The sequence below is a fragment of the Mycena indigotica genome (assembly GCF_014461135.1).
Source record: "Mycena indigotica strain 171206Taipei chromosome Unknown Mind.scaff0004, whole genome shotgun sequence".
Lineage (NCBI taxonomy): Eukaryota > Fungi > Basidiomycota > Agaricomycetes > Agaricales > Mycenaceae > Mycena > Mycena indigotica.
In genome coordinates this window covers 4253735-4523105 of record NW_023503003.1, presented here as the reverse complement: position 1 = coordinate 4523105, position 269371 = coordinate 4253735, and the positions used below count along the sequence as shown (strand labels likewise).

At 51.9% G+C, this 269371-nt stretch overlaps 51 protein-coding genes across 51 annotated transcripts; 27 read left to right on the top strand and 24 right to left on the bottom strand.

Annotated features, from left to right (window-relative positions):
- Window positions 1–1465: 1465 nt before the first annotated feature.
- On the top strand, window positions 1466–4080 carry MIND_00524400 (uncharacterized protein; the record flags this gene model as incomplete). Its single annotated transcript, XM_037362031.1, has 3 exons — window positions 1466–3283; window positions 3333–3641; window positions 3694–4080. The coding sequence occupies 3 exons, from the start codon at window positions 1466–1468 to the stop codon at window positions 4078–4080; spliced, it is 2514 nt and encodes an 837-aa protein (XP_037222323.1).
- A 653-nt stretch (window positions 4081–4733) lies between these two features.
- Window positions 4734–5309, bottom strand: MIND_00524300 (uncharacterized protein; the record flags this gene model as incomplete). Its single annotated transcript, XM_037362030.1, has 3 exons — window positions 4734–4944; window positions 5002–5250; window positions 5305–5309. The coding sequence occupies 3 exons, from the start codon at window positions 5307–5309 to the stop codon at window positions 4734–4736; spliced, it is 465 nt and encodes a 154-aa protein (XP_037222322.1).
- Window positions 5310–5603: 294 nt separating this feature from the next.
- Window positions 5604–7015, top strand: MIND_00524200 (uncharacterized protein; the record flags this gene model as incomplete). Its single annotated transcript, XM_037362029.1, has 3 exons — window positions 5604–5615; window positions 5666–6938; window positions 6987–7015. 3 exons carry the CDS (start codon window positions 5604–5606, stop codon window positions 7013–7015), a joined length of 1314 nt encoding a protein of 437 aa, XP_037222321.1.
- A 31557-nt stretch (window positions 7016–38572) lies between these two features.
- On the top strand, window positions 38573–39264 carry MIND_00524100 (uncharacterized protein; the record flags this gene model as incomplete). The annotated part of the gene is made up of 5 exons (XM_037362028.1): window positions 38573–38666; window positions 38720–38825; window positions 38879–38984; window positions 39038–39143; window positions 39197–39264. The coding sequence occupies 5 exons, from the start codon at window positions 38573–38575 to the stop codon at window positions 39262–39264; spliced, it is 480 nt and encodes a 159-aa protein (XP_037222320.1).
- Window positions 39265–79020: 39756 nt separating this feature from the next.
- Window positions 79021–80432, bottom strand: MIND_00524000 (uncharacterized protein; the record flags this gene model as incomplete). The annotated part of the gene is made up of 3 exons (XM_037362027.1): window positions 79021–79049; window positions 79098–80370; window positions 80421–80432. The coding sequence occupies 3 exons, from the start codon at window positions 80430–80432 to the stop codon at window positions 79021–79023; spliced, it is 1314 nt and encodes a 437-aa protein (XP_037222319.1).
- A 294-nt stretch (window positions 80433–80726) lies between these two features.
- MIND_00523900 (uncharacterized protein) lies at window positions 80727–81293 on the top strand (the record flags this gene model as incomplete). The annotated part of the gene is made up of 3 exons (XM_037362026.1): window positions 80727–80731; window positions 80786–81034; window positions 81083–81293. 3 exons carry the CDS (start codon window positions 80727–80729, stop codon window positions 81291–81293), a joined length of 465 nt encoding a protein of 154 aa, XP_037222318.1.
- Window positions 81294–81913: 620 nt separating this feature from the next.
- Window positions 81914–82998, bottom strand: MIND_00523800 (uncharacterized protein; the record flags this gene model as incomplete). The annotated part of the gene is made up of 3 exons (XM_037362025.1): window positions 81914–81921; window positions 81970–82927; window positions 82987–82998. 3 exons carry the CDS (start codon window positions 82996–82998, stop codon window positions 81914–81916), a joined length of 978 nt encoding a protein of 325 aa, XP_037222317.1.
- A 1823-nt stretch (window positions 82999–84821) lies between these two features.
- On the bottom strand, window positions 84822–86795 carry MIND_00523700 (cAMP-dependent protein kinase catalytic subunit alpha; the record flags this gene model as incomplete). The annotated part of the gene is made up of 4 exons (XM_037362024.1): window positions 84822–84980; window positions 85028–85495; window positions 85544–85630; window positions 85683–86795. 4 exons carry the CDS (start codon window positions 86793–86795, stop codon window positions 84822–84824), a joined length of 1827 nt encoding a protein of 608 aa, XP_037222316.1.
- Window positions 86796–87103: 308 nt separating this feature from the next.
- MIND_00523600 (uncharacterized protein) lies at window positions 87104–89908 on the bottom strand (the record flags this gene model as incomplete). Its single annotated transcript, XM_037362023.1, has 7 exons — window positions 89849–89908; window positions 89663–89796; window positions 89330–89607; window positions 89093–89281; window positions 88888–89048; window positions 88642–88833; window positions 87104–88594 (listed from the first exon to the last, which is right to left on the bottom strand). Exons 1-7 carry the CDS (start codon window positions 89897–89899, stop codon window positions 87104–87106), a joined length of 2496 nt encoding a protein of 831 aa, XP_037222315.1. The 5' UTR covers window positions 89900–89908.
- A 351-nt stretch (window positions 89909–90259) lies between these two features.
- On the bottom strand, window positions 90260–91521 carry MIND_00523500 (Guanine nucleotide binding protein beta subunit 2; the record flags this gene model as incomplete). Its single annotated transcript, XM_037362022.1, has 5 exons — window positions 90260–90271; window positions 90320–90632; window positions 90683–90814; window positions 90871–91351; window positions 91410–91521. 5 exons carry the CDS (start codon window positions 91519–91521, stop codon window positions 90260–90262), a joined length of 1050 nt encoding a protein of 349 aa, XP_037222314.1.
- Window positions 91522–97537: 6016 nt separating this feature from the next.
- Window positions 97538–99455, bottom strand: MIND_00523400 (putative mRNA-splicing protein ubp10; the record flags this gene model as incomplete). Its single annotated transcript, XM_037362021.1, has 8 exons — window positions 97538–97615; window positions 97675–97901; window positions 97967–98117; window positions 98163–98308; window positions 98358–98465; window positions 98516–99014; window positions 99067–99249; window positions 99306–99455. 8 exons carry the CDS (start codon window positions 99453–99455, stop codon window positions 97538–97540), a joined length of 1542 nt encoding a protein of 513 aa, XP_037222313.1.
- Window positions 99456–99473: 18 nt separating this feature from the next.
- Window positions 99474–101716, top strand: MIND_00523300 (3-methyl-2-oxobutanoate hydroxymethyltransferase; the record flags this gene model as incomplete). Its single annotated transcript, XM_037362020.1, has 7 exons — window positions 99474–99870; window positions 99926–100211; window positions 100268–100416; window positions 100478–100659; window positions 100706–100846; window positions 100908–101364; window positions 101415–101716. The coding sequence occupies 7 exons, from the start codon at window positions 99474–99476 to the stop codon at window positions 101714–101716; spliced, it is 1914 nt and encodes a 637-aa protein (XP_037222312.1).
- An 87-nt stretch (window positions 101717–101803) lies between these two features.
- MIND_00523200 (Mitochondrial 54S ribosomal protein) lies at window positions 101804–102896 on the bottom strand (the record flags this gene model as incomplete). Its single annotated transcript, XM_037362019.1, has 5 exons — window positions 101804–101871; window positions 101925–102039; window positions 102096–102317; window positions 102373–102597; window positions 102654–102896. 5 exons carry the CDS (start codon window positions 102894–102896, stop codon window positions 101804–101806), a joined length of 873 nt encoding a protein of 290 aa, XP_037222311.1.
- A 124-nt stretch (window positions 102897–103020) lies between these two features.
- On the top strand, window positions 103021–108158 carry MIND_00523100 (uncharacterized protein; the record flags this gene model as incomplete). The annotated part of the gene is made up of 29 exons (XM_037362018.1): window positions 103021–103071; window positions 103121–103203; window positions 103259–103398; window positions 103449–103499; window positions 103557–103624; window positions 103677–103700; window positions 103747–103773; window positions 103825–103860; window positions 103915–103941; window positions 103992–104018; window positions 104065–104106; window positions 104154–104207; window positions 104319–104363; window positions 104413–104442; window positions 104489–104590; window positions 104636–104713; window positions 104763–104921; window positions 104966–105068; window positions 105114–105640; window positions 105965–106207; window positions 106260–106323; window positions 106383–106487; window positions 106555–106690; window positions 106741–106891; window positions 106936–107056; window positions 107112–107448; window positions 107491–107647; window positions 107696–107764; window positions 107808–108158. 29 exons carry the CDS (start codon window positions 103021–103023, stop codon window positions 108156–108158), a joined length of 3408 nt encoding a protein of 1135 aa, XP_037222310.1.
- A 90-nt stretch (window positions 108159–108248) lies between these two features.
- MIND_00523000 (Sm domain-containing protein) lies at window positions 108249–108911 on the bottom strand (the record flags this gene model as incomplete). Its single annotated transcript, XM_037362017.1, has 4 exons — window positions 108249–108267; window positions 108319–108503; window positions 108552–108854; window positions 108909–108911. The coding sequence occupies 4 exons, from the start codon at window positions 108909–108911 to the stop codon at window positions 108249–108251; spliced, it is 510 nt and encodes a 169-aa protein (XP_037222309.1).
- Window positions 108912–109053: 142 nt separating this feature from the next.
- Window positions 109054–110936, top strand: MIND_00522900 (PCI domain-containing protein; the record flags this gene model as incomplete). Its single annotated transcript, XM_037362016.1, has 10 exons — window positions 109054–109098; window positions 109145–109229; window positions 109280–109358; window positions 109413–109665; window positions 109717–109791; window positions 109840–109980; window positions 110027–110126; window positions 110174–110556; window positions 110606–110718; window positions 110768–110936. 10 exons carry the CDS (start codon window positions 109054–109056, stop codon window positions 110934–110936), a joined length of 1443 nt encoding a protein of 480 aa, XP_037222308.1.
- A 77-nt stretch (window positions 110937–111013) lies between these two features.
- MIND_00522800 (uncharacterized protein) lies at window positions 111014–111565 on the bottom strand (the record flags this gene model as incomplete). The annotated part of the gene is made up of 1 exon (XM_037362015.1): window positions 111014–111565. The coding sequence occupies one exon, from the start codon at window positions 111563–111565 to the stop codon at window positions 111014–111016; it is 552 nt and encodes a 183-aa protein (XP_037222307.1).
- A 39-nt stretch (window positions 111566–111604) lies between these two features.
- On the top strand, window positions 111605–112760 carry MIND_00522700 (uncharacterized protein; the record flags this gene model as incomplete). Its single annotated transcript, XM_037362014.1, has 7 exons — window positions 111605–111651; window positions 111695–111733; window positions 111789–111884; window positions 111931–111952; window positions 112006–112030; window positions 112083–112560; window positions 112610–112760. The coding sequence occupies 7 exons, from the start codon at window positions 111605–111607 to the stop codon at window positions 112758–112760; spliced, it is 858 nt and encodes a 285-aa protein (XP_037222306.1).
- Window positions 112761–113586: 826 nt separating this feature from the next.
- Window positions 113587–115304, bottom strand: MIND_00522600 (RuvB-like helicase; the record flags this gene model as incomplete). Its single annotated transcript, XM_037362013.1, has 6 exons — window positions 115284–115304; window positions 115170–115230; window positions 114675–115117; window positions 114423–114623; window positions 114158–114376; window positions 113587–114105 (listed from the first exon to the last, which is right to left on the bottom strand). Exons 1-6 carry the CDS (start codon window positions 115284–115286, stop codon window positions 113587–113589), a joined length of 1446 nt encoding a protein of 481 aa, XP_037222305.1. The 5' UTR covers window positions 115287–115304.
- A 267-nt stretch (window positions 115305–115571) lies between these two features.
- Window positions 115572–116891, top strand: MIND_00522500 (uncharacterized protein; the record flags this gene model as incomplete). The annotated part of the gene is made up of 1 exon (XM_037362012.1): window positions 115572–116891. The coding sequence occupies one exon, from the start codon at window positions 115572–115574 to the stop codon at window positions 116889–116891; it is 1320 nt and encodes a 439-aa protein (XP_037222304.1).
- A 273-nt stretch (window positions 116892–117164) lies between these two features.
- MIND_00522400 (TPR-REGION domain-containing protein) lies at window positions 117165–118950 on the top strand (the record flags this gene model as incomplete). The annotated part of the gene is made up of 5 exons (XM_037362011.1): window positions 117165–117483; window positions 117530–117664; window positions 117719–117791; window positions 117844–118281; window positions 118341–118950. The coding sequence occupies 5 exons, from the start codon at window positions 117165–117167 to the stop codon at window positions 118948–118950; spliced, it is 1575 nt and encodes a 524-aa protein (XP_037222303.1).
- A 1060-nt stretch (window positions 118951–120010) lies between these two features.
- Window positions 120011–121459, bottom strand: MIND_00522300 (uncharacterized protein; the record flags this gene model as incomplete). Its single annotated transcript, XM_037362010.1, has 7 exons — window positions 120011–120169; window positions 120226–120591; window positions 120646–120730; window positions 120789–120809; window positions 120866–120937; window positions 120996–121122; window positions 121177–121459. The coding sequence occupies 7 exons, from the start codon at window positions 121457–121459 to the stop codon at window positions 120011–120013; spliced, it is 1113 nt and encodes a 370-aa protein (XP_037222302.1).
- A 1871-nt stretch (window positions 121460–123330) lies between these two features.
- On the top strand, window positions 123331–125681 carry MIND_00522100 (uncharacterized protein; the record flags this gene model as incomplete). The annotated part of the gene is made up of 5 exons (XM_037362009.1): window positions 123331–123840; window positions 123888–124341; window positions 124391–124725; window positions 124773–125099; window positions 125157–125681. Exons 1-5 carry the CDS (start codon window positions 123343–123345, stop codon window positions 125679–125681), a joined length of 2139 nt encoding a protein of 712 aa, XP_037222301.1. The 5' UTR covers window positions 123331–123342.
- Window positions 125682–125887: 206 nt separating this feature from the next.
- Window positions 125888–126919, bottom strand: MIND_00522000 (GTP-binding protein; the record flags this gene model as incomplete). Its single annotated transcript, XM_037362008.1, has 9 exons — window positions 125888–126018; window positions 126070–126317; window positions 126368–126396; window positions 126446–126451; window positions 126502–126529; window positions 126580–126640; window positions 126695–126753; window positions 126808–126832; window positions 126883–126919. 9 exons carry the CDS (start codon window positions 126917–126919, stop codon window positions 125888–125890), a joined length of 624 nt encoding a protein of 207 aa, XP_037222300.1.
- Window positions 126920–127088: 169 nt separating this feature from the next.
- MIND_00521900 (Protein MEI2-like 2) lies at window positions 127089–129533 on the top strand (the record flags this gene model as incomplete). Its single annotated transcript, XM_037362007.1, has 8 exons — window positions 127089–127449; window positions 127684–127826; window positions 127883–127987; window positions 128034–128162; window positions 128215–128348; window positions 128396–129056; window positions 129108–129458; window positions 129504–129533. The coding sequence occupies 8 exons, from the start codon at window positions 127089–127091 to the stop codon at window positions 129531–129533; spliced, it is 1914 nt and encodes a 637-aa protein (XP_037222299.1).
- A 121-nt stretch (window positions 129534–129654) lies between these two features.
- MIND_00521800 (uncharacterized protein) lies at window positions 129655–130261 on the top strand (the record flags this gene model as incomplete). Its single annotated transcript, XM_037362006.1, has 3 exons — window positions 129655–129909; window positions 129959–130093; window positions 130142–130261. 3 exons carry the CDS (start codon window positions 129655–129657, stop codon window positions 130259–130261), a joined length of 510 nt encoding a protein of 169 aa, XP_037222298.1.
- A 99-nt stretch (window positions 130262–130360) lies between these two features.
- MIND_00521700 (uncharacterized protein) lies at window positions 130361–131779 on the top strand (the record flags this gene model as incomplete). Its single annotated transcript, XM_037362005.1, has 3 exons — window positions 130361–131341; window positions 131395–131568; window positions 131618–131779. 3 exons carry the CDS (start codon window positions 130361–130363, stop codon window positions 131777–131779), a joined length of 1317 nt encoding a protein of 438 aa, XP_037222297.1.
- A 369-nt stretch (window positions 131780–132148) lies between these two features.
- On the top strand, window positions 132149–134417 carry MIND_00521600 (uncharacterized protein; the record flags this gene model as incomplete). Its single annotated transcript, XM_037362004.1, has 2 exons — window positions 132149–132747; window positions 132794–134417. 2 exons carry the CDS (start codon window positions 132149–132151, stop codon window positions 134415–134417), a joined length of 2223 nt encoding a protein of 740 aa, XP_037222296.1.
- A 3623-nt stretch (window positions 134418–138040) lies between these two features.
- On the top strand, window positions 138041–139391 carry MIND_00521400 (Protein kinase; the record flags this gene model as incomplete). Its single annotated transcript, XM_037362003.1, has 3 exons — window positions 138041–138335; window positions 138384–139284; window positions 139349–139391. 3 exons carry the CDS (start codon window positions 138041–138043, stop codon window positions 139389–139391), a joined length of 1239 nt encoding a protein of 412 aa, XP_037222295.1.
- Window positions 139392–140282: 891 nt separating this feature from the next.
- Window positions 140283–141590, bottom strand: MIND_00521300 (Protein kinase; the record flags this gene model as incomplete). Its single annotated transcript, XM_037362002.1, has 2 exons — window positions 141284–141590; window positions 140283–141235 (listed from the first exon to the last, which is right to left on the bottom strand). Exons 1-2 carry the CDS (start codon window positions 141576–141578, stop codon window positions 140283–140285), a joined length of 1248 nt encoding a protein of 415 aa, XP_037222294.1. The 5' UTR covers window positions 141579–141590.
- Window positions 141591–141614: 24 nt separating this feature from the next.
- Window positions 141615–144866, top strand: MIND_00521200 (SMP-LTD domain-containing protein; the record flags this gene model as incomplete). Its single annotated transcript, XM_037362001.1, has 2 exons — window positions 141615–143078; window positions 143130–144866. The coding sequence occupies 2 exons, from the start codon at window positions 141615–141617 to the stop codon at window positions 144864–144866; spliced, it is 3201 nt and encodes a 1066-aa protein (XP_037222293.1).
- Window positions 144867–145249: 383 nt separating this feature from the next.
- MIND_00521100 (uncharacterized protein) lies at window positions 145250–146206 on the top strand (the record flags this gene model as incomplete). Its single annotated transcript, XM_037362000.1, has 4 exons — window positions 145250–145312; window positions 145378–145569; window positions 145619–146122; window positions 146174–146206. The coding sequence occupies 4 exons, from the start codon at window positions 145250–145252 to the stop codon at window positions 146204–146206; spliced, it is 792 nt and encodes a 263-aa protein (XP_037222292.1).
- Window positions 146207–146578: 372 nt separating this feature from the next.
- On the top strand, window positions 146579–147615 carry MIND_00521000 (uncharacterized protein; the record flags this gene model as incomplete). The annotated part of the gene is made up of 4 exons (XM_037361999.1): window positions 146579–146753; window positions 146800–146972; window positions 147027–147533; window positions 147583–147615. The coding sequence occupies 4 exons, from the start codon at window positions 146579–146581 to the stop codon at window positions 147613–147615; spliced, it is 888 nt and encodes a 295-aa protein (XP_037222291.1).
- A 2306-nt stretch (window positions 147616–149921) lies between these two features.
- Window positions 149922–151550, top strand: MIND_00520800 (uncharacterized protein; the record flags this gene model as incomplete). The annotated part of the gene is made up of 10 exons (XM_037361998.1): window positions 149922–149990; window positions 150047–150195; window positions 150242–150335; window positions 150383–150500; window positions 150550–150680; window positions 150734–150806; window positions 150852–151073; window positions 151120–151192; window positions 151242–151332; window positions 151377–151550. The coding sequence occupies 10 exons, from the start codon at window positions 149922–149924 to the stop codon at window positions 151548–151550; spliced, it is 1194 nt and encodes a 397-aa protein (XP_037222290.1).
- Window positions 151551–152087: 537 nt separating this feature from the next.
- On the top strand, window positions 152088–157745 carry MIND_00520700 (1-phosphatidylinositol-3-phosphate 5-kinase; the record flags this gene model as incomplete). Its single annotated transcript, XM_037361997.1, has 5 exons — window positions 152088–152811; window positions 152866–153583; window positions 153634–155247; window positions 155303–156656; window positions 156708–157745. The coding sequence occupies 5 exons, from the start codon at window positions 152088–152090 to the stop codon at window positions 157743–157745; spliced, it is 5448 nt and encodes a 1815-aa protein (XP_037222289.1).
- Window positions 157746–157782: 37 nt separating this feature from the next.
- Window positions 157783–159561, top strand: MIND_00520600 (1-phosphatidylinositol-3-phosphate 5-kinase; the record flags this gene model as incomplete). The annotated part of the gene is made up of 10 exons (XM_037361996.1): window positions 157783–157973; window positions 158019–158236; window positions 158284–158454; window positions 158510–158613; window positions 158662–158811; window positions 158861–158951; window positions 159005–159126; window positions 159174–159213; window positions 159265–159419; window positions 159478–159561. 10 exons carry the CDS (start codon window positions 157783–157785, stop codon window positions 159559–159561), a joined length of 1326 nt encoding a protein of 441 aa, XP_037222288.1.
- A 361-nt stretch (window positions 159562–159922) lies between these two features.
- On the top strand, window positions 159923–161506 carry MIND_00520500 (Carbamoyl-phosphate synthase; the record flags this gene model as incomplete). Its single annotated transcript, XM_037361995.1, has 5 exons — window positions 159923–159976; window positions 160029–160173; window positions 160224–160301; window positions 160347–160468; window positions 160520–161506. 5 exons carry the CDS (start codon window positions 159923–159925, stop codon window positions 161504–161506), a joined length of 1386 nt encoding a protein of 461 aa, XP_037222287.1.
- A 3000-nt stretch (window positions 161507–164506) lies between these two features.
- On the top strand, window positions 164507–165270 carry MIND_00520400 (uncharacterized protein; the record flags this gene model as incomplete). The annotated part of the gene is made up of 3 exons (XM_037361994.1): window positions 164507–164925; window positions 164975–165128; window positions 165178–165270. 3 exons carry the CDS (start codon window positions 164507–164509, stop codon window positions 165268–165270), a joined length of 666 nt encoding a protein of 221 aa, XP_037222286.1.
- A 4801-nt stretch (window positions 165271–170071) lies between these two features.
- On the bottom strand, window positions 170072–171018 carry MIND_00520300 (ATP-dependent DNA helicase; the record flags this gene model as incomplete). The annotated part of the gene is made up of 2 exons (XM_037361993.1): window positions 170072–170661; window positions 170715–171018. 2 exons carry the CDS (start codon window positions 171016–171018, stop codon window positions 170072–170074), a joined length of 894 nt encoding a protein of 297 aa, XP_037222285.1.
- Window positions 171019–191227: 20209 nt separating this feature from the next.
- On the top strand, window positions 191228–191822 carry MIND_00520200 (uncharacterized protein; the record flags this gene model as incomplete). The annotated part of the gene is made up of 3 exons (XM_037361992.1): window positions 191228–191478; window positions 191528–191681; window positions 191730–191822. The coding sequence occupies 3 exons, from the start codon at window positions 191228–191230 to the stop codon at window positions 191820–191822; spliced, it is 498 nt and encodes a 165-aa protein (XP_037222284.1).
- A 137-nt stretch (window positions 191823–191959) lies between these two features.
- MIND_00520100 (uncharacterized protein) lies at window positions 191960–193433 on the bottom strand (the record flags this gene model as incomplete). Its single annotated transcript, XM_037361991.1, has 3 exons — window positions 193279–193433; window positions 192188–193230; window positions 191960–192138 (listed from the first exon to the last, which is right to left on the bottom strand). Exons 1-3 carry the CDS (start codon window positions 193425–193427, stop codon window positions 191960–191962), a joined length of 1371 nt encoding a protein of 456 aa, XP_037222283.1. The 5' UTR covers window positions 193428–193433.
- A 32-nt stretch (window positions 193434–193465) lies between these two features.
- Window positions 193466–197140, top strand: MIND_00520000 (Fip1 domain-containing protein; the record flags this gene model as incomplete). Its single annotated transcript, XM_037361990.1, has 12 exons — window positions 193466–194184; window positions 194361–194552; window positions 194594–194789; window positions 195183–195282; window positions 195381–195390; window positions 195451–195592; window positions 195641–195687; window positions 195737–195786; window positions 195835–196283; window positions 196337–196648; window positions 196703–196859; window positions 196911–197140. The coding sequence occupies 12 exons, from the start codon at window positions 193466–193468 to the stop codon at window positions 197138–197140; spliced, it is 2604 nt and encodes an 867-aa protein (XP_037222282.1).
- Window positions 197141–200061: 2921 nt separating this feature from the next.
- Window positions 200062–200707, bottom strand: MIND_00519900 (uncharacterized protein; the record flags this gene model as incomplete). The annotated part of the gene is made up of 4 exons (XM_037361989.1): window positions 200062–200251; window positions 200306–200557; window positions 200610–200635; window positions 200681–200707. The coding sequence occupies 4 exons, from the start codon at window positions 200705–200707 to the stop codon at window positions 200062–200064; spliced, it is 495 nt and encodes a 164-aa protein (XP_037222281.1).
- An 832-nt stretch (window positions 200708–201539) lies between these two features.
- Window positions 201540–204569, bottom strand: MIND_00519800 (USP domain-containing protein; the record flags this gene model as incomplete). Its single annotated transcript, XM_037361988.1, has 7 exons — window positions 204429–204569; window positions 204361–204374; window positions 203850–204310; window positions 203670–203794; window positions 203455–203615; window positions 203197–203400; window positions 201540–203139 (listed from the first exon to the last, which is right to left on the bottom strand). Exons 1-7 carry the CDS (start codon window positions 204540–204542, stop codon window positions 201540–201542), a joined length of 2679 nt encoding a protein of 892 aa, XP_037222280.1. The 5' UTR covers window positions 204543–204569.
- An 89-nt stretch (window positions 204570–204658) lies between these two features.
- On the bottom strand, window positions 204659–206706 carry MIND_00519700 (Rotamase-domain-containing protein; the record flags this gene model as incomplete). Its single annotated transcript, XM_037361987.1, has 11 exons — window positions 204659–204733; window positions 204786–204887; window positions 204944–205061; window positions 205112–205435; window positions 205489–205634; window positions 205682–205747; window positions 205794–205847; window positions 205896–206102; window positions 206142–206381; window positions 206431–206655; window positions 206704–206706. 11 exons carry the CDS (start codon window positions 206704–206706, stop codon window positions 204659–204661), a joined length of 1560 nt encoding a protein of 519 aa, XP_037222279.1.
- A 186-nt stretch (window positions 206707–206892) lies between these two features.
- On the bottom strand, window positions 206893–209024 carry MIND_00519600 (UDP-glucose 4-epimerase; the record flags this gene model as incomplete). The annotated part of the gene is made up of 10 exons (XM_037361986.1): window positions 206893–207040; window positions 207088–207315; window positions 207360–207543; window positions 207597–207846; window positions 207901–208160; window positions 208217–208250; window positions 208300–208353; window positions 208409–208615; window positions 208666–208873; window positions 208918–209024. 10 exons carry the CDS (start codon window positions 209022–209024, stop codon window positions 206893–206895), a joined length of 1680 nt encoding a protein of 559 aa, XP_037222278.1.
- A 7051-nt stretch (window positions 209025–216075) lies between these two features.
- Window positions 216076–217300, bottom strand: MIND_00519500 (THO complex subunit 1; the record flags this gene model as incomplete). The annotated part of the gene is made up of 7 exons (XM_037361985.1): window positions 216076–216114; window positions 216163–216349; window positions 216397–216541; window positions 216584–216833; window positions 216887–217146; window positions 217203–217236; window positions 217286–217300. 7 exons carry the CDS (start codon window positions 217298–217300, stop codon window positions 216076–216078), a joined length of 930 nt encoding a protein of 309 aa, XP_037222277.1.
- Window positions 217301–217355: 55 nt separating this feature from the next.
- On the bottom strand, window positions 217356–218010 carry MIND_00519400 (uncharacterized protein; the record flags this gene model as incomplete). Its single annotated transcript, XM_037361984.1, has 3 exons — window positions 217356–217601; window positions 217652–217859; window positions 217904–218010. 3 exons carry the CDS (start codon window positions 218008–218010, stop codon window positions 217356–217358), a joined length of 561 nt encoding a protein of 186 aa, XP_037222276.1.
- Window positions 218011–225062: 7052 nt separating this feature from the next.
- Window positions 225063–226287, bottom strand: MIND_00519300 (UDP-glucose 4-epimerase; the record flags this gene model as incomplete). The annotated part of the gene is made up of 6 exons (XM_037361983.1): window positions 225063–225101; window positions 225150–225336; window positions 225384–225820; window positions 225874–226133; window positions 226190–226223; window positions 226273–226287. The coding sequence occupies 6 exons, from the start codon at window positions 226285–226287 to the stop codon at window positions 225063–225065; spliced, it is 972 nt and encodes a 323-aa protein (XP_037222275.1).
- Window positions 226288–226342: 55 nt separating this feature from the next.
- Window positions 226343–228539, bottom strand: MIND_00519200 (THO complex subunit 1; the record flags this gene model as incomplete). The annotated part of the gene is made up of 6 exons (XM_037361982.1): window positions 226343–226588; window positions 226639–226846; window positions 226891–227375; window positions 227425–228158; window positions 228215–228308; window positions 228357–228539. 6 exons carry the CDS (start codon window positions 228537–228539, stop codon window positions 226343–226345), a joined length of 1950 nt encoding a protein of 649 aa, XP_037222274.1.
- A 20009-nt stretch (window positions 228540–248548) lies between these two features.
- MIND_00519100 (CxC2 domain-containing protein) lies at window positions 248549–251955 on the top strand (the record flags this gene model as incomplete). Its single annotated transcript, XM_037361981.1, has 8 exons — window positions 248549–248711; window positions 248756–249007; window positions 249053–249285; window positions 249335–249526; window positions 250487–250700; window positions 250750–251121; window positions 251537–251578; window positions 251624–251955. The coding sequence occupies 8 exons, from the start codon at window positions 248549–248551 to the stop codon at window positions 251953–251955; spliced, it is 1800 nt and encodes a 599-aa protein (XP_037222273.1).
- Window positions 251956–269371: the final 17416 nt, after the last annotated feature.

Below are 269371 nucleotides of genomic sequence, written 5' to 3'. Positions count from 1 at the left end.
CAACAACTACAAGGGGAGGTTTTGTCTCATCACCAAGTAATGGCTCTGGAGCCAGGTTAGTCATTATATATTTATATCAATTTTTTTTTTTTTTAACAAATCATAATTAGTCATCCAGCTCAGTCATCTACTAAACACATCCCTCCAAATACTCATCTGATTATTGGTCTGACTCTGGGCATACTAGCAGCTCTGGTTCTGGCTATTCTTTGCTGGCTCTTATGGAAACGCAGGCAGATACAAAGGAAGCTATTGCTTCTGCCTCATCCTCTTGCTCTAGAGACTGGTGTGTCAGCTCCAGCTAGCTCTAATGGACATAGCAAGAGGGGAATGCAAGTACCAGCACCTGCTATAGCTATGCCTGAAGCAGCCAGCAATGAATTATCTCCACACAGTATTAATCTTCTTGTTGAGTTGATTGCACAAAGGATTGATCCTGGCCACACACCTAGTAGTATGCTAGATAGGCCTGCACCTCCAGATTATCACTGGCAATCTTCAAGTTAAAGATATAATTTGAAACACATATATGAAAAATACTGTACTATACTTCAAATTATTCAATAACAGCCCCAACTCCTCTGGATCTCCAGATTGCTGAAATCGACAGTCATGTGACCGCGTCCTAACACGTTTATCACGCCAAGGTCTCGCTTGTTGCACCGAACGGCGAACTCGCGCAGCCGTGATTGACAAGGTAAAATGACGTTATGTGCCTCGAGGAGAGTCGAGAGCTGGCGGTATGTATGTACTTGGCATAGGACGCTGCCGCGACGTCGACGCGTGTTGTGGCTGGATAAATTGGGGAAGCGTGAAGAGACGAGGGTCGTGAGATCGGGAGTCGCTCTTGAGTTTCGAGTGATGTTGATGGGGGCTTTGCTTGCAGTCAGATTGAGTCCACAGTCTTAGTTGTAGTGGACGATGGACGTTTGGTCGGACACTTGTCGGACACGGCCACCGTCCCCGAGCCTAACCATTTTGTGCTTGACGACCGGGGCGACAGAAGATATCGATAAGATTAACGGTCTTTCGTCATTAATATTGTACCGCTACGCTCGGTTCCAGAAAAAGGTTTGGAAGTAAGGACAGTAAATTGCGGCTCGCGGGAAGTTGGAACCCTTGGTTGGTGGTGTCCGACAAGTTCGGATGCGTATTTACACTGGGCGTTGGCGTTGACAGGTCGGACCGGGTCCAGTGAGAAACGCGTCCAATCGGTGTCTAGCAGAGACTGCAAGGGTAATGAGAGCCGGGAGGAGAGAATGAATGTGCCTGCCTAGTCGCGATCGGGGCTGGCGGTAGGCGGTTGCTATAGAGCCCGACGAAAGAAGAACGGCAAATGAAATGAAGCTGAAACGGAACGCAACAACATACGTAGCCTTGCGGCGCGCGTCTTGTGTCTTCTCTCTTGTCATCCGATATTGCTGTGTGGTTTTTTTTCTTCTCTCTCTCTCTCCTTCTGACCACAATGAGTGTGGACACACGAGCCCCCAAGTCGCTGGTCATTTCACCCAACCTCGACGCGTTACTGGAGCATGAGGACCGCGTCAGACGGATTAGGCACGCACATTCGGCCTCCAGCTCTATTGGCTCATCGACTGCCCCGTTTGGCGCTGGGCTTCCACCACCACCACGAAGGGGTTTTTCGTCGCCATTGTCGCCGACGTATAGTTTGAGAAGAGACGAAGCGGAGGATGAGGAGAGTTTGGACGGAAATGTAGAGAGTGTGGTGAACCCTTATATCAATCCCGCCCCTCGCTTCGATGACGACCTACCACGGACGCCAATTTCCCCTCCACCACGAACATCGTCGATGTATGTCAAATTGGAGCCAGTTCGTGGTCGACCCAGGACCCCCACAAGTCCCATCACCACTAGAGCTGAAGATAGATCGTCAGTTTCGTCTTCCCGTCGTGTGGCTAGCAGCACACCCACTAGTCCCATCGCAACCTCAAGCCAACACGATAGATCGCCGGCGTCATCGTCAAGCGGCCGTGGCACATCAACGCATGATAGCCGGCATTCCCTTCCTTCTCTCTCCCTCCGTAGCAAACAAGACTCTTCGAATTCTTCGACCAGCCACCATCGCAGGACAAGGAGCAGGAGTAGAGGAAAGCTTGTGAAGCCACCGCCAGAGCCGTCCTCGCCGTTGTCATCGCCCATGCCGACCCACTCCCCAACACGGTCCATTTCGTCTGCCCATGAATCGTTCATCGACTTTGATGTCGCATCACCCATTGCGGAGAGCCCCTCTACCGCCCCTCCACCACTTGTTTCTCTCCCACCATCACTACCACCACCGCCCACCATCGGCAAACCACCTATCCCTACAACCCCTAAACCCGACTTCAGCCGTCGCAGACGCCACGCCAGCCCTAGTACCGTTGTTCGTGCCCACAGTAGACAAAACTCACCTAACTCGCCTCCCCCTTCCCTACCTCTCCGCGCAATCCCACCTGACACCATGCCCCCAACGACCAACTTCCTCAACCCGACCGAACGGGCCCAGCTGATCCGCAAGAGCAAGAAGCTCACCCAAGTGTTTGGGCAGACACCCGGCGCTGGCGAGGCAAACACCACCGAAAACAGCTCTTTCCTGGATGTCTCCCCTGTCGGAACGGGGAAAAGCCGGCATCGACCGGCAGCCTCGATGAATATGGTGGGCCAGATGCCTGCGAGTGCCCGACCTAGACAACCATTACCTTGGCCAGCACCTGACAAGACCATCTACATGGACGCTAACGGTAGGAGACACTCCGCGCCAGAAAGGGACGACTTGTCGGTCTCCGATGCCCCCTCATCGCCACTCTCGTTTATGGACTTGTCTGTGTCAAGCCCCAGCTCCCACTCTGACGAGGACACCGAGCGCGAGACGGAACTCGGCCCGGACGACTCCGTGTCGGTTATTTCTGTTGCTGGGGCGTCAAAAGCGGTGCGGCGCAAGTCGTCCATGACGCCTTCGTTTGCGGACAGCCTCAGTCCTGAGGCGCAAGCAGAGGAAGACCGACGACGAAAGCGCGACAAGCTTGCCAAGCTACACCGCTTCCTCGGCTCGCGGGTCCCTGCCAACCTGGTACTCGGGCCAGGATATAACATTGAGCCTGCGGTGGTGGGCATAGATGGCACGCTTTCGCCGCTGAGTGCAACCGAATTCGGCAGCGACACCCTCAAGAAAGGGTGGGTGAAAAGGAGGAGGAGTTCTTCTGCCGCAGTGCTCGCAGCAACATGGGCCAGCGACTGGGACCGGATGAAGGAGAATCTGAACGACAAGGAGAAGGCGATTATTGTGCGGAGGGCGCAGAAGATGGAGAAGGTGCGAATTTGTCTTTTTTGAGATGGACGAAACACTTATGGTTGACATGGAGGTGTTTGGCGTTGCCCCGCCACAAGACTTGTATCGGGCATCGACACCGACCCCGCCGGGCGCGCGGACAGCGCCCGCTTCTCCGACTGCGACGCAGCAGCGTAATGTCAATCAGTCGTCGTATAGGAGGAGTGCGTCTGGCAAAAGTTCGTCAAGACGACCACGCACGGGCGACTCGGGCGAGCATTTGCTGGCGGATGTCGAGCCCGTGGCTGGCACCTCTTTCGTGTACAACCACTATCAGCATTCGCTCAACTCGCTGCATGATATCTTGGATCGGGTTAGTTTTTTCTGTTTTTTTTTCTTCATGAATCAAAACTAATATAGCGTAGAATGACCAAGAATCGTTGGCAGAGCTGCACCAATACCTCCACGACGATGAAGAACAACCCGCTACGCCAACTACTGCGAAATCAGAGCGCCGGCGCTCACTGCCTGTGTTACTCCCACGCTCCTCTGTCTCATCGCTGGCCAGCATTGCTTCCGATGCGACCACGACTACCGCTTCCCCTGATGCGCTGGCAACCGAGTTCCAGCTGCGCCGACGCCGAGCTGCGAAGCTGACCCAGTTCTTTGGCGTGGACTACCGCGAGCTGATTGACGACGTGTTGGAGAGCATCGAGGCTGGGCTGGATGCGGAGCGCAGTCGGGGGAGCTTGAATGCAGGCGAGGCGGAGGCGCTGCTGCAGAAGCTCCGGACGCTGAAGACCAGGCGATGATGACCAAGGTGTGCGCTTTTGGCTCGTTTTGGGGAACATATGTTGACGTGATCAGCTTACAAAAATGCAAGAAGGACCCACTAACGCCCATGCATCTATCTATTCTGCATCATGCCTCTCCTTTTCTCGAACACTATCTTTTACGCCCATCTACCGCCTACGCTGTTTATCTTATCTATGTAATGCATACTTACTCACATCCCCCTCTTTTTCCTTTCCTTTGGTTTTGGCTTGGTCTGGACGATCATGTAATACTACCGTAGTTTGGCTGTGCTGTTTCAGTCAACTTGCTGCTCATTTGTGACAAGGGAATCTCGTTGACTTTGAGCTTACTGCTTGCAGGGTGGTGACGCGGTCATGTACTTGATTGTAGCCTGGTTTGATTTGCGCCTACTGAATAAATGTGATGCAAATTTTCAGTTTTGTGCGCGTGAGTCTGAATCGGCAAAAGCACGTCTCGTCGTCGCACCATGCGATCACGCGTCCACAATCGCGGTCTCATGATCATGATCGCCAGTGATGTCACCACGTCCACAAAAAAGTTCAGGTTATCTGAGATCTCTCTCATGAGGGCTATACAAATCGTAAACCAGTGAAACTTCTATCACGATACACACGACTCGGACAAAAAGGTACAAGCACACAAAATTCGATCACAGAGCTGAGTCCTGCAGTAGCCACACCGCGTCCTGTTTAGGCACCTGCAGTAGGGCGGCCAAATCGTCCAGTAGCGCCTCGTTTGCGGCAACGGCAAGGCTTTCGTTGGTCAAGTTGTTGGCGAAGTGGATGAACACGAGGCCGAGCAAGTCACGGCACTTCAGGTCATACCCTATATCACCGAGGGGGAGGACTCCAATGTCCGTCCTGTATTCACCAACTGAATCAAACTCACACACGCACACAACAGGAGAGATGACTCACGCCTGCACGCCATGCTTTGCACAACACTCCCGAATAACCTTCTTCAGGAACAACTTTGTCGGCCCAGTCGCCCACCACTTGTCCTCAGGCGTCGCCGCACGAATCTCCACGTAGTTGAGCAGCCACCCAATTCGGTGGCGTGGGATATAGGTGGCCCTCGTTTTGCCTTCGAGATTGAAGAGACCTGGGCACGCTGCGAGCACATGGGGAAAGCCATACTCTGACTTGGAAGAGACTCCTGTCTGTCGCCTATGGGGGATACTTTAGGCCTCGTTCTCCATACAAATAAAGAAAGGAACGAACGGCATGGTATAAGAAGGGATGGTGGTTGGATTTGAGTGTGTCACGGGTGACATAGTAAGCCATTGTGGTTTAAATATCACCGTCATGACTCAGATATTGTGTGTGCGTGAGTAGCGAACCGTCATGACTCCCATTGTGTATGCGTGAGAGCGAACCATCATGACTCCCATTGTGGATGCGTGAGTGCGAGACCTTTTCAAGTTGTCCTGCATGACCGTCACATTGTGGACGCGTGTGTATAATTTTCCAGGATATAAAGGCGACGTAGGACCATGAGGGCTCTATAGCGCTTTTCAGCCATGTCTCTCGAGGTATGGGCTTTCCGCCAGCGATTATCTCGAACTAATCAGCAACCTGGTAGGACGTATTCATGGTCTTGAGTGTTGTTTTGGGCCTTGTAGTCTCTTACAGCACCGTTTATAATCGTCGTCGACTGGAAAACCCAACCTACGGCATTTGGACAACCATTCTGCTCGATATCGTCTACGCTACCAAAGACAACTCTATCCTACCACTCATCGTCATCCCTCAATATGGTATCTACAGAACCCTCGACGAAATGGAACATTCCAGGAATCTGCCCTCCGATGGCGATACTAGTATGGCCACAATCCCCGAATCAAAAGCTGTTGGCGTTGAGGTGGACTTCGCTTTGGTCTATGGCCACGTCTCTTCTAGGGACACGGCGCAGCCTATCAAAAAACTCCTCAAGAAATTCACGTGGAAATCCATGCCCTTTCGCCAGATTCGTCTGCTATCGGCTGCTGTGCCGCTGATTGTAGAAAGCAAGCGCCTGCCCACCAGACACGCCAAGGACGTTCGGCAACTTGTAAAAGACTTGTCCAAAATCTTGTTGGAAGGTGTGACACAGGCCGACTACCAGGTTCACTGTCTATTTTCCAACCCCCGGTTCGCCTTGCAGCAGTCGGTGATCGTGATCGTCACTGCAGGGCCGTGGTGGTGTTGGAAGGAGGTCAACCGCACAGATGTTGATGATGCACCATTCACCTTTGAGGACTACAAATCCGCTCTGAAGAAGGGGAAGCAGAGAGCGAAGCGAGCAGAAGCCGCGACGAACTGGCAGTCAGACGATGACTCGGGTGACAATGAACCTAGCCAATCAGCGGCGCCCAATACCGATACCGTCGACCCGGCCGAGGAGGCCGAGGAGGCCGACCTGCTTCCTCTGGTGGAGCCGTCGTCGGCAATCCAATCGTTTCGACGCCACGTACGCACGCGGACCGAGCGAGAGGCGGAAGCACTGAGGCTCGAGAAAGTTGCAACGGAGAAACGGAAAGAGGAGCTGAAGCATGGGCGGGCTACACGTCATCAGAAGCTGGAAGCAGCGAGGGAGCTTTCTGCTGAGCTGACCTCAGGCCTTGAAGAAGTTCTCCCATACTCGCGGGCCGCTCTCAATCAGGCAGGTGCGATGGTTTCTCGGGATCTAAGCGGGGAAACGCAGGTCATGAACTATTTTGCTACTTCAAAGCATCTTTTTTTGGCTACTTTGGATGAACACCCGCCAATTAATCACTGGTCTGGAATCCTTCATGTGGGTACTAGGGAGTCGAATGCACACCTTGATTCCATCAAATCACGGCTTAAGAAAGTCGTTGTCGACACTGAAACAGAGAGTAGGTGTTCCTGTTTAAATGTGCCACACAATCTAATATCTGTTTTAGTGAAGAAGTTTTGGGATTCAATCTCATGAATTCATCATTTTTTCCCACCAACATATATACTATGCCTTTCTTCTGGCCTTTGGTTACAAGTCACTTCACTACAATTGATCTCTTGAACACATTCTAAGTGGGGCAATATGTAATACTACCATTTCTCTGGATTGTTCAATGAAATTTTAACATTTTTGAATCATTCTGAAATAAGTACTACTTTGATGTTTCATAGTGCTGTGAGATCTATGGTTGAGGTTAATAATAATAATAATAATAATAATAATAATAATAATAAGCCTATACGGTCCCATATGTGGGTACCAGGCGACTCTGACGACAGATGAGGGTCAGCTCTACCCTCAAAGGAGCACGTCGCCCCTCAGCCCCCTGTCAGAGCCATGAAGCCCATCCAAGATATATACAAGTTCACCAGTCCCCTAGTCCCAGTCACAGCCCAACCATCCTCTAGTCCAACTCCCCCACCAAATTCTCACCCTCGCTCGCCTCCAGCTTGTCAGCCGAATCTGGCGCTAATTCCAAAGCCATCAATGACAGCTTAGAGCCACTCCGGCACGCCAAATAGAATGTAATGTAATACAATTGATGGAGTGATGAAAGCGTTACAACGTGTTACTATCACGATCACACTGCCGATTATCTGTGTTTCTTGACAACCACTATGCCTCTACCCACGAGAACCCATACAGAGAAGGTCCGATGGGTTGCCTTTATGGTTATGGCCTTAATCCAGTATATTACCTTGGGGGTTGCTCTCTATATCCAGCCTCAATACTCCAAGATAGAGCTGCATACTTCGGCACTTACTGGGCGTGCATGGCTCAATGAACTCCTGCAAAGTGAACATCCTGATCGAATTTACATTGCCCTTGGGATGCGCCGCCATGTTTTCTTGGCCCTTGTCCTACAAATCCGTGCAATGGGATACCTGGAACCTGAGAGCTCACGTATCATGCTTGACGAGTCTGTGGCAATCTTCCTTTATACTTGTGTCACTGGTCTTGCTATTGATCACATTGCCGAACGTTTTCAACACTCGCATACTACCATCTCTGAGTATATAGTCACTGACTTTGTTTTTTGGGAGCTAAAAAAATGATGAATAGGCACTTTTGAAAAATCCTTGATATCTTGTCAGGACAACAGTTCTATAGTACATATGTCCGGCTACCAAATGTCAATGATCCTCCTCCGAAAGCTATCCGGGAGAATCCCAAGTGGTGGCCATACTTCAAAGATGTTCTTGGGGCAATTGATGGTACTCATATCTCATGCACTCTGTTGGCAAATGACATACACAACGCACGGAATCGGAAGGGTGGTGTATCTCAGAACTGCCTTGCTGCAGTATCATTTGATATGCAATTTGTCTTTTTCACTGGTGGATGGGATGGATGTGCGGCAGATGCCACAATGTACAGCACAGCACGCCTGAAGGACTTCCCTATTCCTGCTGGGAAACATTATCTGGCAGATGCTGGATTTGGAATCTGTGATGCATTGCTTGTACCCTACCGTCAAGTGCGTTATCATCTTGCTGAATGGGCGCGGGGGCACAGGGGGTGAGTTATTTGGTTTAAAGTCAATTGGGTATTCATATCTTTACAGCCCTTTGAATGCAAAGGAGTTGTATAACCTCAGGCATTCGTCTGCTCGCAACGTAGTTGAGCGAATATTTGGTGTTATCAAAAACCGCTGGAGAATTTTACAGTATCCACCCCACTACAATATGGACGTGCAAGCTAGAATTCCTCCAGCCTTGTGTGCTGTCCACAACTTTATCATGCAGCATGATTCTGCAGACCTTGACCGATGGATCATTGATGGACAGGCAGAAGACTATTTACCAGGAAGAGTCAGAATTATGCCTATCGACTTTGGCCTTCTTTCGACTTCTCAACGGGTTACAGCAGCCGAGAAACACCATGCTGAAGGAATTCGAGATTCAATGGCCGAAAAATGTGGGCTGACTATGAACAAATTATTCAAGAGCAACAGGAAGCATTTATGGACATAGATGTGCCAATGGAGCCACTTGATTAAGTATTAAAAGGATACATAGACTATGTGCAAGGAAAGACAACCCAAAATGAAAATCAAAGATGTTTACGAATTAGAATACGAGCAGTAATAGCACGATCTTCTCCTGTCTTCTCTGCCGCATATGCCTCAGCAGCCGTTAGATGCTCAGCAAAAATCAGGTTGAGTTCCGCCCGTGTCTCTGCATCAATAATGTCCTTCTCTCGATCCTCCATCGCTAGAGTCCGTGCCTTTTGTCTAATCTTGGTCGGGGAAAGAGCAGATGTCTTCGGAGGACCAAAGCAGTAGATCATCGTCTCGTTCATCCCTTGTACCGATTTGGCAAGACCCTCGATGGCTTCGGGACCGGTTGTACGATGACGCTTGGTGGAACTCCATGGAACACTGACTTCATCTGGTGCGGACCGCTTAGTGCGACTGGAAGCAGGAGTAGCCACTGGTGTTATAGGCATAGGTGGTGTGGTCGAGGCTGGAGCTGCCTGAGATTGGGAGGGAAGGGGTGGAGACAAGTCTTCTTCGTTGAACCCATCAGAAGAATAAGGCTGGGACTGCCCGTAATCGGTTTGGGACTGCCCGTAATCGGTTTGTGTGTCAGGGGAACCTCCATTTCGGCCCCTCGGAGACGATTCCGACTCCGGTCCGACTCCGGTTCCGACTCCGGTGATCGCATCACCGCCTCCGTCAGGCGCATCGCCGCCCCCGCCTGGCGATCCCCCTGGGACCTGGCCTGCGACATGGCGCAGGCATACTGCATGGAGCAACGATCAACCTTGGCGCGTCAAGAGCGCAGTATATAGTTCCGCTACCTAGCAGGCGGACCCTTAGAGTTTCTTCTCTTTGGATCCTCCCCTGCTAGGTCAGCCTCACTTGTATTTGCTTACTTCTATTCACTCTTTGGATCCTCCCCTGCTAGGACCTTGATCTCAGGCCTCCGGGGTTGCCCTTACAGCAGAAGAAACTCTCTACGGGATCAACCGGACAAGATTGCCAGGTTCGGCGCTGACTCAGGCTCGGAGTCCGAGTCCACTCCGCCCTCGCCACCGCCCCTGCCACTTGTCCCCTCCTCCTCTGCCACTCCTGTCGTCCCCGCACCTGTCATGCCTTCCGGAGCTACTCCTGACGCTGACACTCGGCTGGATGCACTCGAGGCGAAAATCGACCGCCTAACTGAGGCCCTTACTCTCCTCACCACCCAGGCTTCCGCTGCCGCTGCCGCCGCTAATACTGCTGGCGGACCCCAAACACCACCACCGGAGACGTCGATTCCGACTCCGACTCCGGTTCAGGGCGATTCCGAGGCCCTCTTTGGCGACATCAACCTCGCCTCAAAATTGGTTTTACGACCAAACCCCCCGTTCACCTTTAACGGCGACCGGAAATGCGGCCGCGCGTTCCTCTACGCGGTCCGCACCTACGCCCGCCTTGCCCCTGAGGCCTTCGTGGTCAATGGAGAGGCGAGCGAGGAAAAAGGCCGTCCGCTATGCCATGTCGTTTATGGCAGAAGGACCTGCTCAGCAATGAGCGGAGCGCCACGGAAGCAAAGCCCCGTTTCCGTTTCCGTCCTGGGGCTCGTTCGTTTCCGAGTTTCGACTCCGGTTCGTCGAGGAGAATGAGCAAGATCACGCTCTCTCCAAACTGGAGACTTCCGCCTATCACATGGGCACCAAGGATGTCTACCAGTACACCGACGACTTCGAGGACCTGATGGACCTCGCCGGATTCGAAGACACGTTGGTCAAGGTGACCAAGTTCCGCCACGGACTTGATCCCCTGATCAACAACGGAACCACGTCCTCGAATGACCCCCCGGACCTCCGGGACTATCTTAGCTGGCGCACCCGGGCCTTCCGTCAATACGAGGCCCTGGTCCGGGCCAAGCTGATCAAGTCAGCCGCCCCCAAGACGCCTGGCGGTTTGATTCGGACTCCGTTTCCGGTCAACCGCGTCCCGGCTCCGGCCCCCTTCCGCCCGGTGGCTCCGGTCGTGCCACCTGCGGCCCGCGCCCCCGCTCCGGCGCCTCCAGCTCCCGTTCCTATGGAGTTGGATTGCACTAGGGCTCGGGGTGCCCCTCGTCGCGCCTGCTTCAGGTGCGGCGACCCAAACCATCTCGCCCGAGATTGCCCCCTCCCCGCGGATGTCCGCTCAATGGACATCCTCGACGAGGTGATCCAACAACTCGGTGACGAGATGTTAGCGGAGTTGATCGCCCGCTACTCGGACACAGCTGCGCTGCCGGAAACAGCCGCGGAGTCGATGGCCGGAGAGGATTTTGTCCCCCGCGACGAGTGACTGGTGTGCCCTCGTTCGCGTCCGTAAATCGCTTTCGCTTGTTTGTATGACGAATCAATTCCTTTGCCCTACAACGAGCCTGAAACAAAAGACATACCCTCCCCCGCCCCCGTTTCGACTCCGTCTCCGACTCCGCCCGCGACTCCGGTCATCGTCCTTCGCCGCCTCACTGCCTGGGAAAAGAAATTGCCCAAGCAGTACACTGTCGCTGCTTCCCCTGGAGTGAACTCCCTCCACCTCCCGTTGGAGCTAGAGTCCACTACCAGCGCGCTTAAGCTCTCGCTCTCTGGCCTGGTTGACTGTGGTGCCACCTCCGACTTTATCGACACGAACTATGTCGCTCGGAATGGCATTCCGGTCCGCACCCTGGCGCAACCGATTCCGGTCTTTAACGTTGATGGCACTCCGAACGACGCCGGCTCCATCAACTAGATCGCGGACTTGGTCTTACGCTACAAAGGCCATTCCGAGCGTGTTCAACTCGCCGTCACTCATCTTGGAAAACAAGACCTTATTCTGGGGTACTCCTGGCTGCGGAAGCATAACCCGGAAATCAATTGGGAAACCAAGGAGGTCAAGATGACACGGTGCCCCCGGGTTGCTCCACTTGCCGCGAGGAAGAACGCGTTGAACGGACTGAGCTACGGCGACTCCGGCTGCTCCAGAAGCGACTCCGCTCCGGCCCGTTCCCCCGGGTCTGCGCCATGGACCTCTCTGGCCCTGACGACGGAGACGATTCCGTCTCCGGTGACGACTCCGCCCTGCCTGATCTGATGCCGGACTCCGACGACGATGAAGACGATGGTCAGCTTGAAGATGGTGACCGCATCTTCTACACCTCGTTCCGCCCCTCGGAGGAGATACGCGCTGGCAGTACTGTCTCACGAAGCCTTCGCCAGGAACTCCGCCCCTCCGCCCTCCGAGATCCCGGACTGGGCTAAGGAGTTTCAGGACGTCTTCAACAAGGAGTCCTTCGACACGCTACCGGAGCGGAGAGCCTGGGACCATGCCATTGAACTCGTCCCCGACGCTAAGCCCACCAACTGCAAGGTGTACCCCATCTCGCCCCTCGAGCAACGCAAGCTCGACGTGTCATCGAGGAAGGGCTTTCGACGGGCCGGATTCGCCTCTCCAAGTCTCCGATGGCGTCTCCGGTCTTCTTCGTCAAGAAGAAGGACGGCGGACTCCGCTTCGTCCAGGACTACCGTGCTCTCAACGGATGACTGTCAAAAACCGGTACCCCCTTCCGCTGATCAACGACCTCATCAACCGGCTCAAAGGCACTCGTTACTTCACCAAACTCGACGTCCGTTGGGGCTTCAACAACGTCCGGATCAAGGAAGGTGACGAGTGGAAAGCGGCTTTCCGGACTAACCGAGGCCTGTTCGAGCCCTTGGTGATGTATTTCGGCCTGACAAACTCTCCCGCGACGTTCCAAACGATGATGAATGACATTTTCCAGGACCTCATCCTCTCCGGAGACGTCATGATCTACCTTGACGACATCCTGATCGCCCATTCCGACCTCCGGAAACACCGGCAGATCGTTCAGGAGGTCTTGCGGCGACTCCGAGAGCACAAGTTGTACCTCCGAGCGGAGAAGTGCGACTTTGAAAAATCGTCAATCGAGTACCTCGGAGTCATCATCTCCCACAACCATGTCGAAATGGACCCCGTCAAGGTCGCAGGCGTCTCCGCTTGGCCGACTCCGGAAAACAAGAAGGACATTCAGCAGTTCCTTGGGTTCGCTAATTTCTACCGCAGGTTCATTCGAGACTTCTCGACCCTTGCGCGCCCTCTTTTCGTGCTCACCAAGAAGGACCAGCAATGGACTTGGGGCGACGCGGAGGCCTCTGCGTTCCAAGCGATCAAGGACGCAGTCACCTCGGAACCGGTCCTGGCGATTCCGGACGACGCACGGCCTTTCCGACTTGAGGCGGACAGCTCTGATTATGCGACGGGGCGGTTCTTTCACAATCCGCCCCGGACGGGAAGTGGCACCCTGTAGCATTCTATTCCAAAAGCTTAAATGATGTCCAGCGCAACTCACGAAATCCACGACAAGGAGATGCTGGCGATCATCCGCGCACTCGAGGAGTATAGACACTTCCTCGAGGGCGCCGCATCCCGTCGAGATTTGGACTGACCATAAGAATCTGGAGTACTTCAGGAAGACGCAGCACCTCAACCGGAGACAGGCCCGCTGGTCCCTCTACCTCTCCCGGTTCGACTTCACGCTGCACCACAAGCCCGGCTGCGACATGGGCCGACCTGACGCCCTCTCTTGGAGACCCGACCACGGAATCGATTCCGACAACTCCGACGTCGTCCTTCTGCGGCCCGAACTCTTCCATGTCCGCGCTCTCGAAGGCGTTTCCGTTTCCGGCCCTGGTTCTGAACTCCTTCGCGACATCCGCGATGCCCTCTCCGGTGAGCCTGACTTAGAGAAGCCCGTCGCACTAGCGGCCCGGCAACTCCTAAAGGTCCAAGGTCAAGCTCGAGGCCCCCGCTCCTCGCACTCCGACGAGTGGGCTGTCTCCGGTGGTCTTCTTCACTTTCGTGGGAAGATTGTCGTACCTAAGGATAAGGACCTCCGGAGACGCATCATCGAGCTCTGCCACGACACTCGAGTTGCCGGACACGCCGGTCGCTTCAAGACCTTGGAGTTGGTCTCCCGGAACTACTGGTGGCCTCAGATGTCTCGCCATATTGGCCGGTGCACGTCGCGACCTGTGACTTGTGCTGTCGCACCAAAGCACTCCGGAGACTGCCCCACGGAGAGCTGCACCTGACGGAAACACCCCCAGAGCGTTGGCATACCGTCTCCGTCGACTTCATCGTCGAAGCTTCCGGAGGCCCATGGGTACGACGCGATCATGGTCGTCGTCGACACCCTTGGGAAGCGTGCCCACTTCTCGGAGTGTCACACCACGGTCGACGCCGTAGGGGCGGCTCGCCTCTACTACCGGAATGTCTGGCGCCATCACGGGACTCCGGAGAAGTACGTCTCCGACCGCGGCTCGCAGTTCATCGCGGACTTCACCCGAGAACTCTGGCGTCTAATCAGCATCAAGCCTGCCACGTCCACCGCGTACCACCCGCAGACAGACGGTCAAACAGAGCGCGTCAACCAGGAGCTGGAGCAGTACCTGCGGATCTTTACCAACTACCAGCAGGACGACTGGGATGAGCTGATTCCGGCCGCGGAGTTCGCCTACAACAACCATGTTCACTCCTCCACGCAGCAGGTCCCCTTCATGACGGACACGGGACGGCTCCCGCGCATGGGCTTCGAACCCGGAGTCCGTTCCGCCATGGAGTCAGTGAATGAGTTCCGCGACCGGATTGCCATGCTCACCTGTTTCAGCACATGCAATGCACAAGTTGTGGGTTATAACCCAAAGGTACAATGCACAAGTGGTGGGTTATTTACCAAAATATACTATGAAAGCATAATGTGACTTATGTAACATCATATATGTTATTGTAAATCACCTTTTCTTCAGGCCGATGACTCGCGATGTAATATTGGGCTCTTATGAGAGTAGGGAATAGAGATCAATAATAAGTAGAGAAAGAGTGATGTGGCATCATGTGATCATCAAAACAATTGATCTCTTTCAAAACTGATTAACAAGGGTTATATTTACCTAAGGGCATCAATCCCATCACTGATATCATACCAAACAGCTCAAACAATGAATAAAATGAAATAAAGTAATATTTCTTAAAATTCCCCTGGGTTATAACCCATGACTTGTGCATTGTACCCTTGGGATATATCCCTTCACTTGCGCATTGTATGTGGGGTTCCAGCTGTGTTGCTGAAGCCAAGGCCGCGCTCACTAAGGCCAAAGAGGAGTATAAGCGCTACTACGACCAGAGACGCACTCCGTCTCCGGAGTTTAAGGTTGGCGACCGTGTTTGGCTGGATGCCTCTGACATCAGGACGACTCGCCCCTCGGAAAAGTTCTCCCATCGCCGCCTCGGACCGTTCAAGATAGTCGCGGAGATCAGTAAAGGTGCCTACAAGCTCGACCTCCCTCCGCGCTACTCGAAGCTCCACCCGGTCTTCCCCATCGTCAAGCTCGAGCTCGCCCAGGACGACCCCTTCGACGGACGCCCCGGCTACGACCAGCCCCCTCCGGACCTCGAGGACGGAGTCCCGGAGTGGGAAGTAGAGGAAATCCTGGACGCAAGGGTGAGGTATAAACGGCTGAACTACTTTGTCAGATGGAAAGGCTACGACACATCGCACGACCAATGGGTCCGCTTCGACCGCGTCTTCGCCCCGGAGAAAATTGCGGAGTTCTATCGTAAGTACCCTGGCAAGCCACGACACATCGCCTCCGCGACCTTCGACTCGATTCCGTTCCGGTCTATGCGTCGGGACGCCGCATTCAAAAGGGGGGGTGATGTCAGGGGAACCTCCCTTTCGGCCCGGAGACGCGCCCGATTCCGGTCCGACTCCGGTTCCGACTCCGGTCCGGCCCTCCATCTCGCCCGCACAATCACCGATCCGTCAACGCCCTCCCGACGGTCGCCCTGGGACCTCGCCTGCGACGCCGCCCGAGCCTTCTGTGCCTGACAGCGGCAGCTACGGACAAGCAGTATATAGTCAGCTACCTAGCAGGCGGACCCTCAGAGTTTCTTCTCTTTGGATCCTCCCCTGCTAGGTCAGCTTCATTTGTATTCGCTTACCAATGTTCACGCTTTGGATCCTCCCCTGCTAGGACCTTGATCTCAGGCCTCCAGGGTTGCCCTTACAGCGTGCCATTAGGACCACTGTCTCCCAATTGAATATCAACTCACACATGAGATCCTGCACTGCTCCCCACAACACTGGCTTATTGCCAAGACAAACCCCGTTGTCGAGTGGAAATTTTATTTTCCTACGTTGTCAGGCCTAAGAAATATTGACCTGAAAGAGAGAAAATATTAGTACAAGAACTTTACTTGAAAAACAGAAAGTACTGCAAAAGAGGGATGGTCACGTCACTGTCACATGTCACAATGTCACATGGGTCACATATGTGTGACAATGACATGAATTGTCTTACATAAGCAGCTCTGAACAGTATATAAGGAGGCTGTTTTTCAGCCTTTGGACAAGGAATCCCCCCCTTCTTTTTAACTACCTCTCTCTTTCAAGTAGACACTTGTTGTGTTTGATCTTGAATATCATTAACTTAAACTCTAAACCGACTGATTGTGACGACTTGTGACTAGAATCATTGATATCATCATATTGTTGGTGATCTTGATTATTGTCTATCTGATACTTGAAGAACTTTTTGCAACAACTCTGTTAGGTCTTTGGTAGACCCTCTGCTGTCTGAACCCGAGCTGTCTGAACCCGAGCTGTCTGATTTGTTGATTGCTGCTGCTGATATACCTGATTGCTGCCTGATATTGCTACTAAGTTGTGCTGTCTGAGATATTGAATTGCTATTGTGCATAAGTCAATAACTCTTAGGAAGATTGTTTTATCTTGGGTACCTAGTCCAGACCATCTGATTACTCATTAAGCTGACCCATCACCTGGCCTGCTGTATCTGATAAGCTAAGTTCCCCTTAACCTGCTTAGTAATAAATCTAAGCAAACATACCTATCACATCCCACGAACTTACACGTAAAGTTCGGTGGGATTTGTTGAGGTGTGTTTGTTGGGAAAAGTAGCAGAAATGTGGAAGGGAGATCAAGTGAGATCAGAGACAGCAGACTAATGAAGGGTCAACTTAATCAGTGTTCAAATAGCCTGACTAGGTGCCTGAATCAAACAATTCTTCTAATTCACAAAAGTGTACTGGGGGGTCTTGAAACTGGGAGAAGTTGGGAGTAGATAATCCTGCAAGCACAAGGTCACAGGCAATAACTGGTTGTTGGGGATAGATAATTCTGCAAGCACTGGGAAGCAGACAATATCTTGTAGTCATAGTGAATAATCCTGCTGTAAGGGCAACCCTGGAGACTCCGACGAAAGCCTAGCAGGGGAGGATCCAAAGGGTGAATAAAAGCTACGGAAATACACGGAGGGACCGACCTAGCAGGGGAGGATCCAAAGAGAAGAAACTCTAAGGGTCCGCCTGCTAGGGCGCCAACTATATACTGGTTGTCTGTAACTGCCGACGTAGAGCGCAGAAGGCCTGAGCGGCGTCGCAGGCTCTGTCCCAAGGTGATCGTTGGGAGGGTCTTGACGGATTGGTGATTGTGCGGGCGAAGGAGGCCGTGGACGATGGTCGGGGTGGGTCGGAGCGTCTGAGGGGGCGCCGGTCGGATGCACCTCGGATGCGTTCGGAGGGTCCGAAGAAGGCCGAAGCGGGGGTTCCGCTGACACGCTGGGAGATGTCTTCATGCAGTGTCGGGCATGTGAGATGGTGGAGCTGCGTGTGGAGCTGAGGGCGATGTTGGCAGGGAGATACGAGGTTTGTCTTGGCAATAAGCCAGTGTTGTGGGGAGCGGTGATAAGCCGCAGTCTGGGACAGACCAGGAAACGACTATTTTTGTCGATTTTGTTGCTCAGCGCACGTCTCAGAGTTGACATGAGTCCCGAATGGTCAACTTGTCAGGGGAACCCCCGCCTCGGCCTCCTTCGGACCCTCCGAACGCATCCGAGGCGCATCCGACCGGCGCCCCCTCGGACGCTCCGACCCACCCCGACCATCGTCTACGGCCTCCTTCGCCCGCACAATCACCGATCCGTCAAGACCCTCCCAACGATCACCTTGGGACAGAGCCTGCGATGCCGCTCAGGCCTTCTGCGCCTCTCGTCGGCAGTTACGGACGACCAGTATATAGTTGGCGCCCTAGCAGGTGGACCCTTAGAGTTTCTTCTCTTTGGATCCTCCCCTGCTAGGTCGGTCCCTCCGTGTATTTCCTGTAGTCTTATTCACGCTTTGGATCCTCCCCTGCTAGGCTTTCGTCGGAGTCTCCAGGGTTGCCCTTACAGCAGAAGAAACTCTCTACGGGATTAACCGGTCAAGATTGCCAGGTTTGGTGCTGACTCAGGCTCGGAGTACGAGTCCGTACCCCCCTCGTCACCGCCCCTGCCACTTGACCCCTCCTCCTCTGCCCTTGTCGTCTTTACGCCCGCTATGTCTACCGGAGCTGCTCCGGACGCTGACGCGCGATGGACGCACTTGAGGCGAAACTAGACAACCTCACCAATATCCTCACCCACCTTGCTTCCCAGGCTTCCGCTGCCGCACCACCTCCGGCAGCTCCCGAACCGCCCTGGCATCTCCGAATGCCCCGACGCGGATGCGTTATTTGGTGACATTACCGTCGCCTCAAAACTGGTCTTACGACCAAACCCCCCGTTTGCGTTTAACGGAGATCGCAAACGCGGCCGTGCCTTCCTATACGCGGTCAAAACCTACGCTCGGCTTGCCCCGGAGGCCTTCGTGGTCAACGGAGAGCCGAGCGAAGAAAAGGCCGTCCGCTACGCCATGTCCTATATGGCGGAGGGACCTGCTCAGCAATGGGCAGAGCGTCATGGGAGCAAAAACCCCTTCCCCTTCCCTCGGTGGAGCCAGTTCCTCTCCAAGTTTCGCCTTGGTTCGTTGAGGAGAACGAACAGGACCTCGCGCTCGCTAAGTTGGAAAGCGGGGGTTATCACATGGGAACACGGGATGTCTACGGATATACCGACGACTTCGAGGACTTGATGGACCTCGCTGGCTTCAAGACGCGTTGGTTAAGGTAACCAAGTACCGCCACGGACTTGACCCCTTGATCAACAACGGCATCACCTCTTCGAACGACCCCCCAGACCTCCGTGACTATCTGGGTTGGCGCACTCGGGCTTTCCGACAATATGAAGCCCTGGTGCGAGCAAAGCTCATTAAGGGAACGGCTACCCCTGGACCGCTTCGGGAGCTCCGCGCGGCGCCTTCCCCATCACTCGTTCGGCAACTCCGTTCCCCATCCGCCCGGTGGCCCCGCCTGCGCCACCCGCGGCCCGCGTCCCCGTCCCGGTACCTCCGGCTCCCGTCCCTATGGAGCTGGATCGTACTAGGGCTCGGGGTGCCCCTCGTCGAGCCTGCTTCAGATGCGGCGACCCCAACCATTTGGCTCGGGACTGTCCGCTCCCCGCCGACGTCCGCCATGTGGACATCCTCGACGAGGTAATCCAGCAACTTGGCGATGAGATGCTGGGAGAGCTGCTTGCGCGGTTGTTCGATACTGCGGCCTTAGCGGAGGCGCATTCGGAGGCTCCGGCAGAGGATTTTCTCCCCCGTGACGAGTGACCGGTGTGCCCTCGTTCGCGTCCATAAATCGTTTCACTTGTTTGTATGATGAATCAACTCCCTTGCCCTACAACGAGCCCGAAACGAAAGACGCACCCTCTGCCCCCTCCGAAGCCCCCTTGGATTCGCCGACTTGCCTGGGAGAAAAAGCTACCTGGCAGTTATACCATCTCTGCCGCTCCTGGCGTTAACTCGCTGCACCTCCCCCTTGAACTTGAGTCCACTGCGAACGCGCTCAAGCTCTCCCTCTCGGGTCTGGTCGACTGCGGAGCTACTTCGGACTTTATCGACACAGAATATGTCAACCGGAATAATGTGCCAGTCCGAAATCTCTCAGTACCCATCCCGGTCTACAACGTCGACGGCACCCCCAATGATGCTGGGTCTATTCGCCAAATCACGGACCTCGTTCTACGGTACAACGGACACTCCGAATGTGTTCAGCTGGCTGTAACCCACCTTGGGAAACAGGACCTGATACTCGGATACTCCTGGCTCAAAAAGCATAACCCCGAGATCAACTGGGAAACAAAGGAGGTGAAAATGAGTCGTTGCCCCCGCAGCTGCTCTACCTGCCGTGACGAAGAGCGGACCGAACGCGCCGAGGTTCGGCGGCTCCGACTCCTTAAATCACGACTACTTGCGGGCGCCTTCCCCACTGTTTGCGCTATCGATATCGCTGGCCCAGATGATGCTGACGACGAGCTCGGAGCTGCTTCGGACCCTCCGGAGCCCTCACCAGATCTCGACGGCGACGAGCATCTTGAAGACGGCGACCGCATCTTCTACACCTCCTTTCGCCCAGTTGAGGAGATCCGCGCTGGCAGTACAGTGTCCCAACGCCTTGCAGAGGCCTTCGCCCGTAACTCGGCCCCTCCGCCTTCGGAGATCCCAGACTGGGCCAAGGAGTTCCAAGACGTCTTCGACAAGGAGTCCTTTGACACGTTACCAGAACGAAGGGCTTGGGACCACGCTATCGAACTCGTCCCCGACGCAAGCCCGCTAACTGCAAGGTGTATCCGATCTCTCCCCTCGAACAGCGCGAACTTGACGAGTTCATCGAGGAAGGACTTGCCACAGGCCGTATTCGCCCTTCGAAATCTCCGATGGCCTCCCCCGTCTTCTTCGTTAAGAAAAAGGACGGAGGGCTTCGGTTTGTCCAGGACTACCGCGCCCTCAACGCAATGACGATTAAGAACCGGTACCCCCTTCCGTTGATTAACGACCTTATCAACAGGCTCAAGGGCGCTCGCTACTTCACCAAACTCGACGTTCGCTGGGGTTTTAATAACGTCCGGATTAAAGAAGGAGACGAGTGGAAGGCGGCCTTTCGGACTAACCGAGGGTTGTTCGAACCTTTGGTGATGTATTTCGGCCTGACAAACTCCCCGCGACGTTCCAAACGATGATGAATGACATTTTCCAGGATCTCATTCTTTCAGGCGACGTTATGATCTACCTCGACGACATCCTTATCGCACATTCGGACCTCCGCAAACACCGCGAGATCGTCCGGGAGGTCCTTCGGCGGCTCCGAATGCACAAGTTGTACCTTCGCAAGGAAAAGTGCGACTTCGAGAAATCGTCAATCGAGTACTTGGGGGTCATTATCTCGCACAACCACGTCGAAATGGACCCTGTTAAGGTCGCCGGAGTCTCCGCATGGCCTCCGCCCGAAAACAAGAAGGACGTCCAGCAGTTTCTGGGGTTTGCTAATTTCTACCGCAGGTTCATTCGGGATTTCTTGGCCCTAGCGCAACCTCTCTTTGCGCTCACCAAGAAAGACCAGAAATGGACCTGGGGAGACGCCTGGCCGCCGCCTTCCAAGCCATCAAGGACGCGGTCGTATCAGAACCTGTCTTAGCGATCCCGGACGACTCTCGGCCTTTCCGACTTGAAGCAGACAGCTCAGATTATGCGACGGGGCGGTTCTTTCACAACAATCCGCCCCGGACGGGAAGTGGCACCCTGTAGCGTTCTATTCCAAAAGCTTAAATGATGTCCAGCGCAACTACGAGATTCACGACAAGGAGATGCTCGCGATCATCCGCGCACTCGAGGAATATCGGCATTTCCTCGAGGGCGCCGCGCATCCGGTTGAGATCTGGACTGACCATAAGAACTTGGAATACTTCCGAAAGGCGCAACACCTTAATCGTCGGCAAGCCCGATGGTCGTTGTACCTTTCCAGGTTTGACTTTACGCTGCACCACGTCCCAGGTCGCCAGATGGGCCGTCCCGATGCTCTCTCCCGCCGGCCCGACCACGGTATCTCTGAAGACAACTCGGATGTCACCCTCTTACGCCCCGAACTGTTCCACGTTCGCGCGCTTGAGGCCGTCACTGTCTCTGGGCCTGGCTCCGAACTTGTCCGCGACATCAAGGAAGCGCTATCCGGTGAGCCTGACCTAGAGGAACCCGTCGCACTCGCGGCTCGGCAACTCTTGAAGGTCCGAGGTCAAGTTCGGGGCCCCCGCTCATCGCGTTCGGACGAGTGGGCCGTCTCAGGCGACCTCCTGTACTTCCGCGGCAAGGTTGTAGTCCCCAAAGACAAAGACCTGAGGAGGCGCATTATAGAGCTCTGCCACGACACGCGTGTCGCCGGACACGCCGGGCGGTTCAAGACCCTGGAGTTGGTTTCGAGCAACTACTGGTGGCCACAGATGTCCCGCCATATCGGACGCTACGTCGCGACCTGCGACTTATGCTGTCGTCACGAAGGCCCTCCAAGGCTTCCGCACGGGGAGCTACATCCAACCGAAGTCCCCCCGAGCGCTGGCACACCGTCACTGTGGACTTCATCATCGAGCTCCCGAGGCCCATGGGTATGACGCGGTTATGGTAGTGGTTGACGCCCCCGGGAAACGCTCACTTCACTGAATGCCATACGACAATAGACGCAGTCGGAGCTGCCCGCTTGTACTATCGGAACGTCTGGAGGCACCACGGAACCCCCGAGAAGTACATTTCGGACCGCGGTTCGCAGTTCATCGCTGACTTTACGCGCGAACTCTGGCGCTTAATTGGCGTCAAGCCGGCTACCTCTACGGCTTACCACCCGCAGACCGACGGACAAACCGAACGCATTAACCAGGAGCTCGAGCAGTACATCCGAATCTTCACCAACTACCAACAAGACGACTGGGACGAGCTTATCCCTGCCGCTGAGTTCGCCTATAACAACCACGTTCACTCCTCCACTCAACAGGTACCCTTTATGACGGACACCGGTCGGCTCCCCCGAATGGGTTTCGAACCGGGCACCCGCTCAGAGTTGGAGTCAGTGAACGAAGTTTCGATCGGATAGCGAACAGCGTCTCCGAGGCGAAGGCCGCGCTCGTCAAAGCCAAAGACGAGTATAAACGGTACTACGATCGGAGACGATCGGACGCTCCGAATATTCAAGTTGGTGATAAGGTTTGGTTAGATGCCTCTGACATCAGAACAACTCGGCCCTCCGAGAAGTTCTCCCACAAGCGCCTCGGACCGTTCAAGGTGCTCGCAGAGGTTAGCAAAGGTGCCTACAAGCTCGACCTCCCCCCGTGTTACTCCAAGCTCCACCCCGTCTTCCCCTTGTTAAGCTCCAGGCTCGCTCAGGACGACCCCTTCAATGGACGACCTGGCTACGACGAACCGCCCCCCGAACTAGAGGACGGAGTCCCCGAATGGGAAGTCGAGGAAATCTTGGATGCCAGGATAAGGTATAAGCGTCTTAACTACTTCGTCAGGTGGAAAGGCTACGATGCTTCGCACGACTCGTGGGTTCGGTTCGACCGTGTCTTCGCGCCAGACAAAATTGCGGACTTCTATCGGAGGTACCCAGGTAAACCACGGCACATCGCCTCAGCGACCTTCGACTCCTTGCCCTTCCGAACTATGCGTCGGGACGCCGCATTCAAAGGGGGGGGTGATGTCAGGGGAACCCCCGTCTCGGCCTCCTTCGGACCCTCCGAACGCATCCGAGGCGCATCCGACCGGCGCCCCCTCGGATGCTCCGACCCACCCCGACCATCGTCCACGGCCTCCTTCGCCCGCACAATCACCAATCCGTCAAGACCCTCCCAACGATCACCTTGGGACAGAGCCTGCGACGCCGCTCAGGCCTTCTGCGCTCTACGTCGGCAGTTACGGACGACTAGTATATGGTTGGCGCCCTAGCAGGTGGACCCTTAGAGTTTCTTCTCTTTGGATCCTCCCCTGCTAGGTCGGTCCCTCCGTGTATTTCCTGTAGTCTTATTCACGCTTTGGATCCTCCCCTGCTAGGCTTTCGTCGGAGTCTCCAGGGTTGCCCTTACACAACTAGGGAGTTACCTGCACAAGAACCAGTCAAAATCCAGTCAGAATCTATCAAATCGCTCTCAGTGATTCTAAAATCTTGACTAGGAGAAGTTCGCAGAGCCCGTTTCTCGCTAGAATCTATCCAATTCTATGCAAAATACCCACAGGGAGTGTACTCTAAAAGGCATATTCGGTTTGGCGCTCAGTGGAGACTCGAGATCGACTTCTCCTAGATAAGGGACACCCCTATCTCTGTTGGTATCGATGACTGACATCATTGGAACGTGGTTTCGGATCATGCTGGAGGGTCGAGAATGCCAAGGGATGGTTAAACAGCGAAAACCTACTCAATTGATTGGGGCCTGGACCTGTGATCAACGGCGACTCTAAAACACTGTTGAGAAACTGATCATCTGAACATTGGAAATGCGCCAGGAGAGTTGGGACAACCACCGCTGAGGCCATATGCACAAGATACGAGTTATGGGTGTCAATTGAAAGCTGGAAAGCAGAGCTATCCACTTATCCTACTCAAGATCGAGGGATACTTCACAAACAAAACTAGATGGTTGCGAACACGGAAGATTTACACAGGTCATTGACACCAATACACGTGATACCAGTCATCTGGAAATCCTGCAAGCACAAGGTCACAGGCAATATCTCCTAATACTTGTTTGATTGCAACGGTCTAATCTTCATGATTTCCGTTCCATAACCAAAGATACTTGAGTTCTTGGAGCCTGATAAAAAGCAACTTATTCAGATCACCAATCATTGATAATATCAGTGGCTTATCAGAAAATGATGGTGGGGATAATAAAATGTGATTTCAGTCCAAACACTATACAGGTGCTTATACTTGAAATTACAAGTGAGGGAGATCAGATGAGGAGTGGTTGTGAAAAAAAGGGGATTAAAGTGAGGTATCTGGTTGGCTCAGAGAGCTGCTCCTTATATAGCTTTTGGAGTCCTGATGACATAAGCCCTTGAAATGACTCCAAATGACTTGGTACCAGTCTGAGTCAGATTGAGGCATATCAGTTTTTGATGATGTTGATATTATTGATAGCATCAATAAATGCGCATTTGGTGTCCAAACTTGATGAAACTTGTTTTGTTGATACAACCTGTTTAATCAGTGATGGCACTGATGGGATCAATGATCATATCACCCAAACGTGTTTGTTCCAAATATTCCAAGGAGCATTTTGATTCTATCACTGATGGCATCAATGATCCGGGTGGATACCAGTCATCTGGACCTGGATTTTCAACTCTGGACCATATGGTGAAACAATACTAATACAATTATGCGCATGGACTACTTTTCTTACTCATGATTTTACCTGATTCTATCAATTTCGCTTTTTAGTATTTATATTACTATCTTGTATTTGGGAGATTCACAGATTACCCCGCTGTTAAGTGCCATGTTGACTAGAGAGACCAGAGTCAGAGTCAAAGTCGGAAACGGAATTGAAGTTGGAGAGTACTTGGGGGCAGAACACCATAGAAGGATGTGTTTGGGTGACCGAGGCTTAGGGTGGAGCACGGGTCCGGGTCCGGGTCCATTACGGTGGACCCGGACCCGGACCCTGACGTACCCCTGACCCTTCCGGGTCCGGGTCAACACACGGGTATACCGGGAAGGCGGGCCGGGGACTGAGGCTGCCCGCTCGATCGGCCTGCACACACGTCAGCGTGTGACATCACGCCGACCCAGCTCAGCGCCCGCTTCCCGACCGGGGCGCGTAACAGGTTGGCCGAGCTGACTTGCGGGAGGGCGGACGACGATGGGCGGGAAGGCGGCTGTGTGAGGGCGCAGGAGTTGGCTAGAACGCAGAGGTGGTCTGGCCGACCTCTCCCGTCGAATATCGGGCCGAACGGGCACAACTGGGGCGGTGATGAGTGCGGAGTGGGGACAACAAATGAGCTCTCTAACTAACCAAACCAACAAAAACAACCAAAACTCCACTTGTCGTAGAGAGAAAGATGTATAATGTCGAGTAGGAAAAGTCACAAAACCCAAAATTCGTCAACTCCTTGTGCAGTACAGGCCCCTGTGAACAGAGCCTTGGCACAGATGTGTAAGGTTGTAGGGTAGATACGAGTTTCTTGCGAAAAACGTTGATTTGTCGTGCCCCCAAAGCGTACTATCGACGAAACTCAGCAATAGAGAAGCGCCAATACGATGCCCGGGGAGTTGATACTCGTTGGATCAGGACTAACTGCCTTAAACCCTCTGAGTTGTCTCGAGTCAGGAACTAACTGCCTTAAACTCTCGACCAGCAACCGAAACCCAATAAACAGCAACCGGAACTCTTGTATTCAGCAACCGAAACCCTCAACCAATAATCCTTCCGACGCTGATGATACTATTTCAAAAGAGCTAGCAAGATAGATTGACGAGCTAGATCCCCAGATGCACCTAGTAGAGCGGGGCAATCCGTGAACCTGCCAAATACAAAACAGAGATATAAATACTAAACAGAAATTGATAGAATCAGGGAAAATCTCGAGTAAGAAAAGTCGTCCATGTGCATAATTGTATAGGTATCGTTTCGCCATACGGCCCAGAGTCGAAAATCCAGGTCCAGATGACTGGTATCACGTGTATTGGTGTCAATGACCTGTGTAAATCTTCCGTGTTCGCAACCATCTAGTTTTGTTTGTGAAGAATCCCTCGATCTTGAGTAGGATAAGTGGATAGCTCTGCTTCCTAGCTTTCGATTGACACCCATAACTCGTATCTTGTGTGTATGGCCTCAGCGGTGGTTGTCCCAACTCTCCTGGCGCATTTCCAATGTTCAGATGATCTGTTCCTCGACAGTGTTTTAGAGTCGCCGTTGATCACAGGTCCAGGCCCCAGTCAATTGAGTAGGTTTTCGCCGTTTAACCGTCCCTTGGCACTCTCGACCCTCCAGCATGATCCGAAACCACGTTCCAATGATGTCAGTCATCGATACCAACAGAGATAGGGGTGTCCCTTATCTAGGAGAAGTCGATCTCGAGTCTCCACTGAGCGCCAAACCGAATATGCCTTTTAGAATACACTCCCTTTGGGTATTTTGCATAGAATTGGATAGATTCTAGCGTAGAACGGGCTCTGCGAACTTTTCCTAGTCAAGATTTTGGAATCACTGAGAGCGATTTGATAGATTTTGACTGGAGTTTGACTGGTTCTTGTGCAGGTAATTCCCTAGTTGACCATTCGGGACTCATGTCAACTCTGAGACGTGCGCTGAGCAACAAAATCGACAAAAATAGTCGTTTCCTGGTCTGTCCCAGACTGCGGCTTATCATCTCCCCCATTTTTAAATCTCGACTGTCCCCAGTCGTCTTTGGCAATACTCGAATTCAACAACATCAATGAATTCTCTCCATCTTTCACTTTTCCCCGTCAGCGAAGATCATGGATCGACACCTGGACTCAAATTTTTGACATTCTCTGTCGGATCTTCGGTTCTGCCAAGCAAAGGCGTTGCCGTGATCACCGATTTGCCCTCGGACAAAGAAATGCTTCCGTTCAGGCGCCCGGTCGGCCCTTTCCGTCTCGCAAGCTTCCTTAGTTCCACCGCGGGTTTCCACATCACCCAGACCCTTGTGCTGCTAACCATTTCGAGCGGTTCCGCGACTGCGCACAAAGACGTTTAATTTCCCTGAGCCGGTGTATACAGTTAAGCTTCAGAAGCGTCTTCACTGTCACGTTTTGTTCTTCACGCTTCTTCACGGCTTCTTCCTCTCGATATTTAAGCCTGGCGCCCCTCCTTTTTCGCTCATTCTTTCTTTCCTTTCGCCCACCATGTCCAGCAAAAAGGCCTCCTCGTCGAAACGCGCTTCTGCCCGCGACTCCTCTCCTGCCCCTATCAATCCTCTCGTCCCCAACAATTGTTTTTCGGTCTTCAACACCCCGAATGGCATCAAATTCATCCAGGCCCTTTCGAAAACCGTGAAGAAGAACCCTGCCGTCGTCGAAGCTCCGAGTAATGTCCCCAAGGCGGTCTCCTCCCTTAATCTGATCATCCCCTACTTGGTTTGTCGACCTCCTTTTGCCTATTTTCTCTAACTCCTCCCCCTCCAGCGCTACATTTTCCACAAAACCAAGTGCCTGTCGGAAGACAATGGTGGAGCCGAAGGTGTCCCTCGATCTGGTCTTGTTCCTCGAGCTCGTTATCCAATTCCGCGACCATCTCCCCTCCAACCAAGTCAACCGCGAGCTTTCTCTCCTGACTCTCGCCCACGTCAAGGCTGAATTCGTACGTATCCTTCTCAATTCTCCTTTTTCTTTCATCGGCTAAATTTGTTTGCAGAACTTTGACCGCTCGGGCTACGTGCTGGACCTTTCCAACCCTGATTTCGTCCTGGGTTTCCGCCCCCTCGAAGTTCCTTCCAACACGCCCACTTTGGAGGAGTCCCTGCCTGCCGCAGCTCCTAGGCCAAAGCCTAAGAAGACCACCGCTACTCCCAAATCGAAACAGCAACCTCCACCCAAGTCTCCCAGTCCCGTCCACATTGCTTCCAGCGACGACTCCGGCTCTGGTGACGATGACGACGACAATCAAGAGGAAGAGGAGGAAGAAGAAGATGACCAGAACGAGTCTGGTTCGTCTTTTCTTTCTCCCAATCTCCTGCATCGCTAACCCAAATCCAGTTTCTGTCAAGAAAGAAGGGAAGCGCAAGGCTTCGACTCGTAAACGGGGACGAGCAGAGTCTTCTGAGGACGAGACCGTCACTCAGGAGCCCGTCTCCAAATCGCCGAGTACGTATCTTCACTTTACACTTCTTTTCTTTCTACTAACCGCTGTTTCCCAGAAAAACCCGCCGCCAAAAAGACCAAACTCGCTGCGGAGAAGAACACGGTGCTCGAGTTCGTCAGCAAAATCGAGGGAGAGAAGAAGGAGGCGTTGACTCCAGACGCGGAGGGGTACTTTCGCTACCGCCCGGCCGATGAAAATGCTCCCTTCGACGCTTCCGACCCTGCTCACACCCACAAGCTCAACCAAACGCTTGTTCGGATCTTCCACCCTCGTCTTGCCTTCATGCGCGACATCATTTCCTTCACGCCCAACAACCGCGTCCCGCGTTGTTGTCTCTCGCGTGACTCAAAAACTCGTGCATTCCTGGTCTGCCATGGTGGCTCATTACTCTTCCCCCGTCACGACCAACCCTGGCAAGTCGACCATCCAGTCGAAAGCTTTCGAGCCGTACTACGTGGAGTCTCCTCCGGTCCCTATCGCCTTCCTCAAGCAGGTCCTTCCCCAGGACTCGCCTCTCCCAGCGTGGCCATGCTTCATCTGCATGATGTTCCGCCGCGACTGCACTCCTTTGGGTTACGGCGTTCCTTTGCGATCACTGCACGCAGGACAACAAGAAAGGCCACCTCTGCGACCACGTCCGCTCCTCGGGCGAAATGCTCAAGATCATCGAGCATTTGACTCCGCTCATCGAAGCTTCGACTCGCGAAACTCACACGACGATGGTCCAGTTGAAGCAGGCTTTCGATCTCGCTGCGCAGACTCGCGAGGCCCATCGTTTGGCGATGAACTCCGTCAAGTACTCGATGAAAGTCTTCCAACGGCACCTTGAGGCAGTCGTTCAGCACTTTGCAACCGAGGGGCTCGAGCAGCGCTTCCTCCTCGAGATGGGTGACGAGTCCGCAACCGCGGTCCTCAACCAACTCCTCTTGGCCAACGCCACAAAGCGTACGTCCACTTTTCTTCCTCCGAATTCCACTCTTCTGACCGTTCTTTTCTCTAGGTCCCAACTATTCTGCTAATCCGAACGACGGCCAAGGCAGCTCGGGTCAAAATGGTGACGACAAGGAGGACCAAATCGACGAGAACGAGGGCGACGAGACGATGGTCGACGCCTCACCCGATGCCAACGCTGCGGGTCCATCCAATTCTGGGTGAGACCCCTTCGGTCTGGCCTCCGGTGTCGTTTCCTTCGATAGTTGGGAGCTCGTTGGCGGGTCGAAAGTCTACGGACTATAAAAATTTTGTATTTTCACAGTGCACGGCCGGGCGTAGAGTATTTGCTTGTACTCTGCGACCGGCAAAATAATCAATCTTTCACATTGCCTTCCCTTCTTGTCCAAACCTCGAGTAAGATCCATCTAAGAAAAGTCCCCAATATGAGATTTTGAGTATTTCGACTCGATCCTGAACTTGAGCATTCTTCCAAGTCATCAATTCAACAATCTTTGTCCAAGATCTGCAGATTTTCCATCGCGTCCAACTCCCCACATGTCTTCTTTTCAGCAATCCAGCAGTTACAGTGTCGATCGGTCGCCTAGATAACGTTCTTGATGATGTACTGTCGAATTTGTAATGGTTTTGTCGAATAAAAGCTTTTCCTTCTCTAAGAAAAGCTCGCCTTGACCCTCTACCATGTCCGACAACGGTATTCCGAAGTACGTCAACGAGCCCATGATCCCTATCCTCTATAGCGGCATCTTCGTGGACGAAGTCTATCGTTCCATCTTCAAAATGTGTGCGAGTCTTGAAGTATGTCACTTCTCCTACTCGAAATCTTGCAGTTTTCTGACTAGGAAAAGCTCATCGGCCCATGCAGCAGTTGTAAAGTCCTCAATCGCGATTGCGTCCATCTCATGGCTGGTCTCCCCTGCATCCCCTGTGGTCTAAATCGCGACGACACCTGCGATTCCTCCACTCTCGAAGGTTTCCATGTCATTTATAGCCTCAATCGTGACTCTCATTTGGCATTTCTTGGTGCGTTTGACTTTTCCTTGACAGAGACAAGTCATTTCTGACTTTCCCTTGTCAACAAAGATCATAAGAAGACGACCAACGAGCAGGAAGAGATGGCCAAGACCCTCGTCCCACTCACCTGTTAATCCCAATTATCTCTTCTAATTAGAATGGACCACCCATGCGGGTGACCATTCTAATTAGAAGAGATAATATAAAAAAGCCCTATGCTGCAATAAAGGGGGCTATAAAACTGCAATATCTCTGGGACCCCAGGCTCTAAGTCAATTCATATGTTATCGCACAAGGTCAGTGTGACATTTTGTGACTCGTAGATACTAAGGTATGGTAACTTAACAATAATCTTATATTGAGCACTATAACCCCTGTCCTGCATGTTATACAGGTTTACCCTAACAATAAGAAGATGTGATACTGGTATGTGACAGTGGTATGTGACGTGACATCCCAGGTTTCTCATATATGTCTATATTATACTATACATATTGATGATCAATAGCTGGTTTCAACTCCGTATACTTCTGCTGTATCATATGAGGTCACGGGCATGACATGTCTCCGAAAAAGGAATTTTTTGCAGTTCAACAGTGGAATCATCAGAGAATGTCACATATCGTCACAAAATCAAAGTTGTGTATTGTGACTATATAAACAACTTTCATTAAGTAACATATAGTGGCAGCTCAATAAATGTGTTAGCACTGACCCATCACTAATTCATATATAACTGATGGACCTCTATCTTCATAGCTGCTTAAGCTAAAAGGATAAATTGAGAACTAGCAGGAAGGGTCTCAAAAGGACCATCGATTGATCAGGTATTTTGATTACCATCATATGATAGGATTCCCATATTAACTATTCAGTTATTGAAAAGAGCATGTTTGGTACTTTAAAAATGTAAGGTGGCCAATGTGTGAGTTTGGCTACTCCAACATAAGGCTCTGGTATGTATCCTCCTAAGTACCACTGAATGTGGCACCAAGAATGCAATGCATTCACTCATCAGTGGCCTTTGATCTCCATCACCTCTGAAAGATAAGCCCATATCTCCAGCTAGCCTTAGTGGATAAAGTTGGGAGAGGGTTTATTTGAAAGGTATATCATCCTACTATCCTTGAGCCCTATCAGCCATTTTGTTGTTATCATTGCCTTCATTTATTCACTGCCAAGAATGCCTAAATACTCAGTAGAGCAGTGTTTTGCTGATATCCTGGGACTACATGCATGGAATCTCATGATCCAAGTTGATCTGGAGCTATAGGATGGTCTACCACATTTTTACTTATTTGTGACCACACAGCAACTGTGAGGGTCAGTCAATTCCCTGAGACCTTAGGTGCCATATATTCTAGGATAGAGATAAGCTAACAGGGTGAGGGCACCATTTTCTGGGAGGTGCATAATACCCCTACCTGTAGATGTACTCAAATCAATGAGATTCACAAAGGCTATACTATGGTGAACTCATCATTTTTGGGATAGATAACACTGATAATGGTACTGTGAGAGATCCACAATAGCTATGAGGTTAATTCAAGTGCTGAACAGCGTCATTTAGGGGTCCATACAATCCTACATTCATGTCCTAGATCATACTTGAAATTAATTTCTGACCAGTTGTAATAGCGAAGACACTCTCTTTTGCTCTATGGGTACCTACCCTCTCTTCAGCTACCCTCTGTAACACTTGCCAGAACCATAATAGATTATAGTATGGGGTCCTACTAGACATCCAAATATCCTCATACATGCATCTCACTGTCCAGTACTTAGTCTATAGACCCCACCATTCATGTAAACTAGTTCTGCACTCAACTCATCTTGGAATGTTTATCCCAATGCATCCTCTGAGACTATATAGAGATCAATCGGAGTATGTAGATAGATTTATACACATCATTTGCCAACTTTCACATATTTGATCTATAATCAACTAGCAGATTACAGTTGTATTGCTAATATGATGTGCAGTACTATTCATTATTAGAATGGGGAATAACAAGATTTTTCATGCATATAATGTGGTGTCAAAACTGCAATCTTATAGGGGGACCCCTTCTCATGCTTGCTCCCCTTATTCCATAGGGGATCCCTCACTTCTAATTCAGTTATTGGGAGATTGGTGTGTTAGGATATATGTCATATATGGAGGTAAATATGATATCTAAAATTATAGGGAGCTCCCAGATCTATGATGGCCATCTATTACAACAGAGCACAGCTTGCATTAGGCTTATCCATGGATTTTCCAGTGAGATATCAAGTGATCATTGAGTCTGATCAAATTTGAAACATGAAAACTAGAGAAAAACAGTGTAATATCATAGTCTCAAGATATAGGACCATGATTACATCAGAACATATGAGCACTAGGTTATGAGCTACCTACCAGTACAAGGATCATCTGACTTGATGCAGGATTGGTGGAGATATTGCAGCATCAATGTAGGTGATGAATCATCATGAGATGATATAGCTATACTAATAACATTTGATTGTCCAGGATATCGATCTTATCATTTATGCACCCTTGGTAGTGCTCAAATCACCTTGATAGATTATCCACTTAGTGATATATCACTGTATTTATTATAGATCAGCCAATCACTGGCCAATCCCACCACAATTATTCTGCTGCAACTATAGGTCATTTTATGAAAGTTGTTTGTATAGTCAAAATATGCAACTTTGATTTTGTGACGATCTGTGACATCCTCAGATGATCATACAGTCAAACAGCGAAAATTTCCCTTTTGGGAAATTCGTCACACGAGGTCACTTATTATTATTCATCAGAATACACTTATATGATAGCTTCTTTGTAATGTGACATACCAGTGTCACATCTTATTGTCTCAGTAAACCTGGCAGTTCATAGTGGGTACCAGGCTACACAGGTGTTATTATTACTAATATAAGATCACCATCAATAGTATCATGCCAGTCACAAATGTCACAAAATGTCACACTGACCTTGTGCGATAACATATGAATTGACTTAGAGCCTGGGGTCCCAGAGATATTGCAGTTTTATAGCCCCCTTTATTGCAGCATAGGGCTTTTTATATTATCTCTTCTAATTAGAATGGTCACCCGCATGGGTGGTCCATTCTAATTAGAAGAGATAATTGGGATTAACAGGTGGTCCCACTTCGCAAGTGGGAGGAACTCCGCACCAACGGTCATCTCAAAACGTTCCTCGACGCTATGCGCGTGAAAACCCAAAAACTCCTCGAATGTGGCATCCAAAGCTTGTTTTCCACACTCAACCATGACGAACTCCATCAGGCTGAAGCCATTTTCGACGAGAACCCCAGTACCATGCGTCTCTCGAAGCTTGCTCATTACTCCCGCATCCAACTCGAAGACAAGGCCGAGATTCGTCGTGAGCAGGTTCGTAAAAAAAGGTCGAATCCCTCAAGAACGAGTACAATTCCGCGTCTGAGCTGCTCGCTCGACTCGAATCTGCTCACTCCCAGGTCATTTTCCTCTGCGAATCGTCCATTCTCATCCATCTGACCGATTCCCTCACACTGGGTGCAAAGTCAAAGGCAGTTGGGAAATGGGAGACTGATGGCAGACCAAATGGCAGACCAAATGGCAGACCCAATGGCAGTTTGGATGGCAGTGGATGACTATAACAAAGGGCCTTTCTATAATTCATGAAAGAAACAAAGAATGGGAAACAAAGAGGATACTGTAAATGCAGTTAATAGACACAAAGAAGAACAATATGAAAGAAAAACCTGAATAAAAGACATGAAATGAAAGAAACAAAAGTGAGAAAGTGGCTGCTCAACAAAACATAATTCAACTAATAAATAATATTGATATGTATACACAATCTGAACTACAAATACTGAGAGATGAGTAATTGCATATCTACTGATCAATGTCCTGGCCCTCCCCTATACTTCCGACCACGATTTAGAGCCCAACAGACAACACGGAATTTTTCTGGAATCCCATATGTACCTGGAGGCCTGGTCCAAGAGGTCAGATGTGTCACAATATGTTCAGGCTCAATAATCTCCAGGTTTTTCTCTGGTTCAAAGGCAACAAGAGTAGAGAGTAGATGAGGGGAGTGTGCATAGGGAGTGTGTGTAACATCAAGAGGACGATCTCTTTGAATCACAATAAATCTTCTAAGAAAGCCATGTAAAGGTAGTTCAAGAATCATCTGGATAACCCCAGTATGTTCCTCAAGGTCTACAGGGTCCCAAAACTGGATGAGGCTGTTGCTGTAATGGGAGTCATGTGAGCTGAAGGTAACTTCTCCGATGCGGTATTTGCGCAAGTGCCTAGCTACTGGAGGAACAATCATCTGAAAATGTTCCAGATCTGTATTTTGAAGATCATTGTCTAGATAACCAGCACCGTTGCGGTTTAAAAAGGATAGAAGAAGCCTATACATCTCAGGGGCAAGATGATGACAGGACTGAAGATAGTTGGTTAGTTCAATGTCTGTCAGTTCAACTGGTATCTTGGATCTTGCACTGTCAGGCTCTAAAACATTCACCAGAGCTTCAAGTTTTGGCTTATCTGAGAAGTCAGAGTGGTTAAGCTTGGCCATAAAACGGATCCGTCGAGATATTTGACGAAGCATTGTGAAATCCATGTCAGCTGCAGTTATAAAATAGTAAGACTTATATTGTTCAATTAAATATTGACTTACCTGTTTGCTTATTAGTTGGTATTTTCTGAAGTTCTCCATTCAGCTTTTCTCCCCAGCCTTCACCAGCAATACCAGCACCAGGGCCCCACCATTTTAGTTGATCTTCGATGTGCATAGCATAATGGGCATTTGGTGGCTCCTTGACATCTGGATGTATGCTCTGAATATATCTCCTATAGGCCACAAATTTTTCTGTAAACACACTAGCATCATCATCAGAACACTGGAAGGAGGCATTGATGTTGGTTGCTGATACTAGATCATAAAAGCCCTGTTGCATATGTTGGTTGGTATTGTCATCTTCAGATAGCTGGGTTTCTGGAACAACCAAAGGCAAGATCACAGTAAACAAATTTAGATACTGGGCAGCTTTTAGCTTGCCATGCTTCTTCTCACCCAGATTGTGAGGAAGACGAGTTGCATATGAGGGCATATCTATTTCCTGAATGCAAGTCTGAAACTTGTTAACTGCAGCTTTGGAAAGCTTCCAGTTCCCAAACACAGCAGCTTCACTAAAGTTGTTATCATCTACATCACTATCTTCTTCTTCAGTATCTGAGCTTGATGATGATGAATCACTATCACTTGTATCTCCTGCTGTTAAAACTGCAGAGACTGATTCTGCATCTTCCATTTCAATATCCTGGTCAAAATGAATAGTTTGACCAATTGGTCGGATAGTAGCATTTGAGACCACAGAGTCTGTAGAATTTTCCCGCCTAATATTTTTATACTTTGCTGGATCTTCCAATATATCATCATCTGGATCTTCAGGGTTAGGCTCTTCTTCAGTAGAGTCTAAATCTTGAACTTTATTCAGAAGTTCCAGATCTTTCTCGTTTGTACGGCCAATGCCCCAGACAGTACGGAGGTGGAACTTTAAAATCCCCTCAAGCCAGTTATGCATAAAGCCCAATATTGTGTCTTTGATTGGATCTCTATAGGGAAGCAGGTGGAGGGAACAGTGACGAACACCAGTTTCTGTTGCCTGCAGATTCTTAGCCTTGAGAGTAGTTTTTCCTTGCCAGATATTAGCCTGCTCCAAGACCTTCTCTGCACTACGCAATTCCCAGTTCTGATAGTCAAGTCTAGCATTTTCTGATTTTTGTAGAAGACAAAACCAGCAATAACAGTTGGCTGCATGTGACAAGAAGCCACTAGCCTCTCTAGAAGCAAGTAAATCTGCAATCAGTGCCTTAATTCTAGCCTGAACATGTACCCCTTCTGGATGAAAGTATGTGGCAATTTCTTTACCAGGTGGTTCATATTCTAGAATTTTCTTGACAATTGGATCTGTTATGTGGGGCAAGGTGGTGGAATCTGGCTTGGAAGGAGATGGCACTAGCCCAATTGGGAAGAGATTGTGCAGTTTGTAGCGAATTTCAGGAGGCAAGTTCAAACAGCATAAACAGAGTGTTCCACAGGATATCACTTTTCCTGTAAACAAATATTTTGAGTAATAATAATAATAATAATAATAATAAAGTAACTCACCAGCTATCTTGTTCATCAAGGGGTTAAACCAGTCAATGTAGAGCCCAAAGACCAGATTATATTTTGAAGTCAGATAGTCCTGCATATCTCTCCAAGCACGGCTATCTTGGAGATCTCTGATTGAACTCCCATCTTCAGGTGCTGGGCGGTTCACCGCAGATGCTAGATGTTCTTCAATAACCCTTTGTGAGAGGAAAAATTTGAGCCATTCATCAAAATCTAAGGTATTAAAGGTTGTATGAGCAACAAGCTTAGGACCTGTAGGAGTACGGCGCTTTTTGACAAGTTCCGCACCACATTCCTTAGCCCGGCTAGACCGCTTGAATGGGCAGAAATCAGGTAATTCTTCTGCTGAGCCAGAGTATTCAGTATAGCAGCTGCGACAGATAATTGTACGCTTGATAGTTGGTTCCAGTTCAAAGCGAGCATAGAGTGTACGGATATCAACTGGGAAATCAAAGCTAGGCAGATTTAAAGTTAGGCCAGGAGCTTGTGTAGCCACAGTTGACTTGAAAATTTCTAGAGCAGTCTCCAGGATTAATTTGATGCCTTTTAAGGTTGTATTCACAACTGAGGCTGGGACATTCTTGTTGGTATGAAGCCAAATAGCAAGCATTGAGCACAGCTCAACAATTATCTGGTTGGGTTCCTTAGTTTCTAGTAAAAATGATAGTATTCAGTATAAGTTTTAGCAAAAATTCATCTTTTTGAATTTCTCACCAGCTTCTGTCCCTAGAGAAGGCTGTGGATCAGGGGCACCATCATCTTCCTCTAAAATGTTTGTTTAAGCAAAGAGATATAAACCCAGTTACAACCTGCCTTCATCATCTGAAGAATCAACAAGATTGATTCTGGACATTGCTTGACGTCTCTTGGGGATTCGTTTTGTTGCAGGACCTTTAGGCTGAACTGATCTTTGATGGCTGTTGCGCATTTTCCAGGATAACCATTTTCCTGGCTGGGGAGTGCCATTAATCACAATAATAGACTTGTTACAGCCATAAGCAGTGCAAACACAAGGATAGAGGCGGGGGGTCTTGGATTTTGCCATCAGTGTAGAAGAAGATGCATCCATGTACTTATATACTGTTCTTGTACAGCTCTGACTCCGATATGGCCAGTCCAGAAGCAATCTGAGCGGAATCGGGCGGCAAAGGAAACAATCAATCAAGGATTTGATTGATGACGTACACTACGGCCGAGAAAAATGCCTCGACCACAATGTGCGTCATTGCACAGCCTCAAGCTTTGCACTGCCGCCCTTGTCATCAGACATCCACCACCTGGTTGTCCTGTCCCCTCCCGCTAGCGGCTGCCTGGAGCAGGCTTATAGGACCTACTGGGCCCATGTGTGGTCAACTTACACCTGTCCGTGGCAGCTGACGATCAAGTGAAGGTTGGAAGAGCCTCTTTTTTAAATTTTTGTCAAGTATGTGGCCACTGTTCCCTCAATCCGGGTCCGAATCCTTAGATTTTTTACAGGCCTCTACCGACATGTGTTACCTTCAAAACGATACTACTCGCTTGCTACCACCTGCGGCCATCGTCAAGAACGACCCCAACGAAGATTGCCTATTTTGGCAGTTAGGTGAGTGGCCGCTGTTCCCTCAGACCTTGTCCGAATCCTTAGATATTTCACAGGCCTCTGCCGACACGTGTCACCTTCAAAACGATACTCTCCGCTTGTCTCCACCTGCGACCATCGCCGAGAACGACTTCGGCGAAAATTGCCTATTTTGTCGGGATGTGAGTGGCCGCTGTTTCCTCAAACCCGGTTTGAATCCTTAGACATTTTGCAGGCCTCTACCTAAATGTATTACCTTCAAAACGATACCACTCGCCTGCCGCCATCCGCAGCCATCGTTGAGAACGACCTCGACGATGATTGCCTATTTTGGCAGTTAGGTGAGTGGCCGCTGTTCCCTCAAACCTTGTCCGAATCCTTAGATATTTCACAGGCCTTTGCCGACACGTGTTACATTCGAAACGATACTACCCGCTCGTCTCCACCTGCGACCGTCGCCGAGAACGACTTCGACGACGATTGCCTATTTTGGCAGTTAGGTGAGTGGCCGCTGTTCCCTCAGACCTTGTCCGAATCCTTAGATATTTCACAGGCTTCTGCCGACACGTGTCCCCTTCAAAGCGATACTCTCCGCTCGTCTCCACCTGCGACCATCGCCGAGAACGACTTCGGCGAAGATTGCCTATTTTGTCGGAGATGTGAGTGGCCGCTGTTTCCTCAAACCTGGTTTGAATCCTTAGACATTTTGCAGGCCTCTACCGACATGTATTACCTTCAAAACGATACCACTCGCCTGCCGCCATCCGCAGCCATCGTTGAGAACGACCTCGACGATGATTGCCTATTTTGGCAGTTAGGTGAGTGGCCGCTGTTCCCTCAAACCTTGTCCGAATCCTTAGATATTTCACAGGCCTTTGCCGACATGTGTTACCTTCGAAACGATACTACCCGCTCGTCCCCACCTGCGACCATCGTTGAGAATGACCTCGACGATGATTGCCTATTTTGGCAGATATGTGAGTGGCTCCCATTCAACTACAGCCGCCCTGTTTTCATTCAACCTCGATAGAGTATCTCTGATTAAAGTGGAAATGCATTACTATGGCTGTATAATGAACACAATGATATATACTGAATGTCTTGAACAGAATTGACTAAGCTGCTGGTGGTGGTGGTGGCGGTGGCGGAGGTGGAGGTGGAGGCGCTGGAGTGGTCCCATCTCCCTCTTCTTCCTCAGAGTCCTGGAAATCCACGATTTCCTCTTCACCCTCTGCCTCCCTGTCCCGACGCTCCCGCTCCGCTGCTATCTCTTCATCGGTTGGAATGTTGTAGCGCTTCAAGATGTCGTTACCGTGTTGGTGCATGAACACTGATGTCTTGAGCTTATTCCACAGTTTATAGCCATCTTCACCACGGCAGTATGCAATATCGGGGAATGCAATAGTTGCTTCGTCCGAGTAGTTGGCACGATTTTGCAAATCCATAGCATTGAAGAACGTGGGATCAAAGTAGTCGATGGGGAGAATTAGTTGCTGTTCTTCGTTGTTCTCGCCTTTGGCATAGGAAATGGCGGGAGGGAGAATACGGGAGAGACGGCTGGGTGGCAATAAATTATCAGTGTTTCGAGTTGGTGGCCTATCAGATTGGTTAGCAAGAAGGTAGAAGAGAAGACTGAATATTACTTACGCTCGGCCAGAAGGGTTCTGATCCCAGTCTGCTTTGATTCCCTGATCGATATTCCGGAAAAGCAGCCCAACACTTGGGTGGCGACCAGGTTTCTGATGTACCCTGACACGCGGAGCATGAGTATTGCGCTCCCGTTGTCCTGCTGGGATAACCTCATCATCTGAGTGACAGGCAGGCTGAGCTACAATGCGAAGCACTGGTGCGCGGAATTTTTTCCGCACAGCAAATGCCAGACGACGTCCACATAACTATATAACAAAGATTAGAGGAGTGAAAAGATAAACAGATGCAATACGCACCCCATCACGACGCTTCTTTGCTGCTTCGAGCTCTGCAGCCAGTCTCAGGCTGTTCGGGTCATTCTCCAGCCTTCGGCTATCGGGGCCCAAGGTGCAATGCAAGAACTTGTAGAAAATGTCGCTGAGGAAGACACTATCTTGCGCAAGGAATGATGAGACAGATTGTTCGACAAATACCAGGCCACGAACGGCGGATTGAAATGTGGAAATGGCAATGAAACAATGAAGTTCATTGTAAGCAGAGCGAGCCGGTCCAAACACATCTGGAAGGTATGTGCGCAAACCAGCAGATGTAACAGCGGTGAATGCATGGGCAAGATATGCGTGCGGAATCTGCCCAAGTGCCCCTGCGTTGGTCCCCTTTGCTTGCCGCTCTGAAGACTCTTGGTTGGCGTCCTTGATCAGCTCTAGAATTCGTGTTGCGCGACGCGCTGCATCAGCAGCAGGCACCTTGCTCTGCTCCACGATACGGTCGACGTGAGCTTGCATATCTTCAACTTGCATGTGGCGGCGTTCGAACCAACTGATTTCGTCAGTGGCTCGACCAAGGGCTGTATCCTGCCCGATAGCACTGGAAAGGACACGAACCCAGCGTCGGAAGGCAGACTGAGGTGAGCTGAGTAAGTTATGATAGACTTTATGACTGTGTTATCACTCACTGCGGTCTTCTCCTCAATATCCTTTGCACTCCTTTCCTTTGGCCGACGACGGGCGGCCGGGGCCCGAACAATGGTTGGTGGGTCAGGTTGAGGGGCAGAGGTGGCACTCGAAGATGATGCTGATGCAGTACTCGGACCAGCTGCCGGCTGCCGAGCGCGCTTTTCACGGCCCTGGGAGGTATTTGCCGAGGTGTCGGGCTGCTTCCGCTTTCGGTACGCTGTCGCAGGAGACATGGAATTGTGGTGCAATGGCCCGGGGGAATAAGAGCACTGGCACTGGCAGCCTTTTAATGAATGACCTCAAAGAATATATTGCTCTTTCAAGGGCCTTGAGGCCGAACATGAGGTTAGGGTACAAAGAAAATGGCTCATTGCCAAATAACTGGTGACTTGGTCTTTGTTGCAAACTGCCATTTGGTTTGCGACATGCTCTGTGATTTCCCGACTCCCTACAACCTTTGCACGCGGTGTCAGGCATCGCTCTTTGGTTTTACCCAAGATAACGATTTCATGAACGAATATGGCCATACTACGATCATGAACGTCCCAATCGACTCTCCCGTGTCCTCTGCATCCTCTCTCACTGAGAGGCCCGCACTGGAAAACGATCCCTGAGCATGGAGATCATTCCCCGGTGATCCATTCCATCCCAATGGGTATTCCTGACGCTCCTGCTTGCTCCACCTGCCCATCCGCACAGGCTCACTCCTTCCACCCTTGCCCTACTGATCATGTCGCCTGACAATCTCAGCATTGCAAACCCCTAATCCAACTTCTCGTCTGTCGTTACCGTCGTTTACAATCATTCCTGTCGTTACAGTAGCGTTTTGAATCACAAAGGGCGTGTTGTTCCTTGATTTCCTCTGTTTCGGCACTTTTCCTGCTCGAAGATTTGGTGGATACCGAAGATCTCGTTTCCAGAAACTGCGATCAGGCTACCTTGGCAGTCCTGCATGAGGCCGTGGTCCGGGTATATCCTTCTCCATGCTTGTATTTCATAAGAAAGTGGCATTATCGTCGGTAACAGCATATCTTTGAGGGTGGAAACATGATCCAGAACGCCAAAGTGTTTCGCTCTCTCGAGAGAACCATGCTTTGCGGTCCACAACCATGCTGCGCTCCATGTTCTCTATGTTGTGCCTTAACGTGCACCACGTTGAGCCCATCTCCCCCATTTTTAAGATCTTGCTGTCCCAGCAATAAGCCATCGCCTATAAAAGATGTCGTGGTTCGACAACCCATTCCAGTTTCTCTCGCATCTCTATCCAAAGACATTCGCTCCTTTCCAGTCTCGACCAGTACGATCTGTTCCTTCACAGAATGGTCATATTCCTGACGCGCTGAATCTCCAGACTTCCCCCGTTGATTACAAAATGGCAGACTCGATGTATGCCCCTCGCGAACCTGAGGAAGGAGTTCCAGAAGAGCTCGAAGCCGATGTTCACGAGTTCATAACCACCGTCTCTGACTTGCGCATTCGTACCAACGACGAGAATGTTCGCAAAATTCACTTGTTGTATCGGTATTTGGTGCGTCATCACTTTTCCTAGTCGGAATAATGGTACTCATCCTCGAATGTAGCTTCCCCAGCTCAAGGAGGAAGAGGTCCGCGATCGTTTGGCTGCAAGCCAGCTTATCTATCAAGACCTTCCCCATGCGCTTCAAAAACTCCATGCAATTCAGAACAATATTCGCAACGATGGCAAGTGGACGGCCAAAGTCGATCAACATCTTCGCGACACCAACACTTGTATCGCCCATATGCAGCATATCGACGCTTCCGCACGCACATTCGCGGCTCATCGCAACAAGGCGGAGGATACCAAGAAAAAGGCCCCTGATACCAAAAAGGTAATATCATTTCCAGATGCGGAAGCGACACTATCTTATCAGTGACAGACATCTTCGTCCAAGAACACTCCGGTTTCACTTTTCTCCGTCGAAGAGTTCCTCCGCAACTCATCATCACTCCAGAACACTCGTTCTTCGACCGGTAACCAGTCTCACAAGGTATTATCCTTGCCGAATATTCCTTCGAACGTTGATTTACTCCAGCGACAGCGTTCCCCCTGAACCCGAAGATGAAGAAGAAGAGGTTCGTTCTCTCTTCTTCGACTCTGAGTCGAACGTTATCATCGTCAATCTCCCTGACTTGGTGCGTTCTTATCTAGGAAGGCTCTGGCGATACCGACAAGAGTCCCTCTAAGAAGAAGCGCAACAAGGCCAGTTCTCCCGAGCTCATAGACGAGTCCACCCAGACCCCTGCGCCGATCTCTTCTCTATCTTTCAAGAAGAAAGACCCCAAGGACCTCCCAACTGTCTGTAAACTCTATCCGATGTCCCTTCTATCGCTGATTCGCATCTTCGCAGATCCCCGCGGCTGCCGTAGCCGGAATTGTAACTTTTCCTTGACAAGATTTCGAAGTTTCTGACTTGAATTTCCCAGATTTTGACCAATCCTTATCCGGTTGACGATTCCGCTCCTGCTGACCTCGAGTACAAGACCATTCAAGAACTTCTTGATCAATTTGCACAAGGAACCGAAGTCCGAATCACCAATAAGCAGCTGACCGCCTGCCTCGAACTCGCTCAGCAGCAAGTGCTCATCGCTGTCCAGCGTATGGCATATGCCCGTGACTCGTACGAAGTAGTCGCTCGTCGCTACCAAACACTCTTCGACCTCGCGAAGGACCGCAACATGAAAGTTGATAGCAAACTTCCGTCCGTCCCTCTCAGTCTCGTCATAGTGCTCGATTTCTGACTTCTCCTTGTCAGCGATCCGTCCCAGTACTTGGCCATCATCCGCGGAAATGCTCGTCTCGCCACCCCCAACGGTCCTTCCCATGGCCGCAAGTAAATCCCTTACTGCTCCATCGAAATTCCTTCTCCCATAGTACTATATACCCCCACACTCGTTTCCAAGGCTTTCCAGATCAGCCGTTCCGGTCATTACTTGAACTGTACTATGTATTCACACCTCGAACGAATGTATTCCTGCGTTGTGACACTTTTCCTTCTTCGATTCGAAGTAATCCTCATCATTAAGCGTCGTCATCTGACTTTTCGCTCTCAGAATCTGACTCTTCGTCGTCAAGATCCATGTCTCCAAACTGCAAATCTGTTCCTTCCACATCCTCTCGGCCTTCTGCGAGCTCATCCAGTTCCTCTTTTGACATGTCGATCATCTTTTTGATGTCTTTTGAGAAAGAAATCTTCTCCCTGGCTTCATAGGGTATTACTCGGAATGCGCCAATCTTTCCTGGTACCATAGCTCCATTTAGCTCGCATACTAGATAAGATCCACCCATTGTCCGTCTAACAACCACCATTGGTCCAAGATAACGAAGTTTTGCCTTCTTGTCCAGACTTTTCTCGATGCGAGTGTTGCGAATCAAGACGATATCCCCAGGTTTGAAGTCATAATCTTTGATAGTAGCAGCGTGGATGCGCTCATATCGTCGAACAGCTTCTAACTTCTCCTTTGAGACTCGATCTCTCATCTCCTGAACATGACTTCAATGTTTCACCAACGCTCTCGCTCGATATCCAACCAACTCAGCGGTACTGATGATTTTCCCTGGGTATTCAACCAGCCATGTCGATTCCACAATGTCGAATGGCAAAATCGGATGACAACCAGTCGCAGTGTAATAGGGTGAGCAGCCTAATCCTCTTCGAATGGTGATTCTGTCCGCCCAAGTAACTTGAGGCAAGAAATAAAACCATTTGTTAGGGTTACCAGCGCACGCTTTCACAATCGACTGTCGAACATCTCGATGTCCACTCTCCACAGGTCCATTTGCCTTCGAATTATAAGGTGAAATCTTGATTCCGGTAATGCCATACTTGTTTCCAAGCCATTCGAGAGCCGCGACAAACTGGGGCGCATTATCCGTCACCAATTCAGCAGGACAACCCCAACGACAGATGATATTCTTGAGTAAGAACATCCCAATCGCCGACGCCGTGTCTGATCTCAAGCCCTTAGCTTCCAGCCATCTACTCAATGAATCCCTTGCTGCAATGACCAACTTGTATCCGTTTGAAGTCGCTCCCATGACCATCACATCGGTATGGATTTTCTGGAACAAGCTCGGAGTCTTCGTAGGTATAGGCGGTATCCGAATCATCGTACTCTGACGAACTTGACACATATGGCACGTTTTCACATACCAAGATATGTCTCGATCCATCTGAGGCCACCATAATCTGACTTCAATCAAGGATTTCGTTGCATATGCTCCTCGATGACCCAAACTATCGTGTGCAGAACGCATCGCGTACATCCCTATGCTCCTTCTTAACAACGATTTTGTGCATCCCATCCTTATCTCGACGGAAAAGCCTTCCCTTCTCACTCAGAAAGAACTTCCGAGCGTATTTTATCAACGCTTCGAAGGCCCTGTCCGTGAATCCAGTCGGTCTTTTCTTGGTATTTCGAAGCCACTTCTCAACCAACTCGAGTTTTTCATCCGCGCGTACTCCTTCCGTCGTCCGATGCTCTTCAGGATATGGTTCCCTCTTCTTAGCATCCCATTTGAACGCTGAATTCGGTAGGAGTTTCTCAGGCTCTCGCACGAACGATGAAATGTACTGTGGCATCTCAATTCCTTCTCTGCGATAAGTATCCCTGATAATTTCCGCCTCATCCATTGATTCCACATAGGTAACCAAGCAAAGTTGACCATGTTCCTTCCAGGCTTCGTCCTCCATTGTATCGTGCTCATCGAGATCCAACGCTCCGAAGTAGAATCCACCTCTCGTGTCAATTTCCGACTTGAAATCATCATACTCCTTCGGTTGAGGAATCGAATAATCCCAATCCTTATGCACTCCTGGCTTCACCAACTCGGGTCCATCATCGGTATTCTCATACTCTTCATCTCCCGGTACTTTGTCTCGTCTAGAGAGTCCATCTGGCGTAAAGGTCTTGCCGATTACATGTTTCAACTCGAAATGGAACATGAGAATCTGCTCTATCCACCGATTTATCGTTGCATTCGGGCCCATGCCAGGATTATCCAGCATTCCCTTAATATACAACGCATCCGTTTCAAGTACCAGATTTCTACAGCCCAAAATCCAATATTGCATGTGCTCCAAGCCTCGCTTTATGCCAAACAACTCTCGTTTCGCCTGAGAAAAGTTCGCCTGTCTCTCGTCGAGCGGTATTGATGAAAATCTTGAGTAGTATCGTTTCTTGGGACTGTTCTCATGATACTGGTAGATCACAATTCCGATTCCCTTGTACGAACTATCGATCTGAATCACTGTTGTCCATCCTTCTGAGTAATTTAATGGTCGAATCGCTGGACACTCCGCCACTGCCTTCTTGATCAACGCCATAGAAGCCTCTTGAAGCTCTCCCCACTCGAATTCCACTCCTTTCTTCAGCATATCCGTCATCGGCTTGCTCATAATATGGAAATCTTGAATGAAGTGCTTGATATACGTCAAGACTCCTAAGAATTGTCTTATTTCGGAGACATTCTTCAAAGGAGGCCATCGTGTAATGACTCCTACTCGATCCGTCGATGGTCTTCTCCCCTCGTACGAGCACGTATGGCCTACAACCACGAATTCATCTGCACACAACACCGCTTTCATGCCAGAAACCGTCAGACCTGAGTATTTCAGTCTCTGAACTACTCGATTCACGTTCTGCATATGCTCCCAGAAGAATCTACGAATCCCCTTATTCTCAGGTATCGTTTCCTCTTCTCCGTTCTCATCCTCGTACCGCGTTGCTGGTCCTCGAATAGGTACATCATCGATATATGGCATCGAAACGTGGGGAACCTCTTCTCTCAAGACGAAATTGACATCGTCATGGAAAATCGGTACGGAATTCGTCCATCCTTGAGGAAGTTTCACTAATCTCAACGCTCCGAAGGGCGACTGAAACGTTGTGTAGTCCCGCGAGGTCTCCGCAAGGTCTCTATGATCATATCCCGAGTACAGATCCAAAACTCCTCCACACGCTCGACCCGAAAAGTGGTCTGCCAACTCTTCCGTCGCAGGTGGAATTCCTGAATGCGCAATTGTAACCGCGTTTAACGGCTCCAAAGCATGAACGAGTCGAATACTCTTGCCATCCTTCTTGAGAACACCAAAGAACTTCGAGCGATATGAAGCATTCGACGGTTCGTACACGCCCGCGTCGATTTTCTTCTTAATCACTTTACAAAACTCCTCTAGTTGACCTCTCGGGATCGGAATACTCTTCTCTATCCATACTTTGTGCTCGACTGTCGGTATTTCAACAGGTGGAAAGAAATCATGTCGCAAAAAGTTCCTCGCTCCTCGTCATTCCAAGCGAACGCAGGCCAATGAAGCATCATGAAATTATGAATAACCTTCATTTCCTCGCTCCTCAAGAACCCAGTGTTGTGAACCTTATCGATAATTTCCATCCTCTCTTGCGTATACCTCTCGGTAGGTACGAATTCACTCGGATTTGGTGATAACTTAGGCATTTCAGCCAAAGGATCCCCGATGATTTCCCTCCTTATGCGATATTTCTCTGGAAGCTCACCATAAACTGGCCTCGTTTTCAACGCAACCGGTTTATACTTCTTTCCAGCGAACGTATCCATAATCTCAACTCCAACTTCCACAGACGAACCATTTCTCTCTCGATCGAATCCAAGGTCGGCGCATTTCAGACACGGAATCGACGATTCATGCTGATGTACGTTCCCCAGATAAGATGCTTCTACCGCCGCTCTAACTTCTTCGCCTGGCATTTGACGGACACCCAATTCAGACTCGAATTTTACCACTCGCCCACTTTTCCTACTCTGTGAAGAGTTGTCGACTCGCTGTTGGACAAACTCCTCGAGCAACTCCCTTGCCTTTCGGTCCTTAGACATGGATTTCGACTCTTTACTGGCTGTTAGGTACGCCAATTGCAGTTCTTCATCCTCAAATCGACACCCATCCTCAGGTTCGATGTATCCCTCCACTCGCAACTCGCCCTTTTCATCAATTCCCATTAATGAGCGGTCAACATGACCACTTGTGAAATACCTGGAAGGGGCCCTATAAATTCATTTTAAAAGCACAACAACTATGCCATATATATATAATTACCAGCAGAATTGCTACAACCTTTACATCTATTGAGAAAGTGAACCAAAACACAAGTCTACACAGTTCTGGACTATTCTAGACATAGAACTGGTCTAGGTCCTGCACCGAACCAGTGGTAACATGTCCATATTTGGCAACTCTGAACCAAGGCCTATATTAGAACATTCCAGAAGCCAGGACTAGAATATTCTAGAAGTTGATCAGCGGATCATGTCACATCATCACATATTACATAATCAGGTAGAAAGTAGTATATAAGGAGGCCTGTAATTTCCATATGAGGCAATCAAAACTAGGGATCAGATCCCCAGCAGACCGATTGATTGTGACAGTCACCATTGTCACATCAGTTGATTTGTTGAAGTTTAGATATCAACATCAGATTTAAGGACAAGGTTAAGGTTAAGGTTCAAGGTTAAGGTTCAAGTCAAGGTTAAGGTTAAGGTTAAGAGAGAGTTGAGCCATACTGCTCCTCTCAAATCTCATATCTCTACAACACTGCTCTTCTGTTCATCAAAGTGAAAACAGTCAAACACAGTTAACACAACATCCCAAATTCAACTGAGATCAATAAGGAGTATCTGGATTTGTTAGTCGTTTCCTGCGGCTCGAACCCCGAACACACCACACAAAATTAGGATTTGATTGGTTAAGTTGAAGGTCCTAGAGATCTCCTTGACTGCTCATTTTCTACGTGTATTACCATCCACACACACAGCTCTTCGCCTCCCCAGTCTCCCACTAGTTCCTCGACGAGTTCTGAAAATCCGATTCCACAATCTTTCCGCCACCGACAATGCCATCGACACAATTTGCGATCCACTGTCAATAACACACTCTACACGCTCTCGCGCAGCGACTAACGGCCACACAACCCTCAACGACGCCGAATCTTTCCCTGAGAAGACTTGCTTGGGCGGTTCTCCCGGTGGGAGGGATGCCACATACTGGAGATATGGGTCGGTACTCACGTATGAGCCTTCCTGTATTCCGTATTGCTTATCCTCTTCAGTAGAAATGTAGAACGAGTCCACCATTGGCAGTTCGTCGATGTCTACCGCGTCATTTTGGAGTCGAACTTCAACGTTCTCATCTTCCATGAACGGGTATTCCGATCCTTCATCCAATTTCCCATGTAACAAGACTGGCTTTATAGGTTGTCGAGTCCGATTCGTCGATTTCCGCATCGCTTTCGCATACTCTGGAGAAAGAGAGATCAAATCGCCCACAGTAACATCATGCACGACTGTATTTTCTGTCTTTTCCACAATTCGCTTAATGATATGCGGGTCGTCGAACTTCGTCGCCAGCTTATACGCCCTCTCTTCCACATCTCGCTTCTTGTTCGTCTCGCGCTTGGGCGATTCCGAGTTGGGTACCATCCTGGCAGCATATTCCAACTTTTCGTCCTCAGAATCTTCTCCTCTGAATCGAGCCTTGCGTTTCTTCTTCGGCACATCCTCTTTCTCCAGCACCTCCGGCTCAGATTCTTCCTCCTCACTTGAAGACTCGACAGGATCATCCCTTTTCCGACGATGGGCGGGAAGGCGGCTGTGTGAGGGCGCAGGAGTTGGCTAGAACGCAGAGGTGGTCTGGCCGACCTCTCCCGTCGAATATCGGGCCGAACGGGCACAACTGGGGCGGTGATGAGTGCGGAGTGGGGACAGCAAATGAGCTCTCTAACTAACCAAACCAACAAAAACAACCAAAACTCCACTTGTCGTAGAGAGAAAGATGTATAATGTCGAGTAGGAAAAGTCACAAAACCCAAAATTCGTCAACTCCTTGTGCGAGTACAGGCCCCTGTGAACAGAGCCTTGGCACAGATGTGTAAGGTTGTAGGGTAGATACGAGTTTCTTGCGAAAAACGTTGATTTGTCGTGCCCCAAAGCGTACTATCGACGAAACTCAGCAATAGAGAAGCGCCAATACGATGCCCGGGGAGTTGATACTCGTTGGATCAGGACTAACTGCCTTAAACCCTCTGAGTTGTCTCGAGTCAGGAACTAACTGCCTTAAACTCTCGACCAGCAACCGAAACCCAATAAACAGCAACCGGAACTCTTGTATTCAGCAACCGAAACCCTCAACCAATAATCCTTCCGACGCGATGATACTATTTCAAAAGAGCTAGCAAGATAGATTGACGAGCTAGATCCCCAGATGCACCTAGTAGAGCGGGGCAATCCGTGAACCTGCCAAATACAAAACAGAGATATAAATACTAAACAGAAATAGATAGAATCAGGGAAAATCTCGAGTAAGAAAAGTCGTCCATGTGCATAATTGTATAGGTATCGTTTTCGCCATACGGCCCAGAGTCGAAAATCCAGGTCCAGATGACTGGTATCGCGTGTATTGGAGTCAATGACCTGTGTAAATCTTCCGTATTCGCGACCATCTAGTTTTGCTTGTGAAGAATCCCTCGATCTTGAGTAGGATAAGTGGATAGCTCTGCTTCCCAGCTTTCGATTGACACCCATAACTCGTATCTTGTGTGTATGGCCTCAGCGGTGGTTGTCCCAACTCTCCTGGCGCATTTCCAATGTTCAGATGATCTGTTCCTCGACAGTGTTTTAGAGTCGCCGTTGATCACAGGTCCAGGCCCCAGTCAATTGAGTAGGTTTTCGCCGTTTAACCGTCCCTTGGCACTCTCGACCCTCCAGCATGATCCGAAACCACGTTCCAATGATGTCAGTCGTCGATACCAACAGAGATAGGGGTGTCCCTTATCTAGGAGAAGTCGATCTCGAGTCTCCACTGAGCGCCAAACCGAATATGCCTTTTAGAATACACTCCCTTTGGGTATTTTGTGTCAGACTGCGGGTCGGGCCGTGCAAGGACCTCTCCTAAGAACGCGCGCCCGGAACAGAACAGACGAATAGTCGGGCCCGCAAGTATGGCGGGCGGGGTAGATCGAAACCGAAAGGGCCCGTGAACTCGGTCCCTTGCCGTGGTCGGTGGTCGAAGGTTCGAATCGGGTCGTGTCGGGCCCGATGAGTCGATAGCGTCTCCTCGCACAGAGTAAGGTAGTTCTTCAGACGATCTAAGCGATAGAGTACAGGGTACACTATCGCGCATTATATACGCGGCCCGCAAAGGGGGTGATCGGACACCCTGGCCCCTCCTCCTCCTCCTCACTCCCTGTTCCTGGCCGCAGAGGGGACGATCGCACATCCCTTGCGGGCCAGGCGCTACTCCTGACCTCCTAGCACTCCTCCCCATTCCCCTGGTGTCGAAGTTGGGCTCGGCGACGGCTCGACGCGCGTCGTTCTCGGTCACGTGCTTCCCACGTGTGCGTTCCTCCTACTGGGGCGCATGTTCCCCGTCGTCACGTGCTGCGTGTTACGGGCCCGCAGTGGCCCGACACCAGCGCCGGAGCGGACGGGCCGGGTCTTATCCGTGACATCACCCCCTCCCTAGGAACGACTCGTCTCGAGTCGGCGTGGCTCGGTCGCCCGGTTTCTCGGGTTTAATTTTGACTCTAGCTCGTCCTTCCAATCGCAAATTCCATCCAGCCCATAAGCTTAAGCTAAGCTTCGGCTGCGCATTTTAATCTCCCTGGCTTCTGACGCCTCGTGGCGTCCGCAGATCGATTCTTCCTGTCCATCAAGTGTTTCACCGCGGTCACGTGCGGCGTAGCGTTCGTGTTGCCAATTCAGTTGCGCGTCCTTTGTTCATATTGCTTGCGAGTGGGCTGTGCTGCGCGCGCCTCGGTCGAGTTCAATATAGAACACGTTCGTTCCCCATATAAGCCAGGGCTTTTCCCTTCTGATCCTCTTCATGTCGTCCCCCAACTTGTACCGCTCCGGGTTGTTGCCCCCCTTTGGCTCTCAGATGGTTCCCCGTCGTCGGAGCCTGGTCGCCTGTTTGTTCGTTTTGCCTCCATGTCGCTCGTCGAGTTCCCTGCTTCCTGGCCCCTCTTGCAAGGGCGAGACCCGTCGTACCGGGAGTCATTCGAGCCCCTCCGCCTGTTGGAGGACTTGCCTCCGTCTCAAGCCGCCGACTATTCTTCCAAGCTGTTCCCTCGGTTAGCCCCCGTAGTCCGTTCCCATCGAGCTTCTACTCTCCCAGTCCCCCTGCCGCGCCCTTACTGCCGTCGTCCTCCCTTCGAATCTTGTGGCAGGGCGAGTTCGACCGCCTGATGAAAGCCGGTCTGTGGCAGCCGGTTGTCTTCGGCCCCACCACCTTTACTTTGGCGTTTTGTTTGATGCGTTCCCCCTCCTCCTTCGTCTGGCGTCGCGAGGACGGCTCCCTTCAGGATATCCGCCCCTTGTTCGGACAACTGGGCCGTGGCCTCCTTGCCCATCTCCTTTCTGCCGACACTTCCTCCCCCGATGCTTTGTTCTTTCCCGTTTGTGGCGTTGGGTGGTACGTTCCCCTTCCTTGCCCGCTTCCGATCGTGTGCTGACGGTCTCCGCCCAGCGCCTCATCCTTCACGCCTTGTCTTGCGCTGCCTCCGTTGGCCTCCCTCCTTCCGTCTCAGACCGATTCCTCGTCTTGGCCCTCGTGGCCGGCCGCCGCGTGTTTCCCGGAGAGAATATAACTCGGCCCGATACGCTGGCCCGTCTGCTGGGCCCTCTCCCTCCGTCTCTCGTGCCGCCGTTCCTTCACGCCGACCGGTGGTCGTCATTCGTTCGGGTAGTCTTCTTGCCGGATCCTCGGGACGAGGTCGCGTTCTCGGGTGGCCCTTCGTTGGATGAGGCGGAGGCGGGCGTCTCTTTTAGCTTCCTCCCTTTGGCAACTTGGTTAGACGATCAATTCCCGAGCCCTGGAAGTGATCCGGAAGGTACCGGGGTGACGGCCCTGATGGGAAAGCGCGTGCCCCCTACGCCCGTGGCTCGGGCGCGATCCTCCCCCTATGGAGATCGACGTGGAGCATGACGGTGCCCCGCCTGTTTCGACCCTCCTGTTCCTCCCCTCTGATCCGGACTCGAGTTCGGATGTGGAAGTCATTGCCGGCCCCCCGTCGCTTGTCCTCGCTGGGGATCGACCCTTGAACACGATTCGGTAGAGGATGAGCTTGACCCTCCTTTTTCCCCGGCCTCGTCGCCTACCCCGTTGCACCGGGATTTCGGCACCCCCTTGGCCCCTCGTCTCGAGTCCACTGGACAGCTGGCGCTTTTCGGGAGAGCCCCCCGTCGCCCGGGGACCGTGATCCGATCCTCTCTCCCCTCGCTGCAGTATTGCATCGCTCATGATCGTTTGTGCACCGTGTGGGGCGCCCCAGACAGTTCTCCCCAGAAACTCCCTGGTCCCGTGGCTCGGGCTTGTGACGCGTGTAGCCCGCTCCATCGTGCTTGTCTGCGCTGGCGGTCTTTTGCAGATGCGTACAAGGCTCGCTCCGCGGCTCTGCACGATTTTTCCTTCGAGTTTTTGGGAGCGTCAAGTCGAGGATGGCGAGTTTGCGCTGCTACGTCCCGATCCCCGCTTCGCTGATCTAGTCGGGCTGTCCGCATCGGTCCCGTACCGGTCCTTCTTGTTCTCCTATTTGCCCCGATCAAACGAGGATCGGTTCGGGCGGAGCCCAACCCCGACGGTCGGGCCTTCTTCGGGCCGTCGTCGCCGCCCCGGTCGTCCTTTCGTCAGCGTCTTCTCGGACTCTCCTCCCCCCCCCTGCGAAACGAGTTCGCACCCGCTCGCCGTCTCCCCCACCATCGTCAAGTCGGCCCCCGCCGAGGCCCCGCCCCACTTTCCGCCGGCCCGGCCTCCCCTGTCGCGAATCGCTCGTTAGGAGAGGCCTCGTCCCGGCCATCCGTCCCTGCGGGTGAGACCCACCCTCTTTCTTATCCCACCATGGGTTTCCAGGTGCCTTCGTTCCCTCGAGTCTCCCTGTGGTTCGGGAGGGGATGGGACTTGGATCGGGCCATTGCCGAGTCTCGCCGGTTGCATGGGGACCCGTCGGTACCCGCCGATCAGCGCTTGTCTCCGTTGGGCGTGCTGTTGCTGCAACAGTCGGCGGTTCATTCGGCCGACGGGGGCTTCCCGGATGCTCGGACCCGCGCACTCGCGGAGTTGTCGTCGATCGTTCCCTGGATGCAGACCTCCGGTTGGTGAACTCGCTGGAGTCCCTGACCGCCTCGCGGGGACGTCGCCGACGTGTGCCGCTATCTGGGCGCCATTCTTCTGGCTATCCACCGGTCCGAAGGAGAGAGGTCGGGATTCTGGGAAACGCCGGAGGGTTTAGAGCGTCGGGCCGCTGAATGAGAGGTATATGCGAATGTGTGCCGTCAGGACGGCCTGAGCTTCGGCATGATGGACCTGGATTAGGCTTCGGCGGGTCGTTCGTCGTCTTTCGGCGACCTCGGCCGGAGTTCCCCGTCTACTCGGGTCGCGGCGTTCGGGTATCCTCCTCCTTTTGTTTTGCTGTCATTGTTCGCGCTCTGTCCAGTCGGCCCCCCCCCGTAGGGCGCCCCGTGATGATTCGGACCGTATCGTGTTTGTTTTTGGTCTGCGTGTTTTTTCCCCTTTTTTGTTGTATTTTGGCTGTTTTGTAATCGATCGATTCGTCTTGCGCTCGTCCGTTGTGTGATGGGTGAAGAAAGAGTTTTATTATTAGGGGCAGAGGCCCCGCCACAGATTAAGTAGAGCAGATTACGAGAGAGATAAGAACGGGCCCCCAGGGCCTTCGTGCGGAGGGAGGTGTGTCCCATTTCGTCAGGCAGAGTGTGCCGGTGGCCCGGGGCGGTCCGAGACGATTCGGATCGGGGGTTCGGCCGTACGCGGGGAGGGGCGGGGAGTTGTTGAGGCGTCGGCGCTTTGCGGCGGGCCCGGCGCCCTGGGCCGGGCAAGTGTGTTCCATGTGCCGATGGTGTTCGTCCAAGGGAGACCCGCCTAGGGGTGCCCCACTTCAGGGCGGGCTCCTTTCTCCCGTAGAGGACGCGGTTGAAGACCACGGGCTGGGCTTCGAGGGTGCGTCCGTATAGGTAGGCAAGGGAGGCGATGACGATAGCCACTATCGTGGCCCACGCCGGGAGTGCGATGACGGTGGTAGTGTCCATTCTGTTGCGGGTGTAGGGGGATCGCTTAGATTCTGTCAGACTGCGGGTCGGGCCGTGCAAGGACCTCTCCTAAGAACGCGCGCCCGGAACAGAACAGACGAATAGTCGGGCCCGCAAGTATGGCGGGCGGGGTAGATCGAAACCGAAAGGGCCCGTGAACTCGGTCCCTTGCCGTAGTCGGTGGTCGAAGGTTCGAATCGGGTCGTGTCGGGCCCGATGAGTCGATAGCGTCTCCTCGCACGGAGTAAGGTAGTTCTTCAGACGATCTAAGCGATAGAGTACAGGGTACACTATCGCGCATTATATACGCTGGCCCGCAAAGGGGGTGATCGGACACCCTGGCCCCTCCTCCTCCTCCTCACTCCCGTTCCTGGCCGCAGAGGGGACGATCGCACATCCCTTGCGGGCCAGGCGCTACTCCTGACCTCCTAGCACTCCTCCCCATTCCCCTGGTGTCGAAGTTGGGCTCGGCGACGGCTCGACGCGTCGTCGTTCTCGGTCACGTGCTTCCCACGTGTGCGTTCCTCCTACTGGGGCGCATGTTCCCCGTCGTCACGTGCTGCGTGTTACGGGCCCGCAATGGCCCGACACCAGCGCCGGAGCGGACGGGCCGGGTCTTATCCGTGACATTTTGCATAGAATTGGATAGATTCTAGCGAGGAACGGGCTCTGCGAACTTTTCCCAGTCAAGATTTTGGAATCACTGAGAGCGATTTGATAGGTTTTGACTGGAGTTTGACTGGTTCTTGTGCAGGTAATTCCCTAGTTGACCATTCGGGACTCATGTCAACTCTGAGACGTGCGCTGAGCAACAAAATCGACAAAAATAGTCGTTTCCTGGTCTGTCCCAGACTGCGGCTTATCATCTCCCCCATTTCTAAATCTCGACTGTCCCCAGTCGTCTTTGGCAATACTCGAATTCAACAACATCAATGAATTCTCTCCATCTTTTACTTTTCGCCGTCAGCGAAGATCATGGATCGACACTTCGGACTCAAATTTTTGACATTCTCTGTCGGATCTTCGGTTCTGCCAAGCAAAGGCATTGCCGTGATCACCGATTTGCCCTCGGACAAAGAAATGCTTCCGTTCAGGCGCCCAGTCGGCCCTTTCCGTCTCGCAAGCTTCCTTAATTCCACCGCAGGTTTCCAAAATCACCCAGACCCTTGAGCTGCTAACCATTTCGAGCGGTTCCGTGACTGCGCACAAAGACGTTTAATTTCCCTGAGCCGGTGTATACATAGGGCCGCACGGGCCCGAACGGGCCCGCATGGGCCCGCATACCGCCGCCCTCTTTGACAATTCCCCATTCTTCCAACCCCTTCCCTTCCCCCTGCGGCCCTACGCAGCGCCCATCCGATCCGCCCTGGGACCTGGCGCCCATCCGATCCATCCCTAATATCGTAGCATATAAAAACCGTACTTACAAGATGTAGTCGCTAGGCTAATATCGTCTATTCACCGGGCGAATACCCATCCCTCGTGCTCCTAGACCCCTTTGAAGTCGGACCCCCCCGACGCCCCGATACGGCCCGAGCCCGACGTTGACACTTACCCTGCAGAAGACGGGTCAAAGGACATGGACCAAAGTCGACGATTTGCATTTGTCGTCCGAAAGCTGGCCAATGCCTGGCTGCTCGACGAGGCCCTTGCCATCTTGCCAACATATCATAGCAACAACGCTGGTCTTCATTTGTCCATATATGCTCTACTACTTTGAAAGCTCAAAGCCTCGTTCGATCCAAAATACCTTTCTTCCATCGAACAGCTCTTGCGACTGCACGAACAAACAGCGATCGCAGCTCGTAGTGGTCGAGATTGGCTGGAAATAAATATGGAGGAAATGCCCACACCTCAACTTGCCCCAATTCCGACCTCGACACAACCGCCACACTCCACGTTTGGCATGGCGCAGAGCCTTCGAGGACTGCGAAAAGGATTCCATAGCCCAACACTTTCCCGCATGCCAAGCCAGTCAGCATCGTGCAGTTTTTTCACGACTACCTTTCGTCTGGGAGGACACAGGCCATTCGCTTGCTCCGTAATGCGGCGTTCCGCACTCATACTGGCTCCGGAATATACATATTGGCTGAACTTCTCTTCCATGAAGGTCGACAGAAACCTGCTGAAGTCATCAAAACTTTCGCGACTTACTTCATTATTGTTGGGCTTCCCTGCGATGAACTCCTCCCCCATCTTAGAGTTGAAGCAGAATCAGACACAAACATATCAGGAGGCCTCCAACAAGCCAAACGACATCCCGACCCAAAACATACTGCTGTCGTATGGCGAGCTTTACTTGAACTGGCTGAAAACAATGCCTATCTAGAAACGCTCTATTCCAAACTGTTGGCATTTGCGAGGATGGGTATGGCGCCGGCTCCTGCTGTAAACCGCGGGGTCCCATTGCTTCTGCCTCCCACCTGCCTGGAAGACTGGTGTCAGTCAAGCATCGTTTACTCCTTTTATACGACGCCTAACTTTGGCGTTTGGACCGGAGCGAGGCCTTCACGTCCTAGGAGATATGGGTCAAACTCGGGATTTCACCTTCCATTCATCAACTCACCGAACTCGCCATGGCATATTCTCGTGGGGGTCAAGTCAAACACACTTTCGCGTTGCTCGGTCAAGCGGAGCGCGCCCGCTGATGCCAAAGCCCGATCGTCGCAAGGGCCCACGAAGGGTCCCACAGTCCCTGGTGTTGACCTTGTTCTTTACGGAGCCGTTATCCGTGGCTTCCTTAGTAGTGGTCAAATTGCCGCAGCAAGAGAGGTTGTTGGTCGCATGATGCAACGATTTGGTGGAGACATGGTCGAAAAGAATGAGTATATCCAGTCTCTGCTAGAAAATGTCGAACAGGCAGAAGCAAAGGTTTGTGATCTTCTTGTTTGCCGCCAACCCTTCTCATCTCTCCTCCAGGATCCATAGATCGTATGATTTTGGTGTGTGTCTGTCCCTTCAGGCTTGCTGCTACACAGAACCTGCTGAGTTGTGCTTCGTTTGCGGAACATTGGTAGCAGGCCGGTCGGAGCTCGCTCCATCCCGCGCTCGCCAGCTTCAGCTATGTCGAGCGATATAGATAGCGCAAGTCTTACGTGTCCGTAATTACGAGACCATCAATATGCAATCGCAATCTGATCAACGAGTTTGTTTCGGACATCCATGCCCTCTGAACCTTTCATCGTTTTCGGTTACAGCTCTCTTATCTTCAAAGTGGCTTCACTGTCTCCACAAGAGTCAAGCTCATATCCTTCGTAGCCGCCACCGCATGTTATTGCACAAGGTCCTCGCTGCCTAATTTCTGCTTCTTTCCGGCGTTAAGGTCACGATGACAGCCCGGGGGAAGGAGCTCCCAACGAATGCGGAGTCAATACAGACAAGTGTTGTATTGTCAGCGCTGAAGCAGACCAACACCGTCGTCGACCAGCATTTCTTCAAGGCCTTGTGGTTGCACACTGGGGCCAAGCAGAAGGAGAAACAATTGCCACCAGCGACCGTCCCAGATATTACATTCCCACGGCCACTAAACCGGTCTCAGGAAGTTGCTATTTGTCGGGAACCGGGAAAACAACAGTTATAGCGGCAGCAGTCATGAGCATACATGCGCTGCCCATCTCCCAAAAGCAGAATGTCTATCTTGTGGCACAGAGCAACGTCGCGGTCAAGAATATCGCGGAGAAGTTGGCGTTATTAGATTTCCTCGACTTCAAACTGATCATTTCGAAAGGTGTGTCTTTTCTTTGAATTCAGTTTTGAGCCATGCAACTAACAATTTATTGACAGATTTCCATTATGACTGGTTGGTTGCTGGTTGGTCTTTTCAATAAACCCGTTGTTTTCGCTCTGATGAGATGCAGGCATGAGCACCTGTACCATAAAGTGAGCCCGAACCTAATCAGGATGGATCAGCTGGAGAAGAAAGAATATTGTCAGTTGAGAGACAGCTTCTCGGCGCCAAGGTCATTCTATGCACACTCAGTATGCTATCGAATCCCAACTTCGGTGTTATTACACAGCTGGTTCTGGTGCAGACAGTCATTGTGGATGAAGCGAGCCAGGTAATTCGAATGACCTGCCCGGTGACGTGTGGTTTACTGAGTTTTGTTGTCAGATTGAAATGGGCCAATATGCTCCCTTGATATCGCTGTTCTCGACAACTCTCAAGAAGATGGTGTTTATTGGCGACGACCAGCAGCGTAATGTTACCTGTTTATGGCGTATGTAAGGGCAACCCTGGAGACTCCGACGAAAGCCTAGCAGGGGAGGATCCAAAGCGTGAATAAGACTACAGGAAATACACGGAGACGGAAGTTTGCTATCAACTTTCATGTTGCGGTCCTTCGCGAGGTCGAAGAGTGTTTGGTAGCGACGAGCGACTACTTCGTACGAGTCACGGGCATATGTCATACGCTGGACAGCGATGAGCACTTGCTGCTGAGCGAGTTCGAGGCAGGCGGTCAGCTGCTTATTGGTGATTCGGACTTCGGTTCCTTGTGCGAATTGATCGAGAAGTTCTTGGATGGTCTTGTACTCGAGATCAGCAGGAGCGGAATCGTCAATCGGATACGGATTGGTCAAAATCTGGGAAATTCAAGTCAGAAATTTCGAAATCTTGTCAAGGAAAAGTTACAATTCCGGCTACGGTGTCAGACTGCGGGTCGGGCCGTGCAAGGACCTCTCCTAAGAACGCGCGCCCGGAACAGAACAGACGAATAGTCGGGCCCGCAAGTATGGCGGGCGGGGTAGATCGAAACCGAAAGGGCCCGTGAACTCGGTCCCTTGCCGTAGTCGGTGGTCGAAGGTTCGAATCGGGTCGTGTCGGGCCCGATGAGTCGATAGCGTCTCCTCGCACGGAGTAAGGTAGTTCTTCAGACGATCTAAGCGATAGAGTACAGGGTACACTATCGCGCATTATATACGCTGGCCCGCAAAGGGGGTGATCGGACACCCTGGCCCCTCCTCCTCCTCCTCACTCCCGTTCCTGGCCGCAGAGGGGACGATCGCACATCCCTTGCGGGCCAGGCGCTACTCCTGACCTCCTAGCACTCCTCCCCATTCCCCTGGTGTCGAAGTTGGGCTCGGCGACGGCTCGACGCGTCGTTCTCGGTCACGTGCTTCCCACGTGTGCGTTCCTCCTACTGGGGCGCATGTTCCCCGTCGTCACGTGCTGCGTGTTACGGGCCCGCAATGGCCCGACACCAGCGCCGGAGCGGACGGGCCGGGTCTTATCCGTGACATCACCCCTCCCCTAGGAACGACTCGTCTCGAGTCGGCGTGGCTCGGTCGCCCCGGTTTCTCGGGTTTAATTTTGACTCTAGCTCGTCCTTCCAATCGCAAATTCCATCCAGCCCATAAGCTTAAGCTAAGCTTCGGCTGCGCATTTTAATCTCCCGCGGCTTCTGACGCCTCGTGGCGTCCGCAGATCGATTCTTCCTGTCCATCAAGTGTTTCACCGCGGTCACGTGCGGTATAGCGTTTCGCGTTGGCAATATATTTCGCGTCCTTTGTCCTCTTCTTGCTATTTCGGGCGTCCTCGGGCGTCTCACTTCGCTCTCCTTTTTGAGGGTTTTCCATATGGAACATTCCCTGTTTCGGGCCATATATAGGCTGCGTCGATTCTCCTTTCCCCTTCGTTTTTCGTCGTTTCCCGTCATGGCCCCCCACTATGTCCTTGTCGACGAAACGTTGCCGCCGTACACCAGCGCTGTCCCGCCGTTACGGGTAACGCCTGGTTTCCTCCTGGAGCACTTCTCTTTCCTGGACGCCCTGGCCTTCCCGTCGTTCGCCCCGACCAGCGACCCGAATCATTCTTCGTTCCCCGTCCAACAGTCGGGCCTGGCCGATTTGGCAGACCTCCCCCGCTCGTCAGGTCATCCGCCTCCCCGTGCATGGGGTCGACCTGTCGCGTGTTTTTGTCCGAACTCACTTCACGCGTCGTCCTCGTCTCCACTATTCTCGTGCCCCCGCTTCTCTCGTGGGTACTTTCGGGATCCTGCATACCGATTTTCCCGTCTGCATCGCCCTCCCCTCGTCCGTCCTCCCAGCACCAGCCTCTGGGATTGGCTGCAGGCGTCGTTTGACGCAGCCATGGCGGCTGCCCTCTGGCGCCCGTCCGTGTTCGGTCCTCGGGACCGTTTCTTCGGCGTCCTGTTCGATGCTTACGACTCGTCTTGCCATTGGAACTACCCGGGTAGCGGGTCTGGCGGTCCTTCCGACCTGCGCGAGTACTTGGGCGGCCTCGCTCGTCAGCTTGTCGTTGCCTTGGCGCCGTGTGAGGAGGACGGGGCGGACCGAGAGGCGTTCGAGGATCTGTGGCCCATCCTCGTGCGTAATCGGCCGCCGCTCTCCTTTTGTGTTCACTAAACCTTTTGGCAGCGCGAGGTCATTCGTTTTATTCTCTCGTTGTCTTTGGCGGGCCTCCCCGTTTTCTTGTCCCGCGGCCTCTGGAATCTGGCCCTCGACTGCGTGGGTCGCGTGTTTCCTCCATCGCCCCGCGCTGGTCCCGATCCACTCCTTCATTATTTGCAACAGCCCCGCCCTTTGCTCGTTCCTCACTACTTCGCTTGGGACCCGGTACTGGAGTTCGGGGTGCGATTCTGGGAAGGTCCCGATCCTCGCGATGCGGCGACGTTTGCGGGCGCCCGTAATCTTCAAGAGGCGGAACTGGGGACTACTTTCTCTTTCCTGGGTGTGGCGGAGCGTTGGGCGGAGTGGTTGGATCCTGGCACGGAGCCTTCCCCGCCTCTGGTCATTCGTCGGGACGTTCCCGAAATGGTTTTCCCGGATCCGTCCGTCGTTGAGGAGTTGGAGTCTGTGGTTGGTGCCGGACTACTGCCACCCGGGCCGGGGGTGATCCGACATCGGGCCCCGGTCGGTTTGCCTGAGGACGGTGTCTGGGCTCCGACCCTCTCCTTCCGTCCCCGTCCCTTGCCCCTGGCGCCCGACGTCATTATGCTCGACGTCGATGACTCCGACGATGTGTCGATGGGACCTTCGCGCGCCTCCTCGCCGGGTTTGGAAGTGCTGCCCGGCCCCCTCCTCCGATCCGCGCCGCATCAGTGATCGAGATCTCGGACGACGACCCACCGCCTATCCCCGTGATTCCCCGTCGCCCCCACCGCCGCCGCACCTCCCTGTCGAACCGGGTATCGCGGCTGACCGTGGAAGACACCGACGGTTACGTGCCCTCGGCCCCGGCCTTGAGTCGTGCGGGCGCGACAGAGCGTTTCCCGGGTGAACCGTTGCGCCGCCTCGGCGAAGTGGTTCGGACCATTACGCCGGTTGCTCCTTTTGCGCGCAGATGGGGCGGCTTTGCACCGTCTGGGGCCAGCCCGGTGACCTCGCGTCCAAACTCCCGGCCAACGTTCGGCGTGCTTGCGACTGGTGCAGTCTCTCGCACCGTCGTTGCAATTCGTGGGGCCCGTTCGCGGCCGCTTACGAGGCCAAGGACTTACGCGAGTCTCCGTGGCGGTTCGAATTCTGGGAGTGCACAGACGAGGAGGGCGTGTACGCTCTATTGGAGATGGATTCGCGACTCGGGCCACCGCCGAGGCGCACCGGTTGTTGGATGATCCGGATGTGGCCCAATCGTGCCGATTTTCCGCCGTGGGGGTGACGCTCCTGCACCAGTTGCTGACCCGGCCCCAGGACAACCCTCTGTCCACCGGTGTCTTGCGTTCACTCCGGTCCGAAACTCGCATGTTGATGCAGCCGGCCGACTTCGAGCTGATGGATTACCTGGGGCATCGGTTCTCTGCGGCTCAAATGGTGGAGTTGTACACTCGGGTGCGGGGCGTCTTCGGTGCCGTTGATGATTCGGGGTCGACCCGGCTCGACTTGTGGGAGCGGAGGGCCGCCGCGGACCGCCGGCCAGGCCGGTCGCTCGAGCCCCGTTCCTGGGGGTACTCGGCCTGGGTCGGGGTCACGACGTTCACCTCCGTCGGGTCCTTCGTCGGGTCGAAAGGGAAAAGGCCGGGCGTAGTCGGAGGGGTTTTTTTGTATTTTATTATTTTGTATTCTCTTTTTCTCTTGGACTTTTTGCAATGAATCTTGTCGCCTTCTCGTGTTCTGTTGTGCGGGCGTAAGGGGATCGCTTAGATTCTGTCAGACTGCGGGTCGGGCCGTGCAAGGACCTCTCCTAAGAACGCGCCCCGGAACAGAACAGACGAATAGTCGGGCCCGCAAGTATGGCGGGCGGGGGGTAGATCGAAACCGAAAGGGCCCGTGAACTCGGTCCCTTGCCGTAGTCGGTGGTCGAAGGTTCGAATCGGGTCGTGTCGGGCCCGATGAGTCGATAGCGTCTCCTCGCACGGAGTAAGGTAGTTCTTCAGACGATCTAAGCGATAGAGTACAGGGTACACTATCGCGCATTATATACGCGGCCCGCAAAGGGGGTGATCGGACACCCTGGCCCCTCCTCCTCCTCCTCACTCCCGTTCCTGGCCGCAGAGGGGACGATCGCACATCCCTTGCGGGCCAGGCGCTACTCCTGACCTCCTAGCACTCCTCCCCATTCCCCTGGTGTCGAAGTTGGGCTCGGCGACGGCTCGACGCGTCGTTCTCGGTCACGTGCTTCCCACGTGTGCGTTCCTCCTACTGGGGCGCATGTTCCCCGTCGTCACGTGCTGCGTGTTACGGGCCCGCAATGGCCCGACACCAGCGCCGGAGCGGACGGGCCGGGTCTTATCCGTGACATACGGCAGCCGCGGGGATCTGCGAAGATGCGAATCAGCGATAGAAGAGACATCGGATAGAGTTTACGGACAGTTGGGAGGTCCTTGGGGTCTTTCTTCTTGAAAGAGAAAGAAGAGATCGGCGCAGGGGTCTTGGTGGACTCGTCTATGAGCTCGGGAGAACTGGCCTTGTTGCGCTTCTTCTTAGAGGGACTCTTGTCGGTATCGCCAGAGCCTTCCTAGATAAGAACGCACCGAGTTAGGGAGATTGACGATGAAAAACGTTCGACTCAGAGTCGAAGAAGAGAGGACGAACCTCTTCTTCTTCATCTTCGAGTTCAGGGGAACGCTGTCGCTGGAGTAAATCAACGTTCGAAGGAATATTCGACAAGGATAATACCTTGTGAGACTGGTTAACGGTCGAAGAACGAGTGTTCTGGAGTGATGATGAGTTGCGGAGGAAATCTTCGACGGAGAAAAGTGAAACCGGAGTATTCTTGGACGAAGATGTCTGTCACTGATAAGATAGTGTCGCTTCCGCATTCGGAAATGATATTACCTTTTTGGTATCAGGGGCCTTTTTCTTGGGATCCTCCGCCTTGTTGCGATGAGCCGCGAATGTGCGTGCGGAAGCATCGATATGCTGCATATGGGCGATACAAGTGTTGGTGTCGCGAAGATGTTGATCGACTTTGGCCGTCCACTTGCCATCATTGCGAATATTGTTCTGAATCGCGTGGAGTTTTTGAAGCGCATGGGGAAGGTCTTGATAGATAAGCTGGCTTGCAGCCAAACGATCCCGGACTTCTTCCTCCTTGAGCTGGGGAAGCTACATTCGAGGATGAGTACCATTATTCCGACTAGGAAAAGTGATGACGCACCAAATACCGATACAACAGATGAATTTTGCGAACATTCTCGTCGTTGGTATGAATGCGCAAGTCAGAGACGGTGGTTATGAACTCGTGAACGTTGGCTTCGAAGTTCTTCTGGAACTCCTTCCTCAGGTTCGCGAGGGGCATACATCGAGTCTGCCATTTTGTAATCAACTGGAGAAGTCTGGAGATTCAGCGCGTCAGGAATATGACCATTCTGTGGAGGAACAGACCGTACTGGTCGAGATTGGAAAGGAGCGAATGTCTTTGGATAGAGATGCGAGAGAAACTGGAATGGGTTGTCGAACCACGACATCTTTTATAGGCGATGGCTTATTGCTGGGACAGCAAGATCTTAAAAATGGGGGAGATGGGCTCAACGTGGTGCACGTTAAGGCACAACATAGAGAACATGGAGCGCAGCATGGTTGTGGACCGCAAAGCATGGTTTTCTCGAGAGAGCGAAACACTTTGGCGATCTGGATCATGTTTCCACCCTCAAAGATATGCTGTTACCAACGATAATGCCACTTTCTTATGAAATACAAGCATGGAGAAGGATATACCCGGACCACGGCCTCATGCAGGACTGCCAAGGTAGCCTGATCACAGTTTCTGGAAACGAGATCTTCGGTATCCACCAAATCTTCGAGTAGGAAAAGTGCCGAAACAGAGGAAATCAAGGAACAACACGCCCTTTGTGATCCAAAACGCTACTGTAACGACAGGAATGATTGTAAACGACGGTAACGACAGACGAGAAGTTGGATTAGGGGTTTGCAATGCTGAGATTGTCAGGCGACATGATCAGTAGGGCAAGGGCGGAAAGTGTGAGCCTGCGTGGAAGGGCAGGTGGAGCAAGCTGGAGCGTCAGGAATACCCATTGGGATGGAATGGATCACCAGGGAATGATCTCCATGCTCAGGGATTGTTTCCAGTGCAGGCATATCAGTGAGAGAGGATGCAGAGGACACGGGAGAGTCGATTGGGACGTTCATAATCGTAGTGTGGCCATATTCGTTCATGAAATCGTTATCTTGGGTAAAACCAAAGAGCGATGCCTGAGGGAATCGGTCAGATGGATGAGAATGGACGATTCGCAGAGGAAAATGACCTGGGAGTGAGCAGATTCGAGTCGAGCGAGTAGCTCTGACGCGGATTTGTACTCGTTCTTGAGGGATTCGACCTTTTTACGAACCTGCTCACAACGAATCTCGGCCTTGTCTTCGAGTTGGATGCGGGAGTAATGGGCAAGCTTCGAGAGACGCATGGTACTGGGGTTCTCGTCGAAAATGGCTTCAGCCTGATGGAGTTCATCATGGTTGAGTGTGGAAAACAAGCTTTGGATGCCACATTCGAGGAGTTTTTGGATTTTCACACGCATAGCGTTGAGGAACGTTTTGAGATGACCGTTGGTGCGGAGTTCCTCCCACTTGCGAAGTAGGACGAGGGTCTTGGCCATCTCCTCCTGCTCGTTGGACGTCTTCTTATGATCTTTGTTGACAAGGGAAAGTCAGAAATGACTTTTCTCTGTCAAGGAAAAGTCAAACGCACCAAGAAATGCCAAATGAGAGTCACGATTGAGGCTATAAATGACATGGAAACCTTCAAGGGTGGAGAAATCGCAGGTGTCGTCGCGATTTAGACCACAGGGGATGCAAGGGAGACCAGCCATGAGATGGACACAATCGCGATTGAGGACTTTACAACTGTTGCATGGGCCGATGAGCTTTTCCTAGTCAGAAAAATGCAAGATTTCGAGTAGAAAAAGGGACATACTTCAAGACTCGCACACATTTTGAAGATGGATCGATAGACTTCGTCCACAAAGATACCGCTATAGAGGATAGGGATCATGGGCTCGTTGACGTACTTCGGGATACCGTTGTCGGTCATGGTGGAGGGTCAAGCCGGACTTTTCTTAGAGGAGGAAAAGCTTTTATTCGACAAACTATTACAAATTCGACCACACAACATCAAGGACGTTATCTAGGCGACAGATCGGAGTTGTTACTGGTGGATTGCTGAGAAGAAGACATGTGGGGAGTTTTGGATTGATGGAAAATCTGGCAGATCTCGAACAAAGATTGTCAAGTTGATAGGATGAAAGGAAGCTCAAGTGCAGGATCGAAGTCGGAATACTCAAAATTCTTACATTGGGGGCTTTTCTCAGATGGATTTTACTTAAATTCAGACGAGGAGAGAAGACAATGTAAGAATTTTGATTATTTTGCCGGTCGTAAGGTACAAGCAAAATACCCTACGCCGGCCGCGCACTGTGAAATATACAAAATTTCATAGTCCATAGACTTTCTACCCGCCGACGAGCTCCCAACCATTGAGATGCAACCGGACAACCAGACCGAAGAGGGATCTCACCCAGAAGTGGATGGACCCGCCTCGTTGGTGTCGGGTGGAGCGTTGGGCATCTCCGTATCGCCCAGCAACTCGTCGGTCTCCTCCGTCTCTTCGGCCTTCTCGTCCTTCTTGTCCTTGGGACCGTTGGGATAGTTAGGTCCTACAGAGAAAAAGAGGTGTCAGCGATGAAGAACAAAGAGAGGAACGAGAAATACCTTTACGGGCGTTAGCCAAGAGCAACTGGTTGAGGACCGCGGTCGCGGACTCGTCGCCAGTCTCGAGGAGGAAACGTCGCTCGAGGCCTTCGGAAGAATGGACTTCAACGACGGACTCCAGGTGTCGCTGGAAGGTTTCGAGTGACCGTTGGACCGAGGACATCGCAAGGCGATGGGCTTCACGAGTCTGAGCTGCCAGTTCGAAGACTTCCTTGAGGTGAATCAACGACAGATGGGTCTCGCGAGTGGAAGACTCGACGAGAGGCGTAATGTGCTCGATGACCTTGAGCATCTCGTCCGACGAGCGTTGGTGGTCGCAAAGATGACCCTTCTTGCTGTCATGGGTGCAGTTCTCGCAGGGGACGCCGTATCCCAAGGGGGAGCAGTCGCGGCGGAACATCATGCACATCAGGCATGGCCAGGCCGGAAGCGGAGGTTGGTCGGGAAGGGCCTTCCTGAGAAACGCGATGGGGACCGGAGGAGACTCGACGTAGTAGGACTCGAATGCCTTCGACTGGATCGTCGATTTGCCTGGGTTGGTAGAAACAGGCGAGGAGTAGGCCTTCACGAGTGCCGACCAAGAGAGTGTCAACGTCTGGGAGATGCGAGACATGACCAGCCGGACGCGGTTGTTGGGGGTGAACGAGAGGATGTCGCGCATAGCGCCGCGCGGTTGGTAGAGACGGACCAGGAGCTGGTTGAGCTTATGGGTGTGCGCGGGGTCAGACGCATCGAAGGGAGCGTTCTCGTCCGCGGGGTGGTAGCGGAAATATCCATCGGAGCCTGGCACCAGCTCATCCTTGAGCTCCTCGACCTCGTTGAACTCCAGCACCGTGTCCTTCTCCTTGGCGTATTTCGATTTCTTAGCGGGGGGCTTGCCTAGATATTGAAGAGTTAGTTGGGCTGGAAAGGGAAAGAGAGTTCTAGTACGTACGGGTGCTCTTGGAGACTTTCTCTGGAGAGACAGTTTCTTCTCCAGAGGAGGCTTCGCGGACACGCTTGCGAGCAGGGGCTTTGCCTTTCTCTTTCTTGACAACAACGGATTCTGGAGGAAAAGAGATAGTCAGTCATAACTGAAGGGGGCGAAGAAGGATGAGACGTACCATCGTCATCGTCGTCGTTTTCTTCCTCGGATTCGACAGGAATAACGACAGGCGAAGGCTGCTTGGCCTTGGGTTTGGGCCGAGGTTTCGGCTTCTTGTCGTCGGTCTGGTGTTTAGCCAGCGAGGCGTGAATGCTGGGGAGGTTGAAGTCGTCGAAGTTTCATAACCGTCGGCATATTGCCCGGGAAGTCAGAGTCAGAGAGGTCCAAGTAATACGAGCCGAGGTCCTGCGAAGATCGAGTCAGACAGGCGAAGAAGACTGCAGAAAAAGGAGATATACGCACGGTGAAGAGGGCAAATTTGCAAGTCAGGAACGCCCAGTCCTTGTCCAAATTTTCAGCGGGGAGGAGGTCTCGCAATTGGATGGTCAGGTTGACGAGGAGTACGATGTCGAGCGAGGCATGGGTGGTAGCGGCCTTCGAGAGACACTCGGTGTACTAGAAAATGTAGCGCTGGAGGGAGTGTAGTCAGCAACGAGAACGCGGAAGAAGAAAACGGAAAGGACTCACGAAATACGGGAGCACTCCGTTGAGGTGCGACACAAGAAGGGGCACTTTCCAAGTGGGCTTCAGTGCAGGAGTAGACGGGTCGTCGGCAGTGACACGGCAAAGGGTGTTGAAGAACGACTGGCCGGCTTTGGTGACGAAACAGGACCAGCAGGGGTTAGAAATGAGAGGAGCGATAGGGGTAGGAGAGTCGTCCGACAGAGAGGGAGAAGCTGCGCGGGGTTGTTTCGACGAGGAGGACTTCTTGGGGGACATGGTGGACGAAAGGAAGAAAGAATGAGCAAAAAAGGAGGGGCGCCAGGCTTAAATATCGAGAGAAAGAAGCCGTGAAGAAGCGTGAAGAACAAAATGTGACAGTGAAGACGCTTCTGAAGCTTAAACTGTATACACCGGCTCAGGGAAATTAAACGTCTTTGTGCGCAGTCGCGGGAACCGCTCGAAATGGTTAGCAGCTCAAGGGTCTGGGTGATTTGGAAACCCGCGGTGGAATTAAGGAAGCTTGCGAGACGGAAAGGGCCGACCAGGCGCTGGAACGGAAGCATTTCTTTGTCCGAGGGCAAATCGGTGATCACGGCAACGCCTTTGCTTGGCAGAACCGAAGATCCGACAGAGAATGTCAAAAATTTGAGTCCGAAGTGTCGATCCATGATCTTCGCTGACGGCGAAAAGTGAAAGATGGAGAGAATTCATTGATGTTGTTGAATTCGAGTATTGCCAAAGACGACTGGGGACAGTCGAGATTTAGAAATGGGGGAGATGATAAGCCGCAGTCTGGGACAGACCAGGAAACGACTATTTTTGTCGATTTTGTTGCTCAGCGCACGTCTCAGAGTTGACATGAGTCCCGAATGGTCAACTAGGGAATTACCTGCACAAGAACCAGTCAAACTCCAGTCAAAACCTATCAAATCGCTCTCAGTGATTCCAAAATCTTGACTGGGAAAAGTTCGCAGAGCCCATTCCTCGCTAGAATCTATCCAATTCTATGCAAAATACCCAAAGGGAGTGTATTCTAAAAGGCATATTCGGTTTGGCGCTCAGTGGAGACTCGAGATCGACTTCTCCTAGATAAGGGACACCCCTATCTCTGTTGGTATCGACGACTGACATCATTGGAACGTGGTTTCGGATCATGCTGGAGGATCGAGAGTGCCAAGGGACGGTTGAACGGCGAAAACCTACTCAATTGACTGGGGCCTGGACCTGTGATCAACGGCGACTCTAAAACACTGTCGAGGAACAGATCATCTGAACATTGGAAATGCGCCAGGAGAGTTGGGACAACCACCGCTGAGGCCATACGCACAAGATACGAGTTATGGGTGTCAATCGAAAGCCAGGAAGCAGAGCTATCCACTTATCCTACTCAAGATCGAGGGATTCTTCACAAGACAAACTAGATGGTCGCGAACACCGAAGATTTACACAGGTCATTGACTCCAATACACGCGATACCAGTCATCTGGACCTGGATTTTCGACTCTGGGCCGTATGGCGAAACGATACCTATACAATTATGCACATGGACGACTTTTCTTACTCGAGATTTTCCCTGATTCTATCAATTTCTGTTTAGTATTTATATCTCTGTTTTGTATTTGGCAGGTTCACGGATTGCCCCGCTTTACTAGGTGCATCTGGGGATCTAGCTCGTCAATCTATCTTGCTAGCTCTTTCGAAATAGTATCATCGCGTCGGAAGAATTATTGGTTGAGGGTTTCGGTTGCTGAATACAAGAGTTCCGGTTGCTGTTTATTGGGTTTCGGTTGCTGGTCGAGAGTTTAAGGCAGTTAGTTCCTGACTCGAGACAACTCAGAGGGTTTAAGGCAGTTAGTCCTGATCCAACGAGTATCAACTCCCCGGGCATCGTATTGGCGCTTCTCTATTGCTGAGTTTCGTCGATAGTACGCTTTAGGGCATGACAAATCAACGTTTTTCGCAAGAAACTCGTATCTACCCTACAACCTTACACATCTGCGCCAAGGCTCTGTTCACAGGGGCCTGTACTCGCACAAGGAGTTGACGATTTTTGGGTTTTGTGACTTTTCCTACTCGACATTATACATCTTTCTCTCTACGAAAAGTGGAGTTTTGGTTGTTTTTGTTAGTTTGGTTAGTTAGAGAGCTCATTTGCTGTCCCCACTCTGCACTCATCAGCGTCTCCGGGCCGAAAGGGAGGTTCCCCTGACATCACCCCCCCCTTTGAATGCGGCGTCTCGACGCATAGACCGGAACAAAATCGAGTCGAAGGTCGCGGAGGCGATGTGTCAGGGCTTGCCAGGGTACTTACGATAGAACTCCGCAATTTTCTCCGGGGCGAAGACGCGGTCGAAGCGGACCCATTGGTCGCGCGATGCGTCGTAGCCTTTCCATCTGACGAAGTAGTTCAGCTGTTTATACCTCACCCTTGCGTCCAGGATTTCCTCTACTTCCCACTCCGGGACTCCGTCCTCGAGGTCCGGAGGGGGCTGGTCGTAGCCGGGGCGTCCGTCGAAGGGGTTGTCCTGGGCGAGCTCGAGCTTGACGACGGGGAAGACCGGGTGGAGCTTCGAGTAGCGCGGAGGGAGGTCGAGCTTGTAGGCACCTTTACTGATCTCCGCGACTATCTTGAACGGTCCGAGGCGGCGATGGGAGAACTTTTCCGAGGGGCGAGTCGTCCTGATGTCAGAGGCATCCAGCCAAACACGGTCGCCAACCTTAAACTCCGGAGACGGAGTGCGTCTCTGGTCGTAGTAGCGCTTATACTCCTCTTTGGCCTTAGTGAGCGCGGCCTTGGCTTCAGCAACACAGCTGGAACCCCACATACAATGCGCAAGTGAAGGGATATATCCCAAGGGTACAATGCACAAGTCATGGGTTATAACCCAGGGGAATTTTAAGAAATATTACTTTATTTCATTTTATTCATTGTTTGAGCTGTTTGGTATGATATCAGTGATGGGATTGATGCCCTTAGGTAAATATAACCCTTGTTAATCAGTTTTGAAAGAGATCAATTGTTTTGATGATCACATGATGCCACATCACTCTTTCTCTACTTATTATTGATCTCTATTCCCTACTCTCATAAGAGCCCAATATTACATCGCGAGTCATCGGCCTGAAGAAAAGGTGATTTACAATAACATATATGATGTTACATAAGTCACATTATGCTTTCATAGTATATTTTGGTAAATAACCCACCACTTGTGCATTGTACCTTTGGGTTATAACCCACAACTTGTGCATTGCATGTGCTGAAACAGGTGAGCATGGCGATCCGGTCGCGGAACTCGTTCACTGACTCCATGGCGGAACGGACTCCGGGTTCGAAGCCCATGCGCGGGAGCCGTCCCGTGTCCGTCATGAAGGGGACCTGCTGCGTGGAGGAGTGAACATGGTTGTTGTAGGCGAACTCCGCGGCCGGAATCAGCTCATCCCAGTCGTCCTGCTGGTAGTTGATGAAGATCCGCAAGTACTGCTCCAGCTCCTGGTTGACGCGCTCTGTTTGACCGTCTGTCTGCGGGTGGTACGCGGTGGACGTGGCAGGCTTGATGCCGATTAGACGCCAAAGTTCTCGGGTGAAGTCCGTGATGAACTGCGAGCCGCGGTCGGAAACGTACTTCTCCGGAGTCCCATGGTGCCGCCAGACGTTCCGGTAGTAGAGGCGGGCTGCCCCTACTGCATCGACCGTCGTATGACACTCCGAGAAGTGGGCGCTTTCCGAGGGTGTCAACGACGACCATGATCGCATCGTACCCATGGGCTTCGGGAAGCTCTACGATGAAGTCGACGGAGACGGTATGCCAGCGTTCCGGGGCGTTTCCGTGGGGTGCAGTTCTCCGTGGGGCAGTCTCCGGAGTGCCTTGGTGCGACAGCACAAGTCACAGGTCGCAACATACCGGCCGATATGGCGAGACATCTGAGGCCACCAGTAGTTCCGGGAGACCAACTCCAGGGTCTTGAAACGACCTGCGTGTCCGGCGACTCGGGTGTCATGGCAGAGCTCGATGATGCGTCTCCGGAGGTCCTTGTCCTTCGGTACAACGATCTTTCCTCGGAAGTGGAGAAGACCGCCGGAGACGGCCCACTCGTCAGAACGTGAGGAGCGGGGGCCTCGAGCTTGACCTTGAACCTTAAGAAGTTGCCGGGCCGCTAGTGCGACGGGCTCCTCCAGGTCAGGCTCACCGGAGAGGGCATCGCGGATGTCGCGGAGGAGTTCAGAGCCGGGACCGAAACGGAAACGCCCTCGAGTGCGCGGGACATGGAAGAGTTCAGGCCGCAGAAGGACGACATCGGAGTTGTCGGAATCGACTCCGTGGTCGGGTCTCCGGGAGAGGGCGTCAGGCCGACCCATATCGCGGCCAGGCTTGTGGTGCAGCGTGAAGTCGAACCGGGAGAGGTACAGAGACCACCGGGCCTGTCTCCGGTTGAGGTGCTGCGTCTTCCTGAAGTACTCCAAATTCTTATGGTCAGTCCAAATCTCGACAGGGTGTGCGCGCCCCTCGGAAGTGTCTATACCCCTCGAGTGCGCGGATGATCGCGAGCATCTCCTTGTCGTGGATTTCGTAGTTGCGCTGGACATCATTTAAGCTTTTGGAATAGAATGCTACAGGGTGCCACTTCCCGTCCGGGGCGGATTGTGAAAGAACCACCCCCGTCGCATAATCAGAGCTGTCCGCCTCGAGTCGGAAAGGCCGTGCGTCATCCGGAATCGCCAGGACCGGTTCCGAGGTGACCGCGTCCTTGATCGCTTGGAACGCGGAGGCCTCCGCGTCGCCCCAAGTCCACTGCTGGTCCTTCTTGGTGAGCACGAAAAGAGGGCGCACAAGGGTTGAGAAGTCCCGAATGAACCTGCGGTAGAAGTTAGCGAACCCAAGGAACTGCTGAATGTCCTTCTTGGTTTCCGGAGTCGGCCAAGCGGAGACGCCTGCGACCTTGACGGGGTCCATTTCGACATGGTTATGGGAGATGATGACTCCGAGGTACTCGATTGACGATTTTTCAAAGTCGCACTTCTCTGCTCGGAGGTACAACTTGTGCTCTCGAAGTCGCCGCAAGACCTCCTGAACGATCTGCCGGTGTTTCCGGAGGTCGGAATGGGCGATCAGGATGTCGTCGAGGTAGATCATGACGTCTCCGGAGAGGATGAGGTCCTGGAAAATGTCATTCATTATCGTTTGGAATGTCGCGGGAGAGTTTGTCAGGCCGAAATACATCACCAAGGGCTCGAACAGGCCTCGGTTAGTCCGGAAAGCCGCTTTCCACTCGTCACCTTCCTTGATCCGGACGTTGTTGAAGCCCCAACGGACGTCGAGTTTGGTGAAGTAACGAGCGCCTTTGAGCCGGTTGATGAGGTCGTTGATCAGCGGAAGGGGGTACCGGTTTTTGACAGTCATCGCGTTGAGAGCACGGTAGTCCTGGACGAAGCGGAGTCCGCCATCCTTCTTCTTGACGAAGAAGACCGGAGACGCCATCGGAGACTTAGAGGGGCGAATCCGGCCCGTCGAAAGCCCTTCCTCGATGAACGTGTCGAGCTCACGTTGCTCGAGGGGCAAGATGGGGTACACCTTGCAGTTGGTGGGCTTAGCGTCGGGGACGAGTTCAATGGCGTGGTCCCAGGCTCTCTGTTCCGGTAGCGTATCAAAGGACTCCTTGTTGAAGACGTCCTGGAACTCCTTAGCCCAGTCCGGGATCTCGGAGGGCGGAGGGGCAGAGTTCCTGGCAAAGGCTTCGGCCAGACGCTGCGAGACGGTGCTGCCTGCGCGTATCTCCTCCGCGGGACGGAACAAAGTGTAGAAGATGCGGTCACCATCTTCGAGCTGGTCATCTTCGTCATCCGAGTCCGAGTCTGGCGTCAGATCAGGCAGGTCGGAATCGAGACCGGAATCGGAATCGTCTCCGTCCTCAGGGCCAGAGAGGTCCATAGTGCAAACCGAGGGGAACGGGCCGGAGCGGAGACGTTTCTGGAGCGACCGGAGTCGCCGCAACTCGATCCGTTCGACGCGTTGATAGGCCGCAGTCTGGGACAGACCAGGAAACGACTATTTTTGTCGATTTTGTTGCTCAGCGCACGTCTCAGAGTTGACATGAGTCCCGAATGGTCAACTAGGGAATTACCTGCACAAGAACCAGTCAAACTCCAGTCAAAATCTATCAAATCGCTCTCAGTGATTCCAAAATCTTGACTAGGAAAAGTTCGCAGAGCCCGTTCTACGCTAGAATCTATCCAATTCTATGCAAAATACCCAAAGGGAGTGTATTCTAAAAGGCATATTCGGTTTGGCGCTCAGTGGAGACTCGAGATCGACTTCTCCTAGATAAGGGACACCCCTATCTCTGTTGGTATCGACGACTGACATCATTGGAACGTGGTTTCGGATCATGCTGGAGGATCGAGGGTGCCAAGGGACGGTTAAACGGCGAAAACCTACTCAATTGATTGGGGCCTGGACCTGTGATCAACGGCGACTCTAAAACACTGTCGGGGAACAGATCATCTGAACATTGGAAATGCGCCAGGAGAGTTGGGACAACCACCGCTGAGGCCATACGCACAAGATACGAGTTATGGGTGTCAATCGAAAGCCAGGAAGCAGAGCTATCCACTTATCCTACTCAAGATCGAGGGATTCTTCACAAGACAAACTAGATGGTCGCGAACACCGAAGATTTACACAGGTCATTGACTCCAATACACGCGATACCAGTCATCTGGACCTGGATTTTCGACTCTGGGCCGTATGGCGAAACGATACCTATACAATTATGCACATGGACGACTTTTCTTACTCGAGATTTTCCCTGATTCTATCTATTTCTGTTTAGTATTTATATCTCTGTTTTGTATTTGGCAGGTTCACGGATTGCCCCGCTTTACTAGGTGCATCTGGGGATCTAGCTCATCAATCTATCTTGCTAGCTCTTTCAAATAGTATCATCGCGTCGGAAGAATTATTGGTTGAGGGTTTCGGTTGCTGAATACAAGAGTTCCGGTTGCTGTTTATTGGGTTTCGGTTGCTGGTCGAGAGTTTAAGGCAGTTAGTTCCTGACTCGAGACAACTCAGAGGGTTTAAGGCAGTTAGTCCTGATCCAACGAGTATCAACTCCCCGGGGCATCGTATTGGCGCTTCTCTAATGCTGAGTTTCGTCGATAGTACGCTTTGGGGCACGACAAATCAACGTTTTTCGCAAGAAACTCGTATCTACCCTACAACCTTACACATCTGTGCCAAGGCTCTGTTCACAGGGGCCTGTACTCGCACAAGGAGTTGACGATTTTTGGGTTTTTGTGACTTTTCCTACTCGACATTATACATCTTTCTCTCTACGAAAAGTGGAGTTTTAGTTGTTTTTGTTGGTTTGGTTAGTTAGAGAGCTCATTTGCTGCCCCCACTCCGCACTCATCAGCGTTCCTCCTCGCGGCAGGTCGAGCAATTGCGGGGGCACCGTGTCATCTTGACCTCCTTGGTTTCCCAATTGATCTCTGGGTTGTGTTTCCGCAACCAGGAGTACCCCAGGATGAGCTCTTGCTTGCCAAGATGGGTGACGGCCAGTTGAACTCGTTCGGCATGGCCTCTGTAGCGCAGGACCAAGTCCGCGATCTGTTTGATGGAGCCAGCGTCATTGGGGGTGCCATCGACATTGAAGACCGGAATCGGCTGATCGAGGGTGCGGACTGGAATGCCATTCCGAGCAACATAGTTCGTGTCAATGAAGTCAGAGGTGGCACCACAGTCGACAAGCCCAGAGAGTGAGAGCTTCAGCGTGCTGGTGGTGGACTCTAGCTCCAACGGGAGGTGGAGGGAGTTCACCCCAGGGGCAGCGGCAACAGTGTACTGCTTGGGTAGTTTCTTTTCCCAGGCAGTGAGGCGGCGAAGGACGATGACCGGAGTCGCGGGCGGAGTCGGAGACGGAGTCAAGGCGGGGGGCAGGAGAGGGTGTGTCTTTCGCTTCGGGCTCATTGTAGGGCAAGGAACTGCATTCATCATACAAAGAGGCAAAACGATTTATAGACGCGAATGAGGGCACACCAGTCACTCGTCGCGGGGGACAAAATCCTCTCCGGCCATCGACTCCGCTGCCGTCTCCGGCAGGGCAGCTGTGTCCGTGTAGCGGGCGATCAACTCCGCTAACATCTCGTCACCGAGTTGTTGGATCACCTCGTCAAGGATGTCCATCGAGCGGACATCGGCGGGGAGGGGGCAATCCCGGGCGAGATGGTTTGGGTCGCCGCACCTGAAGCAGGCGCGACGAGGGGCACCCCGAGCCCTGGTGCGGTCCAACTCTATAGGGACGGGAGCTGGAGGCGCCGGAGCGGGGGCGCGGGCCGCGGGTGGCACAACCGGAGCCACCGGGCGGAAAGGGGCCGGAGCCGGGATGCGGTTGACCGGAAACGGAGTCCGAATCAAACCGCCAGGCATCTTGGGGCGGCTGACTTGATCAGCTTGGCCCGGACCAGGGCCTTGTATTGACGGAAGGCCCGGGTGCGCCAGCTAAGGTAGTCCCGGAGGTCCGGGGGGTCGTTCGAGGACGTGATTCCGTTGTTGATCAAGGGGTCAAGTCCGTGGCGGAACTTGGTCACCTTGACCAGCGCGTCTTCGAATCCAGCGAGGTCCATCAGGTCCTCGAAGTCGTCAGTGTACTGGTAGACATCCTTTGTACCCATGTGATAGGCGGAAGTCTCCAGCTTGGAGAGAGCGTGATCTTGCTCGTTCTCCTCGACGAACCGGAGTCGAAACTCGGAAACGAACGAGCCCCAGGACGGAAACGGAAACGGGGCTTTGCTTCCGTGGCGCTCCGCCCATTGCTGAGCGGGTCCTTCTGCCATAAACGACATGGCATAGCGGACGGCCTTTTCCTCGCTCGCCTCTCCGTTGACCACGAAGGCCTCAGGGGCAAGGCGGGCGTAGGTGCGGACCGCGTAGAGGAACGCGCGGCCGCGTTTCCGGTCGCCGTTGAAGGTGAACGGGGGGTTTGGTCGCAAGACCAATTTTGAGGCGAGGTTGATGTCGCCAAAAAGGGCTTCGGAGTCGCCCTGGACCGGAGTCGGAGTCGGAATCGACGTCTCCGGCGATGGTGTTTGGGGTCCGCCAGCATTATTAGTGGCGGCAGCGGCAGCGGAAGCCTGGTTGGTGAGTAAAGCAAGGGCCTCAGTTAGGCTGTCGATTTTCGCCTCGAGTGAGTCCAGCCGGGCGTCTGCGGTAGGAGTGACTCCGGATGGCATGACGGGTGCGGGGACCACAGGAGTAGAGGAGGAGGGAACAAGTGGCAGGGGCGGTGACGAGGGCGGAACGGACTCATACTCCGAGCCTGAGTCAGCGCCGAACCTGGCAATCTTGTCCAGTTAATCCCGTAGAGAGTTTCTTCTGCTGTAAGGGCAACCCCGGAGGCCTGAGATCAAGGTCCTAGCAGGGGAGGATCCAAAGCGTGAACATTGGTAAGCGAATACAAATGAAGCTGACCTAGCAGGGGAGGATCCAAAGAGAAGAAACTCTGAGGGTCCGCCTGCTAGGTAGCTGACTATATACTGCTTGTCCGTAGCTGCCGCTGTCGGGCACAGAAGGCTTGGGCGGCGTCGCAGGCGAGGTCCCAGGGCGACCGTCGGGAGGGCGTTGACGGATCAGTGATTGTGCGGGCGAGATGGAGGGCCGGACCGGAGTCGGAACCGGAGTCGGACCGGAATCGGGCGCGTCTCCGGGCCGAAAGGGAGGTTCCCCTGACACATGCTTTGTCTACAGTGTTTGCAAGACCTGAAGCTGGTTTGGCTGTAAGCTGTCATTGATGGCTTTGGAATTAGCGCCAGATTCGGGCTGACAAGCTGGAGGCGAGCGAGGGTGAGAATTTGGTGGGGGAGTTGGACTAGAGGATGGTTGGGCTGTGACTGGGACTAGGGGACTGGTGAACTTGTATATATCTTGGATGGGCTTCATGGCTCTGACAGGGGGCTGAGGGGCGACATGCTCCTTTGAGGGTAGAGCTGACCCTCATCTGTCGTCAGAGTCGCCTGGTACCCACATATGGGACCGTATAGGCTTATTATTATTATTATTATTATTATTATTAACCTCAACCATAGATCTCACAGCACTATGAAACATCAAAGTAGTACTTATTTCAGAATGATTCAAAAATGTTAAAATTTCATTGAACAATCCAGAGAAATGGTAGTATTACATATTGCCCCACTTAGAATGTGTTCAAGAGATCAATTGTAGTGAAGTGACTTGTAACCAAAGGCCAGAAGAAAGGCATAGTATATATGTTGGTGGGAAAAAATGATGAATTCATGAGATTGAATCCCAAAACTTCTTCACTAAAACAGATATTAGATTGTGTGGCACATTTAAACAGGAACACCTACTCTCTGTTTCAGTGTCGACAACGACTTTCTTAAGCCGTGATTTGATGGAATCAAGGTGTGCATTCGACTCCCTAGTACCCACATGAAGGATTCCAGACCAGTGATTAATTGGCGGGTGTTCATCCAAAGTAGCCAAAAAAAGATGCTTTGAAGTAGCAAAATAGTTCATGACCTGCGTTTCCCCGCTTAGATCCCGAGAAACCATCGCACCTGCCTGATTGAGAGCGGCCCGCGAGTATGGGAGAACTTCTTCAAGGCCTGAGGTCAGCTCAGCAGAAAGCTCCCTCGCTGCTTCCAGCTTCTGATGACGTGTAGCCCGCCCATGCTTCAGCTCCTCTTTCCGTTTCTCCGTTGCAACTTTCTCGAGCCTCAGTGCTTCCGCCTCTCGCTCGGTCCGCGTGCGTACGTGGCGTCGAAACGATTGGATTGCCGACGACGGCTCCACCAGAGGAAGCAGGTCGGCCTCCTCGGCCTCCTCGGCCGGGTCGACGGTATCGGTATTGGGCGCCGCTGATTGGCTAGGTTCATTGTCACCCGAGTCATCGTCTGACTGCCAGTTCGTCGCGGCTTCTGCTCGCTTCGCTCTCTGCTTCCCCTTCTTCAGAGCGGATTTGTAGTCCTCAAAGGTGAATGGTGCATCATCAACATCTGTGCGGTTGACCTCCTTCCAACACCACCACGGCCCTGCAGTGACGATCACGATCACCGACTGCTGCAAGGCGAACCGGGGGTTGGAAAATAGACAGTGAACCTGGTAGTCGGCCTGTGTCACACCTTCCAACAAGATTTTGGACAAGTCTTTTACAAGTTGCCGAACGTCCTTGGCGTGTCTGGTGGGCAGGCGCTTGCTTTCTACAATCAGCGGCACAGCAGCCGATAGCAGACGAATCTGGCGAAAGGGCATGGATTTCCACGTGAATTTCTTGAGGAGTTTTTTGATAGGCTGCGCCGTGTCCCTAGAAGAGACGTGGCCATAGACCAAAGCGAAGTCCACCTCAACGCCAACAGCTTTTGATTCGGGGATTGTGGCCATACTAGTATCGCCATCGGAGGGCAGATTCCTGGAATGTTCCATTTCGTCGAGGGTTCTGTAGATACCATATTGAGGGATGACGATGAGTGGTAGGATAGAGTTGTCTTTGGTAGCGTAGACGATATCGAGCAGAATGGTTGTCCAAATGCCGTAGGTTGGGTTTTCCAGTCGACGACGATTATAAACGGTGCTGTAAGAGACTACAAGGCCCAAAACAACACTCAAGACCATGAATACGTCCTACCAGGTTGCTGATTAGTTCGAGATAATCGCTGGCGGAAAGCCCATACCTCGAGAGACATGGCTGAAAAGCGCTATAGAGCCCTCATGGTCCTACGTCGCCTTTATATCCTGGAAAATTATACACACGCGTCCACAATGTGACGGTCATGCAGGACAACTTGAAAAGGTCTCGCACTCACGCATCCACAATGGGAGTCATGATGGTTCGCTCTCACGCATACACAATGGGAGTCATGACGGTTCGCTACTCACGCACACACAATATCTGAGTCATGACGGTGATATTTAAACCACAATGGCTTACTATGTCACCCGTGACACACTCAAATCCAACCACCATCCCTTCTTATACCATGCCGTTCGTTCCTTTCTTTATTTGTATGGAGAACGAGGCCGAAAGTATCCCCCATAGGCGACAGACAGGAGTCTCTTCCAAGTCAGAGTATGGCTTTCCCCATGTACTCGCAGCGTGCCCAGGTCTCTTCAATCTCGAAGGCAAAACGAGGGCCACCTATATCCCACGCCACCGAATTGGGTGGCTGCTCAACTACGTGGAGATTCGTGCGGCGACGCCTGAGGACAAGTGGTGGGCGACTGGGCCGACAAAGTTGTTCCTGAAGAAGGTTATTCGGGAGTGTTGTGCAAAGCATGGCGTGCAGGCGTGAGTCATCTCTCCCGTGTGTGAGTTTGATTCAGTTGGTGAATACAGGACGGACATTGGAGTCCTCCCCCTCGGTGATATAGGGTATGACCTGAAGTGCCGTGACCTGCTCGGCCTCGTGTTCATCCACTTCGCCAACAACTTGACCAACGAAAGCCTTGCCGTTGCCGCAAACGAGGCGCTACTGGACGATTTGGCCGCCCTACTGCAGGTGCCTAAACAGGACGCGGTGTGGCTACTGCAGGACTCAGCTCTGTGATCGAATTTTGTGTGCTTGTACCTTTTTGTCCGAGTCGTGTGTATCGTGATAGAAGTTTCACTGGTTTACGATTTGTATAGCCCTCATGAGAGAGATCTCAGATAACCTGAACTTTTTTGTGGACGTGTTGACATCACTGGCGATCATGATCATGAGACCGCGATTGTGGACGCGTGATCGCAAGTGGGCGACGTGCTTTTGCTGATTCATGGCGAAGCCCTTTTGAATTCGGGGGGGTCATTGGGAGTCATTGGGAGTGTTGTCGGTTGTTCAGCTCCGTGTACCAGTCATTACCGGTTATCTCGTTGTGTGGCCGTGCCAGTGCATAAGTATAACTCGAAGGCATGAGTTGAGGAGCCTGAGTGCTGTACAAGCCAGAATGCCGATTTTCTTCCTTTCAAGGGTCACTGAGACTAAATGTCTCCAATACAAGGTGAGACAAGTATCGATTTTTCGTGAGCACTGGTATCGACTTCTGTACGCGGTCTAAACACAAGAACAAGAAAAGCAGATATACACCTATATACACAATCCATATCCTCCTTCCGAGTCTTCGTCGAAAGAAAGACATGTACGTTAATGCGCCGACCACTACAAACCCTTCAAATATCTTCAATATACTACACTGCTGAGCACAGATCAGTTCTTGCCTCTGGCAACAGAGAACAATACACACTGGATGCGTCGGTGGTATGGGTGATGGCGTTGACCTTGGATTCAATAGCACTGAGGTGCACATGCGACTCGTGTGTTCCTAGATCAAGGACCTTTGACCAGGAACCGATTCGGGGGACGGCCTGATTATCAAAAAATTCGATGTTCATGTTCCACTGAGAATACGCTGTCGGTGAGAATACACGGATCCTTGTACCACCAGAGCGCCATCCCGTCGCCGCGTTGTCCCCCCATTGGCAAGGCTGTAAGCCGTGACGCGCCGCAAGGTTGTCAATAAATGCCAACTTCTCGTCCGTGGAGTTTTCAAGTTCGCACCAGCGCCACCATCGTCCATACATAACGATTATGATCATCGAGTCTTGGAAGCCGGGCTGCGGGCTCGAGAGTAAGCCCTTGTTTGCGTGCCAGTTTATTCCCCACGCCGGGGCGGTCGCCACGTCAATGACGAAGAACTGGATGGCCTCGTTGGCGGCATGGTTGACTCTGGTTGGAGCACGGATGTTTTCGACAAGCACCAGTGGCATCGTTTCAGTCACTGGACGACACTGGCGAATCAGGACTCCCCAGTCCACAACTGTGTTGGTAACGTGGTTGTAGACCATGCCGAAATCTGCAACAGCGTCGCAAGCCTCCGAGTCCCCATTCGAGCTGATAGTGCTCCTGGCGTTGACGGCAAAATGGGGGTCTCGTTTTCTAGAGATACTGCCTTGGGGGACAACAAGTGTGTGGAAGCCTGAGCCACGGCCGTGACGATCCAAACTCGAAGCGTTAATACTGGTCGAGGCCGCACGCAAAACAGTAGTCCAAATCCCCAGTGCCGAGGTTTTCGACCAATGACGACGATTGAGATAACTTGAAATGGTTCTGTGGGTAACTACACGGCTGAGAACCGTGACGATGCCCAAGCTTCCAACTACGAGTAAGGATGTGCCGCCAGCCTGAGTAGACTCGGAGCTGCCCTATAGCAGAAACAGTGAGTGCCATGAAAGGATCTGCAATAAGCAAAACTGGTGCGTACTTCAAGGGACATGGCGATCTGTGAATGGATCTGTGAAGTTCCATGGCTTTCTGCCTTTTTATAAATCGAAGCCTGTGGCACCCAGTGACTCGCGTGTCCACACAATTGTCGACAATGTCACAATTGTCCACAATGCGTCCACAATGTGACAATCGCGGTCTCCGATTATTTCCATGAAATCCACTGCCATGCACTGCTAATCTCGCCTCCGAGTCGTGTTAGCGAAAAAAGACAAATAGTTAGCCACTGCATAGATACTCATTCACTGACATACGCACTGACAAGAGACAGTCAACTTTAGTCGTCAACTTCAAGTCGGTGGTGGTCGCAACAACTGCCGCAAATAATCATGTGCGTGTGCTTGTAAAAAGAGGTCTACTTGTGAGTCTTTCTGCTGCATCCTGCATTCACCGTGAGATAAAGCCTTTATTGTATCTTGCAATAATACTACTAAAATACTGTGCAACTTACCGTGACGTCGCTGTGTTAGGCAGACGTGATATCAGAGTTGCAAGAGGCTCAGGCTGGCGGCTCTGCCGTTCATCGAGGACAACAGATGGAGGAGCTTGTCGCTGATTTTGACTCCGACTCCGATATGAGCGTTCGGAAGAAGGAGAAGTCACAACGCCGCCGTGACGAGCGTGTATCAAAATATTATACACCAACAGACACCAACGCGTACGGAAGTAACGAAACATGAGCCCCCTATCCTGCGTACACTCTCAACAGCCCTCGCTCCACCGAGCACCGCATCTTAGTCGCACTAGCATAGTAGATTTTTTGTTTAGAAAAAACGACGATCACATAATCGTGTCACGCCCAAGACTGGAGAAGCGGCTTCAAGAATCACAACACGAGAATAGGGGAAAAAGCGCAACGGCAGCAAACACCGACTTCAAGATTGAACCGTGCCGAGACTGCAGATACGAGGATCCGGATTCGATCAAGGCGAAAAAAAACAACAGCTCTTTAAACGCGAGCGTCTTCCAACAACCAGACTGGACAATTATCTTCCGTCTTCAAAACCTTCGTGAGGGCATCAAGAAGCGTTTTGTCCTCCGCCCACGCCAGGCCCTCCGGTGTCATGTTGTTCGTGAAATGCACAAACGAGAACGCCAGCAAACTGTGTCCCGCGAGGTCCGTCCCGACATTTCCCACCGGGTCGATGGAGACATCGAAGCTGCTCTCCTCTCCGAATTTCGCACAACACCCCTCCACAAGGTCAAGCACATGGTTCCTTGTCGGCATCTCCTTCCAGTGCAAATCTTCCGGAGTGATGCGACGCAGCGCGCCGTCACTCACGAGCCACCCAAAACTATACCGCGGGACGAGCGCGGCTGGCTTTCTGTAGTTGGCGAGCCCAGGGGAGGTCCTACGCACATGGTCAAAGCCCAAACGGCGGGACTTGGAGGAAAGACTGCGCGGCTCAAGGCTGGTGGTCGTGTTCGCGGTATGCGGGGAGTTGCTTGGGTTCCATGGCCTGCAAATCTGATTGGAAACAGAAATCAAGCTTGTGGAGAAAAATGAACATCATAGAGGGAAAACAAGAAAAACCGCAACGCGACATCCTCATGGCAGGGTGACAGATGCATTGTCGCAACACGACTTCTGGCCGTGGCACCGGTCACGTGGGCGTGTCTCCACCTAAGGATCACTTTGTTTTCTGTCCGAGTATTCGCCAGTCCCACCAGGGTCACGTATTTGTAAAGTGAAAACTCGATGAGATTGATGGTGGGTATCTACACAAGTCTATTTTCTACTTGGTGAGACACGCAAGTATGGTATAAGGAAAGAAGAGAGAGAGAGATAAAAAAGAAACACGTTTCAGCAAGCAATCATCGTATCCGGCCAACTCTTGTCCCCACGCTCTGCGTCGCTGCTGCAGGTTCCAGCAAAACTCCATTCTCGACCGCAGCCCAGTTTATATCGCCCCAGGCCTCGTGCGTTCTCATTTCGTGCACAGAAAGCCGGTTATAATCGTTCAGCCTCAGCATCTACAAAATTAAGTCAACACACGTCTCTCTGCAAACGGACAACAGACCTGGTAAACAAACAAACTGTCGATTGTCGACACGAATGGTCGCTCCACATATCCGTCATCCATATCGACCGAAAGAGGGTCCGCATAATCTCCCCTCGGCGCATCGTAGGCGTAAGGAAGCATCCCTGTCAAGAAAAAATAATAGCACACTCCAAAAGCCCAATAATCGACACCATAGCTAACACGGGCCCCATGCGCCATGGCTTCGGGCGCAATGTACATCGGGGTGCCGCCCCACGACTCGCAAATGTGTGGATTGTCGGTGCAGGGCCAAAGAAGCGGGAAGTCATCTCCACCATGTTTCTTTGCCCATTCCCAGCTCTTCCCGCCTTGCAACGTCATATCGAAACGCGCGGCCACACCGAAGTCACTGATGATGAGTTGGCCATTGCTGTCGAGCAGCAGGTTGTTTGGTTTGATATCATGGTGCGCGATCCCAAGTTTGTGCAGTGCATTTATGCCGAGAAACTAGATGTGGGGTTTAGCGCGGCTTGCGCTGATAGTAGAAAGGCATACGAGTTGGGCAGAGTAAAACAACGCTATCGGACGAGCTAAGCCTTGGACTGGCACCCTTTCCCACATCGTATCCCCTGGAAGATAATTCTGGATAACGGGTTAAAAGTCCTTACAAATCAAAAAAAAAAGAGGAACAAACCATGACGATGATATACTCAGTATCATTCACGAAGCTCCCCAAAATATTCGTATATTTGCTGCCGTTCTTAGCCAAAGTAACTCTGCTCATCGTGCGAACTTCATCCGTGACCAGTTTGAATTTTTCACGAATAAGATTCTTCTTGATTCTCTTGACTGCGATACTTGCACCAGTGGAGGTATCTATACCCAATTCGACAGTCCCAAACCCGCCTTTGCCTAGGATTTTCTCGATTTTTATGTTTTTCGGATGGATTCGGATGGGAAGAACGTCGCAGAGAAAGAGCACGGCCCATGATGTCCAAAATGGCACAGGTGGTGGTGGTGGACGTGGGGGTGGTTTATCGATCGGAGCCCGAGCTGCTGCTGACGCGTCATATTGTGGACCGTGTGGTTCATTCGGAGTCCCTTGACGACGTGCTGCTCTGGACCGGATTTTGCGATAAGTTATGGTGATCGCTTTGAGGCTGACAGTCCAAATCCACGGAACGACTTTGGAGAGCATGAAATGTGTGAGAATCCGAAGCAAAACGAATGCCGTGAAGGTGAACTGCTTGAACAATGGGAGAAGTTGCTCAAATACTTGCAGCGCGGCCTTCGAGCCCAGAACTACGATATAGCGAAGGGCTTGCTGCAGCGCATTGATTGTGAATTGCCCGTCGACAATAAACTGAAGCGGTAAAGAGCAAGATGTATCCCAAGCTAATTGCAGATGAAGGGGCTTCAGACTTGATCCAGCAGCGAAAGCGGTAACGAAGACGCTGAAGACAAGAGCTGAGACGATATGCGGGGACATCCAGTCGTTTCTTGGGTTGGTGCCCTCGATGAAAGTCGGAGTGGCAAACCGGTCGAAAGCGTCAAAGACGGGGTCGGGAGGGGGTGGCGGGGGAAGAGGAGGGTTGATGAAGTTGATTGGAGCCGTGTAGACGACCAAATCACCGTGGTAGAGAATTAATCCAGTCTCGACAGGGCCAGAGACGTGCAGGATACTGCCTCTACTGTGGACAACGAGACCACGATGAGCGGTGTGGACCTCGAGGCTGTAGACAACAGTTGGAGCGAAGTGGTGAACCACGAATGAGGCAAGAGCTGAGATAATTGGGATGAAGAACATGAGAGTTCAAGTCAAGAAACGACAAAGTCACGCACGATGTCACAGTCGCATTAATGCGCGCCACCGATGTGAGACCACCGCGATCAACAACGACAAGAGGAAAATTGGGGACGTGCATGGTGGTTCGAAGAGAAGTTGTTTACCTCCATCAGGAAACGACGTCAACCGGTGATATCTATCAATGCCGGCATCAAAGTCTTCTCAAAATTCAATATTTTCGGTTCCCGTCTTTGTGGGTCAACAACTTTTACTCTTCAAACTACGTGAAATTGGGCTGATATACCAAGCACAAATGAAAGTTTCATAAGTTATAGAACAACTAAATCTCCTCGACACGAATGACACCAAAAGACATGAGAATCGTCCAAGAAATGTGGTCGGTGTAAAGAGTGGACCATGACGGGCGGTGATGTTGATGCCGGACGAGATGTTCCGTCGACCGATAAAACAGGCGACAAAGTGCGAGATGGTGGGTGCTGTTGGTGGGCGGCAACCTCGGAGTCGATCCTCGCCTTCAGCATACTCAAGCTTACTTTGCGCTTGTGGCGTGTTTCGGCGGTGAGGTTTTGGTCAAACAAGGTACGAGAAAGCGGCGCATTTGGATTGCCCAACCCTGCCCGGACCGAGGCTGCTCGACTCACAGGCCGTGAAGAGGATGGAATGCTTGGTGACATGGCGCGGTGAGTTCCTGCCAAACGCAACTGATCTTCGAGCGAGCTGATTTGTTTCCGCAAACTGTGTGATTTAGCTTCAGCATCGAATACAGAGTTTTCCAAAGCGCGGATTTGCGATTGCGCTGTTGACAGCTCTAAAGCATGTTGTTGTCGCATGGAGCTAATCAGTTCGTTGTCCAATGAAGGCGCTTCAGAAGGCAGTGATACAGCGTCACGAAGATGTTCAATTTCTTCGTCTTTTGCTGCAACTTCTGCTCGAAGAGACTCAATCTCGTTTTGTGCTTGCTCCAAGAAACGTTGCTCTTCTTCATGAGCACTATCTCGCTCCAAGATGCCCTGGGTCAGAGTGGAAATCTCATTTCGTTGCTCATCAGAAATGGAAGACAGTCGTTCCACCTCCTCCAAGCGACGGGCACTGTCTTGTCGATGGCTCGCGCGTTCTGCTTCTAGAGAGCGGATGCTGTCGCCAGCCAGATCCAATTCCTCCCGCAGTTCAGCGTAAGCCTTCTGCAGTTCCCCAGAATTGGCTTGAGCCATTGCCCGATCCTTGTCTCGCTCAGCCAAAACTTCCTTTAGTCGCTGCTCAACCTTCTCCTTCGCGTCCCGGATCTCGTCCACATCTCCTTCCAGTTGCCCAATGGTGGTGTCGCGACTACGAATTGTGTGCTGAAGCCCGTCAATCCGTTCTCCAAGTTCGAGCTTTGCGCCAGTCAACTCCACAATCTTGGGTCGCATTTCATCCAAAGATCGCATCAGTGTTGTTCCTTCCGCTTGAAGGTCTTTCTGTGTCTTCTCCGCCTCTTCTGCTCGACGATTGGCTGCTTTAAGCTCATTCTGAGTTGTTTGCAACTGGCGACTGCTGGCGACAAGATCTGATGTCGCTTGTTGAAGTTTTTCCGTCAATTGCGAAAGTGCTTGTTGCGCAGTTAGGTGTTCAGCTTGAAGAGCGGTCTTCTCTTGCGACAACGCGTTTCTTTCGTTTACTGCAGTCTCGAGTCGCCGTTGAACTGAACCGTGCTCTGCCTCCAACAGAGAATGCTTCGACTTCCATTCCTCGTCGGTCTCTCGGAGAGATTTGATAGTACTGTCAAATGTGTCTCGCTCTGTTTTGAGAGTCCCATGGGCCTATGTGTCCGTTAGATAACATTTCACGAAAAAAAGCGCTCGTTCACCTGTTTGAGCTTGGAAAGTTGGAATTCCAGTTCGTCGGCCCGATCTTGCGTATTTTTCAGAGACATTTCCGCACGCTCTAATCGGTCATCGTTCTGGATTTGTTCCCGCAACTCGGAAACTTTGCGCTGTTGTTTCTCTGCTTCCTTCTTGGCTTCGTTGAGAGATGCGTGTGTCAATTGAAGTTCCCGCTCCTACTTGAAAGGTAAGCGGCAGTTTGAATCCTGTCAAAAAACTAGTAGACGCACTTGCTCGCGGTATTTCTCCGAAATTTCCTTCTCTTTGGATTCAGACTGTTTGATCCTGACGGTCGCTTCATTCAGGTCGGTCCTAAGTCTCTGAACAGTAGTATCAAGATCTTTGGCCGTCTTGCGCTCTTCATCGAGAGCTGTTTCCGTTGCCCTTGCCCCTGTGACGGATTAAATATACTGATAAACCACAGCAAAAACTCACGGCTCTCGACTCCTTCGAGCCTTTCCAGCTCCGCCGTCAACGAGGCCTTCTCAGAAACTAGCAGCGAGATGGTCTGTTGCTGGTTTTGCTGCAATTCGTCATTAGCGGCTTCTAGCTGCTGAACGCGTCTTTGCAAATCCTGGGCCGTCGCTTGGGACTCGACGAGCTGGGCTTCTGCTTGTATTGCTTCTGTTTACGTTGTCGCACTGAAAGCAGACTGAGAGAGAGAAGACATACTGGGTTCGAATGGCCTCAAATGCCCAACATCCGCCTCCAATGCTTCAATCTTCGTCTGTAGCTTAGCAACCTCCTTCTCAAGTTCGGCTTCCTTCCCCGAATGAGACGGTGGGGGCGAAAGCACGCTGTGTCTCGAGGGACCACGTGGCGGGGGAGTTGCTGTCCGTAATGGTGGCGAAGGAACAGTTTGAGCTGGACTCGTTTGTGGTGGAGGGGTCGGGACTCTCGTTAAAGAGTCAATCCAAGACGTGTCCGGCTCGCCTTTCGACACGTCGAACCTATAAGCCATCACTACTTGCTATGGTCATAAATTCGTTATTAGGATCCACCTACACGTCTCCCAAGTCTCGTTTCTCTTCTTCCAAGGCTTCCGGCTCCGAAGGTGCTGGTGTAAATGACCGGGAAGGCGGGCTTGTTGGTGACGCTACACCCGCAGTTGCAGCCTTCTTCTGTTGGCGTTTTTTGAGCTGGAATAGTCGGTCTTTAGAAATTAATTCATGTCTCGGGTAGACGTCCCACCAAGGCTTTGGCACGCGCCGCCTTCGCCGCACGCTCCTCGTCGTCAGCCATGTCGTAGTTAGGATTGAGAGTAGTTGATCACTTCACGTGTTGGTGCTGACCCAGCGCAAAACTGAGAATATGGCAAATCCGCGAAGAAACGAATAAAATTGAAACAATATATATACGGAAGAGAGTTGGAGGCTATGAGCAGAGGGTTTAAGTACCAGAGCGCCGAGATATATGAACACCGCAACAAACAAGTAGTGTAAGGCTGCTGTCTGAAAGTAACGACCGACTCTTGGCGTCCATACCGGAGTATAGGCACAGGTGAGTATAAAGGAAGATACGAGGGGAAGGAGCCATTGCGATGCGAAAGAAGGAAGGGGAACCGAGACTTTTCGTATTCGAGATGTAGAAGGGTGGTAACGGTTATGCCCAGACCTGAAGTAGAGGATGAGAAGGTTTCTCAGTCAGGGAAGCTCAACAAACCTTGAGTGTGCTGTCCCAACTTCCCGTGCAAAGGGCCATGCCATCAATGCTTACGCCAAGACAGCTGACTCTGTTTTCGTGTCCAGTCAAGACACCAACACGCTCTCCTTTGAGGGTATCCCAGACGTTGCAAGTCCAATCGTCGTAACCGCCAAACAGGATGCGGCCAGAAATGGAGAATGCGACGGAAGTGATGCCGCAAAGAATGTTGTCGTGAGTGAAGGTATTCAATTCGCGATCTGCACGAATATCGAAGAGGCGGCAGGATGCATCATCAGAACCGGTAGCAAAGGCATCACCGTTAGGGAAGAATCTGAAAGATGTCAATGATTCATGGTCACAGGAATTTGGTTCACGACTGACTGTACGGCGTTGATGTCAGATTCGTGGCCAGTAAAGGTTTGTGTCGCCCGTCCGCTTCGGATGTCCCACAGCTTGGCTGTAGCATCGCAAGCACCGGAAACAAAAACATTCTGATTTGGTCCAAGGGATAAGCTTGTCAAGGATAGTCAGATTGATGGCAGGTGTCAGTGAAGGAGAACTGAGCGTACCTCATCACGTCCCCAGTGTGGTCGCTGAACTCGACGACGCGCACACCCGCTTCGATATCCCAAAGCATGCAGGTCATGTCACCAGAGCTTGTAACGATCTGTCTGTCGTTGATGAATCTGCAGCAACTCAAGTAGCCCGAGTGGGCGCTGAGTTCCCTAGCGCCTTTGACACCGTTACCGTCCTTGCTGTTGAGGTTGTAGATAGAGCAGATGTTGTCGAGACCACCACATGCAACAAAGTTGCCAGAGGGGGAGTAAGCACATGTCATCACCCAACTCGAACGGAGAGGAATTGCGTGGACTTTGTTGGTGGTGTAAGCGTCCCAAACAATGAGTTTTCCATCCTGAGAGGCGGAGACAAGATGACGGCGGTCAGCAGCCCAATGCATGGCATAGATTTTGGCGAGATGTCCCCTAAGCGCTCGTCGGGGCTTCATGACAATGCGAGGAAGAGGGTCAACTTCCGCGGCCATTGCACGTACTAAAAAGGGTCAGTATTGACCAGTGAACAGTAAGCAGGGGAACGAGGCAGCACATACAACTGGTATCAGCGGAGGACTCCTTCTTGGTGCGAATCTTCTCTTTCAGACTTTCCGCCTCCCGACGAGCGGCGGCAATTCTCTCTTGGATATCACCTTGGTTTTGCGACATAATGTACGAGGGAAAAGGTGGGAGAGGTGATTACTGAGAATGCGTAAATGTGGGGGTCTTGATTCTGGCTCAGGGCAAAAACGCACCAGCAATGAGGATGTGGGGCGAATAAAGGAGGGAGACTGTGCCGTTGAGCTCTGCAGGAACGACGGCGAGGGAGACGACGAGGAGAGAGCAACGCCCAGCTGGACAGTGGTGGGCACTGGGAAAGTGATGCTGCCTTGTCACCCGTCACATCCGTCACGCATCGAAGACTTGGTTGATGTTTGCATTGCACCCTATAATCGCTGCCACCTCAACTCCTCTATCACTGTCCCTGTATATCCTGCTATTTTCAGCGGTGGCTCATATTCTAATGCTTTCGTCCTTCTCCAAAACCTCGTCTTCCCAAAACGTGTCATGTGCCTGGACCCTGGAATCAGTCACATTCTCGGCAACGCTCTTCTCAACCTGCAAAGAAATTCCGCATTCATTCGCCATTATCAAATTATTTCGAGGCTTCAACTTACGTCCAATAACGCAGATAAACAACTTTCAACTTGCCAAGCTTTGTGCATTGCACATTGACAGCAAACACCAGTCAAGTAAGAACCTGGTATCAAGAACGCTTGAACCCATCGAGCACCTGCAAACTACAGCCACATCTTTTTGCTGTGTATCCTCCATTCTCTTCAGGCGGGCGAACTGTTGCTTGGGCTTCATTCTTTTGCCTCGTGGTTGTACTTCTCGTCTAACAACACCATATTCATTTCGCTCAAGCCCCATTCCCGCGAAGTCCCCGCTCCGAGGCTTCAACCCAGGCCACAGCAAATCGCTTCGCAACTATGCAGAGCAGGCGCCTTGTTCTCAATGACAAGGCTTTTGGTTGCTCATGCAAGGTTGAGTTTTGCCTGCCCGTGTTCAACGTAGCGCTGATGGGTTTGCTGTAGAAGACTTGTGGAAGGTTGATTGAGCCCTTAGGTAGTCCTTGAACATATCACATGATCCCTTGGATTCTACTCGGGTCCGTAGCTTTACTTCGCAATCAACTTGGACCACCGTTCGTTTGCAATCCTGCGCCCGCGGATCGAGGGAAAGGATCGACGCTCACCAGAAGAAGAATCGGCTACTCAAGATGTTTCAACCCAAAATAGTGCACGACTTTTTTTTGCTGTGCGTCAGTTTCAATTGCAAGTCGTCGTCGTTGTTTCTCTTTCTCCTAAATTGGTACATCACGCAAGTTCTCTCAGGATTCAACAGATTCCATGTGCACTCCCGGAGGTCAATGTTAATGTCTCTCTGATTCCCCTTGGTCGTACTCAAGCGAGCCGCAATACTAGGCACCACAATGTCGCACCACCTGGCCACATCAATCTGGTAATCATTTCACTCATAGCAGTTGGGGAAACGGTCTCTTAACCGTCTGCGCCGTAGCTTTCGTTGGCCTCTACGAATACCACAATTCCCAATTGGGATGGCTTTTAACGCCGAAGGCGCTTAAATTTTTCAGTGAGGCCTCGCGGTCGTTTGTACAGGCCACACAGGAATCATAATGCGATGCCCTTTATCATCGAACAGGGTTCAGTTGCGCATTCGCAGCTAGATCTCGGTTCCCAAGAATTCAAACTTTCGTAATCAACTTGTTTCCCTCATCCGCCCTTGACTCGAACGTCTACAGCATCAGCCACGCGCCGTCTCTGCAAGTCATTATTGACCTTCCAATACACTCTTTTCGTTGTTTCCATCGAGTCGCGGTATCAAACCATGACTCTTACAGAAGTTCAAAGCAGCGCCCGTCTCTGCATCAAGCTCCAAAAATCAGGGGCTATTATTGTTCTGTGCGTAGGACACCCGGGCCATCGTCCAGCGCCGTCAGTCGGAGGCGTATTCTTCCGTGTCCTTATCCGTCCTCCAAGGTCTAAGAACCGGGAAGTCTACATCGCTTGTAGAATTGTCAGAACTTACCGTTCCCACAGCTCTTTGTCAAGGAAACCTTGAGTTGTACCTGATGACGCATGTTATCTTTTCAAACAACGCCTGGGGCCCATCGTTCTTACTTCCGCCTGCGTCATTTCTCTCGATACATTTCTTTCAAGACGCTCAATCTTTGCAATTCAGGTGAATGTCAACGGCAATGTCTATAAGGACATTCAACACCGCCTGTCCGGGCTGTCTTTTACACACCCTTCGCCAACGGAACTCTAAATCCATAATTGAATGCGAATCACAACCCTTACTTCCGTTTCTCTTTTGGGATGAAACCCACGATATCCGTCTCCAAATTGGCGTTCTTGGACGATAATGCCTCGTCCGCAGACGTGAATCGGCATTTACCTTGCTTGGCGGGAGTAATGGCTGCTGTTTGGGCGCTTCACCTGCTTGGATTCTACTGCACCAACGGGAGTATCTAGCCCCGGGGTGGCTGCTGTTTTTTTTGCCAGGTATAAAGGGGTGAACACTCTGGGTGTTGTGTTGACTCACCGTCCTATATTTTCTACTCATGGCCGATTCCGACAGTAAGTAGAACTCGTACGTTGCTGGTCATGATCCACAATAATGGCAGGAAAACATCCTCGCACAGAACTCAACAACTATGCTCAGCGCCGCAGCATCACGGTGCAATACATTGATCAGTCCAATGGACTTCAGCATCAAGAAACCTGGACATGCACAGTTTATCGTGAGTTGGAAGCAATTTTCGTGGAATAGCTGAATATTTGAGGTGTTAGTCAACGGCCTGGCCTATGGAAGCGGGACAGCAAGAAAACGAGGAGCAGCTGCAGACAACGCAGCAGCCCAGACTCTCAGTCTCATTGCCGATGGGTACTGAGATAGCGATATACTAGTACATCAAGCTCGCTACTCAAATAACTTGTTGGATCCCATAACTACTTGTGTCTTCACTCTTTATATTACAAGCCTACTGCGTACTTTGTCAACTTTGTGTTATCTAGTATCAGTTTGCAATCCTCATAATCAGTCTTTCTTCAGTTCGTTCCCAATCATGATCACGTGCATCACAGGGTCCTTTTTGACAACTTTCACTCATGCTTAGACGATTCGAGGACTTTGAATCTCTCCTTCCGTCGTCTTATCCTCAACTTCTGACGATTTCAAGCTATTGAACACGAATGGCGGAAGGAGATCTGACCGAAACAACGTTAACTTGACTGTTTCCTTTCGTTTTCAGTTGTGTTTCCACCGATTTTCTCTTCAAAGTGCCCTTTAGGCTTCTTCGCTGCAACAGAACGCAAGATGTTCTATTAACTGTAGAGACGTGAAGCCATTAAACAGATCGCTGCATCCCTCTTGTGCTTATTCAAGCATTTCATGTATTCGCTCCACTCAAGGTGCTGTCGCCCAGTTTTCCAGTCCCCAAGCATGATTGAGCCAACGACAGGGGACAGGCGTGATCGATTTCAGACTCCGGACGCGCATCTTTCCGGTCGGCGCCAAAGCCCTCCAAAAAACGACCTCAGCAAATAGCAAGCGCTCGTATCATCATTCATGTCTGCCATCGTTGGTAAGTATAATGTGCCACCACTCCTTGCTCTTGCTGACGTCTTGACAACGGTGACTTTCTAAAAGACCCAATCTGAAGGGCACACCGGCAGCAAACCAGCAAAACTCTGTTTGTTTGTTTGTTGTCGGTGTCGGAGCCGAAGGCCCTTGCGGTGCTGAATCGTAAGCACCCATACTTATTTTTTATTCTCTGAATCGCATTGTCTATGCCCGTCTGAGAACATGGTATCAGTGATCTCGCCGCATCTTCTGCATCATCTCGCCTCCATAGTGACCCAACCTCGCCGTGTTCTTGATGTTTCTCCATCAAAGTATAACAGTCGACTTCTCACCACCAGCCTATTTCCCCCCTTAATTTGCTACTCTCCGTCAGAGCCTCGAGTGCGATGCAAGCTTACTTCGCTGGGATGTCCCGTCTTCGCACGTGGATTTTGGAAGTCGGGATTTATGTCGGCTTGGACAACCAAAAGACATTAACGGGGCAAAAGAGGGTCGGTCGCGTGTCAGAGCAGCTTCTTGAGACCCGTTTTACTCGGCGCAAGCCCTCTTCCCTCTCACGTCAATTGCTCAAAACATCATAGATGGGCGGCTGGTCAACTATGGATCCAATACTGTGACGCGAAACCGAATCGCTATCTCCCGCCGTTAAAGCCGGTCCTCAGCAAGCCAGCGGACGATACCTCCGTTGGACCGATTAGCTTGTCTTTCGGCTCGTGCTCCGTTCAATGGGATGTGATTTGACTTGTAGAACTTATTGCAAACCATTCAACTCCAACTAGACCCGTTCAGGTGAATTTCCTTGATAGAGCCCGGTCTGTACTCACCATGACGTTGCGTTTGACCGTTCTTGGCACCGTTTACAGGCACATCCCTGCTACCAACGCCTGATAGGTTAGAATCATGCCGCTACACAATGAAAATGGACATCCTCGTGTCGTTCCCGCTCCCTATCATAACAAGACCGGACTTTCTCGATAAGTATCGACTCAGTTTGGTCTGGAACTCGAATCTGGGATTACACGTAAGAGTGGAATGAGGCACGTCTGTCGAGATCGTCCGTTGTGGCTGAATCAGGTTCAGACGGAGTGCATAAATATGCGATGCTCCCGTTGAGCAACCCCCTCAACCCATTGGCACCCAACCTCCTTCGCCCACCTCATTTTCAAGCCACCTTTTGTCATCAATGAGTACTAGCAAGTAGCTGTGGCTCCCCGTGTTCGATGATTAATCCGCTTGAGCAGACTATGCAACCAAGCTTCACAATTGTAACCTCCGCTACCTCCCTTATGCTTCGGCGGACGACTGACACGCAGTAGGGCTCCAAGGGAAAACACCTAGCCAAGCCGATGCGCTCAGCTGGGAAGAATCCTTCACTGGTCCGTCAAATCAGAGACTTTGGACAATGAAGTGCAAGAGTAAGGCGTCTTTTGTCCTATAGTTTCTTACACTGTTCCTCTTCTCAGTCGACGGAGTAACCCGAGGTGAATACATTGTCTGTTGTTTCTCCTTTGTCCTCATTTCGCCCCAAGGCATCGGAACTGCGTCAAATAAGTCAGATGCGAAGGAAATTGCAGCAAAGCAAGCATGCGAAGCACTCCAGGTTCCAATTTAATATGTTCAGATGTCGTTGTAATAATCGTTCTGGGTTTTTCATGATACATACTGCTTCAGGTCGTTCTTTCTAATGGCCCCTGTTGACTCTCAGAAATGTGGCATTCGATCGGCTCCACTACCAGCCCATAAAACGATTTCCAGCGCTTAACTTGAGCGCTCCGGTTTGTGTTGTCTGATGTTCAATGGTGAAAAACACGCGGCCTTTACAACTTCCTGGGAGCACCCGCATCGGTGAAGGCAGATTTCCGCCAGATCGTCTTTGTTCTCCATTTTTTGCCAGATCAGGCAGTTCGGAAGCTAGTTGCCGGCTTACGACACTATTCTGAAGCTTGACGTTGACCTCGACGACATCGTTGATCTGTGGACCTTGAGTGGGTCCGTGGCTGCAGCTTTCTCTGTTGGGCCACTCACAAGCGAGCTAGAAGAAAAACGTCAACTCTGCTTGAATAGGAAAAGACTTACCAGATAAAATGCAAAGGTCCCCGCTACAATACGCTATGGCTGCTGCTGCTGGTAAGCCGCGTTTTTTTTCAATGTTGGTGCGGAGAGAACTATAAATTTCAACAAAATTAACAGGTGTCGGTGTCGCAGTATATACTTTTTTACCACTTATCCAAGCGCAAAACGCGAAGTACTTGAGTATTACAAGCATTTCTGTGGGCTTTGTCTAATGAGAGCCTTAGTAAACGTGGCTCAACACCACTTCCAGACGAGAACAATTTGAAGGTCCCCCAACAGCCAGTCGGGTCGGAATCCGATTCCACAGGAAGCTCAAATAAGGGAAAGTGATAACTGGAGTTGTTTTTGTCTGAGCACGCGAATCGGGCACCGTTCCGACCTTGCGAGTGCCATTTTGCGGGTGTAGGTCAGGCAACGACACAGCAAGCGCTCATGTGTAAATTTACTTATCGACATCCATACTTCTGGCTCCTGTAGTCCCCTTTGCCTGATTTGCCTCATCTGCCCTCCGTTCCCAAATCTGAACGGAAGAAGTCATCAGCTTAGCATGGTGGAGTAAGAGACGATGGATGGGTCTACCTGTAACACTGTCTCGCCGAGAAATATCATTTCTTTGCGGGCTTCTTCGACAATGAGATCTTGGATCATGAACCATTTCTCGTTGTCCCCGCCGCCTCCAGCTGCTCTGAGGTGGGCCTTCCAGACCGTATTCTCCTTGTCCCGGGTTGTCCCAGCTACCGATTCGTGGGTCACACTGGCAATGAGGTCGTACAACGTGGACTCGCCCGACGGGGGTGCATCGACATCTGATAGAGGCAACGCAGGGTTAAGTTTAGCGGGAAGCCAGCGCCCGAGAGAGAGATCCACTTACAGTCTCTGAAGTCCAGGCCACGCAACGGGAAGTTGACAATCGTCGGGTTCTTTTCTTCGACGAACTGATTTTTGGTAAAACGCTTGAAATGAAGAATGATATACGGCGGCAGACGCTGGCACTTGTATCGTCGCAGCTGGCCCGCAGATTCCTAGCAAAGACGTCAGCCCCATTCCAGGGCAAAGTGCCAACCCACTTGTGTCGTCTTTCCGTCATATTTGGCCAGCACGGCATGGATGTTGACCTGTGGAATGATATTTTTCTCGACGGAGTCCTGAAAGAGCGGTGGTGGCGGCAGGTCGACGGCAAGAAAGAGGAACGGCGATACGGTGGATTTGATTTCTAGAAAGCCATGAGTCTTTGACCATCCATCCTCCGTGTGTGAACTCGCCTCGAGAGATGTCAAACCGCGGCCGTTCATTGGAAGTAGCGTCAGATCGCGTTAACACCTGTTGATTTTCCACACGGAGCTCTCCTTGGAAGGTCGAGAATATGATACCTGGACGTAAATTAGGCATGGACCAGTCGGAACCAGACCATGAACGTAACTGGAGTTTCTCCGTTTACTACCTCCACTGTCTTTGTGTAGACGGTTGAGGAGCCAGCCCAGAAATTCGACAGGATCGCCTTGTTGTTCAAGGCTGAATTTTCCAACGCTGGCTCGATTGACTTCTTGCAAGAATTCGTGAGGACTGACTTGACTTTTGAACAGCCTTGGATTCCACAACTTTTTGGCTAAACCAGCAAAGCGTTTCAATAGCTCACTCTCTTTGGCCCGGAAATCGGAGAGAAGCAAGTGGTCCCTTAGTGGCGGGACGTGCAGAAGGAGGTGAATGATTACATTCATGTGGTCATTGCGTTTTATATTGTTCAGACCCACGTAGCCCGGGAGATAGGCGTTGCCTTTCAAATCGTACGAAGGTTTCGCCAGATGAGCAGAAGAAGACATGCTCGCTATAGACGCGCGTGTAAATGTTGGGGCAAGGACAAAGGCGATGTCGTCAAGCGAAGGGTCAGAGACACCATATCCATCAGGCAAGACAAACACCTAGGGCGACGCATGAGTGGAAAAGACGCGTCAAAATAAAAGATTTGTCTGCCTTTGCCGTCTGAAGATTCATGAAGACGTGATGGTCATCGTGGATCGAATGTGAATACGCGTAAGAGTTGCGACCCCGTCCTTGGAAGTACTTGCCACAAACGAGGCAACCGTAGATGTTGATGTCCGTGGTAGAAACTGAACAGACTTTTTCGAAGTCGAAGTCGAGCACTGCACGGTTTATCTGTTAACGTTGGCATGAGTAGCGAATCAACTCAAAAATCTCGGGAAAGTCCACACCGTATCAAGATATTGGTCAGCTGCTCGGCCCGTTGTTGCCTGCTGCGGCATTTCCTCCTCTTGCTCTTCGTACTCCTGCTCTTCATCTTCGACCCTTGAGCGTTTTGAAGGCCTTTCGTTGTCATCTGGCGCTAAGCGCGTTGTCGACATGAGGAACCAATTGTCACGATGTGTGACTCAATGTTTCGAGCCCTCCGCCACCATGTCCCAATTCGGCGGCCCTCTTTCGCGTCTTCAGCATTAGCAGCTGCTGCCCAAGTGCATCCACGTGCCGACATAGACCCAGCGCTCCGCAACTTGTTGCGCGACGTTGATATCTCATTAGGAAGCAAGAAGCGGACCTCCCGTGGCCCGCAACCTTTGCTGAAAAAAGAACTGGTTGAAGTCCCTGGTCAAATCTCTGACGTTTTGGAGTCCGCCATCGTCGACTCAAATGAAATAGAGTCTTTCGAGGACGAGCCTACAATGGGCCGAAAATCCCCGGCGGCAGAGTTTGGAGAGTATGGGTTGGGAGCTGCCGTCTTGCCATTCGAACTTCAAAAATCAATTGATTTAATCATCTCTGGTGCCTATATTCTCCGTGAAATAGCTCCTCTTTTTTTTGCTAAGTTGAGCTACAGAGAGTGACAAGAAACAACTACACAATGACGCAGAACGGCTATTCCACGACACTAACAGCGAATTCGCACAAGGGGGCTGGGAAGCAGCGTATGACATCCAGTACAGAACAAAAAATCAAGTTCATGAACATGCTGAACGAGATGGATCGGCATTTGCTTCAGTCGCACTTCCTGCTCATTTCTCCGTTATCACCGCAGTGTTGGCCCATCTAAAGCGCCGGCTTGAACCAGAATGGCGCGTTGAACGTATCATCGACTGGGGAGCCGCTACTGGAAGTGGTTTATGGTTAGCAACAATGATTATTTTGTCCCAGGACTGTCTAACAGTCGTTCTCTTACTAGGAGCAGTGCCTATGCCTTCCAGGAACCTCACACACCAAGCTCCCAACGAGATGTAGTCAATCGCACGATCTCTAATACCACCTTACGACAGTACATTGGCATTGACAAGAGGGAAGGACTAGTCACCGTGGGCAAACGTTTGTTGCGAGGTAAGCAATTTTATCTCGACACTTCAGAGATGATGAAATAGTTCTAATCAGGCTGTTCTAGATGTTGATACTGGGCCACTACGAGTATCTTGGCGCAAGGCTCTTCGCGACGACGACATAGTTCCCCGGTCAGAAGGGCACTACACGGTCGCTTTGTCGGCTTTCATGCTAACATCGCTTCCCACAAATGTTGCCAGAAAGGCACTGATCAAAGAAATGTGGTCAAGTGGAGCGCACGTCCTGGTAAATCATGCAATGTCAAAACAACGTCACTGAAAGCCACGATGAGGTTATTATAGATCACAATACCAAGGAGGGTTTTGAAGCCATCGCTCAAGCTAGGGATTATGTCCTGACCTCTGGCGACAAGGAATTCAATGATCCCGAAATGGATGGCTGGGATATTCGTGGCTCACATGTCGTTGCTCCGGTGAGTTTCTACGCCGGTATCGGGCAGTTGCATCTATCTAATCATCTCGTTGTTGTTGTAGTGTCCTCATGATCGCCCCTGTCCATTATACTACCCTGGCGACATTAAACTCGTCTGCGGGTTCTCTCAGCGCTTACAACGGCCCTCCTTTGTACGCCGCACGAAGCATTCTGGCAAAGGTCATGAAGACATGGGGTATTCATATGTCGTTCTGCGGCGCGGTCACCGACCTGCCAACCCTGACACACATTTCGGACGTGTGGGGCGGGTCGGGCAATCGGCGCTCGGCCGAGAGCAACCTCCAATCAAGGAGCTCTTCCTTCATGACGAGACGGAGCCTGTACCGCTCGAGGAGGAAAAACAAGATTCGATGAGCCTTGAGATTGCAGATGGGCAACCATCAACTCCAGCAGCGATGGATGCTGCGTTGCGGCTAGAAGCTTATCATTGGCCACGACTCATATTCCCTCCCCTCAAGAAAAGTGGCCATCACATCCTCGACGCGTGTGCGCCTCACGGTTGGTTTCCATGAACTCTATCGACCATGGTGATCTTGATACCTTGTTAGGCAAAGTCATACGGATGACGATCCCCAAGTCTCAAGGCAAACAGCCGTTCTACGACGCGCGCAAATCTGAATGGGGGGACCTCTTCCCTCACCCGCCCAAGAATCCTGCACAGGAGCGATACCAACCACTGCGTGTTAACGGAAAGGCCAGGCCCATTCGCCACCCAGATATCGGCAAAAGAGGCGGCAAGCCAGCCCAAAAGGGCGTTAGTTATGGCGCGTTGGCAGAAGACTTGAAAGCTGCCCGCAAACAGAGTAAAAGGGACCGACTTGCTCGTAAGCAGCAATGGGAGCAAGAGTAAGATCACAAACACAATCGCTTTCGAACCACCAATGTAAATTAGACCCCAACTCCTTTTAGTTTGTATCAGTAGCGTGTAGAATAACATCTAGTAGTCGGAAATTGGTATCCCCGGAGTACTTCTCGTGCTCAGGGTAACTTTCTTGATTGGGATGACTGAACAAAAGAAGGTTAGGTTCATGGTCGAGATAAGATGACAGAAACATCACCTTTCCGTTGGTTGTCTTCTCTTGCATCTCGCACCTTGACGTTCCCGGTTACTCTCTTTATCGAGTCCATGACATACCGGAAGTTTTTGACGACGTTTTCGATAGGAAAGTCCATCTAGAGAGGCAGCCGCATTGAGTTTAGAGCAAAACGGGAGTGTGGGGAGGACCCACTCGAGCGATTGGCATGCGTATGTTGCCAGCACGGTCCGACTTCCACTCTGTGCTGCTCTTGATGCGTCGAATGTAGGCCTCGACGTCGTCAGTTACTGTCCCGCGGCGAGCAGCAGGCATAAGCCCCATGGGACCCAGAAAACGGCCTAATCGAGGTGTGATGGCTTTTATCAGCGCTGGGGTACAAAGGATCGTATTGGCCCTCAGACGACCGCTCAAAACCTGTCATTGACCCCGTTAGCACGCGTCAAAAGCGGAGAAAAAGAAATTCACTTACACCTTCAATTAACTCGGTCCCCCCTACAATCTGAGCACCAGCGCGCTTCGCCTCGTCCGCCTGCTTTCCCTCTGCAAACACCAGGATGGTGTCTTGCGCTTTGGGTTTCGGCTCGAATGGGATATTTATACGGCCCTTGGGCACAGAGACACCACCGCCACTTCCCCGCAAATCTGCCTTGACAAAGAGCTCAAAACATGCCTGAGGACGCGATACTTCGGCTGCCTAGCATGAAACCCTTCAGTTTGACCAGGCTTCGTTTGTGTCTGTAATTCACGCACGCGTAGAACAGAGATTGCGGAGTCTAGCTCCATGTCGTCTGAGTGGTCTACCAGCCTCGCCTCTTTCGCTGCGCGTCGCCTGAGTTTTGCCGCCATGGCTTTTTTGGATGGGACTCTGCGTGTAGATTCTTGCTTCTTGACGAACACAGCTCGGGTGCTCGTGAATGTCCGCGCCATGGCCGGGGAAAGAATGCTCGCCGCCAGAAGGGAGCGCCGACATGGTATCTGCAGGGCGAACGACATGGCGCTGAAATTGACGAAAGGCGTGTCACTAGACTCGTGTGACTAGACTGTGACACGCGTCGCCCTCGTTTTCCTTGTGCAGTCACTGTCAGCCTCAGTCTTCACTACTCAGTTCAACCTCGCCATGTTGCACGACACAATTCTTTTCCTGGGAACGATAGTAATGCCAACTCCAGTATGTTATCATGGGAATATGCCTCACAGTCGACTTATTCTGCCCACAGGACTTTGCAATACCACCATCCGACTCAGATCCCATTCACCACTTCTCCACCCGCGACCGCCGTTCAACCAGCAACCTCACAACGTGTGGGTATCTTGCCAGCACGGCTCAGACGCTATCAATGACTCGTAACCCTTAGCCGCAAGCAAATCTACCATGAAGTCGGTTCCATCTTCCCAGTTTCTTCGAACGCCTGTAAGCGAAAGCACGAAACCCACCACAAGGAATACCTGCTCTTGCAACTGCCATCTTCACGAGTCGTCGGCTCTTGCATTCCATGTTCGTCTGCGTCGAACAGCGGCTTCTGTTTTGTTTATATCACTTCTTAGCAAAATTCAACTCCAACGCGTCGTGCCCATGCATCCTCTTCAGGAAAAGCGGTGAGCCAGTTCAACCTACATCTTACTTCAATTGAAGAAACGCAGTTGTCTGGACAGGTGAGGCTGCCTTAGCCCTTCTCGCTTCAGCCTCTTATCGAGTCGAGTCTTCCCTTGGACATCGTAGAGTATTGATTTCTTGCATGGAATTCTCCTAAGGCTCAATGCTTATTTTAACAGGAGCCTGCTACCTTGACAACTCCAGTAAGTCCGTAACCTCCAGCGTAAGTGCAACACCCAACCGTCACAGATAAAATACAAAACCCTCGCTGCTTTGGTATGTTTGCTCTCTTTTTCAATCAGGATGGAAAGCTCATCTTGGTGATAGAAGCAACCACCAAGCGGAAGGAACACTGGGCGGAGGGTAAGTATGCTCAACTGGCACGTTTCTTCGAAATATGCTTATATATGCTTCCAGAATCGTGACGAGATGTTGGTCTCTGAGGTACGTGGGATACGACGCATATACCTCTGAACTCTTCTCACCGATACCAGCTTGGAGAATTATCGTCGAGGAAAACCGTAGGTATTCGGTAAATGTTTGCTCCTCATGCTGATAACTTTCTAGAAACTGCGGTTAGACACGAAATCCAAGACAAAGGGCAAGATCGTGCGTGTAACGTTCTTGACGATGGGATCTCTCTCATCATTGGACAGAAAGCCGCATTGGATATTTGGTCTCGCAGGCGGTCTACCCCAGTCACAGCAAAGGTACTACAGCCAATGCTATACGCGCAATCACCTAATAAGCTAATCCGAGTCTCCTTTAGCAACCCACACGACCCGTATCAAAGGTACCTGACCCATTCTTACGATGGGTAGTTGGCTGATGCCAAGATTGAGACATCTATGTCATCTTTGGAGTTGGTGTGTATTTATCTTGTTGTAGGTTCGACTAGGCTGACTGCTTCTTGAGAAAATCAAAGTACCAAGAACGAAGCGACAGGTCAGTCAAGTGTGAACTGTACGTTACTCTGACCGAAGTATTTTAGGATGCAGGTAGCAGCTTACTTTCATTACCCAGCCGTGGAGACAGACCCAATATCGCAGGCCAACCAAGACGCAACACGCTCCCAGGGAATGGTCTTGGCTCGGTCTGATTTTTTGTTCATATCGCAACTCCCGCTCAAATCCTGTAGCCGCAGTCCCGACCGAATGGTGCACTCCCAGTCAAGACGCGTTCGGTAGCAATGGCTCCTGAAAGTGGTCCAGAAAAGGTGGCAACCATTATATCAGCTCTACTGTAGGACTAAAAAAGATTTATAGAATGGCTCAGTAGTGCGGCACCCAGCTCCTCGCCCTCCCGTCTCCTTCGAAGTCGACCTCTCCCCAATCATTGAAGATGTTCAATCATTCCCTAGTCTCGTCGACATTGACTGCACTTTCGAAGGACTTCACATGATCGATAGTAAATCAGAACGAATCGTAAGTGTTTGCTTCAAGCGTGGGTCCCTATCGACCGATGTCAGCCTGTTCAAGAGCCCCAAATCGAAGATGATTCAAGAAATCTCGACCACGTGAATCTCAGTAGCTCATTCGTGTTGCAGTCGGCTTCGCTTGTCGATCTCCAAAGTATGTTGACTCTGGTGCTCAAGGGCTCTAACTCAACGCTTGAAGGCCACAACGAAGACAACCAATCATTACCAGCGCTAGTATTGACTTTCCCCACGCCTGAACCACCCTCGTTATCAAAATTCTCTCCAACGAACTCCCAGCAAGGCGGTGCAAACCTATCTGTGCCGACATTTCCTCGATGCACTCACTGCGGATTCGGTTTTGGACTTGACTTCCATGATCTTGAAGTTCCTTATGCAAGCAAACCTTGCCGTCTCTGTGAACCTCAATGGCTGGCTTGCAAACCGTGGTATCAGACTAACGATAAAGCATCAACCGCGACATATGAGGAATCTACTGCCCAGGTCAATGCAACTTCAGATGATCGGAGAGTCGTCGGGCCCAAAGCAGCGGATGAACATGGTCAACTGCGCGTGAAACCCACCGAAGTCCCCACGCAACAAGCTGGAGAAGGATATGCAAGATTTTCTAATGTGATCATCAACGACAAGACAAACACGACAAAAACGAGCAAGTTGTGGACGAAACTGACGCGATTTTTTGGACGAAGTATTCACAAAGAACCGATTGTAAGGAAGGATCAACGACGGAAGGGGTTGGATTTCCGCTGGATTGGGTCACGGTCTAGGATGTGAAGATCGAGGCACAGGAACATGAGTGAGGAAGAAAGAGTCGAATAAGTTGATATTATTTCTGGGGGAAATTTGGCTTTTATTTGTACTACAACGCCGTCGGTTGAGACGATAATTACTACCGCGCGTCATTTTTCGATAAGACGACATAAATTTTCATGTAGACTTGCCGGGTACCACGATGTGACTTTGCCCGGATAACGTGGAAGCATTTGGACGGCCTCAGTGGAAGACGCCCGCCCAGCTAAGATGAACGAGTAGCCAGCCCGGGGCCCCAAACGCGTTTTTGGCAGCCGGAATACCGGACTACTCCCACTGTTTTGGGTTTTGACTTTCCATGGTTTCCAGTCGCTTGGGTGTCTCCCTGGTATATATGCCTCTAGCAATGTCTACCCACACGTCACCCCCATGTCGGTTTCCCATCCCGGCCCCCGAAGAAGCTTTGGCTCGCGCCTGAGGGCGGCTGGTTCAACCACCCTACTCCATTTCCGCAAGCATACCGGTGTCGGTCTTTTCCGTTTAGTTTGGTCAATATTTTTTATTCAATTGTTGAAAGCTTGGGATTGTCTGCGCTGTAGCTTACCTCGACCCTGGAAACTGGAGTGTCGATTTACAGGCCGGTGGGTTCAATATATAGCTGGGGGGGACATGGAGTAGGTTGTTCAACTTTCTTTCGCAGGTTCCGATCATGGCTTCCGCCTACTATTCATCGTGCTCGTGGCCGGTCTCTTCGCCGCATTTCTCCAAGTACTGGCGACACGACTGGGTTGCGTTACTGGCCTCGGTGAGTAAAAGTTGCCCAAAGCCCTAAGGGCTTCGAGAAAACAAGTCAGGCGCTGATCGTCAGTTAGACCTCGCTTCCCACTGCCGGGTAGTTTTATACGACCGCCCCAAACACAAACTACTCTATCGACGCGTCGTTCTCTACCCGCTCTACGTAGTTTCCGAGATCGCTATTGTCGCGACCGACCTTGCCGAGTTGCTTGGGTGCGTAATCTGGCCAAAAGGAGTACACTAATTAACTCGCTCTGTAATAGGTCAGCCATCGCGCTTGTTCTTCTATTTCCCAGCCTGGAGATATGGCAGGGGGTGCTCATAACTTCCGCTGATGTCCTATTCCTTATCGCACTGCGCGATCCTCTGCGCTCGACACCGGTGAAGATGTTTGAAGCACTCATTGCTTTACTGGTCAGTCTTCAATTTGATCAGTTGAGCTTGAATCATTTTACTAGGTCCTGGCCGTGCTTGTGTGCATGGTGATTGTGGTGGCCAAGGTGCATGTGGAGTGGGGCAAGGCCTTTGACGGGTTCCTTCCGTCGAGGGAGCTGTTTGGCTCAAACGGCCTCTATACGTGTTAATGTTTCGCTTCTCATGAGTTCGACCAATGCGCTGATGCCTATATATCCAGCGGTCGGAATTCTTGGCGCGACAGTCATGCCGCATAGTCTGTTTCTGGGCTCGACACTCGCAACACAGCGGAGGGTACCCGTGGAGCGGGATGAACTCAAATCGGAGGTCACTCAACGAGAAGAGGCTGTCCAGCCGCCCTCCTCGCGCTGGGGACGAGTGTCTGCTTTTGTCAAGGACTGTTTCCGTGCGCCGCCGCCAAGTGCCCATGCAACTCTGGTGAAGCGACATGTCGACCGCGAAAACAACTCGTTTGCGTTCGTTCAAAAGCATCTGAACCACGCCATTTTCGATGTCGTAGGGAGTCTAGTGGGATTTGCGATCCTGATAAACTCAATGTTCGTGCCTCTGGGCCGTGAAACTTGGCTGACTGGAAGCAGGATCCTAATTATTGCGGCGATGGTATTCCACTTTGGGCGGGCTGGGACGGACCGCGCGCATGCAGCCAGTCTATTCGACGCGTATAATGTCATCCATCAGCTGGTGGGTAAAGCCGCAGCGACGCTGTTTGCTGTTGCTCTACTCGCTGCTGGGCAGGTGTGTGTGTGTGTGTTGTTCACGAGAGTCTTGTTTATATATCTGCAGAGCTCGTCAATTATCGCGACTATTGCTGGCCAGGCGGTCGCCGAGGGTTTCCTCAATTGGCGTGTCTCGGTTTGTTCTTCCCTGCAGTTTTTATCTGTGCTGACATGTCTAGCCTATTCTTCGGCGGCTGCTAACGCGCCTGATTGCGGTCGTACCGTCAATGGCGGTCGCTATAGCTCGAGGAAGACAAGGCATTGACGGCTTGCTCGTTGCTTCACAGGTGATCTTAGCGATCGTCCTGCCATTCCTCATAATGCCGCTGGTGCTCCTCACCTCCTCCAAAACGGTGATGAGGGTCCGAAAGCCGGATAGTTTGGTCGGCGAAAGCGAGCTTGCGACGGACGACATGTTAGACTACAGCAGCGGCAAGGCCACGATAGTCGTTGGACTCGCGATATGGCTGGTCATCGCAACCGCCAATGTCTACGTGATTGCAACGCTACTTCAGAATGTGCTGACCTAACTGTAGCCACGACTAATTATTCTGTATCATATAGCTTTCGTGACCACGTTTTCTTATAAACACAACTGTACGTCGATTTTGCTACAAAAGTTATTGTGGAGGCTGGAAGCTGGAATGGAAGTTAGCATAGTATCATCAGAATGGTTTGTCTATGACTAACCCTGGGGGAGCACCAGGGAAAGGCATGCCTGGAGGAAAGCCAGGTCTGAAGCCAGGCGGTGGTCCCGGCATTCCTGGCGCAAAAGGCATTGGCGGACGACCTCCCATTGGCGGCATTCCCCCCATCGGCGGCATCATACCCATCCCACGCCCAGCAGGCATACCGCGTCCAGGTCCGGCGGGGAGCTATATGTTGGTTAGAAAGCAGAATAAGCATATCAACCACCAACTCACGGCGTTCTTTTTGTCGTCTTCAACTACAGGCGGCGGGCCTTCAACACTCATGCTCACGACAGTCTCCCCCCGCAAGATAACAAGTCCTAGAGTTCGTTTGATCTCCTGCTCAGGCGCAGCCTCCTCCCCCGGCTTCTTTTTTGGCCGGATGCGTCTGAATTCCTCGCAGTCGGCCAGAACAAGATTCATGTGGCGGTCAAACGCGAGCATCTGCCCTGTTAATGACCGGCCGTCGTTTATCGTGACCTTCAGTCGCCAGTTGATCAGCCCGAGCATCCGCCCGCCCTTGGATTTTGGTGGAGGCTAAATACGGGTCATTTAATTCGTCAATGAATGGGAGAGGATGGGTAAACAGACCATGGTGGTGACTGCAAAAGGAAACGAGACGGGTGACGGGTGTGACGGGCACGCGTCAAATCTCTCATCGAGCTCAGCGCATCGCGAAAGCTCTCTTCACGACTGTACAACCAACTCAAGAGTATCTGACAGAGATTTTAACACCATGGATGACGATGATGCCGATTATATGCAAGGAAGCGACGATGAGGTTTGACTTTGGAGTCACCCTTGGTTTCGAACTCATTAGTGCCTAGGACTACGGCTTTGACTACTCGGACGGTGACGATGGCAATGAGGGAGAAAGCGCAGATGTAGAAAATCTGTATTACAAGGCCAAGTGTGGGCACATGTCTTCATTCTTTGTTGAACAGCAACTCACCTATCTGCAGCAAAGAAGGAAGACAATCCAGAGGAAGCCCTAAAGGAATTCCGTGCTATCGTAGACCAGGAAGAGGAAAAAGGAGACTGGCACGTTGTCGTTAACCCAAGCCATCGACCATGAGCTGATATTTTTGCTTAAAGGGGGTTCAAAGCTCTGAAGCAGTCAACTAAGCTGCTATTCCTAGGCCTCAAGCGTCCTACTGATGCCCTCAAGACTTACACTGAGCTGCTTACATACACCAAGTCTGCTGTGACGCGCAACTACTCTGAAAAGAGCATCAACGGCATTCTTGACTATGTTGGTGGCGGAAAGGGCGGAGTCGTCGTCGATGTAGATATCCTGGAGAATTTCTATCAAGTCACCAAGAAGGCGCTAGAGGATGCTAAGAATGAGGTTCGTACTGTATGGTTCTCGTTGGTCATGTTGCCACTAACCTCCGTCTAGCGTCTTTCTGTCAAGACAAATCTCAAGCTCGCAAAACTCTGGCTGGACAGAAAGGAGTATGTGCGACTGTCGAAGGTAAAAGCCCAACCAGTTCTCTGTTATCTAGAATAACGAAGAATACAGCTGATCCGCGATTTACATGGGGTCACAAACGAAGGAGGAGAAGGAGAAGAGTCACAATCTCAGCGAGGCACACAACTTCTTGAGATATACGCTCTTGAAATTCAAATGTACAATGAAACCCGGAACTTCAAAAAATTGAAGGTTCGGAGTACCCTATTACTTGAAGCTGAAACTGAAGTCGAACCAGGAAATCTATAACGCCACCAACGCTGTTCGCTCTGCAATTCCACACCCGCGCATCATGGGTGTCATCAAAGAGTGCGGTGGTAAAATGTGGATGGGCGAACGTATGCCGCTTTCATCGCCGTGATTTGAATTTGACATTTTTTGGAAGGCCAATGGAACCGTGCCTCAGAGGACTTCTTTGAATCGTTCAGAAACTACGATGAAGCTGGCTCCCCCCAACGTATCCAGGTCCTCAAGTATCTTGTCTTAGCCAACATGTTGACGGGCAGCGAGGTCAACCCTTTCGACAGTCAGGAAACCAAGCCTTACAAGACCGATCCCCAAATCAAAGCCATGACCGACTTGGTTGACGCGTATCAAAGACGAGAGGTACACTCAGCAGAGAAGATCTTGAAGGACAATCGTTCAACAATCATGGACGACCCCTTCATTCGGTCTTACATCGGCGAGCTCTTGCGCAGCTTGCGGACACAATATCTCATCGACTTGATCAAGCCTTATACCAGGCTGGAGCTGTCGTTCCTGGCCAAGGTAAGCTAGAACCTCCAGCTCACTATGAACAAATTGACGCTTGATGTAGCAACTGAATGTGGAGATAAGCGAGGTGGAAGAGTTGCTCATTGGTTTAATTCTCGAAGGGAAAGTGGAGGGAAGAATTGACCAAGTCGGTATGCGGTTGGAGCTGGACAGCAAGTAAGATGCCTCTAATTTTTCCTTTCTTGTCGTCTGACATCATTTTTAGGCAAAGTTTAGAGAAGAAACGATACACAGCATTGAATGAGTGGACGAAGGCGTTGGAGGAAGTGCATTCTGCTGTCGTAGGCAAAACCGCACCATCAGGACGAAGTGGTGCTGGGCCCGATCCTGGCTTTGGCGACTTCAGTCTGATGAGAGAGGAGCGTTGGCTCTAAAACCTCCAATTCTGTGTTCTTGCTCTCCATGTGTATTCAATAACCAACCAACTCGATGTAATTGTTGACCACCAAGGCTACAGTGGCCGTTCAACCGGGGTCCACTCGTAATTCCAACCAGCTTTCGAGGGAGTGTCGACTGGAACTCTGTACTCTCTGGGAAACAGTCCGCGAATACGCGCATCGAAAGCTCTTCCCTCCAACCCAGGCAGACTCTTGAACTTCTCCATCTCCTGGGGGCTCCGCCTTCGAGGGTCCTCTACTTTGTTGGCCTCCATGTACAGCCGTAGATCGATAGACCTAAGCTCGTCCATTGCCTTGCGCATGCACTCAAATTTCCGTTTGATCTCCTCCTCTCTCCGCTTCCTCACGTGCCGTCGATGCAACAGCCAGGCTCTCTCGATTGTGTCATGCGCCTGGACAGATGGGATAGCGCGTTGAATCGTTTGGCGGACGTCTGGCCTCCAGGTGCCCGTTGGTGTGGCTTTATTCCGTATATTTCCAGGGTAAAGAGTGCGACGAATAAGGTTTAGACGCGCGTCGCCCATAGAAGCGTCCGCGGGCTTGGCATAGTGTCGCACTAGTGCTTGTGCTGGAGGCTTGCATCGGGTGGAGACGCTGAAGAGCATTTTTGAAGAAAGTTGTGTGCGTGACGTGACTGTAACATCATGCCTCGTTCAGACCGTTCCGACGAAGACGACCAGGAATCTGTGAGGTAAGCCCGACGTTCTGTTCCAAATTTTAGACCACTCCCCCAGAATATTCAGACTACCCTACGACGCGCCTAGGATATCCGAGTATGTCCAAGGCGCCCGCCTTTCCTTTCAACCTGAATGAATCATCTTCTCACAGAGCGGATTACTTTCGGAAGACCGACGAGTTTCGTGTATGGCTGAAGACGGAAAAGAAGAGGTACTTTGATGAGCTGTCTGGAGACAAGGCCCGCAGGTGTGTGTACCTTCTCTTGTCTGGAACCTTGCTCATAGCTGAGCAGCTACTTTCGTAAATTCGTCAAGGTACCACCACTATTTTTGTGCTCTCCCATCCAGTCCCACTCAATGTAAACTAGGCCTGGAACAAGGGAAAGCTGACGAGTGTGTCAAGGTCCTTGTGGCATGGGATGTGGAGGACTCACTTCTGATTTAGAATCGTTGTATGCCGGAGTCGATCCGTCCAGCGTCTCTGCCGAGTCACAAACGAGCTACAAATGGTCGTTCAAAAAATCTCGCGCTGACGATGATGCGCTCCGGGCTGTCCGCGAAGAAGTGGGGGCCGCAACTTATCGCAAGGACAATAACTCTTCTGCTAACCCCAACGCGTCAACATCGCGCTCTTCACGAGTACAAGGTCCCACTTTACCGTCTGCCTCTGATCTGGCATACGCTCGAGAATTGACACGGGATGTTGAGCAAGAAGAGCGAAGCTTGAAACGAAAACGTGATAAGGCAGAAGCAAGAGATCGCATTGAAGACATGGTAGGACCAAAGGAGGTCGGCCGCGAGGGTATGCTGGAGAAGAAACGGGCCAAACGGGAGTCGGACCGGTCTTTCCGAGAGCGCGGCGACGAGGGTCTCGAAGCACCCGAATCGACACTTCTCGGAGGTGGTGATAGCTTCAAGGATCAGTTCGTCGGTTTCTTTGAACGGTCTTTTTGTGCTTCTAATCTTTCGTAGAATTGCAAAGCGTGATGCCGCCAAGAACAGATACGAAGCTGCCAGAGAAGAAAAGGCGGCTACCGCTCGTGAGCGGTTCAACGCTATGCGGGAGAGAAACGACAAGACGATGGCCATGTTCCAAGCGATGGCAAAAGAGCGGTATGGATGACCTTATCGGCATCCCACGACCAAGTCCAGTTGGAGTATTAAGACAAATGCAATGACGATACATTAAAGCTCAGCTCCTCCCGGTTCACACCCATGCTCTATCCTCCGGGTCTAACATCTCAGCCTACGAGTGGATGTGCTTCGGTTGCTGCGAGAGTGTGGGTCGAAGAAAAAACGCACCTTCATTCCAAGAGGTTTCTTGCCGCCGTTATTAGGCAGCGGTTTCTTCTGGCTTGCAGCGAATGGATTCCATCGAGGTTTGCTCTTCGTATCAGAGGCAGGAGAGTATGGAGGTGGAGGGGCGGGAGTCGGTAACTGGGCTGGTGCATAAACATATTGCGGTGGTCTATTGGATGGGTACTGTCTACATGTTAATCGGGATTACGAATGCGCCATGGGAAGGGGCAACTTTTTGTGGTGTAGCCTTGGGTGTCAGTCAACTACTGCGAGGGACAAAGGAAATGCCGCTCACCATGGAAGTCAGACGCGAAGAGTGCTATATGCATCTGTCGAGCCTGTACATCTTTTTATATGGACGAACTCCACTAAATTTAGTCACGCCAACTTGAGCATCACTATTTTTTCGGACCTCAATTTCGCGCGTAAAGTGGGATGATCTTGGTAAGGCTGCGAAAATCGTGCCTTTTTCGAGGCAACTTTTGTCAGCGAGGTGATGGGCGGACAGCACATGAACGTTTGAAGTGAGATCGCGAAGCTAGCGCAATCAATTCGAACCACAAGTACAGTCAACAGTTTACAAAGCGAGCAATTATCACGGTCTTAAAAGGGCTTCAGTTGTGTGAAAACAAATGAGGTGGAGTTCGTACCTAATCTGTCATCATCGCGTCCTCCGCCACTCCATTGATTTCCTCAAATACAAGTGAGCCTTGCTGCTCTTTTAACCACTGCACACTCCGCTTTTCGTCCATGAAGTATTTATAAGCCTTTCGTAAATCGTCCACGTCGACCTCGACGGCTTTCCGCTTCCTTGCTACGACTTGGCCGCACGATATAAGGTTCAGCGCGTACCGCAGCGTTGTCTCCATGGCCATTTGGGTTAAAACAATGGCTGCATCGTTGCTGAGGACGACATCCTCTTCTTGACACCGAATTTGAATAATTTGCGCAATGTCTTCTTCAAGATATGGCTTGGTGCTCACGATGAGTACGCGGTCTAAAAGATCCACCGGGAGACCGTGTGGTGATCGGAATTTGGTTCCTCGAATGCGAGCCATCCCTCGGTTTGACGCCATGATTACCAAAGGGGAGAGCTCGTTCTCAAGGGCGCGATTGAGGAATGAGAAACATTCGATATCAAGCATGTGAACCTCGTCGATAAACAGGACCTAGACGAAGTCTAGAATGAAGGGTGCGCAAGTCGTAAAAAGAAAGACCTACCCCAGGAATAATTTCCGCCTTACCCTCTTCGCGCCACTCAGCAACCTTGGTGTTGATTTGGTTGCGAAGTTCGGGCTTGATTTCCCCGGTATCCCCAGCAAACAACGCAAGGAAACCTTGTGTTCGACTGTTTATAACGTCGATTTCGTGAAGAGACACGGTATGTACGACTTCTTTGCGCTTTTGTATTTCACCCTCAGGACACTGAACAAATTTTGTCTAGGGAATGGATTAGTTGGGTCTGGATAACCAAAGAGGAACTGACATCAGCGCCCATAGCATCGTAGTCTCTCGATCTTGCGAAAGACCTGCCGAGTTTCGTTATTCTGCCAGAGGTTTTGTCGATTGCGATTACGTCGCCAGCCAGAACCTTTTCTTTCGATAATGCGTCGATCATTTTGGTCCCCAAGTCATAAATTGTTTCCATATCCGTTGTTTTGATTGTGAGTTTTCCCGTTTTTGTGGCCTATTTGCGGACGATTATGCGTGCATCCAAATTGACAAAAAAACGGCCTACTCCGGTTAAACTCCTGTCAATCTGAATTTCGACGACCTCGCCTTCGATGAGCTCAGTCTCTTCTTTTATCCGCACACCGATACTTCTTCGGAATGCCTGAGTGAGAGCCTCTGTTTTGGACATGGAAAGCGAGAACACTTCGCTCGCAGCAATCATAGTAAATGGGACATCCGAGCCCAGTGTCTGCGCCATGCCTGGAGTGCTGTCAGCATCAAGCAAGAAGAGAATTGTTGCGTGAGACGCGCCTAGTGCAATGGCCGTCTTTCCTGTTGAGGGGGGACCGGCGAAGAGCATTGCCCGACCAGCTATTCTCCCCTCCTGCACCATTTTTAGAATCATGCCTGCTGCTTTGCGGGCTTTTGCTTGGCCGACCATCCCTTGAGAGTTTGCACGCGGTTCTAATCTGTCATCGAGCCCCAGGCCACGGATATGAGAATGCGCGCCTCCAACAACATCAATAACCCAAAACAAAAGTCGCGTCAACGGAGAATTTACCAATGCGCTCCATACGGGTGATGTCGCGCAGCTCAGTCGTCCCTGTTGTTATTTGCATGGCCTGTGAAAAGGATTGACGCGTACTTTCTTTAGCTAGACAAAGTTAACACTCACCATCGTGGTCACCGTCCAATTGGTGTGTGATTGTCACGCGTGACACTCTATCTCCAAAACCATAACAGCCAAAAAATATCGCCACTGTGTCGCTCGCACTGCAACAGAAAATGTTGAACAAACTCGATTTGGCAGTGTTTAGGCCTCGCTCCTTCGCTGAACCCTGACTGCCTGTCACATCGAGCTGCCTCCCCTTCACTGCCAGATGTCCTCGGTCTCTGTCTGTTCAGCCGGACATCTCTTCGTGACATCACAGTGACAGACGACCTCTTTGTCTCTTACTCTTCAATGCAGGCCGGCGCAAACTCCCCCCCAATCCATAGCTTACCTTACGAACTCTTGCGCGACATTCTCTTGTTCGCGTTGACGCCTAAAAAGTGCATTTGGGGTTCTCTGCTCCTTCCTCCTCGCTCTTGCGATGTTCTCATTTTGTGCCGTGTTTGTTCTGCGTGGAGGCAGATTGCGCTCGAAACGTCGCGTCTTTGGGCCATTCCTAGGTTGCCTGTTATGAACAGAATGGGATACATGTCGACCACTGCGACGAATCTATTTCTGGAGCGTTCAGGCCAGCATTTACTCCATGTTGATATCTGCCCTCTTTGGCCCACACAATCCATACAACTACCACCTACCCTCGGCAAGGCTTCTGATCGCTGGGAATCATTTAGCCTCCAGTATTACACCACAGGACTTTCAGTTGCAGAAGTCAACGCCCTCCGAATACTTTCGCAGAGTCGCTGGGCCAATCTTATAACGATCGACATATGGGTTGCGCATGCGGATAACTGGCCCGGGACCATGCTCGATTTCATGCCAGCCAAACAACTGCGTCAAGTCTCATTAAATGTCCCCGCCGAGCTCCCCATCCCCGCCATACCATGGGCTCAGCTCACACGTCTCAGTCTCATACATCCATCGGCTCAAGTGTGTTTAGAAATCTTATCTTCCTGTCGGAACGTCATTCATGCTTATATCTCCACCTCACAATCGTCTGACGTCAATCGGCCGACTTTGGCAACTCCTGTAACACTCGAGCATCTGGTCGACCTCGAGTTGTGCCTCCACGTACACTCGCCAGAAGAGCATGTCGAGCCATTTCTACAACTATTTTCTGCGCCGTCTTTGATATCCCTCCACCTTTCCGTTGACGGAGGAAGCTATAGCGAACTTTCGCCAATTTCGCGACTTCACTCACATCTTGTCTCCTTCATCCACCATTCTCCGAAACTTCGACAACTTGTGCTTGCCAATTTTACTCCTCCAGAAGTCATACTATCGATCTTGCGTCAAACACCAATGCTCGTTAGCCTGCATATAGGTGCGACCCATGTCAATCGCGACTTCATGCTAGGTCTTAGCATTTCACGCAAATCTCAATCGATAGTTCCCAAGCTCAAGAAACTGGTTTTGATGAACCTTAGCGCGACTTCGGACTTTCCCTTTGCTGAGTTCATCACAATGGTAGAAGCACGTCAACCCGGAACGATCTTAGCAGAAGTAGTGGTCGAAAACGAGTGTTTACAATCGCACTGGTGCCCTACACCAGAATTTCTGGACTTTAAACACCGTGTCTACCTCAAAGGCCTCGACTTGCGTTTCTTGTTGTAGATCCTGATCAGATATCAATGTTGATGTCCGATCAGACTGTTCGAATGTTGGCTTTCGTCACTCACTCAAGTACTCAACGCTCACCGGCGATGGCACGGTGATGCTGGAAAATGCAAGTCCGCGCTCGCCGTCGTTTGAGTGTCTATACCGTCCAAGGCCGACACAGTCAATTACATTTTACTGATGATACCCCGGTTTTGCAGTCAAGAACAACAAATACGGTATCGATGAAGCCCCAGCTTCTTATTTTCTCTCTCATTCCTTTTCGCTATAATGTCGTCTCTCCAGAACTTGACGATTGACGATACAAGTCCTTTGTTCACTTATTGTGAAGTGTCCTATTGCTTACTGAATCATTCTCAACGTTTCTCTGCTGATTTACAGCACCATACGGTGCGTACTGTAACAGAGCGGAATTTTGTGCTGATTGGTCTTCTGTTTATAGCTGACGGCTCGGGATCTGGGCTTGCAAATGGGTGGATACCTTGGTATACAACCACCGGATTCGTGACCCAACCCGGACAGGGTGGCACTGGCGACTCCTACCATCTTACCTCGCTGAGCGGGGCTTCAGTAGGCTTGAAGTTTTACGGTGCGTGGCTACCAAAAAACTCCGTTTATATGTTGACTCGATTCAGGAACTGCCGTTTACCTTTATGGCACGACGAACAGCTCATATGATGGGGCACTCGACGGCAAGACCTACTCTTTGAAGCCAACGGGCTCAAATCTTCTATTCTATGCTATGGGTCTACCGCAAGGATCTCATTATGGTGCATATATCCGCTTTTCCGAGATTGAGCTTGATGATAGATGTTCTCTTCTAGTGAGTTTAACTCCTCGAATAACAGGCTCCCAACAATTTGCATTGGACCGTGCTGTGATCTCAACACAATACGAGTATGTTTGGGCCGTTTTCCCGCTTGTTCAACCTTGCCTTAATTAGTTTCAGCGATCCGCCAGTCGAAGTATTCTATGACAACTCGGACACGTCCGTTCTGAAGTACGCAGGAGCTTGGATTACGCAGTCCGCGCCGGGTATTCCCAACGCGACTGTGTCTCACCCCTGGCAGCAAACGGTCGACCCGACTGGCAGTGTGTCGATGGAGATTAGCGGCGCTGTTGGTGTGTCAATTTACGGAATGGCCAATTGGGGGTCATGGGTCTATACTGTCGGTTTGGATGGAGCGGAGGAGAGCCACAATGCTTCCACGTTTTGGAAAGTTCCCAACGCATTGCTCGTGGACCCGGCAAAGAACCACACGGTGACCTTGCGCAACGTCGCCTCAGGCATGAAGTTGAATGTGAATTCGTTCAAATTGTACAAGGCTGATGCTGGAGGCGATTCTATTGCGCCGGCTGGATCACCAACACCGAGTGGCAGTTCTAGGTTCGCTATCCTTTCATTATCCCCTTGACACCCGCAGTCGGCTAATTTCCTTTCTTCAGTCCCACCTCACGCAACGGCTCCTCGGTAAAGCTGGCAGCAATTGTAGGCCCATTGGCGGCGCTTGCAATTATAGTCCTCGCGGTTGCTGGGTGGCTCGTATTGAGGCGCTCACGGTCCCGACAAGAGGACTCTTGCCTTGAAAGCGCAGATCCTGACGAAAAACGCACAAAATTGCCGCGTCTCCCGGGCTTCTCTTCGCCAAATCACTCTTCTGATCGCGAGAGTAGTATCTCGCCAAGGGGCACTACCTTCGCTGCATCGGCAGAAGGCGGCCGTGTTCAAGCAACAACCGCGACAACATTGGCATCTTACGGCGACATGTATATCGACACTAATCTGGCGTCAGAGTCTGAGCAGGCCACAAGTCCTTCCACCGCCCCTTCGACTTACGCACCCAGCTCAGACGCGCGAACGGCATTTTCCACCTCCGATTCACATGGAAGCAAGAGAACGATGTTACTTCCCGCTAATCCGCCGACAACACGGACCCCTTCAACTCCTTTGGACTCCCGTGATGTTGACTATCTAGTTCAGTTGATCGCGCAGCGGATAGACCCAGTAGGTCGTGGGGGTGATAGTATCGCACCGCCTGAATATCGTGCAATATGATTATGAACCGAATTCCAAAAACCTGCATTGGCCTGTGATAAAAACGAATACGCGATCACGGGATCGTGATTTTCCCAATTCGGTGGTCATCACCTCCTATCGTGACGACCAGCAGAGCTATGTAAGCGGACGCACCGTGCCTTCTTTTCGAGACGCCAAACTTTGGTCCTTAAATTACCAGATCCTTCAGATATTGACATTGCGGCCTCAAGAAGCATTCGGCTAGTTCAACCGCGGGCAACAAACTAATATACGAGCAGTCCGACCTCCGAGAAAGTGAAATATCCCAGGAATCAACCTTAAAAATATCCGAATAACCCCTTCGAGGCAGAACTTCACTTTGAAGAAGCTTTCTGGTGCGAATGATAGTCTATGTCTATGAAAATTCGTTTTTGCGCTTGCTCTCTACTTGATTTTTTTAGAGCACGCGATAGGCTACCGCGGACATCAGGCTGCTATCGGCGTATTCGACCCGTCTCCGCTGACTCGTGTGCCCCTTGTTACTCAGCTCAGAAGGCGTTCAATTGTTGACGTCTTCTTCGATGGCAGCAAATATATGTCAAGATGGCCACACACGTATTCTGACCGGCGTTGGGTACTATCAGACTTGGTGTGCAATGCTACTTGGCCATGCTCTGGCAATGCGGCCCTTGCAAGTGATAGGTATTGTGGGCGTCCGGCGGATCAAGGAGATAAAGTCCGCCGCCGTTGATGGACTGAGTTCAAGTTGAGGTCAAATCGGTAGAACGGGATCGCCGGAAGGCACACTTCAAGATCTAATTAGGTGCATATCGGGCAATTCACCGCATTGAACGCCTCTGACACGCCTGTCCGGCGGGTTTCTGGCCACTATGTCCGAAATGCAAAGAGGTTGCTATTGGTACAATGATTGCGGGGTACAAGTTACTAAGTTAGTTCTAGCAGTATGTGTAAGAAGGACGAAAGCATAAGTAGGAGTTCTACCCAGAAAGCGAGAATTACAGTTGATGCGCATTAAAAGTTGAGTGTAGGAGTTGTGGGCGATAATAAAAATGCACAAACAAAAGGGAAAACACAGAGTTCACGTCGTCTTCTTGCGACAATACACGCTCTGGCAGCGAATATACTGAGGAAGGGCGGCGTTATGCAGTTCACGCTCAGCGTTCGTTTGCAGTTCGTCGACGGTTGATTCCGGGACACCGCTCCCTAATAGTAGTGGTCGACCAGACTTCAAGAAGGCCTGGTAGCGTAAGATCGTCAGCAGGCAACAAGTGGGGGGAGCGGCTAACAACGAACCAGGATGTCCTCCCGCATCTGAGTTCCGATTCGTTGCTGGAAGCTTGTGAATGACGGATGCGGGGCAACAGGAACCCAGTAGTCGTTGTAAACGACATCCTCCAACAACGGGTTTTCTGAAACCCAACGATTGAGGTGAGTGGCAGCATCTGGATGACCGCCCGCATTCCGCGCTGCCATGTTGGCGAAGACCATCCACCGTGCGAGCCAAGGACCCGCAATTGTTGAAGTTTCGACTTCACATCGGCGGTGGTTTCCGTCCGGCCGGTGTTCGTAGACAGAAAAGTCGAATTCCATGAGATCCAACAGCCCGCCTGGTCTTATGCACTGTGCCATTTGGTCAACCAAGTTGAAGTAGTCCTTGATCTGTGAAGCGAGTGTTTCAGTCAAAATTCCCGAAGGCATAATCTATTGACCCACACCGGAGGAGATAAGTCTTGCATGGACTACGTTAAAGTCGCCGTAGAAATGTTCAAGGCCAAGATTAATGTCATCCACCTCACTCCTGTTGCGCCTGGTCAGCTATGTTGGCGGGCGGGTGTCGGGCGGGAAGATATACGTACCGACAATTGTCTGGCATCGTTCTGTGGAGTGAACACGTCAGGGCGGGAGGACCAAAGCGTGAGAACAATAGACCTACAGCGACTGCATAGGCACCAGGTCGACAGCAACGGCAAGACAGTTGGGAAACTCCCTGGCGCGATCCATTATCCTGTCGAGCCAAACTAAGTTATGCAGACCAAACCCCGCGGGCCCATTAAGGCACATACCATGCCCCACTACCACAGCCCAGGTCGAGAATGGCTTTCGTCTCCCCAGGAACATTGTCCTCCATTATTTGAGGCAGACATGGGGGGTACTTTCCCATAATCTCAATGAACATGTCGTGTTGTTTATCTGCACATTTTACTGTCAGTAAATTGCCACAAAAGTGTTACTATTTGGACGCACTAAGCCGGTCGAGCTCCTCGTCGTCGGCAGGCAAACGATAGATTTCCGAGTAGTTATTAAGTTCGCGACCATATTCTTGACGGAACGCGCTGGCGCGTATTGAGCTGGTAACAGACATGACTGAGGGAGTTGGGGAGCCCGAGCGCATGGAGACATCATAGGAAGTCTCTGAGCCGCGAGTGCTTGGTGGTGCGCTGAAGGGGGGAAGCGAGGCGATTGACTGCTCGTCATCGCTATCGAACCCATGGTCATTATGGTGGGCGTCGAGTGAACGGCGGGCCATGGGGGGAGGGAAGGCAAAAAAATTAAGCTGCTTGCGACATACTATTAAGGACGGAAGAAGTGCGATCGGGGCGTGGAAGTGAACCCGGCGGAGTTGTTTGTAGTGTCCGTGACCGAGATATGTCACAAAGAATTGTGAACAAATTTGACGCTCGCTACCGAAGTCTTCTCCATCCCCAAAACACACTGATTAGAGTTTGCACTCGCTCATAGGACCACTCGTCGAGCTGAACACCAGAAAAATATGCAGCTGATGGTGGCGTCGGCGTGGAGTAGAATTGGTAATTTGTAAAATAGCCTGAACTGGCAACTGGTCATGCGTGCGAGCTGGGGTTAGTTCCCAACATTTAGACATATAGTCAGATTCACGCCAATCTCCGAATTTTAATAACCGTAATCTTAACGTTTCTTCAGTGCAGCAAACCGCTTCGCCAACGCGTCGAATTCATCTTCTTCCGGTGCTTTCTTCACATCGACTTTGCTCGTCTCCTCCTTCTGGGCTCTTTCTGGAAGGACTTTGGAGCTTCCGACCGTCTCCGGCTCATCGGGAGTTGAATCGGAGTCCTTCTCAGCCTCACCCTCCACCGCCGATGTCTGCTGTCCTCCGGTATCAGTCTGGGGTGATTCCGGATTAACCCTAACCTTGTTCTCTTCTGTGTAAGCCGGTGGTGGCGTCCATGCTACGCTATAGCCTTTGGCAATTTCGAACAGATACGCGTCCACGAGATCAGCCGGCGGTGTTTCCGTGACAATTTTGCGAAGCACCTTTTGGTAGCAAGCACTTGTCAATACGCGCCAAACAAATGGTTATAGCAGGACCGACATACGCGTTCGCTGACATTCTTTCCTTCCATGACTCCGACTGAGAATTCTCGCCCATATCTGTGCATCAGGATATCACGCAAGACATGTAGCTCTGGTGAAGAGGAATTAGGCGCATGGCACATCGAAGAGCGGAGGGGCTTACCCTTGAGTTCCGTCCGCGGCGCAGCGTAAATTATCCTAGGGTGACCTTGGAATTAGTGCCCTAAATGTTTAGAGAAAAGTCTTACGAACAAACGGCTTCGGCAATACCGGAGTCTGGCTCACGAGTGCTAAAATTTCGGCTCTTGTGGTCAACTCAAAGGCATGCTGGCAACTTACTTTTGGTCCAAGAGACCGAACCGTGCGATTAGCAGCTGTTCGAGAACTAAACCTAGATCGAATCCCAACTTCTTCAGCCACTGACCTCGCAGTAGAGCTCAAGCAGTTCTAGCAGTTCGACATGGATGTCCTCGTTGATGACTACATAGCCAGTTGGGCGGAGATTCGTGTATTAACGGCGGCTTACTGGATTCGGTCTTGATTCTCGCAGTTTCCACTTTACCGCGTTCCAAAAGACTTGCTATGTCTACCTCTCTGAGCAAGACAAGTCGAGAGATACTAGGCATGATGTACCTCTTCGGGAAGCCTTTGCTTGAGCCTCCTTCTTCTGCTGGAGAGTGCGCAGCCGTTGCACTGACAAGCTATTGAGGTGAGGTGAACCTCTTACGATTACAGAAAGAGCTACCGCAGTTGGACCTTTGGACGATGAGAAGTCGAATAAGTGGGATCCACGAATTCATACCCTGGCCTTCGGGCCATTCCAAGGCACCATGGCGGGGAATGCTAAGTTGGTGAAGTGACGTCGATCCGACTCTTCCGAATTCTACGCTGATCTTTCCTTACTGCCCATCCCGACCTCCTGTAGGTACCTCTGGTCCATTCCAACTTCTTCCGGACGTTATCCGGCTCTGGCCGTGGGCTGGACCTTTCAATCAACAGGTAAAACACCCAGTCTGAAGGCAACAGAGAGATTTGATCAGGTTGTCGTCTATATTATAACGTTGCTTGCAAGCCTCCACCATGTCCATCGCACACCCTATGCGACAGCCCCTCCATCTCGATATTTCCGCTTCTGTCTCCTCCCTCTACTCTGAACCCTCTTCCTCACCAGCCTCAACTTCCATCAGAGCAAGTGTCGGGACAGACAGGACTTCACCAACAGAAAGTTTGGCCGACTTCGTGATATGCTCTGTTCTTTGCATGTTTGACTTTGAGTCCTCTGACGAGGATCACCTTCAATTCCGCAAGAACGAAATCCTCGATGTCGTCAAACAGGAGGACACTGGCTGGTGGGCTGCGATGAGAAGGGGTGGAGACCAGATTGGCTGGATTCCTCAAGCTTTCGTCAGTCCTCTTACAGAGGAAATGACGGAGAAGCTCTTGAATGTCCGCGAAGAGCTCCGGGTCTACGAATACAGCGCTGAGCAGCTTTACAACGCTGCGCCGACTACCACGAATAATAGCTGGTATGACATAGACCCATCTCCTCTCCCCTCTCCGGCGTTTGGCAATGGATTAGTGCGCACTAAATCTTCTCTTTTGAATACATCTAATTGACCGCACAGCGAAGTCCTGGCTTCCCTCTCTCTCCCGGTCGACTTCCACCGCCTTCGCCAATCGCTCCGATGCCCCAGCCCCCATTACGCACTGCTCCAATATATGACAAACCTACCCCTCCCACTCCGGACAGCAACGGTTTTCCTCCCGACCGCTCAGAAAACGTTTCTGGCGGCCGAGGAAATCGACGGCAACCCATACACGTGCAAGACCATGCTGCATTATCGCGCTTGTCGACACTGATTGAGTCAACCAACATCCGTGACTCGCCTGGCAGCCCTGACGAAGCCAAGCGGCGTAAAATTTCCAATATCACGGGCCTCAAGGAGAATGTCCCGTCATATCTGCTCCCCACCTACGCAGATCAACTCAAGGCTGATGCGGATGGTGTAGTCAAAGCGGGTTCGCTCGTTGCTCTTGTCGAAAAACTGGCCTCAATGCCGTTGACGAAAGACCCGATCAGTATGTATGCCAAGACCTCCTACGTTTTTTCTAAGACGGTTTGGTACAGAACTTGCACATGATAAAGCCTTCAAGAATATTTTCCTCACGACTTTCCGCACATTTACAACAGCCAATCAGTTTTTCGATCTACTGGTAGCTCGGTATCAAATGGGCCGACCAGAGGGCCTAACAGACGAGCAAGCCGAAGAGTGGCGCGAGAAGATGCAAATGCCAACGCAAAGACGGATACTTACACTATTCACGATGTGGCTCCAAGATCACCGTTTACTGGAGGAGGAGCCGCATATCGCCCAGCGACTAACCGACTTCTTGACTCAAATCACACAACCCCCGCCGCTTGCACTTACCGCCAAACTGATCATCCATAGTATCGAAGATCTAGTGAGCCGTCTGCGCCCGTTTGATTCCGGATGTGCTAACTCCGATAGACCTTTGCCAACCCCTCAGAAATGTCGCCAACGGTACCGCCACGAAAACGACGCAAGTCCAAGAATCACAAGAACGAACTGTTACGATTCGACCCAGGCGACATCGCAGAGCAACTCGCACTGCTTGAGTTCAAGCTGTACGCCAAGCTGACTTCGCAAGAATGCATCGCATACTCCAAAATTCAATCGGGTAGTAAAGTCCAGCGGTTAACGACCTTTTGCTCGACACACGACAAGCTTGCTGCGTGGGTCAAAACGAGTATCCTAACCAATGAAGCGCTGGGAAAGCGCGCGGATACGGTTGATTTCTGGATCAAGGTTGCGGAGGTGGGTGTATTGGTCACATCTTTTTCTGCCTGATAACTGACAGTTATTGGTCTACAGAAATGTCGCAACCTGAATAACTTTGCGTCGATGAGCGCCGTGATCAACGCGCTTTCGAGCACGGTCATTAGCCGGTTACATTTGACCTGGGCCCATGTCGGCCGAAAAGCGGTCTTGGAGGGCCTCGTCAAATATAACGACCCGACAGGCGGATTTTCCGGTTATCGCTCCTTACTCGCTGGTGCAGATGGCCCAACGGTGCCGTTTATCGGCATGTATCTCACAGACATTGTCCACATCGCCGACCAGTTTAGCGATAAGGAGCTTCCAGAGCTCCAAGGCCAGAAGGAAATAGTGTTCTTGCAGCGTCAGCGGTGGTATGAGGTTGTCCAGGTGATGTTGAAGGCGCAACAGAAGCCATACCTCATTGCGGAGAGCGAAAGCACGATGAACTTTATATGGGGTCATTTGAGGATGGACAGCTTGAAGGACCAGACTTGGTTTTGGGAGAAGAGCCAGGAAGTCCAGCAGTCGGAGTTGGCCCATGCTGATATTCGTAAAGGTCTTGAAGCAGCTGGCTTTTAATTTCTTTTTCTTTTTTCAGGTAGAGAGACTGGGTCTGGACACGGTCATTTAATTGTAATCTTATACGCATTTTGTAACTCTCATCCAACACCATGAAAAAGGAAAAAATGAATGTGTATCCCAGTGTCCGGAAAAAAAGAGACTGAATGCTTGGTGTAGGATAGGTAGAGTAGAATACAGATAGATGAGATCGGAAGGGTGACAGTCTAGCAGTTGCACGCCTCCTGGCCTGGCTGGGCTGTCGTCTGCTTGTTCAAGTCGACCCCAGTCCTTCCACCGGGACGACTGGCTCCAGCACGTGCCGATGGCGGAGGAGCAGTCAGTGGGAGCTTCTTAGCTGAGCAGAGATCAACAAATTAGGGTGGATGTCATCCAACAACAGACGCACCAATTGCAGTGAAGATCTCGTTGACACCATCCCCAGTCTTCGCACTCGTCTCGGCCCACATTAGACCCTCCTCCTCAGCGTACTTCTTTGCTTCTTCCTCACTTACTTGGCGCCGTGCAGCCAAGTCTGACTTGTTGCCGCATAGTGCGATGACGATGGACGGGTCTGCCTGGCGCTGGAGTTCGCGGATCCAGTTTCGTGCCTTCTCAAGTGTGGCTGACGACGTTATGTCGTAGAGTACAACAGCACTGCACCACATGTTATTAGTAAGTTTAGCGAGGAAGGTGTGTTAGCCTACCAATTAGCATTGCGATAGTACATGGGTGCCTGTGGAGATTAGTCGATATGAGAGACCGGCGGGAAGCATGCGTCATACGAGAGACTGTGGATGGTCGGGTCAGTGACGCATTATCGCTGACGAGAGGATCGTACCTTGTATCGTTCTTGCCCAGCCGTGTCCCTATAGACCAAAAGTTGAGCCCGGTGTTGTGTGGAATGCTGGCGCCTCACCATATTTCGAATTTAACGGTGGTTTGGTCTTCGAGGGTGACAGTCTGAGTTAAGAATGCAGCTGTAGCCGCATGGGTTCAACGTTGCATGGGGGTTATTCGATACAAGAGCGCACCTCCGATTGTGCTCTCCCGGTAGTCATCGAACTGGTCCTTCACAAAGCGGAGCACTAGACTATGGGGGAATTGGTGAGCGGATTCAGCTCTAGCAAACAAGTGGGTGTCATACCTTGATTTACCCACAGCAGACTCGCCTAAGAAGCAACGATGAGATATGGTGATAGCCTGTAGTAGAAGGACAGACCCAGAAGGACAAGCTTGAACTGGAATTGCTTCGACATGGTGAGCGCAGCCGACAGTTAACTGGTGTGACAGGTCGGTCACACCACACCATCCTGTTTTCTTCGAACCACCACGTAGCATCTCTACGCACAGCGCCCGCCCAGCTTTAGCCCTTGAGTTGAGGTCTCAGCAAGTATCTGGTCTCCCTAAGCTATCCCACGTGAAGAAATGAATCGTCATCATCCCTACGGCGGTGGAGTCAACTACGACCGTCGACCAGGACCATCATCAGGTCCTGGTCCTGACCGTCCTCAGCGTTTCGCTGGCGGTGGTGGCCAAAACAATCGAGGACGAGGTTTTGGTGGCCGTGGAAGAGGTGGTGGTGGTCAATCCGGATTCGGCAACAACAACAATAACAATATGAGCAATTATGATCAAGGCCCGCCTCCCCCCGACATCGCTCCGTACTATAATTATGATGCGCCCCCGCAAGATCCGTACTATCAAAACTATGGCCAATACCCGATGCAGCAGCAGCAGCAGCAGCCTCCCAATTATGACAATCAGGGTTTCAATGGCGGCTATGAAGGTGCGCTTGATGAGCTCCATTTCAACACCGGGTGGCACGCGCGAGAAACGAGAACGAGAATATGAAAACCCACAAACCCTTGAGGAATCTATTGATGGTCCTGTGTGGTGAACACTTGTCAAAGTTGCAGTGCTACTACGTCGTCTCTCCGCGTGCTCTCTCCAAGACACCACTTTTTTTTTCGCAACCTTTCTTTACTCACCTGAACTTGTTTTCTCATTGTTGTGTGTTAAGGCTCTAACTACGATGACGGTGGTGACAACCGCGGCCGACGTCCGATACGGAAAGACAGAGACGATAAGGTGCACGACTCAATCATTGAGGAACGTATTCAACGAGAAAGGCCCTGTCGCACGTTGTTCATTCGTAATATCAAGGCGAGTCAGTTGAGGTTATTCAGACTACCATGGCTCATAATGCGTTCTCGTTTCAGTATGAGACCAACAGTGCAGATGTCCGGCGTCAATTTGAGGAGCATGGCGAGATTAAGACCTTCTTCGATCTGATTTCGACTCGTGGGATGGTCTTTGTGACTTATGTGGGTGTGTTTTTAAGCGAGCAACGGCAAATGTTGACAGTTCTAGTTCGATTTGCGAGCAGCGGAACGTGCCCGAGATCGTCTTCAAGGTTCTGAGATTAGTGGCCGCCCGATTGATGTCCATTACTCTCTTCCCCGCGATGATACAAAAGGTGTCGACAGGGACAAAAATCAAGTCAGCTTTCGATTCCCCACATTGATGACCTTTTACTCATGCGACTTAACAGCAGCTGCAAGGCTGTTTGCAAGTTACGTTGCGTGCCTCGCCATCGGGACAGCCGATAGACGAGAACGAGCTGCGACACAAGTTCCAGCAATTTGGGGATGTGAAGTCGATTATGCCGGTTGGGGACCGCATTGAGTATGCTCTTCTTTCTTTTCTGGTGAATGTTTGCTCACAAGTTAAAGCTCACGGTATGTCGAATACTACGATATGCGAGCCTGCGACCAAGCTTTTGAACGACTGCGGAATGTCGGTCTTCAAGACGGGGCTATGGACATTGCTTTTGCCTGGGAGGAGAAGGAGTCCAACGCAAATGGTTCCGGCGGAAATAATAATAATAACCGCAATGACGGCGGCTTCCAAGGCGGACGGGGTGGCCGAGGTGGGAATCAAAATCGGAACAATCGAGGCGGTGGTGGGGGTGGGGGTGGTGGCCGTGGACCACCAGGGAGAGGAAGGGGCGGGGGCCATGATGACGACTTTGGTCGGGATCGTCGTGGCGGTGGTGGAGGGAGATTTGATGATGACTATGGTGGTGGCCGGCCCGGTCGGGGCGGGTTCAATCAAGGTGGCCGATATGATGGGCCACGATTCGATGGACCGAGAGGCGGGTTTGACCGTGGATATGGTGGTGTGCCACAGGGTGGTCCACCTCCAATGAGTCCGCCAATGGGTGGCCCTCCGCCAATGCGAGGCCCTCCTCCAATGACTGGTCCCCCGCCTATGAATGGCCCTCCGCCAACGATGAATGCCCCAGGCATGGTGCCTATGCCTTATGCAGCGCCTGCTCCCATGATGCCTCCCGCTCAAGACGACCGAAATGACCAAGCTCGAAAGGTACAAGCGGTGAGGTTTATCTCCTAGCTCCCCAATTTTGTTGCTAAACATCTTTCGTAGCTACTCGCTGCGCTTAAACCAGCAGATAGCTCAGCCGGTGCAGCTGCTGCTCCAATTACTGGCGCACCATATTACAATCAACCACCGCCACCAAATCCGACGCCTTATGGAGGCCAACCTCCGTATGGTGTTGGTGCCCAAGCCCAACCCCCACCACCAGCAGCCGCTAATCCCGTAGGGCTTCCTCCTCACGTGTTGGCGCTCTTGCAACAAGCGACCGCCGCTCAGCAACAACAGCAAGCCCCGCTGCCAAATGCTTATCCAATGCCTCCATCACAACCTGCTGCTGCTCCAGCGGGTGGGATGCCACCAGCAGGACAGCAGAGCTATCAACAACTATTATATCAACTGGTGTGTTGACTGGCCTCTCTTTTCTTTGGCTAATGTTTGGGTTAGCGCCAGGCAGCAAAGCCACAGCCGCAATGAGTTAAGAAGGAAAAAAAACAAAAAAGTGAACCCGATCGATTACTGACGCTGATACTTACTTAACACGTATTGGACTATGTAGACACATCGTTTCGCTGTTGTATACTTTAGCTTCCTCACCATGCTCGATAAGCGAGCACGTGACCTCCGAGTAACTCTCCGGATGCTGGTGCTTTCACGACTACGAGAATCGCTTGAACAAGCACTCGTACCTCCAGAGCTGCATACAGCTATTCTGCTATCGCCGTCGGGCCAGCTGATATGCTTTGCCTCATATCCAAACAGACGGAAAGACGATATCAGGGTTATCGCGGGGCTGAGCGGGGAAGTGTGGCAGGAAACACAAGAGCTAAGCTCGGGAATGGTCAACAGTGAGGTACGTCTCTGTGTCTGCATGCTAATTGGAAGTCCAAACGCGTCAATAGCTCGGTCGAATCCTGGTTATGCCTGTGGACGACCCTGACTCGATCCCACAACCACTGCCAGACGACTACCAGCCTCTCATGCTACTCGTTTTGAACTCGACGGATCAGATGGAGTGGGAGGACCTGCAAGCCAGGGCCAGTCATTTGCGTTCAACAATATTTTGTCTGACCCGTTCTATTTAGGGACGAGCGGTGACTGTCCAGATTGCGCGCCCAATGACTCGATTCAGAGAGCACTTGAGGCCAATGCGAAAGCCCCCTCCGATGCCCTCTGCATTGACTTCCCCCTCCAGGGCACGCTAGATTTTATTTTTATTTTAGCCACGTTGTGTAGTACTTTTACTTTTCTCATGCGTCACACGCCACTAATAACTTTCGATTGCCTTTTACCTCCTTCCCTCCATGCGACGATGGGCAGACGCGCTTGCTCGCTCCACCTCCAAGCGCAGACTTTACTCAGTCGTCGCCGCGCAGAAAGCAGCTGTCGCTGACCAAGCAAAGACGCGTCGACCAGACCCCGCCGCAGTCGTTGCCCCCGAACTTGACCACCTTCGCCAAAGCCTGCTCACTCTCCTCGGTTCGGCACATCCCGGGCTAGATGAAATCGCAAAATACTACTTTTTACACCCGTCGAAGCAGATGCGGCCGCTGCTTGTGTTGCTTTTTGCACGTGCCACGAATGGGTTGGGCAAAGACTGGAGAGAGCGGAGATGGGCTGCAGAGTGTGATGGGGAGAAAGAGTTGGACCTGCCGCTGACGAGGGGCGACGTGTTGAACGACTGGAACCCGAGTATGCCCGACACCACCAGCTCTTTCCAGTCCGTGTTTTCCCTTATTCCTCCGACTGCGCGTGCCGAACGGGCGGCAATGCCAGACAACTGGCAGGTCGGGACAGCGCCAGGGCTGCTGCCGACCCAGCGACGGCTGGCGCAAATTGTGGAAATGATACATGTCGCTTCCCTTTTACACGACGATGTCATTGACAGGTCAGCCTTGCGTCGGGGAGTCCCCTCTGCCCCCGCTGCATTTGGTAATAAACTCTCCGTGCTTGGGGGCGACTTCTTGCTTGGAAGAGCAAGTACTGCGCTTTCTCGGCTGGGAGACCTCGAAGTCGTCGAACTTATCGCGAGTGTTATCGCGAATCTTGTCGAAGGCGAGATTCTCCAGATGAAGGAGGTCTACACGCCCGAATTAGGGCTTGTCGCTACTCCAACAGCCAGCGGAGAGGCCTGGAGCGTTTATTTGAAGAAGACCTACCTCAAAACTGCAAGTCTGATGGCCAAGGGCTGTCGCGCGTCGGTTATCTTGGGCGGTTGTGCGCAGGGAGAAGTATGGAAGGAGGTGGCGTACGCGTTTGGACGGAATTTCGGGCTTGCATTCCAGGTAGTTGTCCAAACGCGTCTTTTTGATGTCCTATTTCTGACTTGTGATGGCAGCTAGTAGACGACGTTCTCGACTACGAAGCTGGAGAAGCCACGTTAGGCAAGCCTGGAGGTGCTGATTTGCAGCTGGGATTGGCAACTGGACCCGCGTTATATGCTTGGGAAGAGCATCCAGAAATGGGACCGTTGATCCAGCGCAAGTTTGAGAAAGAGGGGGATGTTGAACTGGTTTGTTTCTGACTCCAACTTGGAAAACACTGCTCTAACAGGACACCAGGCTCGCGATTTAGTGCGAAGATCATCTGGCGTCGCCCGCACAAGAGAATTAGCACGAGCCCATTCCGAAAAGGCCCGAGAATTGTTGCAGTTGTTGCCGGACAGCGACGCAAAGGTTTCCTTGGAGCTCATGACCGAGAGAGTCATCACACGGACATGGTAGAGCTGTTAGCACATAAATGACGCGCTTTTGGGGCGCGTTTTGACGCGTCGTCGGTGTGTGGTCGAAACACGATCGGGGCCTGAATTAAGCGGCGCACATGACGCTCTGTTTCCCCCTAGCTTTATTCGTACCTTTCCGTTGAGATATTTCTTGTAGAAGAACCAGAGAGACAGACGGAATGGGAGACGGAACGGATTTCTACTCATTTTGGCAAAAAGTTAGCCGAGCTAACGTTGTGTGATCCCGACCCTTCTCTCTCTCCTCCACCGTCAGTAGTCGTTCCACTCTGGCGCTGGCATTTGTTATTAGGGGACCCACTTCAGCTGCAACCCTGTCTTTCCTACCTTTCTCTTTACCTCGACTGGCGCCATGCTCATCAAGCTGAGCCCACCGGCGTCTGCGACACCGACCCCCACAATTCTCTTCGCCCTCTCCTTTCCAGAGCTGCCACTAAGCCTCCCCATACCCCCCGCTTGGGCGGCGCAACTGGCCCGACTTGCTGCTGATGACCTCGAAGCACCACCCTCCATGCACGCTTTGGACAGGGCCGCTGCATTTCCCAGTCTCCTTGGAGAAGTCCTCTTCGACCTCCCCAACAACCAGGTCGTCTGTTCCTTCCTTGACGGCAAGGTTGAAGAGTGGGCATTGACTCAAGAGTGTGCGGACATGCTCGCAAAGGTGATAGTCGATGTTGAAGAGAGTGGGAGGGCAGAGCAAAGGGCGCGCGACTGGCAGCGCGCTGTTGAAGAGGATAAGGTCCGCCAACAAGAGAAGGAACAACAGAAAGAGGCTGCACGTCGAGCTAGTCTCGAACGGGAAGCTGAGCTTGAACGCCAGTTTGCAGCAAAGCGCAAAGACAATAATTATAAGGAGCAGGTCCTCAACTCTCCACCACCGTCGCTCAAGGGTACAAAGTCTACCAAGAATCGTCTGGTTCGTTCACGGTCGCTGTTGATGGCGCTCGTCGCGTATGTCGCCTATCTTATGCTATTTTGGGTTATTGACTTTGTTTAGAACTTTCACCCCGTCTGGCTCATCCAATACTTCACCACCAAGTTCTCCTACCCGCGACTCTACTGATCGCTCTCCGTCTCCGTTCCGCAAGCTCACCCGACGCGGTTCTTTCGCTTCAAAGGAAACAGTTCCACAAGAAGAACGTCCTCTAACTCCGCCCCCTACCCACAATCTTGAGACTCCTCCAAGTTCTGCTCCACCTTCAGCACCATCATCTGCGTTTTCGAAGCAACAAAATGAAACACCTCGGCTTTCTGCTCTCATAACCGAGCGTAGGGAAGAACTTAGTCCACGGCTTTTGCGTCGGAGAGCCCGTTCAACACTTGTGGATTCTTTCCGTGCGCATGTGCTGCCTGTTTTGGCCACCAAAGTTGGACTGTTCGAAAACATCAATCCTTCTTTCCAGCCGGTGTTGCTATCCGATGAGACGCCAACACTGTTCAAACGGGCTGGAGGTGGATACCATGCCTGGGTCGCACGCAGTATGCTTCGTCGAGCTGAAGATCGCATGCGGGAACTGGAAGCCCAATTTCCTTCGCTTTTGTCCACACGGTATCTGAACGAGCTCGAGTTGTCACCCCAGCCGTTTTCCCCCAACTCGATATCATTCCCAACATCACCGACGCGCCAGGCAACGTTCGAGCCCTGGTCATCTGACGAGAGCGAAAGCGATTCTGAAGATGAGAGTGAATGTGAGCTTGTGGTCGACAGCGAGTCTGACTCTGATGGATCGTCTGTCCATACTCCCGAATCTGGCCATACCACCATAGGGGTCAGCTTTACGGGCCATGCGATTGAATCCTCGACAAGCTCAAACAGTTCTTACTTCACGTGCGCTGACGACCCTGAAGCGGAATCGCAGGATGCCGTATCGCCACTAACCGGCTCGCATATCAGACGGCCAGCCCAGGCACAGTCTCCCACTCACTCTCGGACACCGTCCAATGCAGCCCACACTAGACAGGCTTCATCATCGTCGGCAAAACGGGAACAGCGGCGGGCCCAGAAGGCAGCACATGCTGAGCACGCTGCTTTCGTTCGAATGACGGCTCGCCTGAGAAGTGTTTTGGCGCAATCAGCTGCCTCAAGACAGCTTGTTGCGATGCAGAAAGACGAAACTGACCGGGTGCGCGAGGGAAGGGGTCTGAGAAGGGCCTGGCTGGACCGGAGACGAGGCTTCAAGACATCAGAGATGGTGCAAGTATTCCGCCCTTCCGGTTTGGGGCGCTCGACTTGGGGGCTTGACGATATTATGAAAGAGCTGCCACCACCGCCATATGACGATGTCGTGCTGAAAACAACATTGCACGTGGCGACATCACCGACATCACCGACAACCATCACCGGCCGGCGCCCACGGCCCAGTCCTCCTATCCAACGAGCAAAGACTCTTGCTGCGTTGGAGATTGATGTCGAGCTGGAGCACGTGGAGATGGATGCTGCTGAGCTTGATATCGAAGTTGACCTGGAACGGCTGGACTTCACCGACTCTCTGGATGTGGAAAGCATGGGCCTTGATATCGAGGTGGACGATGTTCTCAAGTCACGCTGCAGGCCTGCTGGCGTCAAGGCACGTGTGGAAAGCTGGGAACGACGGCGCACGGTCGCTCTTGAACGGGCGTAAACCGGTCAGTCTACGACATGATTGCTCTCCTCAACTCACCTTTCGCAGAAACAAATCATCTAACGACAAACGCATACTCACCGTTAATCCGATAATTTCTTGCCATCTTCTTGTCACGACCCATACCAATGTACATACCCCCCCCCCATTCCAACCATTCCCACGCTTTTACGCATTCCATCCACGGCCATTTCCGTCGCATTTTACTGCCCTCCTCGCTTTCGGTCTTTCGCATCATCCACCATCGCATTGCATCAACTTTTTTTTCTTGGAATACGAATCCGCATTTCACGCAGCAGACTGCCGCCATCGATACGATACTAAAGTTACCTTACTTGATCCTCCCTCACTACCCTTGCACTTAATTCACCGTTGAAAGAAGTTGTCTTCATCCTGTCGCGGTCACGAGACCAGTTACCGCGACTGATCGCGTACATAGGGGTAGTCCTCACGAAAGATCCAGGCTATTGGTGCCAATCTGAACCAGCGACGCCAACAGTATGATTGAGATGTTGGCATCCCCGAAGGAAAGGTAATAGTTCTTGCCTAACTATCATGGAACCCATGAACGTGATGTCTCTTCTTTATCCCAAACCGTCTTCCATAGCAGAAAAGGTTCGCACCAGCTGTTTACTCTTGCAGGCTGATTGACGAAACAGTAGGTCCCTATCGGATGAACCACTAGAGCAACCCCAGTCGTTCAGTGAAAGAAGCTCGAACTTGAAGTGGCTGTTTGTCCCTCTTGCGGGACACAGTGCGACAAAACAACCCCTATATGGTGAGCTCTCTTACCTCTTCTCATCCAGCTGCCACCACTTGCTCCAGATCCCGCGCTCCTCCTCTGTCCCCGACCACACCCAATAGATCCTCTTTATATGGGTAAAGCCCTCCTCTAACTTGGGTTCTTCGTACTTGTCCCGGAAAAATGTAAACGCGCTCATCGGAAGGTGATCGCGCGGTGGGTGGCGCTGGGAAGAGAGCGAGCCATACGCGCGATAGAGGTTGTTGTGCCATGCGAGGTCGAGCGAACCCGAAAATAGCATGCACCTGGCAGAACTACCGTCAAATAAGAATTGTCGATGAAGCGATTCACACACCGAACGGGAACGTTGTGCTTCGCTGCGACATCTAAATAGGCGCGTCGCGTAGACCTGTCGGCGTTAGTGCTGTCTGTGAACACATATAATAAGTAAAGGTTTGAGCAGCGAATTAGTATGACCAAACTTACCAACAACACACCTCCGCCCCGCCGAAATCGCGTCTTGGACCTTCTCGACACACTTGTCCAACGTCTTGAACGTGTCTAGGTTGATGTTTTGGTAGCCCCTACGCCCAAAATATGTGCGGAATAGAGTCGTTTTTCCGATGCATGGGTATCCCACAAATAAAACCAGTTCTTGTGTCGGTTTTATCGGAATGAGAGGCGTGGAGGTGGGCATGAAGAGCGGTACTGTTCGAATGTCAACTAAGTCTGAGGTCAGAAGCAGAGCTTACAGGAACGAAGAGACGAGACGTGAAAGTCACGCAAATCGTAACATGGATGGGGTTCTTCTCCTAGAAAGTATTCCTACTTGGGACATCAGCGACAGACTTGCGCTAAGGGAGCAAAATGATGACCTCCGGCGTCAAGAACGGGATTCCGACATTTAGCGCCCACTTCCTATCCGTGCCACTGAAGTCAGGCTTGATATCCCAGGTTCCAGGATACACTCGCGCCGCGGAATCGCCAACGTAAAACGATTGTGACTTGTCTAACCAATGCTGTTGGATAACAAGAAAATATTGTGACCCCACACACCAATTGTAATGCCGTCTGCGGCAAACATCCGCTCGAGTTCCTCCCACATGCCAATCAGAGGTTTTCGGTAGTTGTCTCTCGCCGTCGCCGCGAGAATTCTGAAGGGTACATCTGGAATCTAAACAAAATTAGCAGAGGTCTTGAAGATCACAATGGGCCAACCGCTGCGGACACGAGCTTTATTTTCAGCTTCCACTCGTTCAGATGTTGAGGCGAAGACAGCCCCGCCTGATTAGTGACGATTACTATTGAGTATCTAGCGGAATGGGGTCGAAATCCGCGTTCAATAAGAATCGACTTACCCTGCTTCTACTGCTTCCGCCAGTTTCCCGGGTACACACGCATTCCACCATTCCCATTGGTCCGGCGCAAGTGGATTCCACTCGAAGGAGAGCTCTGCAATCACGGTGCCGTCCAGATCGAACGCGGCCACCTTGCTGGTCGGTCTGGGGTCAAGATGCTCGCCATAAAGACACCTTCTAGACTTTCCTAGAGAAGTGCGCCAGCTGAATGGATCTGAGATAGGTGGTTTGCAGGGGGTGGGCTGTGCTGCACGCGGTCAGATAACGCGTCAAATGAACGAGAGAGCCACACACAGATTTTGGCGAGTTTGGCAGGCGGAAGGTTTGGATACTCCAGAGGTCGTTTCTGAGACACTGGGTGGTTTGTTTGTGGGTGAAAGTTAAGGGCGTGTGGGCTTCTTACAAAGGACAGCAGCCATAACTTATTAGAAGACGCGAAGACCGCGTCTGTGATGGTCAGCTGCAACACGTATCCCATCAATATCAGCCATCAATGCATCAATAGTGGCTCCGGTTTCAGTTGCCCCGGACCCGGAGGCTAAAATTTGACATTCATATTTGGCAACAATGCGGGGTTGCCCTTTGGCTCTCGACCACCACGACCTTTCACGAAAACCACCACAAGACGATGCTCGCCCGACTCTCGCAGGCCGATGACTCTGAGCAGTTTGTATGTCTGACTGGCTCTACGCTCGATCGCCGTCCTGACTCGGCAATTGCAAAACAGTCCTTCGACATGGATTACTTCCGTCTCGTTTTGCCTGCAGCGCCAAACTGGGGTCAACTTGCGCTCTCTTGCCTGCCGCCAGCTGGGAGGTCCTTAATCACCAGCCTCCATCGAGATATTGAAACTGTGGCACACCTCCTTGCGGACCTCGAAGTATGTGCTTGGCATTCCTTTCCCTTGACCGTCTTAACTGGTTTTCCAGCTAGAAGACATCTCGTTCTCTTCAGAGCCCACGAGCTCTTCTTCTTCCCATCCCCTAATACCGACCATCGTTGTAACACCATGTCCGGATTCACCGCCGGAAACTTCCTGTTGGGTTCCGATGCAAGACAGTGCATTTGGAACCCAGTTAACGGTGCCTCTTCATCCCTCATTTAACTGCGCCTTCCCTCCGATGGCTGTTAGTCCTCGCCGCTCGCCTGTTACCTCGTGGATGTGGAAAAATGGGCATTGGCAGGCGACATTACGGGGAGTAGAGCCTCGGCCAAGAAAATTAAAGCAGCGCAAAAAGAAGCTGTGCTTCAAGCCCATTCACCGCTAAGATTTGGAGGCTAATAATTGGCCCCACATCCGATTTCGGTGAGCCGTACATATGTAGGGCCGCCGCTGTTCCGTCACGGTGGACACAGCCTCCGAGTCCGGCAATTATATTCGTTCGTGGTTATCTACTGAGGATCTTCTGTAGCGGACTATTGTCTTTCTGTAGCTTTTACATGTCGAAGACCGCGTCCAAGTCGGGAAGGAGGTGACTTGGTTGTGACGGTCTGTAATTGAACTTTCCAAGCACTTTCCACAAATGCCATTCCTTGAAAGTCTCCTGAATTATAAACCTGGTGGCCTGCATCCCGTCCATATAGGCGATACTTTTGCGGAGGGACGTTACGAGGTTATCGACAAGCTTGGACATGGTTGTTCGTCCACCATCTGGCTCGTTCGCGACTCGACAACTGCAAACTACGTCTCGCTCAAAATTATCGAGGCTTGTAGATCGGAATCGCCGAGTGAGTTTGCGGTCCTGAAGCATCTAGAGGCAACATATGATGCGGAAGACGAGGGTAGTCAGTACGTGGTTCGAATGCTTGACCATTTTGGTGTGTTTCCTGGTTGACAGAGGTACTACTGAACTCATCTAATTTCAGTGCATGAGGGACCAAATGGAGTACACTTCTGCATCGTCCAGGAACTCATGGGGCCTTCTCTGTCCTTGGACCTCGAAACATTCTCGTATGACTATGCTCTCCCTTTGGACACGGCTAGTCGACTCGTTGGCCAGCTTTTTCTCGCTGTCGACTATCTGCATAAACGCGGAATCGCCCATGGTGACCTCCACACTGGGAATATACTATTGTGTATCCCCTCAACGCTCGATTTCGATTTCGGCAGTCCACCAAAGGAGACCTGTGAACTACCCACACCTCACGCGCCGAAATATCTTGTTGTGCCTATTCCTCTACGCCTCACAAAACGCTTTATATGGTCCTGCATGCTCAAGCCACACATCAAACTCTGCGATTTCAGCGAGTCCTATATGGCGAGCATGACGACACCTCCGCGACTTGCTTGCCCACATATTCTCCGTCCACCGGAAGGCATTCTCACTCAACTGCCACACGCAACCCTCGCGCTGGACATTTGGGCTCTCGCTGTGGTCATGTACCAAATTTTGACCAACGGCGATCTGCTGTTTTACCAATTCGACGACGACATTTTGGACGCCATCACTCTCACGCTGGGTAAATTCCCTGAACCGCTGTGGTCGAGCTGGAGCAATCGGGGGGAGTACTTTGACGAGGATGGAACCCCACTCAATTACCCCGACTGGTCAAGTACCCCCTCCCATAGCCCCTTGATGCAAAAGGCGCAGTTTTGGACAAACGACGAGGAGGAACATGCGGCACTCGCGGCGATGATGGAAAGGATGTTGCGCTATGATGCGGAAAGCAGGAGTTCAGCCAGCGAGTTGGTGCAATGTGAATGGATAGTGGAGTATTGCCGTCCTTACCTGGGTGACGATGTGGTCCTGCCCAAGAAGCGCACCAGGTTGGAGCATCCCATGACGAAAAAGGACATCCAAGAAATGTTCATGCTCACTGACGCTCTCTAGGCGTCGGAAACTGTCCTTCGTGTTCCCTCCAGAGTGGTGCTAACGGACAAACCGGTCAGGTGTCAAATTTCAGAACGTTCTAACCAAGACATACAAATATAATCGCCAAATCTATATCTAGCTATAGTTTCCTCTTTCAGGACGTTAGTCTATCTTAGAGCTTATTTTGCTATATTTCTATCAGATTCAGTGTATGTAAATGGCAAAGGTTTCTGCTACTTAGTGGTTACGCACAAGTACCAAGCTACTGACTCCTTTTTATCAATGAGCATTCGACCATGTTAATCTCAACTTGAACCGCTGAATCATGCCTCGGCAACTGGGTTGCCGGCGGCTCGAAGTTCTCGCCGCATTCTTCGTCGATCTTGAGCAACTTTGACAAAACCCTCCTTCAACTTGTTTGCCTTCACCTTCCTTTCCCTCCAGCAGCGTGTCGACAACCAGTTTCCCCGCTTCTTCAAATCCTCTCTCTCTTCTTCATGTCCAAGTATGTGAGCTGTATGAGGCGGTTGGAGAACAGCGTCGAATTGTACAGTTAGATGAAAGCCATTAGGATCAATCTGGTCCTTCGAAGTGGCAATACATATCGATGAGATGCTCGAGGACTGAGAGCGTAGGCACGAAACTCACCGAATATTGGAAGACTCAGACTCTGAGAAAGCTCCGTTATCCAACACCTTCGTGAAAAGGCATCCTGCCGCATTGACCAGTTCCTTACTGGTGGACGTTGTGCCCAAACATACACACGTCATCTTGATCTTTCCGACTTTATTCTTGATGACTCTGTTTGCGTTGGGCCTTTCGTTTAACCTTCCTAGGTATTTGCGGGTGGTGATTGAGGAGGAAGTTGGTTCGCGGCTTCGTGACACGCAAAATACATATAATGAGACTTCAGCTTGGATGACTGATCAGCTTGGAAAGTTTGTCGACGACGTTAGGTGTTGCGAGCGCATGATTCCTTTTCCGTGAGGTAAACCACCTTGGTTCGTTCCTCCGGCAGTATAACATCGTCGCCCATGTAAGGACGGCAATATTCCACTATCCATTCACATTGCACCAAGTCGCTGCTTGAACTCCTGCTTTCCGCATCATAGCGCAACATCATCTCCAACATGGCTGCGAGTGCCGCATTCTCCTGTTTATCGTCTGTCCGGCCCTCGGCTTTTTCGCTCAAGGAAGTCATGGAGGCAGTGTCAGACTGGCCGGGGCGATGGACTGGGTTTCCATCGTCGTCGAAGAACTCTGCCCGATTGCTCCAGCTCGACCACAATGGCTCAGGGAATTTACCCAGCGTGAGAGTGATGGCCTCCAAAATGTAGTCGTCGAATTGGAAAAACAGCAGTTCGCCGTTAGTCAAGATTTGGTACATGACCACAGCAAGAGCCCAAATGTCCAGCGCGAGGGTTGCGTGTGGCAGTTGAGTGAGAATGCCTTCCGGTGGACGGAGAATATGCGGGCAAGCAAGTCGTGGAGGTGTCGTCATGCTCGCCATATAAGACTCGCTAAAATCGCAGAGTTTGATCTGTGGCTTAAGCATGCAGGACCATATAAAGCTGTTGGTGAAGCGTCTGACGAGAGGTATAACGAGATACTTGGGCATGTGGGGAGTGGGGGTAGTGGGCAGTCTCCTGTTGTCTGTTATTGGACTGCCGAAATCGAAATTGAGCGTCGAGGGGATACACAGTAGGATATTTCCAGTGTGGAGGTCACCATGGGCGACTCCGCGTTTATGCAGATAGTCGACAGCGAGAACAAGCTGGCCAACGAGTCGACTAGCTGTCTCCGAAGGGAGGGCAGAGTCGTAGAATCTTTCGAGGTCCAAGGTCAAAGAAGGCCCCAGGAGCTCCTGGACAATGCAGAGATGTGCTCCATTCGGTCCCTCATGCACTGAAAATAGATGAGTTCAGTAGTACCTCTGTCAACCAGGAAACACACCAAAATGGTCAAGCATTCGAACCACGTACTGACTTCCCTCATCTTCCGCATCATATGTTGCCTCTAGATGCTTCAGGACCGCAAACTCACTCGGCGATTCCGATCTACAAGCCTCGATGATTTTGAGTGAGACGTAGTTTGCAGTTGTCGAGTCGCGAACGAGCCAGATGGTGGACGAACAACCATGTCCAAGCTTGTCGATAACCTCGTAACGTCCCTCCGCAAAAGTATCGCCTATATGGACGGGATGCAGGCCACCAGGTTTATAATTCAGGAGGTTTTCGAAGAAGACCATCTGAGAGTTCTCAAAGAACCACGTCACCCGTGACAAATGTGGCTCCGGAACGTCACCGTTAGCAACTACCACAACGTTGCAGGTCGACGACGACCACGCTGCGCACTCTGTATGACCCTCAAAGCCCTCTTCTACGCGTACATTCTTGGAGGAATCACATTCTTGCCCCTACTCATCGCTGCATTCGTTTACTTCACCATCTACACTTCCGTCCCTGTTGGCGACCCAGATGGTGGCAAGAAAATCAGAACAGAGCTTGCGGAGAAAGGCGCCCATGAGGAGGAGGAAGACAAGACACCGGCGCTAGACGTTAACGATGCCCCCAAGACCCGCAAAGCCTGGCTGACAATGCGACGCACATTTGAAGAGTCGACAGACGGGAGTTATGTTACCCTTGTCCGCAGCTTCCTCGATGCTCGCTCCAAAGACCCTAAACGTTCGCGGCCAAAAGATATGTGGTATGTGGTCCTGAAGGGTTCAGTTTTGTATTTGTATGAGGACGAGAGCATGTCGGAGTGCGAAGGGGCGATTGAGCTCAGCGGCCATGACGTGACGATATTTCCAGAGGGTCTCATGGACGGGGAGCTCTTTGCGAAGCGGAACGCTATCTGTCTCAAACCGAAAATTCCACCAGAGAAAGGCATGCCGAGTGTAACGAGGGAAATGCATTCAGAAGGCATTGATGTCGAGGCACGGGTTGCAGAGAGTGGTGCTGGGGCCAAGAAGGCGGAAAAGATTCGAGAAGTGGCAGAAGAAGAGGCTAAACAACGCGACGCTGCACGAGAACAAGCTTTGAACCCAGCAACTCCGTGGTTTATTTTCGTTCGCTCGAATTTCGAAATGGAGGATTGGTATATGGCACTCATCCACGCATCGGACAACCCACCACAAACGCCAATGCTTACACCTCTTCAAAATATATTCCAACCGAGCGACATGGCTTATCTCGTCAATACCCTTGACGAACAACCCGACGTCATCCCTATGCGCTGGCTCAACGCTCTTCTCGGACGCATATTCTTCAGCTTCTACCGCACTCATAACCTCGAGGCTGAAATCATTCGTCGCATTATGAAGAAGCTCTCCAAAGTCAAACGCCCTGCTTTTTTGACGGAGATCAACGTCACCGAAGTCTCCGTTGGCAACAAGGCACCCACGTTCAGCAAACCCATGTTGAAGGAGCTTACGAAGGAGGGTGACGCTTCTATGGAAGTACATCTACAGTACAAGGGTGAAGTCCGCATCACCGTGGAGGCGACCGCGACTATTAGTCTTGGTTCGCGATTCAAGTCTTACGAGGTCAAACTCGTTCTTGCGGCGGTTCTCAAGGAGATCGAGGGAAACTTGCTCGTCAAGATTAAACGGCCACCGAGCAACCGGATCTGGTATGCGTTTACGCAAGCACCAAGAATGGTCTTCGAGGTCGAGCCCATCGTGAGCGACCGGCAGATTACGTGGAGCATGATCACGAGCACACTGGAGTCGAGTCTGAAAACCATCGTGAGTGTCTGCATTGCCAATTTCTTGGGCATAACTGAAGCGTTTGCATAGATTGCGGAATCAGTCGTATTGCCAAATATGGACGATATCTCTTTCTTCGAAAGCGCGGGCCACAGTCATCGAGGCGGCATATGGCCAGATGCGGCAAGGCGAGAAAAGGCGCCAGCAGATGTTGCTCAATCACAACCGCAAACCCAACCACCGCCACAACAATTGCCCTCTGAAGATGATGCTGGCTCAGTCGTATCAGCGCCTCCTGCTGCTGTTCCAACCTCGACAGTCGAATCAGAACCACGTGCAACTCAATCAGCCGTTGATCTTCCCATTTCTTCCTCCCCTCCGGATGTTCCAGAGGTCTCTTGGTCTTCGACGTTTTCCACTGGAGACGGTCCCGAGTTGAAGAAGAAGCGTAGCTGGTTTTCAGCAGCACGCAGTGAAGGTGGTCGTAGTGAAGGTGGCCGATCATTCACTGAACAAGATGTCTTTGCGGATGAGGACGAAGCACCCAGAGGTCGTGCTGGTACTATGGATGCGGAAAAAACGACAAATCAACGCTCTCGCTCAACTCCCCATCCCTCTGATGTAGCAGCTTCGACGAGCTCTGAAGGAAGCGACGACTCGCATTTGCAACCTCCGTCTTCCCGTGGACATGTCAAATCAAACTCAGTAGAGGAGTACCCGGCTGGAGGAAGCGAACCTTCTACGTCTTTGCCCAGGAGCGCCACCGGTGGCAGTCCGACGACGCCATCTTTCCTTTCCACATTGCGATCACGTGACAAGCAGGCGATCAGTAATACTGCGAAGGAAACGTTCCGGAAATGGGGTGCCAACTGGGGTGGGCTAATGAAGGATAAGGACAAGGATGGTAATGGTGGAGAGGAGGTTCCTGACCACGGCTCTCTGATCTCGCGGTTGCGGCCTGAGACAAATAACAACGGAAATATGTCGCACAAGGCACGACAGAGTTATGCGGAAGTAAGAGCTGCTGTTGCGGAGCGAAGGGGTCGGGAGAGGTCAGATGGTAATACGAGTCCTGGACCAGAAACGACGTCAACACCCATACCAGTGCCTGAAATACGGGAGCGGGCAGTGTCGATGGTACCGGGGCGACCTGCAAATGGGTTTACGTCTCTCATTCCACGATCCGCTACGTCAGCTGTTGACAATACTCCCTCCACGCCAATGCCAGAATCACCCTCCCCGATACATGTTCAACCACAAGCAAAGTCGATGGTAATACCTGGAATTCACGCCAAAAATCGTGGAGCGGTTATGTCGATGGGCTATATTGCGCCCGACCCGCCGTCACCACCAGATACGCGGAGTAAGAATCCAACAATCCAGAACATGTATCGGTTGTGGAAGAGTCCTTCAGCCGCAGCGGAAATCCCACCGCCTGAGGCTTCTACTTCGAGTTCACCTCCGCCTGCGTTGATTGAGGGCAGTAACACATCCCCATTGCCTCCTGTAGTTTCGCTTCCCGCGCCAGACTCCCCTTCGCCTCCTCCCCGACCAACACCAGCATTGCCCCCGAGAAGCGGACGAACAGCATCATTGTCGCATATCGCCCGTCCAGATCTCGCGCCACGCTTGTCTGATAGCCAGCCACAAGCATCGGCATCTGAGGCCCTCCAGTCAATAGCAAACAAGGACAACGACAAACGGGCTTCGTTGGAGGCGGCGTTTAGCTCTCCGCCGAATTCAAGGAGGGGGACGCTGTCTTCTGCGAGTGCGGCTGCGCTGGTTAGTGCGTTGTCAGCAGCAACTGGTGAGGAGGAACCGGCCTGAGGGGTTTGGTATTTGTGCTACTTACTACTGTATAACTACGCTATATTCTAAGCATTGCTAAGTTGCAGGTACATCTTGGTCTCGATGCTTGCCCAAATTAACCTCTGAGGAAGCTTCCAGTCTAATGTCATATTAACTTCTTCACTGGTTCTGGACTTCAAGCTCCTGCTATACTTTGGGTTATCATGACAGATAATGCTAAAGGCCTTTAAACCCCAAAGGTATTTGCCCTTCAAACACTGCTCAGTTGAGAGGACTTTAGTACACTCGCCGGCCGCAGCGCGACTCATTGCAAGAATCTTGAACCGCAAGCGAGTTGGGGAGTATCGAAGAACCTTTGCTGATATAAATAGCCCATACTCGCTCCAGAAACAGTGCCCACCATGTCTGACTCGTGGTTCAGCGCCGTTGACCGACGCGGTGCGACGCGCAAAGTGCCCATGCAAGTGCTTGCGTTGGGATTCCCCCGAACGGGCACGGCATGCTAGTTGATTACCTAATCGTTCTGTAGCCTGCTAATCGTCGTTTAGCTTTGCGCATTGCGCTGGAGACCCTCGGCTACCGCGAGACCAACCATGGCTTCGCGGTGTGGTCGAACTTGAGCGAAATCGAGATGTGGACGGAGGCGATCAACGCCAAGTTTTTTGGAAAGGGAAAGGGGTATGGCAAGGAGGAATGGGACGCGCTATTGGGACACTGTATGGTACGAGCCATTTTTTTTCTTATCATTGTTAGCTAGCTGACGCGTCCAGGCCGTGACAGATGCGCCCCATATTCTCTTTGCTGCCGAGCTGATTGAAGCCTACCCAAAGGCCAAGGTCATTCTGACGACGCGGAACCCAGACTCATGGTGGAGGTCCTTCAATTCAACCATCCTGGTTGCTGTGGCATCTCCCATTGGCGCGCTCAACGCATGGCTCGAGCCCACAACCGCTGGCACCTTTGTCGGATTCTGGAAGCTGGTCTTTCTTGCCCTGCTCAGGACCACTGATGTCACGGAGGAGCTGGCGAAGAAGCGGTATCTCGAGTATTACGACGAAGTCCGGGCGTTGGTGCCAAAAGAGCGCTTGTTGGAGTACCGGGTGGGCGAGTCTGGGGGCTGGGATCGGCTGTGTGCCTTCCTTGACAAGGAAAAGCCGGAAGCTCCATTTCCCAGGGTCAACGATGCAAGAACGTTCAATGAACACATGCTCGGTCGGGTGGTCTCGATCTGGAAACGCGCTGCGAAGAAATACCTGCCTCCGATTGTTGTGGTGGTTAGTCGAGTTCGTTGTGTGAAATCGGGTTTATTGATGACGCATCATTAGTGTTTCTTGGTGTTTGTCGCCAAGTCGTGGTGAACAGGACCAGAGCCGAGGTTGTGCTCAAGCATCAGAATTTTTGTATTATTGAGTGATTCTCCTCGAATATTGCTTGGACATCCTTTGGTAGGGGCTGGAATCATATTGGACTCGAATATCGGTATGACAAGCTTCATGATCATTTCAGAGTGCGTGAACAGAGCAAAGCTAGCTGAAGGTTTCAAGTTACAGTAGGTCAAGTTGGAGGGTGATTCGTGATTGTGACTTGATGTCACCTATCTGCACCTTTCTTTCCCGATTCCTCCATCGAGGTCCAATTCCTTGAAATCTGTGAAATGGCTTAGAGCTTGTACTATGGCGCCTGCCGCCACGCCAGAGAGTGTCTCGCAGGGGCACTAGTGATCACTCCAAATGTCTGGCAGAAACATCCGCCCCCCTGATGGGTACAAAACGCAGTATCATCGCTCAGAAACCCTACTCTTCACTACAATGTCCTCGCGGTACAATAAGGTAGATCGTCGTGGCGCGACTCGCCAAGTGCCGATGCAGGTTCTTGCACTGGGCTTTTCGCGGACTGGCACGGCATGTAGGTTGTTCATTCCCTCACAGAAAGGTGCTGACACTCCATCCAGCTATGCGGATTGCTTTGGAGACTCTTGGCTACCGCGAGACGAACCATGGCTTCGCTGTCTGGACCAACTTCAGCGAGATGGAAATGTGGACCGAGGCCATCAACGCGAAATACTTTGGCAAGGGAAAACCATACGGCAAGAAGGAATGGGACGCGCTTCTGGGGCATTGCATGGTGTGTCCACCCGATATTTATGTTGCTGTGTTGTCTTTTTCTTACCATCTTCAGGCCATAACCGATGTTCCTCATCTCCTTTTCGCAGCCGAGCTCATTGAAGCCTACCCAGAGGCCAAAGTCATTCTCACGACTCGTTCTCCGGATTCGTGGTGGAAGTCGTACCAGTCCACCATCGCATCTTCTTTGTCGTCTCCTTTGGGAACATTCAACGCGTGGCTCGAGCCGGCGACTGCTGGTCGCATCCTTGAATTTTGGAAGCTCGTGTTCCTCGCCATGTTCAAAACTACAGACATCACGGAAGAAGTGGCGAAAAAGCGGTACGTCGAATACTACGACGAAGTGCGGGCTTTGGTGCCGAAGGAGCGGTTGTTAGAGTATCAGGTGGGTGAACCTGGCGGGTGGGACCGACTGTGTGTGTTTCTCGACAAGAAGGTACCGGAAGGAGCACCATTCCCTAAGGTTAACGATACGCAAGCCTTCCACGACCATATGAAGAGTCGGGTTGTGCCGATTTGGAAACGCGCTGCAAAGAAGTACCTTCCTCCCGTCGTTATGGTGGTCAGTCCATTTCACGCTGGAAAAGTTTCTGCGAGTAACTATTTATCAGTGTCTCTTTGTGTTTGCGGTCAAGGCCTGGTAATCGGGACTACGCTTGCATGTACTATCAGCTACAATCTTGTCTTGCGTTTGTGATACTGTGTTGACGGTGTTGAAGCAGCGTGACACTTTGTGGCAAGTACTCTCATCGTGCCACCTGCCAGTGTCTCTTGGAGCAGCTGCAACATCAAGATCGAATAGCGACCATATGCTGCCTCGCGCCAAAGGAGCGTTCTGCAGGAGAATCACTTCAAGAATTTGACAGGAACACCCGTTATCCCTGTCGACCCGACTATATAAAGTGAATCCTGGCTGCACCTCTCATTTCTCCAACCATGAACAGTAAAGAACTCGAAGAACGGCGGGGCGCAACCCGTAAAGTACCGATGCAAGTTCTAGCCTTGGGCTTCTCGCGAACAGGCACAGCATGTAGGTTCCACCAGTATAATCAAGTGCCCGCAAACTGTGAGTTGACGATGATAAAGCGATGCGGATCGCTCTTGAGACGCTCGGATATCGTGAAACGAACCACGGCTACACTATCTGGACCAATTTCAACGAAATCGAACTCTGGACCGAAGCCATCAACGCGAAATTTTTTGGAAAAGGGAAATTATATGGGAAGCAGGAATGGGATGCCCTCCTGGGACACTGCATGGTGCGTTTCAACTTTGACTGGAATAGGTTCACTCTTATACGAGTCACTTCCAGGCTGTAACTGATGTTCCCCATCTCCTGTTCGCCGCCGAGCTGGTCGAAGCCTATCCCGAGGCTAAGGTCATCCTAACAACCCGTGACCCAGCCTCGTGGTGGAAGTCCTACCAGTCAACCATTGCATTCTCCATGTCATCTCCTATCAGTGCTTTTAATGCATGGCTTGAGCCCACGACTGCTGGACGTGTACTCGAATTTTGGAAGCTTGTGTTTCTCGCTATGTTCAAGACAACAGACATTACAGAAGAGGTGGCGAAGAAACGGTACGTTGAATACTATGACGAAGTGCGGGCTTTAGTACCGAAGGAGCGATTGCTGGAGTATCGCATGGGTGAACCTGGTGGTTGGGACCGACTGTGTGTATTTCTCGACAAGAAGGTGCCCGAAGGAGTTCCGTTTCCAAACGTCAACGATACACAAGCCTTCCACGACCACTTGAAAAGCCGAGTTGCGCCGATCTGGAAACGTGCTGCTCTGAAATATCTTCCTGTTGGTGCTGTCATGGTTAGTCATCTGTCTCCCCATTGTTCTCAGACGCAAACTGCTCCTTTGCAGTGCATTTCCATGTTTCTCTTCTTCTGGCGTCGTTGAGGTCTCAAATGTTTGAGTTACGCGTGTACTTTGTTTGTTTGTTTGTTTGTTTGTAATACGGTAATACTGCCTCATCCGAGAGCTACCGAACCTGATACCTGGACTTTAGCTGATGAATAAATCACATGACCGCGATTAACTTGCTTGCAACGTTCACAATTTCGGACGCATAGATCACTAAACTACTAAACGGTCTTAAATACGCTCAGCATGGCCGCTATTCTGTCTCCCAGCGAATCAAAAAGTAAAAAGCGGCTTATCGACCCTGTTGAATCCGAATCGTCGCCTGCAATAGGGCTTGGTTTATATAGGGGTGTTTGTAAACCGGTTTATAAACACCCCTGTTTTATATGTTTATAAACAGCCTGGCTGGAAACCCCCTGTTTTATGGTTTTATATTAATAAGCACCCAAAAAGGAAAGAAGCTGGTAAACTCGACTTACTTTACACTAATATTGCTTCTATATACTGCTAGTAGGCTTGACCATATCTTATAGGTCTATTATAACATCTAGTCTCTTATCAAGTAGAATCTTGAACTACTTTTGGCTGATATTAGTCATAATCAGTACTAGTATTGAGGGCTGGGTTGTGACTACAAGTACTAACCATGCAGATTACTTATTATTGCTGTCATTATGATTTTTAAGTTATATAGCCCTGACAGGGGGCTTATCTTAAATCTTCTAATAACTTAAAGTAATTCAAGTAAACTGCATATGATATATATAACATAAACATATTATACTAACTTACAAGTAAGAGTTGATAGGCTCTAGCTCTCTCAAGCCCCGTACAGGCTATGAAACTTACAGACATCAAGTTAAAAGGCCAAAATTTATCCCAGAAATTTCCAAAAAAGGAAATTTTGGTCTCTCTGGTCATATCAGCTCAGTTCGTTTATAAAACCTAAAAACCGGTTTATAAACAGGGTTTCAGAGGCCATTTTTATTAAACCGTTTGATAACCTCCAAAATCTTTAAAAACCAAGCCCTAGCCTGCAAAAGTCACCAAAAGTCTGTGGGTTGTTGACCGACGACGTTGATGCATCTTACTTTTGCACAGTCCATCCTTTCTTCTCCAAGAATCGAGGTGTGGCCGCTGAACCAGAAGGTCCGCTTCGCTGGCTACCGCCCATAGGATCGTCGAAGACCTGCCTTCATGGACAGCATTTGGAGCCCCAGCCCTCAAAAAAGGTCGCTACCTTCGATTTGGACGGCACTGTTATCGCGTCGCTGTCGTTCAAAGCTCCCAAGCTGGAATGGCGCTGGTGGCATGCCTGTGTTCCTGTAAAACTTAGGCAGGCTGTTACAGAAGGGTGAGTCTGTTAGCTCTGTTCTAAGTTGCACTTACGAGGCTTTTAGATATTCGGTGGTCTTGATAACGAACCAGAATGGGCTGAAGTCAGAGAAGCAAATTCGGGAGTGGAAGCAGAAGATTGCGTTGATTGCTGCGAACGTGAGTGAAATCTTCGAACCTGAATTCCGGTGGACCAAATGCGCTAGATTCCCGATGTACCGTTTCGTATTCTCGCCGCCGTTGCAAAGGACAACTACCGCAAACCGATGATTGGGATGTGGCAGGCAATTGAGGCGGTTTTGGAGACGGACGTGCTCAAAATTGGTGTGTAGCTGCTTGAACTGCTCTATTCTAACTCGATAGCTCAATCTAGACAAGTCTGCTTCCTTTTTCGTCGGAGACTTCGCAGGACGGACATACCCTGGCACTGATAGGAAGAAAGACCATGCTGGAACGGATCGTAAATGGGCCTTGAATGTCGGTATTCCGTTTCTAACTCCAGAGGTCAGCAACTTGAACATCTAGATTTTGCTTTCCGCCTCATGGGATTCGGCTAGGAATACTTTCTTGGGGAGGAGCCCCATGCTAGCTGGGAGCTGACTGGTTTTCACCCTTCGTCCCTTCGCTCTTGTGAGTGCATGGACTCCGCGTTTACTCCATTAAAGCCCAAGATAGTGCCGCTTTTCACGCCAAATTCTTCGCCTCTCCTGCCGCCAAAACCACTTCAAGAACTCGTTCTTTTTGTAGGGTATCCGTGCCTCGGAAAAACGACTCTATTCCGCACACACTTCCAAGATCAAGGCTATCTTCATGTTAATCAAGATACCCTCAAGACTCGAGAGAAATGCGTCAAGACTGTTGCGGAGGCTCTTGAAGCAGGACAGAAATGTGTCGTTGGTAGGTCCAGTCCGCCTATTGTTTTCGTTTTTCCCGAACGTCATAGACAATACCAACCGTGATGTTTCGACCCGACGGTTCTACCTGGATGTCGCGAAAAAGTACCATGTTCCAGTCCGGTCTGTGTTCAAGTTACCAGCTGTCTCTTATCAAGCTTAATCCTTCCAGCTGTATGGTTTTCACAGGTTCCTTTGAACTCGCATGGCACAACAACATCTATCGCGCATACTATTTGCCCAAATCTGTCGCAGAACGAGAGGTATTTTATAGCCAATATATGCAATCACGACTAATTGTTGTTAGCCCGTTCGAGAACTGCTACCAATTAGTGCATTCACGTCCTTCAGAGACGCGCACGAAGAGCCTGAGTTGGAGGAAGGGTTCACTCAGATCAAGAAAATTAATTGGGTGTGGACGGGCACAGAGGAGGATCGTAAAGTATGGGAGATGTGGCTTCAATTTGATGATAAAAGATAAATCTCGTTGGTCGGCATCTCTTTCTTGTTTCTTCCTCTCTCTTTCCTTGATTCCCACACATGTCCTGTTCTCGGTTATGAGTATGCATGTCAATGCTAATTTCGATCGTGGTTTAATTTTACAACGGTGGCATAGCTTATGAGTTAACTTCAACGGGTTTCTTCCTCTCTTTTTTCTTGATGCCCACACATTTGCGTATCACCAAAGTAGAGCATACCCTTGTAGATAATGTTTTCGAATGGATCCCGTTTCTCGTGAACCAGACTTTGAACTTGGACTCCATGGAGTCGTGTTGGAGAAGATGCTGATGGGTGTTGGGGACAGAGAGAAAGTAGGACGGAACATGACTGCTCTGAAGCCGATTTTCATTAGCGACTCTCCACTATGGCTGTCCACTTGGGGCAGAACAGAGCGAAAGAGGCAATTCGAAGCTAAACTGGAGATCACATGATTCAGATGCCCCATCAATTACGCGACTTGACCAAAACCTTTATGGACGTCCACCCACGATAACGCGTTCTTTTCCTCTTGCGAACGATGGACTCGTCGCAGGTCTCATCTCCCACCCCAGGGACTTTCAGCACCCAGTCATCCCGTTCACGAAGCAGCACAAAACTCACGACAGATGACCTCACCAGCCTCACCTCGTTCAACCCCTTCTCCGAAGAAGATGAAAACGAGGAATCCTTCGTCACCAGCATATTCTCCCGCATGAAAAACACCCTTGCGCCTCTTACCTCAGCCTCAACCAGCGGCCCATCCCATCCATCAACCAACGCCCATACCCCCGCGTCAACGTCAGAGAACCGGAGACCGTCTTATACGATACCCCAACTCAGTTCCAACCTTACTTCCCGCACAACCAGCTCTAATGACAGACCCAATTCGTTGTCGGCTGTGCAGACTGCGCAGCCGGCGCCTCCACTGGTTTCGCTGACTCCAGCCCAGTCAGAGGTTCCAACCTACAGCGTCGACTTTGACCGATCGCCCTCTCGGAGTGGGGCTTTACCCTCATATGATTCACAGGACGGTGGGATATTTGGGACTTCGATACCAGGCTTCCCTATACCTGATGATGCGCGAAGCATCAAGACGACGACAAGCTTGCACAGATCTAACTCTGTGTCGAAGGTTATACGAAGGATACGTGGAGAAGGTCTTTCTCGCGACTATTGGATGGACGACGAGAACTGCAAAGAGTGTTATGACTGTGAAAGTGTTTTTACCACATGGAGAAGAAAGCACCACTGTCGAATATGTGGTGCGTCTTCTGGTCTTTATCTCTGTCTCTCTCTCTCTTACCAACCATCCGCAGGTCAAATTTTTTGCTCCCGATGTGCCTCGAATATCATCAAAGGCTATCGGTTTGGGCACGACGGGATGATACGTGTTTGCAATCTCTGTGTAGAGAAGCTAGCAAAAGTCGACGAAGATGATGATGACGACCGGCGCTCTGTGGTGTCTTCGGTCATGTCTTTTCCCGCTCACCAGCTCGGAATAGACAACACGTCGCTTTCATATCATCCACCGTCTCCCTTCTCCGCCTCACAATTGTTCAGCCGCACCGACGAACCGTTCAACTTGTATTCAATCGCGGAAACCAAACGACGGCGATCAGGTTCTGATGACAGTGGGTTTGGATCCCGGCCTATAACACCACCACTGGATGATGGTGTCTGGGAAACACTCAGTGACAATCCAGCACCGTTTCGACGCGGCTTATCCGATGACGAGGTCAATGTCCATGACCCCTTCAGCGCTGAAGATTCGCCTACCGCGTCAAGTTCCAAAGCACGTTTTGAATTCCCTGGCGCCATTCCTATCAACATCGATGCCCCCAGCTCGATACAATTTCCCAAAGGATCGCCAGACCACTTGGACAGTCCTGGTCCCCATAAAATGAGGTCACGTTTCAACTCATATGGCGGCGATTTCGAAGCCGCAACACCGTTCATCCGGAGTCGTGTCCAAAGCAGGCTGGACAATTTCCCTGGAGCAGAACCCGGATGGCGAACTCGACGAGAGAGCACAGCGTACGTAAACCCTTTCCTGCTATCCTTCCCCACTAGACTATCGTCAATAGCTATGCTCAAGAGCTCAACTTGACGTCCATGCTTCATCTCAAGATCATGCTCCGACAAATGCTTACGACGGAGAACATACCCAACCTCAAAGCGTGGGAGGAAACTCTGTTGAAATTGGCATTGCGCATCGCTCGCGAACTTACATTTACTGCGCTCCCTCATCGTCAAGGGCAGGATATGGACGTTCGGCGTTATGTCAAGATCAAGAAAGTGCCTGGTGGTATGCCATCCGATTCCGAATACGTCGACGGAGCCGTAATCACCAAGAACGTCGCCCACAAGCAAATGTCTCGTGTGCAGAAGAATCCCCGAGTCATGCTCGTGACCTTCCCGCTCGAATACTATCGCCAGGAAGGCCAATATATGCATTTTGCGCAAGTGGTCCGCCAAGAGAAAGAATATCTAGGGAACTTGGCGACTCGTATTGCGGCGCTCCGTCCTCACGTTGTTTTGGTCGAAAAGTCCGTTTCTAGGCTGGCACTTGAGGCTCTGGCCAAGTACAACATCGCTGTTGCCCGCACTGTCAAACCCTCTGCTATCCAAACAGTCTCTCGGATGACACAATCTGATGTCTTCTCTTCCATGGACAAGCTTGCTCTAGAACCTCGTTTAGGCCACTGCTCGCGGTTCCGCATCCAAACATTCGACCATCCTCTCATTCCTGGTAGGCGGAAAACGTATATGCGCTTTGAGGGTTGTTCACGTGACATGGGCTGCACCATCATTCTGCGAGGCGAGAATATCGAGACATTGCGACGCATTAAAAAGGTCACGCGGTTTCTCACATTCATTGTCCGCAACCTGAAGCTGGAGACGCATCTTTGGAAAGACTCAGTCATCACTCTGCCTTCCTTTAGCACGGACGCAGTCCCTTCATCACCTGGACGACATGCCTTCACTTTGTCGATTTCTTCGGTTACCTCCCTGATGTTTCCGTCGTCGCTTTCTACACCACGACTTGCTACTCCCACGCCTGGAATGCGTCCACAGGAGATTGTTTTTGATGACTCAACAGATGAAGATCTTCCCAACGAGGATGCTGAACAAATTCGACTGTCTCGACGAATTGACCAAGCCTTAGAACCATACAACACTACGTTCATCTCCGTTTCCGCGACATTGCGTTTCCCACCACCCCAACCAATCCGAAGAATGAAGGAGCTCGATATCGAATTGCTGGAAGCCAAACGGCGTTGGGAAGATGAAGTCATTCGTCGAGAAGAGAAGAGTCATCCGCAAAGCAGCCTGAGCTCGGTAACCACTCCGCAGGTTGCTCCTGCCATCGACATCATGCCTGCATCCTTGCCGGACGACTTGAATGCTCAGATAGAAGCACTCGCAGTTCCCAACCTGAGCATTCCTCCGACCCCAAGTGAAGGAATCACCCCGCGGATGCTTTCACCGCGACCTATCGAGGAATCAACAAGTTATTTCTCGCACCCGAATGGCATGATGTCCCCGCTTTCCTATATGGGCTCTTCGTTGGTTGCTTCCCCGCTTGAAGAATCGCGAGAGTTGCTCAAAACGGTGGAAGACATCGAACTTGAGAGCAAGTACAAGCAGCTCAAATGGCAGCATGAAGAACAAAGGCGCATTTGGGAATGGTATCTTCGGTAAGCCACTTGTTGATTCACTTATGACCTGTCTTTTGTTGACTGACTTTTATAGTAAAAACGCCGACGACTTTGTTGTTGAGAAATATCAATGCATCAGCCTCTACGAATATGTGATCCCGCTATCTGAACTTGGCCTCCAACGCGCATGTTTCGCTCCTCAACTCCATTACTACACGTTCTACGGCGAAAACGACTGCACTTTAGGCCAATATATTGAGAAATGTGTCAACGATACTCTGGTGCAATTCCTCGATCCTAAAGCGGTTTGCACTGGCAAAGGATGCGAGCAACCACTGGCTCGTCACTGTCGCGTCTACATCCACAATGAGACCCGTCTTTTTGTCGCTGTCGAACAATGGGACGGGCAAATCATTGGCCGGATGAATCATCTTCCAGCCCCCGACCTCGTCACCACCTGGAGTGCCTGTCGTGTGTGTGGCTCTGCAACACCGTTCATTCCTGTTTCGGAAGAGATGCAACGGTACTCGTTTGCCAAGTTCTTGGAGCTCCATTTTTATCCTGCCGACGTCAAGCTCGTCCAAGGTGCCGGATGTCAGCACAATATATACCAGCATCATATTCGGTACTTTGCGACCAAAGGGATGACCGTGCGCTTTCAAGCCAATCCGATAACTCTCCATGAGGTTGTTTATCCTCCCTTCCGAATTCGTGTCCGTCCAGAAACACAACTCGAGCTGAAGAATGATGACTTTGACCGGCTTCATCGACGCAATCTTCTGTGGTACACCAGTCTCATCGACGACCTCAAGCTCATCAGCATCGATGCTGCAACTGGCGACGAAGAAAACGACGCTCGTCTAAACGCTGACGTAAACAATTTGATCGCACGTGCCGAGATGGAGAAGGAGGACATTAGTCGACTGATAAACCGCATCTATCGCGAGTCAGCGCCGACGGACACGTTTGCGCTGAACCAAGTGCACTCTTACCGCCAGGATAAGATCGTTGCGTGGCAGCAGGACTTCGATCGTTTGCCCAAACCTAAACCGTTGGAACGAAATGGTAAACGAACATCGACATTTGGCTCGGTTCGCTCCATGTGGCCCCGCAGATATGACCTCACTGGCGCATTTGACAGTCCGCATCTTCCTTCATCGAGTGTCTCGGAAGCAGAAGAAGGGCCGTTGGGTCTGCGGAGAGTGACTGGAGACTCGTTTACATCTACTTCATCTGCCTCTGAGCCAGAATCAGAGGCTAATGCAGATGAACCGATAGTTCCACAGGCTCCGAAACAGACCACAGAAGTACCAAAGGAGGAGACAGGGACCCCTCTCCCTCCAACGATTGCGGAAAATGAGGTCAAATCGGATCCAGAAAGCGACTCGACAATTGGTGCAGGAAGAGACGAGGCGTCTCCAGAGGGTCTCAGCTCTCCTCAGCCTCCGGTAAATTTCCACGAACCTCATCTGTTTCTTTGCATATTGACACGATACCAGGCCAGATCGAAACCATTGCCCTCTAGGCTACCTCGTCGCGCATCCACACAACTCAACGTGGCCGAATTGGTAAGGAAATACCAGGACTTTCTTCCACCTCAAGGAGTACACGATCTCGCCAAGACCGCATTCCCTCCTCGCATTGTTGTCTCGGAAAGTGAGCAAGAGTATAACAGCCCTATTCGACTAGGTCCACGAGCCAAAAGCCGGCATCGCGTTCCCGCTCGCAAGCAGTCCACATCGGATTTTGAACAGGGCTATGCAGCCAATATCGCCCCTAAATATCTTACCCATTCTCGTCGGGCCCTTCCTCAGAGCCGCATTCCAGGCCCAATCGAAGTCCAATCGCAAGCATCTTCACGTAGACCGTCTCCGGAAAAACGCTCTAGTAGTGGTAAAGGGCGTGATGTCCGATTTGGGCGGTCTTCTCGACCTTCATCTCCCCCACCGAAACCGTCTGTTACGACCCCTGGCGGAAAACCTGCGAAGGCCCGTATACCAGGACGAACTCGAGATAAAACTCCTTCTCGTCCTGCCACTGGCCCTGGCGCAAAATCAACTTTCCGAAAGCCGACTGGACAGGGCAATAAGGTATCTAATATTGCGAAGCATTTTGAGCGGTTAGGACGCGATGCCGAACGGTCTAAAACTCGATATGCAATCATTCGCGGACGGCGAGCACGTCCTGTTGCCTCTGCACGCGCCAAAGTGGAGGTGTTAGATAGTGTCAAAGACGCTATCAAAGATGAGTCGGATACTTCTGAGTCGTCAAGCGAGGCAGATGATGAGGGCGACGAAAACGAAGAGGAGGCAAAGCAACTGCCTGAAACGGTACCAGAGGAACGATCTCAAGAGCGGCAAGAGCAATCGTCTCCAGAGGATTCCATCATTCCCGAAGTCACCGTGAAAAGTCCTCCACCTGCAGAGACCCCGGCTGTCGCCCCAGCCGAGCCCTCAGCTTCCACCGAGCCCCCCTCACCGTCTCCAGCCACCAGGACCGTTATCTCTTCCGCCTTCACCATTCCTTTCATCTTTTAAAGATATCGGCAACCCACTCACGCCCCCACCACCCGACATGGATCTAACCAGTGGCACTGAGCGAAACTCAATTTTGAAGGCCATCTCAGGGTTATGGCAGCAGCCTCTTGCGTCACGAAGTCCATTCGAAGCTGATGACCCCATGAACGACCCAGAGCATATATTCCGAGAATCATCGATGGTCGTGCGTACTGACGAGCCGACTTCAATCATCGCGCTTGCGCTGAAGTGAGTGAATCCTAGTTTAGTGAACGACGACTGATAACTGTTCAGTTCTCCTCAATATCGGGATATGCTTTCTAGGTCTCGGGCAGAAAAGCGGACCGCCGTTCGGGAGGCCAAGTTGACTGAAGGCGAAGCTTTTATGCCTGACGACAAGTCAGTGGCGGAGTCAAGTTCGACATGGGGCGTCGTGGATGTGGATGCTATCGAGCTTGCAGATCCTACCGAGGATATGAAGATAGCCTCTTCCAAGCTCCCTTGGGCTATCTGTAAGTGACCAAATATCAGACTTTCTAAACTCTCATCTTTCTTCCAGCATTCGAAAGCGGTGGCCTGACGATCAGTTGCACGGTGCTCTATCCAGAGCAATTTGATGCTCTCCGACGGACGTACGACTGCGAAAAGAGTATGATTGAGTCGCTTGCGCGATGCATTAAATGGGATGCCAGCGGTGGAAAGTCGGGGTCTGCTTTTCTCAAGACTCGAGGTATGTGATGGAATCATTGCACGTGACACGGAGAAATTGATGGCGTTTCATGTAGATGATCGATTCATTGCGAAGGAGCTTTCGCGGCCTGAGTTGCAAACCATGGAAACGTTTGCTCCTGCGTACTTTGACTACATGTCGTCGGCGGTGTCTGCGGATGTGCGTGCTATTTTCTCTCTCTCTTTTTGATTTCCTAACTCTTGGTAGCGACCCACTTTGCTCGCTAAAATCTTTGGATGCTACAAGCTGACTTTCAAGAAGACTGGAAAGGACAAGGCTCATGGTGGCAAATCTAAGTCCACCCAGATGAACCTGCTTGTGATGGAGAACTTGTTCTACAACCGACGATTTTCGAAGGTGTGTTTTGGATCATTCTTGTTAGAGCTGATGATTAAATTGGAAGCAGTTGTACGATCTCAAAGGCTCAACTCGCAATCGACGGGTCCAGTCCACAGGACGGGAAAATGAAGTTCTTCTAGACGAGAACTTGGTTGAGAGTGAGTGTATACTGTCACAGATCGACATGGTGTTGATATGTTTTTTTTTGTAGCTGCCCATCTCACGCCTTTTTATCTGAGAGAACACTCCAAACGGATCCTCCGCGGAGCTCTCTACAACGACACCAAATTCTTGAGTGACGTGAATGTCATGGATTATTCCTTCCTCGTTGGCGTAAGTTCTACTTTTCTTGAAGACACCAGCGCCTAAGATTCCATCAGGTCGATAGTCAAAATAATGAGCTGGTCATCGGCATCGTCGGTGAGTAGATTATACGCGTCTTACAGTCTGTTTCTCATTGTTCTTCTCTAGACTATATCCGCACGTACACCTGGGATAAGAAGCTCGAAAGCTGGGTCAAAGAATCAGCTTTCCTTGGTGGTGCCGCTCGTGGCGAGCCTACTATCATCACACCTAAACAATACCGACAACGATTCTTGGGTGCAATGGAGCGCTATTTCCCTCTGGTTTGTGTCATCTCTTCTAATTCAGGCCTTCGCTCTCACACCCTCTCTCTCTATTCAGGTGCCAGACCGCTGGATGAAGCAAAGAGACTCACCAGAATTCGAAGAAGACTCGCATCTATTGGAGTTATGGCCTGATTGGTAGAGATGAAGTGTTTTTTTTCCTTCCCTTGGCTCCTTTACCCACATTGTAATACCCTGCATCTGTACACTACTGCATTGCTCTTTGGAAGCTCCTACGTGTTCGCGAACTTCGACTGACACCGAATCTCACCGAATTAGGTGGCCCGGATCAGAGGGAAACACGATCACCTGAGCCTTAGTCAGCACACAGGACACGATTCTACAAGGAGAGAGCCCACTGAATCGTTAGCTGAGGCAAACAAAAAACTCCCAAGCTTCTGCTTTCGAACAAGGCGCATCCACAAAAACTGAGTTGTTGTAAAATGACATCAAGTCACATGACCAGAAATTCTTTGCCGAAAACATCAACCACACACGCCAACATGGAGGACAGGTTCCGCATGTTGCAGGCCTCCATTCAAGACGCCTTGGACGATGTTTGTGGTGCCTCTCGACTCGCCGGGCCTTGCTTACCTCTCTTGAACTTAGTTGTCGTCGCCGCGCAGCTCAAACGAAAGTCGGCTTGATGCGTTGCGGACACTGGAGCGGCTCTTGGCAACATCGTTCGTCCCGGAGAGGTCGACGGAGGATACGGAGTACTTCCTGGCCCTGCAGTATACCTTCGAGTGCAACGGTGCGTTGTTGCTATCGCCAGCGGTAACAAGAACTGAATGTTTTCCCTAGTTGCTTCGCGGATTCTGAGCTGGACGGTGGGCAACATATCCAAGATTGATGCTTTGACGACCAGAGGTGTCCCCGAAGGTGTGTTCCGCTTCAATCCTTTCCTTCCGTTGACGCAATTGTCAGAGAACGAATTGGAAGTGGCGCTTCTGACCACGCAGTTGCAACTGGCGATGTCGATATTGCAAGGTGTATGCTTGACTCATCCGGCGTCAAAGTTCTATCTCGGACGCAAGTACTCGTTGGAGGTGTGCTCATCGATGTTCTATTGCTGTTCACAATGTAACCGCCAATCTTAGGTTCTGTTAGACCTTTTCCTCGCCTCTCGCCATCTCGCCTCTGCCCCCTCATCGTCCCGCTCTCCTGTCAAGCCAAGCGCAGCCCCACCGCCCCTTGCATCGGTCATTCTCGACACTCTCCTCTGCATTCTTGTCGACTCCTCTCCCGCTCTGCGCGTATTTGAATCCTGCGAGGGCCCCCAGGCTGTCGTCAAAATTCTGAAGCGGGCAGCCACTCCGAGCGAGGTCCGCATGAAGTGTGTCGAGTTCCTGTATTTTTATTTGTTGGACGAAACAACTCCGTCGAGACCTACCGCCACTCCCAATCCCGCAACGCCAAAGCCTCAGGCGGTGGTAACTGCGCCATCCACGCCTGCCGCTTCAAATCCTCTGAACAAAAAGCCCTTTATAAATGCCACACCTGCACGCCCGTTATCGCTTTACGGCTCGTCGACATATTCGTTGACTTCGAGCGCATTTGCTTCCTCTGACGACTCGAACGAACCTTCTTCGTCATCCGCGTCATCCTCACGCTCGACTTCGGGGAGCTCGGCGAGCTCGTTTTCGTCCACATCGTCCAACGCTGGGTCGACTTCGCCCAAGAAACATACGCAGATGCTGCCTGGCTTGGGCACCCCTCGCCACCCCTCGTCTCGCCCGCTGTTGATGCTGAGAAAAGACCTCGATTTTGTGCCGTTGAGTCCGAAGAAAGCACCGGGAGAGAGCCCGAGGAATATAGCAACACCCATGAGACGGACACATACCCGGACGCGGTCACGCCTTGCGTCGACTTCGTCTACATCCTCAGAAGAAGGCACTGCTGGAGCGCCAATTGAGGACCGCAGTCGGACATCGAGTGCGAGTTCGGGCGCGGAGACTATTCGTGAGGATGATGGGAGCAGGGCGAAGACGACAGAGGAGAAGAAGCGGCTGCTGTCGACGATGCTGGGGAATGTGGAGGCGCTGGTGGAGGGCGTGAGGAAAGCGGGGATTTGGGGGCTTGGGTGATATGACAACAACTCGGACTCTTGTTGTGGACTGAATGCTTTCGCAATGCTTTCGTTAAAAATATGTCATGTTCTATGTAACCAAGATCTTTTTCGTTCAAGCGCTGGCAGGAAAGCGCACCTGGCGCTTCGACCCGAGACTATTTCTCATGCTCTAAGTAAAGGCGGCTCTTACCGCCATTTCCCGCGAACTTACAGCGATTCCTGAATGTAATGACAATGTCACATTTTTTTTCGCGCCCTTCTCAAAAAGGAAACCATGCCTCCATTTGCGTTTCTGGCATTGACTGAGCCTCAAACTGTATCCAAAATCAGAATTTCAGTCAGTAGATGTAGTTGGTCGAGAGTAAAATGTGTTGTGGCTAAGCAAGAATGTGTCATGCCGATCGGTGCCTAGCGCTCGATGAACCTGTCGCAAAACTGACCTTCAACCCATCCACTATCCTTGAGGACAAGTAATTTGAGTGTCCACCATAGCTATGAGAAGTATTCAGTGCACTGAAATTGTTTGTAGTGCAATTGGAAGCTTGGGAGCCATGATTTCCTTTTTGAGATGGGGCGCGAAAAAAAATGTGACATTGTCATTACATTCAGGAATCGCTGTAAAAACGCCGTACTGCTGTTGAATAGTAAGTCGTCAATCACATCTACACGTAATACGGTTGGCGACTGAGGTCAAGGTCTAAATTTTCACGCAAGTGTCATGATTGACTGTTGGGGTCCGTGTTTCGTATGTAATGACATCTCGCCGTGACGGATACGATCACGTGACCGACCGACTCGCGCGCAGCAACTGCTTATTAGCTGCTCTCACTTCCTGTAGCAAGTCATTTATATATTGATTTGGAAAATGCGTCAGTTAACCGCAGAGTTGACCACTCTGATATTGAGATCAATGGCCTATTTTGTTGTGTATTGATTTTGAAGGCAGCCGGGGTGCTATTCGGAGACAGCTGGGGCCACCAGCTCACCAGTCAGAGTAAACTGGGTTCCAACTGTATGTAGAATCCCTGCATTTGGGAGTGCACTCATGAATTGTGCAGAGAGGCGGACATCACGCTGAAATTGATGCGCCATCAACAGTTATCAGCGCGGTCTTATGGGCTCATATCACACTTCAATCATACCTGATCCGCCACGCCCAGTTATGTCATTTCATTGTGTTGTAGGTCCCTATCCACGTATGAGTGATTCCACACACCTGAAGAGTCGACGGTGCTGAGCGCTGAGCACCGACGGTTGCGCCACTGATGCGCGCTTGATATGCGTAATGACGATGACATCAGACGGGTCTCGGCCAGGCCTGTCACGGGGTACCAGGACCCCGCAGACTTCTTGATTTCAGGAATTGCCTTTCGGGTCTTGATTCACACGCGCCAACAGTATCACAGCATGATGTTCATTTTCTGATCCCCTCGCATTAAAGATCGATGGGCCACTCTCTGAAACTGACAGTTCGAATTCGGGGGCCAAAATTATCGTCGGACGTTGTAATATATAAGAGTAAGCTCATTTTCTGCTTGAGGGCATGGCCCAACTCTTGTCAGCCTTGACCAATCTTGTATCATGTGTCGACGACACAACCAACCAATACCTTCTCCTAGGCACCTTCATCCTCGCTGTAACCATCTTCTCAGCACGAAATAAGGTCCCTCGGGCACGCGCAAAACGAGCTTGATCAGGTGATCGAGCAGACCAAAGACCTATTCGACATAGCAAGAGAGGCACATCTCTTCCGGGATCGTACCGTTGGACTTGACGTCCAGTTGGGTTTACTACGGTGCGCCGCTCTCTTCTCTGTCTGGCCAAGCTAATAAACCGCAGAGCACAAAAGGAACAATGTCGTCTGCGAGCTCTAATGCTGGACCAATTTGGCGCATCCTCTTCAGCCCGGCAGTACCTCTATCTCTTCGGCACCATTTCGCGCCAGCTCCAAGACTGCACAGACAAAGTTTACGCAGTCCAGTTGATCATCCTGGTAAATTGCAACAAGTTTCCGCTGCCAATGGTCGCTCATCCCACTGTCAACGTAGAAAATCATCGAGGACGAGAAGCAACAGCGCCATTCGGAAGAGGCGGCGGATGTGCAGGTCATCATAGCCTCGGGATCATCGTTATCGTTATCGCTCGCTTAGATCCCTTATCTAAATGAATGTCAGTCGCCACGTTCCATCGGACCATCACACTCAGCGATCAGATCCGCAACGGGCGGATCCCCACATGATGTCATATTTTTGCCATGCGAGGCTGGTCTGCCGTCGCATCCAACTAATCGAGTGCGAAGTCGTAACTTACAGCGCGTTATACGTGCTCCGCCACCTGGGCTAGGCGCAAATGCCACCGGGGAATGCTTGTTGCGGCTACTTGCATAGACTGATTCAGGAGTTGCGTCCGGGGAAGGAGAACCCTGTCAGTGGGTCGGCGAGACTTCGCAATCGGCGTGCCAAGCGCTGAGAAGCTACAGCCAGTTCAGATTGCCGCCAATTGAAGTTGAACATACGCAAACCGTGAAAAAGAGGCCCGCCGGGGCCGCAAATCAAGAAAATGCACATGAACCTGGATTGACACTTGGGCGCTTAGGCGTCAGCCTTAAGTCCGTGGTGGGGTGGCGCATTGACACAAGCCCCAGTGAGCAATAACTTGAATAGGCGAATGACTTGAAGACGACATTCCTTCGGTGGTAAGTCGAGACTCGAGAGAGGCAGTGGCATGTCAATGTGTGAGTGGCTCGAAATTCCGAGTTTGGAAAAAATCCAAGACTGGAGAAGTACGTGGATTCCGAACGCAGGTGTTTTGTGTGTGAGTGTCTTGAAATTCCGAGTTTGGAAAAATCCAAGACTGGAGAAGGACGGGGATTTATTTCCAAATGCAGGACATCAACCTCCTCATTCCCATGTCAACCTCGTTGATTGCGAAACTGCGCTATATGGGCTGATGAGCCTCGCGTCCGTCCATTCAGTGCCATTCAGCCTGAGAACCCGAAATGTCGTGAGAAGACACGATGTTTTCCTTGTTTGGTCTTTTACTTCATGAAGGGCCGCATCAAAGACACGCATCGCGTCAACCCAGAGAGTCGCAGATCCGGGCGCTATCTCCAAAAGGAATCTTTTGCTTGATATACGAACCGAGCGTCAGTATAAATGCTCGCTGCAACAGAACACAGCCTGGCATGGCTCATCTCCTCCGCTCCCTCCTCGACCTCGTCTCCTCTGAGGACAACTTCCTCGTCCAATACCTCATTCTTGTCGGGGTCCTCTTTTGCGCAACTGGCCTGTTTGCACAACGGCTTCTCCCTCACAAGTGCATCAGCGATTTGGAGCGCATGATCAACGACGCCAAGGACGCGTTCGATAGAGGGCAAGAAGAGCATTTACTGCGCGATCGCACAGTTCGTCAAAAGTTCAAGCAACGGCTATCTTCGTAGGTGCCCCGACCAGCAAAAGCGCATCCCGATTGAGACCTCCCACAGAATACAAGCACGAAAGGCCATTCTCCGTTCAGAAGTCCTCGTGACCTATGGACTGAGCTGTTCAGCCCGAGGGTACTTCTATCTATTCGGCGCCCTGGCACGGGAGGTGCGCAGCTGCCAAAAAGACGTCCAAAGTCTGCATTTGGTAATTTTGGTGCGCAGTTTCGTGGGAGAATTATTGTCATTGCTGATGGCGAGGACAGAAAGAGATCGAAGAACAGCTCAAGGTGATGCATTTGGAGGAGGCCGACGACCTCAGGGCTATTTTGGCGTCTAGCTCGTCTGCGGGGACGTGAGGGCGGCCATTGGCGTGTAGGAAAGGTTCAAGCGATGTCGAAGCACGATGGCAGTCGTTGTGTATATTAGATAGCATAAAAGAGCACGTTGAAAGTCGGATATTCAATGGTCAGGACCAATATCGGCCACAACGTCTATATAGTTCGCGAAGCTGGGAGTGGTGCACGAGAAATGAACCGCAGAACGGATAAGTGAGCACCAGACTGGAATGGCTGTCAGCTAAAGAGTCCATGCAACGGAGGAGACGGGACGAACCAGCTGCCAGTGTTGCGCGGTCACCGTCCAAGAGAGAACATTCCACCAGCTTCCAACAATCCACTCGCTTCCCGCCCAGCCCCAACTTCAGCCTCGCTGAATTGCTGAACATCTTAGGTCCAAGCTCGTTCTCGGATTATTCGATCTTAAAGCAGGTGAAAAATACCGCTCGTCAGAGATAGCTTAGGCGTCGCGAAAGTTTCGAGGGGGGACTTCACGTAGGACAGCGGTCCGGAACTCTAGTTGCAGAGGCCATCCGCGAGGACTGTCAAAGAGAAGAAGATGCTCTTGTCGACTATGCTGTGGACGCGTTGGTGGAGGGCATGTTGGGATGGCCTGTAAGTGGAGTGTCATCACTGCAAGAGGTGTCAGATCTTCTATCGGGCAACACTGTCTCACGACCCCCCCCCCAAAAGGGGATGTAGCTCCACAGGTTGTTTACGACAGGTTGTCGACGCAATGCCGACGACCAGCTTCAACCAGCGACTTGCTTTGTGCTGAAAACCCTGTCTACTTTCCTTGCACACTTAATGCACATGGCAATTCTTTTCAAAGGATCAGGCTTCAGCTCACCCCAAAATGGCCCGTCTTTCACGCAGAAGCAGCCCCACCATGGACATTACATTTTAAGAGCAGCATGACTTTCAGTTGCTTTTTTATATAATATGGAACCGCGGCCGCGCCGTGTGCTCGCTTCGCAATCCAAGTGTATTAAACAGGATATCTACGTGCAAAGTCATCTAGACGGCGCTGTAAATTACTACCGCCCAAGTTCTTGACCCGAGAATAGTCGAAGGGTCCATCAATAGCAATGTCCGTGAAAGATTTGACACGGGAGAGTCCAACAAATGTCAGCCCTACTGCAAACTCACTCTTCCCAAGTCCCAACTGGATGCATGGAAGTGTTAGGCCTTGTGATTTGTGAACAGTGACTGCCCAGGCCAACCGGAGAGGCACCTGCGTGCGGCTGAGGTTCTTGCCTCCAACATCAAAATTGGACTTGATAGGTGGGATAGGCACAATCGGAATGCCTTCCGGGAAGTCCGCGCGGGGCTCTGTCCGCCACAAAGTTGGGCCGGTGTAGTCCTTGCAGGACACCATGACTGCTATCGGAAGTTCAGAAGTTGCTGTTGCACCCTCTGGCCAGATAATGTCTTCCACAATGCCAAGTGTCGCATTAACAAGTCCTAAGGTAAGGTATGTCAACATCAGCGGCCGCCATGTAGACTTTGCGCACCATGTTCCTGCCACAAATTACGAGTGATCATTACTTTTGCCCCACGACAAAGTACCAAGTGATTTTCAAGTCCACCTGCATCATCTGCTGAGACTTTTGCCGCACCTACACCGTCGTTCCTTGCTAGAATACGCGCACATGAACGGTCAAGCCCTTGTATGGATCTCATGTTCTTTGCATCAACATCCTCGCGTCTGGTGTAAAGACAGATGCCGTCCTGGAAACGGGCTTTGTCGGCTGCGGGAAGTGAGGAGAGAAGACGTGTCTGCAGCATCTCCCATTCATTGATGCTGAGACCACCTTTAGATGCGTGGTCAAGGAGAGAGCACGAAATTGCTCCTGCTCCGGAGAATTTCCCTGCTGCCGATGAACAATACGAAGGCGATAGCTAGTTGTAAAGAGGTCGTATAGCTGTTTTCCGTCTCGAGAAAGTGACCCGTTATCGGACGCAGCCGTGGATGGGGGACAATATAGCGCATGATCTCCAACAGGTGGAAGTTGCGCAAAGTCTCCAACAAGTGCAAGGTGTACACCCCCAAAGGGAGACTCGGCGCCTTCAGGACGGATCTGGCGTAGTCGAGAGTCTATTTGCGCAAGCGCACGTTGACCCAGCATGGACTTCTCGTCAATAATGATGAAGTGGACACCAATGAACTGTGTTTGAAGAGTTGCAAGCCGGGATCCAGTAAGCGGCAGAAATGATTTGTTGACCGGGAGACCAAGAGCAGAGTGAACAGTTCGGCCCCGTATATTGAAGGCTGCAACACCTGAAGGCGCCAAGACACGGATTGGGTCCGGCAGTCCGTGCTCTTCCGCCATGGCACGAAGTTGTTGGCATATTGCGTGAATGAGATATGTCTTGCCGCACCCAGCTGTGCCGTCGATGTTGAGAAGGGCAGGGGGAACCTCCTCGCCAGCAATAATTCGAGAGTATGCATCAATATAGCGGTTGAATATAGCACGTTGTTCGCCTGAGAGAGTATCCAGATTCACAGGCTCAGGCTGATGCGTTTCAACAGCACCTGCATTGCGCCTACACTCATCGAGGTATCCGGCAATGCGGTCAACATGGGCACAATTCATTCGTCCTTCATCCACACTCCAAGCAGCATCAATTGGACGTGTCCCAAGGTCGCTTCGCATCAAAAGCCGGAAGAGCGGCATGAGGATGGTCCCGTGCGAAAATTTGCCAATCTTCCTCTGTCATCCTCTCAACATCGGGGTTGACTTCCTCATCGTCATCGTCATCCTCTCTGATTGGACGACTCTCCTCCTCCCAACACCTCAGACTGTCCTGTGGATGCACATGGTTCCCTGCTCGACAGCGTGCGAACAACTCGGGCCAAGATCGCTCACCCTCTTCCGATTCGCGCAGTGTATCCATTTGGCGGAAAGGATGGTGAAGGATAACCTTGGTTCGGCAGAAATCGTCATAATGCTCTCCTTCGGGATTTGGGGAGAACCTTGGGAAGGCTCGAACAATGACCTCAGCTTTGCGGCGCTTTCGCCACTCATCCTTCCGCCACGAATATCCCTCAAAAACCTCCTGCAGTGAAAGGGCTTCCATATTTGCTGGTCGGCGCATATATCTATCATACTGTAAGCACAATTTTTATTCCGCCATTGAGATCTTACCTTTGTAGCCATGAATCTGATGTTACATGCCTACCGCCTGGCTCGTCCTCCTCCGTCTCTTCCGCACCCAGGTCCTCGTCTGACTCTGTCTCAAGGCGGCGCATACTCCCCTCCTTATCGAGAAAGAGAGTCTGGAAGGATGCAGATGTGCGCACAAGCGGAATACCAAGCAGGAGGTGAGCAGTTTCTTGGGCAGAATATGTGCGCTCGCCAAGCATCTTATTGAGCAGCCGTTGACAGGCCGACTGTGCCGTGCCGTTTGCTCCCATTCGCCCAACAACGTCCTGTAGAATCTCTGGGAACCCTGGGGCCTGTTGCTCCGCCTTTGTTGCATATTTTGCGATATAACTGTCCATAGGTGAGTTCCATTTGCTTGTAACTGCCGAGAAACTTACTTGAGAGCCGCGCTAGAGTTCATGACTGGCTTAATGTCAATATTTGCACGCCAGGCAAGCATCATGCCTGCATTGTAATTGTTGAGCAATGGGTCATTACGTCGTGGTTCAAATCGGACCCGTCTTTTTGCTGTCGAAGCCAATGGTTGAGGTAATGCCACATTCCATTGGATAGTCGAACCGGCAGACGAGACGTGGCTCTGACTGTCCTGGAACCTTCCGCTTGACTTGGCAATAGCCAGGTAAGCACTTTGTATGCCGCTGCACCCAATTCAAAAGCTCAGACAGCTCTTGCTTTGTATTTTGTGCAGTATTTCGATCTTTTGCGCAGGGATGTTCACCGAGCAACGGCGAGTTTTCGTCTTGTCGGGGGAATGGATTGAAGGTGCTGATGATCTTGTCCCAATAGGTCCGGAAGGCGCTCATCCTTTCCTGCTGCTCAGCAGGAAGTGGATCATTGTCGCTCTTCAATAAATCCCAGTTGATGGTATCAGGATTTGGTGCGTCTTTCAACCAGACAAATCCATGTATGTGACCGCTACCCCTCTCCTGCCACTCATAACGATACCAAAAGTGCTTAACAGGGAACATTGCACCGACGTAGTGCTTCATGAAGATCTGCACGCGGTGATCAAGATATGATGCTGCAATGTGCGGGTTACGTTCAAGCGCAAGACGACGTTGACGACGCTCTCGTTTTGCTACATCCGGCTCAGCGGGGATGTCTGGTGATAGCTCGGAAGGCATATGCGAGTGGAGGTCTGGCCATTGGAGGTCGGGCGGCACTAAGGGTGAAGAAGAAATGTGGGGATCCTTTGACCCGAATCATGTCAGTGAGTTCATTTCTGCGGGCGTTCCAGTATGCACGCGTCCCACGAAGCTTTGCACCATATCTGATCATTTTCCGAGCAACAGATGCATCGCCTTCCTGCAATATTGCGACCAGTTCCTCTGTTGTAAGTCGTCCTGCCTCATGATTCTGTCGTACAAAAAACTTGTGACTGTGTTCGAGACCGTTGTCGCTGGAGGGTATTAAATGTAAACCACGGGAAACGACGGTGTCGGGCAAAGCGGCCACCTTCGTAGTTCATTAGGTGGGTGAAGTATTCCCCCAATTCAATCTTGCGTTGACGCGGAGAATAGAAGTCGGCAGCACCGTCGGGAAACAGTGTAGGAAATGCTTGTGCAATATAACCTGGTGTCCATTCGGCTATTGCATTTGGGTCAACAGGTGGGGCAGCGATCTGGAAAACAGGTAGGTGAGCATCATGATAAGTTTCAAGTTGTTAACACACAATTGTCTGCTCGTAGGTTGGTCCAGCAACAGGTCCGGCAGCGCCGACGAATCTCCTCAACCTCTCGGCATGCAACATTGTCAAGATTCGGAATACCACCATTGAATGTCCCTTCTTCCTCGCCGCCATCTGTCCCGGCAGCCTGATTGGGTCCAGCAGGACCTGGAGCACCGTCTGCCTGACGCCCTTCACGACATGTTGGAATACGATCAACAACGCTGCCATTCATGGGCAGTTGACTCAAAGCGCCTTCGTCAAGCTCAAGATCTTGATATGCCTTGTCATGTGTTATCTTATACTCAAGAGCCTTGCGAACTTTTTCCCGCCGGACCACATAGTCAACATGCTGGGAGAGATCGACCCCGTCACGACGAATGATGACAATATCGACGTCTTCAGGTAAGCGTGGTAGTTTGGTTGCAATTTCGGTGATGTTCTGCGGGAGATTGACAATGTGGTCCTTGTAGCAGAGTTGGCGGCCTTTTGTGTAACGGACCTGCATCACTGTCTTGACACGCGCGATAAGCATTTCCTCAAGATCGGTGAGATTTTGTAATTCAGGTGGGATTGGACCTGATTTGCCGTTTTTCAGTTATGTTTTTGGAAAAATCGTAAGGGGCAAGTACCTGGATTAGTGTTGTTGTCTGTGGACCATTTTTTGACCTCTCCGTGGTCAGCATCGCATCTCTTGCATAGCATAGCTGTTTTCAGCTGCACATCAAAGCCCTCTTCTCGACAACCGGAACACCGCCCTATTTCAAGTTGCGCAAGCTCTGCATTCATCTTTGCTATTGCAGCAGCCTCGCGAGCAGATATAGCACTGTCTTCAGGTAGGTCGATGTCCATCATGTCAGACCCGTCGCCAAAAAACTCATCATACTCATCGACAGGCTGATTCTGGGCTACGCCTTCAGCCCCATCATCACCCATGTCGCCCTCTCCCCTCTCTACATCACCTCCATTGGCATTTCCATCAGCTGCTGCATAGCGGGCGCATTGGCGAGCGCGACAGTTGTTACAACTGCTGTAGAGACGATTGTTCTCTGTGTAGTCCTCCAAGGAAACATCATGACTGCCAACGGTGCAGTAGTGAAGGCCTGTCAGGAACAGGGCCGGCCCAGGCCCACGTGACGGTCTCCTGCCAGTCTGACAAGTGTGGGAAAGATGGTTCAACCCCCATAGCTGGGTGGTCGGCAGCCAGGCAGCGTAGATGGTGCCACTGCTGCAATAGAGAGCAGGGTAGGGACAGCTCGGGCGACTCGAGACGCCCCGCTGTCACGTTGTGTGACAGCGGTGTCACAGGATACGAGTAGTCGTCTAGAGTGTCCTACCCCTGCTGAAGGGAACGAGTCCATAGCCAAAGAGTGCTGCCCAGTAGAGTTGGTGCCCAAGGCATAGGGCAAGGGCATAGGCTGGGCCAGTTGAACAAGCCGTTCGGGCGGGGCGTGACGTAACGCGGTCACGCCCGACGGTTCGGGGGTCGAGGGGAGTCGCCCCGCAGCGGGGCTGCGGGCCCGAGACCCCTGGAGCACTTGAGAAGGGTTGCCAGTCCAAGGGGCGACATATCTCCTTTCCTGGAGGAACGAGTCGCTGTGGCTCCTAGACACCGCGTGACTGCGCGGTGTGACGCGTGACATGCGGGCCCGATCGGGCCCGCACCCTCCCATCGCCCCGTACCAGGGGAACCCAGAGCTTGAGGCCAGAGAGCAAGAAGAAGTGGCTAGGACAAGGGTGAACATAAGAGACAAGAGCCTGAGCTGTCCAGCCCAACCAAGGGCTCAGGTCAATGAGGCAAGCTAGCCTGGGTGTTGGAAGTCGTCTAGACGCCCCTTTCCCGGGGTATGGTTGCAGCAACCCCGCTCTAGGGGACCAGGCCGGAGTAGGGTTCAAAGGAAGAGACTTCAATGCTAAACCTAAGGTACAGGAGTAATACTCTAGTCTTTATATACTGTGGCCGCTAGGGGCCGATCGGGCCCGCTGAGGGTCGATCAGAATGGAGCAGGGGATGTCTCTGGTCGTCCCTGGTCGCTCCGCTAGGAGCCCAGGGACCATTCCTCTGGAAAGGAGCCGTGCCAATGTCGACACTAAGGAGTGTTTGACAATGCAACAGTAAGGAGCTCCCTCCTGGACCCTGTGGTTGTCTAGGGCCAATTGGGCCCGCTGTCAAGGGCGTCCGGCGGCGCATCATGATCCCTGATGGCGGGTCATGATGGCTTGATGGCTGACTAAAGCGCGATCCGTGATTATGTCCCTTCTCTGGGATATTAGTGTTGTTGCTCATTGCTTTGAGCTTGTGAATTATGAGGGCTTGTCAAGCCCTAGGGCTCTAAGGGTGGTGAGGGCCCGATGGGCCGTATAGGGCCCCGTTGGCCCGACCCGAACCCTGACATCACCCCCCCACTAGGCGAAACTCGTCCCGAGTTTTATCGTCCGATTTCCGTATCCAATTCCGATTTGTTGAGAAAAAAAAAAAAATTTCGTCATTCGCATGTAGATGCCTTCTCGTCGAAGGGCTTAGTCGATTCCTCTCTCGCGTCCAGGCCCCAGTCGCGTCCTCCCAAAGGATGATCAGACATCCTGACGCTCTCCTGGGTCTCCCCGTTCCCTGTTCCTGGCCGGGCGGAGGTGGTCGTACACCCCATCCGGTCCAGGCGCTGCGCCTAACCTCCCAGCACTCCTCCCCATCGCCTGTTTCCCCAGGCACGCCCTTGCAAGGGATGATCCGACATCCGGACGCTCCCGAGTCTCCCCGTATCCCGTTCTTGGTCGCAGAGGAGGCGGTCGTACACCCCATGCGGTCCAAGCGCTGCTCCAAACCTCCCAGCACTCCTCCCCATCGTCTGTTGTCGAGTTGGGCTCGGCGACGGCTCGACGCGTCCTTCTCGGTCACGTGCTTCCCACGTGTGCGTTCCTCCTCTACTGGGGCACCTGTTCCCTGTCATCACGTGCTGCGCGTGTTGCGGGCCCGCAATGGCCCGACACCAGCATTGGAGCGGACAGGCTGGGTCTTATCCATGACATCACCCCCTCCATAGGAACGACTCATCTCGAGTCGGCGTGGCTCGGTCGCCCCGGTTTCTCGGGGTGTTTTGTTGTTCACATTTTCCGAACACTGGCTTCTAGTTGCATGCTGAGCACCGGCTGCGCGTTTTTAGACCATTCGTAGCTTCTCCCGTTTGCGTGATGTCAGCCCGGTCCGGTCCAGTGCGTCCGCGTTTTTGCCATGTTCAGTCTCGTTGCCAGTCGAAGCCCAGAGGCGATGGGGTCGTTATGACGACGCCTAGCCATCCCTCTGTCCAGCCTCCAGTTTTGGGGTGTTATTGTCCCCGGTTTTTGCTGTCAGTGTGTGCCAGCCACCCCGTTCCAGGGGTCATCGTTGTTTTTTCGTATATGCAGATTTGGCCCGTCAGTTCGTCGGGGCCCGTCAGGCCGATTCGGGCCGATGTGGGCCGAATCGGGCCGATTCAGGTCATCGATCCCATCATCTTAGTCGTATGAGGGTTTGAACATCAATTCGCACGGTTTTGGGTTTGTCTGGTTGAAGGCCAGCACCTTTGAACGAAATTTCCCACGGTTGGGAAAGGGGTCATGTTTCGGGCACACGGGACGGGTCTCTTGCTAGTGAAAAGAGCCTGGGTCTGCTTCTTCCCCCAGCGCTCCCAGAGTGGTTTTCCACTCTCCTTGGCTGCTATAGAGGTGGGGACGGACTCAACGTTTCCCGTGCCTCAAGCGCCGTTCACTGGAGTGAACGCCCCATGGCAGAAAGAAGTTGCAGCCCAGAAGTCGACATCTGGGGGAGCCGATATTCCTTACCTCGGCGCCAGGGTACGAGAATTCGAAAGAAGAGGGTATAGGGAAAGAATTTGCCAAGTAGGGGCGAAAGAAACAAAGGTTTGTGTTCGGACACACGGGTCATCGGGCCCGTGGATTGACAGGCCAGACTTCGAGTCGGGCCGCGCAAGGTCTCCTAAGAATGCACACCAAGAACAAAACAGATGGATTGTCGGGCCCGCGAGTATGGCGAGCGGGGTAGATTTGAACCGAAAGGGCCCGTTAATTCGGTCCCTTGTCGTTGTCGGTGATCGAAGGTTCGAATCAGGTCGTTTCGTCTTGTCGTTAGGCGCAGAAGGTATGGAAGAACTCCTTAACCGGAGTGAACAAGTGGAGCAGGTTTTGACCTGTTCTCAGGAGTTTTAACGCGAAGGGGCGGACTCCTCAACCCATAAGACGAATGGAGCAAAAGTTGTTGGCTCCCAGGAGTTTCAAGACAAAAGGGATAACTCCTCAACCCATTGGACGAAGTGCCGACACATAGAGTGGTCGTTCAGCACAGAAAGGATTGCTCCAAGAACTTGGGCTTTCCAGAGAGCGCCCCACACTTGAAAGAAGGACAGTAAAGGAGGTTTAGCATTCTGTCAGGAACAGGGCCGGCCCGGGCCCACGTGACGGTCTCCTGCCAGTCTGACAAGTGTGGGAAAGATGGTTCAACCCCCATAGCTGGGTGGTCGGCAGCCAGGCAGCGTAGATGGTGCCACTGCTGCAATAGAGAGCAGGGTAGGGACAGCTCGGGCGACTCGAGACGCCCCGCTGTCACGTTGTGTGACAGCGGTGTCACAGGATACGAGTAGTCGTCTAGAGTGTCCTACCCCTGCTGAAGGGAACGAGTCCATAGCCAAAGAGTGCTGCCCAGTAGAGTTGGTGCCCAAGGCATAGGGCAAGGCATAGGCTGGGCCAGTTGAACAAGCCGTTCGGGCGGGGCGTGACGTAACGCGGTCACGCCCGACGGTTCGGGGGGTCGAGGGGAGTCGCCCCGCAGCAGGGGCTGCGGGCCCGAGACCCCTGGAGCACTTGAGAAGGGTTGCCAGTCCAAGGGGCGACATATCTCCTTTCCTGGAGGAACGAGTCGCTGTGGCTCCTAGACACCGCGTGACTGCGCGGTGTGACGCGTGACATGCGGGCCCGATCGGGCCCGCACCCTCCCATCGCCCCGTACCAGGGGAACCCAGAGCTTGAGGCCAGAGAGCAAGAAGAAGTGGCTAGGACAAGGGTGAACATAAGAGACAAGAGCCTGAGCTGTCCAGCCCAACCAAGGGCTCAGGTCAATGAGGCAAGCTAGCCTGGGTGTTGGAAGTCGTCTAGACGCCCCTTTCCCGGGGTATGGTTGCAGCAACCCCGCTCTAGGGGACCAGGCCGGAGTAGGGTTCAAAGGAAGAGACTTCAATGCTAAACCTAAGGTACAGGAGTAATACTCTAGTCTTTATATACTGTGGCCGCTAGGGGCCGATCGGGCCCGCTGAGGGTCGATCAGAATGGAGCAGGGGATGTCTCTGGTCGTCCCTGGTCGCTCCGCTAGGAGCCCAGGGACCATTCCTCTGGAAAGGAGCCGTGCCAATGTCGACACTAAGGAGTGTTTGACAATGCAACAGTAAGGAGCTCCCTCCTGGACCCTGTGGTTGTCTAGGGCCAATTGGGCCCGCTGTCAAGGGCGTCCGGCGGCGCATCATGATCCCTGATGGCGGGTCATGATGGCTTGATGGCTGACTAAAGCGCGATCCGTGATTATGTCCCTTCTCTGGGATATTAGTGTTGTTGCTCATTGCTTTGAGCTTGTGAATTATGAGGGCTTGTCAAGCCCTAGGGCTCTAAGGGTGGTGAGGGCCCGATGGGCCGTATAGGGCCCGTTGGCCCGACCCGAACCCTGACAAGGCCCTCTGCCGCTGCTCGGGTTCGTCGTCTCTGAGCCGCCTCCTGACTGGCCCTTCGGCATGTATCACAAGTCTGATATAAGCCTTGCTGTCCGGTAGGCTTTTTGAAGTGTTTCCGCTTTTTGATTTTGCGGCAGGCCCGACGCGTGCACCGTTCTCGTGTTCGACATCGCCGACACCGAGTGTGTGGATTTTCATTTGCAGAAACATTATACTCCTCGAGTGGAAACCGTTCTTCACACAGAACACAGTACTTTCCACCAGGAATACGAATCCTGCGAACTGTCAAAGCCCGACGATGTGCCATGGCTTCTGCCTTGCGCAAAACACACAAGCACGGCACATTTGGTGGATGTCATCATAGAGGTGATCCGGGACGGTCTGTGCAGGTTCGCATTCGGAGCAAATGCGGTTTGGTTCGCGGCGTTGGACAAGGGGAAGACGGCGAAAGGGATGAACACGGTGAGTAGGCTGGGATGCATTGCTTTCGTCCTGTGGCATATTGTGGTGTAGAGCAGAGCAGGAAATCAATAAGTGCTTGGACCAGTTTGAGGAGCTTTTGTCGTGTTTGCATTGTCGTGTTCAAGATTACACGTGAGCGTGCCACTGAGTAAAAAGCGACTCAAAATCCAAAACACAGTCAATACTCTCTCAATGAGACCAAAAATTGGTGTACATGTAGTGTATAGGTGTGGTCATTCTCAGGAAAATAAGCTAAGGTGAAGAGCCAGAAACAACGGAGATTTTGAAGGGGGTCGGCTGCGCGACCCCCTTCTATCAAATTTCTCTGTAGAATTGTGCCCTGGGCTTGCCCTCTGGCGATCACGTGTTAGCGAATAATTGCTCGCTGTGCTCGCAATTACTTCCGTCTATGTTTACATGGATATACTCTAAGAGATATGAGTCCTTGGATTTGCCTTGAATGAGCCTTTTGGTGAGCGGCGAATGGTATTGATCGCATCATGCTAAATGGGGCATCATCCTCTGTGTTACCCGATGCGAGATCTGACACCTCTTGCTTGGGCCGCATTCAAACTGGCAGCGGCTGTAGCGTCGGTATCTCACGCTCACAGCTTCGGAGAACGAGAACAGCAACATTTTCCGTAGCATCTGAATCCCACAATGACCGATTCACCGGTAACTTACTAATCCCGATGATCAATTATGCCACAAGTTTTTCCTCAATTGTCGTCCTCCAGGACCTCCCTGAAGCCTCGATTAACGTGGGGTTTAAAAGCGACTAGTATTGAAAAGCCTCTTCATTCGTTCGCGAAGAGTTGAGGAACTGTCGATGCTAATTCTACGTCCCTCAACTCTTACGGGTTTCCCATCTGACATTATCGACCTTTGTCGTACATCTGGAGACGCCGAAGCGAGATCGGCATTGAGAGAGCTGCGCACTGAAATAATCTTGACATATGTCAAAACCTTTTATGGGGTATACTTAAATGCTCGACGCAACAGAACCAAGCTGGTCTAAGCTCCGCATTCCTTGTTTTTGCACTGTGCAACGGAACCTAACTGACTCGGAGCAGTTGCTCGCTGAACAAGCCCCATCTCCGTATCATATCATACTTATACTATGTAGTATTAGCCCGAGAACCTGAAATCAACAATATCGTGACCTTCTTTACTTCGTGAAGCACTGCATTTTGTTGTGTCAAACACGGATGGCGCCCGATTCGGGATTCGCGAGATCTATCTCAGAATTGTCCTATTCGAGATACTAACGGAGGGTTACTGGCAGTATAAATGCTTGACGTAACAGAACATAGCCTGGCATGGCTCATCTCCTTGGCTCCCTCCTCGACCTCGTCGTCTCCGATGACAACGACAACCTCCAATACCTCATATTGGCAACACTTCTCCTTTGTGCAGCCGTCCTTTGCATACGACGACGACTTCTCCCACACAAATGCATCGAGAAACTGGAGCACATGATCAACGACACCAAGGACACATTCGACAAAGGGCAAGAAGAGCACTTGCTGCGCAACCCGCACTATTCGCCAAAGGTTTAAGCAACGGCTATCTTCGTAGGCACCCACACCAGCAAAGGCATGTAGATTGATGCTTCCCACAGATTACAGGGACGAAAGGCCATCCTTCGGTCACGGGTTCTCACGGAGTATGGAATGGGCTGCTCCACCCGACAATACTTCCATATCTTTGGCGCCCTAGCACGAGAGATTCGCAAATGCCAGAAGGACGTCCAAAGTCTGCATTTGGTAATTTTGGTGAGTCGATCATCCGAATTGGGAATTATGATCTTGGCTGATGTCGAGGACAGAAAGAGATCGAGGACCAACGGAGAGAGGTGCACTTGGAAGAAGCTGATGACCTCAGGGTTATCCTTGCATCTGGCTCGTCTGCAGGGACTTGAAGGTAGTGCCATCGCACGCAAGAGCAGTTGTCGGATTACTTCCGCGTCCGAGTCGATACCCTTGGCTAGAAGGAGCATGTAAATAGCCAGATACCCAGTATAGCATGGTTGGATTTCACGAGAGGATCGCTACAGAGTAGGACATACGGTCATTTCAACAGCTTTGACCATCCACTCGCTGCCCCAAATTCCAACAGTCCATGTCCGAGCTCGTTGTCAAATTGAACAACGAAAGAGAAAGATGCTTCGTGAACGTAGTACCCTGTAAAATTGAGAGAAATATAAAGAAGTTGGGGAACGCCTGTGTTTTGTTCTTCATTGAAACGCACGACTCTGTCCTCCAGTAGCCCGCCTGGTGCATGCACCACAAATAAAACTGCAGCGAATGAATTTGACGACGTTGATCCCGAAATTCTTCTCCAGCATTGCGTTGAGGCCCACGCTAGCCAATGCTGCCATTGCGGTCGGACATCGAGTGCGAGTTTGGCACAGAGACCAGTTACGAGGACAGCACAGGCAAGTGAAGGAAGAGAAGCTCTTGTCCACTATGTTGGGGAATGTGGAAAAAGGCGAGGATTTGGGGATTGGGTTGTGCGATTCTTAGTTCGTCAACATGCGAGCTCGGCGTTTCTCAGAGTGACACGACCGTTACTGTCACAGTCCATCTCATTTCTCCTCCAAAAAGGAAAGCCCGCGCTGGGCGCTTCAACCCGAGGCTATTCCAATGCCAATGTTCTAAGTAAAGCTGGCTCTTACTCCTGAAGCGACTCCCTTGAGATGTCTCTGCTCCTTTTGGGCTGCTGTTGAATACTGGTAACGTCGAACGAAACCCGGCACAACATTGACAGAGTCTGCTGGTAGGAAATCTCCACTTGAAGGTCAACAAGATCAATAGCACACTAAGTATTGCTGTTAAGATCCTCAGCAATCACTGGCATCTTGGGCCGTCTGTCTGTCTTCGAGTCCGAATCTGCGCACGCCGAATCACTCCCACCGGGAACTTGTGTCGTGTTGCTGCACTGAAAAACAATGATTGCGGTCGAGACCGCCATTGGCCGTGCACTCTGGTCTGCTGCACAGTGTGATGGGAGGCCGGCGTCGGCCCGTAGTCGGATCATGTCACGTAGAGTCACATATCATTGGATCAGACTAGCTACTACACGCGGCCGAGCCCAGCTACCACATTGTGGTGACGAGAGCGGCATCCGAAGCCAAGAAGTACTCGCAGCAGAGCAGAGAAGAGCAGAGAAGCTGGCAAACTACAGAGAACGAGACGAGAAAGGAAGATACACAAAGTCATCGCCGACACCCAGGCTAGACTGGGCAGCACAAATCAGAGGAATCAGAATCCAGCGAGAAGAGACCCCAGACGAAGACTCTGAGACCACAACAACAGCGCCAAGCTCTTCAGCAACTCAGCAGTCTAGACAAACCACGATCACACCACCCACATCACCGGCACCAGTACCACAAACCACAAGTGTCAATACACCGACAACGCAGCAGAGAGCCATCAGCGCAGCCACGATGTCAGAAGCAAACACAGTACCCGCGTTTTATGGGGACGAAAGGGACGAGAAAAACAACGTGAATTCCGAGGAGTTCATCCGCAAGTTCAGGATCCGAAGCAGGGACCTCAAAAGAGACACCGACAGCGAGAGACTGGATGCGGTGGGGGACCACTTTCCCACACGCACCCCGGCAGCGAAATGGTGGGCGGAGCGGCAGAAAGTCAACCCCATCGCGAAATTTGTCGATTTCACAAGTGAATTCTTGGCGCAGTTTCCAACAGACGAGGAGGCCGAGCCGACTAAACAGGAGTATCAAGAGAAACTGGTCGGGCTAAAGCTCACACTGAACGAGTTGGGTGGAACTGTCGAGGTAGCGGGCCAAGAAGTGGCGACACACATCAAATACGCCCAAAAGTTGTTGGAATTGGCAAGAAAGGCGGGTGTGGAAAAGACATCGAGCTACATCTATCAGGTCCGAGACGCAATACCGGAACCACTTCGCAAGAATCTGCCAAGGGAACCGAACAACTGGGTCGACTTCACAAAGGCGATCAAAGATGTCGACAGAGCAAAGTTGAGAGAGGACGTGAAGGAGGCGAAAGAAAAGCAGCAAAAGGACAGAGACAGAGATGAGAAGATAGCGGAGCTCCAGAGAAAGGCAGCAGCGCCCACAACACCGGTCTCGAAGATGGCGGCAAGACTAGTCGCAACAAACCTAAATACGCCAAGGAGCATGTCAAGCAAGCCGGCAGGAGACGTGTTTGGGGCAAGCGGAGGCGGAAGGGGGAATCTATTCACTCCGAACCAGAGAGGCGAAGCGCTGTCGGAAGAAGGCCTACGCAAACTGAAGGAGATGGTTGGGAAGATGAAACCACCGCCAGACGACGAGAACGGAAGAAAGTACCACAAGAAGTTAATCGGACTGTGGAACCAGCAGTACGGTGGGGAAACCAGACCGGCTCTAGAGGAAATAGGATATCCGCTAAGCCCGGGAACGGCGGATCTCTGTTCAGGCGAATGCTTCCAGTGCGGACAAGTAACTATTCCGCCCCACCGAGCGAACGACACGAACTGCAAGGCGGAACCTATCCCACGAAAACGAACGTGCCTTCAGGGCTATCTGCAGCAAGTACCTAGGACGAATGCGAGCATCAGCTGTCGAACAGAACGTGGCGGGAGTCAACTATCTGGAGTATACCATCGAAGAATTCAACAAAACGCAGGAGAGGGAGGGTTTTGGTGGAGGGCTGGCAATGTGAAAGGCCAAATGCCAGCCCGGGAAACGCGGCCAAAGAAATGCCTCGATCCCGTCGCCGTACCAATGAAATGTATTCCAGCAAACAAGCGAATCAACATTATTGACATGTATGGGACGGCAACGAAAGGAAACGAGGGATGCGATCCGTTCGAACATACGGCATTGCTAGGAGGAATACAAGGAGAGGTTAGAGTAAGATTATTGTTCGATGGAGGGGCATTAGTGGGGGCGCTGGACAAGAAAGTATGGGAGGACAACCGTCACCAACTAGGGGCGGGAGTCCCATCGAACACGGTACTTCGAATGGCAAGCGGTCAGCTAATACCATCGGTGTGTAGATGGTTGGGGAAGGTAAACGTGGCAGGCGTACGAGCGCCAATAGCGTTGGAGGTATTCGATAGTGGCGGAGGATGGGAGGTCTTATTCGGGAAGCCGCTACAAGCGCTATTAGGCGTGGTTCACGACTACAGGAAGGACAAAATAGAGCTGGAATTCGAAGGCACAAAAGCGACGCTAGAAAACCAGGCAATAAAACGAGGGGTCAAGAATACGGGGATAGAGAGAAAAACAGGACCACGCGATAAGGGAAACAGGCAAGCGAACAGCAATATATTCCATGTGGATGATATACTACAGGCAGAAACAGTAGACTCCGAAGACGAGGAGGAGAAACGACGGGAAGGGAGGAGAACGAGGGGATGGATTGGGATGGGGTGGAAGAATATGAAGAAGCAGACAGCGATGAAGGAGAAACGGAGGTGGAGGCGGCACGAACCATAGCGGAGGAAGCAATGAGGGCACTGGGCATGAACGAGGAAGAGGAAAAGGAAGACACGCGGGCGATACATACCGTCGAGCTCGACAAGAACAAACCCAACCAAATCCCCAAACCGCCAAACGTCTTCACACGCAAAACAGACCCCTTCAATCCAGCACGAGTGGACCAAATCTTGAAGGCGGTCGAGATCGGAAAAGACGTGACAGAGGAAGAAAAGAAGAAGGTCGAAGAGCTCGTGGCGGAGTTCGCAGACATTTTCGCACTGGCCGTGAGCGAGGTAGAGGCAGTAGAGGGCGCGGAATACGCACCGCATATACCGAAGGACCACCAGTTCAGCACGAAGATCCACCAGAAACCACTATCCCAGCCACAAGCGCAATACCTAAGAGAACAGGTAAAAATCCTGGAGGACGCGGGCATAATCAGACCGATACACCCGAGAGACGTCAAGTATGTCTCACCGATAAAACTGGCCCAAAAGGAGCACGACGGAGGGGGCATGACATTGGAGGAACTCCAGCACACGCTCAACGACGAATGCGTGAAGGAAGGATACGAACCTATCTACGACTTGCCGCCAAGGACGGAAAAACCGGATCAAAAGTCCGACGTCAAGAAGCAACCCAAATGGCGCATCTGCCAAAACTTCCATGAACTTAACGAGCTGCTTAAGGTGGTCCCAATGCCGCAAGGCGACATACGCGAGAAACAAAGGCGGCTATCGGGGCACAGGTACGTCTCAGTTTTTGATTTTGCATCGGGATTCTTCGCCGTACAGATCGCGGAGGATGTACAACCGTACATCGTGATGTTTGTTCCCGGGACAGGGATACTATGCGTACATGCGCATGCCGTTCGGACTAACGGATGCACCAACAGAATTCGCGCACATGGCGGCAGCCAAGCTATCGGACTTACTGGTCAAAAGAATAATGGAGCTCTTCGTCGACGACAGCGGCTCAGCGGCAAACAGTTTCAACGAGATGATGGAAAAACTGAGGCTCATATTCACCAGGATAAGGGAGGAGAAACTGTCGCTATCAGCAGCCAAGACCAAGCTGTTTATGACGGAAGCAATATTCGCAGGAGCGAGGGTCGGCCCAAACGGAGTGTCACCGGACCCGGCGAAACTCACAGCCATAGTGCGATGGGAAAAACCGGAAGACGCGGCCAATCTAAGCGCGTTCCTAGGCCTAACGGGATACTTCAGGGACCTGATCAAGAACTACGCTAAGTTGGAGAAACCGCTCCGAGACTTGTTAGCTAAGGTGAAAATACCAACAGGCGCGAGAAAACCAGTGTATCAAGCAGCGATGAAAGCCTTTAAGCTCGCGCCGGTCTGGACAGAACAGCACGCGAAGGCATTTATCAACCTAAAGGACACCTTATTACGGGAACCAGTTCTACGAGCGCCGAACTACGAAACGGTGAACGAACATCCATTTATCGTCACAACGGATGGGAGTAAAGAAGCATTTGCGGGGATGCTATCCCAGAGGATGGCAACAACGTTACCGGGTGGGAAGGAGGTGATAAGACGACACCCGATAGCATTCGCGTCTAAGAGAACTTCGTCATCGGAAGAGCGATATCAACCACATCTCCTCGAATTCGCAGCGCTGAAATTCTCGCTAGATAAATTTTCCGACATAATCTGGGGGCAGCCAATCAAATTGGAAACGGATTGCCAGGCATTACGCGACATAATGGTTAACGAGAAGCTCAATGTCAGACTGCGGGTCGGGCCGTGCAAGGACCTCTCCTAAGAACGCGCGCCCGGAACAGAACAGACGAATAGTCGGGCCCGCAAGTATGGCGGGTAGATCGAACCGAAAGGGCCCGTGAACTCGGTCCCTTGCCGTAGTCGGTGGTCGAAGGTTCGAATCGGGTCGTGTCGGGCCCGATGAGTCGATAGCGTCTCCTCGCACGGAGTAAGGTAGTTCTTCAGACGATCTAAGCGATAGAGTACAGGGTACACTATCGCGCATTATATACGCGGGCCCGCAAAGGGGGTGATCGGACACCCTGGCCTCTCCTCCTCCTCCTCACTCCCGTTCCTGGCCGCAGAGGGACGATCGCACATCCCTTGCGGGCCAGGCGCTACTCCTGACCTCCCAGCACTCCTCCCCATTCCCCTGGTGTCGAAGTTGGGCTCGGCGACGGCTCGACGCGTCGTTCTCGGTCACGTGCTTCCCACGTGTGCGTTCCTCCTACTGGGGCGCATGTTCCCCGTCGTCACGTGCTGCGTGTTACGGGCCCCGCAATGGCCCGACACCAGCGCCCGGAGCGGACGGGCCGGGTCTTATCCGTGACATCACCCCTCCCTAGGAACGACTCGTCTCGAGTCGGCGTGGCTCGGTCGCCCCGGTTTCTCGGGTTTAATTTTGACTCTAGCTCGTCCTTCCAATCGCAAATTCCATCCAGCCCATAAGCTTAAGCTAAGCTTCGGCTGCGCATTTTAATCTCCCGCGGCTTCTGACGCCTCGTGGCGTCCGCAGATCGATTCTTCCTGTCCATCAAGTGTTTCACCGCGGTCACGTGCGGCGTAGCGTTTCGTGTTGCCAATTCAGTTGCGCGTCCTTTGTTCATATTGCTTGCGAGTGGGCTGTGCTGCGCGCCTCGGTCGAGTTCGATATAGAACGCGTTCGTTCCCCCATATAAGCCAGGGCTTTTCCCTTCTGATCCTCTTCATGTCGTCCCCCAACTTGTACCGCTCCGGGTTGTTGCCCCCTTTGGCTCTCAGATGGTTCCCCCGTCGTCGGAGCCTGGTCGCCTGTTTGTTCGTTTTGCCTCCATGTCGCTCGTCGAGTTCCCTGCTTCCTGGCCCCTCTTGCAAGGGCGAGACCCGTCGTCTCGGGAGTCATTCGAGCCCCTCCGCCTGTTGGAGGACTTGCCTCCGTCTCAAGCCGCCGACTATTCTTCCAAGCTGTTCCCTCAGTTAGCCCCCGTAGTCCGTTCCCATCGAGCTTCTACTCTCCCAGTCCCCCTGCCGCGCCCTTACTGCCGTCGTCCTCCCTTCGAATCTTGTGGCAGGGCGAGTTCGACCGCCTGATGAAAGCCGGTCTGTGGCAGCCGGTTGTCTTCGGCCCCACCACCTTTACTTTGGCGTTTTGTTTGATGCGTTCCCCTCCTCCTTCGTCTGGCGTCGCGAGGACGGCTCCCTTCAGGATATCCGCCCCTTGTTCGGACAACTGGGCCGTGGCCTCCTTGCCCATCTCCTTTCTGCCGACACTTCCTCCCCCGATGCTTTGTTCTTTCCCCGTTTGTGGCGTTGGGTGGTACGTTCCCTTCCTTGCCCGCTTCCGATCGTGTGCTGACGGTCTCCGCCCAGCGCCTCATCCTTCACGCCTTGTCTTGCGCTGCCTCCGTTGGCCTCCCTCCTTCGTCTCAGACCGATTCCTCGTCTTGGCCCACGTGGCCGCTTTTGCGTGTTTCCCGGAGAGAATATAACTCGGCCCGATCGCTGGCCCGTCTGCTGGGCCCTCTCCCTCCGTCTCTCGTGCCGCCGTTCCTTCCACGCCGACCGGTGGTCGTCATTCGTTCGGGTAGTCTTCTTGCCGGATCCTCGGGGCGAGGTCGCGTTCTCGGGTGGCCCTTCGTTGGATGAGGCGGAGGCGGGCGTCTCTTTTAGCTTCCTCCCTTTGGCAACTTGGTTAGACGATCAATTCCCGAGCCCTGGAAGTGATCCGGAAGGTGCCGGGTGACGGCCCTGATGGGAAAGCGCGTGCCCCCCTACGCCCGTGGCTCGGGCGCGATCCTCCCCCCTCTGGAGATCGACGTGGAGCATGACGGTGCCCCGCCTGTTTCGACCCTCCTGTTCCTCCCCTCTGATCCGGACTCGAGTTCGGATGTGGAAGTCATTGCCGGCCCCGTCGCTTGTCCTCGCTGGGGATCGACCCTTGAACACGATTCGGTAGAGGATGAGCTTGACCCTCCTTTTTCCCCGGCCTCGTCGCCTACCCCGTTGCACCGGGATTTCGGCACCCCCTTGGCCCCTCGTCTCGAGTCCACTGGACAGCTGGCGCTTTTCGGGAGAGCCCCCCGTCGCCCGGGGACCGTGATCCGATCCTCTCTCCCCTCGCTGCGAGTATTGCATCGCTCATGATCGTTTGTGCACCGTGTGGGGCGCCCCAGACAGTTCTCCCCAGAAACTCCCTGGTCCCGTGCGTCGGGCTTGTGACGCGTGTAGCCCGCTCCATCGTGCTTGTCTGCGCTGGCGGTCTTTTGCAGATGCGTACAAGGCTCGCTCCGCGGCTCTGCACGATTTTTCCTTCGAGTTTTGGGAGCGTCAAGTCGAGGATGGCGAGTTTGCGCTGCTACGTCCCGATCCCCGCTTCGCTGATCTAGTCGGGCTGTCCGCATCGGTCCCGTACCGGTCCTTCTTGTTCTCCTATTTGCCCCGATCAAACGAGGATCGGTTCGGGCGGAGCCCAACCCCGACGGTCGGGCCTTCTTCGGGCCGTCGTCGCCGCCCGGTCGTCCTTTCGTCAGCGTCTTCTCGGGACTCCTCCCCGTCCCCGTGCGAAACGAAGTTCGCACCCGCTCGCCGTCTCCCCCACCATCGTCCAAGTCGGCCCCCCCCGAGGCCCCGCCCCACTTTCCGCCGGCCGGCCTCCCCTGTCGCGACCGCTCGTTAGGAGAGGCCTCGTCCCGGCCATCCGTCCCCTGCGGGTGAGACCCACCCTCTTTCTTATCCCACCATGGGTTTCCAGGTGCCTTCGTTCCCTCGAGTCTCCCTGTGGTTCGGGAGGGGATGGGACTTGGATCGGGCCATTGCCGAGTCTCGCCGGTTGCATGGGGACCCGTCGGTACCCGCCGATCAGCGCTTGTCTCCGTTGGGCGTGCTGTTGCTGCAACAGTCGGCGGTTCATTCGGCCGACGGGGGCTTCCCGGATGCTCGGACCCGCGCACTCGCGGAGTTGTCGTCGATCGTTCCCTGGATGCAGACCTCCGGTTGGTGAACTCGCTGGAGTCCCTGACCGCCTCGCGGGACGTCGCCCGGCGTGTGCCGCTATCTGGGCGCCATTCTTCTGGCTATCCACCGGTCCGAAGGAGAGAGGTCGGGATTCTGGGAAACGCCGGAGGGTTTAGAGCGTCGGGCCGCTGAACGAGAGGTATATGCGAATGTGTGCCGTCAGGACGGCCTGAGCTTCGGCATGATGGACCTGGATTAGGCTTCGGCGGGTCGTTCGTCGTCTTTCGGCGACCTCGGCCGGAGTTCCCCGTCTACTCGGGTCGCGGCGTTCGGGTATCCTCCTCCTTTTGTTTTGCTGTCATTGTTCGCGCTCTGTCCAGTCGGCCCCCTCCCGTAGGGCGCCCCCGTGATGATTCGGACCGTATCGTGTTTGTTTTTGGTCTGCGTGTTTTTTCCCCTTTTTTTGTATTTTGGCTGTTTTGTAATCGATCGATTCGTCTTGCGCTCGTCCGTTGTGTGATGGGTGAAGAAAGAGTTTTATTATTAGGGGCAGAGGCCCCGCCACAGATTAAGTAGAGCAGATTACGAGAGAGATAAGAACGGGCCCCCAGGGCCTTCGTGCGGAGGGAGGTGTGTCCCATTTCGTCAGGCAGAGTGTGCCGGTGGCCCGGGCGGTCCGAGACGATCCGGATCGGGGGTTCGGCCGTCACGGGGAGGGGCGGGGAGTTGTTGAGGCGTCGGGCGCTTGCGGCGGGCCCGGCGCCCTGGGCCGGGCAAGTGTGTTCCATGTGCCGATGGTGTTCGTCCAAGGAGACCCGCCTAGGGGTGCCCTACTTCAGGGCGGGCTCCTTTCTCCCGTAGAGGACGCGGTTGAAGACCACGGGCTGGGCTTCGAGGGTGCGTCCGTATAGGTAGGCAAGGGAGGCGATGACGATAGCCACTATCGTGGCCCACGCCGGGAGTGCGATGACGGTGGTGGTGTTCCATTCTGTTGCGGGTGTAGGGGGATCGCTTAGATTCTGTCAGACTGCGGGTCGGGCCGTGCAAGGACCTCTCCTAAGAACGCGCGCCCGGAACAGAACAGACGAATAGTCGGGCCCGCAAGTATGGCGGGCGGGGTAGATCGAAACCGAAAGGGCCCGTGAACTCGGTCCCTTGCCGTAGTCGGTGGTCGAAGGTTCGAATCGGGTCGTGTCGGGCCCGATGAGTCGATAGCGTCTCCTCGCACGGAGTAAGGTAGTTCTTCAGACGATCTAAGCGATAGAGTACAGGGTACACTATCGCGCATTATATACGCGGGCCTGCAAAGGGGGTGATCGGACACCCTGGCCTCTCCTCCTCCTCCTCACTCCCGTTCCTGGCCGCAGAGGGGACGATCGCACATCCCTTGCGGGCCAGGCGCTACTCCTGACCTCCTAGCACTCCTCCCCATTCCCCTGGTGTCGAGTTGGGCTCGGCGACGGCTCGACGCGTCGTTCTCGGTCACGTGCTTCCCACGTGTGCGTTCCTCCTACTGGGGCGCATGTTCCCCGTCGTCACGTGCTGCGTGTTACGGGCCCGCAATGGCCCGACACCAGCGCCGGAGCGGACGGGCCGGGTCTTATCCGTGACACTCAACGTCACGCACACGCGCTGGAGAGACGGCATCATGGGGTACAATATCGTGGGGGCGGAACACATCAAAGGGAAAAATAATGTGGTGGCCGACGCACTGTCAAGAGCGGACGAAGGGAAACCGAAAGGGGGCGGGGATGGAAGTGAGTGGACAGTCTCTCCGGACTGGGAAGCGCGCGCTCAGGAATCGTAAACGACGTCTTCACGGTAAGCGCTACAGATGGGAATTACCTGATAATGCCTGTACCAGAAGGGACGGCAGCGCTAAGAGAGCGCTTTCAAAAGGAACCCGTGTACCGAGAGGTAATCGACGCGATATTGGAGTTGGATCTCGGAACAAGTGAACGCGAACGCAAACGAGCAAGACACCGCGCATCGCAATACTTCATAGAAGAGGGGAAGCTTTGGAGGTTGGGCGGAGCAACGGGAGGCAGAGCGCGACCAAGACGCGAGTGCATCACAAAAGAAGAGGCCAAAAAGGAAGCGGCAATCGCGCATGCGAAAGGGGGTCATTTCCACCGCGACCATATCAAAATAGCACTCATGGACAAATTTCATAGCCCAAAACTGGATGATTCAATCGTGGCCGCAATACGGGAATGCCCCGAGTGCAAGAACTTTGGACCGACAGCCATACACGCTTTACTAAAACCAATAGTTAGGCGACACCCCTTCGAGCTCATCGCGGCGGACTACATGACACTCCCACTCAGCGTGGATGGATTCAAAACGACAGGTCTATACATCGACGTGGCCTCGCAACACGTATGGGGGGAAGTCTACAAGGGTGCGGGAACAGGTGGAAACACGGTGGAGGTGCTCGACAACCTGTTCAGAGACTATATGCCGGCGGGAGACATTGATGGTTGACAACGGTTCACATTTCGTTAACAAGGCGGTGAAGGCGACGTGCGACAAATGGGGAACGCAGTTTGTCCCGGTACCCAAATACTCGCCATGGGTCAACGGGCTGGTAGAGGGTACTAACAAGCTGCTCATCTTCGTGTTAGCCAGACTGTGCGCGCCGAAACTGGAAGAGGACGGGTGGAGGAATACAAGAGCGGAGGATTTACCAGCGACGTGGTCAAAACACTTCAGGCAAGCATTGCACATCATGAATCAGAGAATACTACCGTCGATCAGGTACACCCCGAAGGAGATCTTATTCGCGAAGGCAGTCAACACAGTTCCAACACCTACACTAGTAGCGACAACGAGACCAACGGAAATGGAAATACACAACCACATGCAGTACGCCGACCAGCAACGCTTGGACGCCTACGACAACCGGGCTGCACTACGTGAACAAGCGCAAGGCGTTATTCGACAAGGCAGTAATGGAGTCCAGGACAGGGGAGGTAAAGTTTGAACCGGGTGACCTTGTACAGGTATACGACACGGCGAGGATGAAGACGCTGAGCGCGGACCGCAAGATTCAAGGGCCGTGGAGCGACCCGCACAGGATAAAAGCGCGAAGGGTGAACTCGTACGAGTTGGAGACGCTCGATGGCGTGGCGGCATCAGGGCACTACAGCGCAAGAAGGCTGCGGAGATTCACACCAAGGGACGGAACGGAGTTAGCCGAAGAACAGCGTGAATTCATGGAGAAAAAGAGGAAGGAACAGGCAGGGCTAGGCTACGACGAGATGGGCAGAGTAGCAAAGGAAAGGGATGGCGAGATGGCCGAGCGCAAACGAGTGGCGGACATGGAAGCCGAGCTAAAACGCATAGAGGGGGTTCAGGCGTCGAGGACGACGCCATTTTAAATGGGGGCACCTGTGATGGGAGGCCGGCGTCGGCCCGTAGTCGGATCATGTCACGTAGAGTCACATATCATTGGATCAGACTAGCTACTACACGCGGCCGAGCCCAGCTACCACAACAGCAACATTCGGTCCAGCGGCGCTGGGTTTCAAGAGCATGACAACTCCCGCCGTCGACAGGCATCCTAGCCCAACGGCAGACCGGATAGAACAAACGGTACCGGAGAGCAACACACGAAGATAAGAACTTGGAACGCCTGAGTCCAGCATCTATGCTCAGTGGCGAGTGTGGCTCATAAATTTAAATTGTTGTTGCGGCAATAATAATGATAGTACAGGGCCACTACTGCTACAATTTTGTCCTCAACAATTACTTGTCTGACCCGGGGGTCATGCAGCAGCAATTTCTTGATCAGCGGTGGCAGCAAGTGCGCCAATCAGCGGTATGCGCATCCATAGGCTCGAACCAGCCCCGTTTTGACCGGTGACCAAATACCAAATACCAAATAAATTACTGCAAGGTCCCAACCTGGAACGGCAGCTCCCGTAACTACTTACATCTTCTTATATATGAAAACACTACCGTGCCGGTATTGACAGAAAGTCATGCGGACGCACGTGAAACACGTGATATTCACGTGCCACCCTCGTATACCGCCCGCCGGTCGCGAGCCGCAGGCGAGCGGCCGTGTGGGCGCTGCAAATTCTTTTTTATTACTGTAGTCCATGCCACAGGCACGGACGTTTATACTTGTAGAATACTAATGTAAGCTGCGGAGGTGAAGATGGGCAAGTCACGACCGCCGCCGACCGCCGCAGTGACCGATTTTGTCACGTCCGCGATGCGACTGGTTCGAGTCTAGCGCATCCACACCGAAATTCCGAGTTTGAAAAAAAAACAGATTGGACTACTTGCAGAGCTTCATCGTCCGCATTCTCGTGTCAACCTCATTGTTTCACGATACATGCAGTGCTGAAGAATGTGGATATGTGCATCTTGCTTGCTGAGCGCGCGCTAAGCTTCCGTATCAATGTAAAGAAGTAACCACAAGAACCACAAGGACCACAACATGGTGAATTTTCTCTCACGACTGTCGACACGAAGCAGAGCGCCGATCGACATCAGTGTCTCCAAAAGGGCATTCCTGTCAATGGATAATTGAGATACCGACTCTAAGTATAAATGCTCGACGCAACAGAACATAGCCTGGCATGGCTCATCTCCTCCGCTCCCTCCTCGACCTCGTCTTCTCTGACGACAACATTAACATCCAGTACCTCGTTCTAGCGACACTTCTCCTTTGCGCGACTGCCCTTTGTGCACGACGGCTTCTTCCACACAAATGCATGGAGAAACTGGAGCGCATGATCAACGACACCAAGGACACGTTCGACAAAGGGCAAGAAGAGCATTTATTGCGCGAACGCACTGTTCGTCAAAAGTTCAAGCACCAGTTATCATCGTGAGCACTGCTACCAACGAAAGCACATCCCAAGTGATGCTTCCCTCAGATTACAGGGACGAAAGGCCGTCCTTCGCTCACGGCTTCTCACGGAATATGGTATGGGCTGGTCAATTCGACAATACTTCCATATCTTTGGCGCCCTCGCACGAGAGGTCCGCAAATGCCAAAAAGACGTCCAAAGTCTGCATTTGGTAATTTTGGTAAGTTGATCGTGGGGTCATGTCTTCTTGACTTGATGCCGAGGACAGAAAGAGATCGAGGACCAGCGGAGAGAGGTACACTTGGAAGAAGCTGATGACCTTAGGGTTATCCTTGCATCCGGCTTGTCTACCGGGACTTGAAAGCCGTAAGGAAAGTTGTTGGATTCCGAAACGCGTCGATACCCTTTTGGCGAGGAGGAGCATGTAAAAGAGTCAGATACTCAGTACAGTATAGGCCGCAGCGCCAATATATTTCACGAAGAGGACACACAGACAAGTCATCTCAACAGCTTCGCCCACCCGCTCGCTTCCCACCCAGCCTCAAATTCAGCCTCGCTGAACTGCTGAACAGCCCATGTCCGAGCTCGTCGTCGGATTTCTCGATCCTCAGCAGGTGAAAGCGAGAATGCTTCATGAATAGCTGCCGCGAATGTTTCGGGCGACTTCGCGTGGTACCCTAGAGGATTGCTCAGAATTGCTACGAATAAGGGAGTAGAAAAACACACCAGTATTCTTGCCATTGAAAGGCACGACGATATCCTCCAACGGCCCACCCGACGCGTGCACAATAGGAATAACACCCGCAGCCATGAATTCAACAACGTTGATTCCGAAATGCTCATCCAGCATCGTATTGAGGCCCACACTAGCGCGCCGCAACCATGCCAGAACGTCTGGATAGGGTGCGTTTAGGACAAAAGTTACATGCTCTTTGACACCAAGCTCTACGGCAAGGTTTTCAAGTGCAGTAACGCGGGCTTGGTCTTGCTCATTTCTACAGCCACCAATGAGGACAAGCTGAACTTTTTCGTATTTGGGATGTGTCTGGAGCAGGGAATGCAGTGCCCGAATCTGCATTGCGTGATCTTTTTCGGGACGAAATTGAGCTATGCTGACGACGACCTGTGCTCTCGCGTCTAATGGCAACTTAGCCATTTCTCGAGTGTCGCATGAAGGATAAACGACGCGTGGTTTGATCGTTCCCCTTCTGCTGGAAGAAAAAGGGTAGGCAAGGACGGCAGCGACATGCTTTCGTGTCCACGTCGAGTTCACCATGAGCACTTGTGCACAGCGAAGGGCAAGGGAGTAAAGGAGCATGAAGGCGTGGTAGTAGACCAATTTGGATGGTCGAGCGACGCGGGAAATCATCGGAGGTGAGACAGTGGGATAGTGAACGTAAGCGCCAGCTGGAATGCCGAGTATACGAAGTATTGGGAGGGTGAATGCGTAGCCCATGGTATCGATATATGCATGAGGAACGAAATTCCACAACGCCTCCAAAACAAGTCCAACGGAGCCCATGCTCTGTCCGATGAGCGTGAAGTGGGGGTATGTTGAGTCTTCTACAAGAACACGTCTTGTAAGAAATACAAAATGGAGTCGATCTGGGTCGAGTGCTATCGAAAAGCGAGATTGAGCTTTCTGGACGATTGAATCTTTTGTTGCATCGATGTCGCCAGTGTAGACAACGGGAAGTACTTCTGGGCGTGTTCGCTGGATATACGCAATCGCTGTCCAGAGAACACGCTCTCCTCCGCCCCCGGCATTACTGTGCTAGATGAGATGAGCGTTGAATAATGTGGGGTCGCTGACGAACCAATATGGATGGAAGAAGGCGAGAGTTTTGGTGTTCGGGGGGAGTGAAAGGTCCTCTATGACACGTTGACGCTGTTCATGGGAGCGAGCAGTGAAGAGTAGGACAACACAGAGGAACAGTAGCGGGATGGTGATGACGAGGGAAAACATCAAGTGAGTCACGCCGACTGTCACAAAATTTTAGCTCGATGTCAGTGACCGCGACGAGCAAACGGCTAAAGTTCCCCTCGTTATGTCGGTGCTATGCAATCTCGGTCGCGCCCGCGAAGCCAATAAAGGGCATGGACCCATCACGAACTTTTAGCGGCAAAAAAGCCTACCAGTATAGCTGGTACACACGAATGCTGGACGGCTCCTCGACCGCGCCACTCCTTCTACTTCATCACAACGAATTTTCGGCCAATCGTATGGCTCAACTGCGCAGGGATATTACGGCCGCCGCCACACGCTCAAAAAGTAAAGCAAGCAAAGAGCAAGAAGAGGCTGAGCCTATTCCCGACCCACACCTCACTGTCATCCGCTCGGGCATATTTGGAGCGGCCCTTCGAGACTACACCACACTCGACAATGCCATTATTACACAAATGATTGAAGGTGTCTCTGGCAGACTTGCGGTTCTGTCGTTGCCCGTCCTCGATCCACCACAGCTCAAAGCAGTTTTGCGGACCTTTGACCGTACAGTACCCCCGAAAGCGCCGAAGACGCAGGATGAAATAAAGAAAGAGTTGGAGGAGAAGAATGCGGACCCTGCCAACCCAGGACGGAGGATGAAGCGGATGCGACCAGTGTTGCACCCGGAACTGAAGGTGTTAGGCGCGTTTATGGATGGTCAAGTACTGTTGCTACCCAGACTCAACGAGGTTTCGCAACTACCAACGTTGCAGACTTTGAGAGAACAGATAGTAGGGTTATTGAGTGCGCCTAGCACACAACTGGCTATGACGCTAAGTGAAGCCGGTGGTGGGAGGCTGGCTAGGACACTTGAGGGTCTTCGCCGGGGACTAGAGGAGACGGCGCCATGAAATGTAAATATTTTACGATGTGGATAATTTTGGCGAAGTGATTTGTCATCACGGCTGACAGGCCACCACCTTTCTTGCTTCCAACGATGGTCCAGGTTCCTGCACATCTCCCACCACCCAAGCCAGACCACTCCTTCACGAGACGGCCAGAGTCTCCCATCGCTGTCTTCTTCTGGCGACGTCGGATGTGGTTTGAGTCGACTTTTGTCCTCTCCATGCTTGAACCCTGGGAGAAGATTCTCCTCTGTATAGCGTTCATTTTTTCAAGTTTTGAGATGCTGAGCATCATTCCAGTGACAATATTCGGCATCCTATTCCTCCTAGTCTGCTCAGGCATTGTGCTCTACCTGCCTCACCACATTTCGGTCATGAGCGGCCGTGCGGTATACTACCTCTGGGGACAGGAGGGAGACGAGCGCGCGCTTTGGCAGTGGCTTGGATATGGCGTGGGCGCCGTGGGGTCCGCTTTACACAAGGAGCTGTGAAATGGGTGCGTGCTTTTCCTCCTGTCGTTCGCTGTCTGTTACTCATGCTTTCTCCAGCACAATTCTTTACATGAATATCATGTTTTAATACCTCTAGACTTGACTCCCTTGACTCTCGCTCTTGTGTTGTCCCTTATGAAACCAATGGATTTATCAACTACCTGTTACTACCATAACTCAGTATCGCTATTTGCGACTACCCAGTATTTGAGACCTATGTTGCACTCATCTTGCGGCTTGGTATTACCAGAAAGCATTCCGAGGTTCATAACCACCTGAGTGGAATCAAAATTCATGCACAACGCGACGGCAATTTTGACGCGCTGGGTGTGACCACTTTGTGACCCACCTTCTTTGCTCCAAACGACGACAACTCAATGTTCGTAAAACTTCATTAGGCTCTCCATGACCGTCCGAACGTTTTCAGGGATGACGACGATGACTTTCTCTATGGAGGCGGAGACTCACAACCGACCACGACGCCAGCGCCAATAGCGGGTACGCGTTCTTAACAGAAACCCTTGTCCTCTTGTCGTATCTTCCATGCAATTCCATCTTGTTGACCACATACCACCCTTTTGTGTGTGATATTTCAGCATCCACATCGTGAGTCTGAGGGGTTTGTATCGCTCGAATACGAGTTGTTGACCTGGCGCATCCTTCTAGGTACACTGTTGATATTCCGCAAGAGCAAGGAATTATCGAGGAACTTCAAGCGGCTGAAGCTTCTGGGAGCCATCCGACTTCTTCAGTACCCATAGATGAAGATCAAGGGAGCGTTGCGTATGAGACAACGGACGACGAGGAGGTGTGTGGTTTGGTTTCTGTTGATTTTGTCTGTTAACATTTGCATTAGGATGTCGAAATCCTTATGGAGCCTCAGTCCCGCTCGCTTGACTTTCGGTCCGTATATCATTGTTGGACACTTTCACCGACCTTGAACTGCAAATAGACAAGCCAATGCACGCTTAAGGGCAAGCGCAACTTCAACACCAGCAAAAAGTATGTCCGCTTTCTCTTCTCGCAAAGGAACATGTTCTCAGTGTGTAGCGGCAATTAATGCAAGCTCTGAAACAACCGACTATACTCCTCTGCAACGCGGGGCCTCATTGCAGAACATCACTCCCTCAAAACCACCTACCTCAACCTCACAACCACAGTCCACCCCATCTGTCCTAAGCACGCCTGTACCAGTCCCACCACCACCACAAACGAATACGCCCGATATTCCACCAGATGGCGTTGACCCAGCCACTCTTCCCCAAGTTACAGCACCCCCCTCTCATCCAGCAATTGACCCAACAGTCATGGGTACCACGGACGGACGCGCCATTATTGACGTCGATTTGAGCGCCATGACCGACAAGGCTTGGAGGAGGCCGGGCTCTGATATCAGCGACTGGTTCAACTACGGTTTCGACGAGTTGTCGTGGGAGGCTTATTGCTATCGCCGACGGGACCTTGGAGAGCTTGCAAATGTGCTTAAAACGAATGTCCTGGTGTGTGGAATTTCGTGGATTGCAGACGAATATATTGAAAGTTCCTTCCTTAGAATTTCTCGGGACTGAATGACGACCAACTCATTGCCCTTCCCACCGATGCGCGGACGATGGTAATGACTGGGACTCAAGCCATGATGAATGGGGCCATGAACGGTGCTGTAGTTCCTGGTGGACCTGGTATGATGGGGATGATGGATATGAGCGGGATGATGCCTATGGGAATGCCTGTGGGTATGAACAATGAAATGGCAATGATGGCGATGCAAGATCCCAGCGCACAAAATGGCGGAGTTGTTCCAGAGCAAGCAGCCATGCAGGATGGCTTTGCCAATCAGGGTATGATGGGGATGGAATATGCCCAGGTAGGCGTTTTTCTTATGGATTGGAAATAAGTCTTGCTCATGCATTCGTAATAGGACCAAGGACAGCAACAACAACTCTATTCGATGGAGGGGAACGCCACCCCTACTGGTCCTGCGATGGGTCGTGGGGCGGTTCCGTTTCGCGGTACACGTGGATTGCGGGGAGTGCGTGGATTCGTCGGACGGGGAAGAGGGCGAGGAGGTTACGATGGTGGGTAGTATTCGCACCAACTTGGAAACTTTTTTTGAATCACGTAAGTAGCACCAGCAGCGCCTGCCCGCCCGACATCGCCGCTCCCACCAAATGTACCCACAGGCCCGCGCAACCAAAACAAGTACAAGGACCGTGACGGAAATGCGGCAGCTGTTGACGGTCTCGATTATGGGGGCGGGAAGGGCGACAGGACACCGAGTGGTGAGCCGGAAGAGCGAGGCAGAAAGCGGAGGGGTTCTCCCAGTTCTGAGGATCGGAGGGACTCAAAAAGACGTTGAGTTTTTATGCTTGCCGTGTTATATATACTTGATTATTTTACGCTGCTTCGAGTTTGCGAATAGCGTTTGAATTTTTCGATGGACTAGTCCTAACTTGTTCTCAACTCCCATCCTCGAATTCGAAGCTACCCAGGATCGATACTGTTGTTGAGCTCAAGCTGTTATTTACTACATTTCCGGACCTTGCCTGGGAAATCGACGACAGTCGTTCTACGTGTTCTATTCTAACATGCCAAACCCCGAACCGTCCTACGCCGTGCGTCTAGTCACGGTTCCAATCACTCTCAGAACTACCACGGCTGCCTCTATCAGTCTCCATTATCCGTTCACTTCGGAAGGGACTGGGATGCAAGAATAACCATGATCTCGCTGCTCTCTTCGCCGTGTAGCTCCCGTCTCTCGTCCTCGATCTTCTTCTGTGTGTCACGATCAATAAAACAGCTTGACGAGGCTGTGTTGACGAGGTACCAATACTGCTAACTGGATGCTGCGGACCTCCCCGCGACACTTTCGCAGTTCTGACGCGAGATTGCTGAATAGGTACAGACACTCGCGTGGTGAATAACTCAGGCCGTGGTCCTGCAATACTCGATGGCGGAGGAGCGCCTTTGCTTCTTGAACTCTGCATTTATTTCTGTTATTCGCTGTCACTGGGACGGAAACCAATATGCTGGTACCTTGATAACTGCAGTCGAATTTCTAGTCTAAAGTTGCGGTCGCGCAATGAATGTTCTTCTTGGGCGTTGTCGAATAAGTCTTTCGTGTCCTGGATGAGGCACTCCAGATCCTGCATGCACATATGCGGAAGGTACCCCCGTGTAAGAAGGGCAATTGCGTGTGCAGTGAGGAGGGCAACAATCAGAAATTGGAGGACATCGTTGTCGACGAGGGACGCCGTGGCGAGGAGAGCGGCAAGCACTTTGACCATGGCTGGTGTCACGAATCTTTCCTGCGTATTCAACAACACAGGAGCCCTTTATAGGCTCGATAAATAGATGGAGGACTCCTGCCAGTGGCAAGACTAGGCGCACTATTTTTTCTACCGAGATCCGCGTCGCACTCGTTACTGTGAACATCCCCAAGTTCTATGCGGGAAAGTCCTTATCGCATTGTTGGACCTGCCAGAACGTCATCGGAAACTAATATTATACCATCCAAAGGATGGCGCGACGGCTAAGCTCCAGAAGCGCCGGCGGCGAATCGAAGCTGTGGCAAACGAGTGACAAACGTCGATCCCGTTGCGATCCCGTCTGGGCATCGCTTTGGCACTTTGAGCGCTCGATTCCCCCGACGCTTAACATCAGGAATATTTGCTTTTAAAGCACCTTTTCGTCGTGGCTTACGGCTGTTATATGATGCAGGAATCAACACGAAGTTGTAGTCAAGATTCAGAGTTTGAGCTTCGGCAACTTGATACGAGATTAAACCGATTAGATTAGACGGAAAAGAGATTAGATATGATGGCACTTCCCTCGTCCTCCGACGAGTGTTTTGCTTCACTGGTGTCCAAAGTTTTCAGCTTGACGACCTCGTTGGGTCGTACCTGACCAAGTAAAAATGAGGTTCACTTCTTCACGCTCAGAATCACGAACAACGTATTACAAACAAACAAACAAACCATGACAGGAATACAAACTGAAATGCGCTGAGCGAATAAAGCCACAGGGGAAGTTTGCACACGGAACGCAAAAGGATATGGATTGAGATTTGTACAACTTGTGAAGCGACGGATCGCGTAGGCAACACAACTGGCACTTTAAAGGCACTCGAAAGCACCAAGCACCAGTTGTCCAGTTACAGCATTACCCGAGTAGGGATTGCCTCCGCATAGCCAAAGAATGCGTCATGATGTTCAGCAGCTTGAGCGACCAGTGCGAGGGGGGTTGAGGTGTTGCTATCACGGTACACGTTTTCATCGGCATCGCCACTACTTTGCAAACACTCCCAGCAACGAGCCGCAGTCCCCGACTGGTAATATCGCTCATTTTGGGCAAGGGTACGGAGGCGCTCGATTCTCGGGACTGAACTGGAGTGAAGCACGGTCACCAGAATGTGTATACCAATGTTAAAACAGAGCATTGGAGGCATTAGAGAGTATAGGAAGACAGAACAAGAACGTGCACCTTTCATGACAGTCCTATTCCCTCGTCATTGTCCCTCAGTCCCAACAAACTTGTCGGAAAGAGATGTATGGCGGAGGATCCGAGATACGACAACAAGTCCAGCGAGCAACATTACCGAAGTGGATTAGATTCTCACAGAGCCAAGAGCGTCATGATTTTAGCGTTGAGCACCAAAGTACGAGGATGATTGAGACGCTGTCACGACAATTGCCGACAACGCGCAGTCCCCGCCTGGAGTAAGCTCATTTTGGGCATGCGAGAACCTCATACCCGAAGGGCTGCAGCTGGAGTGTCGCTCATCACCGAAGCTTGAAAGGCCCTCGTCAACTAAGCTTTGACAATGGCGAACAAAGGGAGGAAGGCGACTGACTTGAGGCAGATGATGGTCGAGAAGAAAGAGAGACTGGAGTGGCGATACAGCGGAAGTAGCAGATATGTGTTTCACGATCACGGCGTGACTCCATGACTAGACGAGACAGTGAATTTTGTGAATCTAGGAGAGGTCTACCTTCCAAGCCCAACTTGGCAGATAAGATAGCCAGGTCTAGCATCCCAGAGCGTCTGGACAGTTCAGGGAACAGCACAAGCCGATGAAACACCATACGGAGGAAGTGGTGGTCAAGTGTCGGCCCGGGCCGGAGCGTGATCGGGGACGAGTCTTGACCACGTCGGGCGCTGGCGCCAACCCGCAAGCTGGTGGATGGGACCAAGCAGGTGTCTTGTATCTCTGTTCGTGAATAATGATACTGTTTTTCCAAGTTTTCCAAGTTCACATTGTAAACCACTGGCGCGTGCCTACTACATTAACCGATAGTCAGACATAAACCACACAGCATCCTCCTTCCTCGTCTTGAATATCTTCATCAAGGCGGCCATCAGCTCGTCGTCCTCTGCTTTCGCCATACTCTCCTCCGTCATATTGTCGGTGAAGTGAACGCATATCAGACCAAGAAACTTGCCCATAAGAGCGTAGGCGCCGATTTCTTCCCTGAGAATGTAAATCAGCAGTGCTGCAGGGAAGAACGAAAAAAATAATCGCAACTCGTCCTTGGACTTGCAGCACTCGATTATCTGGTTGATGGCCCATGCCTGTGCGTATCTGTCCTTCAGGCGCAACTCTTCCGGTGCAGCGTCGTAGAGCTCGGTGAAAGTCATGAGCCAGCCGAAACGGTAGCGGGGCAGGACTTCAGCCATTGTTTTGCCACCATAGCGCGCTAGTCCGGGTGCTTCCTTCAGGACTCGAGGGAATCCATATCTGGATTGAAGTTTGAGGAGATCCATCATTGAGCTGTGCCTAAGTAGCATATAATTGAAACAGTTACACGCACAAGCAATGGAGGGCTTACATTGTGGGCCTTGTCCAAGCCGGCGCCTTGTCAGGCTTACTTCATAGAATTAACCGACCTATTGTACCCACTTTCTCACAGGATGATTTCCAGAACATTTTCCAGGATGATTCAGAAAAAAAGTTGAAATCCTTAGTTTTGTATCCCGCAGTCAGACAGGGGGTGAGTGTGACGACCAAACAAACACAGTTATCTTTTTAGCCAAAATTTGAAGATGATTGTCAGCAGTTTTTTTGCTTGAAAAGTATAAAAAAGCTTCAAAGTTTTTGATAGCATAATTTTTTAAAAAAAATGTGCCTAAGCATATACAGAAAAAAAAAAACTAAAAAAAAATCAGCTTTTCTAGGGGCAACCCTGGCAGCTTAGAATAGAGCTTATCAATAGCAAAAAATGCCTTACTTAGGCTTACTTAAGCCCTCTCAACCAATCAGAGGGCCAGAAAAATACCCAGCAAGTACTAAGAACCTCCATTGGGAATAGTGTGGGCAGTAGAGACTAATTAAAGGAGGGCAACTGGAAAGGCTTAGAGAGTCTGAAGTGGAAATGAAGGTCTACATACTTTCCTGAAAATTCTGTTGATATAAAAAGTTTCCTCCTTTTTAGGGGACAAGAAACCCAGCCCAAAAGAATTTGATTGAAATTTACTTCTTTTACTCACTCCTAGGGAAATATTCTGGCCATGACTATAACTGTTTGGAAATAATGATATTTGTTGCAGTTGCGTTTTCAGTGATGTTGATACATTATACAGGACTACGATTAGTGGGTGTGCTGCGAGGTATTTCCATCAAACTACACTGAGAAGGTCGAAGAAAGAAAACAAAACGCAGAAGAAAAAATGCGATAAAAATGGGCTTAAAGGGGGGGGGCCTACCGTCCGCGAGGATACGAATACAGAAAACTCCATCGAATACAGTGGGGGTGGGGTCGTCACATGCCAAACCGAAACGCGCTCGGGGACTTGTCGTCCTTCTTGTCCTTGTCCTTCTTCCCAAAGCCAAACGTCGTCGTAAGACTCATCTTCCGGCTCGCGCGCCGACCACCGCCAACCGGCAGTGCAGTCGTGCTGCCGTTGCTAGAATGGTGGCTGCTACTATGATTGGCACCCGCGAAAGTCTCTAGCGCAGGACTGGTCGGTAACGTGAGCGATTCACCGTCCTCGCTCCCGTTTATCCGCAGTTTCCCCCTGTCCACAGAGACACGTGAGTCCAGCGGTGGCGGCGATGCTATCCTTGTCGCAGCATCTTTCAGTGGGGGCACCGGTGGTAGTGGTCGTGATGAAGCTGCGTGTTCAGCGGGAGCACCAGCCGTTGATGGCCGGGGAGTTGGCATGGCTGGGGGAGAACCTTTTGTCCTCGATTTGTTGGGACTCGAAAGATTCGACATGGATATTTTGGTGGGGATCGACAAGGGCGAGAGGGTCGGGGAGTCGGTCAGTGGTGGCGGGGGCGGGGGTGGCTGGAAACCATGACTGGGAGCAAGTGAGGATGACCGGGCGGGTGGGAAGTCGACGGTGGAATGCTGTGGGTGCTGCGCCGATGCTGAAACAGACACAAAGCTCGATGACGCCGAGCCTGGCGAGGGACTGTCGTAACCGTTTACCCGTTCTTCACGGTCGGGTTTAACAACAAGACCAGCTGACTTTGGCCTGGTTTTGGGCGGCGACACAGTCTGAGCTGCATCAAGCACGATAGAATCTGACGGCCGCCGATTTTTATCGTGAGAATGGCCCGAAGTCAAGAACCACGTTGATGAAGAGGATGACTGCTGTGAAATCGTCTCTGGCGTTCGGGACGAAAGGACTGGAGAAGCGGGAATATCATCCACGAGTTCAGAACGCCGTTTGTCTAGCCCCCTCAAGCTCTTACGCTTGCCAAACCAACCCGGCTTCTTCTCCTCGTGCTTCTTCTCCTTACCGTTTGGACTGGCTACAAGCGATTGCGGTAATGGCGGTACCGGGGGTGGGGGAGAGGCAGAGCCTGGTGGCATCAGTGGCTTGCTGTCGTCATCAACAGACAGTGAAGATACGGCGCCATTGGACTGGAGAGAGTAGCGTGTGTCAGCGGTGTTAGGCCGCGCAGATGTTGACGGAGTTCTCCGAATGCTGCTGAAGAACTTGCTCCCCTTCTTGGGCAACAGATGGGCTTGTTGCTCTTCTGTTGTCGTCGCGATGTCTATCGGGTGTCGCGGGTCGATAGGTGAGGGTGGTGTTGCGGGAACCACGCTATCACTGGTATCGGAGAGTTCGGGCTCTTCCAACCCAGGAGGGAGACTGGGGTCTGTTGCTGGAGAAGCATCTACATGCACTTCATCCGTAGTCGGCATCGGAGAAAGTGGTGGCCGTAATCCGAGCGCGGGCAAGTCAACGTCGACTGCCTGATAAAAGAGTACATATGCCGCGCCAGCATTTGACTCGCCAAAGTACTTGGGAATCTCCGCTTCTGTTATTGCGTGCACGTTGTCGTCGTCAAAGACCATCCACGAGCCCATGGTCTTGATGATTGAGATGTAATGCCCATGATGAGGACCACTGTTAACGACAGATGTAGCCAATGGATTTTGCAATGAGAGAACGCGTCACACGTACTTTCCGATATGTACCACAATTCCAAAAAGACTGAACAACCGATCCGCATCGTCGATATCGTCAACGGTGTTGAATAGTCGCAGCTCAAACGGAAACGCGACACGGTAGGCGAGTTTAATGTACTTTTGGACGTCCTCCTGCCAATGGTACTTGAAGCGCTTTAAATGTAGGGCGAGCACGTTGGGGAGTTTCTTGATTTTCATGCTGGCGACGAAATCAGCCGGACAACACCCAAGCGATTGATCTCAGTCCACTTGCCGTTTCTCAGCCTCCTGCAGATCGCAACAAACATCACAAAAGAACTTGTTCTTCTGGCAGAGCATTTCGCTGGCACTGAACTGCCGCAGACAGGCCGTGACACTGGCGTTCTGCTCGATGTCTATTGACAAATCGAGAAACGACTCGTCCCGCGATGACACCTGAAAAAAATATACGTGTCGTCTCAACAACGGGAGCAGAGATAGGCAACGCACGCTTTCACACGTCAGGCATCTCGTCTCGCTTGTTAAAGTTCCCTCGAAGAGCTTGTGGACAAGCGTTGCGTTTTGGGCAGTAGTAGTGTTGATTGGAGAAGGGAGTTTGGGTGCGGGAATACCTGCTGAGCGCTGGGGGTTAGAAGCAAGAACCAAGCGGGATTAACACAAGTAACGCACAATCCTCCCCAGACGGCGTCGCAGACCCGCTCTCCGCCGTCTTCCGCTGCTCCTCTATTTCCTCTACGATCTTATTAAGCAGATAATTAAGAAATTCGTGGGCGTCCTGGTGCATTGTCGAGCGGAAGAGTTCATTGACTTCCTTGAGTTTGTCGATAAACGCCCTAGGCGCAACGGTGCCCTTCTCCGCCGGGTTGGTGGATATATATACGAATAACGAGCGAAGGGCGGAGAAAAGGGTCGGTGGAGCGGACGGAATGCCTTGGATTGGAGGGTGGAGGACAACATCGTTAGCATTAGAGGTCGACGGCTTCCGCTCCGGCTTCCGACGAATGGGAACAACGACTGGTGGTGACGAGGTTTGGGCTGGCTCAGCCACGAGAGACGGGTCCGGAGCCTGTATTAAGAGATCCCTGAAAGGCCCACAGAAGTAGAGGGCTTGGATGACTGAATTAGCGTAGCTATGCTCGAGTCAGCGATGGCAGAAATCGTGTAGAGCCAAACAGCAGACCAGGTGTTGCCAAACTAGAATGAAAAGAGATGTTCAGAGTCGCGAAAAGATGGGGTAAAGCGACATACGTTCTCAAAACCGAATCGCTTGTTGTCGGGGGAAAGGACGGGGGCGGGGTTGGCGGATTGAGTCGCGTCTACGGGGTGTTGGGTGCCCTTGCCGGTGAAACCCCAGCGCAGCATAGAACGTTTTCTGGCGCGCAGACCAAAGGAAAGCGCAAGTTACTGATTTGGCATTCACTTGATCTCAGGCACAGCGACGAGTCACGTGAGATATTTCGCTATCTGGTTTACACGAACTATTCCCAATGGACGACATCTCCAACCCGCACCTCTCCCTCGCTCAGCGGAACCGCATTCACACCCACACAGGGCTATAATTACGTGGTCATGTGTGATACGAGAGGCAGTAGCATGAACACCGACCTTCATCTTGTTGACTGGATCAACCCCAGTTCGAAATTTCATGATAATCTTGTAAGGGACTGCCTTGTCGCGCTCGCCTTTGACGGGGTCAACGTTGGGGAGCTCCAATCTCGGTTAGTACTCGTGTCGCATGCGACCCAGATATAAATCCAACTGACTAGACACCGATTACACTTGCTCACAAGGTTGATCACCGGGCCGTCTCCAAACCGAATCTGTTTCCAGCCATCCTCTGCGAATGGGCCTGCGCCTTGGAAGACGATATTTGGGCGAAATCTGAATCGGTCAGCAACGCCGGAAACCTTCATTTCCAGCTGCAGAAGCACCTCTCAATCAACAAACTATCCGTCCGCCAACGTTCTTCGACGCCCTGTTTGCCTATGTGGTTCCGTACTTCTTGCTCAATCCGTGTCGTCGATTCCTCGGATAATACCATCACAGGGAAGCAATCTTGGAAAACGGCAGTTGCTGCCAAATCGGGATGGGTTTCGGTCGTCTCGCAAGTGCGAATTTCCGCGCCTTTGTAGACGAGGTTGACAGGCCGACCAAAGTACTCTGAAAGGATGGCTGATACCGAGCGAGAGCCAGATACGGCTTCACAGACAAACCCATCGCCAAAGGGCTCGCCTTGCATTGCTACCTTTGGAACGCTAACATTCGAGCACATCAACAGAGCGGCACTGAAAGGAAAGCTAAGATCTACCGTTGCCATTGTTCAAGCTGCTCTTGACTGGGGCGAAGTGGAATCGAAAACGACTCGCATCCTGATTCCTCGGGAAAAGATACCGAAAGAAGACCGCCGTGCGGAGCCGTTGGGTCTTTACGAATCTCCGATGTGATCAAGACCATCTACTAAGTTGTCACGCAGTTCACGTTTGTGCTCAAAATATACGGACCTTGGGAGACTCTCGCGCTGTGATGATTGTGGAATCTTGGTCCACGATGCACCAAAGTCTGTCATACTAACACATCTCAGCAGTCGTGGGGAAAGGTGAGCAACACGAGTACCTCAAGACCTTCTGGCGTGAATCTTGCTTCGTCCACTGATATACCTCTGCAACTCTACGAAGTGTCGTTGGAATAGTAGCGGTTTCAAGAGTCGCAGCAGACCTTGATGGGGTGGACGAAGATTCGAGAGACCCGTACTTCCGACATGGGTGTTCCTGGCAAGGCGAAGAGTGGGAGTTTACCTAAGGCGAACGAAGTAGATGATAGACCGATTCTGGCCCGAGGTGGAGAATACAAAATCAGTGAATTCAGACTGCAGAAGTGAACTGCAAAGGCCTTGTTGAGATGTACATACACATTGGTTTCCTTCTTAATACCCCCTTAACCCGTCCGCATGATCAAGTGTACTCCACTGTCCGTGCTAATAACGTCGCTGATCTGCCCCACCTTCAGTGCAAAAGTCGCCTCTTCAAACGGCTTCTGCATCTGGCCCGGCCCAAACCAGCCAAGATCGCCCTTCGACGAATGGGAAGAGCAGTCCGAGTGTACCGACGCGAGTTCACCAAACTTGTCAGCCGATGTGCCAATTTCGCTCTGGAATCCCCGGAGAATTTCAATTGCCTCGTCTTTGGACCGTGTAATGTTGGGCTAGACAGAGTTAAGCAGCTTAGATGTGAGCATTACTAATGTTACGCACATCCTTCCAGCTTGCAGGCCGGCGGCTCCCGCTGTGTTTCACCAAGAGATGGCTGGCGCGGACTTGGCCACTAGAGCGTTTGGCAGCTTGTGCCTCGCTGAGGAGGGCAGCAGCTTGCTCTTCAGTGAGGTCTGGGGGCGTCGTCCAGATTGACTCTTTCGTCTCTGGGTTGAAAAAGTATGGCGCGCCACGCGATTGCGATATCTTCACTTGCCACTTTGACGACTAGGAGCTTGTTCAACAGCATTCATATGAGCGCTCTAAACAACTGACCATCGGCGTCGAATTCAAGTGTGTTTACCCAGGCGTCACACATCGTGTCACATTTGTGTACTCTCTGTTTTTGGCCAGCAAAAATCGTCAACCATAAAATTAACACATTAAAGATACGCAAGAGCAGCACGATCTAAATGTCCGAACATCCGGGAGCATAACCCGGAAATTAGTTTCCTCCTCCTCCTCCTACTCAAACTTGCCGTAGCCATCCGGGTTTTTGGACTGGAAATTCCATAAATCTTTGCACATAACGGCGAGATCTTGGTCGGCCTTGAACCCCAGCTCTTTCTCTGCAAGGGTGGGATCGGCAGTGAGGTCAGGTACGTCTCCAGCGCTGCGAAGACATCAGCGTTAGGTTCGGGAAGCCGGGCCGGTGCTTACCGCCGACCGATTATCTCGTATTGATAGTCAAAGCCTGTGGCCTTGCGCATGGCCTCGATAATCTGGAGCACGCTGATGCCGCGGCCTTGGCCGAGGTTGTACCCCTTGTAGCGACCAGTGGAAGACGATCCAAACACTTTGCTGTCGTCTGATAGGGCTTCAAGGGCCAGTAAATGCCCTGAGGCGAGATCGAGGATGTGGAGGTAGTCTCGCACACAGGTACCGTCGCTAGGCCTAGTTTAGACACATTATAAAGGGAAGATTTAGCATACGGAGTGGGGTAGTCATTGCCAAACACTTTCAGGGTCGTAGCATCCACTCGACCAACCGCCATATGGGCAAGAAGGGGGAGCAGGTTTCCAGGGCGCCCCTTGGGGTGCTCCCCAATTTGCCCTGACGGATGGGCACCCGCAGGATTGAAGTATCTCAAGGAAATACCACTCCATCGCGAGTCAGCTACAACAAACAATTAGAAAGCGGCAAATGGCTCGCAAAACATTGGCACTTACAATGGCACAGATCGTCAATCATCGTCTCGCACGCAACCTTGGTCTTTCCATATGGGCTGTCAGCCTTGAGCCGCGTCGACTCAGGAATTGGGATGGTGGGTGGTATTCCGTAGACAGTTGCAGACGAAGAGTAGACTATGCGGGTGCAGTCAAACTCGTTCATCACTTGAAGCAGGTAGAGCGTTGCAGCGACATTGTTCTCGTAGTAGGTGAGCGGGATTTCGACGGATTCACCGACAGCTTTATATGCCTAAGCAACATGAGCCCCCCCCCCAACGATAACCATACACCGAGTGAAACGCACCGCAATGTGAACAACGCCCCATATCCCACCCTTGCCGTACTTCTCAAAGACCGCCCGTATTTCATCGCGGCGAGTCAGGTCGCAAGAATGATTCTCGATGACCGTCGTTTCAATTTCTTGCTCTGACGCGTTCTCAGGAAGTTCACTCCGAGACAGCGCGGAAACTCGATCGAGTGCATTCGAGTGCGAGTTGTGGCCGTTGTCGAGCGAAATGACCTTGTACCGTCTGGTTTGCTGCAAGGTGTAGATTACGTGCGAGCCTGTCAACGTCTTGAGCAACAGGAGCCAACAACCAACAAAAGTAACCGTCAGTCACCAATATAACCAGAGCCTCCAGTGACTAGGATTTTCTACCAGAGACCAGTTAGATTCAGCCAGAAAGCAGCTCGTGAGAATTACAGGGAGGTTGGACATGGTGGTGGTAAGAGGAGAGAAAAGAATGTTTAAATGCTCCTTTAGCACACAGCTACTATCGATCTCTCATTTTTATATCACCATCTTCCCCTACGGTCCGGGGGTTGGTCATCGGACTACCAGATCCGACATCGCCCGCATCTGTGGAGGTAGACGAGGCTGGCACCTGCTTCCCGTTCTCGCTCTCATTCTCGATCTCCTTCAACAACAACTCAATGTCCCCCGTTCCTATCTTCCCAAAATGTTGCAAATGCACTTCACGGGCTGCTCGCAGCGCAACCCATGCCGTCCTGTGTTTACTCTATGCTTCTCCATCAATCACATTGCACTCCAAAAAGTGTGGTTGCGAACCTCTTCCAGCTCAATAAGAATCTCATCGGTTGGCTTTGGCGGTGGCTCAACCGGTGGCATCGCAACATCTTCCGCTGGCTTTGCTGCTTCCTCTGAATCAGGTTTTGCAGCAAGCTTTTTCGCCATCATATCTAGTCGCTTTTGTCGCATTTCAATCTTATGGTCCGTTCGTTTGAGCTCCTTCACAAAGTCCTTCACATCACCAGCTCTGAAGGAACAATAAGTTTAATTCACCAAGTTATTTGCACTCACCTGAATGGCATCTGCACATCCCGCAACTCTCTATAGCCCATATCCCAGATCTCAGTCAAAGGCTGCGTCCCCAACCGCCACTCCCATTCCGCAGGCGGCTCCCGCATTGCCAGACGCAGTTGCTCAGTTGCTTCCAGCAGCCCCACGAACGTGTCGTTGATTTCGTCCGACCATGGCTCCTTGTCGAATGCAGTACACAACTCGTTCTTCCACTTGACCCAGTTCTTCTCGCGCTCGAGAATCGTGATGACAGTCTCCGCAAATGCTCGTCCATTCGGCGTCGTCTGTTTAAGCTCCTCCATCACTTTACTGAGTGTGTCTTGGACCCATTCAGGCCCATTCCCTCCCGCATCCACCTCAACGCTTTACTCACCCATCGCAAAGGCTCGCAGCTCGCTAAGGCTCGCGCGGGGGCTCTGGTTATATACCCTTGTATTACGGCAAAAGCAATTTATTCAAGGTACCCGACTACACTAGATCCATCACAAGATACGCGTCGGACGCGTAAAAAAACAGGTATCCCTCCCGATCCATCGCGAGATACGCGTAAACCACGCGTCAGACGCGTAAAAAACCCGTGAGTCGCCGTCCGTTCCTTGGCATTGCAGACCCCACTGCCGCCAACTGCATCCACTTCCCAAACCAGCCCACACGCCGTTCCAGCCCCAGTCGCGGTCGCAGTTTTGCGCGCCCGTTCTTTGGCGTTGCCCAACTCCATCCTCCCTTGAACGACGCCATTTGTTGGAGTCCTTGCTATCCCGACATTTAGCTCTCGCTGAAGGGGACAAGACCGCCATCCTCGGTCTCGCTCTCTCCTCCCTTCAGAGCCCGTGCAGAATGGGAGTTGTTCGTGGTAGGGAAATCGTTGTCCAAACCCGCGCCGGGGCTGTTGGCGGACAGCGAGGGAAAGTTGTAGGCCAAGCTGCCATCTGCGTCGCTGTTGCTCGCTCGCCGACATCGCTGATGTTGCGCGACAAGTCCTGCTGAATACGAGCAGGATCATGGCGGGGGGTCGTGTAGAAGACAGCGCAGGAAGGAAGTGGGCGCCAAAGTCCGTGTCCGTTGCTCTTGCTCGCTGATGTCGAATCAGAGCAGGAAAGAGTTGTCGCGGAGTTGTTGGGGGTCATTTTGGTAACACTTTTGAAGTCCCAGCATGAGGCCAGCGCGTTTGCAAGCAGGTGGACCCGCCGAAGGCGTTGACGACAGCGAGGCCACGCTTATGGACAAGGCAGCTAACGCTGCACTTTCGTCGTCGGTGATGGTGTGTTGACTGCGCTCGCCAACACGTTGTCGAGGCCGAGGCCGGCTGATAGCGCCAGGTTCCGCTGGTCGGAATGACAAGGCCTTCATGGTAGAGCGCCTCCGCCCAGCCACGTGCCGCGCCAGACTGCCGCGTTTGGTTGGGTTGGCGGACAGTTGAACGCGTCGGTCAAGTCGCGCAAGCGCCTGCGAGTTCGGCCCGGACGACCCGTTCCGGCCGCGTTGCTCTAGTCAGAGTGGACGGGGGGCACAGCCAGGCCAGACATGCGTTTGGTCAAGATTGGCGCACAGTTAATGGCGCGTTTGTCGTTGCGAATGGCGTTGTAGGGGGCGGGCAAGACGTCAGTTGGACGCGTGGTCACCCGTTAGCAGACAGAGGGCTGTGGAGGCGGCAGGGTCGAGGGACTTGGCGCTGGTGTGGTTGACGCATTGCACATGGTGGTAAGAAGGAAGCCGTGGGTGGCCGGTTCGGGCACGTGCCGCCGGCGGATGGCCCCGGTCGGGGCTGCGGTCAAGCCCGCGCTCGCGTCATTGTCGATTCGGGCATGGGCGCAGACCCTGCGGAAAGACGGCGGGGTTGGGGACAACGGGTGGCGACAGCGCGCTGGCGCGATTGGTGGTAAGAGCGGCTGTCTGATCTGGCCACGTGCCGCCGGCGGGTGGCTCCGGTCAAGACCGGGCTCACGGTGTAGGCCCGGCATGGTTGACGGGGATGCAGGCACGTGCCGCAGACCCCTTGGGAAGACGGCGGGTGTTGGAGCCAAGACGGAGGGACAGGGCGGTCGCGCCTTTGGTGTGGTGGTGGGATGAAGAGGCGCGGGTCGAGGACGTGCCGCCGGCGGAGGCCCAAGTAGAGCCCGTTGTGGTGGGAAATTGGGATGGGCTGGATGTGGAAGGCATAGTTTAGGCACTTGGAAACAAAAAGACTTGGGTGAAAACTCACAATGGTGTAATTGGCAGCGCACTGCTGCCAATGATTGCTTTGAAAGTCCTCCTGTATTTTCGCCTCCGGCGGCAAAATCCTGGAAAAAAATGGCGTCTTGAATCGTGTTTTTTGCAGTCCAAATGACGCGCCGAAGTTATCGGATAATCCGTTGATCGGATCAATAATCGGTGATGCAGGCAATTTGGAGCGCAACGAGCAGCGCGACACGTTGGGCACACTGATATCAAGCTCAGTAATTGCACAATCAAGGAGAGAGACAACAGCTCACCATGATCAAAGACCGTATGAGGTTGGCGGGGATATGATGACCAAAGGCAGCACAATGTTAAGCCACCCACCCCCAGGGCCAGGCGCTCGCGATCGACCACAACGTTGATAGCAGAAGTATGGAAAACACATAGCCAAGAGCTTTGCAGTCCAGGGCGTTTTGTTTGCCTCCGGCGCCAAAAACCTGCAAAAAAGTGAGCTATGTAGGCGCTAAAAAGAGGACAAAAATGTACCCAAAATACCATCAAAATCTGATGATGGCATAGTGTGCCGAGGTCGATTTGACCCGACCCGGTGCAGCACGATGCGGAATCAAAAGTGCGCGGCACAGTGACAGAGCACTATCTCCGCAAAGTTGAAAGTCCAGGCGGTAGCGTGGGCCTCCGGCGGTAAAATTCTGGGCAAAAAATGAGCACATTAGATGTTACAAGTGTGTACAAAATCTGCTTACGTAAGCGCCATTTGCAGGTCAAGATCGCAAGAGTAGCGCATCCCGAACACCTGGTATGGCCCCAGAGCTGGATGTAAGTTCAATGACATGCAGCACTGAAGCAGAAAGGCCATACCACCGGAGTTTCCCTGTACCATCAGAGGTTCCCTCTCTGGTTGAGGATAGATCACAATTTCTGAGTAATCAGTCAGCATATCGCATCACGCATAAGCACAAAGACATACTGGTGAGTAGGAGTGAAGCAGATGTTGTAGACCCCGAGCAGAGGTTGCCGCTCCGCGCGTGCAGTCATGGTCAACGACAACACTAATCGGACATCAGTACAAGCTCATATCATAACAGGACAAACCACTTGCCAGTGTCCGAGCAGAGGTTCATGCTCCAGCAAGAATTTGGATAATCAACGTGACCTGCGTGGAAAGGTTAATACTAGTACTCAGCAACATACAATTGAGGGCAACATACCAGTCGTGGTTCCGCGTACAAACAGAGGTTGACATCAGCGCATGACTCCGTTGATAGATGAGGATGATAATTTGTCTGGCACGGGAAGAGTCAACGGCCATCTGTGGGGAGAGTTACACAGGAGCGCAGACGGGAAGGGGAGTTCCACATACTCGGAGATTATGTGACCTTGTTCTTGAGGGAAGACGGCCAGAGCACTTGTCGTCACAAAAACTTGTTGACAGGACACTTGCAGGTGGTCTACCCACAAGCGCACACAGACGAAAACACAAGCGACCCCGTCCACCAGTTGTCGCAGACATGACACAGTGCCAAGCTTGAAGTCTGGGGGAGGGGCGGGTGTTGCTCATGGCTCCAGCAGCAAACTCCTGCTCAAGAGGTCAGTTTCAGGACGCAAAAAGGACAGCAGAAAAAACTTGTGGAGGGAATTTGAGCTCAGCTCGAAGCTGTCCGTGAGGGAGGCATCTGAGGCAAGGTCAGAGGCGGGAGGAAGCAAAAGCAAGAGGGACTTACGGATGGTGGTGGTTTTGAAGAGACCTCAAGCGAGGCGTGACCATCAACAAGTCGCGTCGCGTTGTTGACGCGCTGCTGACTTGCCCATGACAGTGGGAAGGAAGCGAGTGACACGGCGTGACAAGGCCGTGGCCAAGCGAGAAAATGGCGCCACGTTGGCGGAGCATGAGAGCGGCGCCCGGGCTAGTGTTTTACGCTATTTTCTGATGCGTCCGGCTGTGCCTGGCGCAAAACAGACCGTGGCAGCGGGAGGGCAGGACACATGATATCGCGTAGGAGAATCAGCATGGAATGTTAGATTTGTTGGGTTTATGCTCGGCTTACGTTTGATATGTTTTGTTCAACGTCTTCTTTTGCACTAATTTTTTTTTTTGGTCCTCTTTCCCAGGAAGGTAAGCAACGGGATCAATAGTGTGCGACTTTTCAACTTCTCTCTGGTGCTGTTCTAAGGTCTGCGCTGTCGAATCAGTGCCATTCCGAAAACAGTAATAGGCACAACATTTGGCTGTTTGGACGTCCCAAGCCACGATCTCCCAGATGAAAGCGTGGGAACTTTAGTTCGGTCTCAATAAAACCTATCCCCGCAGAGATCGCTGCAACTCTCCCTCTCAAACCCATTGGATTCAACTCACCAACTATCTTTGAAGATAGGACTACCCCAGTACATCGGCTGTTTGGATTACGCCAAATCTCCGCCGACATCATTTTATCAAACCCATCATTTCATAGCCGCGAGGATCGGGTGCCCAACTTACGACCTCTTGCAAAAAAGCGCAAACACCCCAATTTCGCATATTTGCAACATCCATGTGTCTCCGCTCCCGCCGCAATCCATCTGCCATATACATGTCACCCCTGGGAAGCGTTTCACCAGAATATCCGCTGCCACGGATCACTCACGCTGGCCTCAGGTATAACAACTAGCCTGTTTTACGTTGCGCGCCAATTCCCCCCTTCCTTCCGCCCACTTTCGTGCTTGCATTGCCCTCCCCATACTTGCTCAAAACTTGTCACCATACTCTATTACACGTATTTCTTACTCTACACGTCCTTCTCCATTACCACTTTCGCCATCACCCCCAACGCAGTTCTCCTTCACATCCAAGTCAGTCCCGCAAACCTCCTCGAACGAGGAACTTTGTTCGACCAACCCCTTCGTTTGTTCCTCTCCTCCGTTTTGTATTGTGCTGACCGTTGATATAGTCAGTTTGTTGTTCGTCGTTGTCGTTGACTTCCTTGCTGACTATAATGTCAGTTGCAACCAGCGCGCTTAAAGCCCGGCATCCGTACCGTTCCCCAATCCTCGTTCTTCATCCACGTCGCTAACGCGCGTTGCAGATTTGGTCGTCGTTTGCTCGGAGTTGTTCAGTTCCATATCGTTACTTCTCGTGAAGCCCTTCGGCACGACAACCCTCGTCGTCGCTGGCTCTACAAAGGTAAGTCCTATTTATTTGCATTCACATCCGCTTGCGCTCACCTTCGTTAAGCGGATCCCACGGCATCGATACCGCCAGGAACCATTCCTTCGTCGACAAAATAGTCAACGGCAAGTCGCCGTTCGCGTCCTCCCCCCGTTCGTGATTTGGGCCCGGTCAAAAAAGCTGAACATACAGGTAAGTTTGTCGCTTAAACTAACGAGAATACTCGCTTACCGACTCTTTCAAGCCCAATTCGACGACTGGTTGACAGTACAAGACTATATATTGTGTAAGTCTGACCAGACTGCCGCCAGAGACTCAAGTCGGAAACTTACCTCGTTCTCCAGCATGCCGCGTCGCTTGCGTTGTTGCAAAACATCGCGTCTAGTACTATTGCGCGAGGACGACTGGGAGCGAAACGGTTAGCAAGTATATCATGTACCGCCATTCGACTGACCGATTTTTCAGCCTGTTTGGGTTTGCCGCCACGGCCGGGCCGACGTTCGCGTCGATCGAGCCGGCCTCGTCCAGGAACTACACATGACGGTGAGTTTGTGGAGCAAAGCTGGAAGGGCTCGCTTACCAGAACTGCAGCGGCGGCGGCACCGCTTGTGGTCTTGCTGATTGGCTTAACCAGTTTGTCGCCGTCGTTGCGTAAGCTTGCTGGCGTTTACAGGCGTTGTCGGCGGGTATGAACAAGGAGAACGCGGGGGCGTGGGTTAGCGGTAACGGGTCGTTTCGAGGGCACTCGTGAGCTGATGATGTCGTGGCCTCAGCAAGTGCGCCGGCCCAGCCGCTTGCCCAGTTTTGGGGGAAACCGGGCTGACCGGGGTAGTCCTGCCCGAAGCAGCGTGCCGGCCCAGTCCGTACTCAGTAGTTTGTCGTGAGTTGCCAGAGGGGAAGGCGGAAGCCGGATCGGCGCCGGCGTAAGTTTTGGTGGTGGTGGTTGGCGCTGCCGTTTGCCGTTTGCCGTTTGGGCCGGAGAGGGCACAGTCAGCGTGGCCAAGTCGGTATTAAACGATGGGTGTGGCCTGGTAGAGGTGTGATCACTAGGAATAGCGGGCTGACTGGGTCAGACTCACCGCTTGCCCCGATATCCCCCGCTTCCCTTCCGCCGTTTCTTTCCGCTATTCCCCGTCATTTGAGGTGCACATGCCGCGTATAAAAGGCTGTCGTCGTCGAAGAGGCCGTCTGCGCTTGCGCTGACGATCGGGATGGAGGTCAAGACCAAGCGATGCGAGTCACGAGCATCGGATGTGACGGCCCGGGCACGCGTAAAGGTGAGCAAATATTTCGTTGTTTCTTAGTACAGTGGGGTACTGATATCTAGGCTTCTCGTCGATGCCCTCTATTCCATTCTAGCTGGCAAATAAAACTGAAGGTAAGTAAGTTAACGTTGACTTTAATTCAATCTTGCTTACCTCGTTGTCAGATCGAGCGCGAGTACAGCGCTATACTCTGGGCTTGTCGAAGTTGCCCGCGCTGATGTCGTCTCGTTCCTCGCAGGCAAGACTGAAGGTAAGTAAGCATGTTATTGTTCAATTCATCGAGCTTACCTTGGTTCCAGCAAGCATACTGGTTGTTTGCGGCGCAGTGGCTGCTTTGGAGCTCGAGCGAGAAGGCAGCATTGTGCTCTGGAGTTGGTTAGTTCTGTTCGCAAGGTTATGTATATCCACTTACTGAACTTATTAGACATCAATATGCGGTCACTTTGACCAGCGCGCAACGCTGATCCCGCAAGTGAAACTAGTGAGTTCATCTACTTTGAATTCTTGCTTACCTCGTCGTCGAATAGCTTCATTTGTCGCCTCCGAAGACCTCTGAAACAGTGTTCGCGCTCACGTTCGCTGCTCGAGCAAATAAGCCTGCAAGCGAAACTGAAGCTCAGTAAGTTTGTAATCTATTTACTTTAACTGTTTACTTACCTCGTCGTCAAGTTGCTGTTGCTCTCCGCGCTCTGACCTTGTTATAGAGTGATTTTGACGAGATTGGGCACGCGGGCGACTTGTGTTGTTGGGGGAGACAGCTGCCGGCCCAGCGGCGGTAAGGCGATTAGCTGCGGCGCTGCTCGGGGTAGTATTCGAGTTGAAGGTGGTGTTGCGTTGGTTTACGCTGTCAAATTGAAGCTCGCGTTTGAGAGCGAGGAGGATTTGAAGTACGTGGTCTTGCCTTTTGAAGCCCATTCATCGATTCTGACACCTTTGTGTTTTGATGTCGGCGTTTGCGAGTGGGAAGCGGATTTGTTGGTCTGCGGCACGGCGCGTCGAAATCTGCGCGAGTAAAGTTGAATTGACAGAGGAGCGCCTGGCGCAGGATTGAAGTATCTCAAGGAAATACAACACTTACAATGGCACAGATCGTCAATCATCGTCTCGCACGCAACCTTGGTCTTTCCATATGGGCTGTCAGCCTTGAGCCGCGTCGACTCAGGAATTGGGATGGTGGGTGGTATTCCGTAGACAGTTGCAGACGAAGAGTAGACTATGCGGGTGCAGTCAAACTCGTTCATCACTTGAAGCAGGTAGAGCGTTGCAGCGACATTGTTCTCGTAGTAGGTGAGCGGGATTTCGACGGATTCACCGACAGCTTTATATGCCTAAGCAACATGAGCAGCCCCCCCAACGATAACCATAACAGACTGAAACGCACCGCAATGTGAACAACGCCCCATATCCCACCCTTGCCGTACTTCTCAAAGACCGCCCGTATTTCATCGCGGCGAGTCAGGTCGCAAGAATGATTCTCGATGACCGTCGTTTCAATTTCTTGCTCTGACGCGTTCTCAGGAAGTTCACTCCGAGACAGCGCGGAAACTCGATCGAGTGCATTCGAGTGCGAGTTGTGGCCGTTGTCGAGCGAAATGACCTTGTACCGTCTGGTTTGCTGCAAGGTGTAGATTACGTGCGAGCCTGTCAACGTCTTGAGCAACAGGAGCCAACAACCAACAAAAGTAACCGTCAGTCACCAATATAACCAGAGCCTCCAGTGACTAGGATTTTCTACCAGAGACCAGTTAGATTCAGCCAGAAAGCAGCTCGTGAGAATTACAGGGAGGTTGGACATGGTGGTGGTAAGAGGAGAGAAAAGAATGTTTAAATGCTCCTTTAGCACACAGCTACTATCGATCTCTCATTTTTATATCACCATCTTCCCCTACGGTCCGGGGGTTGGTCATCGGACTACCAGATCCGACATCGCCCGCATCTGTGGAGGTAGACGAGGCTGGCACCTGCTTCCCGTTCTCGCTCTCATTCTCGATCTCCTTCAACAACAACTCAATGTCCCCCGTTCCTATCTTCCCAAAATGTTGCAAATGCACTTCACGGGCTGCTCGCAGCGCAACCCATGCCGTCCTGTGTTTACTCTATGCTTCTCCATCAATCACATTGCACTCCAAAAAGTGTGGTTGCGAACCTCTTCCAGCTCAATAAGAATCTCATCGGTTGGCTTTGGCGGTGGCTCAACCGGTGGCATCGCAACATCTTCCGCTGGCTTTGCTGCTTCCTCTGAATCAGGTTTTGCAGCAAGCTTTTTCGCCATCATATCTAGTCGCTTTTGTCGCATTTCAATCTTATGGTCCGTTCGTTTGAGCTCCTTCACAAAGTCCTTCACATCACCAGCTCTGAAGGAACAATAAGTTTAATTCACCAAGTTATTTGCACTCACCTGAATGGCATCTGCACATCCCGCAACTCTCTATAGCCCATATCCCAGATCTCAGTCAAAGGCTGCGTCCCCAACCGCCACTCCCATTCCGCAGGCGGCTCCCGCATTGCCAGACGCAGTTGCTCAGTTGCTTCCAGCAGCCCCACGAACGTGTCGTTGATTTCGTCCGACCATGGCTCCTTGTCGAATGCAGTACACAACTCGTTCTTCCACTTGACCCAGTTCTTCTCGCGCTCGAGAATCGTGATGACAGTCTCCGCAAATGCTCGTCCATTCGGCGTCGTCTGTTTAAGCTCCTCCATCACTTTACTGAGTGTGTCTTGGACCCATTCAGGCCCATTCCCTCCCGCATCCACCTCAACGCTTTACTCACCCATCGCAAAGGCTCGCAGCTCGCTAAGGCTCGCGCGGGGGCTCTGGTTATATACCCTTGTATTACGGCAAAAGCAATTTATTCAAGGTACCCGACTACACTAGATCCATCACAAGATACGCGTCGGACGCGTAAAAAAACAGGTATCCTCTCCCGATCCATCGCGAGATACGCGTAAACCACGCGTCAGACGCGTAAAAAACCCGTGAGTCGCCGTCCGTTCCTTGGCATTGCAGACCCCACTGCCGCCAACTGCATCCACTTCCCAAACCAGCCCACACGCCGTTCCAGCCCCAGTCGCGGTCGCAGTTTTGCGCGCCCGTTCTTTGGCGTTGCCCAACTCCATCCTCCCTTGAACGACGCCATTTGTTGGAGTCCTTGCTATCCCGACATTTAGCTCTCGCTGAAGGGGACAAGACCGCCATCCTCGGTCTCGCTCTCTCCTCCCTTCAGAGCCCGTGCAGAATGGGAGTTGTTCGTGGTAGGGAAATCGTTGTCCAAACCCGCGCCGGGGCTGTTGGCGGACAGCGAGGGAAAGTTGTAGGCCAAGCTGCCATCTGCGTCGCTGTTGCTCGCTCGCCGACATCGCTGATGTTGCGCGACAAGTCCTGCTGAATACGAGCAGGATCATGGCGGGGGGTCGTGTAGAAGACAGCGCAGGAAGGAAGTGGGCGCCAAAGTCCGTGTCCGTTGCTCTTGCTCGCTGATGTCGAATCAGAGCAGGAAAGAGTTGTCGCGGAGTTGTTGGGGGTCATTTTGGTAACACTTTTGAAGTCCCAGCATGAGGCCAGCGCGTTTGCAAGCAGGTGGACCCGCCGAAGGCGTTGACGACAGCGAGGCCACGCTTATGGACAAGGCAGCTAACGCTGCACTTTCGTCGTCGGTGATGGTGTGTTGACTGCGCTCGCCAACACGTTGTCGAGGCCGAGGCCGGCTGATAGCGCCAGGTTCCGCTGGTCGGAATGACAAGGCCTTCATGGTAGAGCGCCTCCGCCCAGCCACGTGCCGCGCCAGACTGCCGCGTTTGGTTGGGTTGGCGGACAGTTGAACGCGTCGGTCAAGTCGCGCAAGCGCCTGCGAGTTCGGCCCGGACGACCCGTTCCGGCCGCGTTGCTCTAGTCAGAGTGGACGGGGGGCACAGCCAGGCCAGACATGCGTTTGGTCAAGATTGGCGCACAGTTAATGGCGCGTTTGTCGTTGCGAATGGCGTTGTAGGGGGCGGGCAAGACGTCAGTTGGACGCGTGGTCACCCGTTAGCAGACAGAGGGCTGTGGAGGCGGCAGGGTCGAGGGACTTGGCGCTGGTGTGGTTGACGCATTGCACATGGTGGTAAGAAGGAAGCCGTGGGTGGCCGGTTCGGGCACGTGCCGCCGGCGGATGGCCCCGGTCGGGGCTGCGGTCAAGCCCGCGCTCGCGTCATTGTCGATTCGGGCATGGGCGCAGACCCTGCGGAAAGACGGCGGGGTTGGGGACAACGGGTGGCGACAGCGCGCTGGCGCGATTGGTGGTAAGAGCGGCTGTCTGATCTGGCCACGTGCCGCCGGCGGGTGGCTCCGGTCAAGACCGGGCTCACGGTGTAGGCCCGGCATGGTTGACGGGGATGCAGGCACGTGCCGCAGACCCCTTGGGAAGACGGCGGGTGTTGGAGCCAAGACGGAGGGACAGGGCGGTCGCGCCTTTGGTGTGGTGGTGGGATGAAGAGGCGCGGGTCGAGGACGTGCCGCCGGCGGAGGCCCAAGTAGAGCCCGTTGTGGTGGGAAATTGGGATGGGCTGGATGTGGAAGGCATAGTTTAGGCACTTGGAAACAAAAAGACTTGGGTGAAAACTCACAATGGTGTAATTGGCAGCGCACTGCTGCCAATGATTGCTTTGAAAGTCCTCCTGTATTTTCGCCTCCGGCGGCAAAATCCTGGAAAAAAATGGCGTCTTGAATCGTGTTTTTTGCAGTCCAAATGACGCGCCGAAGTTATCGGATAATCCGTTGATCGGATCAATAATCGGTGATGCAGGCAATTTGGAGCGCAACGAGCAGCGCGACACGTTGGGCACACTGATATCAAGCTCAGTAATTGCACAATCAAGGAGAGAGACAACAGCTCACCATGATCAAAGACCGTATGAGGTTGGCGGGGATATGATGACCAAAGGCAGCACAATGTTAAGCCACCCACCCCCCAGGGCCAGGCGCTCGCGATCGACCACAACGTTGATAGCAGAAGTATGGAAAACACATAGCCAAGAGCTTTGCAGTCCAGGGCGTTTTGTTTGCCTCCGGCGCCAAAAACCTGCAAAAAAGTGAGCTATGTAGGCGCTAAAAAGAGGACAAAAATGTACCCAAAATACCATCAAAATCTGATGATGGCATAGTGTGCCGAGGTCGATTTGACCCGACCCGGTGCAGCACGATGCGGAATCAAAAGTGCGCGGCACAGTGACAGAGCACTATCTCCGCAAAGTTGAAAGTCCAGGCGGTAGCGTGGGCCTCCGGCGGTAAAATTCTGGGCAAAAAATGAGCACATTAGATGTTACAAGTGTGTACAAAATCTGCTTACGTAAGCGCCATTTGCAGGTCAAGATCGCAAGAGTAGCGCATCCCGAACACCTGGTATGGCCCCAGAGCTGGATGTAAGTTCAATGACATGCAGCACTGAAGCAGAAAGGCCATACCACCGGAGTTTCCCTGTACCATCAGAGGTTCCCTCTCTGGTTGAGGATAGATCACAATTTCTGAGTAATCAGTCAGCATATCGCATCACGCATAAGCACAAAGACATACTGGTGAGTAGGAGTGAAGCAGATGTTGTAGACCCCGAGCAGAGGTTGCCGCTCCGGCGTGCAGTCATGGTCAACGACAACACTAATCGGACATCAGTACAAGCTCATATCATAACAGGACAAACCACTTGCCAGTGTCCGAGCAGAGGTTCATGCTCCAGCAAGAATTTGGATAATCAACGTGACCTGCGTGGAAAGGTTAATACTAGTACTCAGCAACATACAATTGAGGGCAACATACCAGTCGTGGTTCCGCGTACAAACAGAGGTTGACATCAGCGCATGACTCCGTTGATAGATGAGGATGATAATTTGTCTGGCACGGGAAGAGTCAACGGCCATCTGTGGGGAGAGTTACACAGGAGCGCAGACGGGAAGGGGAGTTCCACATACTCGGAGATTATGTGACCTTGTTCTTGAGGGAAGACGGCCAGAGCACTTGTCGTCACAAAAACTTGTTGACAGGACACTTGCAGGTGGTCTACCCACAAGCGCACACAGACGAAAACACAAGCGACCCCGTCCACCAGTTGTCGCAGACATGACACAGTGCCAAGCTTGAAGTCTGGGGGAGGGGCGGGTGTTGCTCATGGCTCCAGCAGCAAACTCCTGCTCAAGAGGTCAGTTTCAGGACGCAAAAAGGACAGCAGAAAAAACTTGTGGAGGGAATTTGAGCTCAGCTCGAAGCTGTCCGTGAGGGAGGCATCTGAGGCAAGGTCAGAGGCGGGAGGAAGCAAAAGCAAGAGGGACTTACGGATGGTGGTGGTTTTGAAGAGACCTCAAGCGAGGCGTGACCATCAACAAGTCGCGTCGCGTTGTTGACGCGCTGCTGACTTGCCCATGACAGTGGGAAGGAAGCGAGTGACACGGCGTGACAAGGCCGTGGCCAAGCGAGAAAATGGCGCCACGTTGGCGGAGCATGAGAGCGGCGCCCGGGCTAGTGTTTTACGCTATTTTCTGATGCGTCCGGCTGTGCCTGGCGCAAAACAGACCGTGGCAGCGGGAGGGCAGGACACATGATATCGCGTAGGAGAATCAGCATGGAATGTTAGATTTGTTGGGTTTATGCTCGGCTTACGTTTGATATGTTTTGTTCAACGTCTTCTTTTGCACTAATTTTTTTTTTTGGTCCTCTTTCCCAGGAAGGTAAGCAACGGGATCAATAGTGTGCGACTTTTCAACTTCTCTCTGGTGCTGTTCTAAGGTCTGCGCTGTCGAATCAGTGCCATTCCGAAAACAGTAATAGGCACAACATTTGGCTGTTTGGACGTCCCAAGCCACGATCTCCCAGATGAAAGCGTGGGAACTTTAGTTCGGTCTCAATAAAACCTATCCCCGCAGAGATCGCTGCAACTCTCCCTCTCAAACCCATTGGATTCAACTCACCAACTATCTTTGAAGATAGGACTACCCCAGTACATCGGCTGTTTGGATTACGCCAAATCTCCGCCGACATCATTTTATCAAACCCATCATTTCATAGCCGCGAGGATCGGGTGCCCAACTTACGACCTCTTGCAAAAAAGCGCAAACACCCCAATTTCGCATATTTGCAACATCCATGTGTCTCCGCTCCCGCCGCAATCCATCTGCCATATACATGTCACCCCTGGGAAGCGTTTCACCAGAATATCCGCTGCCACGGATCACTCACGCTGGCCTCAGGTATAACAACTAGCCTGTTTTACGTTGCGCGCCAATTCCCCCCTTCCTTCCGCCCACTTTCGTGCTTGCATTGCCCTCCCCATACTTGCTCAAAACTTGTCACCATACTCTATTACACGTATTTCTTACTCTACACGTCCTTCTCCATTACCACTTTCGCCATCACCCCCAACGCAGTTCTCCTTCACATCCAAGTCAGTCCCGCAAACCTCCTCGAACGAGGAACTTTGTTCGACCAACCCCTTCGTTTGTTCCTCTCCTCCGTTTTGTATTGTGCTGACCGTTGATATAGTCAGTTTGTTGTTCGTCGTTGTCGTTGACTTCCTTGCTGACTATAATGTCAGTTGCAACCAGCGCGCTTAAAGCCCGGCATCCGTACCGTTCCCCAATCCTCGTTCTTCATCCACGTCGCTAACGCGCGTTGCAGATTTGGTCGTCGTTTGCTCGGAGTTGTTCAGTTCCATATCGTTACTTCTCGTGAAGCCCTTCGGCACGACAACCCTCGTCGTCGCTGGCTCTACAAAGGTAAGTCCTATTTATTTGCATTCACATCCGCTTGCGCTCACCTTCGTTAAGCGGATCCCACGGCATCGATACCGCCAGGAACCATTCCTTCGTCGACAAAATAGTCAACGGCAAGTCGCCGTTCGCGTCCTCCCCGCGTTCGTGATTTGGGCCCGGTCAAAAAAGCTGAACATACAGGTAAGTTTGTCGCTTAAACTAACGAGAATACTCGCTTACCGACTCTTTCAAGCCCAATTCGACGACTGGTTGACAGTACAAGACTATATATTGTGTAAGTCTGACCAGACTGCCGCCAGAGACTCAAGTCGGAAACTTACCTCGTTCTCCAGCATGCCGCGTCGCTTGCGTTGTTGCAAAACATCGCGTCTAGTACTATTGCGCGAGGACGACTGGGAGCGAAACGGTTAGCAAGTATATCATGTACCGCCATTCGACTGACCGATTTTTCAGCCTGTTTGGGTTTGCCGCCACGGCCGGGCCGACGTTCGCGTCGATCGAGCCGGCCTCGTCCAGGAACTACACATGACGGTGAGTTTGTGGAGCAAAGCTGGAAGGGCTCGCTTACCAGAACTGCAGCGGCGGCGGCACCGCTTGTGGTCTTGCTGATTGGCTTAACCAGTTTGTCGCCGTCGTTGCGTAAGCTTGCTGGCGTTTACAGGCGTTGTCGGCGGGTATGAACAAGGAGAACGCGGGGGCGTGGGTTAGCGGTAACGGGTCGTTTCGAGGGCACTCGTGAGCTGATGATGTCGTGGCCTCAGCAAGTGCGCCGGCCCAGCCGCTTGCCCAGTTTTGGGGGAAACCGGGCTGACCGGGGTAGTCCTGCCCGAAGCAGCGTGCCGGCCCAGTCCGTACTCAGTAGTTTGTCGTGAGTTGCCAGAGGGGAAGGCGGAAGCCGGATCGGCGCCGGCGTAAGTTTTGGTGGTGGTGGTTGGCGCTGCCGTTTGCCGTTTGCCGTTTGGGCCGGAGAGGGCACAGTCAGCGTGGCCAAGTCGGTATTAAACGATGGGTGTGGCCTGGTAGAGGTGTGATCACTAGGAATAGCGGGCTGACTGGGTCAGACTCACCGCTTGCCCCGATATCCCCCGCTTCCCTTCCGCCGTTTCTTTCCGCTATTCCCCGTCATTTGAGGTGCACATGCCGCGTATAAAAGGCTGTCGTCGTCGAAGAGGCCGTCTGCGCTTGCGCTGACGATCGGGATGGAGGTCAAGACCAAGCGATGCGAGTCACGAGCATCGGATGTGACGGCCCGGGCACGCGTAAAGGTGAGCAAATATTTCGTTGTTTCTTAGTACAGTGGGGTACTGATATCTAGGCTTCTCGTCGATGCCCTCTATTCCATTCTAGCTGGCAAATAAAACTGAAGGTAAGTAAGTTAACGTTGACTTTAATTCAATCTTGCTTACCTCGTTGTCAGATCGAGCGCGAGTACAGCGCTATACTCTGGGCTTGTCGAAGTTGCCCGCGCTGATGTCGTCTCGTTCCTCGCAGGCAAGACTGAAGGTAAGTAAGCATGTTATTGTTCAATTCATCGAGCTTACCTTGGTTCCAGCAAGCATACTGGTTGTTTGCGGCGCAGTGGCTGCTTTGGAGCTCGAGCGAGAAGGCAGCATTGTGCTCTGGAGTTGGTTAGTTCTGTTCGCAAGGTTATGTATATCCACTTACTGAACTTATTAGACATCAATATGCGGTCACTTTGACCAGCGCGCAACGCTGATCCCGCAAGTGAAACTAGTGAGTTCATCTACTTTGAATTCTTGCTTACCTCGTCGTCGAATAGCTTCATTTGTCGCCTCCGAAGACCTCTGAAACAGTGTTCGCGCTCACGTTCGCTGCTCGAGCAAATAAGCCTGCAAGCGAAACTGAAGCTCAGTAAGTTTGTAATCTATTTACTTTAACTGTTTACTTACCTCGTCGTCAAGTTGCTGTTGCTCTCCGCGCTCTGACCTTGTTATAGAGTGATTTTGACGAGATTGGGCACGCGGGCGACTTGTGTTGTTGGGGGAGACAGCTGCCGGCCCAGCGGCGGTAAGGCGATTAGCTGCGGCGCTGCTCGGGGTAGTATTCGAGTTGAAGGTGGTGTTGCGTTGGTTTACGCTGTCAAATTGAAGCTCGCGTTTGAGAGCGAGGAGGATTTGAAGTACGTGGTCTTGCCTTTTGAAGCCCATTCATCGATTCTGACACCTTTGTGTTTTGATGTCGGCGTTTGCGAGTGGGAAGCGGATTTGTTGGTCTGCGGCACGGCGCGTCGAAATCTGCGCGAGTAAAGTTGAATTGACAGAGGAGCGCCTGGCGCAGGATTGAAGTATCTCAAGGAAATACAACACTTACAATGGCACAGATCGTCAATCATCGTCTCGCACGCAACCTTGGTCTTTCCATATGGGCTGTCAGCCTTGAGCCGCGTCGACTCAGGAATTGGGATGGTGGGTGGTATTCCGTAGACAGTTGCAGACGAAGAGTAGACTATGCGGGTGCAGTCAAACTCGTTCATCACTTGAAGCAGGTAGAGCGTTGCAGCGACATTGTTCTCGTAGTAGGTGAGCGGGATTTCGACGGATTCACCGACAGCTTTATATGCCTAAGCAACATGAGCAGCCCCCCCAACGATAACCATAACAGACTGAAACGCACCGCAATGTGAACAACGCCCCATATCCCACCCTTGCCGTACTTCTCAAAGACCGCCCGTATTTCATCGCGGCGAGTCAGGTCGCAAGAATGATTCTCGATGACCGTCGTTTCAATTTCTTGCTCTGACGCGTTCTCAGGAAGTTCACTCCGAGACAGCGCGGAAACTCGATCGAGTGCATTCGAGTGCGAGTTGTGGCCGTTGTCGAGCGAAATGACCTTGTACCGTCTGGTTTGCTGCAAGGTGTAGATTACGTGCGAGCCTGTCAACGTCTTGAGCAACAGGAGCCAACAACCAACAAAAGTAACCGTCAGTCACCAATATAACCAGAGCCTCCAGTGACTAGGATTTTCTACCAGAGACCAGTTAGATTCAGCCAGAAAGCAGCTCGTGAGAATTACAGGGAGGTTGGACATGGTGGTGGTAAGAGGAGAGAAAAGAATGTTTAAATGCTCCTTTAGCACACAGCTACTATCGATCTCTCATTTTTATATCACCATCTTCCCCTACGGTCCGGGGGTTGGTCATCGGACTACCAGATCCGACATCGCCCGCATCTGTGGAGGTAGACGAGGCTGGCACCTGCTTCCCGTTCTCGCTCTCATTCTCGATCTCCTTCAACAACAACTCAATGTCCCCCGTTCCTATCTTCCCAAAATGTTGCAAATGCACTTCACGGGCTGCTCGCAGCGCAACCCATGCCGTCCTGTGTTTACTCTATGCTTCTCCATCAATCACATTGCACTCCAAAAAGTGTGGTTGCGAACCTCTTCCAGCTCAATAAGAATCTCATCGGTTGGCTTTGGCGGTGGCTCAACCGGTGGCATCGCAACATCTTCCGCTGGCTTTGCTGCTTCCTCTGAATCAGGTTTTGCAGCAAGCTTTTTCGCCATCATATCTAGTCGCTTTTGTCGCATTTCAATCTTATGGTCCGTTCGTTTGAGCTCCTTCACAAAGTCCTTCACATCACCAGCTCTGAAGGAACAATAAGTTTAATTCACCAAGTTACCTGCACTCACCTGAATGGCATCTGCACATCCCGCAACTCTCTATAGCCCATATCCCAGATCTCAGTCAAAGGCTGCGTCCCCAACCGCCACTCCCATTCCGCAGGCGGCTCCCGCATTGCCAGACGCAGTTGCTCAGTTGCTTCCAGCAGCCCCACGAACGTGTCGTTGATTTCGTCCGACCATGGCTCCTTGTCGAATGCAGTACACAACTCGTTCTTCCACTTGACCCAGTTCTTCTCGCGCTCGAGAATCGTGCTGACAGTCTCCGCAAATGCTCGTCCATTCGGCGTCGTCTGTTTAAGCTCCTCCATCACTTTACTGAGTGTGTCTTGGACCCATTCAGCTTGTGGCGGTTCGAGCGTAAAGTCCATTTGAAGCGACCGATTTCGAGCTGTCGCCCAGCCCGCCTTGGCGGCTTTGGTGAACGTTTGGAGATGGGTGAGAAGAATAGCGAGTTGAAAGAGGAATTGTCTGCGGAAGTGGGTGTCTGCAATCTACATTACAAGCGTTTGGTGAACCCATATTTGATAAATAGTGGCTCACCTCCAGATCGAGCAATTCGGGGCTGGTCAAGAATTTGGCGAAGAAGTATTCTGTCACAGTGCTGCCCTCCTCTGACTCCGGCTCGCGTTTCCGCTTATCCCGACTACCCATCATCGCCCGCTCCTTGGCTGTAGCTTCCTTGATGACCGGGAGCACCTTTGTAACTGCTTCTTTGAACTCGTCGAATGTCCCAGGCAGAGCGAACAGCGGAGGTTTAGAGAACGGAAGTTGCAACGACCAGAAAGTGTTGTAAAAGTCTCCTCCAGAGTTGATTGTGTTCGAATTCTTTGCTGAAGACGCACCTTCTTTCTTGTCGATTGGGGTTACTGGCGTGTTTTTGGGCTCATCCAGCTGCATGCCGTCGGCTTCCTCTTCTTTCTTCACCTCCTCCATGACCACATCCGGCTCCGCTGATATTTTCACGGGCTCCCAGGTCGGCCCATACTCTCCCCGTAAGTTCACACCACTCCGTTCACCCAGCGGAAACACCCCACTAAGCAGTGTCAATATCCGGCCACAGAAAATTGTCGTCGAGCCCGTTTTCGATAGCCGCCGAAGAAGGTCGTTGAGTGTCCGCAATAAAACGAGGGCTTTTCCCTTCTGTGGGACGAGGCCCTCCATTAGACGATCAGCGCGGTACTCGATCCACGAGAAAATGTGTGAGCACGACTCAATCGTCTGCATTTCGAGCAAGTCTTGCAGCACGAAAAATGGCAGTGTCGTCTCGCAAGCCTCTGCGGCAAAAAGGTCAGCAAACTCGCTGGAAGACGTGTACCGCGCACAAACAAACCAAGCTCTGTGAACGTTAACACCACATCCAGCAAGCCCTTCATCTGCTCGTAATAAGACATCCCTCCATCTTTGAGCGCCTCCCCTTCCGTGCACTAGGCTGTCCTCAGCGAAAACGCGTTGCAGCCATCCAGACAACTCACGGCAAGATCGAAAACGGCGGTTTTGAGCAGGTGCTCCCACACACTCTTGCAGATCTCTGGCGAAAGGTTGGTCTGCGCCTGGGAGAGAGTATTTTCAACGAGTTCTTTGAGCTGTTCAGGGGGTGGAGAAGGAGGGAGGGATTGGAGAAGACGCGTGAGATGAGGTTTGAGCACAGAGGCCATAAGCGTATCCCACGCTTTTGATCCGAACACAGCTTGTTTTCTTCAGAAACGCAAACTCTAGCTCACAATAGCCTCACATCTCTATCGGCCCGCGCTAGACGCTTACTTCACGCTCATGAGTCTTGGCGCTGCTTCGGTCATAACAACAAAATCCAGCCCACTTCCTGCCGTCGCACAAAATCTACACTGACACATCCACTACTACACTTCAACCATAACCACAATGTAAGCCACTTGCTGCGCATACATTTCAATAATCCAGGACTTGGTAGGAACACTGGCAGCTTTGAGTCAAGGATGATGGATCTCCTCAAACTTCGCTCCAAATCTGGATTCCCTCGAGTCCTGAAGGAAGCACCCGAAATGGCGCACTACGGTGGCAAAACTGTGGCTGAAATCCGGCCCCGCTACCGTTTCGGCTGGCTCATGACTTTCACCGAGCTCTACGACGCTGCACCGGACGAGCTGCATCTAATGGACATCCGCGCGCGGGCATGGGCGATCGACCAGTTGCTTGAGTGTTGCAAGCCCAAGGACGAGTTCCGATTTTTTGGTTCTTCCCCGCGAGCACTGCTGATTCACATTCTTAGGCTCGAAATTGGCGCCTACCCTCTTATGGGCAAGTTTCTGGGTCTGATATGCGTTCACTTCACCGACAATATGACGGAGGAGAGAATGGCGAAGGCAGGGGACGACGAGCTGATGGCCACCTTGACCAAGATGTTCAAGACGAAGAAGGAGGATGCTGTGTGGTTCTTGTCTGACTATCGCGTGTAATGTGCATGTAGTTGGCGTCGACAAATCTGAACTCCGAGTCGGCACGTGCCAGTACACTTTCAACCATAACCACATGTAAGTCACTTGGTGCGCACACATCTCAATAATAACTCATTACTTGGTAGGGACAGCTCAGAAGAAACGGATCTCTTCAAACTTCGCTCCAAACTTGGATATCCTAAGGTCCTGAAGGAAGCACCCGAACTAGCGCGCTATGGAGGCAAAAGAATGGCTGAAATCCGGCCCTCCTACCAATTCGGCTGGCTCATGACTTTCACCGAGCTCTACGATGCTGCGCCGGACGAACTGCACCTAATGGATACCCACGCGCAGGCATGGGCGTTCGACCAATTACTTGCGTGTTGCAAGCCCAAGGACGAGTTTCGATTTTTTTTTGCTCTTCCCCGCGAGCAGCCTTGCTTATTCACATTCTTAGGCTCGAAATTGGCGTTTACGCCCTTGGGGGCCACTTTCTCGGTTTGATATGCGTTCACTTCACCGACAATATGACGGAGGAGAGAATGGCGAAGGCAGAGGACGACGAGCTGATGGCCACCTTGACCAAGATGTTCAAGACGAAGAAGGAGGATGCTGTGTGGTTCTTGTCTGACTATCGCGTGTAATGTGCATGTCGTTGGCGTCGACAAATCTGAACTCGGCACGTGCCAGTAAGTACACAGTACTGTACACTTTCAACCATAACCACATGTAAGTCACTTAGTGCCCATACACCTCAATAACCCAGTACTTGGTAGGCACACTGGCAGCTCCGAGTCAAGGATGATGGATCTCCTCAAACTTCGATCCAGATTTGGATTCCCTCGAGTCCTGAAGGAAGCACCCGAACTAGCGCACTATGGTGGCAAAACAATGGCTGAAGTCCGACCCCGCTACCGTTTCGGCTGGCTCATGACTTTCACCGAGCTCTACGACGCTGCACCGGAAGAGTCTGAGCTGCATCCGATGGACGGCGACGCGCAGGATTGGGCTGTCGGCAAGATAATCGAGTGCTGCAAGTCCGAGGACGAGTTTCGATTTTTTTTTGGTTCTTCCTGCAGAACTGCTGATTTACATTCTCAGGGAAGCAATTGGTGCCTACGCTCTTATGGGCAAGTTTCTTGGTCTGATATGCGTTCACTTCACCGACAATATGACGGAGGAGAGTATGGCGAAAGCAGAGGACGACGAGCTGATGACCGCCTTGACAAAGATATTCAAGACGAGGAAGGAGGATGCTGTGTGGTTTATGTCTGACTATCGCTTAATGTAGTTGGTGTCGATAAATTTGTACTCGGCACGTGCCAGCGGTTAAGTTACAATGTGAACTTGAAACTAAGACAGATAATAAGCCCTCAATCGTGATAGAAGACTGGGCCTGAGGGGTAGAACGACTCGAGTAGTTGAAAAAGAAGTATACCCTGCCCGCCACGAACTCACTTCCAGGGAGTGAGAGAAACTATATCAATGCCTACCGATACACAGGATTAGCTACAAGGAAAGTGTCTTGGTTATATTACCATCACAAAAAAGGGAGCTTACATGTATGGCGGCTCCCGGTCTGTGAGTGCCATATAAGTTTTCCAACAGCCATATCTGACCATACAATTTACAGGACATGATAATATGGCCACATATTGTATCACCTTCACCTTGCTTTGCAAGGTCCCTCCCCGGTCTATATTCGCCACATCATGATGTGTTGATGGGTCTGCAGCCAAACAACACCAAACTCGACCCGAACCAAAAACCCCCAAACCTCCGTAGTTTCCTCGGGGAATCTCTTCACTGCCACTGATTTGTCACCGGACTTTTGTCATCCTTATGATTCTGATGGTGAATGACAGTATCTTGAAAAACTCCTAGAAAACTATGAGATATACACTTGTACATAGCCTTATATATCAGGAGTTCATATGAAAATAATTCTAATTATACTTTTTCAGTCTGTTGCCAATTGGGAAGGAATCAGTGAGATCAATTTTGATGATCTGTTGTCTTGGCTTAGTCTGGATTAGGTTAAAACAAGTTATCTGATGGATTCGATGATATCATAGTTCTTCTATGCTTGCACTTCATCCTTGATAACATTTTTGGAAAAATTGTCAGGGGATGAGGGTCCAGGTGCCTAGTTGATACCAAAGCCGGGGGAACAGCCCCATGGCCAACTACTTAAGTACAGGGCTATCTGCGCACGGACCAGTCACGTGATCAGTCACAGCTGTCACATCACATGCTCCCCTTACAAAAATATGCAAAGTCCTGAGAATCCTTTATTCTATATGATGAAACTACTGCAATAATAATAATCAATTCAAATGGTATTTTAAGTATAATATTCAATACAAAAAATTAGAATTAAAATTATTTTATGATTGGGAAGTTTTTGGCATTATATCCACCCAGAAATATCATAAATTACTATTTTAGGCATAGGAATATAAATAAAATGACATGATATATGAGAAAATTTGGATAATATTGGCAGTGTGACATGTGACATGTAAACTGAATGAAATACTACTATCATATTTTATTCAATTTGTTAGGGCCTGAAGGCTATGATATGCCTAAGAAACCTGGCAATTGGTAAGGCTATCACATTAGGCAATTTTGGCGCCTCCAGTACCAGAATAGAGGAAAATTGCCTCATTTGGATGTCTTTGACCAAAATATGAGCGGATGAGTGTGATCAATGAAAAAATTAACAGATTGATGTGCATGTCCACTTGTTGTTTCATATTAGAATGAACAGTCTACTCAGGCTATGGTAGGTGTCACTTGTTAGGCTTTGGATCGGGCCTGACACATCTGAAGTCAGTGTTAGGTTCGAATCAGGTCATTTCAGGCCTGATAAGTTGGTGATGCCTCCTTGCACAGAGAGAAATGGTACAATAGATGATCTCAGTGATAGAGTACAGTTGTACACTATCACACCTTATATATGCATGCCTGCTAAGGGAGTGATTGGACACCCTTGGCCTCTTCTGCTCCTCCTTGTCCCTGTTCCTGGTTGCAGAGGGGACGATCATACATCTCTTACAGGCTAGGCGCTACTCCTAGCCTCCTAGCACTCCTCCCCAATCCCCTTGTACTGCAAGTTGGGCTTGACATCAGCCTAACATATTGTTCTCAGTCACGTGCTTCCCATGTATGCATTCCTCCCTACTAGAGTGCCTGTTCCCCGTTGTTACACAGCGGGCATCATTAGCATAGGCTGTATTGACAATACATAGCCCGTCTTTTACCCTGTAGTTCAGTTATGAAAGAACATGCGCTGATGCATGTGCACATATCGAGCCGAGTCAACGGTGTGACAGTGAGTGACGTGACAACGAGCCGACGTTGTCTCTTCCGTTCATCTTCTTGCACAACGCTAACTAGTCTCTCCATAGAGCTCTTTCCTGTCGATGATCCAGGTCTTCTGGCTGTGAATACACAGCTAGTACACCTGACTCTTCAAGTGGTGTGCTCCAAGGATGGGTCTAGTCACAACCAGCTGCAATGAGGCGAACACGGGCTAGGTGCTTAGAATTGCCGCCGGTGATCAAACTATAGGCAAATTCAAGGCGTGTCATCGCGTCTTTCAGTCTTTCATCTTTGTCTTTCACTGCTGGCTTTTCGCAGATGTCCACCACTACACAATCAACAACTCCGCCACCTACAGGACACAAGCGCAAGGCTGGGGCCACTGAAGGCACTAGCTCAAGCAAGAGGGCAAGAGGGAGTGGGAGTGGGCCTAGAAGCGCTGGTGCAGCTGGAGAAGCTGGGGGAACTGGTGCTAGTGAAGAGCAGTCCAGGAAGAGCAGGAAGGCTGCCGACAAACCAGGCCTTCGTCGAAAAGATGTTCCCAAGGATGCAAAGAAGACACAGGTGCGTGTATTCAGATGTTTCCTTGTCTCAAATCTTGCTTATTTCGTTGTGCCAGACACTATTTCATATATTCATCCGCGGTCTTGCGGGTATTTATACGCAAACTGATGTGCTGAGGGCTGATGAAGCGAAGATGGCAGTCGAGGCCTTTATGCAACGTTTTGACCCTACGGACGATATTTCTCGTCGTGTCAAAGACCTTGTTGCAGCTGCGCGCTCTCCAGATGCAGTTGCCAAGGCATCGGCACATAAGCTACACCAAGACATCAAGGGCCTTCGCAATACCACTGCAACAACGCTTCTACGAATGTCTGAAGCTCATCTCAGTATGGCGCATAGTGCCTTCCGCCGTGCTGGCATTTCCCGATTCTACCCTGATGTCTTTGGGCCCCCTCAGTCGTCCTTCAATGTCCTTCTCCGCACCATATGCATTACTGTATTCGACGAAATCTCTGCGGGCTTCGGAATTCGTGGTGTTAATCCAATCGTTGCATCTAACTACGACATTATGGGCGACATGTACGACAGCTATGTCTTCGGGAAGCTAGCAGAGGATGCCGCAGCAGAAGTTCGAAAGGCGGGCACACTAGCTGATAAGGTCAAGGCATCCTATGCATTCAGCAATCAGAAAGAGGTGAATACTGTAGTTTTTGCCTGGCCACCTCTCAAATTATTTGTAGCTTATGGAACGACGCAGCAACACCGCAAAAAGAACTTGGCTTTTCAACACGGGTCCGTCAGACAATCTCAGTGCAAGCTACCCACTCTGATGATGAACGCGACCCCATCACCAATGAGCAGCGTGTACATTCTAAAGAGGGCCGTTCGGTTGTCTGGACACAATTCTATCGGTTCCTAGACATTGAGGGAGAAAAACTACGAAAACGTAAGCGAACTCGAGGCAGGTAAATGCTTGTAATATATGACTAAACAATTCTGATCTTGGTGTAGAGCGCCTGAGTCTCGTCGTTTTGCCGATCCTCTCCCACCCTCGCAGCTATCCTACATTATCCCTCAGCAAGTCGGTGCTGATTTTTTTAACGCTGAGTTCTTTAACGCTTTGACTGTTCATGAACGTGCTAGCTATATTGGCATTCCTGCTGCACTTCCAGCAGCCAAGGTTGTTCTTAACGATAAGACGGAGTTTGTTCTCAATCATTCTTGGCGTAAAATGGATGATGAAACATTTGCAACACAATATGGGAATGATGCACTGGCCAGTCATGAATTCCCGGGCGAGGATGAGTTGGTTGACTCTGACAACGAGGATGATGACAAGGATGAGGAGGAGGTGGACATGGACATGAACACAGATAGCAATGGTGTCTAGATCATTTTTACATTAGAATTTTTATCGCTCTCTCTCTCCTTTTCAGATTTTGTATAATTAAAAAAAGAGTTGCATTGGTAGACAGTGACTAGGAAAAAGCTCTTAGATATGAGAAGAAGCTAGTTCAGAGTTACCACAGATCTGTTATACATCAACAATAAAACTTTAGAGCTTAATATTATGTCCAAACCAGTTAAAATTCAAGGTTTATATAATAATTATCAATATGAAAAAAATCATAATTACCAAATGCTAAATACTGTATGATTTCAACCGTAAGTTCAGTGGGTGTAACACGTCACGCAATGTAACAAGTTCATCATTGATGGAATTACTATATATGGTAGCCGGCAATAGCCGGCCGAAATTTTTGATATATTATTAGCTAATTAGGACATATTTGATGGTAAATTTGCATGTACCGTGTCACCTATTTCAATTAGGTTCAGTTCAGGTGCGTGTGTCACGCGTCACCTGAACTTATGGTCGAAATGATACAGTATACAAATTCAGAATTTCTACTTTTGATAAATAATTTCTTGTAGATCCTGATGAATTATGTACATTAATTCTTGTCAGTGGACAGAATGATGGTCACTTGCTGATTATGTAGGTAATCACACCAAATTTAGCAAAATATATCTCATGTCGGAAATGATCGGTGTTGTTCTGATTAGGTCGCTTCTAGTTTTCCCTGACAATCTCAGCAATCATTTCAGCGACTATGCAGCGTTGCAGGCCAGGTCCCAGGGCGAGTGTTGGGAGGGCGTTGATGGATCCATGATGGCGTAGGCTTGAGTGAGGGGTCAGACTAGAAACAGAAACAGACTGGAATTGTCTCTGGGAGGCCAAAAGGGAGGTTCTCCTGAAAATACCTGATTCTTTAGAACTTGTTATATATTCTTTAAAATTTGTATTTTTTAAATTTCCAAATAAGGCAAATGTACATCATTATTCAATATTCTCTCAAGCAATCCAAAATGAAAAAAAAAAAAATTGAATGACTCTTTATAGAAACTATTAATAAATCAATATCTGATTTGACACAATTAAATAGCTTAGATATATGAACAAATGATATACAAAATCAGATAAAAATTTCAGATAATTGCACTATATCTAGATCATCATCAAACCCACTTTCAAGCAGAACTAATGGCAGGATTGTAGCAAACAGAATATAGTATTGATCAGCCTTTAGTTTGCCATGACTAGGTTTGCCTAGGTTGCTTGGAAGACGAGTAACATGTGTAGGCAGGATAACTTCCTGTATACATCTGTGAAGCTGTTTGAGTCTATCATCTGAAAATTCCCAACTGCCTCTGACAGCCACATCTATAAAATCCTTGTCTTGTTGACTAGCACTATAATCTTTATTTTGAGGTGTCTGTTCTCGGTCAGTTTCATTATCATCAACTTCCATATCATCAGCCTGAGCAATCAATGATGTTGATCCAGCTTTAGAGATAGTATGAGGGGTAGAGCCCCTATCATCATCTGAGTCTTCAGTTGCAGAAAGAGCTGCTACATAGTTGGTTTTCCATTCTTCAAATTTTACAGAATCAAAATTTTCTTCATCTGCTTGCAAGTCTAGCATTTCTTCCTCGGCCTCTGACTGGTCTGTCTCAGTCCAGGCATCATCATCGTCAACAGTATCTAGCTCAGATAGTGCCTTCTTTCTTCTGGCATCACGGCCAATTCCCCAAAGTGCACGCAGTTGATGTTCTAGAACTCCCTCAAGCCAGTTATGCATAAATCCTAAAATAGAATCCCAGACAGGATCACAATATTTGAGCATATGAAGTGAGCACCAGCGTACACCAGTCTCCTTTTCTGTAACCTCTCTCTTGGTTTTGGTATCAAGTTGAAACCACTTTTTAGCTTGGCTATAAACCTTCCGGGCATTACGCAGAATCCATTTATCATAGTGCAGATCATCACGATCATCTCTTTCCAGCTCACACCAAGAGCAGAATTTCCTAGCAGAATGAGATAAAAATCCACCAGCCTCCTTGAGAGCTAATAGATCTGCAATAAGTGGTATAATTCTGGCACAAACATCTGGTCCTTCTGGATGATAATATGTTTTTGTCTTATGACCAGGAGGCTCAAAGGATAGGATTTTTTGCATAAGAGGGTCTGTAAGATTTACTAGAGAGGTTGCACTCTGCTTTGTTGGCAATGGAGTTAAGCCAACAATAAATGTATTTTCTGGTGAATATCGCACTTGTGGAGGGAGATTCAGACAATAGAGGACAATTGCCCCACAGGAGATTTGCTTTCCTATTCAAGAACACATAAGAATTTTTGAACTTTTCAAGAGAATCCATACCTGCAGTTTTATTTCCAAGAGGATTGAACCAATCAATATACATCCCAAAAACAAGTCTATATTTATTGGTCCTATAGCTCTTTAGGTTTTTCCAACGAGGACTGTCATGAATATCATGCATATCCTCTCCATCTGCAGCTGGAGGGCGATCAAAGCTGGTAGTGAGATAATCCTCTATAGTTTTCCTAGACAGAAACCATTCTAGCCATGGTTCAAACTTCTGAGAATTATACATCATTTTTGGGACACGTTTTGAGTCCTTTCCATAATTTTGAGAGCGCCACAGGGAGGCTTTGCATTTCCTTGTAGAGTTCCTAGAAACTTTGGAAGTACAGGTATCTGGCATATCTGTCACAGAAGGATACAAAGTGAAACACTTAGGACAGCAAGGAGTTCTCATAATTTCAGGTTGCCTAGAAAAATGTGTAAAAGCAGTTCTAATATCCTTTGGAATGTGGATTGTAGGCAGTTTAACAGATATTCCTTGAGCAAGTAGCATAACCTGTATAAACACTAGTGTTGTTGTGATTATCAGCTGAAGAGCATGCAATGTTATATTTGCTGCCCTGCGGCTGAGCCCAGCTTTCAGATACAGCCAAATCACTAGAGAGCAACAGAGCTGTTGAATAATACGAGATGATAGTGATGAATCTGACATAGATAATTATTGTTCTTGAAAAAAGCCAATCAGAATTAAATTGATCACATACTGTCTGAAGTTTGACCATCTGGAATAATTGTTGGTTCTGTGTTGATATCTTCAGTCCTGTTGAGGTCTGCCAGCTCATGTTTGCGGCGGCCAGATGCACTCATTTTATGCCCTGGAATTCTGACCCCATGATAAAGCACTGTTTTTTGGCTACACTTAGAGCAAGTGCAGATAATCATGGTTGGGAGAGGAGAGAAGAAAGAGTGAGAGGCATCACGACTACTTCTCGCTCGAAGTCTATATACTGACTGTCAGCTGCCACAGCCCCTGGAAGCTACGGTCCGGAGTGGATCTTGGCTGCCGGTTCAGGGTTCCTATCGAATGGTGCTGTCAAAAATCAAGTTACCGGCATCAAATTAGCCGCGTGTTCTTTCTTTCTTGCTTTCTTTCATGGCACAACCGGTGAACCAAATACATAACTGGAGTCCAAAAGGATTCAAACAGTAGGCTAAATGTACTTCAATACAAATCAGGCTAATGATGCCCGCTGTGTTACGTGCTGTGTGTTGTTGGCCCTTGGTAGCTTGACACTAGTGCCAGAGCAGACGGGCCAGGTCTTATCTGTGACATCACTCAGCTTATGTTTTATTGTTACACACTCCCTCTTTATTGCTCAACTTTCATGTTTCCCTTAACTGTAGTATTTCAATCAAGTGTCTGTGTTACATGTTACACAGCAAAAAAAAACTCCTTGACAAAAAATCACTAAAATTAAAATCAAAACTTTCAGCCTTTTCAGGCACAAAAAAATTAAAAATTGGCAGACAGTTGACACTTTCCAATTGTTACTTTGAGTGCAAGGGTATTGTGGCAATTTACTTAGGCCACTAGGAATTGTCAAAAAAATTCTCCATTCTATTATTTTTTTTGTGCTAGAGAGCCTCAGTGCTAGGGCTAAACAAACAAATGGAAAAACAATATGACACAAGTTTGTTTATGATTAAAAGCTGCACAATAGCTAAAGAAAGGACCAAATCAAGGGAGGCCCAAAGCAAGGTCCAAGTCGGCAAGGCCGGCACCTAGTTGCCAGGTAGTTGCATAGTTTATATGGCAGTATATGGTGGGCAGGAGGTTGAAATGGACACATCTGGTTTATGGAGGTGTCAGGGGAACCTCCCTTTCGGCCCGGAGACGCGCCCGATTCCGGTCCGACTCCGGTTCCGACTCCGGTCCGGCCCTCCATCTCGCCCGCACAATCACCGATCCGTCAACGCCCTCCCGACGGTCGCCCTGGGACCTTGCCTGCGACGCCGCCCAAGCCTTCTGTGCCCGACAGCGGCAGCTACAGACAAGCAGTATATAGTCAGCTACCTAGCAGGCGGACCCTCAGAGTTTCTTCTCTTTGGATCCTCCCCTGCTAGGTCAGCTTCATTTGTATTCGCTACCAATGTTCATGCTTTGGATCCTCCCCTGCTAGGACCTTGATCTCAGGCCTCCGGGGTTGCCCTTACAGCAGAAGAAACTCTCTACGGGATCAACCGGACAAGATTGCCAGGTTCGGCGCTGACTCAGGCTCGAGTACGAGTCCGTTCCGCCCTCGTCACCGCCCCTGCCACTTGTCCCCTCCTCCCCTACTCCTGTGGTCCCCGCACCCGTCATGCCGTCCGGAGTCACTCCTACCGCAGACGCCCGGCTGGACTCACTCGAGGCGAAAATCGATAGCCTAACTGAGGCCCTTGCTTTACTCACCAACCAGGCTTCCGCTGCCGCTGCCGCCGCTAATAATGCCGGCGGACCCCAAACACCATCGCCGGAGACGCCGATTCCGACTCCGACTCCGGTCCAGGGCGACTCCGAAGCCCTTTTTGGCGACATCAACCTCGCCTCAAAATTGGTCTTGCGACCAAACCCCCCTTCACCTTCAACGGCGACCGGGAACGCGGCCGCGCGTTCCTCTACGCGTCCGCACCTCGCCCGCCTTGCCCCTGAGGCCTTCGTGGTCAACGGAGAGGCGAGCGAGGAAAAAGGCTGTCCGCTATGCCATGTCGTTTATGGCAGAAGGACCCGCTCAGCAATGGGCGGAGCGCCACGGAAGCAAAGCCCCGTTTCCGTTTCCGTCCTGGGGCTCGTTCGTTTCCGAGTTTCGACTCCGGTTCGTCGAGGAGAACGAGCAAGATCACGCTCTCTCCAAGCTGGAGACTTCCGCCTATCACATGGGTACAAAGGATGTCTACCAGTACACCGACGACTTCGAGGACCTGATGGACCTCGCCGGATTCGAAGACGCTGATGAGTGCGGAGTGGGGACTGCAAATGAGCTCTCTAACTAACCAAACCAACAAAAACAACCAAAACTCCACTTGTCGTAGAGAGAAAGATGTATAATGTCGAGTAGGAAAAGTCACAAAACCCAAAAAAATCGTCAACTCCTTGTGCGAGTACAGGCCCCTGTGAACAGAGCCTTGGCACAGATGTGTAAGGTTGTAGGGTAGATACGAGTTTCTTGCAAAAAACGTTGATTTGTCGTGCCCCAAAAGCGTACTATCGACGAAAACTCAGCAATAGAGAAGCGCCAATACGATGCCCGGAGAGTTTATACTCGTTGGATCAGGACTAACTGCCTTAAACCCTCTGAGTTGTCTCGAGTCAGGAACTAACTGCCTTAAACTCTCGACCAGCAACCGAAACCCAATAAACAGCAACCGGAACTCTTGTATTCAGCAACCGAAACCCTCAACCAATAATCCTTCCGACGCGATGATACTATTTCAAAAGAGCTAGCAAGATAGATTGACGAGCTAGATCCCCAGATGCACCTAGTAGAGCGGGGCAATCCGTGAACCTGCCAAATACAAAACAGAGATATAAATACTAAACAGAAATTGATAGAATCAGGGAAAATCTCGAGTAAGAAAAGTAGTCCATGTGCATAATTGTATAGGTATCGTTTCTACCATACGGCCCAGAGTCGAAAATCCAGGTCCAGATGACTGGTATCGCGTGTATTGGAGTCAATGACCTGTGTAAATCTTCCGTGTTCGCGACCATCTAGTTTTGCTTGTGAAGAATCCCTCGATCTTGAGTAGGATAAGTGGATAGCTCTGCTTCCCAGCTTTCGATTAACACCCATAACTCGTATCTTGTGCATATGGCCTCATCGGTGGTTGTCCCAACTCTCCTGGCGCATTTCCAATGTTCAGATGATCTGTTCCTCGACAGTGTTTTAGAGTCGCCGTTGATCACAGGTCCAGGCCCCAGTCAATTGAGTAGGTTTTCGCCGTTTAACCGTCCCTTGGCACTCTCGATCCTCCAGCATGATCCGAAACCACGTTCCAATGATGTCAGTCGTCGATACCAACAGAGATAGGGGTGTCCCTTATCTAGGAGAAGTCGATCTCGAGTCTCCACCGAGCGCCAAACCGAATATGCCTTTTAGAATACACTCCCTTTGGGTATTTTGCGTAGAATTGGATAGATTCTAGCGTAGAACGGGCTCTGCGAACTTTTCCTAGTCAAGATTTTGGAATCACTGAGAGCGATTTGATAGATTTTGACTGGAGTTTGACTGGTTCTTGTGCAGGTAATTCCCTAGTTGACCATTCGGGACTCATGTCAACTCTGAGACGTGCGCTGAGCAACAAAATCGACAAAAATAGTCGTTTCCTGGTCTGTCCCAGACTGCGGCTTATCATCTCCCCCATTTTTAAATCTCGACTGTCCCCAGTCGTCTTTTGGCAATACTCGAATTCAACAACATCAATGAATTCTCTCCATCTTTCACTTCTCGCCGTCAGCGAAGATCATGGATCGACACTTGGGACTCAAATTTTTGACATTCTCTGTCGGATCTTCGGTTCTGCCAAGCAAAGGCGTTGCCGTGATCACCGATTTGCCCTCGGACAAAGAAATGCTTCCGTTCAGGCGCCCGGTCGGCCCTTTCCGTCTCGCAAGCTTCCTTAATTCCACCGCGGGTTTCCAAATCACCCAGACCCTTGGGCTGCTAACCATTTCGAGCGGTTCCGACTGCGCACAAAGACGTTTAATTTCCCTGAGCCGGTGTATACAGTTTAAGCTTCAGAAGCGTCTTCACTGTCACGTTTTGTTCTTCACGCTTCTTCACGGCTTCTTCCTCTCGATATTTAAGCCTGGCGCCCCTCCTTTTTCGCTCATTCTTTCTTTCCTTTCGCCCACCATGTCCAGCAAAAAGGCCTCCTCGTCGAAACGCGCTTCTGCCCGCGACTCCTCTCCTGCCCCTATCAATCCTCTCATCCCCAACAATTGTTTTTCGGTCTTCAACACCCCGAACGGCATCAAATTCATCCAGGCCCTTTCGAAAACCGTGAAGAAGAACCCACCTCAGTCTACCCTGAACCTAGACCTCTTAGGGTTATCAACCCCCCTCAAACCCTCCACCTAAGAGGCCCCAGAAAGTGGAGCCCTTCCACTGGCTGGGATTTTGCCACTGGGGGTGGAGGGTACCCCACCTGTCACGTCACAATACTGTGGAGGTTACCACCCTAGCCGCCCCTTTCAGGCCTTTGGTTCTGCCTGTTTCATAGCCACTATGGTATTGTTGAGCCAGTCTAGCTAAGTGATAGACCTTGTATGATCTAGTAGCTACCTAGGGCAATGAGCCTGACCATGTTCACTGCACTATAACTGCCAGTCAGAGAGCCCAATAATAGCCCTAGTATTGGCTGATAGCTCTGGTATCAGCTTATTAAATGAATAGCTTCTTCAGAAAAATTAAATGTAACTTGACTGGAGCCTTACTTATAAGTCAGCAGTCTCATCAGATAATCCTAGGGCAATGGACCTGACCCTATTCCCTCCACTAGCCAGCAACACAGCCTAATGATAGCCCTAGTATCAGCTTATTAAATATATTGGTTATTTGGAAAAAAAAAGAAACTCCTATAGAAATGACTACCAATGGACTTGACTGGCTAATAAATGGCCTTATTACATAATCTTGACCATAGGACTGTGTTGTTAGGAAGGAGGAGCATGAACAAGAAACCAGTAGCAAAAGGAAAAAAGTGCACTAAGTAAGAATCGAACCCAAAGCTATCAAATTGATACCTAAAGCCTACATGAGCCACAACCAGACAGAGCAAGATGCTTTGACAAAAGTCTTGACCGGGTCCCTATCATGATCTGCCCTGCTGCCATAACAGGAAATTGAACACCTCACATGATCATTGTTGATCAGTGGAGGGTTCCATTATGCTGGCAGGAGGGCTGGTGGACAGTTCCATCACCAGGGGTGGAGGGCTGGTGGAGGTTTCCATGGTGGAGCCAGCAGGGCTGGTGGAGGCATCCCCAGTGGCATGATGGATAGAACCATTCAGCCAAAAGAAAGGGAATGGAATCATCCAGAGGGCAATGGATAGTACCGCATCAAGAAAACCAAGGCTATGGATATTGCCATTGGTATGGTTCAATCCATTGACTCCCTCTATACCCTATGGCATTCTCCACTCTGGGTAGATACCCCTGGGAGCTCTATCCACTCAGCCTTCTTTAAGCTGGTGGAACAATCCCTCTCCCTCCTAGCTGGGATTGTGGCTCCCTCCACGTCGCGTCGCGGTCACGAGACCGGTCACGTCGCGGTCATGGGAGCTCAAGAATATGTTCACTAACTCCCAACATATCTTCTCGTCATCTCATTTCATTTATCTGAAGAGTGTCTGTTAGATATTGTGTTGTTTTATCTGGCAGAGAAAGACTATAATAAGAGCAGATGCAAGGAGCCACCCACGTCGCGTCGCGGTCACGGGACCTGTCGCATCGCGGTCATGGGGATTCAGGAATATCTGCACCTTATCCACTCTGGATGTGTCTTCTCCCTCATGCATTTCAAGAGTCTTTGTTCGATCAGTCTTGATGCTGTGTTATTATATGTAGACAAACTAAGTATCAGACGCAACAATGACTCCATCCATGTCGCGTTGCGTAGCGGTCACGGGACCTTTCGCATCGCGTCGCGTCGCGGTCACGAGTACTCGGGAAGATGTTTAGTTGTCTTCAAGACTAGATTATCCAAGGCAAGTGATGATTTCAAGTTGGTACTGATATCGAATACAAAGCAGGGGGCGAATACACAGCAGCAAATACACAGCAAAGAATACATGAGCATTATTCAAAACCCGGAATATCACGAAGCACACCCAATCAAATCTCCTTCTGCAAAGACGACAACGCGACCCGACAGTCCGGGAAAGTTCTCCACTCTCTGTCTATCTCGCCTCCATTTAGGGCACTCTAGCGTGGCCACGGGCGGAAGGTACAGCGGCCGCGCCTTGCAATGTGGGCGGAGGCGGTGGGCGGGATACGGGGACGACGTGGCGGGGAAGGTGGGAAAGCGAAAGAAGGAGGTGGAAAAAGTTCCCACGCTCGGCCAGCGGGGTCAGTCGGAGCGTTCGGAGATAACTCCAAATTTGGACGCGGGTCCATGCGGGTCCATGCGGGTCCATGCGGGTCCACTCGGGTTCCAGACCGGGACGGGGTCCAGCCGGGTTCTATTCGGGTCCATTCGGGTCGTCCAAATTTGGAGTTATCTCCGAACGCTCCGACTGACCTTGCTGGCCGAGCGTGGGAACTTTTTCCACCTCCTTCTTTTGCTTCCCCACAATCTCCCGCCCCGCCCGTTCCCTTCCCACTCGGCCGCGACCTCTGGTAAGTGCCTCCCCTGCCCGCTGGTCCTCCCTGCTCACCTCGCGTAACCACAGGGCGCGTGTACGTCCTCGCTGGCAAGCCACGTCATCGATACTTCGACGACGCCGACGAAGACACCGGTGAGTTAAGTTTTCGCTGCCCCGACGAGGTCTCATCGCCGTATGCGAGCAGCAAGCTCTCTGTCTCTCTTTCGACACGCGTCGGTCTTTCTCGGCACGCGCGCCAATACTGACGCGCCCCTTCGCGTCGGCCGCTAGGTGCGCGACCTCATCTTCATCATTCTTGCACTAACTTCGTTTCAGTCCACAAAACTGGGCTATTTGGACTGCTGCTGGAGCGTGTTGTGGACCGTATCACACATAGCTACTGCCTTACCCTGATTTGCAATGGAGCCACTTTTCCTACCTGACCCTGACGATGCGATGCTAAGTCCACCGCCGTCTCCCAAACCGCGGAGGCCTGTTAGTACATTTCTTGATCTCGAAGCTGGGGACTCTGGTATTGCTGAAGGCGAAAGCGAAGAATCTGAGGAAGAAGGCTGGATTGACGACCGCTTTATCGATGAGGCGGACATGTCAGCGATGCGCCAGCCGCGCAGCGCTAACTTCGGACTCGACAACAACATCGACATTGGGGCTGCTATTCAGGAAATTATGGCCAGAGCGCCATCTTATGCACAACAACTCGACGAGAACGAAGACGCGATGAGGACGGAGACTCCGTTATGGATTCGGCTTCATCAACATCGTCGTCTACATCGACATCCCCAGAAGACAAGAACGCCAAACATCGCGTTGAACGACCACACCCAATCCCCTCACCGTCTGACCCCCCCATGTTCGCTATTCGAAGGCGACCGGGAGACGAGTGGGCGCTCGTCGTGTACACGATGTTCCAACCAGGAATTATCAGCGTGGGCACCTGGAGTATTGGCAGTGGCATTGTCTTCGGGAGACACGCGACTTTGCTCGACCAGGACAGCCAGGCTATAAAAATGCGCTGGAGGTGCTTTCAGACGCTCCCGTTCTTGGCCGAAACGTCGCAAGTACAAAAGAACCACTTTGTTGGTACCCCGAGCAGTTGCACCAGCAGAGCAACATCTTCTGCTTCGTCTACCCAGCGATCCATCCTACTACGACCCGTTCGCCATTGGTCGCCGCTGGATTCGAATAACCCATAACACTCTTTACAAAGGCGATCTCGCTTTCCTCGAGGAGCAATCAGAAGCGGGCTTGGACGAGTCTGAGCTTTCGGCGCTGGTTATACCACGGATCGCCTTTACTTTCGAAGATCACCAGCGGGCGCGCCCATTGCGCCGCTTGTTCAACGAGGAAATGTTTGAGCGACACCTTCCTCAACAGTTACTCTTGCGTCAAAACCTCGTTTGCATCTGGAGGGGCCGTATGTTTGGACGACCTGGAACCGTGGCTTTCCCTGGGCTAGAGAGAATCCAGCTCAAAAGATGGCATTACCGGGTAGCTAACCCCGCGTATACTCGAGACGCTCGACCAACAGAAGAAGAAGTCGACTTCTTTCGATTGTCTGCAGCTCCAGAGCTCGACGTTCCCTTCATAGGGTCCACCTGCGCGTTGCAGGAAGGGGACCGTGTTGTTGCAATTCGACCACGGCCTCACGTCGCTGGAACACTGATTCGCATTACTAGTGAGATTATCGACAATCGAAAGCGAAGGCTGGGTATTATTTCAAAGGAATACGACGGCACGACTTTGCTATCTCCACAGTCTCCCCTTCTCGCAACGGCACTAGTTTATCCCCTCTCCGAACTACGACTCCATTTACTCGCTCACCAAAGACGGGTTCACTTTGGAGACCGAGTCAAGATTGTTGGAGGTCCAAGTTATTGAGGGCGAACAGGACGGATAACCCAAGTCAATGGAGACAGTGTCACCATCGTCGTCCTCGTCGAAGAGAAGCCCGCGCCTGAGATAGTCAAAGCAGATGCGACGGAACTGGCCACTGAACCGGTAGTGCAAGATGCCCAGTTACAATCGAAGCCCATTCAAGAGAACAAGTCGCCCCCGCCAGAGCTCGAGAACTTCGAAGTCGAGCTGCCCCTGCGTTTTGTGGCCCACGACTTCCAATGTGGCGATTTGGTTCGTGTTATTCGCGGCCCGTATAAAGGGCGCGTGGGGCTGGTGGTCGAGGTTCACATCGGTGGCTGGATAACATTCCATGGGGTTAGTTGTTTGTCTGCGCCTTTTATTTTAATTAACCTAGACCAGGGCCAAGTCAAAGGCCACTCTTTCGAGATATCGAATCCGTTGACGTGGAAAGCGGAGCCGCCATTGTACCCCGCCCCGGATCCCGACTTCATCGACGAGTTGCTTCTTGAGTGGAACGAGGCATTGGCGCTCGACCAACCACAACGCGTGCGGCAGGACAATCATCGCGTGTCGGGCATCCGTATTCCCACTCACTCGATCGAGTTCGAAGACTGGCGCGACTCCACAGTCGAGCTTTCAACAGAGCCGCCTGAGTACTGGCAGCGAGTGGAACGTCAAAAGCGATATCGGCGTCAATCTCTGCGGGACAACGAGAATTGGTTGAGAAACTCGCGGATCATGGTCTCTGGCCCCCACTATCTCAAGGGGCGATATGGCACTGTGCTTGACTACATGTGGAAAACAACGCGACCTGACCCTCATTTGTACGGGCCAGACTACTCTCAGCTGATGCTACTGCTTGTTCTGGAAGCTGGTCAACAAGAAGTCCTGCTGCCCTACAACTACGTCGTAGAGGAAGAGACGTGGCAACTTCTACATGTCGCCAAGTTTCTCGGGGACGCCTGTGAGTTGATTAATGTCCGCGTCCGGCCCATTCCACCATCCGCGCCCAACCCCACGAATGACCCCGATCTCGAGCTTGTCGATGTGCCAAGAACGCCTACCCCGCCCCCACCGCCTGACCCGTTCCTCCAGATGTATGGCGCCCCGCCTCTCATCGATGAGCTAAACGGGGGTTGGTTGCTGCTGCCGCAACTCGTTGAAAAACGAGTAGACGTTCGGGTCGTAGATGATGCAGGCCTTCAATATGTTGCCCGACGCTTCTCCCGCCTCAATAGTCTTATGCGAAACCCACAATACGCGGCCGCCAATAGCGTGGGGCACCTCTATCCTCTCGATAGGCCCTTGACACAAGAATCGATGGAACGGAATCTCATTGCATTCATCAAGGAGCCTACCAACAAGAAGATAGCTATGCCCGCGCCCGCTCTCGTCCCGTGTCGAACGACCGAATCAGGCGCATCTATTAGCGCTAGCCCGGGACGGGTCATTGTTATCGGCCCGGATATTTCGGGATCCACGCAACGTCTCGGCCAGTATGCGCTTGTCTTACCGAGGGAAACACTACATTGGGAGCGGGTGGTTAAGGTGCAGTTTCCCGTAGAGCCGACGGGCCCATTTGGTGCCATGAATCGGCCACAAGAACTCTTTCATCTTGTGTGTTTGTGCCGAGCTGAGAATGAAGACATTGGCGATATCTTAGCAACCAACTTTAACTAGCATCATGTAACCGATACATTAGAAGTTATAAACACTTGTACAGACGACTACAAAATGTACATTATATTCCACTAAATCTCCAGATAACCCAAATCGGCTTCGATGCGTTGGCAAAGGGCGTCATGGCGTTGGGCAAGGAACGCTACTCGAAACTTCGTCGGGGAAGCATGGAACCAAAGGAGCAAGGCATCCAAGTGCTCGTCCGAATGTGGATTCTCATTGGAGGCGGAGTCGAGGCGGGTCTGTGCTTCGGTTTGCGCGGCTTGGACAGCGTCGAAGTCTTGGGCGAGCTCGAATGCGTAGTAAGACGCTTCATAATTGGGTTTAGGAAGAACTGGTAAGCAATTGGTTAGGAATATTGAAACAACGATAATGATAATAACACACTGCTTGTGATAGTGTTATCATTGTCGCAAACATATCGCAGCTCGCCGTTACGACTGGCATTGATTACTGTGGAGAAGGTAAGCGCAGAACAACGAGGAAACGCAGAGGACAGACACCAAGCAGCGGCAGTCGGGCCGAGGTCGAGATGCGCAATAGCTGCCATCACTTGGGCGTCGGAAGCCTCCATAGCGAAGTGCCGACGCGGCTGGTGAGCGGGGATGAAATAGTGGCGAATATCATGGCGAGGGAACGCGTGCGACATGGTGAGGAGTTGGTCGATGGGTAAGTCGTGAACAGGCTAGCCCTGCTGCACTTATATACCCTCACCACAGTAGGAGGACAATGCGGTGGGCGCATTGATGCGGTTGATTGCCACGGCTGGGCCTCAAGGCCGATGTTGATCACACGTGATGGCCAGCTCGGACCGAATGCCACCGAACGGTCGCAACACCTCCTCTCATCATGCGATTACCCACTAGCCACGTTCAAAAGCTTCAACGAGGAGAAGAACTCGGAGGTGGCGGGCACGAGCAGCTCTCGCCACTTCGCCATCACAACAACCAGTCCCCTAAGAAATCTGGCATCATGGCCATCGGCAGCCGCGACCGGACTGCGGTCTTGCACCGTGCTCACAAACCTCTACGCCGCCGACCAAGACTGCACGACCAGCAACACCTGAAGCCCTGCCACAGCCAGATTTTCTAACCTATGAACCCGAACCCGATATACCTGGAGTTGCGTCTCAAAAACGTGCTGCTCAATTCTATAATTGGTCGCAAATGATGCCCAAGTTGGTTCAAGATTTGCTGGAGATTCAACACAAGACTGAATCCCTACGCTATATTGAACGGCTTTCCGCTCCCGTTCGTCACTGCCCCTGCAATAAGAGAGTGTTGAAGGTGACTCTGATACAATTTAACGGTGAGACTTTGCGACATTCCTTACCCATTGTTAATTCCAATGTAGACATCAGCGAAACCACGCTCCAGCTCTGCACCTGCAGCAACGCGGCTGCCCCGAGGCAACTACTTCGAGCTGGATTCTTTGCTTGCAGTCCGTGTAATCCAACACTCGCCGTCGACATCACTCTGCTTGACTTTGTGCGAAACCTGTTTCTGCACATTTCTCCCAACAACACAGCCTTTTGCCGTGCGCTTGAAGGGACACTGGCTGAACGAGGGCTAAGGCTCTTTAGCGGTGTATGTTTCCTTCTCGGTTGGCGATTTGAGCACGCTAATACTGGCACAGGAACTTCGCCTTCGATTCAACAACGCCCTACAATGGTATACTCAGGTCGTAGTAATGGCGCGGAAACACGTCGACAATGCTCTTGTTGCTGCTCGTACACTCGCCCGAGATGCACACGATGCAGACACGGAGGCGCTGGTCCAAACAAGTGACGAGCGAGAGGAAATGGCCCCAGAGATGCCCCACCCACAAGTAGCATTCTCGTCTTGTGGCCAAAAGCGTAGTCGGCATGAACTTGATCGCGACGCAGAAGACTCTGAGGACGGCTCGAAAGCCACCATCCAATCCATTCCCCGACCCTCCTCCACGCTCCAGACCTAGCGACTACCTAATCAGTAAATGTCCAGCGTGTTTCGCTGGACTTAAACGCGATGCCACTCAAGTGTATGATGTGGCTGTCTGCATAGACGGAAACTTCACCCAGAAACGGCGCAAACAAGCCCGCGGAAGCGGTCCCGATCCCCCGAGAAGGCATCCAGATAGTGTCTTTATTGACAGGGCAACAGCTAATGCAATGGAAGCGTATGTCGAAGGAGTGAGAGCGCCGTCTGGCCGAAGCCAAAGGAAACGGGCTAAACCAATGGACGATCGCATGGAGGATGAAGAAGATGGTTACGAAGGCAACTTAAAGGTGCCGCGGTCAGCACTCAACGCCTGCGAAGAGTCATTCAAAGCCGCTGATGAGTCGCGCAAGAAGGCGAGCACTCGTTTCTTCACTGAAACGGGCCTTATGGCTCTCGTCTGCCGCCACGATGTCCCTTTATTTCTCGTCAATATGCATAGCGCTGGGGAGAAGCAATACTACGTCTTCCTCCTCATCGAACAGCTAATGCAACATCTGCCGCTGAGCATCAAACTGGGATTGCTGTACGATATCTCCTGCCTAACCGAGCGGTCTTGCGAGAAATGGGGCTTCCTGGATCGCTACAAGGACCGAATCGCCTGGGCCGTCTCGGTTTTCCACGCGTTTGCCCACATCTGGGCATGTCAGCTCATATACCATCCCCAAAAGTGTGTGGGGTTTGGGGAGGAAAACGGAGAATGTGCCGAGCGAGTCTGGAATTCGATCTGCCACCTAATCGCTCATCTCCGCGTTTGTGGGGTAAGTCTGTCTTGTTTGTTGGGTCGATTACATCAACTAACTGTTTACAGGAAAATCAACGTGTCTTCGTGCTGGATCTCCAACTTGCACACAATACCCAGAGAACATTGCAATCTCTGGGCTCCTGGCTTCAACGCCGAACCCTTCATTGCGAGGCAAGCCTTCGAGAGGCGGAGAAGGCGCTGGAGGCCTGCCCGCTATCGGAGGCAGAGCTTCTGGCCAAATGGCAGGAACAGGTGGCATTTCAAACCCAGCCCATTTCACGTTTGTCTTCCGAGCTCATGAAGCTTCAATCGTACTCATTGATCCCCAGGTCGGTCCAAAAACCAAGGGCAGCAAACAATCAATGCTGTCTTTGCCGCAGAACGCAGTATCGAAACGCTGAGCAGCAAGATTAGAAAGCTGGAGCTCTCTCTGGCCGAATTGACGGGGGACCAAGCTCTAGCACAGCAGGAGCGTCTTGCCGAGCTCGAGAGCGCCCTCCGCAAGGTCAAGAAGAACAAGCGGAAGAACGAGAACAAGCTAGGGACTGGCGACACGGCAACACTGAAGCTGCTTCGCTACAAGGAGTACTTCTCCGAGGTCGTGAATGCCTCTACTGGGCATGAGCGGATTCTCCAGAAGTTTCGCGCTCGCAAGATGGAGTTCGACCCCATTGAGCGTTCAGTGCGACGCTCCAGCAGCGGTACGAGGTTTCTTCCTGGATGATCTTCAAAAGTTGACAATAATTAGAGAAAAAGAAGAACGAGCATGCTGCTGCTGCGCGATTAAGAAACGCAGCCTGGTTTGAAAAAACTAGTGAAAACTTACAACACTTCGGTCAAGAAGATAGAAAGACTCATCAAAAGTGGCAAGGCACCGCCCAAAGCCCTTGCTCCACTTGAGTTAGACGAATCGGACGTGTTCTCCCTCGACGCCAGCGATGCATTGTGGCTGGAGGTTGGACTTGGTGGCTTACCAGAGGACGGCGAACTTCCTGAGGCGTTAATTAACGCTGAGCTGAGGGGGTGGATTCGCGCTCCATCGCAAGCAACGGGCGATAGAAGAGTCAGAGCGGTTGAGACGCGAGCATGGACACCTGAGGGTGTGGTTTTCTACAGAGTGGGCAGCTCTTGGAGAAGCTTTGGCTAATTGTAACGAAGGTATGTTACTTAACTTTGTTTTTATCAAGTCCTCATTATCCTTAGAGCCCTTGGGTTATCAGCTTCTCTGTCGGCGTGAATTCCTCCTCGATCTATTATTGAAGTGGAAGCGCTTACTCGACTCGTTGGTCGTGCCACCTGGTGTCCCAGACTGGGGTCCATCAAGTGATGCGATCTTGAGAGCGCGATTAGCAAGGCTCCCTCCAGCAGAAACCGAGGATGGAGGTTCAGATTCAGGGAGTGAAGGAGTCTTGGAGGAAGATGCGGAAGATGATCCAGCACTCATTCCAGTTCTGAGCCTGTTGGATCGGGGAGTTGTAGAAGAAGATGGGGAAGCTGGAGGAGAAGAAGATGACAATGACTTTTTTATTACCTGAATGTATTCCCATAAGCTATGCTAAAAGCGTGTTCGTTCAGAGTGACTGAGGTCCCATAACCACGACGCGACGCGACACCGTCCCGTGACCGCGATACAATGATCGTGGGCCCCCTGGAGGAAAAGAAGTTTGCGCCCATGACCGCGACGCGACGCGACATATCCCGTGACCGCAACAGGATCGTGGGTTGTCTAGATAAGAAGAAGTTTGCTTGCTGGGACCCATGACTGCGACGCGACGCGACATGTCCCGTGACCGCAACACGATTCTGGGCCACCTGGATGGCTGTCCTGTGTATGATTAGTTTATGCCTGCAGATTATGTTGGAAAAAGGAATTAAGCCAACCATAAGTAGACAGTCTTATCTGTTCATAGATGTATTGTCTTACCTAAACAGCTTGTGACCGTGACGCGACGCGACGCGACATGGAGGGAGCCACTGTCCCAGCCAGGAGGGAGAGGATTGTTCCACAGGCCTGAGGGAAGCTGGGTGGATAGAACCCCAGGGTGTGCCTGTCCAGGGTGGAGAATGCCATGTCTGGGGGAGGGCACCTGTGGAGAATGCCATGGGGTGTGGATGAAGTCAAGGGAAGGGAGGCACAAACCATAGCTTGGCCTTCCTCCCTGTGGTACTATCCATTACCCTTCCCTCAGCTAAGTGGGACTATCCATCATGCCTCTGGAGATGCCTCCACCAGCCCTGCTGGCTCCACCATGGAAACCTCCACCAGCCCTCCACCCCTGGTGATGGAACTGTCCACCAGCCCTCCTGCCAGCATAATGGAACCCTCCACTGATCAACAATGATCATGTGAGGTGTTCAATTTCCTGTTATGGCAGGAGGGCAGATGATGATAGGAACCCGGTTTGTCAAAGCATCTTGCTGTGTCAGGCTGTGGCTCATGGAAGCTTTAGGCATCAATTTGATAGCTTTAGGTTCAATTCTTACTTGGTGCACTTTTTTTCCTGCGAGCGAAGGAGGGCGAGCCGCCGACCGATGGAGCGGGTCTAAGCCTGAGTGCTGGGGGAGTTTGTAGAGGAAAAGCGGGGCCACGACGTTGGCGCTTAACGTTTCGTCTGAAAGACTCGTCAGGTGGCGGTGTCCCTTCTATCAGCATGGTGTCATTGATGGCTGTGATGCCAGCGATGACGCGCCGAGGGGAGCGCCGGAACGCCCAGCTTTCGCGGGTTCAGACGTGCGCTCGCTCTCGCTCTACCTTACCGGGTATCTGACCGGCCCATTACAGCACGTCATGGGCTATGCGGCGACAGTAGACCACCCGGGGCAACAGAGTCTGTCACCGCTAACCAGTTTCCCTAACCGCGTGTGTGTGTATCCCGGACGGATACTAAAATAGGCAGTGTGGGATGATTAGGCACTTAGTCGGAGCACAAAGGGCTCAACAACTGGGTTGGTGACAGCCATAAATTGCTGTAAATAGAGGACACTGTTATAATAAACTCTAATTTTTCCGGAGCGACGTGCGAGTGAGGATTGAGGAAAAAAAGAGGGTTAAACAGTTGTCGCTACCAGTGCATGATAGTTATCCAACGTCTCCCGGTTCGTTTTATTAAACCGGTCACCCAGCGATGATCCTTTGGCGAATGACGCCATGAATTTGAAGTCGGGGTAGCCAGCCCCAGCGTTCTTCCATGTGTCCTCGAGATCATGCCAGATGGGACCAAGTGCAACATTGTCCCAAACTGGATTATGGGTGAGTTTGAGGATGTGTAGGTCGGACTCTGCTGATGTGCCGTTACTCGGCGCGGCAGGTGTGAGGGCGCTGGGCCTCTCGTCTCGGTACACGATCTCATCAAAGGTACGTTGGACCCAACGTCCTGGATAGCCACGCTCGCGGAGGCGTTTCGAAAAGATGGCTTTCATCTTAGCGAAGTCGCTTTCCATCGAGCAAAGTCGCACGTAGCGAATCAGCTCGCCTTTGACCCAAGCGCGCTTGGAGGCAGCCGAGTGGCACGAATTCCAGGGGATATAGAGGTATGCGTTGAGTGCCTTCTGGTACACACTGGTCGTGATTCGGAATTGGGGGTTTGTTGCTGCAACTGCAGCGTCCAGTCCCAACGATACCTGTGTGTCCAGGAAGGGCAACGAGAGTCTGGATGCTGACCACTCTATTTTCATGTTTGGGTGCAGCGATCCGAAACGCCTCTGGAACCGAAGGACGTCCGCATACGATCCATGTATTATGGCGAACGTGTCGTCAATGAATCGCTTGTAGAAGCGGATGATGTCGGTCAGTTCCGTCAACGCTTGCTCTTCAAAGAGGGCAAGAAAGAGGTTTGCGTATGTTGGAGCGCAAGCCGTGCCCATTGCGGTGCCGACAATCTGCCGGTACGTAGAGCCCGCAAATTCGACGTAGTTGTAGCGTAGGACGATTCGCAGAAGGAGGATGACTAGTTCTGCGCGTGTCCTAGGCCTGAGGTTGGTCGCCTCACTCAACGTGCGAAAGTACATCGGTGAGGTGCCGAGGATGGCGGCAATCTGTCTTATGCCATCGTCGATGGGGATGTTGGGGTACATCGCCACGACGTCCCCAGTGACCAGCCATACGTCTTCTCCTCGCGGTATGTCCACATTGAGTATATCCCGACAGAATGTCTTCGAATCGGGTAGAATCCATGGGAACCTCTTGAGGAGTGGCTTAATCTGGAAATCAACCCACGCGGATGCGTTTTCGAGCAGCGTGCCAAATGCTGGTACGATGGGTCGTCCGGATATCGGCAATTTGTGGATCTTGGGAATGACTTTGAGCGTCGGGACTTTGGTGTGGTATCCATCGAGTGGGTCCGTCAACCATTTATACTGCTGATCCGTGAGCAAGTGCTTCATTCTGCGAATGATGCTCTTGAGCGCGCGGTTAAGCGAGTAGAAGTCCGGGTGTTCTTTGGTATAAGAGTCATTCTCCAAGAGTTTCCGTCCCATCATCGTGTACCATTCCGCTGTAACCAGGCAGAGGCCAAGGTTCTTGTCTGCTGGGACTGCCACTATGTGGTGGTCCGACAAGAGCTTGAGCAGCGCTGTGAGGTCGTTGGAGTTGATGTTGGGGCGTATTTGTATCGCGCTCTGACCAAGAACTTCAATTTCAATCTGGCGGCGTGTTTTGGACAGTGCCGCTTCGATTTCCTCGATTAATGGAGGCCCTTCGGCGTCGGGTACGGGGACGTGGAATTTAGGGACATAGCGGGGTTGTCCTTTCTCTACGTCTCCTCCTCCAAACCAGTTGGTCAATTTTAAGCGCGCTTCCTCGTCTTTATCCACTCGAAGTCTAAGTCGTCGACAGCAGTCGTCGAACGCCAGAGTTGCAGACTGTGAGGTGGTTAGTTTGGGCCGGGGCACAAACTTTGGATTGAGAGCGAGGAGCTTGGATTGATCATCATCGAGGTGGATATCAGTGAGGTTATGGAAGGCGCGGTTTATTAAGCGCGTATCATAGTACAACACGGACATCTTTGCGACAATGAATCGTACACGAACATCAGGCGGGGCAGAAAAAAACTCGGCGGGGTAGGTCTCCGGCTGGTGGTGTTGAAACCGAATACCAGGCGGGACGCTCCAGTCAAGGATGGAAGTAGGCGGGAGCGTCGATGGGGCGGCAGGTGTTAGTCCGAGTCGCTGTCCTGCGTCTCGGGCTTGGACTTGGCCTTGGCCTTGTCCTTGCCGTTGCCCTTGGGTTTCGTCGCTTTGCCATTTTCCTTTGCGGAATCTGCGGCGCTTTCTGCGTGTACTGCCTTCCCATCCTTCTTGCCCTTTGCAGCTGCCTTCGTCGGTTTCTTCGTTCCCTGCTGCGGTTTGGGGTCGCGCGGGGGTTTGGAAGAGGTCGACGCAGCCGCGTTGGGCGGGTGGGTCCCTTTGCGCTGTTTCTTTGCGTCGTCGTTGCGGTCTGCAACGGCGACGGGCGGCAGAGTCAGCAGGGCTTGGAAGGAGTGTGGACGAATGGGACGAACATTTCTCTAATGCACGTGCCAGTTTCTCGTCCACGAGCTCCTCCAATGGCTTGTTGTTGACCGCTACTTCAGCTTCTCGACGAGCGACCTTGGTCTTCGTGAGTTTTGCTGCTTTCGCGTTCGCATCCTTCTCAAGCTTGGCACACAAGTCGAAGGAGAGGTTCTCCAGCTCGACCGAGTACTCGGCTTGCAGGCGCTTGACACAGATCTCCCAGATCTGGACAGTGCCTGTCCCGCGGGAGTCGATTATGCGTTGGTTGTAGGCCGTGAGCGCTACACCAAACGCCTCCGCGCAGGTAGAAGGTTCGACGGCCTCGCGGAGAATGTCGGCTTGAGCAATGTACGGCGGTGCGAACATACTCAGTGGTCAACAGCTTGGCCTCGTCGAGTTTGTCGTTGGCGGCGTCCTTCGCTTGGGTGACAGTTTCGGTGTCGAGGACATCGTTGCCGTCCTTGACGAGTTGGACTTTGGGGAGCTTCATAGCATGGGTGACGATTGGAGGAATTTCGCCACCAGAAGCGGTTTGATTGAACTTGGCGAGCGTTGTCATCGCTTTTTGATAGCTTGCAAGAGTACTCTTGTAGGAATCGAGCGATTTTTCGCGTATCATGCCGTATTCGTGGAGCATCATCTTGGTGGGTACACGGAAGGCGTCGTGGGAGAGTTTATCGAGCGTTCGTGCGTAGGCAAGAGGGAGATTCGACGGATAAGAGCCAAGTATGGCGGTAGACTGGCGGGAGGCGGGGCCGACCTCGAGCTCGTCTTCATCGTCAGCGTCTGCTCTACGGCGCTTGAGGGGGTTGTTCGCTTTAGCTGGGCGTGGGTTCTGTGCGGGTGCGGCAGGGTTACGCGGGCCCAGCGGGCGGGATTGGGTTCTCGTTGGTGTCAATGTCCATGTCGCGTGTCATGGTGGTTGGCAGGGCAGAGTTCGCGAAGACAGGGATTCGTTGGAGGGCGAGTAGTGTCTGGGCGAGATTGGGGAGGTGTTTGCTGTGTGGGAGCAAGTGGGAGAGAGATTGCGTTGGAGGGAGAGGTTTGCAGTCAAAACAGGAAGATTCGGGCGACCGACGGAGCGGGTCTAAGCCTGAGTGCTGGGGGAGTTTGTAGAGGAAAAGCGGGGCCACGACGTTGGCGCTTAACGTTTGGTCTGAAAGACTCGTCAGGTGGCGGTGTCCCTTCTATCAGCATGGTGTCATTGATGGCTGTGATGCCAGCGATGACGCGCCGAGGGGAGCGCCGGAACGCCCAGCTTTCGCGGGTTCAGACGTGCGCTCGCTCTCGCTCTACCTTACCGGGTATCTGACCGGCCCATTACAGCACGTCATGGGCTATGCGGCGACAGTAGACCACCCGGGGCAACAGAGTCTGTCACCGCTAACCAGTTTCCCTAACCAGCGTGTGTGTATCCCGGACGGATACTAAAATAGGCAGTGTGGGATGATTAGGCACTTAGTCGGAGCACAAAGGGCTCAACAACTGGGTTGGTGACAGCCATAAATTGCTGTAAATAGAGGACACTGTTATAATAAACTCTAATTTTTTCCGAAAATCCGAACGGAGCACGGAGCGAGGGCCGGTAGGCCCGGAGCGACGTGCGAGTGAGGATTGACGACGCGACATGTCCCGTGACCGCAACACGATTCTGGGCCACCTGGATGGCTGTCCTGTGTATGATTAGTTTATGCCTGCAGATTATGTTGGAAAAAGGAATTAAGCCAACCATAAGTAGACAGTCTTATCTGTTCATAGATGTATTGTCTTACCTAAACAGCTTGTGACCGTGACGCGACGCGACGCGACATGGAGGGAGCCACTGTCCCAGCCAGGAGGGAGAGGATTGTTCCACAGGCCTGAGGGAAGCTGGGTGGATAGAACCCCAGGGTGACGAGCCTGGCTCGTCACAAGTCACACCTTGTCACACAGTTTGATTTCCTATTTTAGTTTCCACTTCCTTTTCTAGTTGCCATTTTCCTATTTTAGTTTCCATTTCCTACCTTAGTTTCCATTCCCTATCTTTCCTGACTTTGTTGCTCATTTTCCATTTGATTTTAGTTTCTATTTCATTTAACCCTTATTTATCTAGTCTATAAAAGCTTGTTCATAGTTAGTAGTTATCATCATCCTCCCCAGTGCTTCCCCTCCCAGTCTTTCCCTTCTGAGTTTGAGTTCTCTTTTGAGTTCTTGAGTTCTTGGTGTTGAGTTTCCTGAGGAGTTTGTTAGCTCTGAAGGCACTTGCACACTTAGTCCTTGTTTGTCATTTGGCAAGCAAGCCCGTCATTTTGGAGCCCACCGCGAGGGTCTTCAAAACAGCTTCCGAAACTCCTTACACTTTACCGCACCAACCAAGCCTCCAAACTGTAAATTGCGCCAACTACTACAGAGCTGTACAACGACCCGCCACTTTCCTGAGCTTCAGCCCGACCCCCGCATTTTACTACTCCCTGACACAATCTCCGTCTCGGCGTCCGGCACGCTCTCACACGCGCCCGAGATACTGTCCAGCTGCTGTTTTCGTCGTCCCGCGCCTGTCTCTCCGGAGCGACCCCGTTTTGCGCTCCTGAGACAAGCCTGGCCCTGAAATAAAGTGTTCTGCGCCCACTTGACGACGACACACCTTGGTCGTTTCACCACGCCGGCGTAGCTGTTTCCGATCCCCGCATCCTCCCTTAGCATACCATCCCCGCTGGCTGTCGCCGCACACGCCGCGCGACGTTACCCGTCCACCAATTTGTGCCCCAGACCTGCACATACAACCGTAGACTCGCCGCTACGCGGCCTGCGCCGCATTCCCGCCATCCCTACGGGTTCAAGACCCCGTCCCGCCGTCGTCCGTGCTTGCCCTCAGGCATCTGACCGCCCGTTTCTGCCCAGTCCTGTTGTGATATTTGAGCCGGCCTGCTAGTCTTGATTAATCCGGCTGCCGTTTGCGTCCCAAAACTCGCGCCTCTAGTCATAAAGTCAGCTGCGGCGCTCAAGTTGCGTCCACTACACCCACGACAAGTCGGTCCAGCCGCTACGCGTCGACGAGTACTTGTCTGCGCCGCAAGGGCTTCCCAGTTCGCGTTTCAACCCGGGACGCCGCCGCCACAGTCGTGTTGTTATCCTAGCCACCCAGAGAGCCATCCTGCACCGACGACGCCGTCGTTACAGCGCTTATACGTGCAACGAGCACTCACCAACGTCTATTTCGGTTTGAGAACCCTTTGTGCTCCATCCCCACCTTGCTGCGCCAGTGCTTGCCCTTTCTACTCCTCAGCGCTGCCCGTTGCCGTCCTCCGACTGTTGTATTGCTCCTCCACCGGCGCCACACTCGCGTTTTTATCCCAGCCACGTCCCGACCATCCATACGAGTCCACTACACCCACGGCAAGTCGTTCCAGCTCGACGCGTGCGACGAGCACTTGTCTGTGCTGCCCTGGCTGCCCGGTTCGCGTTTCCACCCATAAAGCTGCCGCCCCAGTCGCGTTGCCATCCTAGCCCTTCAGAGAGCTATCCTGGACTGAAAACGAGTCATTACAGCCATTGCACGTGCGACGACAGCACTCACCAGCCTCAACCATCGTTCGAAAACCCCCCATCCTTCATCTCCGGTCCTCTGTGGCCGTTGTTGCGCTTCCTATTGCTCTGGGCCGCCCGCTGCTGCCCTTGTATTGCGCCGCCACGTTTGTATTGCCGACCCAGCCATCCAGAGAAACCATCTGTACCCACAACAGGTCAGAATAGCCGCCGCACGTGCACAAGCACTCACCAGCAGCGACTCGCTCGCAAAAAACCCCGCGCTCGCATCTCCGCCCATTCCTGCCCTCCCGACCCCTCTGCAGCCCGCAGTCTAGCCCTTTGCCGACTCCCAGAGCCTTCCTACCATTGTTCCTCGTTATTTGCCGCTATAATTCGTTCTTGCTGGCGGCGATGATGAAGGTTGAAAGCAAAATGAAGAGATGTGACCGATGCGTGACGCAAACGCCGGCCCGTTGCCCGAACGCGGCCGAAGCCGGCAAGCAGACGCATTGCCGCTGCTTCCAACCACCATCCCCGAGCCGCGCCCGGCGACAAGCGATGCCACAGCAACCGACTCAGCCATACATGCTGCCGCTACTCCCACCACCGTGACCCTATAGAATGAACTTTTCCCGCGATGCGAACTGCGAACTTCTAGCTGAATTGAGACCACCCTGTGCTGTGACCTGCATACATTTGAACCCCGAGCTGCTTACCCCTGCGATGCACAAATTACCCATGCTGCTAAACCTGCTGTTGAAACTTTGAGCTGAGAACCCACCCGCGATATTGTTGCCTGCTGCGCTGCCACAACCCCGAGACGCTGTTTTACGCTGCTGAATTGCTCCCGCCACCACCGCCTCCTACACTTTTGACCGCTTGGCGACCGCTTCTGATCCGGATCAACCTTCTGAACTACATTTCCGCTGTTGCCCTGATTCGCAGGCCCATGTTTGCCTGGTCAGGCAGTGGTGTAGTTGCCTTAGGACTTCCTTTTTGGAAAGTTGCCAGACTTGATGAAGTCTATTGACACTCTCCCCCATTTCTGTTTCACTTTTTACTTTTCTGATTTATTCCTTCAAGTTGTTAGTGTTCTCTTTCCAGTGAGTGACTGGGGACAGTCACTTTTTGAGTTGAGAGGAGATGACGAGCCTGGCTCGTCACAAGTCACACCTTGTCACACAGTTTGATTTCCTATTTTAGTTTCCACTTCCTTTTCTAGTTGCCATTTTCCTATTTTAGTTTCCATTTCCTACCTTAGTTTCCATTCCCTATCTTTCCTGACTTTGTTGCTCATTTTCCATTTGATTTTAGTTTCTATTTCATTTAACCCTTATTTATCTAGTCTATAAAAGCTTGTTCATAGTTAGTAGTTATCATCATCCTCCCCAGTGCTTCCCCTCCCAGTCTTTCCCTTCTGAGTTTGAGTTCTCTTTTGAGTTCTTGAGTTCTTGGTGTTGAGTTTCCTGAGGAGTTTGTTAGCTCTGAAGGCACTTGCACACTTAGTCCTTGTTTGTCATTTGGCAAGCAAGCCCGTCAAGGGTGTGCCTGTCCAGGGTGGAGAATGCCATGTCTGGGGGAGGGCACCTGTGGAGAATGCCATGGGGTGTGGATGAAGTCAAGGGAAGGGAGGCACAAACCATAGCTTGGCCTTCCTCCCTGTGGTACTATCCATTACCCTTCCCTCAGCTAAGTGGGACTATCCATCATGCCTCTGGAGATGCCTCCACCAGCCCTGCTGGCTCCACCATGGAAACCTCCACCAGCCCTCCACCCCTGGTGATGGAACTGTCCACCAGCCCTCCTGCCAGCATAATGGAACCCTCCACTGATCAACAATGATCATGTGAGGTGTTCAATTTCCTGTTATGGCAGGAGGGCAGATGATGATAGGAACCCGGTTTGTCAAAGCATCTTGCTGTGTCAGGCTGTGGCTCATGGAAGCTTTAGGCATCAATTTGATAGCTTTAGGTTTGTCAGGGTTCGGGTCGGGCCAACGGGCCCTATACGGCCCATCGGACCCTCACCACCCTTAGAGCCCTAGGGCTTGACAAGCCCTCATAATTCACAAGCTCAAAGCAATGAGCAACAACACTAATATCCCAGAGAAGGGACATAATCACGGATCGCGCTTTAGTCAGCCATCAAGCCATCATGACCCGCCATCAGGGATCATGATGCGCCGCCGGACGCCCTTGACAGCGGGCCCAATCGGCCCTAGACAACCACAGGGTCCAGGAGGGAGTTCCTTACTGTTGCATTGCCAAACACTCCTTAGTGTCGACTTTGGCATGGCTCCTTTCCAGAGGAATGGTCCCTGGGCTCCTAGCGGAGCGACCAGGGACGACCAGAGACATCCCCTGCTCCCTTCTGATCGACCCTCAGCGGGCCCGATCGGCCCCTAGCGCCCACAGTATATAAAGACTAGAGTATTACTCCTGTACCTTAGGTTTAGCATTGAAGTCTCTTCCTTTGAACCCTACTCCGGCCTGGTCCCCTAGAGCGGGGTTGCTGCGACGAATCCCCGTGCAAGGGGTGTCCAGGCAACCCCTGACGCTCCAGGCTCGCTTGCCTCATTGACCTGAGCCCTTGGTTGGGCTGGACAGCCCAGGCTCTTGTCTCTTATGTTCACTCCTTGTCCTAGTCACTTCCTGCTTGCTCTCTGGCCTCAAACCGCGGGTTCCCCTGGTACGGGGCGATGGGAGGGTGCGGGCCCGATCGGGCCCGCATGTCACGCGTCACACCGGGCCGTTGCGCGGCCTCCAGAAGCCCCAGCAGCTCACTCCTCCAGTTTAGGAGATGCGTCACCCCTTGGACTGGCAAGCCTCCTCAAGCGCTCCAGGGGTCTCGGGCCCGCAACCCCTGTTGCGGGGGCGACGCCCCGCGACCCCCTGAACCGTCGGGCGTGACCGCGTGACGTCACGCCCCGCCCGAACGGCTTGTTCGACTGGCTAAGGCTATGTCTTGCCCTATGCCTTGGGCACTGATAGGGCTTCTCCTGGGCAGCACTCTTCGACTATGGACTTGTTCCCTTCAGCAGGGGTAGGACACTCTAGGCGACCACTTGTATCCTGTGACGCCGCTGTCATACGACGTGACAGCGGGGCGTCCCGAGTCGCCCGAGTCGTCCCTACCCTGCTCTCTATTGCAGCGGCACCACCTGCCCTGCCTGGTTGCCAACCACCCGCTCATGGGGGGTTGAACCCTCTTTCCCACACTTGTCAGACTGGCAGGAGACCGTCACGTGGGCCCGGGCCGGCCCTGTTCCTGACAGAATGCTAAACCTCCTTTACTGTCCTTCTTTCAAGTGTGGGGCGCTCTCTGGAAAGCTCAAGTTCTTGGAGCATCCTTTCTGTGCTGAACGACCACTCTATGTGTCGGCACTTCGTCCAATGGGTTGAGGAGTCATCCCTTTCGTCTTGAAACTCCTGGGAGCCAACAAGTCTTGCTCCATTTGTCTTATGGGTTGAGGAGTCCGCCCCTTCGCGTTAAAACTCCTGGGAACAGGTCAAAACCTGCTCCACTCGTCCACTCCAGTTAAGGAGTTTTCTATACCTTCTGCGCCTAACGACAAGACGAAACGACCCGATTCGAACCTTTGATCACCGACAACGACAAGGGACCGAATTAACGGGCCCTTTCGGTTCAAATCTACCCCGCTCGCCATACTCGCGGGCCCGACAATCCGTCTGTTTTGTTCTTGGTGTGCGTTCTTAGGAGACCTTGCGCGGCCCGACTCGAAGTCTGGCCTGTCAATCCACGGGCCCGATGACCCGTTGGTCCGAACACAAACCTTTGTTCCTTTCGCCCCTACTTGGCAAATTCTTTCCCTATACCCTCTTCTTTCGAATTCTCGTACCCTGGCGCCGAGGTAAGGAATATCGGCTCCCCCAGATGTCGACTTCTGGGCCGCAACTTCTATCTGCCATGGGGCGTCCACTCCGGTGAACGGCGCTTGAGGCACGGGAAACGTTGAGTCCGTCCCAACCTCTATAGCAGCCAAAGAGAGTGGAAAACCACTCTGGGAGCGCTGGGGGAAGAAGCAGACCCAGGCTCTTTTCACTAGCAAGAGACCCGTCCCGTGTGCCCGAAACGTGACCCATTTCCCAACCGTGGGAAATTTCGTTCAAAGGTGCTGGCCTTCAACCAGACAAACCCAAAACCGTGCGAATTGATGTTCAAACCCTCATACGACTAAGATGATGGGATCGATGACGTGAATCGGCCCGATTCGGCCCACATCGGCCCGAATCGGCCTGACGGGCCCCGACGAACTGACGGGCCAAATCTGCATATACGAACAAACAACGATGACCCCTGGAACGGGGTGGCTGCACACTGGCAGCAAAAACCGGGGACAATAACAACCCCAAAACTGGAGGCTAGACAGAGGGATGGCTAGGCGTCGTCATAACGACCCATCGCCTCTGGGCTTCGACTGGCAACGAGACTGAACATGGCAAACGCGCGGACGCACTGGACCGGACCGGGCTGAAACTACGCAAACAGGAGAAGCTACGAAAGGTCTAAAAACGCAGCCAATGCTCAGCATGTAATTGGAAGCCAGTGTTCGGAAAATGTGAACAACCAAACACCCCGAGAAACCGGGCGACCAAGCCACGCCGACTCGAGATGAGTCGTTCCAGGGGAGGGGGCGATGTCACGGATAAGACCCGGCCCGTCCGCTCCGGCGCTGGTGTCGGGCCATCGCGGGCCCGTAGCACGCAGCACGTGACGACGGGGAACATGCGCCCCAGTAGGAGGAACGCACACGTGGGAAGCACGTGACCGAGAACGACGCGTCGAGCCGTCGCCGAGCCCAACTCGACACAAGGCGATAGGGGAGGAGTGCTAGGAGGTTAGGAGTAGCGCCTGGCCCGCAAGGGATGTCCGATCGTCCCCTCTGCGGCTAGGAACGGGAGAAATGGGGGAGACTCAGAAGCGTCTGGATGTCCGATCATCCCTTGCAAAGGCGCGCCTGGGGCAACAGGCGATGGGGAGGAGTGCTGGGAGGTTTGGAGCAGCGCTTGGACCGCATGGGGTGTGACCGCCTCCTCTGCGACCAAGAACGGGATACGGGGAGACTCAGAAGCGTCCGGATGTCGGATCATCCCGTGCAAGGGCGTGCCTGGGGAAACAGGCGATGGGGAGGAGTGCTGGGAGGTTAGGCGCAGCGCCTGGACCGGATGGGGTGTACGACCACCTCCGCTCGGCCAGGAACGGGAACGGGGGAGACCCAGGAGAGCGTCAGGATGTCTGATCATCCTTTGGGAGGACGCGACTGGGGCCTGGACGCGAGAGAGGAATCGACTAAGCCCTTCGACGAGAAGGCATCTACATGCGAATGACGAAATTTTTTTCTCAACAATTCGGAATTGAATACGGAAATCGGACGATAAAACTCGGGACGAGTTTCGCCTAGTGGGGGGTGATGTCAGGGTTCGGTCGGGCCAACGGGCCCTATACGGCCCATCGGACCCTCACCACCCTTAGAGCCCTAGGGCTTGACAAGCCCTCATAATTCACAAGCTCAAAGCAATGAGCAACAACACTAATATCCCAGAGAAGGGACATAATCACGGATCGCGCTTCTAGTGGGGGGGTGATGTCAGGGTTCGGGTCGGGCCAACGGGCCCTATACGGCCCATCGGACCCTCACCACCCTTAGAGCCCTAGGGCTTGACAAGCCCTCATAATTCACAAGCTCAAAGCAATGAGCAACAACACTAATATCCCAGAGAAGGGACATAATCACGGATCGCGCTTTAGTCAGCCATCAAGCCATCATGACCCGCCATCAGGGATCATGATGCGCCGCCGGACGCCCTTGACAGCGGGCCCAATCGGCCCTAGACAACCACAGGGTCCAGGAGGGAGTTCCTTACTGTTGCATTGCCAAACACTCCTTAGTGTCGACTTTGGCATGGCTCCTTTCCAGAGGAATGGTCCCTGGGCTCCTAGCGGAGCGACCAGGGACGACCAGAGACATCCCCTGCTCCCTTCTGATCGACCCTCAGCGGGCCCGATCGGCCCCTAGCGCCCACAGTATATAAAGACTAGAGTATTACTCCTGTACCTTAGGTTTAGCATTGAAGTCTCTTCCTTTGAACCCTACTCCGGCCTGGTCCCCTAGAGCGGGGTTGCTGCGACGAATCCCCGTGCAAGGGGTGTCCAGGCAACCCCTGACGCTCCAGGCTCGCTTGCCTCATTGACCTGAGCCCTTGGTTGGGCTGGACAGCCCAGGCTCTTGTCTCTTATGTTCACTCCTTGTCCTAGTCACTTCCTGCTTGCTCTCTGGCCTCAAACCGCGGGTTCCCCTGGTACGGGGCGATGGGAGGGTGCGGGCCCGATCGGGCCCGCATGTCACGCGTCACACCGGGCCGTTGCGCGGCCTCCAGAAGCCCCAGCAGCTCACTCCTCCAGTTTAGGAGATGCGTCACCCCTTGGACTGGCAAGCCTCCTCAAGCGCTCCAGGGGTCTCGGGCCCGCAACCCCTGTTGCGGGGCGACGCCCCGCGACCCCCTGAACCGTCGGGCGTGACCGCGTGACGTCACGCCCCGCCCGAACGGCTTGTTCGACTGGCTAAGGCTATGTCTTGCCCTATGCCTTGGGCACTGATAGGGCTTCTCCTGGGCAGCACTCTTCGACTATGGACTTGTTCCCTTCAGCAGGGGTAGGACACTCTAGGCGACCACTTGTATCCTGTGACGCCGCTGTCATACGACGTGACAGCGGGGCGTCCCGAGTCGCCCCGAGTCGTCCCTACCCTGCTCTCTATTGCAGCGGCACCACCTGCCCTGCCTGGTTGCCAACCACCCGCTCATGGGGGGTTGAACCCTCTTTCCCACACTTGTCAGACTGGCAGGAGACCGTCACGTGGGCCCGGGCCGGCCCTGTTCCTGACAAGGTTCAATTCTTACTTGGTGCACTTTTTTTCCTTTTGCTACTGGTTTCTTTTCTGTTCATTCTAAACAACACCAGTCTGATGGTCAGCAATCAATAATCTAAATGAAAGCCACAATACAGAGTTCACAAGCAAGACCATCCAATATTAATGCTATAAAATATAAGTTATTAATCACATGTGTATAATGGTATATGATTATGTAATGAGACTATTAGTAGTCTTTTCTTTTATAAAGAATTTAATTTTTTTTCAAATAACGAATGTATTTAATAAGCTGATACTAGGACTATCATTAGGCTCTGTTGCTGGCTAGGGTAGTGAATAGAGTCAGGTCCACATGTAATGAGACTGCTTACTTATAAGTAAGGCTTCAGTTAAGTTTATTAATAGTAGCATTTAATTTTCTGAAGAAGCTATTCATTCAATCAGCTCATACCAGCTGATACTGGGGCTATCATCAGGCTCTCTTACTGGCAGTGCACAGGGTCAGGTTCATTGCCCTAGGTAGCTACTAGATCATATAAGGTCTATCACTTAGCTAGACTGGCTCATTACCACTATAGAGGCTATAAAGCAGGCAAAACCAAAGGCCTGAAAGGGGCAGCTAGGGTGGTAACCTCCACAGTATTGTGACGTGACAGGTGGGGAACCCTCCACCCCCAGTGGCAAAATCCCAACCAGTGGAAGGGCTCCACTTTCTGGGGCCTCTTAGGTGGAGGGTTTGAGGGGGGTTGATAACCCTAAGAGGTCTAGGTTCAGGGTAGACTGAGGTGAAGAACCCTGCCGTCGTCGAAGCTCCGAGTAACATCCCCAAGGCGGTCTCCACCATTAACCTGATCATCCCCTACTTGGTTCGTCATCCCCTTTTTGCCCAATTTCTCTAACTCCTCCTCTGTAGCGCTATATTTTCCACAAAACCAAGTGCCTGTCGGAAGACAACGGTGGAGCGAAGGTGTCCCTCGACCTCGTCTTGTTCCTCGAGCTCGTTATCCAATTCCGCGACCATCTCCCTTCCAACCAAGTCAACCGCGAGCTCTCTCTTCTGACTCTCGCCCATGTCAAGGCGGAATTCGTACGTATCCCTTTCAATTCCCTTTTTCTTTCATCGGCTAACTTTGTTTGTAGAACTTCGACCGTTCCGCTACGTCTTGGACCTTTCCAACCCTGATTTCGTCCTGGGTTTCCGCCCCCTCGAAGTTCCTTCCAACACGCCCACTTTGGAGGAGTCCCTGCCTGCCGCAGCTCCTAGACCGAAGCCTAAAGAAGACCACCGCTACTCCCAAGTCGAAACAGCAACCTCCACCCAACTCTCCCAGTCCCATCCACATTGCTTCCAGCGACGACTCCGGCTCTGGTGACTGTAAGGGCAACCCTGGAGACTCCGACGAAAAGCCTAGCAGGGGAGGATCCAAAGCGTGAATAAAAGCTACGGGAAATACACGGAGGGACCGACCTAGCAGGGGAGGATCCAAAGAGAAGAAACTCTAAGGGTCCGCCTGCTAGGGCGCCAACTATATACTGGTCGTCCGTAACTGCCGACGTAGAGCGCAGAAGGCCTGAGCGGCGTCGCAGGCTCTGTCCCAAGGTGATCGTTGGGAGGGTCTTGACGGATCGGTGATTGTGCGGGCGAAGGAGGCCGTGGGACGATGGTCGGGTGGGGGTCGGAGCGTCCGAGGGGGCGCCGGTCGGATGCGCCTCGGATGCGTTCGGAAGGTCCGAAGGAGGCCAGCGGGGGTTCCCCTGACATCACCCCCCTTTGAATGCGGCGTCCCGACGCATATCTGAAGGAAGGGCAGCGAGTCGAAGGTTGCTGAGGCGATGTGCCGTGGTTTACCCGGTATCTCCGATAGAAGTCCGCAATCTTGTCTGGCGCAAAGACACGGTCGAACCGAACCCACGAGTCGTGTGAAGCATCGTAGCCTTTCCACCTGACGAAATAGTTAAGACGCTTATACCTTATCCTGGCATCCAAGATTTCCTCGACTTCCCATTCGGGAACTCCGTCCTCTAGTTCGGGGGGCGGTTCGTCGTAGCCGGGTCGTCCGTCGAAGGGGTCGTCCTGAGCGGGCTCGAGCTTAACAACGGGGAAGACGGGGTGGAGCTTGGAGTAACGCGGGGAGGTCTAGCTTGTAGGCACCTTTGCTAACCTCTGCGAGCACCTTGAACGGTCCAAGGCGCTTGTGGGAGAACTTCTCGGAGGGCCGAGTCGTTCTAATGTCAGAGGCGTCCAACCAAACCTTATCACCAACTTGAATCTTCGGAGCGTCCGAACGTTTCCGATCGTAGTACCGTTTATACTCGTCTTTGGCTTTAACGAGTGCGGCCTTTGCCTCGGAGACGCCGTTAGCTATCCGATCGCGAAACTCGTTTACCGACTCCAACTCTGAGCGGGCGCCTGGCTCGAAACCCATTCGGGAAGCCGGCCAGTGTCCGTCATAAAGGGTACCTGTTGAGTGGAGGAGTGAACGTGGTTGTTATAGGCGAACTCAGCGGCAGGGATAAGCTCGTCCCCAGTCGTCTTGTTGGTAGTTGGTGAAGATCCGGATGTACTGCTCGAGCTCTTGGTTAACGCGCTCGGTTTGTCCGTCGGTTTGCGGGTGGTAAGCCGTGGAGGTAGCCGGTTTGACGCCAATTAAGCGCCAGAGTTCGCGTGAAGAGTCAGCGATGAACTGCGAGCCACGGTCCGAAATGTACTTCTCGGGGGTTCCGTGGTGCCTCCAGACATTCCGATAGTACAAGCGGGCAGCTCCGACCGCTTCTATTGTCGTATGGCACTCAGTGAAGTGGGCGCGCTTTCCGAGGGCGTCGACCACTACCATAACCGTCATACCCATGGGCCTCGGGCAGCTCGACAATGAAGTCTACAGTGACAGTGTGCCAACGTTCGGGCGGGACTTCGGTCGGATGGAGCTCTCCATGCGGAAGCCTTCGGAGGGCCTTCGTGGCGGCAGCATAAGTCGCAGGTCGCGACGTGGCGTCCGATATGGCGAGACATCTGCGGCCACCAGTAGTTGCGCGAAACCAACTCTAAGGTCTTGAACCGCCCG